The sequence below is a fragment of the Pan paniscus genome, chromosome 1 (assembly GCF_029289425.2).
Source record: "Pan paniscus chromosome 1, NHGRI_mPanPan1-v2.0_pri, whole genome shotgun sequence".
Classification (NCBI taxonomy): Eukaryota; Metazoa; Chordata; class Mammalia; order Primates; family Hominidae; genus Pan; species Pan paniscus.
Window position 1 is genome coordinate 208295896 of NC_073249.2, and position 255224 is coordinate 208551119.

At 50.5% G+C, this 255224-nt stretch overlaps 1 protein-coding gene across 4 annotated transcripts; it reads right to left on the reverse strand.

Annotated features, from left to right (window-relative positions):
• Nucleotides 1-74603: 74603 nt before the first annotated feature.
• Nucleotides 74604-188752, reverse strand: PAX7 (paired box 7). Of its 4 annotated transcripts, none has more exons than XM_008967111.4 (9): nucleotides 187909-188075; nucleotides 185060-185295; nucleotides 184358-184487; nucleotides 183229-183357; nucleotides 127654-127853; nucleotides 118816-118981; nucleotides 116334-116536; nucleotides 83650-83896; nucleotides 74604-74744 (listed from the first exon to the last, which is right to left on the reverse strand). In XM_008967111.4, exons 1-9 carry the CDS (start codon nucleotides 187991-187993, stop codon nucleotides 74629-74631), a joined length of 1512 nt encoding a protein of 503 aa, XP_008965359.2. In that variant the 5' UTR covers nucleotides 187994-188075; the 3' UTR covers nucleotides 74604-74628. The 4 variants fall into 4 exon arrangements, with proteins under 4 accessions (XP_008965359.2, XP_003814486.2, XP_008965357.2 ...); XM_003814438.4 differs by having other exon boundaries at nucleotides 183229-183363; XM_008967109.5 differs by lacking the exon at nucleotides 74604-74744 and having other exon boundaries at nucleotides 82809-83896; nucleotides 187909-188752.
• Nucleotides 188753-255224: the final 66472 nt, after the last annotated feature.

Consider the following 255224-nt stretch of genomic DNA (forward strand, 5'->3'; position numbering starts at 1 on the left):
GGCTTGGGAGCTAAGTGCTCCCTCAGAGCATTGGCCTCTGCCCTTAGCTGTGGGGTCAGCCCCTCAGAGCCTCAGTTTCCCTATCTGCCAGGCAACGGGCTCGGCCCAGGCATGCTATGCCCTGACAGCATGCAAGAGACCTTGTTGGGCACTGCCCCTTCCCCATTAAACAAATGTTTATTGGGCATCTACTATGCGACACCGGGGGGTGCCATGGGGAACAGGACAGGCCAGCTCTCCACCCTCATGAAGCCCAAACTCCAGTGCACAAGCCCAAATTCCCACAATAAAGGGAAGCAGGGAAGCGCCAAGACTGAAGTAAGTGAGGTAAGTGCTGTGAAGAGTGGCCCGGGCGACTGGACAGACAGGGGCTGGGGCCGCTTGTGGCCAGGGAGGGAGGCTGTGGGGGAGGGGCAGCAGCAGCAGGTTCTGGGAAAGCATCTTCCGGACAGAGGGATGGGGAGGGGGCAGGAGCTGGATGGGGCAGGGCCTCTCAGGATTTCATTCTCAGGGCAACAGGACGTCACCCAGAGAATTTAAGCAGGAGAGGACCTGATCTGATTCATGCTTGGAAGATCACCAGATGCAATGTGGAGAGTGCTCTATGGGGACCAATGACTGCAGAAGGGGACCAGGATGTGGCAGGGATTCTATAAAAAAGCCACCCTGAGCCAGTGCGTTTAGGGCACAGGGGGCCTGGGAAGCTGTGATTTGAACTCTGTACCGTTGAGCAAGCCCTCTCCCTGGTTTCTCCCTTCCCCTTGGCCCCACCCTAAAGCAGGCTCTTTCCCTGGCTTATTTTCTCATGCCTGGGGTGACTTATTTTACCACTGTGAAGCTTGGGAGTGAGGTCTCCAGGCATAGGCCCTCTATCCCAGCTCAGGGCTCGAATTCTAGTTGGTCTCTTATTGGCAGGATGACTTCAGTCAAGTTGCTTCTCTGAGAGCCTCAGTTTCCCCATCTGTAAAATGACGGTAATGATGCTTCTTAGAGCACCTGAGGGTAGCAGTGAGGATGAAACAGGATGGAGCAGGCGAGGGCTCTGTGCAGTGCCTGTCGCATCGTCAGAGCTGTTGTGATCTTGTTGATCACTAAGTGACCCATATGGCCTGGCACAAGTCACTGAAGTCTCTTAATGGCAGTTTTCTCCCTGTAGAATCCCTGAGACCTGGGAAAGCCTGTAACACATAGTAGGCGCTCAGGATACTTGTGTTGGGGAGTTGCTCCAGCCTACCCAGCCTTCTTTGGCTGGGAGGCAGGCACCAGTCCGTTCTGCAGAGAGGTGGCTTTGGGGGCAGGGGTATGGCCAGGAGGGGGTCAGGCTCACGTGAGGTCCCGTAGTCTCCTCCTCCATCTCCCTCAGCTCCCCCTCCACCTCCCTCAGCTCCCCCTCCACCTGCCTTCCCTCCAGCCCTCCCTCCACCCTACACTGTGCCCCAGGGAGTGGGCATTTGAAAGTCTCCCAGTGCCCCTTCCCTTCTCTGATTTGCATGTTTAGAATGTATCTGCAGACGCATCTCTCTAGCACGGGGCCCAGCCTTTCTGCCTCCCTCCCTTCCTGCCTGCGTCTCTGGGAGCTGAGCTATCTGCATGCACAAGAACCCAGAAAAGCAGGTCCACCCGGCCCCTCCTCTCCAGAACCTTCTGAGATGCCCCGTTCCTATCCCTGCTGCCTCAGCCCTGCCAGGACAACAATTCCATCTGGGGGGCATTGGGATTTCTTTTTGCACACCCCCATCTTGGTCTGCACCCGTGGGGGCTGTCTAGCTCAGCGGCTGCGGTGTGGCACTCTCAGATCACAGGCCTGACATTTCAGTGCTTGTGTCTCTGTGCCAGGCAGGCACCAGCCCGAGCAATCAATTCTCTCTGCATAATCGCTCAGCACCGTCCATAACATTTCATCAGCCCCCATTGGCCCTCTGGGCTCCTTCCTCTGGGCCTCATGCTGGGTTGCCCATGCCCTCTCTTCCGGGGCTGGGTGCTGTTTTTCCAAATCCTCGCGAGAGCTGCCCCCTGCCCCCCACTGCCATCCCCGCTGCACTCCCCATGAGGCTGGCAGGGCTGCCTCAGTTTCTGGTCACCTCCTCATTCCCGTGTCACCTGGCATCAGCCACATTAGGTTCCCTCTGGTTGCTCTAAAAGCAGAAGTCTTTCCCAGCTCAGGGCTTTTGTACATGCTGTGCCTGCCACCAGAACGCCTTCCTAGTAGCCCCAACATATTCTCTTCTTTGCCTAGCTCGCTTCCACTTAGTACTGGGGTCTCAGCTTAGCTGGTGCTTCCTCCAGGAAGTCCTCCTGGATTTCCCAGACTAGGCTAGGTTGTTCCACTTCACCCCTTTTTACAATCAACTCATCTCTTTGGCACCCCATCCCTCCTGTAGTGATTTATTTGACATCTGTCCTCCTCATTCCATTCGAGTAGGCCTTCTCTGTTTTCTTTACTTCTGTAGCTGTTGGGCTCATACAGTGATGCCCAATAAATGCTTAGTGAATTGAATGAATTATTGGATGAATGTTTGCTGAGTACAGCCACTCAAAGGCCTGATCTTTTGGCCATGACAATGTCCCTCCCCGCAATCATGAGGAAGAGAATGCGTCTGCTCCAGGCCTTCCTTTGTGTAATGAGGGTGGTGAGGCTGGGAGAGGAAGGAATGGTCGTGATGAGGGGAGGGGAAATAGGCTCTCTGAGGCCAGGGGCCAAGCCTGCTCCTCTGTCTCTCTTCTGTCTCTGATGTGTGATGGTGCTTGGGGGCTGTCGGCTGAACAAAATGTAAAGAATGCTCATGTGGCTGGTGGGGTGGGTGGAGCTGATGATGGTGAGGCTAAATGTGACAGCTCTTGGCAGTGGTGGTGACTGTGTTGATGATGGCGGTAATGAAAATACTCATGCCGATGTTGGTTGCTTATTTGGCAGTGGAAACAATGGCAATTTTGCTGTGGCTTTGGGGTGATGGTACAAAGCATGTTTGAGAAAATGGACTTTGGAGTTAGGCAAACCTGGGCTCCTCTCCTGCCCCTATCGCTTTAGGCATCCAAGAAACCCTTCAGTGTCTCAGTTTCCCCATCTGTAAAGCAGGTACCATAAGAGTACCTACTCCATTGGGGCATGGCTGGGACTAGGTCTGTTGTGAGGATTAAATGAGAAGATGCCTGGAGAGCTCTTAGCGAAGTGCTTGGCCCACATGAGGTTTTGAGTGACCATGCACGGAATGACGTCATTAGGACGATAGCTTGGTGGTGATGGCCCCAGGGCTGCTACTATTCCTGGGGATGATGATGGTGACATTTGGGAGGAAGGGGATGAAGATGGCAATTGTGGGTGCTTTTCCTGATGCAGGGGCAGTTGACAGGGCGAAGTGATGCTGATGATGTTGATGATGGTGATGGTGACAGAGAAGCTTAAGACTGATTAATTCAATTGTCGGTTAAACAAGCAGCATGTGTTTTGTGTCAGCAAATTTGGGGGAAAAATAAATACGACCCTTGATTTTCAGGAGTCATGAATAAAATAGAAAATTCACACACATATGGTAGGAATAAAACTCTGGGGACTGTTGTGGGGTGGGGGGAGGGGGGAGGGATAGCATTAGGAGATATACCTAATGCTAAATGATGAGTTAATGGGTGCAGCACACCAGCATGGCACATGTATACATATGTAACTAACGGGCACATTGTGCACATGTACCCTAAAACTTAAAGTATAATAATAATACTACTACTAATAATAAAAACAAAAACAAGGTGGCACCTTGTGGATGCTTTCCATCAGAGGAGGAGCAGGGCGAAGGCACCAGGGGGAGGTGGTTCTGAGGCTGGGTGTTCCAGGAGGCAGGAAAGGGGTAAGCGCAGGGATGGTGCTTCTTGCAAGCTGAGGGAAGAGTGAGAGGTGGGAGCCAGGGCTGGGGGTGGGGGACTGGCGGGAGAGGAAGAGGAACCTTGATGTTTAGTCTCAAGCTCTGGTTCTAATCCCAGCTCCACTCCTGACTTTCTCTATGACCCTGGGCTGTCTCTGTCCCTAGAAATAGTCCCTGGTTTCCCCAAGGCTTCAAGCCTCTTGATTTAGTGTCCATTTTACAGACAGACACACCGAGTGCATTTGAATCCTCATTTTAGCAAGCAGATGCTGACCTTGCAGAAGGCATCCTCGGAGGTAATCAGGCCGGCATGTGTGACATCAGGGTTGAGATCCATTTCTGAGGAATCACACAGGGATGTCTGAACATCCCTCCTTTCCTCTCATTTGCATGTTTAAAATGTATCTGCAGATGCATCTCTGGCCGCCAGCCTCCCTTCCCCCATGGCCAGCAGCTCTGGGAGCTTAGTTATCTGCATGCATCAAAGTCTAAAAAAGCACATTCCATGCCAGTGCCTCCTCTTCTGATGTTGGTGTCCCAGATGTGTGTCATGACCAGAGAGGGCAGCAACTTGCCCAATGCCACACAGCCAGAGGAGGCAGAACAGCAGCTCAAGGGACACAGGTGAAAGCCACGGTGTGACCCCCATCTTGTCCAGGGCTCTCCCCTCACTGGGTTGACCACAGGGGTGGGGAGCTGTGGAGGACAGGGGGAGTAGGGACAAAGGAAACTACCCCTTATCTAGTGGACACGGTGTAATTAAGCCTGTGGACTTTGGAGCCAGAAAGGCCTGGATTTGAATCCTAGTTTTACTACTTAGTGCTGTGTGACCTCAGGCAATCTACTCAGCCTCTCTGTGCCTCGGTTTAGGATTAAGTGAGTTTGTATGTAGGCCCTAGGGCGTAGCTGCCCCGTGGAAAACCTAGCTGTTATTATGTGCCCTGCACTTTGTATATGCAAATTAGCTTTGTTGAATCCTGTCCCCACTTGAAGTAGGAATTATCCCCGCTTTGCAGATGAAGAAACCGAGAAGGAAGGTAGGAAGCTTGTCCAGCCAGGATTCATGCCCAGGCCTGGCTGGCTCTGTGCCCGCTGAGCCGCCTTGGCAGGGGAGAGTGAGGGAGGGGTCTGGAGGGCTGATGGGGGGCTGGTGGGTTGGGGAGGGGAGTGGGAAGCAGCCAGCCTGACATAAGGCCCTCAAGAATGTGGTCCGCTTCCTCCCAGGCTCCTGGGACCTGGTTATCCTGGATGTGGGGAGACAGCTGTGGCGGGTGTGGGGGGAGCCTGGGCCCCCCTTCTCTGCTTTTCCTGCAGGGGTGGAAGCTGCGGGCCAATTAACCCTGGCAGGGCTGGAGTCAGGAGGTGGGGAAGTGGGAAGAGAAAGGCAAGCAGAGGCGACTTGGGGTTAGGGAGGGGAGTAGGCGAGGTCTGAAAGAGCCTGTGGGTGAGCTTGCTCTGGGTAGTCGATTCCCAGGTGTGGCCAGCTGGCCCTCCCTAGGAGGCGCTGGGAGACTAAACTTCTGAGCATGACAGAGTGGGAGGAGAAAAACAGGCTTTTCTTTTTTAAAGACGGAGTTTTGCTCTGTCACCCAGGCTTGAGTGCAATGGCGTGATCGATCTCAGCTCACTGCAACTTCCACCTCCCACGTTGAAGGGATCCTTCTGCCTCAGCCTCCTGAGTAGCTGGGATTACAGGCACCCGCCACCACATCTGGCTAATTGTTGTATTTTTAGTAGAGACGGGGTTTCACCATGTTGACCAGGCTGGTCTCGAACTCCCGACCTCAGATGATCCGCCCGCCTCAGCCTCCCAAAGTGCTGGGATTACAGGCATGAGCCATCGCGCCTGTCCAGGGAACTAGCTTTTAACAGGGTCACAGCTGGAAGGGCCACTGGGGGCCTCTAGCCCTACCCTCTTGCTTTATAGAAGGGGAAACTGAGGCCCAGAGAAGGATGGGCATCAAGTGGCTCAAGGTCACCCAAGAATCAGTGGCCGAGTTAGGAACAGGCCCAAGGCTCCTGGCCCCAAAGCTGGAATGTCCTCTATTGCCCAAGCTGCTCCTCATCCTTCCCCCATCTCGGGGAAGGAGTTTAACTGGACAGTGGACACAGACTCCGTTGGCTCAGCTTACTTACACAGGGTGCCACATGTCCGCTCACCAGCCGGGAACTCCAACCTTGAAATAGTAATAATGAGGATACTAATAACATTTCATAGCTTTTTGATTTTATAAACAGTTAATAGCTTTGGTAGTTTCTATTTTATAGTATTTCAGAGATTACTAAGCCCTTCACGTCCATGATCTCGTGTGATCCTAACTGCGCACTCTGTGTATGTTGTGAATCCATTGTACACTTGTGGACACTGAGCCTCAGACGATTGAGGCGATTCGCTTAGTCACACAGCAGATAATAATAGTAGCAAATCTTCCTAGACACTGAATGCAGGCTAGGAATTGTGAACTCTTCACAGACCCGGTGGCTCCTGCTGGCGATACAGGAGTCATCCTTAATTCCTCCCATCCTCCTTCACGTCTCCCAAATCTTGACTCTGTCTCCACGGGTACCATGTTGAAACTGGCTGCCCTCTTGTCTGTTTGTTTGTTTTGAGACAGAGTCTCTTTCCATCACCCAGACTGGAGTGCAGTGGCGCTATCACGGCTCATTGCAGCCTTAACCTCCTGGGCTCAAGCAGTCCTCCACCTCAGCTTCCTAAGTAACTGGTACCACCGGCGTGGGCCACCATGACTGGCTGATTTTTGTATTTTTTGGAGAGACAGGGTTTCACCATATTGCCCAGGCTGGTCTTGAACTCCTGGGCTCAAGGGATCCTCCCACTTCAGCCTCCCAAAGCGCTGGGATTACAGGTGTGAGCCACCGCGCCCGGCCTGGCTGCAGTCTTTTCTTGCTCGGATACCTACAGCCTCTTTGCTTGTTTCTGCCTCCATCCTTGCTCCCACCCCAACCCAGGCAATTCATTCTTCCCAAAGCAGCCAGGGACACTTCCACTAGTGGGAATCAGATCGTGTCACTCACCTCCAATTTTAGAAGAAACTGTAGGCTTTTCAGTCAGCCCATAGGCCCCCACGCAGCCCTGTCTCCCTCTGCTCTGATCTCATCTCCCACAACTCTCGTCATTATTCTTGTCACCCTCTTGTTGTGTCAGACACAAATGCCCTCCTTCCTTTTTCTTGAACCCGCCAAGCTTGTTCCCACCCCAGGGCCTTTGCATGTGCTCTTTCTTCTGCTTGGATTGTTCTTCCCCACATTTATGCACTGCTGTCTCCCTGTCGATTCAGCCTGGCCTTTGCTGACATTGATCTCCAATTACATCACTGGGCTGGACTGTCTTCATAGTGCTTAGCAACATCTGAAATCATCTCACTTGCTTCTTTGCTTTTGAGTTTATGATCTGTCTCCCTGACCTAAAATATAAACATTCTGAGAGCGAAGACTTCATCTGTTCTGTTTACTGCTGTAACCCCAGTTCCTAGTACAACGTCAGCACATTGTAGGTGCTCAATAAGCTAGTGATTGACTGACTGACTACATGACCAAGATCGCCTTGAGTTCAAAGGTGACATTTCCTCTCTAGCCACCTGCCTGTCTGGCTGACACTCCCAGGCTGGGACCCCACCCCTGCTGTTGTCAGTGAGCCAAGGACACTTTGGGCCTAATCCCTGAAACACTGAGACTCATGTTTCTTCCTGCAATACTCAAAGCATGAACTTCTTGCTATGTGCCATGTGGCCTACTAGGCCCAGGGCAAAAAAAAGTGCACAAAAATAAGATTCTGCCTTCAGGGTGCTTAAAGTGCAGAGCATAAGGCAAGAGACATTGACAATGGTCTAATGCAAGCCAGGCAGCACCTACTATGTGGGAGGTGCTTTGCAAACATCATCCCATCGAGTTCTCATTGAATTAATAACAGTTGGAGAGAGGATGAGATGAATTATCAAAAAAACCCATTTTACAGATGGGGAAGTTGAGGAATGCAAGGACAGTGCATCGCCTAAGGGTAACCCAGCTGGCACATGGCAGAGCTGGATTCATATCCAGGTCTGTCCAGCTCCAAAATCTATGCCTAAGAGGAAGCAGGAGGTCACATGTGATTGGGATGGGGGAGGACACAATTGAGGGCCAGGGGAAATGGAGTGAGGAGAGAATTTCCGACAGGGGGTCTGGTGTGAGCTGGGGAAGGCGGTAGGAAAGAGCAACTGGCTGTGGGATCGGGGAGTGGCTTAGTTTTCCTGGGGACATGGGATGACAGGAGGAGAAGGGAGAAAGATGAAGGAGGAAGGTGAGCTGGATTAGACCATGGTGGGCCCACAAAGCCAGACCCTTGGCGTTTGTCTCACTATCATGGTGACAGTGTGGGTAATAAAGGGAAAGTGGGGTTGAATCTGGACCCTAGGACATTTCCCAGGAAGTCAGTCCAGAGGGAGAGAGACTCGGGGAGGAAGCTTCTCTAAGCTCAGCTCCATGCCAATTGTCGAGGAGGAAAGGAGAGGTCAACTAGAAAACCATGTGAACTGGAGAGAATTTGAGACTTCAGTTTGCAAGGCTGTGAGGCAGTAACCCCATTGCCTTGAACGAGAAGCAGTAGGAGCTCCGAGTTTTTGGAGTCACTGGACTTGGGTTTGAGTTCCAATTCTGCCATTTCCAGGCTGTGAAGATGATCTTTGTGTGCCAGCTCACTCTCTGCGTCTGGTTTCTTTGTTGATGGAATAGGAATTCCCATTGTTATAAGGACTAAAGGACTTGATATATGTGACATACCCAGAATAATGTGCGACACAGGGTTTTTGCTCAGGCAGGGACTATGGGGAACTCTGTAGCCTGAACGTTTATTTTAAGAGAGGCTAGAAATGCGAATTTTAATGCAAATTTCCCACAGCTATGGTGCAAGAACCCTCACTCTTCAAATAAAATGGCCATGGGCCCAGAGCTGGCCAGTGTGGACCCTTGTCTACAGAACACCTGGCTGAAGAGATTTGGGACTTTCTGAGGTTGCGGCAGGGGGAGATAGATCAGTCCAGGGTATTTGAGGCAGTGCATTGGTAGCTGACAAGTTAATGAGGAAGAAAAGCTCTGTTGACCTGGTCAAGGTCACAGTCAGGGCAAATCACTGGCATTAGACTGGGATGCAGGAAGCAGCAAGGTCTGGGAGCAAGGAAGCCAGAGATCTGGCCTTGGCTCTGGACAAGCCTGCTCTGTGACCGTGGGCCAGCCCCTCTCCATCTCTGAGCCTCTGTGACATGAGTGAATAAATTCTCTCAACAGTTCTGCCTTTCCAAGCTCTGGGGACAGGCGCCTGGGTCTCTCACTCTCAGCAGAAAGTTAGGAGGGACTCGGGGGAGAGAGCCCCCCTCACCCTTCTTGGATCCTGGGAACAGTGTGGGGTCTAATCTGCTGTTGACAGTCCGCTAGGTCCCCAGGCTGCACGCGGAGCTAGGGTTTCTCCCGGCCTGTGTGATCCTCCGCCCCTCGCAGCAGGCGGGCGCTGGGATACAGCACTTGCTCCATGTCACTCTGGGGTGGATTAAGGACCCTGGGGCCTGGGGATTGGGGGTACTGAGAAGAGGGAGAGAAGAGGGGCAGGGCTGAGGGCCAGCTGCTGGGTCGGGGCTCCTTTTCCTTCAAAGACCATTCGAGGAGGCTGTGCTCAGATGACCAGGCTGGGCCAGCGTGAATAGGCAAGGAAAAGTCTGCAGGATCTCACTATTATTATTCCCATTTCACAGAGGGGAAAAACTGAGCCCCAGGGAGGGGAGATGACTCACCCAAGCTCACGTCATCGTTAGAGGATGGTGAGACTGGAATCCAGGTAGCTGGACCCTCAAGCCTGCATATTAAACTCACCTGCTGGGTATGGATGTCCATGGCTGCGGGGGCAGAAAGAAGAACCTGAAATGGTTTTCACGGTTTCTGTCTGAGCTGTGCCTGGAGCGCAGGCACCTGGAGCCAAGGCCCTTGGGTTGGCTGGGACCCCTGCCCCTGTCCCCTTTTCTGATCTCCCTCCTGCCTTCTTCTTTCTTCCCTTTCCTTCATGCCTCCTGTGTGCTTGGTGCCAAATGAGCAAGAAGAGGTCTCAGAGACAAACTGGCACCACCTCTGTCCCCAGCACTCTCTTGATTGACTGGGAGAACAAAGATGGGGACCCCCATTATGAAAGTGGTCAGTCTCCAGTCGAGGCCAAAACTGAGGGCCTGGGGCTTGCAGGAGGAAGGGAATGCTTCTGAGAATGCCTCCTCAGTTTCCCCATCATGGTGGAGGTTAAATGAGATATTTTGTAGGAAGCACCAAATACAGCCTGGCATACCAGCTTCATTCATTCATTCATTCATTCACACAGAGTGCCAGACAGTCTCCCAGAATCCAAAATCATAATGGGAAACTATAATTACTCAATTACTCAATGCCAGGCTCGATGTTAAGCACTCTGGATTCATTGCTTCATTTGTTCCACACCAGAATGCCAAGTGGTAGATGCTATTACCTGCCCATTTTATAGATGAGGCATGGAAAGGTTAAGCAACGTGCCCAAGGTCACGTAGTTCCTAAGTGGCAGAGTTGGGATTTAAACTCGGATCAGCCTGGAGACAGAGCCCAAGCCCCAGTTGTTGCTTCAGTCTTGGTGTGGTCCTCAATCCTGGATGCTGGGGATGGGCCTGAAGTCTCAGAATCGCGCTCTTCTGGGCCTGCTACATGGAAAACTTCATGAGGCCAGGAGCTGTCTCTGGACTATCTCTGGCCGAGGCTCACCTCTGGAACCCCTTTGCCTGAAATAATCTAGTAGGTATTTGGGAAATGAATGAATGGATGAATGAATGAATGAACAGCCACCCAGGCAAGTCTCCTGAGATTTCTGGAGGGGACTCTGTAGGCCACTCTCAGGGCTGGAGGTAAGCCCAGGCACCTCTGCCTTGTGGCGTGGCCTCAGAGGGTGATCTGACTGCCTCTCTACTCCTGCCTCCTCCAGGATTTGGAGGGCCCATGGAGATGGGCCGGTGGCAGGTTCTGGAAGGCCCCAGATAGAATATCAGTGGCTGAGCCCTTGAAAATCTGATCTCGCCCCAGCCCATCTCCCCAAGGTTTCCCCCAGACCATCAATCAGCAGCGAGACACGATTGTATTTTATAGCCAGACCAGGGTGGGGGTGGCATGAAACCCAAGCCCCGACTCTGCCTGGGGTCCTGCCTGCTTAGGGGGATCAAGCAGACCCGGGCAGAGCCTTAACCCTTTGTGGTCCTGTTTCTACCAGCTGTGGGCACAGCTCCTCTCCTCCAACCCTACCAAACTAGGTCCCTCAGGGGTGACAGAGGGACTTACACGGAGGTGACAAGGTCTTCTGGGGTCTTGACTGCTCCCAGAGACCTGCAGAAAGGCCCGTGGATTAGAGGATGGTTTTGGCCCTACCTGGAAATCTGTGTTCTGGCTCAAGGTCTCTCTACTTTGTGGCTATGTGACCTCAGGCAAGTTGCTTCCCCTCTCTGGGCTTGCTCCTCACCTCCCAGCTGACCCCTTGCTGATCTCACCGTGGTTGTCCCAGTGCCTTCAATGTGGGTGCAACTGGCCTTGGGCTCCACCATCTTCACACCACAGTCCTTCCTTCAGGAAGAGCTTCTCCACAGAGCCTCTTAATTCCTGTTTCCATTTTGGAACCTGAGGCCCAGATAGGAGTTTCTATTACCCAAGATCATACAGCAAATTGCTGCAAATTAAGCTGGAGCTGCTGATCCCAGGGCTAACACCCTCCTCCCATCTCCTTTCCTCCCTCCTGCCACTGGAAGGGGATCTGTGGGCCATTCCAGGGTCTTGGGTTGCTGTCAGGGCTAAGGTGATCAGATGGATGTCCAGTCTCCCCTGTGAATGGAGGCTGGGGGGACTCGGGCCAAGGAATAGAAGCTCAGAGTTGGCTTGAAGCCACTGCTCCCAGCTATGACCTTCCAGGGGCAGCCTAGGGAAGATGCCATGTGGTCTTCAGGGGAACCAAGGCCGGTGGGAGAAGCCATGGGGTGAAGGAACTTGTTTACTACCAGGAAGGAGAACTGGGAAGGCAGGGGTGACACCTATACCTTTGGGGTAAGCCAGCCCTTGGGGAGAACGGTTGACCTTGGAGCCTCAATGTTGTCATCTCTCAAATGAGAAGGATAACACTGCCTTGCCTAATTATCTTGAGGCTTAACTACAGTGATGACCACTCCCAGTTGCTCCACGATCAATGGAACCTGAGTTATCATCAGGGCTGCCCCAGGAGGGGCTGAGCACCCTGTCACTGAGGGGTATTCAAGTAGACCCAGTATTGTGAGGCTGCAGAGGGCCTCTGGGGGAAGCGGTTGAAAACCACTTTCAGAGTGATGGGGGGTGGGGGTGGGGAGGAGCAATCACAGGGGAGGTGCTGTCTTGGGTCTCCAGTTACCAGTTCCTGGAATCACAGAGGTCATTTTAGGGGTGAGGGAGGGCGTTCCAGGAGCAGCTTCCTTGGGCGGACTAGGCTCTGGGGACACGGGTGTCACACCAACAGCTGGAGGTGCCGTGTTGATGGATGGCTGTTAGGAAATCAATTTTCTGAAGCCTGGTCAGTGGGGTGGGCAGGCAGGCCTTGGGGAACCTTGGGTCTAGGATGGGGAGGGGCTCTGTGTCCAGCAGGTGGAAGGCAGCCCCTCCCCCAGCGCTAGAAGTCCTGTCACTTCCCCTACCCCCTGCCTCTTCCCCTGGCTGTGCCTCAGGCTGAGACCCTCCCTTCCCTCCTCCCGTGCTCCTGGGGAGGAAAAGAACCCAAGTCCGGGTACAGGGGTGAAACTTCTAAATGGCTGTGTGACCCCTTTGGGTCAGTTTCCCCATGCGTAAGTAGAAGAAGTTGGTCTAAATTTCTCTCACTTCCCAGGAAACAGTGAGCCAGGCTGGCTCCTGCTCATGCTTTAGGTCTCAGTTTAAACATCACCTCCTGGCCGGGCACGGTGGTGGTTGCCCGTGATCCCAGCACTTTGGGAGGCTGAGGCTGGAGGATCGCTTGAGTCCAGGAGCTTAAGGCTGCGGTGAGCTATGATCGTGTCACTGCACTTGAGCTTGGGCAACAGAGTGAGACCCTGTCTCTCAAAAAAATACAGAAGTATCACCTCCTTAGACAGCCTGCCCCTCTCCTCCACCCACCCTATCATCCTTCCTCCACTTCTTGCCCTCAGCACTGTCCCCAGTGGCTTCATCTTTGCCCATCTCTCCCTCTAGAAGGGAAGCTCCGTGAGGGAGGGTGTGGCTCCTTGTTCCCTGTTGTATTTCAGGGCCTACACACAGGCACATAGTAGGGCCTACATCTGGCACATGGTAGGTTCTCAATAAATAATTGCTGAATGAATGAGTAATTGGTGGGCCCTCTGCTGGGCACTCTGGAGGCTCCAGGAAGCAGTAAGATGGGTCCTGGCCTCAAGGAGCTATAACAGTCTAATGGGGCTGGTGGACATGCTCCCAGATTCCTTGAATTCTGAAGCAATGAGCAAAAGGCCAGGCAGGGGTTGGAGAGACGGCCTGGAGCACAGAGTGGGGTGAAGGGCAAGAACTGATTGGGGAGGGGATTGGGGAGGGTCTGGGGTGAGTCTGTGCCTCTCGGCCGCTGGTTTCACATTGGAGCGTGGGCATCACAGTGGCCACAGGAAGGCCAGCCCTGGAAGCTGGGCCCAGGTTAAGGGTCCCTCCTCACGAGCTGCCCCAGGGGCTCCTGGCTTTGGCTCAGGGCCTTTAGCATTGCTTAGGTTCTGCATTCTTTGGGTCGGAGAAGGCCACCCACAGGCAGCCAGAGGAGGCAGGGGAGCATGTTGGGTGCAAATCCCTGCTCACTCCTGGATGACCCCGGGGCAGGCCTTAGCCTCCCTTTCACACCTGCTGTATGGAAGGAGGTCAGCACCTCTACTCAGCAGAGACACTGCTGTGCTAAACGCAGGGCTTCAGTGTGCCTGGCACATTGTAAGCACTCAGTCTCCTCTCCATAATCAAAGGAACCTTCATACTCATATCCCAGCAGGGAAAATCGAGTCCCAAGAGGGGAAGTCCTGAATATTTAGTTAAGGGCCTAAGTTGTCCACAGACTCAGGGGAGAAGCCTCTCAATGGTTCTCACCCTCTCCCCACTCTGCCTAATTTCTCTGCTTTGGATGAGGCTTTTCAGAAACTCCTCTGGAATCCTGCCTCTGCTCCTGATAAATCCTGGTTTGTAGAAAATAGAGCTGGGAGGGCATCATCCAATACATCTGGCAGATGAGTGACTAAGGCCCAGAGAGCTCCCTGGCCCAAGGTCAACCGAGCTTGCTAGAGGCAGGGCAGGTCAAAGATGGAACCAGGGTCCGTTCTGGGAGCTGCTGGTGTCTCCCGGCCATGCCTCTGGATATGGGGTTGGGGGTAGCACTGCAGATGGTCTTTCTTCCTCATCCTTCTCACTCTCTTTTTTCTTCCTTAAAAAGAAAACAAAACAATGGATCCCCCATGACTTGAAGAATGGCCCAAATCCTGTGTCTGGCCCCGGAACGTTTTATGGCCCTTTCCAGCCAGGGATGTGAAGCTCTGGCGACATGAGCTCCCCGTTCCTTGGCCCTGGCTCGGGAAGGCCCATCCATCTTCCCAGCTGGCGGCTGCATGTGGGAAAGGCCCCGCTGGCAGGGGCAACACCTGTCGCTCTCACTCTCCCTAAGCTCAGCACCGAGGATCCTTCCAGTCCCTCGTGAAGGGGGTGATAGGGGTGGGGAGGGGGACTGGGGAACCTCTGTCACAGTCACAGACCCTGAGCATTGCTGACATTGTCAGGGTGACAGGGCTGTGATAAGAGTGGGGGTCCCTAAAAGCCTGGGCTTTCCCACTGCTCTAGTATGCTGGTTTCTCTTCCAGAAGAGGTGGCAGGCCCTGGGGGCCCCCAGAGAGGAGAGGAGCCAGCCCTGGCCCTGCTAGGGCTTGAACTTCAAAAGCAAGACAGTCAGCAGGCAGTTACAGTGCAGAGGTGGCACGGGCAGTGAGGGGAAGGGCAAGCTAGGCTGCAGGAACAGCATCTGTGAAAGCCCAGAGGCTCGGCAGGGCAGGGCATGTTGGGAAACTCATAGGGTATGAGATCGGCGCGGGGAGCTAGATTAGAGACAGGGCATGCGTGTGGACTAATGTTGACAGTGATTGCAGGTGGCTGTGTGTTCACAAGCAGGAGCGGTACATGTGAAAACCTCTCTGCTCTCAGAGGGGAGGAGGGGTTGAGGTGAACAACAAGGCAGAGAACAATAGGGGAGGTCAGGGATGCGTTCCCAAGGAAGGCAGAGGGGAGACTGAGAACAAGCCTGAGAGTCAAATCCTCTTGGGCTGCACCCAGCCCGGTACTCCTGGCAGTGTCCCTTGTGAAGTTACCTCCCTTCTCTGGGCCTCAGTTTCCACACCTTTGTAATGAGGGAGTTGGACAGACAAAGTGTGGTGGACCTCTGACCAGCCCGAGTCACTACGCAGCTCTGTCATTAATCAGTGATGGAGAGCTGCCCCAGCCTCAGTTTCCCTATTTGTAAAATGCTAAACTCACAGGCATGTGGGATCACCCACTTGCCATTTGTAAGGTGCCTAGCACAGGGCCTGGCACACATAGGGGAGAAGTGACTGAGAATTTCTTTGTTTTAAGCCCGTCCCAGGTTAAAGTCGCCCGTTCCTGTTATTGCTGTAATTGGAGTCTTGCTGGGAATACAAAAGCGCTTGGTGCTAAAGGAAAATGGTGGCCAAGGGAGCCCTGCGTGGGGCCATGGAGGCGCCACTCAGGTTTCAGAGATCCAGGGACCCGCAGAGCACAGAGGAATTTTCCCAGGCTGGGGGCAGCAGGCAGCTGGAAGCCATCCGTCCCAGGGAAGGGAAGGATCAGGGATCTTGCCAAGGTCTTTCCCTGGGAACAAGAACTCGGGAGGGAGGCAGGATTCTCCCATCCAGCCTGGAAAGACGAAACCCTTCTGCCTGGGCAGCTGCTCATGGGGATGCCAAAAACCAACCGGCCTGGCCCCTGGGCTCCCCTGGGGCTGTGATAGTTAGGGGGTGGCATTTGGATCCCAAAGAGCTCTGGGAGCCAGGAGGGCCCTGCCTGGAATCAGCCACCCTCTGTGTGCCTGAATAGCCTTTAACATAGACCTGCCCTGGGAGGGGACCTGAGGACATTGCCCCCAGGGTGCCATGGTTTCCCCTGGGTATCCAGAGTGCCATGGCCCAGGAGACAGGGAGGTGGGGGCCCCGTGGCACAGCGAGAGCCTGGTGGACTCCAAGTTCAAGTTCATTTCAGGGTCAGTATTATCTGCTCTGCAAGGTTGTTGTGAAGATGAGAGATAATACCTGAGAAGCACCAGCACATAGTAGGTGCTCAGTAGAGGCTAATTATATTACTGGAGGAGGTGTAGACAAACGATTAAGAGCACAGGCAGAGCCTGGCTGCCTGGGTTCAAATCCCACCTCTGCCACTTCTCGGCTTGGTTAATTCATTAACATTTCTGAACCTCAATTTTCTCATGTGCTGTGCTTTGGACATGCCTGGCAACACAGTGAGTCCTCGATAAACACAAGCTGTTAAGGCTGTGATTGTTGCTACCAACATCGAATGAATGAATGCAGGCTTTCAGCCCTGGTCGGCAGAATGAGAGTACTCTTTTTTTTTCTTGCCAATCCTGATAACAATAACAACTGCCCCTTACTCCATGCCTTCTGTGCCCTGGGCACCCTGCCTGAAGACTTATATGTGCGATCTCAGGGTCTGCCTGCCGCTCGGGATAGAATAATGTACCGTCTTGTTTTGCAGGAGGGGGTAGAAAGACCCTGACATATGGAGAGACTCACCCAAGGCGTCACAGCTTGTGTGTGCCATGGAGAAAATTTCAGCCCAACTTCACAGAGCAAGAGGAGCAGGCTGGAGGAGGATGTCCAGGCAATGGAGATAGACACAGATACAGTGGGAAGAGCACTGGACTGGGAGTCAGGAGTCCAGCATTCTTGTCCTGATACACAGTGGCTAACCTTTATGAGCCTCTGTATTTTCCTATGTAGCTGGAGATAATAAGAGAGACACTGAATGGGGTTGGGATGAGCCTTCATTGAAATCATGTGTGTAGAGTGCATGGCACAGTTCCTGGTACGAAGTGAGTGCTGGTGGCAGTGGGGTGTCGGGAAGGGGGTTTTTGTTGTTGATATCATGGTATTACCGGGTTTGCTACTAATGTAGAAGGTGTTACAGGTGGGTTAAGGTAGTAGCAGTGGCTGTTGTTGGAATAATTGTTGCTGCTGTTGTTGATGGTGGTGATATGGTATTGGTGATGATGCTGGGGTGTTGATGTAGTTGGTAGTAGTGTTGGTATTGGTCATGTTTTGCTATTGGTGTTGGGGTTGTTGATGCTGGCGTTGACACTGACAGTGTTGGTGTTAATGTCACTGTTGGTAGTGTTGTTAGAGAGGGATCGTGTTGTTGGTATTGATCATGTTGAAGTTACTGGTGTTGGTGTTGAGGTTATTAGGTGTTGAGGTTATTAGGAGTGGTGGTGGTGATGGTGATAGTAGTGTTAATGTTTTACTGGTGATGTAGGTGTTATGTTGTTATTGGTGGTGGGGGTATTGTCACTACTGGTAATGTTGAAGTTATTGGTGTTGGTGTTGAGGGTGTTCTTTTTATTGTTATTGGAGGTGGTAATGTTATGGGGTTGATGGTGGTGGTGTTGCTATTAACGTTATTGCTAATGGTAGTGTTGGAGGTGGTGCTAACATGATTACGGGTGGTGTTAGTGTTGATGATGTTGGTGCTAACATCATTACTGGTTTTGGTGTTGGTGTTGGTGGTGTTAACATGATTACAGGTGGTATTTTTGTTGGTGATGGTGTTGGTGCTACTGTTATTAGTAGTTTTGGTTTTGGTGGTGGTGGTACTAACATGATTACTGGTAGTGTTAATGTTGGTGTTGGTGCCAACATTATCAGCTTTGGTGGTGTTGGTGTTGGTATTAATGTTATGCTGATGGTGGTGTTGGAGGTGGTGCTAACATGGTTACAAGTGGTGTCAGTGTTGGTGATGTTGGTGCTAACATTATTACTGGTTTTGCTGTTGGTGGTGGTGGTGTTAACATGATTACAGGTGGTATTTTTGTTGGTGATGGTGTTGGTGCTACTGTTATTACTAGTTTTGGTGTTGGTGTTGGTGGTGCTAACATGATTACTGGTAGTGTTAATGTTGGTGTTGGTGCTAACATTATTATCGGTTTTGGTGGTGTTGGTGTTGGTATTAATGTTATGCTGATGGTGGTGCTGCTGTTGGTATTAATGTTATGCTGATGGTGGTGTTGGTGGTGGTGGTGCTAACATGGTTACAAGTGGTGTCAGTGTTGGTGATGTTGGTGCTAACATTATTACTAGTTTTGATGGTGGTGGTATCGGTATTGGTGCCAACATTGTTGCTGGTGGTGGTGTTTGTACTAATGTTATTACCGGTTTTGGTGGTGGTGGTGGTGCTAACATTGTTACTGGTTTTGGTGGTGGTGGTGGTATTGGTGTTGACATTGTTACTGGTGGTGTTGGTGGTGGTGTTTGTACTAATGTTATTACTGGTTTTGGTGGTGGTGTTGATGCTGACATTGTTACTGATGTTGGTGGTGGTGGTGGTTTGAGGGATGCTGTTGTGTTCTGGGTGCAGCACCCGCCCAGCCATGCTGAAACAATGCCATGGCCAACATCCCTTCAGCTGTCCAGGCAGACTTGCCTGAAGGCATCTGTACCTGCGGCCATGCCTGTGTGCTTTCTTTGGGATCTGGCTTTCTTTGCCGTTCCTTGTTTTCCTTTTGAAAAATCCAACATGGACTGGAAAGCATATGGCCACAGTTCAGTGGGGTTAGGGAGGGGATCAGGGTGTCCGGTAACGCTGCTAAGCGAGGTCCTTGAGTTGGGTGAGAAGTTGCCCTAGGTTGGGGGCAACCTAGGATGTGGGTGAGACCTGGGGAAGGTGAGGCCCACAGAACCTTCCCTACTGGGGCTTTTCCTCCCCACTTCCACATTCCCCTAACTCTCTTTCTGTCCACCCTTGTTGTTCTCTGATCCACTTATTCAGCAGACTCACTGGGGGCCCTTGGTGCCAGGCCCTGAGAGGGCCCCTGAGGTACAAAGATAAATATGGCACTATTTTAGGCCACAGGTGACTGCGAGCACCCTGAGCACAGAGAGCTGGCCTACCTTGTTCATCACAGCATTCCCAGCACCTGTTGAATGAACGAATGAATGAATGCACAGATGCAGCCATGCCACCCCTGTCTCTGGGAACTCACACACTGGTGAGATCATCAGTGGCTACAGTGGCGTGGAGCCAAATGGAGGGAGGGATAAACTCTGCCTAAGGGGTCCAGGGAAGCTTTCCTCAAGAGGTGGCGCCTGACCTGGACATGATAAGGGCCCGAACAGGAGGAAGGAAGAAGGAAAGGCCTTACATCTGCAGAAACCAGCCTTTATTTGGGGCCAGCTGACCTCACTTCTCCCCTCCTTACTTCCTGAGACTTGGTTGGGGGTGGTGGTCAGTGATGAGCCTCTTGGGCACGAGGCCCTGGTGAGCTGCTCCCTTGGGTCGGGTTGGGGTGGGGCTTGGTCAAAGCCTTGCTGGAGGGTGCTAGCATGGGCCCAAGTGCAGCTTGGGGATGGCCTAGAATCCTCATGGAGCCCAGAAGGGTCCTTAGAAATTGGCCGCCCTAGTGGTTCCCAACTGGGTTCCTTGAGGCCTTGGGATTCCACTGAGGCACCTCTGCAAATGAGAAGGGGACCGAAGGCCCCAGCCCCAGGCACAGCAGCACCTCTATTCCATCTTCCCCTTCCGTGGTTTCTTGTTAGAGGATCAAAATCCTTACCGTGGCCAACAGGGACAATGGCCCAGCCCCCCTGGGCCTTTTGGTCCTCCCCGTATACCAGCTTCCCAGTCCCAGCCATGCTATTCCCTGAGTCTGGGACATCCAGTGGTTTCCTGTGTATCCAGGTCTTTCCTTCCTTAGGGAAACCCTCCTGATCCCCCAGGAAGACCCTGCCCCATCCTCCCAGCCCCTGGCACCCCGGTCTGCCCTGGCACCCTTTCACTTCCCATCTCACATTCCTTATTGAAATCGTTTGTTCTCTGCCTTCCCACCCACAGTCAGCTCCAGGGGGCAGGAAGGAGGCCTGTCTCCTTTGCTTCTCTGCCCCCAGGGGCCAGCCCAGGGCCCGCAGCAGGAGGTGCTGAGTGAATTCTTGAAATAAACTGTCTTGTTTAGCCCCCTTGGATTGCAGATGGACTGAGGTCCAGAGTGGGATGTGACTGTCCCAGGGTCATGCAGCAGGTCAGCAGCAGCGGCAGCCTGTGTGTCCTCTGTCCCAGGCTCATCCCACTGATCCCTGTGACCTCTCCAGGGCTCTTCTCTCACCTTCCCTGGGTGGATCCTCTCCTGTTCTGTCCCCTACTCCCTGTCTTAATCCTTGCACTTCCTCTGAACACTCTCTGGAACATCTGCAAGCTGGGATGGGCATGGGAAGCTGGCAGTGGCTTCGTTTCCCCCTGGAACGCAGGAAGTACCCCACCCTCAGCTCTGACCACTTGGCCTAGACCCTTCTTCTCTAAGCCCCAGCCTGGGAAAGGCTCCCCTGGCCCCAGTGTGGCATTCCTGGCCCAGCCTTGCCAAGGGCCTCAGGGGGTGAAGGCCAGGACATGGCGGGCAGGGGGTGCTGGCATCCAGACGCTCATGGGTGAGGTCAGGGTATTTTCAGGAAGCAGCTTCCTGTCCCAGCTGCTCCCCCTTCTCACTTGTGATGGGGGCCCCAATTGCAAGAGGCGGTCAGGGCAGAGAGGGCTTGGTGAGGAGTGGCTGGCGGCCAGGGTGGGATGAATGATGATACCAGAGAGGCCAGACCACTTCTGGGAAACACCCTTGAAAATCGATTCTTGGTGCGGAAAACCAGCAGGCAAAGCGGGGTCTAGCGGGGTCTTTCGGGGTCTTGTGGGCTGTGGCATGTTCCACTCTCCTCTGGGGCTGCCATTCCCAGGGAGGCTCGGTTCCACCCGTTTCTGCCAGGTTCCCAAGGAACCACTGCCCGTCTGGATGTACAAGGCTGCCGCCAGCTAGGCAGGGACAAGAACAACAATAACAGCCGTGATGTTTACTTAGCAATTCCTACCTCACCGTGGTCCAGGAGGGATTTGAGGCAGCGTTCAGTTTTGCAAGTGATCAAATGCTCTCTCATAGTAGGCACACAGCAAATATCGGTGGAATATTACCATCTTATTCCATTGGATCTTCACAACAACCTTGACAAGCGGGAAGTATTACTAACTCCCATTTTGCAGATGAGGAATCTGAGGCTCCCAGGTTAAGAGTTTTGTGCCAGGGCTCCTAGTGTGTGTGAGCAGCCCTGGGGCTTTGACTGCAGACCCCACTGTCTACAGTGGGCAAGTGGGGGTGCGTGTGGCAGAAGGCCCTGGAGGCGGCTCCCGTCCTGGGCAGCCAGGAGAGTGCCAAGGAGACAGAAATCGTAGACTGTGGTGCCACAGGCTCCAGAAGAAACAGGCAACCCACCAAGGAACACTTTCTAGTGTTTGCTTATTTTTTCTTCTGATTATTACAGGAAGGCATGCTTATTAGAGGAAATACAGAGAAGTAGAAAGAAGAAAATAAACACCACCACCCAATGGCAAATGAGACTAAAGCAGAGGTGAGGGGCGGGGGGGGGGGTGTTGAAAGTAGGACACTTTGGGCTTAAATTTCTCTTCTGCCCCTGGGACAGCGACTCCAATTTCCTGAGACTCAGTTTCCTTTTTTGTAAGATGGGAATAAGAATCCCTTTCAACATCATGGGAGGATTGTCTGAATAAGATGAGCTGATGCTTGTAAAGAGCCTTTCAGGGATCATGTGAGTCTACCATGGTGTTATTATGGAAAAGCGGCCTCCACCTTCCCCACAACCGTCATCCCATCATTAGAGCCATGCTGTATAGACTTTTGAATCCTGCTTAAAAAAAAATCTTTATTTTGAAATCACTATGGATTCGCAGGGATTGGCAAAGATAGTACAGAGGGGTTCCATGTACCCTTCACCCAGTTTCCCCCAATAGTGACATCTTACATAGCTCTAGTTTGATATCAAAGCCAGGCAGTTGACATTGGGACAATGTGTTGTATAGTTCCCTGCTTTTTTTCTTTTCTTTTTTTCTTTTTTTTAATTCTTTCTTTTTTTTTTTGAGACAGAGTCTTGCTCCATTGCTCAGGCTGGAGTGCAGTGAGGTGATCTCGGCCCATTGCAACCTCTGCCTCCCAGGTTCAGGTGATTCCCCTGCCTCAGCCTCCTGAGTAGCTCGGACTACAGGTGTGTGCCACAATGCCTGGCTAATTTTTGTATTTTTAGTAGAGACAGGGTTTCGCCATGTTGGCCAGGCTGGTCTCGAACTCCTGACCTCAAGTGATCTGCCCGCCTTGGCCTCCCAAAGTGCTGGGATTACAGGCATAAGCCACCTAGCCCAGCCAGTTCCCTGCCATTTTTTCACATGTGTAGATTTGTGTAACCACCACCACACCCAATATACAGAACACAAAGACCCCTGTGCTACCCCTTTATAACCACGCTCTCCTTCCTCCCACAACCATCCTTAACCTCTGGCAGTCTCTAATCTGTTGATCTATGATTTCACCATTTCAAGAGTGTTATAGAATTGAACTCATACAGCATGTGACTTTGAGTTGGCTTTGTTTATTTTACCCAGCAGGGTTTTTTTTGTTTGTTTGTTTTTCGAGACAGGGGTCTTGTTCTGTTACCCAGGCTGGAGTACAGGGGTGCGATCTGGGCTCACTACAGCCTCACCCTCTTGGGCTCAAGCAATCCTTCTACCTCAGTCTCCAGTGTAGCTGGGACTACAGGCACATGCCACCATGCCTGGCTAATTTTTGTAGGTTCTTTTTTGATTTTGTTTTTGTAGAGGTGGGGTTTTGCCATGTTGCCCAGGCTGGTTTCAAACACCTGAGCTCAAGGGATCCATCGGCCTTGGCCTCCCAAAGTGCTGGGATTATAGGAATGAGACACTACGCCCAGCCCCAGCATGACTCTTTAGAGATTCATCCAGGTGCTACATGTATCAATAGTTGATTCCTTTTCATTGCTGAGTATTATTCCATGGGATGGATGAGCCAGGGTGTGCCTAACCATGTACCCACTGAAGGGCATTTTGGTTGTTTCCACCTTTTGGCCATTCCAACAAATACAGCTGCTACGAATCTGTGTGCACAGGTTTTGTGCGGACATCAGCTTTCCTATCTCTGGGATAAATGCCCAGGAGCGCCCCTGCTGCGTTGCGTGGTATGTGTATGTTTGTTTTTTAAAGGAACTGCTACATTTGGTGGCAAGTGGCAAGAGATGAGGCAGCAGAGACAGAGGCTGAGGGACAGGACATGGGGTGATTTGTGCTAGAAAGATAACTCCAGCCACAGGGAGCCAGGGTGATTGGGGGAAAGAGGCAGGGAGATCGTGGAGACCCCCGAGCATCCAGGGAATGTGGGAATCATAGCCAGATGGAACCTCGGAATCCCTAAGCTGGGGGAGCCCCCAAAATGTTTTATCCCCTCCCTTCGCAGTCATGGAAGTGAGCCCTGGAGAAGGCAAGTGACTGGCCCAAGGTCACACGGAATGGTGGTGGCAGATCCAGAATAAGGGTGAAGAAGGGGGAGGCTGAGTGAGCTCCTGACCCCGTGATGGATGTCAGAGGCACCACTCAGGGAACACTCCTCGCTGCCCCTAGCTTCCCCTGCCCTTCCCTCACCCTACCCCAGCCTTCCCGCAGAGCTTGTACTGTCACATTGCTGAGACCCTGGATGCTGAGTCTCTCCCAAGCTTACTCCTGCCCAGGCCTCTCTGAAGACCACCTTCTTGGGCAACAGCCAGGCTTCCCAGCTAAAATTTGATGCAACTAATGGAAGCTGATGGCCAAAAGGCCTCTCTGTGAATCGGGGCCTAATCAGAGGCGGCTGCAGCCACAGCTGGGCTTTGGGAAGGGTGCGGCCCACAGTGCTGGTCCCCCTGGCATCCCTCCTGCCATGGCCACAGAACAAGAGGCCCAAGTTCCAGGCTATGGGGTCTTCATGGACCCCCATTTGTTCATTCCACAAAGATTTACTGAAGACAACCACATGCCAGGTGCTGGCAACACAGCTGTGACCTAGACTGACGTGAGGCAGACGGCCGTGGCGCTGGCTTCATGGGGCTGGCAGCCTAAACATGGGGGGAGGTGGGGATCAGGTAGACAGGGCCCTCTCCGCGGAAGACAACACGCTTGGAAAGCAAGGCAGGGAGGGGGATGGGTGCTGCCCTGGAGGGAGTGTGCCTGGGCTTTAGATGATGGGATTAGGGAAGGATGAGAAGGAGGGGGCTGGGCAAAGATCTAGGGGAGAGCATTCTAGGCAGGGGGAGCAGCAAATGCAAAAGCAGAACTTCGAACCAGAAGTCCTGGGTTCAAAGCCTGAGGCTGCCACGACGTGCTGAGGGGCCTCGGGTCAGGGCCCTTTCATGTCAGGTCGCCTGTTGGAGTTGGACTCGCTCATGCTTCCAAGCCTTAGTTTTATTTTATTTTATTATGTATTTTACTTTAAGTTCTGGCATACATGTGCAGAATGTGCAGGTTTGTTACATAGGTATACACGTGCCACGGTGGCTTGCTCACCTATCGACCCATCATCTAGGTTTTAAACCCTGCATGCATTAGGTATTTGTCCTAATCCAAGCCTTAGTTTTGGATAAGAGAAGACTGGGAAAGCCACATGGGGTGTGGAAGGGGAGCTGAGATTTCAGAAGTGTGGAAAGTGCCCCGGAAGCCTGCTGGTCTGTGCTGCAGGCAGACAGCAGGCCCAAGCTTTCTGTGCTCTGGCTAATTGAATTAACTCTTAGCACTTGAGCTGCCAATGCCCCCAGCTCTAGGTTTCTCACATTCAGCCAACTACGACAGCAATTTAGGAAAGGGTATTACCATATTCATTTCCCCAAGGCGGCTGGAGAGAATCATCCTGCAGGTGGTGCCCCTGAGGAGGTAGACCAGATGGCTCCAGGAAGGGCTGGGCCTCTGATGGGAACTGGGGAGGTTAAGAACAGGCCGGTGGAAAAACTGCCGTAAGACCCAGAGCTCCCCTCCTGTCCTCACTCTGGGGAACCCCCAGAATGATGGGGAGATCAGCCCCTGTTTGAGGGAGCTACCGGATGGGGGAGGCATAGCAATTGCCCTGATAGAGTTTCCTGTCTGATGCTTAAAACCAAACCAAAAGACAGAAACACATACCAAGAAAGGTAAAAATAAAATGAGACCTGGTTGCCGTGGACTCTGAGAGAGCATTATAGAGGCGTTTGTTTTGCGTGAACTCTGGGGAGGCGGAGAGATGCCTGATTGGGCCGAGGTGCTCATGGATGGGTGGTGAGAGATGCCGGAGCAAGGGGCTTAGGAGAGCAGGTACTGGAGCCAGACTGCCTGGCTGTGTGGCCTTGGGCCTGCTATTTGACCTCTTGTGTTTCAGTTTCTTTCATCTATGAAACGGGAGGTTGTGGAGCTTAAATTAACCCATGTCTTCCGAAGAGCTTGGAACAGTGCCTGGCACATGTAAGTGCTTGACAAATAGATATTATTTAGGTTATGTCTGCTCTCCCCACTTTGCAGCGAGAAGACAGGCTCAGGGAGAAGCAGTAATTTGCCTGCAGCCCCTCAGCTTGCCGGTGGCTATACCGGGACTTGAACCCAGACACTCTGACTCTGTGTTGGGTGATCTATTCTCTGCACCAACTGCTTTCCCACTATGCCCACATTAACGACCCTCTAGGATCCTCACAGTCGCTCCATGAAGCCATCCAGGGAGGGATTGGTGCCCTGTTCTGCAGATGAGAAACTGAGGCCCAGAGAACACTGACTATCTACAGCCGGGAACCATATCTTATTCCCTGTAGCATCCCCAGCCCTTGGCCCATAGGCTGTGATCAGACAACACTTGTTAAGTTGAAGATGAAAAGAGGAAGGAATTGGGGTGAGGGTCGGGGGTAAATAGGGAGCTTAGGATGATTTAATGTCCTCTAGACTGGGGCTGACAATCTAACCCATTTCTTTTGCATCCCAGGCTAGCCTCTCTCTTCCTGTGCCACACGGCCCATCCCAGATTCAGACATCTGAATGGAGCTTCCACCCCAGGCCCCTCCTCGTGGCTGGAGTGTCTCATTTGCAGCCTGTACCCCTAAGCTGGGGAGGTATATGAGGACGGGATGGAGCATGGAGCCTCTGAGCCCGGGTGCTGAGGCTTCATGTTCAGGACCTTGGGAAACCTTACACCTGGCTGGGGAAGATGACAAGCACGGCAGAACAGTGTCTGTGACATCCTGTGAATTAATCTGAGCATCCTGGGCCCCGGGCAGTACAAGCGGTGGCAGCGGGGGGAATCCTGTCTCCAGCCTTGATTAAATCACAACACGCTGCCAGTCCATACCCATTAGCACAGTCACGGAGGGCAGCTAAGGTGGAGAAGACATGGCTGATGCATGAGGGGAGGGGGCACCAGGGTGTGGGGTGCAGGGCCAGGCAGAGGCTTGGGCAGCCCAGACAGGGCAGGAGCATAAGAAGGGCTCACTGGCCTTGGCCCCGCATCTAGGCAACGGAGCTCCCCATCTCCAACCACCCTCACCTGGTGATGTAAGCTACTCCTGGGGGTCTTGGGTGGGTACCAGCTGAGCAAGTTCACTTGGTCCCTGCAGACCAAGTACCCCTGCAGAATAATAAGAGGTACTTATTATTCTGGATGCATAGAGGAGACTTCTCAAACTGGGTGTTGTTGGATGAGTAGGAGTTTTCTTGGCTCACTGGCCTTATCTCTTATTTTCTCCACTTCCCATGGTTGGTTAATTCACACCTCCGTGCCTTTGCACATGCCGTTCTCTCTGGCTTCTTCCTTCCCTTACTGTGCCACCTGGCAAACTCCTACATCTTGTGGAAATAAAGAAGACCGACCCAATGAGAAAAGCAAAGGCTATTTATTCTGAGCTTGCTGTAGCAAGGGAGTCAGCCTCCATCACTTGTGTTTTGGCCGAGATTCAAAGAGAGGAGCGGTGGGGTGGTGAGGGAAGAGAAGCCTCGGGTGTGGCCCGATGGGAGGCCATGGGCATGGGGAGGCTGGAGGTGGCTAACTAGAAGCGGGGCATCCCGTGTGATTGATTAGGGGTGCACATTTGGCTTTCTCTGGTTGTAAGTTGGATACAGGAACAAAAATTAGGGAAGCTGTCAGTTATTAATCAGGGCCTGACCATTTTGGGTCTATTGTTATAGAAGTTATTGTTTAGCTTTCTGGATTGTCCCTAGAGATAGCATGTGTGACTTCCAGCAGGCTGGTTTCCTGGGTTGTTTTTTCTTTTGCAGATGAGGGAGTTTGTTTCTTGGGCAGGGTGCTGTGGGTTGCGGGCTAAGTTCTATCTTCATATATGGTCTGGCCATTGTCCATTTGTATATTCAGTCTTTCAACATCGTTCAAGAATAAGATCAAGGGCCACTGCCTCCAGGAAGCCTTCCTTAGCCTCCAAGGTCAGAGTGGGTGTCCTCCTTCCATGCTCCCATACTCCTCTCCAAGGAGGCACCTTGGTCATTAGGTCAGACGATTACAGGTTTGAATCTCACTTCCTTTCCCATTAGCCATGCGTGTCCTGAGCCATGTGACTTAACCTCTCAGCTTCCTCATCTGTAAACTGGAAGATAATAATAGCATTGAAGATTAGTTGCTTGAAAAACTGCTACTATTATTATTAGCACTATTATTTTCACCAGCCCAGCAAGCATCTGCATGGTCGGTGACCATTTGTTTATGAATCTCTTTCCTCTTTAGACGTGGGGTGGGGGGATGCTGGGAGAGAAATATCAGCTCCAGGTCCCGCCACTCCCCATCAACCACCTTCCTGGATTCAAGTGCAGCCCAGGTAATGCACAGATATTCTTACATGTCAGCCTGACCCCCACCGAACTGGAAGCTCCTTGAGGGCAAAAGTGATTTCTTATTCATCATGGTTATCTTTTTTTGAGACAGGGTCTGGCTCTGCTGCCCAGGCGGGAGTGCAGTGGCATGACCATAGTTCACTGTAACCTCCAACTCCTGGGCTCAAGTGATCCTCCTGCCTCAGCCTCCTGAGTAGCTGGGACAACAGGTACATGCACAACCATGCAGGGCTAATTTCTTTTTTGTCTTGTAGAGACAGGGTCTCACTTATCTTCTCCGGGCTAGTCTTGAACTTCTGGCCTCAAGTGTTATTCCCACCTCGGCCTTCCAAGTGCTGGGGTTAAAGGCGTGAACCACTGTACCTGGCCTCCTTTCAGGTCTTAATGCTTAGCTCAAGATCTGCCCAGGAAGGGGAGCCAAGAGGTTAACTGATAAGTGAATAAACGAGTAAGTGAATGAATGAATGAATGCACAACGTGGTCTCAGATTATCTTTTCCTTCCTTTCCCCACTCACAGGCATGAGCGGATCTCCCCTCCTTCCTTGGTTCTAACAGGGAACCTCTCTCTCTCTCTCTCTGTGTGTGTGTGTGTGTGTGTGTGTTTGGGGGTGAACAGCTGGGACCCATGCCCTTTGGGGGAGGTTTATACTGAAGGAAGGTTGGAGAAATGGGAAGAGGAGGATGGAGAGGAGAACAAGGGTTCCATTAAGGGCAGCCTTTGCCAACTGGAGCTCCTCAGTGGCAGGTCAGGCTTCCCCTAGAGGGGATAAGTTACCCATCACCAGATGTGTGTAACCAGGATCAGAGGTGCTACAGAGCCTTTGTTTCATTCATTCACTGATTTTTTTTTTGAGGCAGGGTCTCTCTCTGTTGCCCAGGATGGAGTGCAGTGGTGCGATCTCGGCTCACCACAACCTTCTCCTCCCGGGTTCAAGTGATCCTCCCACCTCAGCCTCCCAAGTAGCTGGGACTACAGGCACTCACCACAATGCCAGTCTAATTTTTGTATTTTTTGTAGAGATAAGGTTTCACCATGTTGCCCAGGTTGGTTTTGAACTCCTGAGCTCAAGTGATCCTCCCACCTCAGTCTCCCAAAGTGCTGGAATTACAGGTGTAAGCCACCATGGCCAGCCATTCGCTGATTTTTGTATGCATTCGTTCATTTATTGAGCACCTCTTTATGCTGATGGATAAGCAACATAAATTTTGGGGTGGAAAATTTAATCAGATCTGTGATTTCCAAAGCATGGGGTATGTGGAATGAGAACCCTATTTATCCCTCCCTGGCCAAAAGTGTCTTGATCCTATGTTACAGGAGTTTTCTGACAGCACTCTGTCTCTCCCTCTCTCTATCTTTCTCTCACAAATCACAGAAAAGAGGAAAAAGCCATTCTCAGAAAAACACACACCTAACCACAAAGAAAGGCAGTTCTCATTAAAAGCTCAGCAACTAAGGGTGGACAAGTAGTTGTCACTTCAGGATGTCAAGGAGCTGGCGAGCTGAGCCCCTGCTGTAAGCAACAGATTTTTATTTTAAAGTTGTCTTTTTCTAAAATTTTGTATTGCTGTACATCCTAAGCACAGAAAAGAGCACAAATTGTAGGCATGCAGCTGGAAAATGTTTCCCCAGGTAAGTGCACCTGGGAAGCCAGCATCCAGGTCAAGAAATAGAACATCACTGGTTTCCCGAACCTCCCCGATCCCTCCTGCCAGTCACCACCCCTCAAAAATAGCCGCTTTCCTATACATGGAATCACACAACACATTCTGTTTTGTGCGTGGCTTCTTCTACTTGACCTGCTGTTGTGTATGGCTAGTTGATCTTCATTTACTGATTCTCAGTGTCTTGTAATATTCTATTCTGTTGCATGAATAAGTCTCAGTTTCTTGATCTGTTCTACTCTTGAGGGACATTTGAATATGTCCCTTCCTTCTGAAAGCAAACACTGCCCTGATTTATATCCCCATGGATTAGTTTTGCTTGTTCTTGAACTTCATATAAATGGAATCCTACAGTAACACTATCCATTTGACTTGTTTATCTTGTTTATTGCCTGTCTGCCCGACTAGGATATAAGCACTGTGGGTATGGATTTTTGTTTGTCTTGTTTATTGCTAAATTCCCAGCTTCTAGAACAGTGACCTAGATTAGACTTCCAGAGGTGCTCAGGCTCTAGGTACATGTCATACTCGGTAAAAGATTTGTTGAATAAATAAAGTTATAGAGTTGCCCTTTCATTCACCCACTGGCTCATCGTTTCTTCTAAGAGAGGCGGGAGAGAACATTAAGCAAGAGGGGCCTGGAGTTTTGGTTTGGGGCTCCATAAATAGCCACGAGCATTGTTGCAAAAGGCATAAGCACACCTGTTGAATATGTACTTAGGAGTGGCACTGGTGAGCCATAGGGAAGGCACACGTTCACCTTTACAGACACTGCAAAACAGTTTTCCGAAGTGATCATGCCAGTTCACGCCCTAATAGCAGAGCACGAAGAGCTCCACCACATCCTCAACAGTACTTAGTATCTTTTCCTGTGTCCTCATTCTGATATGTAGTTTTAATTTGCATTTCCTTAATGATTAGTGACATTGAGTATCTTTTCATGTTAATTAGCCATTTGGGTGTTTTCTTTTGTCAAGTATCTGTTCCAATCTCTTGACCATATTTCTATGGGTTTATTTTTTTCACATTTATTAGTAGAAAAACTTTTTAAGATATATAATGGGGCCGGGCGCAGTGGCTCACGCCTGTAATCCCAGCACTTTGGGAGGCCGAGGTGGGCGTATCACGAGGTCAGGAGATCAAGACCATCCTGGCTAACACGGTGAGACCCCGTCTGTACTAAAAGTACAAAAAATTTAGCTGGGTGTGTTGGCGGGCACCCGTAGTCCCAGCTACTCAGGAGGCTGAGGCAGGAGAATGGCGTGAACCCAGGAGGCAGAGCTTGCAGTGAGCCGAGATCGTGCCACTGCACTCTAGCCTGGGCTACAGTGCGAGACTCCGTCTCAAAAAAAAAAAAAAAAAAAAAAAAGAAAAAGAAAAAAAAGAAACATAATGGATATGAGTCCCTTGTCAAATATATTCAAATATCTTATTTTTCTCTGTAGGTTGCATTTTCACCTTCCTAATGATATTGTTTGATGAATAGCAGCTCCTAATTTTAACATAGCCTAATTTAGATTTTTTTTTGATGGATAGCGCATTTTAGAAGAAATTTCTGCCTGCTTCAAGGTCATAGAGATGTTCTGTTTTACTGTAAAGTTTTACTGTTTTACCTTCCACATTTAGATCTGCAATCCATCTGGAATGATGTTCTGTGTATGGTGTGAAGGAGGGTTTCGATTTTTTTTTTCGCATATGGATTTCCAATTCCCACTGCTGTTTTTTGGGATGTCCAGTTATTGTTGGAGGTAGGGAGGCTGGGGTGGGTGGGAAATGTGCTGGTAGAGACATTAGGGTTGGGGGCAGGGTGAGCAGAGTTAAGGGACATCTCCTTTTCTTTAATTAGCAGAGTAGTCTGTCTGCGCCATGATTTCTATCTCCTAGACCCTGGGATTTAGGGTTTGTCCTCAAACTACTCCTTAGCAGGACTCCATGCAAGAGGCTGTTCTCAAATAGACACCACCACTGCCCCTCTCACACTGGAGAAGCCTGATTCCCCAGGGCTTGAAGCTCTGGGAGCATGAATCCCTGTTCACGGGGAGTGCTCCTTTCTGGACAAGACGTGGCTTTTACTCCCTCATTTGCCCATCCCTCCCTCCCTCCCTCCCCCTTCTCTTCCTCTCTCTTTCTCTCCCTCCCTCTTTCTTTCCCTCCCCCTTTCTCTCCCTCCCTCCTCCCCTGCCTCCCTCTCTCTTTTCCTCCCTTTTTCCCTCCTTCCCTCCTTCCCTCCCTCCTTCCTTCCTTCCTTCCTTCCTTCCTTCCTTCCTTCCTTCCTTCCTTCCTTCCTTCCTTCCTTCCATGACACTCTATGTAAAATCTCCCTACCCTACCTTGGTTTTCTTCTTATTTTCTCCCTAGTATTTAGAACCACCCAATATTATATCTATTTTCTATATATATTGATTTTACTGATTCTCGACTGAGGTTTACTTTATATACATACAGTAAGATGCACAGGCCTTACATATAAAGTTTGATGAGTTTTGGTAAATATCTACCTCCGGCTGGGCACGGTGGCTCACGTGTGTAATCCCAGCACTTTGGGAGGCTGAGGCAGACGGATCATCTGAGGTCAGGAGTTTGAGACCAGCCTGGCCAACATTGTGAAACCTCATCTCTACTAAAAAATACTAAAATTAGCTGGGCATGGTGGCGGACACCTGTAATCCCAGCTACTTGGGAGGCTGAGGCATGAACCCAGGAGGTGGAGGTCGCAGTGAGCTGAGATGGCACCACTGCACTCCAGCCTGGGCAACAGAGCGAGATTCCATCTCAAAAAAAAAAAAGCTACCTCTATGTTACCAATATCCAAACAAGATAAACAATATTTCCACCACCCCAGAGAGCCCCTTCCTCCAATCCTCCTTCCGAGGGCAACCACTGCCGTGATATCTATCCCCATGGATTAGTTTTGCTTGTTCTTGAACTTCATATAAACAGAAACACTATCCATTTGGCTTGTTTATCTTGTTTATTGCCTGTCTGCCCAGCTAGGATATAAGCACTGTAGGTATGGATTTTTGTTTGTCTTGTTTATTGCTAAATTCCCAGCTTCTAGAACAGTGCCCTAGATTAGATTTCTAGAGGTGCTCAGGCTCCGGGTACATGTCACACTCAGTAAAAGATTTGCTGAATAAACAAAGTTAGAGAGTTGCCCTTTCATTCACCCACTGGCTCATCTTTTCTTCTGAAGAGAGGCAGGAGAGAAGTTTAAGCGAGACGGCCCCGGAGCCAGACTGCACCCTGGCTCCATCACTCACCTGCTCTCTAAACTAGGCCAAGCCACCTTAGTGTCCTCATTTATAAAGTGGGGATGTGAATGGTTCCTACATCATAGGGTTGTGAGGATTGAAGGAGTCAATGGTTATAAGAAAATTTTGTGAGCATTCAGTAATTGCTAGTTAGTATAATTAATTAATTAGTCAGCTGTTTATTTATTTACTCTCAGAGGTAATCTAGGCCATTCATTCATTTATTTGTTCAATAAGCATTTATTGAGGATCTACTTGGTGACACGTGTTGGTGTTAGCACATTGAATGATTAAGTCCTCACCTTCCTGGGGGCTGACATTTTGGTGGGAGAATGTGTTAGTTAGGGGTACAGTCTAAGCTACTAGAACAAATAAACCCAACCATACAGTGGCTTAAACAATTAGCTCTTTTTTGTTTATTTATTTGTTTGTTTTACCTTGAATAACACTCCAGAGGTAAGTGGTCCAGGCCTACTAGGGACAACTGTGTCATCCTCAACATGTGGCTTCTACCTCCGGGTCAAAGATAGCTGCTGCAGCTCCTGCCATTTCTTCTGCAACCCAGCAAGCAGGAAGGGGGAAAGGGCAAGATAAAGGTCTGTCCTTTCCTTTTAACCAGAAGGGTCTGGTATCACTTTTACTCGCATTCCGCTGACCAGAACTTAGTCATGTGACCACACTTAGACGAAAGGAAGTCTGGGGAATAGAATCTCTGGCTGATGTTTCTAAGAGTTCAGGATCTAGTGGCCTGGGGCACTGACCCCAAATCTCCTAGGTGAGTCAGGCCCATTGTGGGTTTGCTTGGGGTATCTCCAAGCTCGGACTACCAGATTTAGCAAATCAAAAGACAGGACACCCAGTTAATTTGAATTTCAAATAAACAATGATATTTGAGATATATTTACACTGAAAAGCTATTTGATATGGTTTGGCCTGTGTCCCCACCCACATCTCATCTCGAATTGTAATCCCCACATGTCAAGGGGGGGAACTTGTAATCCTAACCTGTCAAAGGAGGGAGGCGATTTGGATCATGGGGGTGATTCTCCTATGCTGTTCTCATGATGGTGAGGGAGCGCTCGCGAGATCTGATGGTTTTATAAGTGCTTGGAAGTTCCTCCTTCACCTTGTGAAGAAGGTGTCTTGCTTCCTCTTCACCTTCCGCCATGATTGTAAGTTTCCTGAGGCCTCCCCAGCCATGCTGAATTGTGAATCAATTAAACCTCTTTCCTTTATAAATCACCCAGTCTCAGGCATTTCTTTATAGCAGCGTGAAAATGGACTAATACACTATTCATTTTCTATTTGAAATACTGTTTTTTATTTGTCCTTTCTACTAAAAGCTCTTCCTTGGATAAGGCCCAAATCCGCTTTCCCTGGGTGCCCCATTCCATCCCAGCTCTGCCTCTGAAGCCACATGGGACAGACGTATACTCCACAGGACTTAGCTATGCACGTACTGAGTGATAAACATTGCAAGCAGACACAGAAGGTTCAGCTGATGGGCACCTGCCTTCTGGGGCACAGCAGTCTGGATGGGCAGCTGTGTCTTTCCCAGGAAGGTGCATTAAACAGAGGCCCATAGTTTGTCACATGGGAGCCCAGAGGCTCCCATCCCAAGGATTTAACTTCAATAGTCAGAGAGCTGCCTGGGAAGCCTTCTTGGAGGAGCTGAGCCTGGAGCCTGGAGTTCCCATGTGGTGCTAGGACAAGGCCCAAGTCTTGGAATCACTCCAGCCAGGGGGCAAATCCCAGCTCTGTTCCTTTCTCCCTGTGTGACTGTGGGCAAGTCCCTTTACTCTGCAAGTCTGAGTTTTTCTCCTCTGTAAAATGGGGATCAGAATAGAACTCACCTCACAGGGTAGTGGTGAAGATCAGTTGAGACAATGCTTTTATAATGCACCTGAGACAGGTTTATCTTGCAAAATAAGCTTCAGACGGATGTCTCTTGTTGTGTTGTTAATATTTTTACTGGGTCTTTGAAGGGAGCAAAGGATTGGGATTGCTATGTGGGAGGCAGAAGACTTTCAGAGCAGGATAGGGGTGGGGAGAGAACAAAGGTGAAGAGGTAAAAGGGGTTGGGGTTGCCACCCTGGGCACCCCGAGGCTGGGCTTGGCATGGTGGGTGGCCAGCTTGGGGGCAGATCGGAGCCAGCAGGACCCCTAAAGGCCAGCAGCACCGTTCCTCCCCTTGTCCATTCGCCTTGCCCCTGGGCGCCCCTCTTGCTCAGTCCCTTGTGCCTCTCGGTTTCCGAGCCCTGCTCTGGCCCAGCCCACCGCGGCCACGGCCATGGCCACGGCCACGCTGTGGAATTTCCAATTTTCAGCTAATGTGCAGGTCGTGACAGAGGCTCAGAGGCCCTGGTCGGACATAATGGCAGAAGAATTGTAAATGTCGCCCTGAGTGAATGGCAATGAGGAAGGGCGGGGAGGGGACATTTTCCGTCGGCCGCGGCGCCGAGCCCGGGAATACATTTTCTCTCGGAGTGTGTCGCATTAGATTTCCAGAGGTGCACGGGCTCCAGGTACATGTCATTAGTAACAGTTTGGACGATAATGAATCCTTTTATTTCTTTTCCTCACAGCTCATGAATACATAACGAGGCCGCGCTCAGGCGCATCTGGCCCGGCCAGCGCCTCCGCCACCTAATCTCGTCCATGCTCCAATATCCAGGCGGCCCAGCTGGGGCCTGCCTTAAAGGAGCCGCTTCCCTTTCCTGCCTGGGGATGCCGGGCCAGCCTAGCGCCAGGCACCACTGAGACCTGGGCATGAAGGGGGATGGCAGACCTGGGGAAGGAAGAAGTCCTGAGACGCTGGATTGCAGTGTATCCAGCAGGCGCTCAACAATGTTGCTTAGTGAACAGTGAGTGCCCGGCTGGGGTGGGGCTGTGTGAAGGCTCTACACAGACTATCTCCTTGAGCTTGGCTAACCACTCCACCAGTAGGGGCTTGTGATCCCATTTTACAGCTGAAGAAACTGAGGCTTAGAAGGGTAGAGGCTCTGTCATGGGTTTAACAAGGTAGACTGAGCTCGTGCCTATAACTGGCTATCATTTAAGGGCATTTGATCAAGTGATTCTTGATTCTACAAAAGGGTTTCCTACCAAGAATCCAGTTTTTATATGTATCCTGAATCTGTTCACTTTCCTGAGCAAATGTTTCGTGGAAGACCAGAAAAGTTAGTTCTTTTTAAGTCGTTTTTCCAGATGTCTACAATCTTCTTTTCCCAAGATTCCCTCTCCCTCTCCAGCCTTTGACCCACTCTGTTTCTCTTCACTATACTTATCAGTTCCTCAAATTATCATATTAAATCTCACACTCGTTTATTTATTTATTTTTATTTTTTATCTATTATTATTATTATTTTTTTGAGACGGAGTCTCGCTCTGTTCCCCAGGCTGGAGTACAGTGGTGCGATCTCGGATAACTGCAAGCTCCGCCTCCTGGGTTCATGCCATTCTCCTGCCTCAGCCTCCTGGGTAGCTGGGACTACAGGTGCCTGCCACCACGCCTGGCTAATTTTTTGTTTTTTTTTTTTTTTTTTTTTTTTTTTTTTTAGTAGCGATGGTGTTTCACCGTGTTAGCCAGGATGGTCTCAATCTCCTGACCTTGTGATCCGCCCGCCTCGGCCTCCCAAAATGCTGGGATTACAGGCGTGAGCCACCACGCCCGGCCACACTCATTTATTTTTTTAATTTCCCACCACTGACTCTGCTAGGATGTGAGCTCTATGTGAGCAGAGACTTTGATTGCAGCCTGATCTCCAGTGCCAAGGACAGTGCCTGGCACACGATAGGCACTCAGCAAACACTTGCAGAGCAACTTAATCAGTTTCTGTCGTGGTTGTGGTCCACCCAAGACTGGGCAGCTGGGCTCCACTGGCTTCAGAAACAAAGATTAGTTGGGGGCTGGCTTGACATCTTGGGCCTCCAAATCAGTGTGCGACCTCACATCTGGGGCTCTCTAGGACTCTCAGGCAGTCTCAGGTCTTGGTGGCCTCCTGGACTAGGGGTGGAGGAGAGGGAGCGGGCAAGCAGGGCTTCCTGGCAGGTAGAGTGGGAATGAAAAATTTAGATCCTGAGACATCAACGCCCTTGCTGATGGCCTGGGTCTCTGCACTCCCTGATGGCTCCATTTCAGCCAAGTGTCCTCTGCCTTCCAGAACCACATGGCCCTGATAGCTGAGACCTAGCCTGGGACACCCCTATTGCTTGCTGTCTACCAGGCAACATTATAAGCACATTACAAGCATTAAAAAACATCTAAAAATTTAACCTCCAGGACACCTCTGAGATCCAGGCATGATCATGAACCCCATTTACCCAGATGAGGAATTAGAGGCACAGAGAAATTAGGCAACTTTCCCAGGGACATGCAGAGGTCAACGGCAGAGGGAAGATTTAAGCCCAAACTGTCTGGCTTCAGCATTCAGGTTCTTAAACACCAGACCTTCTGCCTTTCTGATGGGCTTCACAAACAGGCAGGCAGGAGAAGAGTACCCTCTCCTCGAAGCCTGCCAACCTGTCTTTCTGGAAACCCAAAGAATACTGCAAAACTCTCTACAATTCCACTTTTTTTTTTTTTTTTTTTGACGAGTCTCGCTCTTTTGCCCAGGCTTGAGTGCAGTGGCGCGATCTCGGCTCACTGCAACATCCAACTCCCAGGTTCAAGTGGTTCTCCTGCCTTAGCCTCCTGAGTAGCTGGGATTACGTAGCACACCACCACACCCAGCTAATTTTTGTATTTTTAGTAGAGACGGGGTTTCACCATATTGGTCAGGCTGGTCTTGAACTCCTGACCTCAAGTGATCCACCTGCCTCAGCCTCCAAAAGTGCTGGGATTACAGGCAGAAGCCGCCGCGCTTGGCCAATTCCACTCTTAAAATCTGAGCAGTGTTGGCATGAACTTTTGAATATTGGGCTGAGGAGGCAGCTCTGGGAGATCAGGTGTCTGGGCCCCAGAATGAAACAGACCTGAGTTAGCATCTTGGATCTGCTACTTACAGCTATGGGATCTGGGGCAAGCCATTCTGCTTCCTCATCTGAAAATGGGGATGGCACAGAGCCACCTCACAGGGATACTGGGAAGATTGATGTGCCGATGCATGTAAAGCTTTGAAAACAGTGCAAACAATGGCTCAGTCAGTGTTGAAATTTTTACTAAAAGTGTGGGGGTGGGGTGAGGGAAGGACTCGGATTAGGGTTCCACAAGACTTCATCACCTCTGACATCCTCCTTGTCACCACCCCCACCACCGCCATTGTTATTTTGATCCTCACCCCAGCCCCCAAGAAGCACTGGCCTGGGACCCAGATGTAGGTAACTGGAATACCTGCAGCCCCATCCTAGGATGGGCACACACCTGCCTTGGGACGTGCCAATGCCACCACATGATATCAGGAATTCAGACATCCCCAAGGAACTTAGATCCAACTGGGATCACCCATGGTGTCACAAGGTCATAGGGGTGAGTCCCCAGGCTCTAATCTGACTATTATTTATTGTGTATCTACTATGTGCCAGTCCTGAAGCTAAGTGATTTACATTTATTACCTTATGTAATGCTCACAAAAATTCTGAGAGGAAGGCATCATCATTCTTTTTTTATAGATAAGGAAATTGGGCTCAGAGAGGTTAAATAATTTGCCCAAGGTCACACAGCAGGTACAAGGAAGAGCCTGGATTCAAACCTAGATCTATCTGACTCCAAAATCCATGATCTTAACCATGATACTGAGGTTCCACTCTGGCTAGGAAGTCTTTCTAGATTAAGGACAGAGTGGGAGTAAATATCCCCTGTCCTCTTGCTGCCATCTGTAACCACTTGTCCCATGATCCGAGGTTTGTCTCACATAGGCCTTATGTAAGGCTTGTCCCATGGCCAGCGCCTTTAGGTCCAAGCATCTGGAGGGCAGACTTGGCCCTGGAAGGCTCAGGAATGTAGGGAGCTGGGCGTCAGTGCCTCGGTGTCCAGCTCTGCCCCTTTAGGTACCAGTGCCCTTGGCCTAGATCTCACCACTCCACTTTGGCTATTGGCACCTCACACTTGTGGGGAGAGAGTGTGGTCCGGGGAAACAGCACTGTTGGGAGAGTAAGGAGGCCTCCATCCCAGCACCAGCTCAGCTGCCTCTTAGCTCTGTGGCCTTCTGGCAAGTGGTCCCTATGCATCTCAGCGTCCTTATTTATTGAATGGGGATGCTAACACCGCTTCCCAGGCAGATACTGCACGCACTCAGAATGAGGCTCAGTAGATGTTGGAACTCAGTAAGCTTGGAAGCTCACAGTAAACATTAAGCGATTGATATGGTTTGGATCTGTGTCCCCAACAAATCTCACATTGAAAGGTAGCCCCCAGTGTCAGAGGTGAGTTCTGGTGGGAGGTGATTAAATCATGGGGGTGGATTTCTCATGAATGGCTTAGGACCATCCCCTCGGTGCTGTCCTTGCAATAGTGAGTTCTCCTGAGATCTGGTTGTTTAAAAGTGTGTGGTGCCTCCTCCTATCCCTTGCTCCTGCTTTCACCAGGTAATGTGCCTGCTCCCGCTTCACCTTCTGCCATTAGCAAAAGCTTCCTGAGGCCTCCCCAGGAGCTGAGCAGATGCCAGCATCATGCTTTCTGTACTGTCTACAGAACCGTGAGCCAATTAAACTTCCTTTCTTTATAAATTGTCCAGTCTCAGGTATTTCTCTTTTTTTGAGACAGGGTCTCACTCTGTCACCCAGGCTGGAGTGCAGTGGCACAATCTCGGCTCACTGAAACCTCTGCTTCATGGGTTCAAGCAATTCTCCTGCCTCAACATCCCAAGTAGCTGGGACTCCATGCATGTGCCACCACACCTGGCTAATTTTTGCATTTTTTGATAGAGGTGGGGTTTCACTGTGTTGGCTAGGCTGGTCTCAAACTCCTGGCCTCAAGTGATTCTCCTGCCTCAGCCTCCCAAAGCGCTGGAATTACAGGCATGATTCCATGTGCCCAGCTCAGTCTCAGGCGTTTCTTTAGAGCAATGCAAGAATGGCCTAACACCACTGTAATTTCAATCAGAATTATTCTTTGACTTCCTCCTCTTCATGATGTATTTGTGCAGTAGCCCATTCGTTCAGGGCCCCGTGAACAGAGTCCTTGCTCGCCTGCCTCTCCGTGTTCACTGTCTCCTCTCTTTAACCCATTTGGTGAGAGTTGCCCTCGTGACTCTCCTGATAGCCCATCTCTAATCGTGGCACTGCCATTTTTACGAACTTTCGATGGCTCCCTCTTGCTTCCAAGACAAAGTCCAAACCGCTTACCTTGACATTCAAAGCACTTCAGAAACAGTCTTGAACCTCCCTCCTCACTGTCCAGTCTGAATTCTTACCCTGCCCAAGAGAAACTTCTGTTTCCCCAGAAGGCACCCACCCAATGCATGGGCCGTCCTGCCACCTTGGTTTTGCTTCTGCTGTGTCCTCTGCCTGGAATACCTTCTCCACCTTCTCTCTCTCTTGTTCCAGCTTGAGTTTCACCTCCTCCCAGGGAGTTGTTTCTTCACCAACCTCTCTAAGCCTCTATTTCCTCATCTGTCAAGTCGACACTCACCATGCCCACACTGTGGCATTTTCTTGAACACCAAATGTTCTCCAAGCACAGTAAGTGCTTTGAAAGTGGTGCCCACTGCGGGGTTTCTTCTTTTGATCCTCCCAATCTGCCAACACAGAGCGGGCCATACTGGGTAGCAACAGTGAAGCCCCTTGGACACCCCCATGGTGAGGACCTCCATCCGTGCTCCCTGCACAGCCCTTCCCAGGCTCCCTGTTGACTTTGTTACACAATGGGGCTGCCTTGACTGGCCCGGAATTTCAGGCTGAATTTGATGTGACCTGTCCTTAAGGGCTGGCCTCTAAACCAAACCATATTCCCACTGAACTCCCAGTGTCCCACTGGGAGGTGGACACAACCTGGCTGGGCAATTGCCCGGGGCCACCATCACCAGCCCCTGCCCCAAACTGCCTCCTGAACTAATTCCATAATCCTGCCTCCTGCCTGGCCCCAGCGGCTCAGGAAGGGTTTGCTGGTCTGCTCTGATCCCACCTTCCTGCCCAGCCCGGATCTGCGGCCCCTCGGCCCCTCACCCACCCATGCTAGGGCCCTGCTGAGATTCTGAATCTCATTTAGAGCCCCTGCTCCACTGGCTTCACACCCCTGCCCCCATACCTCCAGCTAGGCCCTGTAACAGGATCCAGATGTTTGCTCCCCTGTCCCCAGGGTCCCTGGCATAATCCGTGACAGTTGAGGGGGCCAGAAGGGGCAGGCACAGCTGCAAGGACTGGGGCACGGAGGACAGAAATGAGGTAGGAGCCCCACTGTCTAGGGTCAGCGGAGGGATATACAGACACACCCAAACCCAGGTACCCCCTGTCCAACCAACTCTACCTTTTCCAGAAAGCATCCTCTTCTCTCTAGGTGAGGGTGAGAATGCCCACATGTGCTGGCTGTGTGACCTCGGGTGACACAACCTCATCTGAGCCTCTCTGAGCCTTGTCTTCCTCACCTGCTGAACCAGCTAGGATATCCCAGCACCGCTCCAAGACCAGTAGGTGGGGGCTAGTTTGGCACATAGTAGGAGTGGCGCATAGCAGGTATTCACCAAACAGTCTTGGGCAGGTCACTTCATCACTTGGAACCTCAGTTTTCTCATCCGTAAAATGGAGATAATTGTGCCTACCTTTCAGGGTTCCGGGGAGAACTGGCATGTAGTAGGAGCCTGACAAAGGGCAGGTGCTTCCCTCCTGCCTTCCGGGGTTGTGGGCCAGCGCCCACGCAGCCAGAGGTGCGGCAGCCCATCTCCTGGAGTCTGTAAGAAAGGCCTGGCCTGCCTTGGGAGCCACTCTCTCAGTGAAGAACTCAGGGCAGAGAGACCCGGGTTCTAGTCCCAGGCCTACCTCTAGACAAGCCCCTTCCCATGTTTGGGCCTCAGTTTCTCCATCTGAAACGTAAGGCCTGTTGGGTTCCTTGCAAGCTCCCAGAACACAGTAGATGCTCACTAAATGCCGGTTCAGTGATTTTCAGAAGGCTCTCCATCCTTTTCTCTCTTCCTTCCATCCACACTCACTGATCTTCTCCTTCCCTGGCTGTTTCCCAGGTGACTGAGGCACCCCTTGGCCTGACCACCCTTCCCAAAGCAGCCCCATCAGCGCTGTCCTGCTCACCAGTCCATCACACCTCAGCCGAGGAGGGAGCGAGGACGGGGTGGGGGGGGGGGCAGGGAGGACAGGCCCAGAGGACCTGTTGGCCTCCCCAGCCCCCTGCAGATGTAGGATGGATCTGAAGCAGGGGGAGGGAAGGCTTCCACATCAACTCTTTACAGGAGAACTCTTTTCTTTGATTTTAGTATACAACAAATTCTTCATTCTCTTGGTAATAATTCAAACAAGACAGGGAGACAAACCCTTCACCCACCATTGAAATGAGTCTCTCTGCCTAACTCCAGCCCTGATATTACTGCTGGTTACTCTTCCAGATACCCTGCACACAATATATAAATGCACATCCAGAAATACAGCTTTCGGAGGGTCACTGTATGGGATCGTGTTGTATGTAATTTTCTGCCATCTCTAAATGTTACTTACTGTATCTCAAAGATCTTGAGTTGTCGGTCCCTGTAACTCTAATTCATTTTTAAAAATTCACTCCTAATTTTTACTCCATGAATGTTTATTAAACACTCACTAAGAGCCAGATGTAGGTTATGAAGATGAATAAGACCTAAACTCTGCTTTCAGGGAACTCACATACTAGGAGGGAAGCCAGACATCAAAACCAGGCATTTAAGTACCTGGGGACTGAAGGCTGAGAGGGAGGGATGTCATATGTTGGGGGAGGGGGTAGTTAGGCCAGCCTGGTTGTGAATGGAGAGGGGGCAGGACAGAGGGGAAGGATGGGCTAGCAGGAGTTTTGTAGGTGAGGAGGAAGAAGCGTTTCAGATAGAAGTCACAGCATGGGGAAAAGGACGGAGGCATGAAAAAAAATGCAGATTCGGGAATCACAGTGGCCCAGTCTGGCTGGTCCCTGAGGTACACGGAGGGAAACAGGAGCAGGTAAGGCCAGGAGCCTGGGTAGAAAGGGCCCGGAGAACCAGAATTTCTAAAATTCAATTGTGTGCCCCCTGGCAGGTGTTGTTCCAACCTTTATCTACATTAATATCTTTAATCCTTTCAACCATCCTGGAAATGTATTATCTTTGTTTTAAAGATGAGACATCAAGACACACAGAGGTTAAGAAACTTTTCTGAGAACGCACAGCTGGTAAGTAGAAGAGCCAGGATTCAAACTACCTGTGTGTGTGTGTGTGTGTGTGTGTGTGTGTGTGTGTTTGTCTTTTTTTGTTGTTGTTTTTGAGATAGAGTCTCACTCTGTTACCCAGGCTGGAGTGCAGTGGCATGATCTCGGCTCACTGCAACCTCCGCCTCCCTGGTTCAAGTGATTCCCCTGGCTCAGCTTCCCGAGTAGCTGGGATTACAGGCAGTTGCTACCACACTCTACTAATTTTTGTATTTTTAGTAGAGACATGGTTTCACCATGTTGCCCAGGCTGGTCTCAAACTCCTGACCTCGAGTGATCTGCCTGCCTCAGCCTCCCAAAGTGCTAGGATTACAGCCATGAGCCCCCGTGCCCGGCCTCTGTGTGTTAAATCACTTCATTTCACTTATAAAGGAAATGGCCCCCCCGGATGCACATGTGGCTGGTGAGTCCCTGGAGAAGGGGAGAAGGGGCAGGGACATCTACCTTCTGGGACCTTGAAGGCATGTAGCAAAAGCTGCTGATTCAGGACCACAGAAGGGCCTAGCAGTCAACATTGGAGACATTGGGAAGTGGGTGACTTGTTAAGGGATGGTATCAGAGGAAGTGCTAGACAAGAAGGGTGAAGAGGATGATGGTGACCATGATGTAGATCTATGGTTTTTGTACCGGAGTTTGCAACAAGCATCACTAGGAAGGCTTGTTAAAACATAGACTGCTGGTCCCCAGTTCCAGAGTTTCAGATTCAGGGGATCTGGGGTGAAGCTGGGTAGTTTGCATTTCTAGCAAGTTCCCAGATGCTGCCGTTGATGGGAGCCACTTTGGGAACCACTGGTAAAGCTGAAGGAGGAGGAGACAGGCTCATAAGGGGCTTCACACAGCACCTGTGCAAAGCCTTGGGACTCTGGAGCTACTGTTATTCCATTTCCAGGGAGGGATTTAAGGTTCACAGAGGTTGAATGACTTGCTGAGACCCCTACCACAGTCAGGGTGTTCTCACCCCGGAGTGCATGATCTCCCACTCTGGAAGATTCCGCCTCAGGGCCTTTGCACTGGCTGTTCCTTCAGCCAGGGAATGCCTTTCCCAAGCTTCTAGGTGGCTGCCTCCTGGACATCACTTAGGTTGCTGTAAGAATGTAGCCTCCTGAGAGGCATTGAATGCAGCCCTGCTAGCCCCTCCCAGAGCCCTCTGCTCCCTTGCCAGGCTTAAGACAAGTTGCAGTGACTATTTTCAATACGTAATTTCTCAGCGACTTACCATCTGCCTCCACCTGCTAGAACGTGAGCTCCCTGAGGTCAGGAACTCCGTGCTGTTCCTGCTGCATCCCAGTGCCCAACAATGCTCTGGGATACCAAAGGGCTTATGTAATGTTTGTGGAATAGATCAAATCCTTTTTAATCCTCTCTCTCTCTTTCAGTCAAATGTTATTGAACTTTTTTGTCTCTCTTTTTATTTTGAACTTCCTAGTTCAAATCTCAACCATCAAATACGTTCCTGCCCTTGGAACTAACTCACTAACTTGGGCTCCTTTAAAGAACTACCTGATGGTGCCAATAAGCTTTTATGGGCAATGACAGGCAAGAAATCCAGGTCTAATGCTGCGAAACCCAAGGGCAGCCCAGGAGGGATGGTTCAGAGCCTGTCCTAATGAGTACGTGGCTGGTGACATCTACCTGTTTGTACCTTCAAGAGCAATGAGTTCTTTAAATTTGTTTTCCTTAAATTTTAAGAATTTGTAAATTCTATATGTTTAATATCATGCATTCACATGATTCAAAATTCAAAAGGACAAAGGCATTGCTCACAGTCGCCCTCCCTAAAGGTAACCAATGTAACCAGCTTTTCACATAGCTTCCAGAGACTTCTTTATACCTGTACAGGCAAGCACATTGATTTATTCTTTTTTATTTTTCATACACAAGTGGTATACCATGCATTTTATTATTATTTTTTAATCTAACTGGATATCTTGGAGATCGTTTCATAATTAATAACTAGAGAACATCCACATTCTTATTTATGGCAGCAGAAAAAGGAGCAATGTTTCCTTCTGTGCAATGGGTTGGTTGATATTTCCAGAGCTCCTGCCTAGGGAGCTGGGTCTGGTGGTGGTGAAGGTCAGAGGCCAGGGTTTGAATTCTAGCTCTGCCACTGGCCCCGGGTGGGCTACTAAAGTGGAAGAACCTCAGGTCACATCTCTCCAAAGGACGACCCCAGCACCTGTCTTGTGAGTTGCCATCTAGATAAAATAAGGTCAAGCATGTTGAGGTGTTGACTCTGTACCTGGCACACAGTTGGTACTCAATACATAATGGCTGCTTTGACAAGTATTATTCATTTTAAAAATAAGTATTGTTGCTCAGTCCTGTGGCAGGGCATGAAAATTGTTGAAGGTCATGACACATGTGCTGTGTTGAAGCTGGAATCCTCTGTTTAGAAACAGCCATGCTGATGGCTCATGAATGGTGGCCTCGGTCGTGGAGACAGATGGGGTGGGAGTTTTCTTTTGCAGGCTTTTATCGGTTCTTAGTCATGGGGTACATTTGGGCTTGAAGCTTTCTGATTTTGTTAAATCCTTTTCCTCTATTTTTCTTTCTATGGGGCGACTTCCGCTTTCCTTGGGAAGCTGTCACTCAAAAGAAGTGACAGCCAAGAACAGGGCATTTTTCTTCTCGTCTTCCTTCTTATATTTATTCCTTGTCTGCTTTTCTCTTTTTAATGAATTTCTAGTTATCAAAGCAATAGAGCATCCATTTGGAGAGTAAAATAATCCCCATAATTCCATTCTCCAGGGCAACTTCTATGGACACGTTCATACTGCCCCTTCTAGTCTACCTTCTAGTACCTTGAGGTCACATCATAAGGGCCAGTTTCCTGTCCTATGTTATCTGGCTCATCAGTGGAGTATCAATATCTCCCTATGTTAAAAATGTTGAAAATGTACATTTTAATGGACATTAAAGAGTAGCCCGTTGAGTGGAAATACCACATTTTCCTTAACCACCCTTCTGTTGTTGAACCTTTGGGTTGTTCTGATTTTATTCACTATCCCAGGCATCTCCATGAAGAGAGCTTTGCCCTTATCATAGGTTTTTCTCTGAGGCTTGAATTCCCAGGAGTGGCCAATGACTATGACGATGGCCAAGGATCTATGAAGATGGTTAAGGCTTTAGGGAGATGGTGAAGCAGCTATAAAGATGGTTAAGGATCTTCATTCTCTTGATTCACATCCCCATTACCTCTAATTAGCTTTATTTTAATCTGTGGTTTTAAAAATCCTGCCTTTGTAACAGACAGGGCTTTCACTTGAGAGACACAAATTTCACACTTGTTTCCCTAAAGCATCTCCAAGTTACCTAAATCCAAGACTGTCTGAAGCCAGTGCAAGCAAATTTCCAAGGTATCCAGGATGGTCCTGCCAAGGCTGGGCACTGCTCCACTGTTGGAGCAGCAGGGTGGAGGACAGAGAGCTCTGCCACCATGTGAAGCAAACCTGGGTCCCAGCCATGTCCACCCACCATCCCCATCCCTGCCACTTTGTTGCTGTGTGATCTTGCAAAACATCTTATCTTTAAAGTAGGGTTAACCCTTCACCCATCTGAATGCCAGTGAGTGATTTCCTAGGATTGGTCCATTTCTAAGAGTACTGTTCACTCACTCAATCATTTACTCAATAAATATTTAATTAGCACTGTGTTAGGTTCTGGGGTTGATTCCTTATTCCCCAAAGTTCCATCTGTGCTCATTAGTTCAACAGAGGAATGAGCTGAGGTCAGACAGTCATAGGTTAAAATCCTGTCTCTCTCACAATTAGCTGTGAGACTTGAGCAAGTCATTGAACCTCTCTTAGTCTCAGTTTTTCCTCTAAATTGGGAACAATAATAGCAGCCTGTAAGGTGTTTGGGTGGATTAAATGATAGAATGCATGTAAAGTTCTTAGTAAGCACCCAGCAAATATTAGCTATAAACTGCTATTACATTGCAGAAAATGATCTCAAACAACTTCTAAGATAGTCATTTTGTCCCGTTTTCAGGATGAACAAATTCAAGTCATGTGGCTGTGGAGGTTGTTAATTGCCTGGGTGCTGGCAGAAAGGCTCCCACGGGTTCCTGGGGGCTCCTTTGCCCTCCAATGACAAGGAAGCACCTTCCTGTCCATCCATGACTTAGAATCAAATACTAAAAACAGGTGAATTGAAGATTAGAGGATCTTTCAATGTGGTAGAGAGGTTGAATATTAGAATGAGACAGTGTTTGCACATTAGAATAATATAATCAAGGGTAACAATGTTATAATGTTAGAGTGTTAAAAACAACTCAATATTAGAATGTGTGGGTGTTATAATAATGGATAGAACATTGTCCTAGAAGAACTTTGGCTTTATTTTATTTTATTAAATAAAATAAAGGGCTATTACAGAGGATCTGGCCTTTTGCTGAATTTGTAGACATGAAAAAAGCCACAGAAAAAAATGTGATATAACTTTTCTGGCGGTTGGTAGTAGTGGTTTTAGATAGAATTTTGCAGAGAAAAATTCCAAACTGAACTGTCACCGTTTTTATAATACAGTGTGCATTGGGGAACAGAACGCCAAATTTGCATGCATTTTTGACACTTAAAAAATTTGACCATTTAGGCCGGGCGCTGTGGCTCATGCCTGTAATCCCAGCACTTTGGGAGGCCGAGGCGGGCGGATCACAAGGTCAGGAGATGGAGACCATCCTGACTAACACGGTGAAACCCCGTCTCTACTAAAAAATACAAAAAATTATCCAGGCGTGGTGGTGGGTGCCTGTAGTCCCAGCTACTCGAGAGGCTGAGGCAGGAGGAGGCGTGAACCCGGGAGGCAGAGCTTGCTGTAAGCTAAGATCGCGCCACTGTGCTCCAGCCTGGGCGACAGAGCGAGACTCGTCTCAAAAAAAAAAAAAAAAAAAAAGACCATTTTGACCGTTTAAGTAAATGTTGGCCTGGGGTGGGCTAGCTGGGGTTACTTCCCCACTCTGTGTGCCCTGGGTGTGGGCACTCACAGCGCCTTTCTCCTATCCTAGGGTTGATTGTGGAAATATGTGCAGATCACTGATTTCAGATCAGTCCCTTCATTCCACCAGTGAAGATGGGGAGGCCCAGAGTCACTAGGTGATCTGGCCACACCACATGGGGGGCTTTGCAGAACCAGGAGTGGAATCTGACCGCCTGACTATGCATGTGCTATCCTTTCTCCTAGCCCCATGGCTCAGCTGCTCCCTGGGTCATAGTCTGAGCAGAGTGCCACGGGTGCTTGGCAATCCTGCCTCCTGTGCTTGGCATCAGTCAATTTTGCCTTGGAGTAAAGCTAATTGTGTATTTATCTTACTTAAAGCTAATTGTGTACTTGTCTTACTTAACCAGCTAGCTGTTGATGTGCCTTAACTTCCTAGGGCACATGTCATTTGTTTATATATTTTTACTAAGAAAATACATAGTTGGGAAAAGATGGTCATCTGGTCAACCCAGAATACTTGAGTAGAGCATTTTGTTAGAGCCAGGAAGCCTGGGTTTACATCCCAGCTCTGTCACTTCCTAGCTGTGTGATCTTGGGCAAATGACATAACTTCTCTGTGACTCAGTTTTTCCATCTGTTAAATGGGGTTAATATTAACTTCATAATATGATCGTGAGGATTAACGAGATGAAGACCCTTAGCACAGTGGCTACGACAGAGCGTGGGTGTTTAGTAAAACATTGTTATGATCATCCCTTGCCCTCCTGCTTCCCCTCAACTCCACCACCCCCTCCCTGGCTGCTGGCACGTTCATCTCTCAATACCCTGGTATCTGGTTCAGGCATAGACACTTGACTCACCCCCAAATACCAAAAAGTTTCTAAGTGATGAACACTTTGGGGCTTGGGCTTTTCTTAGTGAACCAAAGGAATTAAAAATAAAATCTCAAAATCCCTAAGCAAGCTGGGAGTCAGAGCATGAGAGGGGAAGTTTACATCTGCTGAAGGTTTGCCACACTCTTGCAAAGTTCATTCTCACAGCCTCCATGCAGAAGAGATCATTTTCTACATCTTACAGATGAGAACACTCGAGGCACAGAGACCAATTAGTTTGGCCAAGGTCAGAGAGCAAGACAGAGGTGGAGATCAGAGTCTGAGACTCTGAATGTTTGATCCTAAAACCCATTCTCTTTCCACTAGGATGTCCCATTTTGCTCTCTGAGCTGGAGTGTGGTCCAGTCTTCACCTCGCCCTGGGCTGAGGAAGGAGAGTAGGGAGGGTGGAATGTAGGGTAGGCTGGGGTCAGAGGAAGAGAGTGTGGACTTGCTTTGGTCATTTCCCACATTGGTCTGGAATACCTGGTTACTCCTCTATAAAATGTTGAATGCTTCCTTTGTGAGCGAGGTCCCCTGTACAGGGCCGTGGCAAGATGGGATCATGTTGAAGCGGGTGAAAATGCTTGGAAAACCAAAACAAATGTGCTAAGCAAAAGCAATGGGCTTTAAGCGCTGCATCTCATCTTCAATCTTCCTCCACAGGCTTCGTTTAGGTAGAAGGACAACCCCCTGAAGTGGAGGAGACTCGGGCCAGACTAGACTAGCCAGGATGGAGGAAGAGCCAGAATAATCCTTAAGGAGGGAAAGGCAGGGCACAGCTGGCCCAAAGAGTGATGTGAGACCACGCAACAGACAGGAACCAAGTTCTGGGGACAGCAGATGCAGAATCGGGAGTGGTGAAGCCTGCCTAGTGGATGCTGGTTCAGAACAGAAGACTCAGACCAACACTAAGAACCAAGGAAGAAGACGAAGGTCTGCCTGTAAGTGTTTTGGATGCAGATCTAATGTCCCAAGAGATCTTCCACCCAAAGCTCGGACCAAAGGGATGGGTTGTTCAAGACGGCAGGTTTACAGGCACAGGGAGGAGATGGATGCAGGTAGGAATGACCTTCATCAAGGTCACTCAACTAGGACAAAGAACAGAGAGCTCCACCCAGTTCGGTAGCTGAGACTCACTGGCTGCCTACCCTGTCCACTCCTTCTGAACTCCAAAGTTCCATGGGGCTGGATCAAGCCACAGGCAGTGGCTTTTCATCCTTCCATCTCCAGCCACAAAGAGACAACACAATGGAAAAATAATTAAAAAATAAGAGTGCAGGTTGAGGCGGGGGGGGAATGCATTGGTAGGAGGGATGGGGGAGCCATTTCCAGAGAAGAGCGGGATGGAGGGTTGGAGCAGTTGGCGTCGTGATAACCAACAGATGCGATTCTGCAGATAAGCGTGGCAACTTAGATAAATTTCAGGCTTTGGAGGTGGGCGCCTGTGTCCCCTCTCCTCCGTCTGCCTTTTTTCAATTTTTATCTCTGAGCCAAGGGAGGGGGAGGGGGAGGGCAGAGAACTCTGAGGGGTGAGGAGATAGGAGGAGGGGAGGGCAGGGAGGGGGGCCAACTTCATCTTCGGGGACTTTGGCTTTTCTTTTTAATGTGTTTTTCCCAGAAGGTGGGAAATGCCAACACATACTCGGAGACCTAGAAGGCGGCCTATGTTTTTTAAAAAGCAGCAGACAAAAATCAAAATATTTGAAAATGTATTTCATGGTAATTATGTCATATTTCATGGGCTGGTGCCACTACTGAAAGAGAGGCTGAATGCCTTAATTTGTATAGAAATTGTAATCATTTGTTCATTTCAAGGTGAAAATTGCATTTTTTAATTTAAATTGTATCCTGCATGATAGTCTATTATCTAGTAAAATTGTCTCCATGTCTGAATGCCTTATATGCAGCTGCAATGCTTGTTACAAATCCACTTATATTCATAAAAGCAGGTGGACATCTCAGGAAATGGAAGCCGTTGTGTGTGTGCGTGCATGTGGATGCGTGTGGATGCGTGTGGAGGCAGGGGCCCCTCTTGCCCACCTCCCTCTCCCGCCTTGTCAGTCACCCACCCCCACTTCCAACTCTCATGTCGGCATTTCCAGATCTGCTTAACAGATGATAATTAGTTGGAATAAATGAGGAAGCTGCCTGGTCTGGAGGAACCAACCCTGGACTGAGTCAGGGAGCCAGGCGGGGCTCTGCCTCTCCATCGCTGTGTGTCTCTGTTAGGTTGCAGCCTTAATCCCCTCTCTGGGCCTCAGTTTCATGCACTTAAAGTTTCCTCCACGTGAAGGTTCTGTGTCCATATGGCAACTGAGTGGTTAAGAGCCTGGCTCTGGAGCCCAACTGCCTGACTCCGAGTCTGACTATGACTCCCAGTTTTGCTACTTGCTAGCTGTGTGATCTTACGAAAATCCCTGAACCTCTCTGGGACTCAGTTTCTTCATCTTTAAAATGGGGGTAACAACAAAATCTACTTTGTATGGTTTCTGCCAGCAAACTGTGGCCCTTTTGGACCAAATCCTCCTGTCCCCTGTCCATACAGGCTGGGAGCTAAGAGGAGTTTTTGCATTTTTTAATGGTTGACAAATAAATTCAAAGAAGAACATTTTGTGATATGTAAGTATGTGAAATGCAAATTTAACTGGCACATACTGAATTTTCCTGGAGCCGGGCGCAGTGCCTCACGCCTGTAATCCCAGCACTTTGGGAGACCAAGGTGGATTGCCTGAGGTCAGGAGTTCGAGACCAGTCTGGCCAACATGGTGAAACCCCATCTCTACTAAAAATAAAAAAAAATTAGCCGGGTGTGGTGGTGTGCACCTGTAATCGCAGCTACTCGAGAGGCTGAGGCAGGGGAATTGCTTGAACCAGGGAGGTGGAGGTTGCAGTGAACCGAGATTGTGCCACTGCACTCCAGCCTGGGCTGGAAAAAATTTTCCTGGAACACAGACATGCTCATGTGTTTACACGTGGCTGCTTTTGTACAACATTAAGAGCTGAGAAACTGGCAGAGACTGGATGGTCCAAGAAGTCTCAGATATTTACTAACTGGACCTTTGTGGATAAAGTTTGCCAGCCCCTGAAATAACATAAGTAAAGCACTTAACCCAATCTGGCATGGGATGTGAGGGAGTTTGGATGTCAGGAAGAAAATTAACAAGTCAGTGTTCCTGCGGCAGTTCCCATTTTCCAGCTTATACCTGGTACATACCGGTCAGAGATGCAGAATTTCTCTTTGGGATGAACACCAGAATGAGGACTTTGTTTCCCCAGAGAAGCTTTACCCAGAATTTTCTCGAAAATTCCATGACTTTTTTTGAACTCTGGGATGTCAGAAGGGGCTCTGGATCAGGAGTTAGAGGATCTTGTCCACCCTGTGACTGTGGGCCTCAACCTCCCACCTGTAAAATGGGTCCCTTCCAGCAGAAGTATGACTGTGAATGCCCTATGCTGCGTGTAAATGGCTGGCCTGTTCCTGGTGCAGCCACTGCCTGGAATGGTTAATTTCTTCCTCTCCTTTCACTGAGGTGGGGGCCTTGGTCACTACAGGACCCTGTTTAGAAGCATCTCCTGCCCATCTTTTAGCTCATTCATTCTGCAATTTCCAAGCCTCTCCTATGTTCCAGTCACTGTCTTAGGCAAAGCTCCATTGTGGGCCTTCTTAATTCCAGCCTCCCTTTGGTAAAGAGAAAGAAAACCCGCACTCAAACCATAGCTGAATGTACTTTGGCAACTGACTTCATCTCTGAGCCTCAGTTTCCCCAACTAGAAAATGGAACTAATCATTTCCCTCTTCCTTACAGGATTGTGGGGGAGAATTCAAAGAGATGGTGTATATCAAAATGCCTTATCAACTGTATAGAGTCATGCAATGGTTATTGAAGAGTTGATCTTTCCCAGGAATCAGGCTGGAGAGAACTTAACTAAGGCCACATGGCTAAAACGTAACTCAGAAGGGTTTAACCCCATGCTGGGGGTTCTTAACTACCCATCACACTTCCTCTCTGGAGGTCTTTTATGCAGGGAAGAGAAAGCCAGCCTTGTTTTCCATCCTGTAGGAACTCAGGGTAGGAAAGACTTAGGGTTAGAGCTCTAGGGCTTCAGGTTCTCCATCGGTTTTCAAGACTGGATTGTGTCAGAATCAACGGGGGACCTAAAATGATGATGATGATGATGATGACGATGATGATGATGATAATGATCCTGATACCTGGGCTTTATTCCCAGAGGTTCTGATTTAACGGGGCAGGGGAGAGGCCTGGACATTGATATGTTTTAGCCCCCTTCCCTCTGCCCTCTTCACCTACCCAGATCTGATTCTAACAGGCAGCAGCCAGAATTGAGAACAAGCGGATTCAATGTACTTGAAGCAGGGCCCCTGTGTGGCAGAAATCATCAAGAATAGCGCCTCCAGGCAGCCCCGTCTTCAGTGCCCCTTCAGCAGCTCCCCCCTGCTATGGGAATGGCTGCCATGCTATGTCATGGAAAGACAGTGGGCTCCGGGGTCAGCAGAAGTGGATTCGAATCCTAATTATGTCCCCACATTCTATCAATAACCCTGTTACAGATGAGAACACGTGGGCTCCAAGAGCTTCTGGAACATGCTCAGGGCCACACCCCCAGGGCAGGCAGAGCTGAGAATGGATGCTGAGGCTGTGGGGGCTGGAGCCTGAGACCCGATGTCCTCCCAAAAAGCATCTGCCCTGTCAGACAAGGGCCAGACTCCAGCATCAATTGGCTGATGGTGGACTGATATGTGGCAGCCATCTTCCAAGCATGTTTAAGAGTTAATACCAATATGGACCAATTACTGTAAGCCTGCTATGTTCCAGATGCCTTACACATGTCACCTCATGGAGGACCTGCTATGTGCCGGGGCGTGTGGCCTCACCCAGCCCTCTCTTCTGCGGCTCTGGCATCCTTCTTCCCTGCTCTTCCCCTGTCGTCTGCTGCTACTTTGCAGACTGCTTTGCTGGAAGCTGATTTTCTTTTGAACTCTAAAGGTTGGAGCACCCAGGGTCCAGTCCCTCTTTTCTTCTTCCATGTTCTATCTTACCCCCTCCCTAAATGATCTCAATCAAATTTGCATTCCAGCCAAATTTCCAGAGCCACATGCATCATCTTCTCCAGGCTACAAAATTGTCAGGCAGCGCCATCTTTACTCGGGGTCTCCTGTGGAGCTCCCAGCTCTGCCATGGCTGAGCAGACCTGTTGAATCTCTGCCCCCTGCACCCTACCCCTGACGGGCTCCTTTCCCAGCCTTTCCCATCTCAGTTAGTGGCCTCCATATCTCCCCAACTGTAAAGGAGCAAAGCCGAGGAGTTACTCTCCATTCCCTCCTTTCCTAACCCCCACCATATCCCAATTCATGAGCAGGACCTGCTGGCTTTTCCTCCAAAATGTGTCCTGAATCTCTCTCCTCTCCACCTCATCGCCACCACCCTGTCAAAGCCACCATTGTCACTGAGCCCCTGGCTTCTTGCCTGTCCAGCTTCATACGATAGTCAAACAGACTTTTTCTAAGTCTGATTATGTCCCTCAAGACCCTCCATGGTTTTCATTCATTCTTAGAATAAAATCTAACTTCTTTGCCAGGATCTACAAGGCCCTTTATTCTGTGGCCACTGTCCATTTCACCCTTCCAATCTCCTATCACAAATGTAAGGCTGATTGAGTAAATGGATGAATAAATGAATGAATGCATGGGGAAGGGCCTAGACTGAGAATTAAGAAACATGGACTCAAGCCCTGGTTACTCTGGGACTTTGGACAACTCCTGCTTGTCTTGTCAAAGGAGTCTTGGAGGGGGTAAGTTCCATGCCAAGGTCATCCAGTGGTAGCTGAAAGAGCTAGAATTTGAACAGCTGCCCATCTGGTTCCAAAGCCCATGATGTCCTCGTCATGCTTTTTCTCTGAATGTGCTTTCTATCCCCAGATCCCTCCTCTTGTCTCCAGGTTGGGACCAGAAGCACATCCAGCTGCTGCCAGAAATCCCCACCTGACCCTGCTTTCTGGCAGGGAGCTGGGCCCCCTCGTCCTGCAGAACCCTCCACCCACCAGGGCCTGGCCACTCCCAAACCAGCTGCAGAGGCTTGGAGAGGACACTTCATAAGACAAAGTGTACCCAACTCAAAAAGGGCGTGCTGCCACATCCAGCTGTCTTCCGGAAAGAACCAGATCAACTGCTACTCTGCTGAAGATGGAAAAAATCCCATTAATTTCGTGAGTCTGGACACAGCCCCAGATGACTGAAGCGTCAATCTCCCAGCCTCTGTGCAATGGAGCTAACCCCCTCCTGATCCTTTCTCTAACCCGGGGTTTCTCAACCTTGCCACTGACATTTTGGGCCAGATAATTGTATGTTGAAAGGACTGTCCTGTACCTCATAGGATGTTGAGCAGCATCCCTGGCCTCTACTCATTAGATGCCAGTAGCAGCTCACCCACCCAACTGTTATAGCCACAAGTGTCTCCAGACATTGCCAAATGTCTCCTGGGGTCAGTAAGACAACAGATTGCCCCCAGTTAGGATTACAGTAAAATTGCCCCCAGGTAAGAACCATTGCTCAAATCTTAAGCATAGCTTGATCTGGAACTGTTCGATGTTGCAGGATTATAACCTCTACACTGGACATTACTTATCCACACTGCAGGCTTCTAGTGATCAGTAACTCACATGGAACACTTATTAAGTGCCAGGCATCCCACATCTAACATAGATCAACTCACTGACTCCTCACAGCAGCCCTTTGGGGCAGGAACTCTTATTACTCCATTTTACAGATGAGGAGACTGAGGCACAAGAGGTTCGATGAGTTACTCAGGGTTATGCTGTTGACAAACTACCCCAGAAAGCCAGGCTCTCTGCAGGGCATGTGCCCGCATTTATGTGCTCATTGAATCCTAACTACTTTACAAGTCAAAGTGCCATGATGTGTGGATTTCATAGGAGGAAACGGAGGCTCATGCAGTTCCCATGAACTCACCCAGTATCCCATAGCCATGGCAACTGGCAGAGCCGGGGTTTGAACCCAAAGCTTATGGTGAAGCCCATTATCTTCCCACTACTCCTGACTGCCTTTTAGAGATGCGCAAATACAATTTTGGCTTGACAGGTGCTTAGAGATTTTATTCACATAGATAATAAGTGAAGATTTATTGAATAGTTATTGATGTCCACTCCATGCGAGGTCCTGTAGTTAAGAACACAGGCCCTTCCTTATCTTTTAGAGACAATGCTGAACTATCTAAAGATGATGTGAGGTCTGGAATTTGCTTCAACCTAACCCAGGGTGTGGAGGAGTGATTGGTGGGGGGACACATGAAATGGGATGGGTGGTAAGCTGGTAACTGTGGAGGCCGGTGATGGCTATGTCTTTAACTCTTGTGACATTTTCCATCTTACGATGACTTTTAAAGCGTGAACACTGAATTCTTGTCTGGGTTTATGCCCTGGCTTCACCACCCAGGGTGTCATCTTGAATACTTTTCTTTGCTTCTCTAGACCTTGGTTTCCTCCTCCCTGAACTGAGCATAATCATTTCCAGCTGACAGGGTTGTTGTAAGGATTGAGTGAGATGACCCAGGACAGTATGTGGACCACCTGCACAGAGTGAGGACCTGGCCAATAGCAGGGCTCCTCAGGGCTCATAGCAGCTCCTCTGACATCGCTACAAGGACTTCACTGTCTGCAAGTAGACAGGGAAGACAGCCTCATCCCAGAACCTCACCCTAGCAGTATCCTCAGTCTACCTCCAGCCCAGATTGCGAGGGCGGCCCTAAGCCTTGTGATGGCCCTGGAGGGAGTCTGAGCTACCCAGACAGCAGGATGGAGACAAAGCTTCTAATCCCCATGAAGGACTCTGAGTTCGTGCAAGCCCTCCACCCCTCGGCACCAGCTGTGAAAAGGCCTCATCTGGAATTCCTGGTGGTTGAGCAGACAGCAAGGTCCTTGCTGAAGCCACAGATGAGGGGACCCTCCCACCCATTCAGCCCTTTCCCCTTGCTTCCTCTGCACTCTTGAGGGGCTGGCCCCTTTCTCATCAGCTGTCTGCGCTGGTTGAATTATTTCAGTATTCTCGGACTCTCAGGAGTTGGCACAGAGCGTTGGAAGCCCTCCAGGAATTCCAGCTGGGTATGGAGCATGGATGAACTTGGCAGGTCACCTACTTCCTACTCAGTGCCTGTCCACTTCCCCTGGGCTGACAGGAAGGGATAGGGATTGTCTCATGATTGGAGGGTGTCTTCTTGGGGACTGGGCCTCCATTCGGCAAGTATTCCATGAGTTGCCCTCCATGTCCCAGACTTCCTTACAGTAGTAAGTTGCAGCCGTGTGACTAATCCCCATCAATGGGCTGTGAGAGGAAATGACACATGTAACTTCTGGGCCACGGCGGTTAACAGCCAGAGCGCCTTGGCCTCCCTCCTCTTCCCCAGATCCAGTGACCTTGGGGGCCATGCATTCCAAATGACATGGGACCGCAATGGAGAAAACAAACCTTTATTGTCTAGCGCTGCTGAGCTTGGGGGTTTATCTGCCTCTGCAGCAGAGCCAAGCCTAACCTGACTAATAACAGGGCCTGCTGAAAATATCAGCTCAGCCACCAGGGTCTGGGGTCTAAAAGTCAGCCATGCAGGCAGGCAGGCATCGACCATGACTCCCCAGTAAAAACTCAGAACACCAAGGCTCAGGTAAGCCCCCCTGGTTGGCAATATTCTGCTTATTGTCACACATCATACCTGGAGGAGTCAGCACTGTCTGTGACTCCACAGGCAACGAACAATGGGAGCTCTGACATTGGAACCCTCTTGGGTTCTACCCCACATGTGTCTTCCTTGATTTGATCTGTATCCTTACACAGTAATAAACCATAACCATGGGTATAAACACTTTCAGTGACTTCCATGAGTCTTTCTAGCAAATGGTCAAACCTGAGAATGGCCTTGGGAATGAACGCCCAAACTCCACAGTTAGAAGTGAGGGTGGTCTGTGGACTGCCCCCCTGACTTCAAGCTGCCTTTGCTTTCCCTCATGAAAGACCTGGAGCCAAAGGTGGCACCATGTGAATGGACCTTGCCAGACCCTGGAGATAGATTCATGGGCCCATCTGTCCTCAGGGGCCAACATCACAAATGAGGAAAATGATGGAGACTCTCCTTTGACAACGTTGGGTCATCTGACAGCGTCTGATGAACTTGCAGCCCCATCTGGATGTTCAGGTCAGATCTGCAAGGGGTCTGGTACGAAGATGTTCATTTCAGCACTTCTGGTGGGAGCGGGAGCTGGAGGGAGCTCAGGTGTGCATCCCTCAGGGACTGGAGAAGTGAACTGTGACGAAATGTTCATTAGCACACAGAGGTGATGCTCGAATATAGTCACATGGAGGAGGGTCAGTGCCACCTGAAAATGAGCAGAAACAGAGAAAATCTACATCACAAAGACATTGATGTAAATTTATAACACACATAAAGCTAATTTTCAAGACTCTAAGGACATACATTCAAGAAGGAGGATGCTAGTGGATGAAGAAAATAATAAAATCAGACAATGGAAAGTGACATTTGATTAGAAATTACAGAACTAGTGCAGCACTGTAGGCTATAGGATTATTGGCATGACTTTGTGGCCTGTATGTCTTGTTCCCTTTGTGGAGTCTTTGCATTGGTCTTTCCCCCTCTTCCAGCCCTCCTTTCAGGCAAGTACACCTGCTCTCACCCACGTTGATGAAGATCCTTCTGCTTCCTGCACTTTTCATTTCCCTGATTTCCAGTCTACCTTCAGCGTCCCATGAGACCAAATGCACTGTTGGGTAGATCTAGATGCCTCTACCCAGGTGGTTGGGGGTCTTCATCTTAGCTACAGTTTGCAATCACTTGGGACACTTTAAAAATTACTCCTACCTCAGGCGCTGGCTTATGCCTGCAATCCCAGCAATTTGGGAGGCCAAGGCTGGAGGATCACTTGAGCCTAGGAGTTCAAGACCAGCCCCTTGGGCAACTCTGAAAAAGACAGAAAAATTAGCCAGGCATGGGGCGGGGCAGGATGCCTCTGTAATCCCAGCTACTCAGGAGGCTGAGGTGAGAGGATAACCTGAGCCAGGGAGATTGAGGTTGCAGTGAGCTGAAATCATGCCACTGCACTCCAGTCTGGGCAACATAGTGAGACTCTGTCTCAAAACTTATTGCCACCCCCCCACCAAGATGCTGATACAATTGGCTGAGGTGGGGTCCCACTGGTAAGCTTTAGAGGCCTGCCAGGTTTGGATTCTGACCCAGGGATCAGAACCACTGAGGCGCATGCTCCTCCCCTGGCCTCCCTCTCAGAGCCTCTGTCATGCTCCACTGAAGTTTTCTACTTGTCTCTCCCCAGCTAAGCTGTTTCTGAACCATCTTGGGCAGGAGCTGGCATAGGCCAGGCTCTCAGGAAAATGTTGGTTTGAGATGAGCTGTTTTAAAGCCGTTCAAACAGATGAGACACACAATGTCATTATTAAGTTCGGACCAGCCCAATGTTCATTTTTTTTCAGCCACCCCTAAATTAAGCTCCTAATTCCCACCTGCATCTTGGACCTCTTATCTACAGAGAAGCAAAAGTTTTCTTTTTTATTTTTAGGACTACCTACAAAACTGGGGAACCAAGAAGGCGAGCAGATCACGAGGTCAGGAGTTCGAGACCAGCCTGGCCAATATGGTGAAACCCCGTCTCTACTAAAAATATAAAAAATTAGCTGGGCATGGTGGCAAACGCCTGTAGTCCCAGCTACTTGGGAGGCTGAGGCAGGAGAATCGTTTGAGCCCAGGAGGTGGAGGTTGCTGTGAGCTGAGATTGCACCAGTGCACTCCAGCCTGGGCAACACAGCGAGACTCCATCTCAAAAAAAAAAAAAAAAAAAAAAGGCCCAACGTGGTGGCTCATTCCTGTAATCCCAGCACTTTGGGAGGCTGAGGTGGGTAGATAATGAGGTCAGGTGTTCAAGACCAGCCTGACCAACATAGTGAAACCCTGTCTCTACTAAAAATACAAAAAATTAGCTGGGTGTGATGGCAGGAGCCTGTAATCCCAGCTACTCGGGAGGCTGAGGCAGGAGAATCGCTTGAACCTGGGATGTGGAGGTTGCAGTGAGCTGAGATTGCGCCACTGCACTCCAGCCCAGGTGACAGTGTGAGGCACTGTCTCAGAAAAAAACAAAAAGAAGGCACAGAATGCTGGAGTAAGTGGACAGACAGTTTATGGAGGGTTCAAAGGATCACACCGAGTCTGCATCCTGACACACAAGGACCAGGGTCATATGGACTCCACTTACCTGCGGGTGGGACAGATTGGAAACTGTCTTTCTGGCCATAGGATCAGGAAAAAAATATCCCTCTGGGCTGGAAAATGTAAGAAAAATATTTGTTTTATTTTTCTTCTTCTCCTTCTTTCCTCCTCCGCCTCCTCCTCCTCCTCCTCCTCCTCCTCCTCCTCCTCCTTCTCCTTCTTCGAGATGGAGTCTCTCTGTCACCTAGGCTGGAGTGCAATGGTGTGATCTCTGCTCGCTGCAACCTCTGCCTCCCCAGTTCAAGCAATTCTCTTGCCAGAGCCTCCACAGTAGCTGGGATTACAGGTGACCGCTACAACACCCAGCTAATTTTTGTATTTTTAGTAGAGTCAGGGTTTCACCACGTTGGCCAGGCTGGCCTCAAATGATCCACCTGCCTCGGCTTCCCAAAGTGCTGGGATTACAGGTATGAGCCACTGTGCCCAGCCTCTTTTTCTTCTTTTAAAATATTCTCTGCTCTACTCTGAGACCAACCCTAGTAGTGAAGCCACACTTCTGTAATGATGCTGGTGGCACGTGGGCACCTAAGGGCCAGAGAGAAAACCTGTCACCCCAGATAGAGGAGCCAGGCAGAGGGACCCCCTATTTTGTGGAGTGTGGAAAGAGTTTAGAGGTTTTTTTTCTTTTCCAGATACATGAGACAAATGGTGAATCTCTTTATGACTAGAATTTTAAAAATCTTTTAAAATATCTTGTGCCTTCTTCCTAAGGGCAGACCCACTCCACATGCATCTGTGTGATAGCAAGGGAGGCTAAAACACTCAGAGAATGTCATTTTTCTGGCCAGAGGGACCAGAAAATGGGACCCCTGGAAGTGACAGGATGTGGGCGAAATCTCCAAGAGAAGAGGGATGGAGAAGGAAACCCCCTAATTCTGTGTATGAACTGACATAAGTCCCAGGCTCACCTTCAAGTGATGCATGCATGAAATACATATTAAAAAAAAGCAAAGGATTTGAGAAGTGAATGATGACATAAAACACTGCCCAAGTCTGAGACCAACCTCTGGGTGGGACAGACCCAAACAGCATAGCAAAGGCTTTGAAAACTGGACTGAAGTTGAAGCCATCATTCATGGAAGGCAAGGTGGATCTTGGGTTCTGAACATCAACAGGTTGATGGCCTGCTAAATTAAAACAATTAAAAAAAACCTAACAAACAAAAATTCCATCCTCCAGAGGATTTTAACAGGATTGAGAGTCTCACAACGTAATATTCAGAAAGTCCAAAATTAGTTGATAGACCAGAAACCAGGAAACCCTAAACCAGTTCTCAAGGGAAAAGACAATCGACAGATGCTAACCCTGAGATGACCCAGATGTTGGAATTATCAAAGACTTTAATGGGGCCATTATAACCATACCCCATGAGGTAAAGGTATTAAAATGAGTGAAGAGATAAAAATTCTTAGCAGAGAAATAGAAACTATAAAAAGGAACCAAACAAAATATTATAACTGAAACATATTATACATATATGTATTTTAAGATCACTGAATGAGTTTAATAGCAGAATAGAACCTATGGGATAAAAACAAACAAACAAACAAAAATCAAAACTCTAACCTTTCTGTCATTGGAATACCTGAATAGGAAGAGTAAGAGACAGATACAGAAAAAATATTTTTTGAAATAATGGCTGGAAAGTTTCCAAACTTAATGGAGAAAAATCCATACATATTCAGGTTCAAGAGGTTTGGTAAAGCCCAAAGAAGATAAATTTTAAAAAAACCCATGCCCAGACACAACCTAACAAAAATTCTGCAAGCCAAAAACAAAGAGAAATTGTTAAAGTAGTCAGAAAAATGATACATGTTACCTAAGAACAAACAACAGTTCAAATAACTGTGAATATTTCATCAGAAACCATAGATGCTAGAAGAAACATTGGGACATCTTTTCTGAAAGAAATAATTGTCAACCCAGAATTGTTTATTTAACAAAAATATCCTTCAGAAATGAAAACAAAAGAAAGATATTCTTAGATGAAGGAAAACTAAGAGGATTCTTTTTAAAAAAATTTTATAGAAACCATGTTGAAAGCATTTGTGATGGGCATTTAATCCATTTATTAAATAGACATGTAAGACATAACAACTATGAAAATTATGTTTATAAAACAGAAGGTAATTTGATATGGGCATAATAAAGTAAAAATAATAATGTAACAAAAATTTTGTAAGAATTTGAAGAAACATTGAAGGAAATGCCAATTTTCTCATTATAGCAGAGAAATAAGAAATAGATATCAACATTAAAATGTGTGGTTTAAAAAATACAATATCTCAATCTGTGATTTTTTTTTCTTTTTTTTTTGAGATGGAGTCTTGCTTTGTCACCTAGGCTGGAGTGCAGTGGCGTGATCTCGGCTCACTGCAAGCTCCGCCTCCCGGGCTCATGCCATTCTCCTTCCTCAGCCTCCCAAGTAGCTGGGACTACAGGCACCCACCACCACGCCTGGCTAATTTTTTGTATTTTTAGTAGAGACGGGGTTTCACCACGTTAGCCAGGATGGTCTCGATCTCCTGACCTCGTGATCCGCCCACCTCGGCTTCCCAAAGTTTTTTTTAATAGACCTAATTTTTTTAAGAGCAGATTTAGATTTACAGAAAAATTAAGCATAAAGTACAGAAAGTTACCATCTACCCCTCACCCCCACACATGCACAACCTCTCCAACTCTTGACATCCCCTGCCAGAGGGATACATTATTAAAACTGATGAGTCTACTTTAACACATCTGTATTAGTCCATTCTCACTCTGCTGTAAAGAAATGCCTGAGACTGGGTAATTTATAAAGAAAAGAGGTTTAATTGGTTCATGCTTCTGTAGACTGTACAAGAAGCATAGTGGCTTCTGCTCCTGGGGAGACCTCAGGAAACTTTTATTCATGGCAGAAGGAAAAGCAGGAGCAAGTGTCTTCACATGGCTGGAGCAGGAGGAAGAGAGAGAAGAGGGAGGTGCTGCACACTTTTAAACAACCAGATCTCATGGTAACTCACTCACTCACATGTCACAAGAACAGCATTGAGGGGTGATGCTAAAGCATTCATGAAGGATCCACCCCCAGGATCCAATCACCTCCCACCAGGCTCCACCTCCAATACTGGGGATTAAAATTCAACATGAGATTTGGGTGGGGACACAGATCCAAACTGCACCAACGTCATTATCATCCAAAGTTCATAGTTTACATTAGGGTGTATTCTTGGTGCTGTACATTCTACAGATTTTGACAAATGTATAATGATGTATTCATCATTGTAGTTCAATCTGTTAATTCTTAGTATCATTTTTTAAACTCTAGAGACATGTTTTAGAAACTAAATATTTCTCATGTGGGATATTATTCAGGATTAGTGGGGATAAGTTGCAGTAATCTACAACTTCAAAATCTCAGTTCCTGAATACAGCAAGGTTTTATATTTTTATCTTATAAAGTCTGCTATAGGTCTCAGCATCTGCATCCATTAGATTTCATCATCATGTAGCTGCATTTTCTGGATTATGCAGCTTCTCTGATGAATATAGTAGGGGAAAAGATTGTTAGAGAAACATATATGACAATTTAATCCTTTGGCCTGGAAGTCACATTATCACTTCCACCCCTGTGTTAGTCTGTTCTTGTGTTGCTATAAAGGAATACCTGAGGCTGGGTAATTTGTAAAGGAAAGAGGTTTAATTGGCTCACAGTTCTGCAAGCTATACAAGCATGGCATCAACATTTGCTTGGCTTTTGGGGGGACCTCAGGGAGCTTTTACTTATAGCAGAGGGCCAAGTAGGAGCAGACATGTCACATGGTCAGAGCAGGAGCAACAAGGTTAAAGGCAGTGGTTTGCAACGCTTTTAAACAACCCGATCTCATTATTGTGACTAAGAGAATTCTTAACCAGAAGAAATGCCCTGAAAGAAAAGTTAAAGGGAGTTCTTCTTGATGATGGGAATCAATACCAGAAGAAAACTTGGAATAAAAAAGAGCAACAGAAATGTTAGATATCTGGGTAAATATAATACACTATTTTTCTTCTCTTAAGTTCTTTAAAATACATGATTATAAAATATAACATTGTCTGGGAGGGTTCAATGTATGTACATAGGACAACTATAATATCAAGGATTGTAAGGCTTCTATGTTTTATTTTTATTTACAGGTACAAATTAACTCTAAGTAGACTGTAAAAAGTTAGGTATGTATATTATAATCCCTAGGTCAATCACTAAAAAATAATAGAAAGAGATATAGGCAAAAAGCCAATAGATAAATTAAAATGAAATACTAAAATATATTAAAATAATCTGAAGGAAGGCAGCACAAAGGCAACACAGAAACAAATGAACAAAAGAGGTTAAAACCAGAAAAAAAAGATAAAATGGTAGACCTAAATCCAACTACATCACTTATTACATTAAATGTAAAAGGTCTAAACATAGACCTTAAAAGATAGAGATTGTCAGATTCTGATAATGCTGTCTATAAAAAACCTAAATATCTATAAAACTGACACTCTAAAAATTTTCCAGAGTGTATATTTTTCAGTTCTTTGCCATTAAACAAAAGTCTAGTTCTTAAAAGGTCATGTTAAGTATGATTTTCTTAATGGGATTACCCTCCTTCTCTAGATGCTCCCAAATGATCCCTAGATCAAATGAACACATCAAAGAATTCAGTATCTAGATTATATCCTGTTCTCATATCTCCTCACCTGCCAGCAGGATTATATTTGCTACACTGCTGTCAACCTATATTGAAGACCATTGTGAGAAACAATCCCTCACAACTCATCTTTATACATTTCACAAGTTTCCTGAGTTTTTATTTATTGTATCACACAGTCTCTTCCCAGAGAGAAATTATTTGAACCTACCCTTTTGAAGGGTAGAAATCTTTGAACCTTCCCTTAGTAAGATTCTTATTTTCTCATTGGCATCAGTGGTTGTGTAACTCTTCAGATTTCCCACTTTCCGTTGGCTGCTAGAAAGCTCCAAGCATCTCCCTGTAATGTTAATAAGCATTCCTACAATAAAAGGCCCTATGATCAAATAAATGTGCAAAACATAGGGCTAAAGAAAGTTAGGTTGATTTCTTTATTCTGTGATCTCATTTAACCTCACAACCACCTTGGAGGTTGGTGCCATTATTATGCCAGTTTTATAGATGATGAGGAAACTGAGTCTTCAGAGAAGTTTAGACCACTTGCTCAAGATTATACAGTAGTGGTGTCAGGACTGGGACATAGGCTGCTTGGATCCAGAGTCGGCTGTCTTGAAACTGTAGTCAAATCTTGTATGTAAAGTGCCTGACACAGAAAAAAAAAAAAAAGCTTATCCTTATAGTATGGGCAGCTAAAGTGCTTACCTCAAGCCTGGCTTCACAAAAGGAGGAAGGGATCTGTAGGGTCAATTAGGTGGGACCCAGCACAAGGTCCCAGGGAAACCAGCCACCTCTATGTCAACTTTTCTACCCTTTTGCCTGGGAATGCTCCTGCTGGTGTTCAAATGTCCAAAGCGTCTCCTGATACCCCACAAACTTCATCCCGATACTCCTACTGATATTCTGACATTCGCCGGACTTCCCCTAAGTCCCATATTTCTCTCTTGGAGGCCTATCTTCTGTGGACCAATGTGACAGGGCTGGTATGGGGTTTGATGAACTTTAAACTCAGCATGGAGGTAACTGCTTATTGATCAGCCATGTATCCATGGAAGTGGAGGAGGTAGAAACAGATAGAGGGATTTTCCCCTAAATTTCCTGAATAATGGGTCCTAATTCTTCACTATTACAGAATTAGACATTTATACTCTTTTCATGCCTTAAGATGGGTGGAATATACATCCCCATTCCTTGACTTTGAGCTTGGCCATGAAACTTACATTGGCCATGGGATATCAGTGAATCTCACAAGAAAAGGAGCTTGAAATGGAGATTGAACTGGAACCCCCATGACATCCATTGAACTCATGATTTGTAATCATTGCCTAGAAGCTGCCTTCTTAATGGGGTCCCAGAACAAATATTGTCAGACTTGCAGCCTGAAGCAAAGCTGCTTGGCTGTATTCGTTTTCTATTGCTGCATCACAAAGTACCACAAACTCTATGGATTAACTCAACATTCATTTTATTTTCTCACAGTTTCTGCAAGTCAAAGTCTGAGTGCAGAAGAGCTAGGCATTCTGCTAAGGATCTGACCGGGTTGAAATTGGGGGCTGGCAGGGGCTATGATCTCATCTGAAGGCCTGTGTGGGGAAGAATTTGTTCCCAAGCTCATTTGGGCTTTTGGAAGAATTCAATTTCTAGTGGGTGTAAGACTGAGGTCTTCATTTTATTGCTGGCTGCTCGACAAGGGTCACTCTCAGCTCTTAGAAAATGCCTTAACATCCTAGCCATGTAGCCAGCTTACTTCTCAAAGCCAGCAGGAGGATCTCATTGCAGTCTGCTGTGATGAAGTCTTATGTAACGTAACATAATCATGAGAGTGACTGACTATTCCATCACCTTTGCCAGGTAACATAACCCTGTGAAGGTAGTGACTAGTCCATTATATTCACAGATCCTGTTCATGCTAAAGGGGTGGGAACTAAATAGAGTGTGTACACCAGGGGCCAGGAATCTTAGGGGACATCTTAGAGTTGTGCCTATCACACCATCCATGCCTAGATTAACCCAACCATAGTCAACCTACAAACCTGTGAATGTGAGAATTAATGCTTGTTGTTTTAAGCCACTGAGTTTTGAGGTGGTTTGTTATGCAACATTATTGTGACATAGCTGACTGTTAAATTTCCTTTCAATAAGCACTGTCCTTCTAGTGTAACCAGTGTCATAGCTCCACTTTGGGGAAGCAGCCTGGTATGAAGGACAAGGCATTTGAGATCAGGCAGATCTGGGTTTGAATCCCTACTTCTCCAATTTCTAGTTGGGGGAGGCTTGATCCAGTTACTTCACTGTCTGGGTCCATGTCCTCATTTGTCTGATGGGACTCACAATGCCTATCTTGCAGGATATTGGGAGGGTTAACTAAAACTATGGACGTGGATTACCTGGTACGTAATATTAGTGTTTCTCTCTTAAGCTCTTAGTTCTAGCCAACAGGCCCAAGAGAATGAATGTGGTGTGAATTCTGGGAGGGGTCACTCCACTGCTAATACCTGAGGGTTTCCTGGCAGGTGTCTCATTGCCAGATGAGAAGGTGACCCCCGGGGCTCCCTGACCTGGGGTAGCCCCTCTGGTGTGAGCCCCATGGCAGAAGGCAGCCACACCTGTTTTCTATGGGGTAGAGACCCCAGGGATTCACCCTCACACAAGACCCCTGCTCCATCTCCCCAGTGCTTTGATATTAAAAATCAGACATGAACATGGAGAGCTCAGTCTCCACCACTGACCAGTGGTGTGAGCTTGAGCCAAGACTTTAACTTTCTGACCATTGATTTCCTTCCTGTACATCAAAAGGTTAAATTCCCACCTCACAAGGCTGTTTTTACACTGATGATACACAAAAAGCTGCTGCCTGGAGCCAATTAGGAGCTCAATTAAATGGTATTCCCCTTCCCTCAGAGCAGGTGCCGTCTATGTCTCCTGTTCTTTTTAATGAAGCTCCCTGCCCCACCCTCCCTCCAGGGCCCAACTTGGAGAGGAGCACAGAGCAGGTGCTTCAGGAAGGTGTTTGCTTCTCCTCTTGATCCTCATAAAAACCCTCTGGGCAGCGAGTGCAATCCCGCTTCCCACTTCCCAGGCAAGTGGTAGATTACACCTCCCTGCTCCCTTTGAAGTGCAGTGTGGCCATGTGACTTGCTGTGGCCAATGGCATGTGAGCAGATGTGTCCTGTTTTGAGTGGAAGCTTTAAAAGCCAATGGCTGATCCACCTGCTCTGTCTTTCCTTAGGTAACTGAGGCCAGCACGCTCGAGAGGATGCCTGTCTCCATCAGGCTGACTAGGATGAGTAGTGGTCATGAATATGGATGAGAAGAAAGCAAACCTCTGGTGTTTTAAGCCACCAACATTTGGGGTTGTTGGTTACTGTATTCTATGCTGACACAGTGGGACAGACTTTACTTTCATCTGAAAGATGAGACAGCAGAGGGGAAGTGACTTGCCTATGGTCACACAGAGAGTACTAAGGGGTGGGGCTTTACCTAAGGAAGCACTTTTTAAGGTGACTGGAGCTCTGAACTAAGGTGCTAAGAGCTAAGGTGACTGGAGCTCTGAACACCAGCCCCACTTGCTGCCTTCAGGAAATGGGTCCCCACTCCTCACTGCAGCTGTTTACACTGCAGCTGTTTCCTACTCAGCAGTAGGAAAATGATCTCTGTTCAGAGTAAGTGGCAGCCTAGGGAGGGGAATGGTGGAGCTCTGGAATCTGTACTGTCAGGAGGACCAGATATTCTAGATTCAGCCACACAGCATGTGCAATTGCTTTCGGTCTCCCTGTCCTGTGTGTCCCTCCCACCTCAGAGGCTTCATTTATCTAAGGAGCTCCTTTCCCTCACTAGCAAATTTTGTCCAAGGAAAGGCTGTGAAACTCATTCATCGTAAGGTGTGCAGATCAATGAAACCAGGAAGAGAGACTGCTTTGTTACGCAGCATTACTGTGGCAGTAGCTGACGGATACACTTGTCTATCCAATATCCATCTCCTCTTTTCTTTTATATACAGGAACCTGATTTTATTCTGGGCAGTCATGTGCCTGGGTAGAAAACTACATTCCTCAGCTTTCCTTGGGATGCACACAAAGGTCTTTGGGGGCAGGGGGTGCTTCTAGCAAAGCTCCTCAAGTTGGGGGTCTCAAAGGGCAGGCTATGTTGTGGAGCTCCTTGGCCTCATTCACTCAGCACTTCATGTCTTGTGTTGCTTTCCCAGCACTTGTGATGGACACCTCAAAGCGATGCAGGCACTCTCTGAGCTGCCTGCATGACAACAAACCTTTGGCTTAGGTTATCATCACGGTAACCTGGAAGATCCTTAGGTGTCAGCAAGCCTGTTTTTTTAAAATATATGAAAATAGGGTCCAAGAAGGGAGGAAAATTGTCTGAGGACCCATAGTGAGTTAGCTGCAGAGCTGACTCTCCCCCACATCTTCCTGACTTACCTGAAGGATAGATTGGTTGCAGATGGGTAGGTGGGGGACAGATGTGAGACAGGACATGGCTGGGAGCACTAGCTCTGATATATGCTTTCTGGATTCCATAGGGGACTGGCACAGAGCTTATCACACTCCAGGGACTCTGTGAAGAGGAAGATACTGGGGCAACTTCTGATTGGTTTCAGACCCTAGGAAGACCCAAGGGTTTCCCTCCAGATCTTGCCCTGGGGAATTTGGCTGGATTAACTGGACACAGGTCGACAGGAGCACCTTATCAATTCTTCATGTACAATTTCAACCAAGAACTCTCTCACCCCACTGCATTCCTGGTTCAGAAGACAATCCAAGGAAACCAGAGCCCTGGAATGACTTGGATACCCAGGTTTAGGGCCAGGGAAACATATGTGGAGTGGACATTGCTGGTCCCTGCCCAGGTCCCTTTTCCTGGGCCAGTGCACCTGTCCCCTAACTGATGTGCTTGTTGTTGCTAAGGGCTCATAGCTGTGCTTTCTCTGCAGAAGTGCCTGCAGCCCACAAAAGCCACTTTAGAGATGCTTGGGCAGATAGTTTACATATCACTTACATATCACCCACCCACCCACATCAATGGGACAGCCAGCAGTCAATGACTGACTGACACAGTACCAAAAGCCAGCCCCCAGCCTCAAGGTGGGACTACTCTGGTACTACAATCCACACTCCAGAGCTCCTTGTAGCATCAGGTTCAAGCTGGACTCCAGGTAAAACCACCTCTTTGCTCACCTTCTTTACTTGTCCTATCTTGCTTCCTTCATTCCCTTACAGCTTTCTCTGGAGATCTCTCCATCAATAATTCAAAAAGAGAAAAAGAGCCAGGCATACTGGTAGTCCCAATGACTCAGGATGCTGACGGGAAGATCACTTGAGCCCAGGAGTTCAAGGCTTCGGTGTGCTATGATCACACCTGTGAATAGCCTTGCACTCCAGCCTGGGCAACATAGCAAGACCCCATCTCTAAAAAGAACAAAACCAGAAATTTGCCCGAGAATCCCCATATGCTTCCAAGCAATATGTAAGTTTCTGAGCTCTCTTCTACCTCCCAAATCCTATGTAATGGGAGACAGCCACTGAGGGTTTTAAGATTAGCAGCAGGAAAAGTTTGCTCTGGTGAAGAGAACTAAAGTTTCACCTTATTCTTTGACACTGTGCTGTTTCTATGAGCTCAGAGCGAGGCTTAAAGTAACAACATCCATTGAACAAATATTGATTAGGCATTCACTAGAAACCTCGCAGCTGCTTGGCACTAGAGGACCCAGTGGGGAGCAAGAGAAACACAGTTTCTACCCTGATCCTCTAAATTAGGTCCAAAGGCTTCTTGGACACCCCTCAGAGTCCCTTTTGGAGCAGCTGCATAATGACAATCAATTGAGTACACGAAACCTTCAAAATGCTTTTAATTTCTTTTAATGTATAACAGTTACGCCTGAGTTACAGAGGAAGCGCTTACAAGCAGCAGGTAGTTAAAGCAAATACCAGTTTCTCTTTCTAGTCTACTACTCCATATAGCTGAATAAATTATGGTGCGATTATATTTAAACACACACCTCACGCCCACACACCCACGCACACACCCCACTCACACCCTCACGTACACCCACTCACTTCCGCATGGGGGAAAGTGGCTGTGAGTCAAACACAGAAGCAACAAAGTTGCAGTTACTAGGAAGAAGGAATGATCTAGAGTACTATGTAAATATTTCCCAGGTCAGGGAATTGGCCACGTCAGAGCTGACTTGAAGAAGCATCAAATACACAGAAGTCTCAGAGCGTTTCAAGTTGGCGGCTAGAGAACCCCCATTTGGTCTTGGTTTTGGTGCCTCTGCAGGAGGGGAGGAGAGAAGACCTGTGTACCCCCAAAAAGTGTCCAATAGTGCGAGACACATTCGGGAGCTTGATGAGAAGAACATCAGCCTGAGAGAGGTCCCAGAGAACATCTTTTTAGTTGGGTGATGGAGTGTCACTGAGGCCCAGGATCCAAAATCTTGGATGCTTCACCAACTCCATCTTAAAACACTGGATTCTGGCAGAGTGGTCAAACTCTGGGACCTGTCCTGTTCTCAAGCCAGAGTCAGATTTCAATCTGACTCTTCGTTTTCCTTCTGGGCAAACCTCTCTCTCCATTCTTCTTTTCTTCTCTCTTATCCCCCTAGTTCTCTGTTTGCTCTGCCCTTTGATGTTCCTCTGGCAAAAGAACAACAAAGCTAAATCAAGTATAAAATGGAAGTATAAAAGCATAGCTTGGTTCTTACACATCACTTCTTTTTTTCTTTATATAGCAAGAGAGAAATACCAAATGAAAAAAATAAAGGAACAAGATTGAAAGAACCCACTAGAGCCTGGAATGCATAATTTGAAACACACAATATGAAGATATATCCCTACAGATGGTCTCTGGCACTAGCACGACACACACTGTGGGGGATTTCTTTCCTTTTTTAGTATATATATATATTTATAAAAAGTCAACTTTCTATAAACGAACAGCACATCACCACGTTTCCAACTATTGTACAATGAACTCAGAAGAGAGCCCTCCTTAGAGAGGACCAACGGCGACTTGTGATAAGTTGGAGGAAGCAGCTCTTATTTTGCTACAGACTCTATTTACAGGGATGGATGGGGGTTGTTTCTGGGATGGCCTGGCCACTGGAACCCAGACCTTCTTTCTCAGGCTGTGGTCAGCCCCAAAGAGATGGAGGCCTTGTGTCTCTCATTCAACATCACCTCTCTGGTGATGTTTCGAGTTGCCAACACAAGGCTGAATTTTATAACCCAAGTTGGCCAGATGCGTTAATATACGGGTTTTAGAGAGAACCTATCAGGGTCAAGGGCCTCTTTCTGAAGGGGGTGGGGCCCGTCAAGGAATAAGTCCCATTTTCTACCAAGATGATGGCTTGGGAGAACTTATGTTCAACGTCATGAGAAATCATTTGGTTTATTCCCAAGCAGGTCTTTGTTCCATTTCACCATCGGGACCAGATATCTGGGATTGGTCCTAGCACTGGAATGTCGCCTCCTGGGGATGGGGCTGGGTGGTTTTGATGTCAGCTGCCTGAGATCCCTGCTCCTGAGTCACAGAGGGTGTCAGGATACTCAGATACTTTCTGAGCCAGGCCTCCAGATGGAAGGATTGGCCATTCAAGGAATGTGGATGACGAGTGTTTGGTCTTCAGGAAGAGTTGCTTTCTGCTGTGATAGCTACAAAAGCAGGGACTGGGTTACCAAGGGACAACAGAGTCTTCTTTTTTGTCCCGAGCTTGAAGAACCAAAGGTCTCCGGCAGTGGACGCTCCAGTTGCAACCTTGGTTGATCTTGATGGATCACATGTGTCTGCTGCTACCAAAGAGTCTGTTTGTCCCCAGTTATTCATAGGTTTCTCTAAACCAGAGATATGAGCCAGCCTGGTCATGGTCCAGAACAGGCTTGATATCGCCAAGTCTGAAGATGAGAAACAGGTAAGCATTTGTCACAGAGGTGATGTCCATGCAGGTGAGTGTCCTAGAATCTTGCCAACCCAGCTTCCCAGGAGGGAGGAACTCAGGTTGACTCCCAGAGCAGCAGCCCTTTCCCTCTAGGAATGTCTTGTTGACTGAGGGCAAGAGGCATGGATTGAGCAAAGAGGTGGCCTCATGAACCCAGATGGGGACAAGCAGTTTGGTCCAATGTTTGTGAATTCAGTGCTGTGTCTCCCATCCCAAGTGCTTTGTACTCAGCAGCACCTGATAAAGGTGATGGAATGTAGATTACAGTGACAGTGATGGTAAAGATGAATATGATTTTGATAAATAGGTAAAGGTGGTAAAAAGTTCCCAGGGAGCAGGAATCGGGGGTTTGAATCATCCTCCCAAGGTCCCAGCTCTTAAGAGCATGGAACTTCAGGAGGCCACTGGTGTGGTCAAGGAAGTTGCCTCTTCCCTCTGCTCTGGAATTGTTGACATCTTCCTCTGCCCAGGGCTGGTAGCTTGAAAACTGGGCACATCTGCCTCAGCTCAGCTGTGCCGGATCAGGAGGCAGGGACCTCTTGGCCAAGATGGAGGCAACATTGAAAGATGCCACTCTGAGCAGGACAGCAATTTGCCCCTAACAACATGCCAGGGGGGATCATCTTGTCTGTGGGGCAAACCATCCCTGCCCAGTCTACAACCCTCCTCCAAAGCTCTGAGGGTAGCTCTCTGCATCCCCAGAAACTGAAAGGGGTTTGGGGAAGATGGAGACCTCTTCCTAGAGGATGGGGCATGGTAAGGATGGGCTCGGGCCTCTGCGGAAGGCTTTGGGCAAAATCTCAACTCCCTGGGGTGTGGACTTGCAGGCAGAGAGCTGAAGCCTTGGGCAACAAAGGCTTGCCCTCCCACAAACAGAGGGATCTGGTTATGAAAGTGCCTTCTGAGCCCACTTCCTGCTCCTCCACTCATGTATCCTCAAGAGTTTATCCCCTCCCCATCTCATCTGATTCAGCTAATGAAGGAAACTGAAAAGTTCTGTGGGCTCCCCAGGCCCCAGATGGAGTGGACATGCTGGGAACTTGGGCTTCAGGATAAGAGCCCTCTGCTTCCAGAAGCCTGAGTTGGGTCCTTGTATCCTCGGCGGGCCCACGGCTGACAAGCCCCACCCCCGTGTGCCCCTACCCTCTGGTTAAGCCTCTTCCTGGTCTCCCCAGTTTCCCTGCCTGTGCTAGATTTCCCCATGCACCCAGTAGAGGTGTCTGGGGAGGGTTCTGAAGTCCTTCAAATTCCTGGGTGGGGGTGAGACTGCCCCCCTGCTGACTCCCCTGGGAAGACCCCAGAGCCAGGGTCCCCTCTTTGCTGGAGTCCCAATGTCTAGAGGAGGAAAGGGCTGTGGTTCTGACACTGAGCCAGAGACCCTCCTTGCAGGGCTGGCTCCCAGTACATCCAGCTGAGAGCAGCCCTGAAAGCTTCACCTCTACTTCTAGCTAGGGCCCCCACTGGAGTTGGGTCCAAAGGGCTGCAGGACCTCCTCTCAGGCACCATCCTCCTCTGGGCACCCAAGGTGTTCAAGGTGGGCCCCAATCTCCATGCCTGAGATGGCACAGAGGCCACCATGGGATTTGACAGGGGAGGACCTCAGGCTGACCAGAAACCCTCCTTGGGGAAAGTGGGGAGCAGACTCCAAGGGCATCACTCTGGATCCCTAACCACAGGTGAGTGACAAGCTGGCTGTCTACCTCCAGGGGGCTGGTGATGAGAAGCAGGTGGGCTCCTTTCCTGGCCTCCTAGGACAACAGGGGGGTGAGGCGGCAAGGCTGGGAAGCTCAGGGGTCAGTTAGGGTTGGGCTGGGAATTGGGCTGGGGCAAGTCGCCCCAGGGGCCCTAGTAGGCCTGGCCAGTTTCCACAGGCAGGAGTCCCAGCACAGCAGAGTGCTCCCCGAGCTTCATGCGACGCTGGGTGGAGAGGCTCACATTTTTGGCCAGATAATCAACAGCAGCTGGAAAAAAGAAGAGACTCTCCTAGAAATTGAGGTTCTTTTTGTTTATTCTTCCATTCACTCTATCTACACCCATCCATCCATCCATCCATCCATCCATCCATCCATCCATCCTGTCTATTCATCCATTCTTTCATCCATCCATCATCCTTCCATCCTTATATCCACTCATCTTCTCATCCATCCAGCCATATCCATGCCTCCATGCCTCCATCCACCCATCCATTCTGTCCATCCATCCATCCATTCATTCATTTATCCATTCTCTGTCCATCCATCCATCCATTTATGCATCCATCCATCCATCCATCCTTCTATACATCCATCCTTCTATCCATCCATCCTCTATCCATTCCTCATCCACCCATCCATCATCCATCCATCCATCCATCCATCCTTCCATCTATCCATCTCTTCATGAAGCTCTTTCTCTCACCTCCTCTCCAATCATTCAGCAAATATGTTTAATGCATTTTGTGCCCAGCTCCCTGGTAAGTTCCTAGGGAGGCACAGAAGATTACCCACATTGCTGAGCAAAGAATTAACCACCCCTTAACAAGCCCACTACATATACCTGCTATGGAGAAGGACTTGTGAATCCCTGAGTGCAGGTAATGATGAGGGCAAGGTCTCTCTGCCTTCTCTATCTGTACCCAGCTTACAGATAAGGCAAAGCAAGACCTTTGCTGCGAGGCCAAAGTGGCTGTGGGTGAGCTGAGGGATCCAGGACACAGATACGCAGGGAGCTGAGACCTACAGCTCTGTCCATCTGGTCACCCAGAGGAGACAGATGAGTGTCTGAGGGTGTGTGTGCCTGAGAGTGGTGCATACTTGTGTGTGTGAACAACTGAAACAAGAATCTCCTTGAATTAGACTGCACATGAATGTCCACAGAAGAGCAACATTTGCACACACACATGCACATATGTGTGTGAGTTGTGTGCACCTTTGTGAATAGATGAACCTTGGGAATGCCAGTGCATGTGCAGGCACTGTGTACAGGTGAGTTCCAACTGAGCCAGGTACCTGCCTCTATATTTGTGTATGTGCAGGGATGACCCTTGACCTGCATGTACATGTGTTCTGTCTTGACTGTACTTATTCTGCCTTTCTGAGGCTTCAAAAGAAATCAGCCCTGACCAAATGATTTGGCTGGGGTGTGGCCAAGGCCTCCAGAGGCACAGAGATGCTGCCTCCCAAGCTGGGATCTGTGGCTGTGGCCAGTCCAAACCCCTGGGATTTGTAGGATCCAGAAGCAAGAGGAAGATGGAAAGAACACTGCATTAGCAATTGCAAGGCCTGGTTCAACACTCGTTCTGTCACCTGCTCACAGGGGACGCTGTAGCACTCTACATGCTTCCCCAAGGTTGGAGGTTCCTGCCCAGGGCAGGTGGGTGGAGCCAAAAGGTGATATGCATGGCCTGAGGATGAGGCCAGGGAGGCCAAGTGGACAGTGCCAATCATTGAGCCATGGGAGGCTGTATTGCCTAGTGCTTCAAATGAGGGAGGTTCAAATCCTGCACATGCCAACTTTTAACGTGTGCTCTGGGGCATCCCACCTCATCTATTCAAACCTCAGTTTCCTTGTCTGTAAAATGGGGATCGTAACAGCAGCTATCTGAGGAGCTGTTATGAAGGTTAAAGAAGAAATACGTACAAAGTGGCTAGCTAGTACTATGCCTGGCACAATGTGAGCTTGAGAGATGTTGGTTTGGAAGCAGCAGAAGACTAGGATTGGGATTTAGTAAGTAAACATGGCCTTTGATGGGGGCAGGAGGGGATGAAGCAGCAGATGAGGTGGCTGCAGTCCCAGTTACCTCCTGCTCATGTGGCCCTGGGCACATCACTTGACCTCTCTAGACCTGCTTCCGTGTCTGCAGAATGGGGGAAATAAAGTCCAGCCTCCTCCAGGGCTGCTGCTATCAGGATGAAGTGAGACACTGTTCTTTAAGATGGTGGTTACAGAGCATGAAAGGGCTTGGCCCTCGACAGTCCCAAGGGATGTGCAAATGCCCTGGAATCTCTCTGGAGTGTCTGAACCCTGTGCCCCTCTGCTTACCAGGCTCCAGGGTGGGTGATGAGAGGAAAGTTAAGTCTGCCTAGGGTCTGAGCTGAGCCCCCAGGGACTGCCAGCCTTCCTCTGAAGTCACTTGGCCTCCAGGCTCCCAGTTGGTAGAGCAGAGTTGGTGGCAGTCAGCCTGGCCCTGCCTTGGGTCTGCCCCTTACTCTGCGTGAGGGTAGGGCCATTCCCATCTCTGGCCTTGGGGAGACTCTGTAGCCCTGGCCACACCAACTCTGCTACTGGAAGCCTGCCTTACCTGGGCTCCAGTGTCCATCCCATTAAGAAGCCTCATTCTGCCCGGGCACGGTGGCTCATGCCTGTAATCCCAGCACTTTGGGAGGCCAAGGTGGGTGGATCACGAGGTCAGGAGATTGAGACCATCCTGGCTAACACGGTGAAACCCTGTCTCTACTAAAAATACAAAAATTAGCCGGACGTGGTGGCGCACATCTGTAGTCCCAGCTACTCGGGAGGCTGAGGCAGGAGAATGGCGTGAACCTGGGAGGCGGAGCTTGCAGTGAGCCAAGATCACACCACTGCACTCCAGCCTGGACAACAGGGCAAGACTCCATCTCAAAAAAAAAAAAAAAAAAGAAGAAGCCTCATTCTCAGAGGGACAGTCGGAATAGAAAGAGGAGAAGCCAGGGTTTACAGAGAGCTTGTTCTATCCCAGTCCTGTTCTAAGCATTTTGTGCTCATTTTCCAATTAATTCTTACAACAACTCTATGAGGCTGGTAGTGGTGGTATCCGCATCTTACAGATGATGGAACTGAGGCTCTGAGAGACTGCACCACTTCAAAGATCACACAGTTCATAAGTTGTGGAGCCAGGATTCAAACCCAGGCAGTCTGAGCCTGGATCCCAGCCACCCCTGCAGGCTCCTAGAGAATAATCCTTTGTACATGCAAAACACTTTAGAGGGCACAAGGTGCTCTGCACCCCAAATTCTGCATTGATCCCATGTTCGGCTCCAGGCAATGTAAGCGATCTGTCCAAGGGCACGCCGCTAAAGCAGGTGACACTTTCCCTGAGTCACAGCAGCCGCTGCCTCCCCTCCTTACTTCACACCATGCCAGCCTCTCACGCCAACCTCTTCAGCTATTCCCGTGGGTGGGCTGAGAGCTCTGGCTTTTTAAACAATTGATACATAATATTTGCACATATTTTTGGGGGTACCTCTGATGTTTTGCTACGTGCATAGAATGTGTAATGATCAAGTAAGGCTGTTTAGGGCATCCATCACCTTCAGGATTTATCTTATCTTTTCTTTCTTTCTTTCTTTCTTTCTTTCTTTCTTTTTTCTTTTTGAGACGGAGTCTCACTCTCTCTCCCAGGCTGTAGTGCAACAGTGCAATCTTGGCTCATTGCAACCTCTGCCTCCCGAGTTCAAGCAATTCTCCTGCCTCAGTCTCCCAAGTAGCTGGGATTACAGGTGCCCACCAATACACCTGGCTAATTTTTGTATTTTTTAGTAGAGATGGGGTTTCACCATGTTGGCCAGGCTGGTCTCAAACTCCCGACCTCAAGTGATCTGCCCACTTTGGCCTCCCAAAGTGCTGGGATGACAGGTGTGAGCCACCATGCCTGGCCCAGTATTTATCATTTCTATGTGTTTCAAATCCTCTCTTCTAGCTATTTTGAAATATACAATACATTGTTGTTAGCTGTAGTCACCCTATTCTGTTATCAAACACTAGAGCTTATTCCTTCTATCTAACTGTATGTTTGCACCCATTAACCAACCTCTCTTCATCTCCCTCCCTGCTTCCCTGCCTCTAGTAACCATCATTTGACTCTCTACCTCCATGAGATCAACCTTCTTAGCTCCCATATATGAGAACATGTGATGTTTGTCTCTCTGTGCCTGGCTTATGTTACTTAATAAAATGACCTGCAGTTCCATCCATGTTGCTGTGGATGACAGGATTTTATTCTTTTTTATGGCTGAATCGTATTCCACTGGGTAGATACACTATATGTTCTTTATCCATTCATCTGTTGATGAATACTTAGGTTGATTCTACGTCTTGGCTATTGTGAATGGTTTTGCAATAAACATGGGAGTGCAGGCATCCCTTTGATACACTGATTCCTATCCTTTTGATAAATATGGTAGTTCTAGTTTTCACTGGCTTTGAATAATAATCAGAACAACAAGGCGAGCACCCTCATGTATGGACCACCTACTGTGTGCTGGCAGGCATGACCACATCTATTTCTTTCAACTGCCCCATGCTTTAGGTATCAGCGTTCTCCTTCTATAAATGAGGAAACTGAGGTACGGAGAGGTCGCTGGCCCAGAGTCACATGCAGTGCGTGACATGGAGGAGGAGCCTGTATTGGTCCTGCTTGTGCCTCTGGCCACTCTGCGTGCCTTATCCTTGTCAGCCTCTCCCAGCAACCAGCCCATGGCCCAGCACACAGCAGGAGCTTGCCAGGCCCTGTCTAGGTAGCCAAGGAAACACCAGGAAGCCAAACTTTCCTGATGACCCTGCCAACTTCAAGGGCACCCAACAGGCCGCACAGCCTGCCTCTCCCAGGGGTGGAGCCGAGGGGCCAGCGAGGGCAGGGTTGTGACATCTCTTATTATGGCCTCCGTCAACGGCCCTCCCTGTCCCTCTGTCTCTCCGCATCTCGCCTCTTCTGCCTCGCGCCCGCGCCTGGGCTCTAAATGTCTCAAATTAGATTAATTGGGAGTTGGCAGGAGATGTGGTGGTGATGCCAACCGGTAAACAATCTCAGCCGTCAGCGCCTCGTCAGCCCGCAGCCCCAGAGGAGGACCCTTCTAGACACAAATTCTTATTAGACTTGTCAGATCTATTAAAATTCTTTTCACACTTCTGCGTTCTATCAGCCCCATCATTAGTACAGCCCTGGCCTCTGGGAACACCAGGGCCGTATTAATCTGCCATGTGCCCCATCCCTGGGCCCCTGCCCCCACTCCCCTAGAGACGAGGAAAGACGGACAGGTGGATGGACAATGGCCAGAGCAGGAAAACGAGTGAAGGTGTCCCTGGGAAGATGAGAAGCCCACGGAGAAGAGCAGGAGTACTCTGGGGCCTAAGAGTTTGGCCCATGTGTAGGCTCGTTCCATGCACACCTGAAGGTGGCTCTCCAGGGACCAGGCTGCAGGTGTGGCTGTGTACACATCAGTATGGGCTGCCGGGTGACCTTGCGCAAACAGCCTCTCTGGGATCCCATTTCCTCATCTGTCCAATGGGAATAACCACGTGTACTGCATAGGGTGGCATGAGGATGAAATCCTAGACCCATAGTAGATGCTCAATAAATGGTCGTTCCTCCTTCCTTTACACATGCACATTTTGTATATTTATATCTTAAAGCTGTGTACACACATTAGTGAACACTCACATATAAACCCCTCTCTCTGCGTGTGCATCTGTCCATATGCACATGCATGTGAAGCTGTGGACATGAATCCACGCATGGGTGGGCTCAGGTGTGTATCGTTGCTCAGTGGCCTCCACAAATCTGTGGTTTGAAGTTAGAAGACTTTGGGTCCACCATTGCCATGCTGTGGGATTTTGGAAAAGCTACCTCGCCTCTCTGAGCCTCATTTTTGCACCTGCAACCTGGGGACAAATAACTTAGAGAATGACATGAATGAGGAGCATGCATTTTGCCCAGTGCCCTGTGGGATGAACTTGGGCAGAGGACAGGTGTTAAGGGAGGACAGATGGACCTGGGCATAGGCGGGCACAGTCCAGGACATGGGACTCTTGCACACACACTGGGGCATCCCAGCCACAGATGGATTAAGTTGCCCAGGGATGTGGGGCAAGTGGTTAGCGGGAACACGATGTGTCTCAGGGCCTCCAAAATGCCAAAGGAGAGGGAGGTGGTGCAATGGAAACACTTTGAGAGGGCTAAGTCTAATTCGTGGCCTCCATTTCACAGATGGGAAGACTGAGGCTCAGAGAGGCAAGTGTGTGGCTGCCTGCACTAACTGGGGGCAGAGGAGGGGGCTTTTCCTCCAGCCCTTCCCTCCCAGCTTGGGCCCAGAGTCTCTGTGGGGTGAGTTGGGGTCTGTGCTGGGCTCCCTTTGGGGTGGGCTGGAGAATGTGGCCAAGAGATGCTCTGAGCTATTCCTGGAGAAGCCAGGGCAGCAGGGGTGGAGCTGGAAGGGGAGTGACAGGAGGAGAAGGGAGTGGAAGGAGAGGACGGAAAAGAGAAGAATGGAGTGGGGGGTGGTGGGGGAGGAGGAAGCTGCTCTGGCTGGCTTTGTCCAAGCAAGAGGAGAACAAACCCTCCTTTCTCGCCTCCTAGGCCCCTTCCCTTTTGATCCCCTCCCCTGCTGCCCCCACGCTGACTTTGGGGTTAATTTTATTTCCGAATTCAGCAGGCACCCCTGGAGCAGGGCACCGAGCTTGGGTGTGACTAACGCCTGCCCCAGGCCGGGGCTGCTGCTGCCGCTGAGGTCACTCTAAAATATTTATCAAGAGCATGTGTGTCCTGCTCCATGCCCAGGAACACGGGCTGGGTCGGGAGGTCACCCTGGGACCCTCTGGAAATTCTCCCATGCACATGCGTGCACCCTTCTCTCAAATATACATGCAGACCCCCATGTACACATTCACACACACACACACAGTTATACACACAGACACAGTGTATGTCTACACCCAGATGTACATCCATACACATGTACACACAGCCACACCTATGACATACCCAAACATACACTCATACACTCACCCCTATTTACACACTGCACACAGAATATGTGTCCACACACAGGTACTTCCAAACACACAATCACAGACACACTCAAGCATGCGTGCATGCCTCAATGCATGGCTATACACATGTACATACAGTCACACGTTTGCACACTCATATACATCTATACACACGCATACATATTCATTATACCTATCTACATATTGACATATGCATACCTATGCCAAACATGGAGGCACACATAAAGACACGCTCAACCATATGTACAGACTTGAATGCACATTTAAACATGTTTAAGCAGATACATATACTTACATATATGTGTGCACGTGTGTTCACACACACAGATGTGCACATCATGTATGCACAATATGCTCATTTATGTGCACGCATGTGAAGTCATATACACATATGCTCACATGTGCCCACTGACACATACATGTATTCGCGCATATGCAAAGATGCATGCAATAACACATGGGTGCTGAAATACTCAGAAGCATCACATGCACACACACACATGAATTGTAACATGTCCCAACATACGTACTCACAAACACCCATACACATATGCAAACATGTACATGCACAGGAAGGGTTGTGAACACAGCTGGGAGGTGGAGGCCGACATAGCTGGCCCTCATTTGGCAGTGGAGGCCAACGACACATGAAGAGGAGTGGGTATGGGGGGGTGGGCAGGAAGCAGAGGTCAGAAAGGCTGGCCCAGGGCTGGGCTGGGGGAGAGGACACCCTCAGGGATGGGGGCCTCACCCTCTTGCCACACGCCCTTCTGATTAGTTTGACACCAGCAGGTGAGGCCTTTGCAGGGCGGTGGGGCAGGAAAGTGACCCATGACCTCTGGATCCCTGTCCCATCTGGACCTGCCCTGCTGCTGGCCTTGCCAGGCGGTGGAGGCTGTGTCCAGGCCTGCGTTTTCCAGCCTTTGGTGTGAGGATCCACGGTCCCTGCCTCAAGGCAAGGCACAAAGGGGATAGCAGCTGGGATGGGTGCATGAGACCATTGCAGAGTTTGGAGTGGAGGAGAGAGCTGGAAACACAGCTTTCCCATGCCCTGCGGCAGAAGGGGCAGGGTCTCCCACTGAGCTGTCCAGCACGGTGGCCACCAGCAGCACATGGCTACTGAGCACTTGAACTGTGGCTAGTGCGACTGGGAAACAGAATTTCAAATGCCGATTTCACTTGAACTAATTTAAAGTCAAAAACCAATCTTCAATTGGGTTATTTAGTAGTTGGAAAACTTACAATTTGGAACACTTTGGGTGTGTAAGTATATTTTCTCAATTGCAAACTATATGAAATTTAAATACAGATCAAGTATTTCTGTTGAAAACTCAGTGTCCGAATTAAAATGGGCTGTAAGTGTAAAACACACACATGATGTCAAAGACATAGCATAAAGAAGAGAATGTAAAATATCTCAATAATTATATATGAATTGCATTTTGAAATGATAATCTTTTGGATGTACTGGGTTAAATAAAATGTTAGTAAAAATAATTTCATTGTTTCTTCTCCTTGATTTTTTTTTTTTTTTTGAGACAGAGTCTTGCTCTGTCACACAGGCTGGAGTACAGTGGTGTGATCTCGGCTTACTGCAACCTCCGCTTCCCGGGTTCAAGTGATTCTTGTGCCTCACCTACTTGAGTAGCTGGGATTACAGGTGCGCGCCACCATGCCTGGCTAATTTTTGTATTTTTAGTAGAGACAGAGTTTCACCATGTTGACCAGGCTGGTCTTGAACTCCTGGGCTCAAGTGATTCGTTTGCCTCAGCCTTCCAAAGTGCTGGGATTACAGGCATGAGCCACCACGCCTGGCCTGTTTCTTCTTATGTTTTAAAATGTGGCCACTAGAAATGTTAAGTGATATCTGTGTTGTGTATTATATTTCTATTGGAGCCATAGTACGGAAGCAGAGGCTTAGCCAGGAGATGTCCTGGGTTTTGCCCAACTCAGTGTCATTTTAGGTGAACTGTTCCGTCTGGCTGGACTTCAATTTTTCCATCTGTAAAATGGACATTCCCCACCCTGACACCACCTTGTAGCTCTCCATAAACAAGCAGGAGGCCCTGGGGGTGGGAGAAGGAATGGGGACGGGGGACGCCCAGGGCACCAGGCACTCACTCTGGCCGTACTGGCCGTACTGATAGCCGGCCACGGGGTCCACGCTGTAGCCGGTGGTGCTGTAGGTGGGTGGGCAGTAGGCCTGGGAGGTAGGCAGGCTGTCTCCTGGCTTGATGGAGTCGGCCCGCTGGCTGCAGCTGGCTGAGATGGAGGTGGCCGAGTCCAGGCCGCCATGCAGCGGGGAGATGGAGAAGTCAGCCTGTGGCTGCGGGGGCACCGCGCTGGGGTTGCCCAAGATGCTCATCACCTGTGGGGAAAAGGCCATTAGTGCCAGGCTCACTGGACAGACCCCAGAGACACGAGCACAGTGGGCACAATGCCAGGCTGGCCCTGGAACGCTCTTTGCCAGAGTTGTTCCCTTGAAGTCTCTGTAGCTTCGAGGTCTTCAGTTTACCTGATTTGCGTGCCCTCATGCATGGGATGGCTGCTGGTCTTCGGTGTTTCTCTTGAAGGAGGGTCCTGACCCAGGGATCCTCCTTCCACTGAGAACTCAGCAGGGCCTTACTCGCCTCTCTAGCTCCAGGGTCTGGCTCTAAGGGTCACTCTGGGCCTGTCTATTGAATGAATAAATGCATGAATGAATGCATGAATGAACGAACTGGCTAATGAGGCCTCTCCCATCAGTCAGGGAGTTCTCCAAGCTCAGAGAACTGTGCCTCCCCCATCAGACTGGGATGGCCCCATCTTCTAACACAAACATTACAGCAGGACTCTTGATCTGTCTGCTGTCACTGTGTGTGGCTTGCTCTGCCTGCCACTCCTCCGGACTCTGAGGTTCCTGCCCCTTCGACACTGAAGCCCACAGCCAATGCTTTCAAAGAGCCTCTCAGGCCCCTTCCTTTGATTCTACCAGCTCCTGAGGTCTGTGAGAATCCCCTCTCTGCCTGGCCAGGTTCCGCAAATAGGAACTCACTGTCAGTGCTGGCAACACAGACTACCAGGGGAGGCTTGTCTCTAGAAGCTCAGCTTAGGGGACCTGGATGGAGGTCCAGGTGTTCACTTACTGGGATGTTCACTTGTTTACTCCACAAACAGGCATGGATGGTGACTCTGGCCCCAGGCTGAGAGCTGAAGGCTCTGAGACTTCAGAGGAGAAAGAGCCATGGTCCCTGCCCTCGGTCGGGGGAGAGGAGGAGGAAGGGTCTGGGTCGGGTGAGGGAAGCTACTAGCAAAGATCATAGAGACATGGAGTAGTGATACAGGCATCTTATCCATCAAAGGACACAGAGGAGGGCACCCAGTCATCCCTGGCAGTCTGGGAAATCTAGGGGAGGTGGAACCTGCTGTCTAGCTCTCCAGGAAAGAGGACGGGGAGAAGCAGTGCTTTCCTGGGGTGGGACTGGGAGTGGTGCAGCAGGAGCTCCTGGAGAGTGGGAGGGCACAGTGTCCCAGTCAGTTCAGAGCAGAGCAGGGGAGAGGGCAGGAGAGAGAGGACACAGTGCCCCAGTGAGTTCAGGGGAGGGCAGGGGAGAGGGTAGGAGGGAGAGGCAGGCCCTCGTGAACCTAACCTGCAGGGCCCAGGCCCCTGATGACCTCCTGGTGACGCCGCCCTTTATGGGAGGAAGACCCTGAGTATGAGGTGGGGACGGCTTTGCTGATAATCTGCCCAGCACCGAGACGGAGAACCACGTGGCAATCCCTGCTGGGCACACGATTGAGTTCCCTGACTCCCCCTACAGGGTAAGAAAGCAGGCTGCGGGCATTCGAGCAGTGATCGTTTTGCCGACTAGACACCTTCTGAAGATTTTTACCTTTGCCTTTATTATTGGCTTGTGCCACAGGCATTGAGGCCTGGCCACAGTCGAGGGCACTGACGGATTCCTCCGGCTAGGGATAGACAGCGAGCTCCTCCGTTTACCAGCTGTGTAACCTCGGGAGTATCCCTGAGCAGTTAACTCATTTGACTTTCCCAACCCAAAAGCCCACAGAGATTTGTGGGGCAAAGCTAGGATGCCCATTTCCCAGATGAAAAACTGAGGCCTGCAAAGGGGCCGTGGCTTCCCTAGATCTCACAGCAGGCCCAGGGCTCAGTTCGCCTGACCCTGGCTCACCTGCAAAATGTCAAGTTCAACTCTCAAGAATGAATGAGGTTGAGGCATCTGATCACTTTAGAGGGTCTCACTCCAACGACCAGCAGTAGTTTGTTTCCTGGGCAGCTAATGTGGGGTGAGTGGGGTGGGGTCTCTTGCTCTGGGGGAAGCTTAGGTCCTCTGGAATGTCTTGAGCAGAGCCTCTGCCTGGTTCTTTCCCCCATGCCCTCAGCCCTGGGGGTCTCCCCTCCTCCACCTTTTCCCTCTGTCACTCTCACCCCAGAACCAGAGCTCAGAGCTCAGACCAGCTGAGACTGTCAACTGGCTAGTCTTCATCTCCACACAGCTGGGGAGATTTGGGTGGGACATAGGGGTGTGTCAACCTCATCAAGATGGCAAAGACATACTGGAATGGGTTTGCAAGAAGGAGAGAGAAAGTCTGCCTGGGAGGCAGGAGGCTGGGCTGGGGAGGGTCTAGAGTCCTTTGGACACTAGCACTACTTTAGGGAGCTGAGGTCTCCCTAACTCGCTCTGTGTTGAATGTGCTTCTGAGGTCTTTGTTGTGGTCGGGTCAACAGTAGGGTGCTGGGGTAGTGGTATGTGAGGGTGTCTGACACTGTGGGACTGTGTTTGTTGCTTTCTGTCTGTCAAGATGGGATCTCCTTAGCTTGAAGAATGTGCTAGGGGCTTGGGGAGGAGAGCAAGGTCCCAGGGTGGACTCAGGAATCTGAGTCCACCCTGGGGTTCTCAGTCTAGACCTTTTCCCACCCATCTCCTTTCTCACCCAACACAAACACGGACCCTGCTCCCTGCTCAAAGGAGGCCTGGACTCCAAGAATAGACTTAGAGGCTCAGAAAAAACACACAGGCTCCAGATCCCTTCTTTCAGAAGGACAGTTGACGGGGGCTGGGAGACTCCTGGGAGGGTTTGTCAGCTCCCGTGAGACTCCAGTTTGATCCTTCCCTCCTGCCCATCCCCAGGATGCCAAGCCCGGATGGGATGATGGGAGGGGAGGAGTCGGGGGATGGTTAGGAAGAGGACGAGGATGTTTTGAGACAGGCTGAGAGCTATGTGTAGTCCCACTACTCATCCTCTAAGACAGAGACCTGCACAGAACTGCTGCCCAATCTGACAGTATCACTCAAGAATTATGAATGGCTCCCCATTATCTCTCAGCAAAAGCTCCTAGTGAGCAGACCTCTAGCTGCCTGTCCCAACTCCTTTCACGCCTTTCTACCCTGCACTTTACCTCCCAGCTATCCCAAACAATGTGGTATTTCTTGGAGATATCCTTCATTCATTCATGTATTCATCCAACAAGCATTTCATAGGGTGCTACTATGTGCCAGTCTGGAGCTAGGGCTGGACTATGAGCTCTTTGAGAGCAGGATGGAACTGCATTTTGTCCATCTCTGTAGCCCCAGTGCCTACGTGGTACTTGCTACATATTCTGAGCTCAGAAAACCTCTGCTGAATTCATGCGTATTCCTTTAACAAACATTTACTGAGCACCTATTTTATGCCAGACACTAAGCCAGGCACTGGGGACACAGCCATGAAAAATGCCAATCCCATGTCCTCCTGGAGCTGTCGGCCTAAGGAACGAAGCTGACAATAAACAAGTGAACAAATAATATAATTTCTGATACTGATAAATGCTACGGAGGAAAAATAAGGGGCTATGTGGGGCAGTCAGGCAAGACCTCCCCAAAGATGTGATATCCAGCAAGACCAGAAAGAACAGCCCTGAGAAGACGAGGCAGGGGAGCTTTCCAGGCAGAGAAGTCAGCAAGTGCAAAGGCCCTGAGGTCCCTGGGGCTGAGGGGGCTGAATCACGAGATACACTCAGCAGGTTTAGGAAATAGCAAGAAGGTGAAGGTGGAGAGTAAAAATTCCAGGAGCTGAGAGGGCTTTTGCAGTCCTTTCTCAGAAGGGGCTTGGGTGGTGCCTGGTGGCTCAGGAGGCCTTGGACCCTGGGCTGTGAACTGACAGCTCAGAAACAGCTTGGGTCCAGGGAGCTTTTCCCGTAATGGGATTTGCTCAATGGGATTTGCCCTGGAACATCAAATCAAATCCACATCTGGGGAAGGTGTGAATGGAGGATGTGCTGCCACTGCTTACTCTCTCCCAGAGCCCCTGGGGGTCTGTGGATCAAAGGGCTTCCATTTCATCCAACCCCCTGTCTCCAGGCAGGGCAGCGTCTAAGCTAATGGGACAGGACCCAACTGGAGAGCGGCAGGAGGGGAGAACACTCACTGATGAAGACCACAAGGCCTGAGTCATATATTGGCCAGTTCATGGACTCCTCAGCAGATGGGGTATCATTACTCCCATTATGCAGATGGGGAAATTGAGACACGAGGAAGCAAAAGGGCTCACCCACAACCACACAGCTGGTAAGTGGCAGAGCTGGGATTTGCACCCAGGTCTCCCGGGTCCCTAGCTGTGCTCTTTCCCTGCCACCAGCTGTGCTGGAGAGCACACAGGGAGAGGTTTGGCAACCTCACTGCACAGAGCCCTATGGGCCTAAATGCCCCTCGCTGGCCTCTGGCTTCCCGGGGACCTTTAGGGCTCCCTCTTGGCCTGCAGAAGCAGGAAGCATTGGCCCACAGTTAGGAATTCAGCTGAGGTCCGGAGCCTGCAAACTTTTCAACTTGAGGAAGTTCAGGTCTGATGCAGTAATCCGCCCCTCTCAAGAATGCTAAGGCCTCTCCCCGGGTAGGTTTTACTTTTTTCCTGGTGACCTTGCTTTCACTAATGTATTACTTCTTGGTACGTTACCGTTACTAACTCAAAATCAATACCGACCTCCACATCTGTAAGGTTTTATCTGAAGGCAAATCTCAGGGCTGTCCGTCAGGCTGACAGACAGCCGTCCCTTCCTCTCCCTTCCTCCTCCATTTCCCCCCACCCGCCACAGCCCCTACCCCACCCCCAACCCCTTCCTCTCCCTCTACTCCAAATCAGTCCCAGCCTCGACCAGACTAAATCAATAAGAGGCCAGCCTCACCCTCCCTTCCGCCTGCTGGGGAGAGGCTTGCTGGTTTGGGGGTGGGGGCCCCCCTTCCACAGTCTCTGCTCACCGCCCCCTCCCCTGGGAAATGCCGGCGCGCTCCCCTACTTTAAAAGAAGGGGATGGGAAAAATGTAATTAATTCCCTCCGTTCCTGAGCTGGCCCCGAGGGCCTGGGACTGAGGAGGCTGAGCTGCGAGATCTGCACCCTCTGTGATAACCGAACGTGGCTTTGGGAGTGTGGCTGCAATTAGAAGGGGCGATCGCCATCATTGGGGCTCTGTGGCAGGGTTTGTGGTGGGTGGGTGGGGGCCGCAGCAGGGTGCAGAGGAAGAGGGAGGCACAGGGCCTAGAGACTGAAGGTCAGGATAGGGGTGGGGGTCAGGAATCAGGTCAAGGCTGCAGGGACCATCGGCAGGTCACAGAGCCCCACCGCTGCACTGCCTGAGAGGGACCCTGAGGCTCTAAGAGGGACAACAGTTTCCCCGAGGGCACTGGGCCTGGACCAGTCAGTGCTCAGAAGGGCTTTCCTGCAGCATGGGGGCCAGAATATCTGCCCTGACTAACTACGACTCTGAGCAATTTCTTTAACCTTCTGTGCCTCGGTTTTCTCATCTATAAAATGGGTATGATGATAATTGTAGCTACCTAGAGAGTTATTGTAAGGATTAAGTGAGTAAATGTACACTGGATATGCCATGCCTGGTGCATTGTTAGTTCCCAGTAAATATCAGCTGTCCCTCTCCCCTTCCTTTTTCACCTCCCTGACACCTCTTCTGCCTGGATTAGAAGGGAAGAGGCAGGTGGCTCAGGGACCTTGCCTGAGATGGAAATGAGCACTTGGAAGCAGACTCTGGGAACAGCTCTCAGTCAGGGGCTGTGCAGTTTTTCATCTTTTTCTCCCATGGGGGCCAACACCCAGTGGGTTCTTTCTGAATGAAGCATTGCTCTGCCCCCTTAGAACTGTTCTGTCCCCACGCAGAAGCTGGGGCCTGCACACTGGAAAGGGAGCAGGAGTGTGAGGCTTTGACAAGTTGCACCCCACTCTGGCCTGAGTGTGCTCCCCTATAGGAAGAAGGAACCATCAAAGTACAAATCCTTGGAGTCTCCCAGTCTCAGCTGAGCAAGGCCTGGAATCCACACAACTCCACAACACACACACTGCACAGGGCAGCCCACACCACACTCTGCAGGACACACACCTGAATCCAGGACGATGAGTCCATTGAAAATGTCTCTGGTCCCAATCGCCAAACAGCCTTTCATCAGAGCCCCAGTTAACGGGCAGGATAGTTTTTCCCATTTGCACTCCCACTTTCCTAAACTCATCCAATACACTTACACATGCACACACTTGCATGTAAATACACCCAAATATGCACATGAAACTTGGGAGGCAACTTGGAGTTTGCTGCATGTTCACAGATGGGGAAACTGAGGCTCAAAGAGGGAGAGTGACTTGGCACCCCAGGGATTACTGCCACTCCCTCCTGCCCCCTGTCTTGGGTGTGGTTCCAAAAGGATCTGCTGGCTTGACACACAGAGCACTTTCATCTCCAAGCCTCAGGTCCACCTCCAGCCCTGGCTCACCGTTTTGACTTCCCCAAGAGGTGAGAAGAGGAGATATTTTCAGAGCCCTCTGTTCCCGTTGTCAGAACACAGCTTGCCAGGAATAGAATGCTTTGTCTGAACTGCACGAAAGTGTCCCTATGGACCAAGAACTGTCCCCAGGCTGGGAGATGACCTGTGGCAGCCCAGCTCACAACTTGCCTTGGTTCCTAAGGGTCTGGGGCCTGGAATCTACCTCTGCCTCCAGGCAGATCCTGTCAGAGCAGGCTGAGGACTGGGCAAGAGAGATGGGCCTCTCCCCTGGGTCTGTCTGCTCCATCACTGGTTCTCCGTCTTGACTGTCCACTGGAATCACTTGGGGGTCTGGGGGTCAGGAGTTTTTTGTTTTTTTTTTTTGAGACGGAGTTTCACTCTTGTTGCCCAGGCTGGAGTGCAATGGTGTGATCTCGGCTCACCGCAACCTCTGCCTCCCAGGTTCAAGCGATTCTCCTGGCTCAGCCTCCTGAGTAGCTGGGATTACAGGCATGCACCACCAAGCCCGGCTAATTTTTTTTTTTTTTTTTTTTTTAGTAGAATGGGGTTTCTCTATGTTGGTCACGCTGGTCTCGAACTCCTGACCTCAGGTGATCTGGCTGCCTTGGCCTCCCAAAGTGCTGGGACTACAGGCGTGAGCCACCACGCCCGGTCAGGTCAGGAGTTTTTAAAGCTCCCGGGTGATTCTAATGAGCAGCCAAGTTTGACGGCCACTAGTCTCAAGACATCACTGTGAATTGCTACACACACGTAATACCATGACACACCCATACTCATACAGGCGAAGATATGGGATGCACACAAAAAACACCCAGACACCGATGCAGGAAGACACACACATTACAGACACACCAACACACGCCTAGACACCCATGCAGGAAGACATACACATTACAGACGCGCCATCACACACCCAGACACCCGTGCAGGAAGACACACACATTACAGACGCACCAACACACACCCAGACACCCATACAGGAAGACACACACATTACAGATGCACCAACACACACCCAGACACCCGTGCAGGAAGACACACACATTTCAGACACGCCAACGCGAACAGACAGAGAACGACATCCATGAAAACCCGCAGGCACCCATCCCGCTGGCCACAGATCCACCGGCCTCCCCGATGTGCACACACAGAGGTACACAGACCCTCACGCACCCACACACTGCCACCCCACAACTCTGCCTTCGTCAGTTCACTCACGCAAACCTGTGCGCCCTTCACCCTCCTCCAGCCCCCAGGGGACACCCAGACACACCCATGCCCCTACTGGCGGCTGCCTGTTCCCAGCTACACACTGGGATTAGTGCAAGCCAGAAATTACCCACCCAGGCAGCTGCCCACCCTCACCCCCTCTTCCTCTCAATACTCCACTAAGAGGATCTGGATCCTCCCCCTCCGTCCCCCCTGTGGACAGCGGTAATAGGCTTCGGGTGCTGACTTGGAGCTTCCAAACAAGATTTCCTGCAGGTCTCCCTGTCCCCCACTTCAGTTTCCATCTCTGCTTATGGCCTCCACACCCAACCCCCTCCACTACCAGCATCCCACACCGAAGCCCTGCACCTGCCGTGTGGGCAAGAAGGTTCCCTTCCCTCTCCCGACCCAGCCCCCTGACTCCTGGTTCCCTCTCATTTGTCACCCTCGAAGCCCTCCATGAACGCTTTTCTAAGCCTGGCTGATGGCATTCTCTTGCACAAGCACAGCACTTTACAGTTTGTGAAGTATTTCCCTTTAAGCCTCATCATGACTCTAGGAAGTACTGTTACCCCATTTTTCAGATGAGAAAACTGAGGCTTAGCGGCTCACCCAGAATCACCTGGGGGATGAGTGGCAGGATTGGGGCAAGGACCCTTGACTCTCGACTTCTGGTCTGATGCTAGAAGGTGATCGCCTTGTGCCTGGCTGTGGCCTTCATTTACCATAGGTGGCTCAGGGTCATTTATTATCTGAGTGTTAACTCTGTGTGTGTGTGTGTGTGTGTATGAGAGAGAGAGAGAGAGGATGAGAGAGTGTGTGCATGTGTGAATACTGTGTGTGCGTGTGAGTACTGTGTGTTCATGCATGCTTGTGCACATGGAAGTACTAGGTGTGTGTGTTGTATGCATGCTTCTAAGTCCTTGTGTGATGTGTGAGCATTGTGTCTTTGTATGTGCCTGTGTGTTATATGTGCATGGGAGTATTGTATGCGCATGTGTAGAATTTGTGTGTGCATGTGCAAGTATTTGTGTGTATATGTGTAAATTTTTTATGTGTTTCTGTGAGTATTGTGTGTGCATAAGTATTGCATGTGCATGCAGTATCTACTACTGTGTGTGCATGGTGTGTGTGCATGTGAGCACTGCACATGTATAGGGCACAGATCCTGTGTGCCCCAACCCAGAGTACAGGCTGAAGCTCGGGGACCTTGGAAGCTCAGAGGATACGTGGTGAACACCGGGTCATTGACTGCCATCTCTGACCAGGGTGGGGGCTACCCACCCACAACCCTGGTGGGGTCTCTTCTCCTCCCACGTGCAGCTTGATATACAGACTTGGAAAGACTCATGAGGCCGGCTCTGTCTGAGTGAAGAGGAAAGCAGAGGGGATAATTTGTGAAACTGCAGCAGAAGACATCCAGCTGAGACTTTGGTAAGAACCTTCTGGTGTGTGAGGGAGAGACCCTGGGAGGTGCAGCCAAAAGAGGCTGTGAGGTCCCTGTGTTGAAGCCTTACCCCGTGGAAACTTTCAGTCCCACTAAGGCCCAACCCTCTGCCTGGGAACAGACTGAGCCTCACCCTGTTTGTTGTTTTCTTGTGGCCATGACATGCCTGGATTTGGCCAGGAGCTGCCTGGGGACAGACTTGGCGTCTTATTCCCAGTGCCTGGGACACAGAAGGCACCCAATAAACATTTGCTAAGTGAGGAATTCATGAATGAAGAAATGAATTTATCTTTTTATCCTGAGCACAGGATCTAGCACAGAGTTGGTTGGAGGAAAAGAATAAATTGAGGGGACATATGGCAAACATCCTCCAACCCAATGGCTTTCTAAGCGCCCCCTCCCCATTCCAGGGGTCCTTGGAGGCTTTTAGTTAAGGACTATCTAGAGGTGAGGTGGGGGTGGAGGGAGGAACAGAATGGCTTTCCACTCATTGTCCAAGAAGTCAAAGACACACACACACACACACACACACACACACACTCACACTCTTCCAATGTCTGTTTTATAAGATGTCTAGAGGTGAGGTGGGGGCGGAGGGAGGAACAGAATGGCTTTCCACTCATTGTCCAAGAAGTCAAAGACACACACATACACAAACACACGCACACACACGCGCACACACACACACTCTTCCAATGTCTGTTTTACAAGATGTCAATCTCCAAATTTCTGGAAACATCTAGAAATATCTGGAAACACCAGATGGAGGCTTTGCCCCTCATCCCAGGGCAGATCCTTGGGTTGGCCTGAGTCTGAAGGTGCCCACGCCAGGATGGGTCCAAGGGCTCAGGGCCCCTGGTGGGTGCTGGTGCTAACAGGGTGTAGTGAGATTCTGAAACCATCTCTGATGGCTCGATAAATGGTGGATGAGGGATTAGAGTGACTCTGCTCGGAGCGGCGAGGCTCGGGGGGAAGGGGCCGATCGCTGGAAAAGATATGACTATTTAAAGATAATGATTGCATAAATTTAATTAGCACACTTTCACGCGGCAAATGGCCGTTTTGTAATTAATGTATCTGGCCTTACTAAGCATGAAAGATCCCATCTCCTCCCCCTCCCTTCCCTGCTCCCCCTCTTCTGCGGCCCTAATGAAAGACAGAGAGCAAGTGACAGAAACAGTTTGTCAGCGGCTCCAGGTGTCAGGGGCCTAATTGGCCGAGCTGAGGGGAGGAGGGGCAGGCGGGAGGAAGGAGAGAGGAGGGAGGAGGGCCTCCTTGACTCTGGTCCCCCACCCAGGTTGGAAAAGGAGGACGTCTGGGCTCTCAGGCCCCCCTGGCCTGGCGGAGTTGGCGTGGGGGGAGGGGGGCGGGGGGCGTCTCCACCTCAGTAATTGGTGGAGACGAGGATGCAGATTGGCTGTGGCAGGGACTGAGCGGTGGTGGCAGGGAGGCCTTGTTAGTACCTGGGCAGACAAGCTGGCACATATCGCAACGCGTTAAGGACTCAGGGCCGTGATAGCTCAGGCCCGGCTTGCCCCCTCCCAGGAACAAAATCCCTTCAGTGGAATGAATTAACAAATAAGCCTCAGTTTCCCCATTTGTAAAATGGCCCCTGGTTATAGAGAAGCTCACATGGGCAAAGGATCATAGCCTTAAGCACCTACTATGTGCCCATCACCTACTATGTGCAGGGGGACTGCCAGCCCCTCCTCCCCACAGCAGGTCGAAGACATGCATTTTCACCTCTCTGAAATGAGGATGCGTATTGCCTTCGTCACTGCCTTGCTGTGGCTATGTGGCTGCGGAGCTGTGTGGAAAGCTTTTGTTCCCATCTTCTGATAGGATCAAGGGAGGGCCAGGATCAGATGTCATAGATTCAATGAAATATGAAACATAATGAAAAATGCCTGTTCCATTTTCAAGATCAGGAAACGGAGGCTCTAGAAAGCTAAATAATTTGCCCCAGTCTCCACAATTAGTAAGCACTGGGGGTTGGATTTGAACTCAAAAGTTGTAAATAGAGTCGATTCTGTTTCTAGCATCCATCCAGAGGCCTTGCTGCAGGGCCAGCTCAGCACCTCTTCCTACCTCCATAGTACCATCCTCTGCAGGATGACTAAGGTGTTTGACTGGCTTCATAGGACAGTCTGTTAGTTAGGTGGGTGCACCTGTCAATTGCAGTGCTGTCCCTCAAAGTTACGGATTGGTTTTTTGGGTGACCTGGTAATGGAGCAGACAGAGAGGGTTTGAGCTACCATGCCCGCAGTGTGCCTTGGCCGTGTTGGGGCTCTGCTGATGGTGGCTGTGTACATCTCACCTCTCTGACCATGACCCTCCACTGCCTTCACCAGCTGCCTCTGCAGCCTGCTGCCAGCCTTAGCCACTGGCCTGTGCCCCAGTGAGCTTGGCCCTGCCCAGTTTTCTCTGCGGAAGACAGAGCAGGGAGGCCTTGAGCCAGCCTCGGCTGGTGGAGTGGGGCCCAGCCAGCCCTCTCCCAGACCAAATTCAATTTCGAACCTTAATGAGTTTGCAGAGGAGCCGGGTGAGCCCGCCGACGCCACTCCTTGCCGGCTGGGTGGTTCCCGGCCAGCCCACCGAGCACGCAGCGGCCTGAGCCGGGAGAACCCTCGGCCCCATTGAGAGTGGCGGGGGCACCGAGCGAGTGAAAAATGTCAGAGCAAATTGCTCTTGACAGCGTTAATATCTGCACCTCATAGCAATAATTACATGTAAATAAATAGCAAAATCACACTCAGCTGGAGGCAGCTTGGGGCGGACAGACACTGCTAAAGACCAGCTGGGGACCGGAATGCTCTGCTCCACTCTTCTTTCCTTCTTAGAGTCTCTGCTCCCTCTCTCCCCCTCAGCCAGGCTCTTGCTGCAACACAGAGCAAGGACCTCAAGATCCTGGCTATGCATATTGAAAATGGAAGGGAAAAAGAAAGCATTTGGGTCCCCCCGCCATGGGTGCAATGAAACCTCTCAGCCTTTCTCTCTTCTCTCCCTGTGCATCTTATTCCACCTCCAGGTCTCTGCAGAGAGATGTCTCTGAAATCCACATCTCTGCCCCAACCTCTGTCCTGGACACGTTTGTGGCTATCTCCTGGTCTTGACCTACAAAGAGCTAGCTCTGACCCAGGTCCTCCTCCTGCATTCCCTGTTTCTGTCTACGATACCTCACCTTCTTGGTCACTCAGACTTCAGACATCCCAATCATCTTCGATTCCCCTCTCAGTGCCCATATTCGGCTGTCCTTCATGTGCCATGGAAAGCCACAAGCTAAACATGGCGCAACTTCCTGGAGAGGAGTCAACTTGACACGATGCCAACTTATTCCATTATTATGACCCAACAGATATGGCTCCGTAGTGGCAAAGAATGCATCTCAAAGAGAATACATTAAACTCTATATTACTCCCCACCCCCAGGGCCTCAGGGGGAACATACTCAACTATTATCCCGGGTGTTTGAAGAGAAGTTTGAGAAGCCCTGTGAGCACCAGATGGCCATTCCTTAGAAAGCATCAAGGCTAAGGAAGCAGCTGGAAGCATTCTAGAGTTTCCAACCAGATTCACCTCTTGCTGCCACATTTGGGGGCCCATTAATTTGTTGTCTTGGTTTTGTCCAACTGGACTATGAAGTCTGCAAGAGCAGAAACGATGTCTTATTGGTGCCTGAATGTACAGTTCTTAGCAAAAGGCCCTTGGAGGGGTTTGAGGGATGAAGAAAGGAGACAAATAAAGGAGGTGAAGGGTAGGAAGGAAAGGAAAGGTGGATGAAGACAGAAGATGGAGAGGAAAAAGCTGCAGCCCAAGGAGGTGACACAACTCAAAATGAGCCCCGGTATACCTATTTACCCAGGTCTGATTTGGAGTTTCACTCTCCCCTCATGAGATGGACCCAGGAGCTCTTTCTCCAGAGATCCAGCCTCCCTCCTGCTCCCTGCTGGCACTGTAGAAAGTTCCCACGAGTTAGGGCTTCTGGGGCCCTGGGAGAAGGAACAGAGACAGCCCTTCCAGCTACGTCGACGCCCTGCCGCCTCACCCACACAGGGCAGGGAACGCAGGCTCCATTCTTTACAAAACAAATATCTTCTCCGGAGCAGCCCCCGCGTCCCACACCTTCTTGTTTAGCTCAAAGACTAATCCACTTATCGAGGATAAAGCGCCTGTGAATCCCCATTTGATAAAGGCAGCTACGAAATTAGCAAAAACATGCCCACGGCATTGACGTACCAAACAAACAAGAGGCTGGGGATGGTGGTGGAGAGATGTTGTCTCGTTTCAGTCCCCGGGCCCTAAGAGATGCGGGAGGCGATAGTAGCTTTTTCGCTGGCGATGCAGGCTGGAAAGGCGATGCCTCGGGTTATATGGGGAAGGGGTTGGGCAAATGGAGTCCCCGCCTTATCCTATACTGCATGCACCCCAACTCCAACCTGGGCCCCCCGCTCTGATTACGACCCCACTCCATGACCCTGGTGCTGACCCCACTTCCAAGGTCAGCCATCCATAATCCTAAGCTAATATTTCTGTAATGCTGTCTCCATCTCAGGTAGTATTCTAAGCATTTCAGTGAGTTAACCCATTTACTCCTCACAACAGCCCTGGGAAGCAGGTCTAACCCTGTATCATCCACATTTGATAGATGAGCAAATGGAGGCACAGAGAGGTCAAGTGACTTGCCCAAGATCACACAGCTGGTAACCATTGCCACCAACTTAGATAATACTCTCCAATTTAACACGACCAATTCTAACTCCAACCTTGATCCCCATCTCTGACAGCAGTCCCCCAAACCATGCAACGCCCCTAATTATGACTCTCCTTTGAAGTAACCATGGTCTGCTTCTCTGCCACTCTGCACAGGGCCTTCAAGTTGCTGAAGCCTGTGTGTTTCCAGACATGGTCCGACAACTGCCAGCTTCTCCTCCCCGCATCACTGACGGAGCAGAAATGGTTCTTTTTATCCCCACATCCACCACCATGAGTGGCTCTGGTATCAAGAGTGTGTGGGGCTCCTCAGAGGCCCCCAGCAGCCTCTCTGCTTTGCCCCAGGGAGCTCCGGGCTTTCTGCTGGCACAGCCTCCTGAGCACAGCAGCAGGACTACTGCCACCTTCAGAGAGCCAGGGAAACTGAGGCTTAAAGGGAAACTCAGTCACGGCCATGTGGCTTATCTGAGAGTGTCTTTGAGGAGGGGTCTGCTCTCTGCTCCTGGTGGCTGGAGGGGGTCCAGGGAGAGGGAGGAACCAGGAAGGGATTCGGGAAGCTCAGTCCCTGCACTGCGCACCCACCGCCACCTCTGGCTTGGGGAGGAGGGGCTGGTCCCAGGCCTTGGGGGTGGGGACATTAATCACAGGGTAGCACCTGTCAGGGTGGCATCTGGAACTAAAGGAAAACACTCGGCAAAAGGGCAGGACTTCTCACCCTGGGCTCTGAGGGCTCTGGGACCCACCACCGCTGCACTGGGAGGCCAGGGCATCTGGGGTTCAGGCCCGGGCAGCCCCCTGTGTGTGGGAAAAGGTCCTCGCCACAGACACCTGGACTGGGGGTGGGAGAAGAGGCTGGAGGGAGTGTGGAGAGAGGCTGGCTCTGGCAGGTCACTAGGCTGGGAGAGAAAGGGACCTGCCTGCTGCTGCTGCTCCCATGGACCAACATGGGGGAGCAGGTGGTGGGCCTGGAATTCAAATTCGGGTTCCTCTGATGGCAGAGCTGTCTGTGTCCCTCTCCTCTGAGCCCTCAAGCCCTCTCTCTGCACCTTCCTCCCTCCAGCTCTGGGTCCCCCCTCCATCATCCCTGGCCTTCTTGATTTATCTCTCTCCCTGTGTCTCTTCCTCTCCTGGCCCCACCCCTGTATATGCCCCTGCCTCCGCATTGCTCTGCCCTAGGTTTTCTTGCTCCTGTTTCTGTCTCTTGGTCTCTGGGTGTCTCTCTACCTCTCTCTCTCTCTCTCCCCCCAATCTCCACCACTCTCCATCCCTCCTTTTCCTTGATGCTTCAGTGGGTCCATCCATACCCACCTCCCTTCTTTCCATGGGTCCGTCTGCGCCCACCTCCCCTCTCTCCATGGGCCCATCCGCACACACCTCCCTTCTCTCCATCAGCACCTCATACCCCAGCTTTCTCTGGGTCTGTCTGTCTGTCTCTCTGACCACTTCCTTGCCCACTGCATACCTCCCTGCTAGATTCACCTGCCAAATCAGCCCAGGAGCTTGATGTGCCCAGGGTTGAGCTGTCATGCCAGGGTGCCAGGCCCATACCCTGGTCTAGCTGGGTGTTGGCTGAGTACAGAAACGCAGCCACCTCTCTTGCTCTCCTGCCTCTTCCTCTGGGCCTCGGAAGGATTTGGGGTTCCCTCCCAGGCCCCTTCCTTTCTCTGTCCTCTGCTGTTCAGGGTGGTTTACTTTGAGTCATCGCAGGGAGCTTATGGAGCATCTGAGAGCTGGGAGGAGGGGAAGGCATGAGAGGTCATCCTCTAGCGCTTCTCAAACATCCGCAGGCACGCAGAGCCTTGGAGGGACCTCGTTAAAGTGCAGAACAGACTTGGAGTAGCAAGGATCTGCTCCAGACCCTGCCTGTTCTGGCAGCCCAGCTTGGAGGAGAGAATTTAGTATCTGGATAAACCAAGGGTTTTGGTTCCAACATTGTGCCTTGCTGCTGACCACGGGGCTCACCTCTCTGAGTCTGCAAAATGGGTACAATGATTCCAAGCCCTTAGGGCTCAGGGAGGGCCAAGTACTAATAGGAGTAGAGGTGCCTTTGCCAACTGCCAAACCAATGTGGTGTGGCATGACTGCTACTATGATCAGTAACCATGCTGGGATACCAACTTCACTTCTTTGGGGGTAAAAGCAGAATATGACCCCAGTTGGGACACCTGTTTCACCCCAGAGACCTAGACAAGGAGAATGAAGTTGGTTGGGGTTGGAGCCACAGTCCAGGGGGCTCAGGGAAGGATGCTATGGAGTTCCAGGGCTGGCGGAGGTCATTATCTATGCCCAAGAAGGGAAGGGAGCCCCTTGCCGGGGAGGGTCCGGAACTTCTGCCCCTGGGCAGTATGTCTCAATTTCAGCCTGGACATGTCCCCTTTGTGATAAGACACTTGCCAGGGCCCTCACGGGACCTTAATCCTTCGATGCCGCTGGTCAGAGACCCCTGATCTGGTGAGAGGGTCACATTCATTTGGCCTCAGGCCAGTTCCACTGGCAGTCCTCAGGGCCTAGGGGCTGGGTTCTGAGAGCGCACACTCTCCTATTCCCCAAAGCCCCAGCCCTCACGCAGCAGGATGGAGGGACAGGAACAGGGCAGGGGCGGATCTCCCTCAAAAGCCCCACCCAGGTCTCCTGTCTCCTCATCCAGCACTCATTCGCCCACAAGGGTTACCTCTTTTGTGGATGCTTGAAAAGATTTCCCGGGCTCTGTGTCAAAGCAGAAGTCACCTAAGCCACTGGGAGCAGAAGCATGGATGACCCCACGTGCTGCAAATCAACCTCTTGCAATGATAAGGCCATTGCTGCACCCACTGTGCCCTCAAAAGCCCTGCTAAACTCCTGAGTCTTTTTGGACAGTGAAAGTGTGCAGGAGCATTGTCAGTGTCTCTATTTGCAAAATGAGACAGCCAGTTAACTCTTTCTAGGTGCCTTCTAGCTCTGAGATTGCTGGGGAGGGGGATCTCAGTTCATTTCAAGCAGACACTCCCCCCAACCTGTTTTCTAAAGAAAAGAAGGGTCGGCTGGGTGCGGTGGCTCATGCCTGTAATCCCAGCACTTTGGGAGGCTGAGGCGGGAGGATCATGAGGTCAGGAGTTTGAGACCAGCCTGGCCAACATGGTGAAACCCTGTCTCTACTAAAAATGCAAAAATTAGCCAGCGTGGTGGTGCATGCCTGTAATCCCAGCTACTCGGGAGGCTAAGGCAGGAGAATTACTTGAACCTGGGAGGCGGAGGTGGCAGTGAGCTGAGATTGAGCCACTGCACTCCAGCCTGGCGACACAGCGAGACTCCATCTCAAAAAAAAAAAAAAAAAAAAAAAAAGGAAGGGTCAAGGCGTGGATACCATTGGGATGCACAGGGACCCCCAGGTGCACTGAGGTTAGGGAGGCCTTCAACAGATCCCCACGTTCCTCCACTTGGGGAGAGGTTTACAAGGTGGAACCTCGCTAATCCATGCTTTGGATGTGCCAGGCCTGGGACCGGCTGCCTTGCACTGTACCTTTTTAAAAAATACAGATTTCCGCAGTCCCACCATGGACCTACTATAACAGGTCTGCAAATTGAGTCTGCAAATTGAGATTTTTAACAGGCTCAGGTTTGGGAACCACTGACTCTAGCTCAATCGCCCCACCCTGCAAAGACTCACCCTCCAATCCTTTTGGCAGGTATGGCCTGGATTCTGCTTGCATCCCGCTCTGAGCAGAGATGGGGCACTCCCTGCTTTCCAAAGTTACCCCTTCCATCCCTGGCCAGCTCCGAGTGAACTCAGTTCAGCTGAATTCTGCCTCCCCAGGACGTGTGCCTCCTGCCATCATCCCAAACATGCTGGCTCTCCTGTCCCTGACACCCCCATGGAGGTTCAGGTGGGATCATGAGGGCTCCCTTTTGGCCTCACTTGATATAATCTCATCTCCTGTCCCTCTGGAATCTACACATTGTTGAACCATAGCTTGCTAAGGAGGGTGGTCAGACAGCAGAGTCGGGGCTCTAGGTGGTCTATCCAGCGAGTCAGGCCAGCTGGCCGTCAAGACGGTATTTCCCTCCCTACGAGGGGGCTGCAGACCCTCCCCAGGCCTCCCTCCTCTCTGGAGGCTTCTGGCTCATGGTTTGTCACTTGCTTGTCTGTGGGTGGACTAACTGGAAGGTTCTTGAGGGCAGAGGCCAGGTTTAGCTCACCTGGCATCCTCTGTGCCCAGAATGGGGCACAAAATAGACCCTCAGGAGAGCCCAGGGCATGTTTGCAGCTGTTTATTGGGCACCTACTTCGTGCCAGGCTTTGTGCTGGGGACACACGCCAAGAGCCTAGGGTCCTTGCATTAGAGGGAGAGAGCGGTATCCAAAAAGTTAGAAACCAGAGGCAAAGCTGCTACCCAGGGGAATACAAGGGGCATGGGAGGGGGCCTGGCCACCAGAGCCAGGTCAGGGCAAACTTCTGGAGCAAACAACCTCTGAGCTGAGACCAGAGAGATGAGCAGAGCTGGCTAAGCGAGGAGAGGAGGGGCAAGAAGGTTCTAGGTGGAGGGAAGGGCAAGTGCATTGGTGGAGAAGGCCCTAGTGAACGGGTGGGGAACGGGGCGCTCCCGAGGGAGCCTCTCTCTCCAGCAGGCAGCAAGGGTCTTGCTTACCGGCTGCCCGTCCCTTCGCCGCCTGCCCCGTCCCGAGACGGCCGAGGCCCCGCGACCAAGACTGGACGAGCGAGCGGCGGCTCCGCAGTCCGGGGGGCGGCCAGGCGCGCGGCTGCTCGGGATCCCAGGCCCGGGCAGCGGGAATTAAGCAGGCCGCCGAGCCCGAGGGCGTCCTTATCTCGGGGAGACAGTTGTTGGGAATCACTTTGACTGAGTGGTTTTGTCTCCCCGCATTTTCCACTGTCAGGCGGCCTCGGGCCATGGATCAAAGGCGCGGCGGCGGCGGCGGCGGCGGCGGAGCGCGGGGAGGGGCGGCCGCGCGGATCCCCCCGGACCCGATCCCCCCTCCGCGCCGCCGCCCCAACCCCCGCTCTGGACTTGGGTCCGCCCGGTCTCGGGAGCCCGCGCCCGGTCCCTGCCTCGGAGCCCACCAGCAGCGGAGGAATTCGGAAAGGGGACACGGGGGTGGGGGAGAGGGCAAGGGGGGCGCGCAGGGGCTGAAGATGGAGGGGGAAGAGGTGTTTGTTGGGTGCGGAATGAGAGAGGAGAGGAGAATGAGAGAGATTGGGGGAAGAGAATGGGTAGAGGCGAGGCCGGCTATGGGAGGAGACAGGCAAAGAGGGAAATGAGGGTCTGAGAGAAGGGAGTGGGTGGAGAGAGGACCCAGGCTGGAGGTATTCTCAGGGTTATGACGCGATCAGGGAGACGGTGAGCAAGGGGGTGGTGGCACAGGGGGCGAAGGGAAATGGGGCGCGAAGGGCGAAAAGAGGAAGTGGGGAAAGGAAAGAAATAGGAAGCAGAGAGTGTGTGAAAAAAAAAACAAAACAAAAAACAACAAACAGACGTGGATTTCCCATCAACTGAGCCCAAGAGAAAGTTCTGGGCTGTGGCAGGGGACAGGGAGGCAAGAATGGCTGGAGGAGAAAGTGAAAGGCAGGCCTGGCTGGGCTGAGGGGTGGGGGAGGCTGTCCACCCTCCCAAGAAAGTGCAGGCCCTTATCACTCAGAAGGCGACAGAGCCACAGAGTGGGGGAGTGACAAGGCCGAGGTGCGCAGGAATTAGGGCGCACCCAGGCCCAACCTTCCAAAGGCCTCCAACAATGTCCTGGGGGACCCAACCCAGATCTCTGATGTTCTCCAAAGCTCCAAGGGAGGAGCCTCCCCTGCCCTTAGCAGAACTCCCCTGGTGGCCAAGGACACCCGTCCCCACCGAAAAAGATGTTGGAGAAAACGTGTTCACAGCCGGGGAAAGGGCCAGGAGAGAGAAGGGCCGGTGGGGAAGGTTAGGGAGCCCTGGGGCTGAGGTGGGGGCAGGGCAGGAACCTAGAGTGGGGGACAAGAAGGAGCAGGGGGAACAGGATGGAAAAGGCTGATGGAAAGAAGATGGGAAATGAGTGTGGAAGAGACAGCTGCAAAGGTGTTGAGGGAACATGAATTCTGCAACAGGAGGTCTGCATCCCGGCCCTGCGCTAACTCACTGTGACCTTGGCCCCTGGTGGCACCTGCTGGAGCCTCAGACCCCATCTGCAAACAGCTACCTCATATTATGCTAGCTGTTCTTCTTCATGCTTTGCATATATGAACACACTTCTCAGGCTAGCTCTATAAAATGGGAATGATTATTAGCCTCACCTTACAGAAGGGGAAACAGAGGCAGGGAAGAGCCTGTTTGGGGTCACACAGGTAGGAAGTGACAATGCTGGGGATTGAGCCCAAGCACTGGGATTCTAGCACGCATCTTGACCCCCCTGCTCTCCTGCCTTAAAGAGCAACTTACCCTGGACAAATTATTTAAACTGCTCCGTGCCTCTGTCCCTATATCTGTAGGACAGAAATAATCATTCCAGCACTTCCTCCAAGGGGATGTTATAACGATTAAATGAGATAATTCATGTAGCTGACTTAGCACAGCATCTGGCTTGTGGTAAATGCTAAAACATTTTACTTATTACTATTTAATAATATTTGTGTAGCAATACAGACATACTGTATTACTTACATCAATATATACATTTAATGTACTGATAAAATGTGGTAACTGCACAGGGAAAGCACAGCTAACCCACCGTGTGGGGGGTGTCCTGAAGGAAAGCTTCATGGAAGGGAGCCAAGTCTTAAAAAAGAAGTAGGGGTGGGCTTGAGATGACAATGGGGTGGTGGAGAAGGTGTTCCCGGCCAAGGGAGCAGCAGGTACAAAGGCTTGGAGGCAGAGGAGAGCAGGAGTCTCCTTTGGGGACCCTCAAAGTCACCCCCCGTCTCTCCTACCTGCGATCTTGCCTGGCCTCCTAGACCCAATTGCCCAACCATCCCAGCGGCCTCCCTCCCGCAGGGGACCCCAGGGACAGGCCTGAGAAACTCTAAGTCTGCCTGCTGTATTAATTCCTGATCTCCCTCATTTTCCTTCCTTCTGTCTGCTGTACTGTCTCGTCCCCAGTCCCTGTGCTAATCAGAAAGAAGGACAGATCCACTATTTGCATTCTTTCCCACCAAGCCATGCAGCTCTGGAAGGCTAAACCCGGGCCTGCTAGGCCTCCCAGGAGGCAGGAAGGAGGTGCGGTTGTAAGACTGAGAGGCGGGCTAGCCCTGCCCGCAGATCTGGAGGCTGTGACTCCCCTGGATGTACAAGTAACCTACAGAATCACTGATTCTGAATAGGAAGGCTCTCTGCTAGCAGTTGGTCCATCTCTTTCATTGCACAGATGGGGAAACTGAGGCCCACAGCAGTAAGGCCTCTATCAAGATCACATGGTGGTTTGGAGGCAGAGTCTAGAGGAAACTTGGATCTCCTGAGTTTCCAACCTTTGACCAGAAAGGAAATTGCCTGGGTAGAGAAACCTAGCAAGACTTCTGGAGTTCAATTTCTGTTCAGGGCGAGGAGAAGCAGAAAGGGGAACATTGTCTTAAGCTCTTACTAGATGCCGGGTGTGGAACTAAGTGTTTCACATGAACAATCGCATTTAATTCTCATAAGCCTGCAAGGTGAGTGGCAGAGGTCCCATTTCACAGATGAGTAAAATGAGGCTCTGAGAGCTCATATAACTTGCCTGTGATCACACAGCAAATAAGTAGAGGAGCTAGAATTTGTTTTTGTATATTTATTTATTTATTTATTTATTTATTTATTTATTTGAGACGGAGTCTCATTCTGTCACCCAGGCTGAAGTGCAGTGACTAGATCTCGGCTCACTGCAGCCCCCGCCTCCGGGGTTCAAGCAATTCTCCTGCCTCAGCCGAGTAGCTGGGACTACAGGCACGCACCACCATGCCCGGCTAACTTTTGTATTTTTAGTAGAGACGGGGTTTCACCATGATGGCCAGGCTTGTCTCGAACTCCCGGCCTCAAGTGATCCACCCGCCTTGGCCTCCCAAAGTGCTGGGATTACAGGCATGAGCCACTGTGCCCGGCTGAGCACGTGAGCATTTGAGCCCTGGTCTGTATGATCATTCCACTGTGTCCACGATGTGCCTAAATTAGTGACTGTTTTCATATCTGCCATGTCATTTGCTGCTGTCTGGTCGGCACCAACCTCCTACCCCTTCCTTTATTTATCCCTGTGCAAATCCAGTCTTCCCTCTGGAACTCCTCTTCCAGGAAGCCTTCTCTGACTATGCCTTCCCTTCTGTAGACTTCCTCTGGTCTTCTTGTCTGACTAGAAATCACACTAAATTGTCCACAATGAATACTGTAATTTATCTCTGGGGTGGGATGAGGAGTATTGTCTCTCCAAAGTATAAGAGCAGAGACAGCCATGCATATTTCTTTCTCGAGTCTCCCTCTATGCTGTTAAGTGGAGTTGGATAAATGAATTTGAAGGGAATCATATGTAATGATATTCAAGTGCAAACCACATGATCAGCTGCCTCAAAATCCTCCTGAGAATGGACTACAGCTGTGTCTCACCAGGCCTGCTGTATGCCTGCGGGTTGCCCAACAGTTGGTGGTGGTCCGTTACCTGCCAGACACCTAGTTATAATACAAGTGTCACACCAAGATTTTGTGTGCCAAGTACTGCCATGCTGCCTGTGGTCCTACTGAAGACCATGGTCCCTGACAACAGTGGTGTGTGGAAACATCTAGAGCTTCCAAGCAGGCTACTTTCCCCTTCCCCACTTGTTTATGCCAGGCCTCTACTCCTTCTGTGCAAAGGGGCAGAGGTCAGCTCCTGCCCACACCCTCTGGAGGTGTGGAGTTTGGATGGAAGAAGATGTTTTGCTGGTGGGCATAAAAGAGGCCCAGAGTGCCCCTCCCCTTTTTTTTCTTGAGATGGAGTCTTGGTCTGTTGCCCCGGCTTGAAGGCAGTAGCGTTATCTCAGCTCATTGCAACCTCCGCCTCCTGGGTTCAAGCGATCCACCCCCCTCAGCCTCCCAAGTAGCTGGGATTACAGGCATGCACCACCACACCCAGTTAATTTTTGTATTTTTAGTAGAGAGGGGGTTTCACCATGTTGCCCAGGCTGGTCTCAGTCTCCTGACCTCAAGCAATCCGCCCGCCTCAGCCTCCCAAAGTGCTGGGATTACAGGCGTGAGCCACCACACCCGGTCCCAGAGTGGTCCTTGAAGGCCACCCTCCACCCACCTCTTGTTCGGACTCGGATAGGTGGGCTGAAGACCCGATATCTTCCCAGAATTCTACCCAGTTCTCTAAGAAAGGAGGCAAGGTCAGGGTTGCTCTCCCACTTCTCCTTCAATGATCCAAGGGCTCTAATGTCACCCTGAAAGCCAGGCAATCCGCCAGGCCTCCCAGTTCCTAGCAGAGCCTACTCATAGGCATGCTCCACTCCCCTCAGCAGCAGTCTGGAAAGTTCCTGATCCTGGTTTAGCCTTTCTTTCCGGGAGGGGTTTCCTCCTCCTCCCCTGCCCCCTCATTCCCCTCCACCCAGGAAAAAGGGGTAGGAAAGGCAGAGACATAAACACGAGTCTATTTTCACAGGAGAAGAGGCTCTGCCCAGGCCGCTCCCTTGTGGGCTGGAGCTGAGGCCTCTGACGGACTTGAGCAGGTGGTTTTGTTTGGTGAGGAGCTGCCGGGGGGAAATAACTGAGCGTTTCCCACTGAGGTGGGTTAACTGTGGACAAAGATGGAGCTGGATGTGAGAGCAGGGTCTTGGCCGGGTCTGTCTCCCCAGGTTGTGGAAGGGCTGAGGATGCTCAGGGCCAAGGACTAAAGCGACCGTCAGTTCACACTGACCATCAATTCACACTGACTATCAATTCACACTGACCATCAATTCACACTGACCATCAGTTCACACCTACGCCTTGGCTGCTTCCCTGAGCCTTGCAGTTCATCCCTACCCTGGGGCTGGCCTCGCCAAGAGAACCGGGGGAAAAAGCCCTGGTGGATTGGGGGCTGCCTGATGAGCAGAGTGGACGGGCAGCCTAACTGTTAGCCTGATGCTGTGACCAGGGGCTGGTGGATGTGGTTTGGGTGGGGCAGGGGAGCAGTCTCTGGGAGCTGGGCTCTTCCTGGGTACAGAAGGCCAGTTGGGGAGGGCAGACACTGAAAAATGTCATTCGGCTTCAGGTCCAAGAAGATCCAGCCACGGACTCCTGGCCCACTCCACAAACTGACCCCTGACTCCATACCAACCGCACTGGTCATGAAGAGAAAGAGAAACAGGGGTGTGGGGATGTGTGTTGGAGGGTGGGGGGATGACTCAGTTAGCTTTCCCCTAATCCTGGGAAAAACCACTCAGAACCCATGCCCTGCCAACTTGAGTCAAGCACTCCTCCATCAGCTCGTCCTTCCCCAGGGGCCTGAGGGAGGAGCAGGAGACAGCCTTTCCCCTGCTTTCTGCAGAGAGGGAACCCCCTGCTCCTGGCACCTTCTCCTCCCCAGACTTAGGTCAGCAGAACACCTTACATTGCCCTGGATAGGAAACCAACTCAAGCATTGTCCAGCTAACTGAAGGGGGTTAAGGAGAGCAGGGAAGTAAAAGAAGGGAACAGAGGGAAGGAAACAGAAGGGATGGCAGTGAGGCAGAGGTGGAGGCCAGGGCACATGTGAGGGGGGTGTGATGAGTGCACATTTAGTGAGCGCCTACTTGTACCAGGCACCTAATTTGAATTTTCCCTTAGTTCTCACAGCAACCCCTGAGAGGTAGCAATGATCACCCCTGTTTTCCGATGAGGAAAAGGAAGCCCAGAGAGGTTAAGCAAGCTGTGCCAGGGTCACACAGCAATTTAGTAAATGGCAGAACCAGAGCTCCAACTCACGGCTGCTTGTTGGCACAGGTGGCACAGTTTCTCTCGCTCCAGGCTTCCTTCTACCCATGGGGCCTGAGGGAGAGGCCTCCCGAGAAAGCGGAGGCCTGAAAGAGACCCTGAGAAGGCAAAGGGAGAAAGCCGGCAGCAGGAGACTCGCCCAGGAAGGGAGGAGAAGGAAGGGCTGGGCGGGGCACAGAGGAGTGCGCAGCCGGGGTTAAAGCCCCATGTTCCTACAACCCGCTAAGCCGGAGAAATGAATTCTGATCCCTCCAAAACCCAACCTTGGAAAATGTGCGAGAGAAGGGTCTCCTTTCAGGGGGGCAGGCAATCCTCCACACCTCCTCCTGACGCCCTGGTAATGCCAGGATGTCCCCAATCTGCTTTGAGGAATGGAGAGATTAAGAATAATAAAAAAATTGCAATAAAATATGTGTGAAGGAGGGGGTAATTGTGGACAAACGCAGCATTCAAATTCATTTTTCAGCTCTTTTACACACCATTTCAATCTTATTTTCTGCTTGTTAATGAGATCTTGTTGCCTGGGCTAGGCAAAACCTTCCAATATCAGGACGTAATTGCACATAATTTTCTCTCCTACCAGTGATTTGCATCAGTTTTTTTAAAATTCTGGGCTATTTAACACCCCACAATCCCCCTCCCCATCTTCCTGCCTACAAATCTCTCGCTCCCTCCTCCTTCCTCGTCCCTGGTCCAGCAAGACTCATTTTAAATGCCTATTATAAACGCAGTGTCGCCAATGAAGGGGTGGGGGCATGAAGAGGAAGTGATAGGAGAGAGAGGTAGGAATCTCCAGTGTCCACTGTGTGAGTGGCACTGCTCAGTTCCCTAGGGCAAGAGGACTGTCTTGGTCGTGTCTTGCTGAGAGTCAAGTGGTGGTGAGGTTCCTGGGTCCGGCAGACCTGAATTAGAACCCCATCTCCATCACTCACCTGCTCTGTGACCTTCAGCAAGTGACTTGACCTCTCTGAGCCTATTTCCCCAAGAGTAGGGTTGCTGTGGGGCTGGAATGACTTCAGATAGGCAAAGTGCTTACATGGGATCTGGTGTCCAGTAGGTGTGCCATTGATGGAATGTCTTTTCTTGCTGAACTGGCTGCCCAGAGGCCTCAGACAATGCCAGGAGGGCAGCACTGGGCATGTGCTGTTAAGACGCACCCAGGAGACCCCATTCACAAATAAATAAAGGTAAAGCCTTGAGCTTGATTTCTGTGGGTCTCAGGAGGAAAGAGGAAGCTTGGCGTTTGGGGACAGTGACTCTGAACCTGACTCTGCCATTAATTGCCCCTGTGACTTAGGACCTCAGCTTCCCTGGATGGACCACCAGACCAACCTCACCAGGCAGATACAACACAGTAGCATCGTGAGCTCTGGAGCCACTGTTGGAATCCTAACTCTGCCACTTGCCAGATCCTAGCACACAACCTGGCACCTGGAAGAGGCTCCATAAATGTTTCTTAGGTGGTTGGATGGATAGGGGACCCTGGACAAGGAAGGTTTCCTCATCTGTAAAACGAGGGTCACAAGATAACAGCCAAGAGTCAAGGAGGGCAAGTGGGGTCAGCATTCAGGCCCATCGGGACCTGGCCCTCTGTAAGCATGATCTCTGCCATTGCTGTCGCCGTAATTACTAAAGGCACAGGCTGGACAGGAGAGAAGGGTATCAAGAAGCAGGAAAGGACAGAAAGGCTGGTTGGCCATGATCGTGGTTGTGTGGTTAACTGCACGCTTACAGAATATTCTTCATTAGGTCAGTGTGTGGGGAAACTGTAAATATGTAAATCCCTTTATGGCTTCCTTCGTTTTAAGCTCCAGAAAGGAACAAAGGAGATGATGAGTATAGGACATTACAAAAGAGCACCAGGAGCGGTGCTGGGGAGACCGACGCCCCTTCCACGAGGTCGTGGCAGGAGCCCTCCAGACCCCAGCCAAGGATGCCACTAACCCAACCGTGTGATTTTCAAAAAATCTAGGGGGAGATTGGGCCCTCTCTGGGCCTCAGTTTCCACTTCCTACTCTGATATAGTTGGCATCTTAAAAAGGTTGGGAGATGAGGAAGTTCCAGCTAACCACACCTCCCAGGCCCACCTGGCACACACCACCTGGGCCCTGAGGAAGCCTCCAGCACAAGGCACCCTGCCTGCAGCCTTCAACCCAAGGGACCCTCGAAACTGGCAGAACTTTTCTCCTGGTTCTTTGCTTGGGATCTCGGCCTGCCAAATACTGCAGCTCTGAATGACTTTCTGATGCCTCTCTCCCCCACCTGTCTCTTGGAGCTCTGTTCCAAGAGAGGGCTGTGCTTCCACCATCAGACTAAGGCACCTAAGGATGAGGGTTTTGTCTCTTCCATCAGACTATGAGTTCCTGAAGACAGGGGCTGTGTCTTCCCCACCAGACTGGAGATCCCTGAAGGGCCAGCCTTGTGTTCTCCTTTCTACCTCTGGTCACTACTCCTAACAGCCTGGCCTGCTTGGGATTCCTAGACAGGGGCTGGTATGAAGGGATCAATCTGCAGGTGTCACATTATTCAAAGTCATTTGCGTTACAAAAGGTTCCTTTCATCCTAAGTCGTTTTATGTTTTTAATTAATGAATTAATTTTGAGACAGGGTCTCTCTCTGTCGCCTAGGCTGGCGCACAATGGCACAATCACAGCTCACTGCAGCCTCAACCTCCCAGGGTCAATCAACCCTCCCACCTCAGCCACCCTAGTAGCTGGGACCACAGCTTGCCCCACCGTATCTGGCTGATTTTTAAATTTTTTGTAGACACTGGGTTTCGCTATGTTGCTCAGGCTGGTCTTGAACTCTGACCTCAAGTGATCCTCCCACCTCGGCCTCCCAAAGTGCTGGGATTACAGATGTGAGCCACGGCACCCCACCTCTAAGTTGTTTTCTAACAGTCATTGTCCAAGTAACTGGCCCTCAGCCCGGAGCAAAGGGGAGAGAGTGGGCTGGGGGTTGCGGGTAGTCTATGATCCTAACCCCAGATGAACGTCATCAGGAATGAGGTCTCACAAGCAGGATTCCTTTTCCCTACATCTCTTCAGAAGGACCCAGTGCACAAAGCCAGGGACATGCATGTGCTGAGTGCCTAATCCCTAATCCTATTAGGCTGGGGCTTGGGCGGGTAGGGGAGACGATCAGGGAACCAAGCCTCAAGGGTATCTAAACCTCCTGAAAAGCATTTGCCCATATAACTCAGCTCTGCCTATTGGTCCCTAACCTGAGTCATTGGCCTCAGTTTTCTCATCCACCACATGAGTCGAATGAGCTATTTCCTCCACCAAACTGAAGGGGGTGGCTTCCATAGATGGGGGGTGGCTTCCCTAGATGGTTTCTTCTTGTACCAGCCAATCTCTAAAAAGAGTGCAAGTGAGGGCATTTCTGAGAGGCAGGAAGACAGAACAAGTAACTAAGATTCAGGCTCTAGGCTGGGCGCAGTGGCTCACGCCTGTAATCCTAACACTTTGGGAGGCTGAGGTGGGTGGATCACTTGAGGTCAGGAGTTCAAGACCAGCCTGGCTAACATGGTGAAATCCCATCTCTACTAAAAATACAAAAAAATTAGCTGGGCATGGTGGCGCATGCCTGTAGTCCCAGCTACTCTGGAGGCTGAGGCAGGAAAATTGCTTGAACCTGGGAGGAGGCAGAGGTTGCAATGAGCTAAGATCGCGCCACTGCACTCCAGCCTGGGTAACAGAGTGAAACCCTATCTCAAAAAAAAAAAAAAAAAAAAAAAAAGGAAAGAAAAGGAAAAGATTTCAGGCTCTAAAGACATGGGTTTGAATCCTGGCTCTACCCTTTAAGTGGATTAATATAAGTAAATCACCCAGAGCAGGATCTGAAACTCAGAAGGGCTCCAGAAAATTCAGCTGTCCTTGTCAACACTGGTATTAAACATACTGTATGCCTTTTAAAATTATATTTTTTGTCTGTCTGACCCTGTTGTACTGTCACCTCCACTAGGACAATATAAGGGGCTTCCTCTCATGTTCACTGATTTATCCCAAGTGCCTAGAACAGTGCCTGGCACATAGTAGGTTCTCTATAAATATTCATTATGTTAGTGACTCCCTTCCAAGCCAGGGGGCACGTGCAGAGATGAGATGAGTAAATGGCTTTTCCTTGAGATTCTGCATGGAGTCCTTGATGTTCTGTGGTCCCCACTTCCCAGGCTGGGTTTGAGACAAGGGACTTGGGTCAAGCCACTGGAGGAGGCATGTCTTCCCCACGGTAGTAGCAAGCTGGCCAGCGTGATGCACAGCTAGCTTATCCCGGGTCTGCCCAGGTTCTCGGTAGAGCCACAACTTCATCCTCCAGTGTAAGCCCCTTTGGCTTCTGTAAGAACAAAAATTCCGGCCAGACGCAGTGGCTCACGCCTGTAATACCAGCACTTTGGGAGGCCAAGGTGGGTGGATCACCTGAGGTCAGGAGTTCAAGACCAGTCTGGCCAACATGGCAAAACCCTGTCTCTACTAAATATACAAAAATTAGTCGGGAGTGGCGGCGGGCGCCTGTAATCCCAGCTGCTCAGGAGGCGAAAGCAGGAGAATTGCTTGAACCCAGGAGGCAGAGGTTGCAATCAGCCAAGATCGCGCCACTGCACTCCAGCCTGGGCAACAGACTTAGACTCTGTCTCAAAAAAAAAAAAAAAAAAAAAAAGAGAGAGAGAGAGAAAAGAAAAGAAAAAAATTCCTTCCAGTTTTGAGGTCCACATCTATCTGGGCAATGTGTCAGGGACCTGCCATCCTGGGGAAAGGGACAGTGTGCCTACCCCACAGCCCAGGGGGGAAGCTTAACCTGTCCCTCTTGCCCAGGTGAGCTATAGAGAAGCCGGTCCTGTTGGGAAGAGAGGATGCAGGAGGCAGATCTGTCCTCACAGGGCGTCTCCCTGCAGATCCTTATACACAGAGGATTCCTGGCCCCACACCTCCCAGGACCACAGTGATGTGCTGATGGTGTCAAGTCCACCTGCCCAGAGTGAGGAGGGAGGGCAGTGGGAGTCGGAGCCTAGCAACCCCGGGAGCTTTTGTACAAGACCCAGAAACTCCCGCCCTGCTCGCTGCACCCGTCCTTCAGGAAGTGCTCGCAGCTTAACCTCTGCGGTTCACATGCACAGAAGCACACACGGCCTGCCCTGCTGCCCCTGCACCCGCCCTCCTCCAGCAGCTGTTCACCTCCTGGTCCCCTCTGCCCCGGTCAGACCCTCCATCTGTCTTCACACCTTTGATGGGAGCCTCTGAGCTTCTCCGATTCATCATGTCAGCCTCCCAGCCCTGAGGAATGGGCTGGAGGCCTCTCGCTTTTAGCTTCAGTAAAATTCTGGGCTGGGTGGAGGGCTGGGGGTCCAACTTAGGAACTTCCAGGAAAGGATGGAAAACACGTCATCCAACTCTGAAGTCTCCTTGCCATGGGGGAGATACTTCCCCTTGATCCACTGCTCACACCAGTGGGTTGGTTTCCCATCCCCGACCCACACTCTGGAGGCCTGGGGCCCCTTCTTTGCTAAGTCTCTCTTTTGTCCTGTGACAGAGTCCTGTGTTGGGGATAAACCTCAGCCCACAGTGAGACAGGGCGGGCTAGGAAAAGCAGTGGTCATGGAGTCAGGTGCGCCGGATTGTCAACCCTGGCCTGGCCAATGTGTACTGGGGCCCTCCATCTCCAAAGCAAGACAGCTGCACACAGAACCCCAAAGACCCTCTTCAGCTTTCTAAGGACACTCACCCAAATTTGTTTTGTACCACCAAGCCACGCCTGGACCCTATTCTTGGGTGTGGAAACCTTGGATCTCGGCAGTGTCCTCCCCCAGCCAGTTCAGGGATCCTGTTGTGACTCATCTCAAGGGCTCTGGAAGGTTAGCACTAGTGAGATGGAGGCCATGACCTTGAACCTCAAAGAGGCCAACTGGGGTCCCAGGGAAGACATTCTGGCCGACAGGCTGTATTCCATGTGCAGGGTTTAGCTCACCTGGGATCCCAGCAAGAGAGTGGGGTGGCCTGGTGAGGACTAGTGCAGGGGCTGACAAGGTCAGCCAAGTAAGTGGCATCACCCTTCATACTGTGGACCCTGAGAGGGCTTGATGCGTCACCATTAGGAGCTCTGCAGGCAGCTGCCTACAGGTACTGGGCACTCACTCTGTGCCAGACCTGAGCTGACTGCCTTCCACAGATCATCTCATTCAATCCTCAGCAACCTTGGGAGGCAAGTACTGGGCTTATCTCCATTTCATAGATGAGAAAATTGAGGCATAGAAAGGGGAAGGGACTTACTCAAGGGTTTTCCCATAAATAAACGATGGAGCTGAAATGCAATTAACCCTCAACTACACAAATTAATGGAGGCAAACAGAAATGAATCCAGACAAGCAGAAAACATTCTTGGGAATGCTTCAGACAAAGGTTTTTTTTTTTTTTTTTTTTTTAATTTACTGTAAGGGCCTGATAGTAAATATTTTAGGCTTTGTGGACCACATGATCTCTCTTTTTATTTATTTATTTATTTTTTGAGATGGAGTCTCACTCTGTCACCCAGGCTGGAGTGCAATGGTGCAATCTTGGCTCACTGCAACCTCTGTCTCCCAGGTTCAAGCGATTCTCTCGCCTCAGCCTCCCAAGTAGCTGAAATTACAGGCACCTGCCATCATGCCTGGCTAATTTTTGTATTGTTGTAGAGACAAAGTTTCACCATGCTGGCCAGGCTGGTCTCGAACTCCTGACCTCAGGTGATCCACCCACCTCGGCCTCCCAAAGTGCTGGGATTACAGGTGTGAGCCACCACGTTCGGCCTTATATGATCTCTTTTAAAACTACTCAATTCTGCTGTGGTGGCAAAAAAGCCACCATACGTAAATGGACATGGCTGTATTCCAATAAAACTTTATTTACAAAAAACAGGGAGCTGGACAGATGTGGCCCGCAGGATGTAGCTTGCTGGCCTTCTTTGAATTCTTTCTATTCTCCTTTTAGGTAATGGGTTTCCCATATTAATTACATTGTCCTGACACTGGGAGGGCCAGAGAACTAATATTTACTTGGCACTGATTTCGTGCCAGGCTCTGGGCTAGGTGCTCTGACCTGTTAGCATATTGAATGTGGCAAGCACCTCTTGTTGAGACGTTAGTTACAGACTCTCTTTGTTTAATAGGGGATAAACTGAGGCTCACAGATGCTGACTTGCCTCAGAGACCCCTGAGCAGTAGAGCTGGGATTTAGACCCATGCCACAGGCTTCACTGTTCTGCCACACTATGGCTCTTCAGATCAGTTTGGATCATGTGCAGTGGATTCTCACCACAGACATGTGGCAGGGGGCACTTCATCCCTTCCCCCACGGATATTTGGGAGCCTGCTGAAGCTACAAAAAAATGAGCCCATCAGTTCCTCAAGTTCATTGGGACTTCCGGCATTATCAAGTCCTGTTCCCCAAACTCACCAATAACCACCATCAGCGCCTACATTATCTCTCTGACTTCATCCAAAGCAGGTCCTGTGACTTCTAACAGCACCCCGAGGCAATGAATGACTTAACCAATCACACAGGAGCAAACAGAATTCCATTGACCAATCAGGGTAGAGTTACCGGCCCAGAACCCCATCCACAATTCTCTCCACCAATAGGACATGGTCCTGCCTTTCAGGAATTGGTTACTCCTGGTGAAAAGCCAAGAGCACAGGACAGAGTCCAGGGAGGATTCCTGATTCTAGAACAAAAACCCCAACCGCAGTCAGCCTGCTACAGGAAAGAGCGCAAGGCTTCCACCCACGTGCTGTCTGCAGATGTCTGACTTTCGTGGCGGCGGGATCCTGGGTGCTGGGCTGAGGCCACCTACCTGAGGAGACAGGCCGTTGCTGACCGGGTTCATGTGGTTGGAGGGCGCCGCCGGATTCATGAAGCTGTCGGAGTAGCTGGAGAAGCTGTGGCGGGCTCCGTAGGCAGAGCTGGTGTCGGCGGCTGCAGCCGCTGCAGCCAGCCCGCCCTGGTGCATGGTGGACGGTGGCAGGGGCTGAGGCCGGTGCACAGTGCTGCCCCCATCTGTAGAGAGACCCAAGAGAGGTCCTAAGCAAGTGGCCTCACCCTGGACGCTGGGCCTCTGAGAGCAGAAGGCAAGCCAAGAGACTCCTCCTCCCGGTCTCCATTCCTTGGAGGGAAGGGACCACCCTCTCATGCTACCTGGGATGAGACAAGTTGGCTCCTGGGCAGGACAGTAGGCACTGGCCAGGTCTTGACTGACAACCCAACATTCTAGACAACCCCTAGACAGGTGCACACCAGCCACTGTTCCTCAGTGCTTGGCACACAGTAGGTGCTCAATAAATGTCAGCTGGGCTGAAAGCCAGACCTTGATGGGGACTCTGTTAATCTACCCAGTCTGTTTTGTTTTGTGAGCGTCAACCACTTGCCAGGTGCTTTTACAAACGCTGCCTAAGGGTATGAAGCAAGACTGTAAATCCCATTTTACAGATGAAGAAACCAAGGCTTGGTGGGCTTGGGGCACTCACACAAGATGACCAGGCTAGTGAGTGATGGGACCAGGATTTGAATGGCCTAACTCTGGAGCCATCTCTGTTCTTTGCTGCTAGGCTGTTATTCTGCACTCTCTGGGCCCTTCTGTGCAGCTTTGCAGAGGCTGGGACCCTCAACACTGGTTCAATTTATCTTACCAAGTCACAGTGGTGCTGGAGGGGGCTCTTTGACTCTCTCCTTGGCCTCCAGAACTCCAGCCTGCCAGTCATTTAAGAGGAGGCTTTATGAGGTAGCTATCTTTTTTTAAATTTAATTTTTTTTGAGATGGAGTCTCACTCTGTCGCCCAGGCTGGAGTGCAGTGGCATGATCTGGGCTCCGTGCAACCTCCGCCTCCTGGGTTCAAGTGATTCCCCTGCCTCAGCCTCCTGAGTAGCTGGGATTACAGATGCATGCCACCATGCCCAGCTAATTTTTTTTTTTTTTTTTGTATTTTTAGTAGAGACGGAGTTTCACATGTTGGCCAGGCTGGTCTCCAACTCCTGGCCTCAAGAGATCCGCCCGCCTCAGCCTCCCAAAGTGCTGGGATTGCAGTTGTGAGCCACTGCGCCCAGCCCATGAGGCCAATATCAAGTAGTGGTATTCCTGGTGTGTGCTGGGACAGGGCTTGGGGGGTGACAGAATGAGAGCAAGGTCTGGTGAGGTGGGGGGAGGGAACCCTTCTTCCCCTACAAGGCTCACCTTCTCTCCTGGGACCCAGACTTTCCTTTCCTCTCCCAAGGCCCCTCTGATCCCCTATCCTCTCCCACCCACTCACCTTCTTCCCTCTGCCTATCCCTTTCCAAGGCTAGAAGGGAATCTTATACTTCAAGCCACTGGAAGAACTGGGCTCAAGTGAGGCCTCCTTCCCAGGCGGACCTGAGGGCTCTGACCCCTCTCAGCACAGCCTGGCCTAGGGCTGTTCACCCCAGAGTGGGGGGAATCCCTCACAGGGAGCTTTCTCAGGTCCTCAAAGGAGACCCTGACCTTTATTCCATCTCTGAAAATGGATCTTTCCAGAGAGAGGCAAGAAAATGAGGTCCCAGCAAATTATTTAAGCCCCTTTGTAAATTTTTTTTTGTCATAGGTTGGAGACCAACATAATCTAAAAAAAAAAAATGATTCCAACATGATTCCAACATCTTCCCAACAAGTACACACACACGTGCACATGCACACACTCATGCACACACTCTCACACACTCATTCACTCACTCATATGCACACACTCATGCACACACACACTCATGCACACACACTCATTCACTCATACACACACACTCATGCACTCACACGCACACACTCATGCACACACTCACACACGTACTCATGTCACTCTCTCACTTTAAAAACTCAAAGACTGTGACTATGCATGGTCCCAAAGTCCCTGGAGAATCCGCTCCTTTCCCTCCAAAGCAGGTCAGCCCAGTGTCCTCTTCTCCAAATCCTCACTGCTCAAAGCCTGGTCCATGCTCCACCAGCTTGGGCATTCCCAGGGGGATTTTTAGAAGTGCAGAATCTCAGGCCTCACCCAGACCAGCATTTTAGTAACATTCCTGGGAGATCCCTGGTACCATTTGAGAAGCTCAGTTCTAAACAGGTGCACAGGGGCTGCCTTGGGGATCCCACCTGGCTGCTCTGTGTCAGGGCCAAGAATTTCAAGGGCAGGGTTGCATCTTTTTGCTCTCAATAGCCTGCTTACGTGAAAGTAAGAAATGGTCATAAAAAAAAGAAGAGCCTTTGTAAGTGAAAGTAAAGAAAGAAGGGAAGGGGCACCACTGAGATGGCAGGACGGGGCCAGGACACTCACCTTGGGAGATGGTGGTGGTGGGGTAGGTGGAGTCCGGCAGCTGGTAGGGGGGCAGCGTGGGCATGCCGGTGGGCGGGAAGCCTCCTGGCAGAAGGTGGTTGAATGCCGCCAGCTGGTTGGCTCCTGCCTGCTTACGCCAACGGGCGCGGCGGTTACTGAACCAGACCTGGGAGGTGGAGAGCAGAGAATGGAGACCCCTCGGCCAGGTTCCTGGCAGAGAGCTGCAACACATCTAGACCCAGTTGCCCAAGCCATCACCCTCTGATCCAGCCAGCATCCTCCTGCAGGCCCCGGCATTGTGCAGCACAGGACGGTTTGCAAAGTGATTTCATAGGTATGACCCCATTCTGCCCTCACAACCACCAGTGAGGGGGTTCTATATTATCCCCATTTTACAGATGAGGAAACCAAGACCCAAAGAAAGTGGGTGACTTGTCCATGGGCCAGGTTGAGTCAGTGGTCCAGCCAGTCCTGTGTGGCTCTCAGGCCAGTGCTCTTTCCTCTGCAGCTGCTCCTTCCTGGAGGGATGCTGGTGCCCTGCTTGACCACCTCCTCCAGGAAGCCCCCCAGGAGGAAGCCACGCATCTGCAACCCACCTGAATGAGACCTGCACTTCAGACCCAGATGTGCAAGCCGGGTTCTTTCTCTGGAGACTGAGGCCCTACTTTGCTTACACACCCTGGGCCTCCTTGAAATAGGAAACACACACACACACACAGATTTATCAAATATTAGTGGGATAATAACCCAACATTTTTGTCTCCCCTTCCTGTGCTGGCACTTCACGTATCAATCCATACATAGACCCATGAGACGTATTCTCCTATTCTCATTTTACAGAAGGGGAATCCAAGGCTCACAGAGGTCAAGTTGCTTGCCCAAGTCCACATAGCTAGTCTGTGTTGGAGCTGAGGTTCAAACTTAAAATCAGTCTGGCCAGGCGCAGCGGCTCACACCTGTAATCCCAGCACTTTGGGAGGCCGAGGCGGGTGGATCATGAGGTCAGGAGATTGAGACCATCCTGGCTAACAAGGTGAAACCCTGTCTCTACTAAAAATACAAAATATTAGCCGGGCGTGGTGGTGGGCGCCTGTAGTCCCAGCTAGTCGGGAGGCTGAGGCAGGAGAATGGCGTGAACCCGGGAGGCAGAGCTTGCAGTGAGCTGAGATCGCGCCACTGCACTCCAGCCTGGGCGACAAGTGAGACTCTGCCTCAAAAAAAAAAAAAAAAAAAAAATCAGTCTGGCTTTCTACAGCCCACTTATCTGGATTTGCAAGTTTCCTGGGACAGGTCAGAGAAAGAGGAGAATGAAGGTGCACACTGGGGCTGCCTTGAGGGGGCTCTTTTCCACCTTCAGCTTTGCACATGCTGTTCCCTCTCACCTGAACACTCTTCCTGCAGCTGGCTCTTTGGCCTTCAGAGCTCAGCTGAAATGCTTCCTCCTACTCCTACTCCTTAATCGCCGCATCTAAGGTGGGTTCAGGTAGGTTCTCTGCCTTCTGTCAGGTGGGCCTCCTACCTGTGTGCTTCCCCACAGGATCAATGATTCTATTTATCTGTTTCTTGGCTGTGCTGCTCCTAATGTCCCCCTCAGCCTCAGGCTCCACAGGACAGAGGCCATGCATTCCTTGCCCAATGCCTGGAGTTCAGTAAGTGTTCTAGGAATACTTGTCGAATGAATGAAGGAGTGAATGATGAATGAATGAATGAACAAGGGGAGGCAGGATTGGCACTGGGGTGCCTTTGCTGGGGCTGGGGCTACAAGGCTTGGTTGGTGTTCCATCCTGATGAGGGGTGAAGGCTGCCACCTCCCCTGGCACCTGATCACCCAAGACCCCCAAATCTCTGGGCCGTGTCTGCTGAGATGGGGGAGGGGAGTGCAGCCAGGTGGAGGGCGCTTATGCACCCCTAGAGCCATCCTTCCCGGGTGGGAAAAGCAGCGTTCAGCTTGCAGGCTGGATAAACAAGAGCTGCCGGCTTTCACCTGTTGAGGTTTCACAGAGAAAGGGAGAGGAGGCAGCCAAGCCTGGAGGGAAAACGACTGGCTCCCGATGGATTCAAAGCCCTGGCTTCTCCCCACTTCCACAGGGCGCCGAGGGTTTCCCTGGGGCACCCTGGAGTAGCAGGGATGCTGGAGGGAGCCCTGCAAGGAATGGCCTTGCCTCCGAGCTTCCAGGCTCTGCGGGAAGGGTGTGGGGAGGTCTTTGTACTAATTCAGTGTTTCCCAAACAGTGGGCCTCCTGCCACTGCTCCCTGTTGGAGAAACAGAATTCAATAACCTGGACATGAGGATGGGAAAGTTATTCCATTCCACTTCTCTCCCAGGCCTCCTGGGCATGGAGAAGGGGGGAAGAGGGGTGTCAGTTTGGTGCTAATGCATCCTCAGCGCCTTTCTAACCTGTGCCAATCTCCCTTCTGAATGCAGGGAGAGGAGGCGTTTGCAGGTGACATTTTCCTGAAAGGCTTTAATCATGTTGTTTTGTTTTCCTTTGTGTGTAGTGTGTGTGTGTGTGTGTGTGTATTTTAACAATTGCCTTCCCTTTATGGGAGTGTTGTGCATTTTTATTTTAAAACACTTGATTTCGTTGAAAAGTAAATAACAATATAGATAATAGGTGAAGGTGGCGAACATCTTGGGTGGGTGGGAGAACGATGGGCATTTGGGATATGCCACTCTAGTTTGTTATGTAGCAGCAGGTCCTTAGGTGCCGCTCATCTTTTCCTCAAAAAAAGAATGCTGAATAAAGTTGGATGCATTCTTCCTCCTTCCCTTTTCTTCTAATCCCTTCCTTTTCTTTTCCTACTCTTCCCTTCCTTCTTTATTCCCACCTTCTCCTCTCAAACTTTTACTGGGACTCCTCTCTGTGCCAAGCAAGACAGGCTAGAGAGATGGACAGGACCCACTCCTAGCCCTCAAACTGCCCTTTGCCTGGGCACGAGTCAAAGAGCAGCTGCTTTTCAGTGCAATAAGCTCAGATGGGGTGACATGCAAGGTTGGATAAGGAGCTCAGAGGAGGGGCTTCCAACTTTGCCTCTCAGAATCCAGGAGGACTTCCTGGAGGAGAGGGCATGCCTTTGTTGCCAATTCTGTCATCTCTTCTTCCTTCATTGTCCTATGTCCCTAGGTTCACCTCCCTCCCAGTAGGCACCTCCCTTCTCACTAAGTGTAACAGGATGGTTGAGAGCAGGGATTCTGGAGTCAACTGCCTGGGATGGAATTCTGCCTCTAACTCCTAAGATGGGAAAATTTTTGTTATCCCAGTTTCTTCATAAAATGGGGCTAATAACAGCCACCTCCTAGGTGGTTCTGGACCTCAAATGAGTTAGCACAGGCAACATGCTTAGAACAGCGCCAGCCACAGGTAAGTATCATTCTGCTGGAGACCCTCTGAAATAGCTGAGCTGGAAGGGTCTCTGCCAGCGTCTCGTATGAGCTGCCCGTTTACAGAGAGGGAAATAAACGCTCTAAAAGGGACAGTGACAGCCCCAGCACCCCACCCAGAATCTCTGGTCAGGACTGAGTTCTTTGAAAGCAGGCTCTGGGTTTTATTCTTCATTTCTGATCCTTCTCTCAATACCCTGCGTTGGGAGTAGGGTACAGTTGATGCCATCTGTGTACTGTGTCCAATGTTCCATCTGGCCCTTCTCTTCATGTAGCACAGAGGAAACAAACCTGAGCAGATAGACTTGGGTTCAAGTCCCAGCACAGTCACTTTGAACTGTATCTTTTTTTTAAGTTTTAGTTTTTGTGGCTACATAGTAGGCATGCATATTTATAGGATAGAGGGGATCTTTGATATAGACATATAATGTATAATAATCACATCGGGGTAAATGGGGTATCCATTACCTCAAGCATTTACCCTTTGTGTTACAAACAGTCCAGTTATATTCTTTTAGTTATTTTTAAGGGTACAATTAAATTATTATTGACTATAGTCACCCTATTGTGTTATCAAATACATCTTCTTTATCCTTATTCCTTTTTTGAGCCCGTTAACCATCCCCACTTCTCCCCTCACCTCCCACTACCCGCCCCAGCCTCTGGTAACCATCCTTCTACTCTCTATCTCCACGAGCTCAATTGCCTTAATTTTTAGCTCTCACAAATAAATGAGAACATGTGAAGTTTGTCTTTTTGTGCCTAGCTTATTTCACTTAACATAATGACCTCCAGTTCCATCCATGTTGTTGCAAAGGACAGGATCTCATTCTTTTTTATGGCTGAATAGTACTCCACTGTGTATATGTATGGCTGTGGTTTAGGAAGTTGCTTTCCTTAGCTACATCTCAGTTTTCTCATCTGCAAAATGGAGAGAAGAATCACACATACCCCGCAGGGTCATGGTGAGAATTAATAAACATAACGTATGTAGACTGGTGAGCCATCATGCCTGGCACATAAAAAATGCACCATGAAGGCTGGGTGCAGTGGCTCACGCCTGTAATCCCAGCACTTTGGGAGGCCAAGACCAGCAGATCACCTGAGGTCAGGAGTTCAAGACCAGCCTGGCCAACATGGCAAAACCCTGTCTCTATTAAAAATACAAAAAATTAGCCAGGCATGGTGGTGGGCACCTGTAATCCCAGCTACTTGGGAGGTTGAGGCAGGAGAATCGTTTGAAACCGGGAGGCGGAGGTTGCAGTGAGCTGAGACTGCGCCATTGCGCTCTAGCCTGGGTGACGAGTGAAACTCTGTCTCAAAAAAAAAAAAAAAAAAAAAAAAAAAAAAAAGAAATGCACCGTGAATGCTACCTAGTGTTATTAAGAGATTCAGTGTAAGTTGTTAATTAGTGAATCTCTGTAGTGCTTCCACAATGGGATTTCTGTTCAGAACATCCCACCCCTACCCCAAGCAAAGAGCAGGGTTCCAAGGAGCGTAAAGTAAAGAGGCGTTGTACACTGCCCTAGTTTCCTGGTGCTGATCATCTGAAGGATGGGGAAGTCATCAGAGGCAGTCATGGGAGAGGCCATGGGGTGACCTTGGGACCTATCAGCCCTGCAGCCTCTGTTTCTAGAAGAAATTCACAGGCTCAGGGTTGTGGCACCCAGGAAAAAATGGGTCTGTTCACCTCTAAGGAAGATATATGTATCACTCCAGAGAAAGGAGTCATGGGTCCCCAGGCATGGGTTCTCCTGCCTGACACCCCCTTGGCTGCCCTTCATGTGGCTCTGGCTTTCTCCTGGCTGAGGCAGAGGTGTTACAGGCACTGGTAACATCTAGCAGGCTTCAAGCAGAGGCTCCCGGCCCCTGCAGGAAGGCAGAGCTTGAGGGAGCCAGAGAGGATAACAGGCCACTCTTTGGTGACCAGATCCCCACCTGACATCATGTTTACCTGTGCACGTATTTATGAGAATGCCAGCTTCAAGACAGCAGAGCTTTTTGCCCAGTGAATCCCCTATGCCTAGAACAGCGCCTGGCACACAGCAAGTACTCCGTAAATGACTGCTGGGTGAATGTACCTGGAGCTGCAAAGGTGGCTAGAATTGGAGCTGCCAAGAACAGGCAGAGTTTTAGTAAGAACAACCCCCATTTATGGCACTTCTGTGTGCAGGTACTTCCTCTTTTTTTTCTTTTTTTTTTTAACATGTAATCATTTAATCCTCAGAGCAAGGTAGACATCATTATCATCATCTTGCCTGTGAGAGATGGGTGGAGGGTGGAAAGGGTAAGACATGGAGCTGGAATCCACATCTAGGTATTTGGCTCCAAGCCCACCCTGAACCAATCCACTAACCCACCCATCTGCCAGGTCCACTGAGATGAGATATACGATTGCAAAATCCCAGAACCACAGACCTTTAGAATCAAAGACCAAGGCCTAAAATGTATGAAGCCACATAATGTAAGCAGTACTCAGGGGACTTTGAGGTCATAACTCAAAGACCTCAGGGTCCCTGATTGACTGGACATTGTGCTTTTGTTTGAACACTTCTGGTAATGGGAATCTCATCACCTCACAAAGCATCCCTGATTGTCAGTAAATAGGGATCCCAGAAATGTAAGGGTCTTAGTAATTGTTGAGTTCCATCCCCTTATTTGCAGACAGGAAACGAAGTCTCAGGAAAGGAAATTGACCTGCTGAAGGTGACACAGCTGACCAAAGGCAGGAACCCTGAGCTCTCAGTCCTGAGCTCTTTCCTGGAGACCTTCATGTTGGACTTTAGATGCTCCTCTCTTGACCCTGGCCCTGGGTTAACCCTTTGGGAATGCTCAGAGCAGCTGTATCTTTCAAGTCTCCACTTCTCCAGGCTAAATGTTCTTGATTTATTTTATTTTATATTTATTTATTTATTTATTTATTTATTTATTTATTTATTTATTTATTTTCGAGACAGAGTTTTGCTCTTGCTGCCCAGGCTGGAGTGCAATGGCATGATCTCGGCTCACTGCAACCTCCACCTACTGAGTTCAAGCGATTCTCCTGCCTCAGTCTCCCGAGTAGCTGGGATTACAGGCATGTGCCAGCATGCCCGGCTAATTTTGTATTTTTAGTAGAGACAGGGTTTCTATGTTGGTCAGGCTGGTCTCAAACTCCCGACCTCAGGTGATCCACCTGCCTCGGCCTCCCAAAGGGCTGGGATTACAGGAGTGAACCACCGCACCAGTCCGTTTATTCTTTAAAAACTCAAACGTTTTTTGTTCCCTCTTCTCTGAGAAAGCTCTCAGGCTAAATGGGGAGATCCAGCCCTGCCCTGGGAGAGATTCTGGTCTAATGGGGAGTCCCTGCCCTGCCCTAGAGGGAGCTCCATGCACTGGGGAAGCCCAGAGTATGATAGGAAGTCAATAAGACGCAGGAGGCGGGCCCCGCCCCCTCAGGATGGCTTTGCCTGGGCTCCGGCTGCCTCTCCATTCCCAGACCCCCTCCCTCCGTGGACCTTGAGTGACACCTGTTTCTGAGTCCCCTGGGCCAATAAAAGCACTGCTCTGACAGCCAGGAAATTTTACAAGGAGCAGTCAGGCTTCAAGGTGGTGGGAAGCCGCCGTGGCCGCCAGACGTGGGAACGAGAAAGCGCCCAGGAATGTGCCCAGGAGAACAGCTGCAGGAGGATCAGAGCGGGAGGGAGGCCTGGAGCCAGCTCGGATATCACCTCGGTCAGGAGGGGAGGGAATGAGATGAGCTGGCTGCTGCCTCCCGCCTCTTTCCCCTTGGGGTCTCCCTCAAAGGAAGCGAAGGGCCCCTAATCTGGGAGTGAGGACAGGGGGCGGAGGGGTGTCCGCTGGGTCCTGGAGTGCTGAAACGTCCCTTGCTTCTAGGATTGTCCCAGTTGCTTTCAAATTTCAGCTTGTGACTCAGCTTGTTCGTTTCCCTGGATGGAAAGGACGTGGTTTTTGCCAGCAGCTGGGCCTGGCTCAGCCCCCATCCAGCTTGTGCCCCTGGGCATGTTGCTTCTCTGAACTTCCAGTTTCTGCACCCGTGGCTTGCAGGAGGTGACCATGCTGACCCGACAAGGTGGTCTGAGCTTCCACTAGGTCACGTTTGAGAAGCAGCCCCAGCAATGCCACTGGCACCAAGTGGGTGCCGGGCAAAGGCTGGCTCCTCTTGGATGGAAGTGCCCGCCGTCAGCAGTTTGGGGTGGCCCCTCTGCAGGCCGCTGTGACTCCCTGAGCACTGCTTAGATTCTGGTAATGGGGATCTTTCCCCTCTCTCTATGCCTCCCAATCCATGCAGAAGACAGCCCGGGAATGGATTCCCACAAGAGCCGTTCATCACGACTTGTCCCGGCTCTTCCTCCTCCATCCCCAACCCTCCAGCCTCAGCCCTTTCCAGCCAGATCCCCAGAGAGGCTCCTGCACTTGGAGAACAACTGTAGGCCCCCTGGAATCCGAGAGTTTGGCCTGGGGAGGTGAGGCAATGTCCCCAGGCCCCCTGCAGCAGGCCTTTGCCCCTCAACCCACTGACAGAGAGCAGGCGGGGCAGTCCTCGAGCCGTCGGGAGGCTCTTGCTCTTCTCCCCTCTTCCTTCCCATATATTGAGGCCATGGAGGGGATGTTCAGGGTCTTTGGGGGCTGCCCACCCTGCCCTGAGGCATCTAACCTGCCAGGAACTGGCCTACCCAGCCTACGTGCATGCTTCCGGTAACAGAACACTCATCACCCATCTGAGGAAGCTAGGCTTGTTTGGAAATCTTCCTCCTGATCACTTCCTCTGCTCATCAGAGATTTGGAGATTTTTATACTCCCCAAACCCTCTCTTCTGGCTGAACTAATGCCCTCCCTCCCTCCCTTCTTTCTTTCTTTCTTTTTGTGAGATGGAGTCTCGCTCTGTCACCCAGGCTGGAGTACAGTGGCGCAATCTTGGCTCACTGCAACCTCCGCCTCCCACGTTCAAGTGACTCTCCTGCCTCAGCCTCCCGAGTAGCTGGGATTACAGGTGCCTGTCACCAGGCCCAGCTAATTTTTGTGTTTTTAGTAGAGATGGGGTTTCACCATGTTGGCCAGGCAGGTCTTGAACTGCTGACCTCATGTGATCCTCCCACCTAGGCCTCCCAAAGTGCTGGGATTTCAGGTGTGAGCCACCACACCTGGCCTCCCTCCCTTCTTTCATTCCTTCTTTCGTCCTTCTTTCCCTTCCACCTTCTTCCTTTTCTTCCCCCCTTCCCTCTATCTCTCCCTTCATTCTTCCCTCCTCCTTGGGCTGTCCAGCTCTCAGTCAACCAACATTTGCTGCCTACTAACTCTGCATCAAATGCTGGTGGCATTACTTGCCTACACAACCCCCTGAACCTGTTGTAAACCCTGCGAGGGGTCCCATTAAACCCACTGACCTTGGCCATCCCAAACTTCTGAATCTCTGGAGTATATCTGCAGCACCGACACCGCAGGTGCCTCCTCACCTGCACACGCGCCTCGGTCAGCTTGGTCCTCTGCGCCAGCTCCTCGCGGGTGTATATGTCTGGGTAGTGGGTCCTCTCAAAGGCCTTCTCCAGCTCCTCCAGCTGCTCGGCCGTGAATGTGGTCCGACTGCGGCGCTGCTTGCGCTTCAGTGGGAGGTCAGGTTCCGACTCCACATCCGAGCCCTCGTCCAGCCGGTTCCCTACAGCCGGAGGAGAGGGAGGGAGAAGGCAGGGGCTTAGAGAGATGGAAGGGTGCTGGGGTCTGGGAGGAGAGCACAAGGCACACTCGTGCCCACCTAGGACCCATGACTGCACTGCGATCAGACTCCTCCCAAGCACAAGATAGAAGGATGCTCACCCTAGCATTGTTTATCAATGTGAAGGATGGGAAGCAACCTCCATGCCCAACCCTAGAGTATTGCTTAAATACTTTCTTGTAAAATATTTCCCTTTATGGAAAAACAAACAAACAAACAACAACAACAACAAAACAGTCCCCTCTGGTTGGGCATTTTGTTTATTTCCACTGACATGCAAGGATGTCCATGACATAAGACTCGAGGGATGGTTTCGTGGTGAGATACACTTGACAAAATCCATAGAGCTATATTCTCAGTTAAAAGGACAGAATTTTACTGTATATTAACTGTACCTCAATAATCCTGACTTTAAGAAAAAGGCCTCCAATGTATGGTGGCTCATGCTTGTAATCCCAGCATTTTGGGAGGCTGAGGCAGGAGGATTGCTTGAGCCTAGGAGTTCAAGACCAGCCTGGACAACACAGTAAGACCCAACCTCCAGAAAAAAGTAAGAAAATTAGCTGAGTGTGGAAGTGCATGCCTGTAGTCCCAGATACTCAAGAGGCTGAGGTGGGAGAATCGCTTGAGCCCAGGAGTTCCAGGTTATAGTAAGCCAATCACACCACCACACTTCAGCCTGGACAACAGAGCAAGACCCTGTCTCATCAAAAGAAAAAGTGCACACGTCCAGAGCTGCCCATCAAGAAGCTTAGATTCCAGGCCTGGCTCTGCTCCTAAATGCCGGTGACCCTGGGAAGGACACCTCCCCTCCTCGGGCCTCACTTTCCCCATTTGTGACATGAAGGGTTTGGATTAGGAAACTTCCACTGACAAGCTCTTTCTGGGATGTCCCAGGGTCTCTGAGTGATTCCCCCAGGCTAGAGGAGACCTCACCTGAATGACCTTGGTCAAGGCCGTGGACCCCACCCAATCATCCCCACTAATTTCCACCATGGAGACTGGGGGTGGGTGAAGGCCTGTTGCTTCCTGGGCCTGGGCCTGGAGAGCCCAGAAGGCTGGAGTCAGCTCACTTCCCAGGCCTGGTTGGGGTTATCAGGCCAGGAATCTGCTTCAGCCCTGGGCCCAAGCTAGGGAGGCTGCAGGAAGCCCCTGCTCAGCCTCCTTAGCTGTTGGAGCTGAGACACCCAGGAATCAGCTCCCTGTCCCCATCAATCCTGTGGCTCCTGCCCACCTCTGACCCAACAGAGGGGATGCTAGCAGGGCATCTCCCAGCCAGGGCGCTGAAGCTGCCCCTCAGCAGCCCCTGGGGAGCTGCAGGAAGCATAGAGAAGAGGAAGCAGAAAGGAAGATGGAAAAGAGAGCAGACACTCAGAGGCTACCTTCCTTCCTCCCCACTGCTCTTCCTCCTTTTTCTCTTTTGCATTCATTTCTTTCTCCCCCTTCCTCTCCTTCTCCATCTCTGGTATTCCTGGAAGCACTTTTATTTTTTGTCATTGACTCATTCACTCCTTCCCCTAAAGCATTTATTGAGTACCTGCTATGCACCTGAAGAGGCTAGGTATGCAGTCGGCAAGGTAGGACCTGAGCCCTGGGCTTGGAGCATTCAGCCTGAGTCAAGCTAGAAGAGCTTGGGAGACCTTGTGCTCGCATCAGAGATGGGAGAAGCTGAGTCCCAGAAAGGTAACGTGAGGTTCACTCAAACTGTGCTCCCCGCCCCTGACCCCTTCCACCAATACAAAGATCCCTTCCTCCCAATCGCTTCAAGTGTTAATTACAGGAATAGGCCTAGGCCCCTCCCCCAAGGGGCAACCCCCTCCTCCCCGCAACAAAAACAAAAAGAGAAACTAGTACTGCCTTACATGTTAACTGGAGGTGAAGGGAAGGGCACTGCAGGCAGACAGGAGAGCACATGCAAACGCCTGGTGTGTCAAAAGGCATGCTGGGTAATTTAATCGTGGTGCCACATTCATAGCCAGGAAGCTGGTGGGTGTGGCCCGGATGTGTGGGAGGTCATGCGCCTGGAGGGTCATCCATCTTGGCAATGCCTCTCTGCCCTGGGCCCACTTCCTTCCATCCTGCTATCTTGTCCGTTGGAAAGTTATCCTTGCTTTTTTTTGGCCAGTGCCAGGTGGTCTCTGATGGTGACGCCATGCCACACAGCAAAGGAACGGATTGCAAGGGAGTCCTGCCTTCATCATGGCCTGCCTCATCCCCAAGGGCAGAGACCTGGAGTCAGATCTAAGCCCTGCCCTTGCTTTTCCTGCCAGGGCTTCCAGTTACCCAGCCCCGCAGTCACTGTGGGGAGACCACAGTGGGCACAACTGCCATCCTGGGGCCCCTTCCCCACCATGTCTGGGGCTCAGAGCCAAATACAACTAATGCCAAGGATTCAATTCCTGAAATGCAGTGCATAACCTCAGTGTTCCGACGGTGACAACGAAAGCCAGCACTTGGGGCTTCAGAAGAAGGAAGCAGGCATTTGTCCGGCAGGCAGGGAGGCCAGCCCGTGGATGGGGAATGGGGCACCAGATTCAGTTCTCCAGTGAGGACACTTGAGCTCAGACAGGAGCTGAGGGGGATGGGGACTAGATTTGTAGGGAGTGCAGTCTCTGGGCAGAGACTGTCCTCAGAGCTGTGAAGTCAGAGATGAGGGCAGACACAGGCCCTACCCTCAGAAAGCCCCAGTATGATGGAGGAGGCACAGCCTTGTCCTGGGGGAAATCCTAGTCTTTCTTATTTATTTTTTATTTTTATATTTTTGAGATGGAGTTTTGTTCTGTCGCCCAGGCTAGAGTGCAGTGGTGCCATCTCTGCTCACTGCAGCCTCCATCTCCCGGGTTCAAATGGTTGTCGTGCCTCACCCTCCCGAGTAGCTGGGACTACAGGCACATGCCGCCATGGCCAGCTAATTTTTGTATTTCTAGTAGAGACAGGGTTTTGCCATGTTGGCCAGGCTGGTCTCGAACTCTGGTCTTGAACTCCTGACCTCAGGTGATCCGCCTGCTTCGGCCTCCCAAATTGCTGGGATTACAGGCATGAGCCACCATGCCTGGCCTGGAAATACTAATCTGACTGAGTCTCCATTCAGTTCTAGAGCAGTGCTGTCCAATAGAAGTTTCTGCGATGACGGAAACGTTCTAGATTCGCAGTGTTCAATGTGGCAGTACTAGCTACATGGGGTTTTGAGCACCTGAAACTTCCCTACTGCAACTGAAGAACTTCATCTTTCATTGTATTTAATTTTAATTCAAATTTACATAGTCACACATGGCTGGTGGCTACCACTGAGGCCAGCACAATCTGATACAGTCATTAACACAGTTGTTGTCTCTTCTTAACAAAGAGAGGGCAGGCCCCAAGCTCACAACTTCCCCTGTGCTAGTCTCTAGGTAGAATTTAACAACGTTCCTTGTTTTTATGCTATTTATGGTTTTTATGGTTCCCATCTATTTCAGGAAATGATACTCATTTTCCATTTATAAGAGCATTAGTATCCTTGAATTAGGTTTTTAAAGGTGCTTTTGGATATAGTAAAATATTAAGGAAATAATAGGACAAGATATAGAGTTGTGACCAAAATCATGACTGCAGTTAGCAAAGGACCAACATTTGCTTTATGCCACCGAGAGATAAAATTCAAGTGCTTCTGCCAAGCCCTAGGCCTCAGTGCCCTCCCATGCTTCAGCTGATCCCTGGGTCCTGCAAGTCACCTGCAGCTTTCTAGACTCACCATGGAGTTCTGGGTCTAATTCCTTCCTGTCTCCTTGTCCCTCCCACTCCTTATTCTGCAGGGATTTGGGGAACTCTGTGGATCCAGAGAGATGCCCAGACCGAAGCCCAGACTGGGGAAGGCCAAGCAGGGCCCACAGATCTCTCTTGTCCGAAAGGATCTGGCATGATCCTCTTGGATGTTGGAGGTTGCCATAACAGCCCTCTGGACACTGAGTGGGGAGGGCAGAGCTCTGCTCACTGCCCACCGAGATCCAGAGAGATCTCAAGAGAACAGAACTGCAGTTTATTTGTGACTTCAACCCCCGAAAAAGAGCATCCACCACCCGCCTTGGCCAAGCTCAGGGGAAGAGACCCCCATTTTAGAAACCTCTGTGCCAGCCTTCATAGGTCTGTGAAGCAGGGACTATTGACTCTTTTACAAATAGGTATACCGAGGCTCAGAGAGGTTCAGTCACTTGGATGGAGGACACACAGCCAGTGAGCCCTGGAGAGGGATTGGCGGGAAGGGACAGATTGGGAAGGAGTTTGAGGGTCCTCTGGGACAGCCCCGGTCTAATCAGGAATCCTGGTCTCGGCAGCCTGAGACCTGGCTTGTGGGCTCTGTCTTTCCCTAGCTGTGTGGTCTTAGACAAGTCGCTCCCCTTCTCAGGACCTTGGTTTTCTCCGCTATAAAAATGAAGATAACAATACATCCTTGTATGCCTCCCTCTCTGGATGGCTTTGAGAATGGAATGAGATAAAGATGATGGGGCCTGGTGTGGTGGCTCATGTCTGTAATCCCAGCACTTTGGGAGGCTGAGGCGGGTGGATCACCTGAGGTCAGGAGTTCAAGACCACCCTGGGCAACATGGTGAAACCCCGTCTCTACTAAAAATACAAAAATTAGCTGGGCATGGTGGTACGTGCCTGTAATCCCAGCTACTTGAGAGGCTGAGGCAGGAGAATCACTTCTATCTGGGAGGTGGAGGTTGCAGTGAGCTGAGATCACGCCACTGCATGTCCCCCAGGGCAACAGAGCAAGACTCTGTCTCAAAAAAATAAAAATAAAAAAAAATAATAAAATAAAATAAAGATGATAGGAGTAATTTGCAACTTCAAGGACCCATGAAGGCTATTACTATTGTTGATGATGAAGACAATGACGGTGGTGATGACAGAAAAGGAAACGGGGTGGGGAGTACAGGGTCAAAGCAGTGTGAGAAGACACAAAGAGCCCCAACGCCACCACATCAACCTCACTTCAGCTTCCTGCACCCCCACTCTCTTGGGGTGCCCTTCTCCCTCCCCACCCCTGGAAATCCTTTAGCCTCAGAGTTAAATTAATCAACAGGATTAGGTGGAATTGGCCACAGAGGCCCTGCTGGTTGGGGCTGAGTCTTCTGTGTACCAAAAGCAGGTACCTTGGTGAAGCCTGGGCAGCTGGTTCGAGGAGGGGGACGTGGGGGGAGTGAACATGGGAACGCATTCATTAAACGGCAGCCAGATTTGGGGTACGCAGTAGGGGAGCAGCCTCATGGCCAGCCTGGGCTCCTGCCCTCGCACTATCAAACAGCTAAGGAATGGGATGGTCCCAGGGGGTGCTGGTCTGGAGATTGCCCCAAAAGAGAAGGATACAGGGAGAGACGCTCTCTCTCAGTTCCTGGATCCTGTCTCTAGTTAGGGATGTGGAGCAGTCCATACTGAGCAAAGGAGAATTGCAGCTCCTACCTGAGAGACCTCCCAATCTCATGGGGGAGAAATAGCCTCTGTTTTAGGAAGCTCCCAGTCAGATGGAGGAGGTATCACCTTGTCCTGGGGATTTTCCAGGGGCCAGATGAACCGGGGCACAGGACAGACGTAAAACATCAAGGCAGCTTGTGGCTCGTTAAAGCAGCAGAGCCTTAAGACAGAATGAGGGGCGGGAGGTGCTGGGAGCCATTTGCGTTGTCAAAGCTTTGGGGTGGGCAGGAGCAAGTTGGCCAGGCAAAGTCTGGCCCAGGCTGAGGTGATGGTGGTGATGGTGATGGTGATGGTGATGGTGATGGTGATGGGTGGAAGGTTGCTGGGGGCAGCTCCCATCATCTCTCCCCCAGCCTTTGCCTCTCCCTTCAAAGCCTCCTTTCACAGCTACTGACCTCTGGAAGCCATCACTGACTGCCAGCATGTGCCAGGAAGCCTCAGCCACGCCAGCAAGGCCTCAACCACTATGGGCCCTGCCCATGTGTCCCCACTCACCTCGCCATCCCATACAGTTCCCTGTCCAGCCACTCATGGCTTCTGTGAGTGAGTGAGCCAGGTGGGTCTTGCTTTGACGCCTTTGAACATGAGCTTCCTCTGCTCAGAGTGCCTTCCCTCTTCCTGGGAGTGCTCACCCAGCACCATCCAGCTCTTGGGCCACCTCCCCCAGCAAGGCTTCCTGGGCCCATCCAAGGTGATTTCAGTTCCCTTTCTTGGCGTTCTCAAAGCTCATCAGGAGACACTGAACTAGACTGTTTATGGGTCTGTGGGTCTCACTGGTCTGGGAGATCCTTGAGTGCGGCAGGGACTATGCCTAGGACACAGCATGTGCTCAATAAAGGCCTCTTGAAAGAATAGAGCTTGGCAGAGCTTGGCAAAGTCTCTCTTGAACTCTGACACACTGCAGCAGTCACCCCCCGAACGTGCACACAACACTCTACAGTTTACAAGCCCTTTTGTTGTCCCAACAGTTTCTCCCAATAAGGGGAGGGGAAGGCAGGCAGTGTTATCCCCATTCTACAGATGTTCAGTGGAGTCTCAGGGCAGTGGGGCTGCAAAGTAAACCCAGGACTCAGGACTCCCAGCCCGGAGAAGGCCAATTTGGCTACAGCAAGTTCCCGGGTGATGGAAAATTCCATTTCTGGTCCTGAAAACCAACGTGGCTTCTCTTCCATCCCCAACCTTTCCCTCCTCTCTCTTTTGCCAGAGGAAAAGCCTTGAAATAAGGTGGCCACAATCTCTGAATCTACCCAGCTCACAGAGGACCAGGAGCTGACCCATTTCTAAATCACCCATCCCGGATCAGTGGAGGCCGGCAGTGGCCCTGAGGTTTGGGGTCCTTCTCTCAGCCTCCCTCACACCCTCCGGAAACCCTCCCACCCCTGCTTCTGCGCTCCCCTCTCCCGCAGCCTCCCAACCCAGCTTTTATTACAGTTTAACATAGGCCCCGGCGTGGAGCTGCGGCACAGAAACGAATCACATAATAGTTGATATGCGTTTTAATCAAGTAATTCGGGCAGAGCTGAGAGCTGGCGAGTGTGGGCCAGGCATCTCTGAATACCAAACAGGCCTGGGCGCAGGTCTCAGAAAATGGAAAAGTCATTTACAGCTCAGCTGGGGGCCCGGCAAGCCAGGACCATGGCAAGGGCCCTCCCTGCTCCTCCGAGGGAACCGCTCAGCTGTAACCAGCGCACAGTGTACGGGGCTCGGGCGTGGCTGCGGGAGTCAGACTGCACACAAGGACAGGGCGACTGAGGAGCAGACTGAGAGGCAGGGGCTTGGAATCCAAGTTAAACCTCCTTGGGGGCCCAGGAGAGGATGAAGCGTCCCACTACAGTCCACCTCTTCTGCTCACACTCCTTTTGGGAGCTCATCTCAGCATTGGGCACCATACCCAGCCAGCACTGTCCTTCATCCCCTCCTCTCCCTTCACGCCTCTCATGCAGCCGGCCCAGCACTGAGGCTAGGAGATCCCGAGTCCCTGTTAGCTTGGAACCTGTCCTGGCATCCGCCCTCCCCATCTCTTCCTGGACTCCAGCCACCACCTTCTTCCCCAGCAATGGCAGGGCTTTGCAAAGGCTGTGCCCTCTGCCCATGCCCTGTCCCACCCTCCTCATGGCCTGGTGAACCCCTGCAGTTTGCAGCTGGTCAGGCCAGGAAGAGCGGGCACTGAGGAGCACAGACTCCGGGCTCAGTCTGGCTGGATTCTGTGGCCCCCACATGTGAAAACACAGATAATAACAGAGACACCCCCGACTCTCCCTCAGCACAATCACAGACGTGCTATGTATTCTGTTTTGTCATCTGTCCCCAGCACCCATCCACCACCCACCGCACACTCCACAAAGATGGGTATTATTATTATTATTATTGAGACAGTCTTCCTGTGTTGCCCACGCTTGAGTGCGGTGGCTTGATCTCAGCTCACTGCAACCTCCGCTTCCCAGGCTCAAGTGATTCTCATGCCTTAGCCTCCCGAGTAGCTGGGATTATAGGCACCCACCACCGTGCCGGACTAATTTTTGTATTTTTAGCAGAGACAAGGTTTTGCCATTTTGGCCAGGCTGGTCTCAAACTCCTGACCTCAGATGATCCACCCGCCTCAGCCTCCCACAGTGCTGGGATTACAGGCATGAGCCACCGCACCCGGCCAATGGGCATTCTTGACTGTCCTTTGGATAGTCAAGAGCATTGACTGTCCAAATTCATTCAAATTCATTGATTCGTTGCCGAATCTCCAATGCTCAGCACAAAGTGGACACTCAAATATTTGTTGCATGAATGAATGGATGATAAAATGACTTGGTATCTTACGGCACATAAAGTAGTGCTGGGTTGGTAACAACTGAATGTTCAAAGAAAACGAAATTTAGAAAAACAACAGTGCCGGGGACAGGTAAGCCTTCCTCGGTGCTCTGGGTCTAAGGTATCCATAGCTGCATTCTCATTGCTGAGACAGAGCAAAACTATCCACGCTTTATTCATTTCAAATGTGTCTGTGCGCTCACTCAGTCCCAGTATCTAGGAGTTCAAAGGTGAAATCAACCCAGCCCTACTCTGGGGGTGCAGGGGAGATGGGTGGAGGGGAGGTCAGGTCCTGGATAGAGCCACTGAGCCAACCGCCTGACCAGTTGGCCCCGCTCTGGTTTCTGGCTGTAGCTGACCACTTTCCTGACCCCCATCCACTTCCCCCACACAGGTACTCCCCTGTCCTGGTGAGCAGGGACCCCAGCCAGGTGCCCTGCCCCACCCAGGCAGCTGGGCAGCTGTGCAGGGACAGGTGGAGAAGGGGATTGAGTGAGGGTACAGGGGCAGGGAGGGGGCTCTGCATATTCCCCTTGAGACCAGTCCTTGACAGATGGGATCTCCATCAACTCCCTAGGTCCTGCCTACCCCGCCCCCACAGCCCGGCAGCACCTCCTCTCTCCGCTTCCCAGGCAGACCCAGGAGGGGCCGAGAATGTCTTAAGGCCACAGCACATCTGGGGAGTCCATTATCTCCAGCCCTTGGACCAAGGCTAAACCACCAAGTTGCTGGCCCCAGAGGAGGGGGTGGCAGCTCAGAGTCTCAGGGACTTGCCCAGGGCCACTGCCAGAAGGTGGCAGGGTGGGATTCTAATGTGGGGTTTTCTAGGGCTGGAGTCCCGCCCACTTCAGGCTGCTCCTCCCATCCCCAGTTCTCCACTGGGAAGAAGACAGGGTGAGCTGGCATTGATCCAGGGAGAACACTTCTTGCTTCTTCTCGAAGGAGATTCTAGAAAGGGGGCAACATGGCTCCTCCCCCTCCATGGGGCCCAACAGCTGGCAAAGGGCAAGACTCCTCCATGCTGACGTCTGAAGGGTCCCACCGGCCCCTAACCAGAACCTAGGCCTCAGGCTCCATGGCCAGGTCCTCTGGCTGCCCCAGAGGCCTCCTGGGGGCTAGGAAGCATTGGCAATGTGAGGATCCAAATATGCTCTGTCTGACTCCAAATCCTATACTCTCTCCCAGTGACTGAGAGACCCCCACAGGTTCAATTTCACTCTCCCAACTCAAGGAGAGGAGGGAGGGAGGAGAGTGTCTTTAGGAAAGCCAGAGTTGGACTCTCACCTTGTTCACAAAACTTGACAAAACTTTTTCTCCAGGGAGCTCCCATCGAACCCCACCAGGCCGGATCTTAAAATTCTAAGCCCGGCCGGGCATAGTGGCCCACACCTGTAATCCCAGCACTTTGGGAGGCCAAGGTGGGTGGATCATCTGAGGTCAGGAGTTCGAGACCAGCCTGACCAACATGGTGAAACCCGTCTCTACTAAAAATACAAAATTAGCCAGACATGTTGGTGCATGCCTGTAATCCCAGCTGAGGCAGAAGAATCACTTGAACCCGTGAGGCAGAGGTTGCAGTAAGCTGAGATTGCACCATTGCACTCCAGCCTGGGCAACAAGAATGAAACTCCGTATCAAAAAATAAAAATAAAAATAAAAAAAAATAAAATAAAATAAAATAAAATAAAATAAAATAAAATAAAATAAATTCTAAGCCCTAGGTAGATGATTTGCACCACAAAATCTGATGCAAGGGGAAACTGCAGTGGGGCATTCTCTGATCCTGGCTCTCTGCTAGCAGCATGGTACTGTCCTTAGACACTAGAGGGCACTGTGTATACATTCCTGCCAGGAAAGAGCCTTTCTAGGAAGAAGGAAGTAGTACTGCTGGAAATGGTACTGTGTAGTTGCATGGACAGAATTCAGAGCCCTGTATTCTCTTGGCAGACCCAGAGCTCTTTCTTCTGCACCAAGCTGTGAACCAAGCACAAAGCACATATGGGAGATGAAGCAAGAGGTTGAAGTTGAAGATGTCATGAGGACCCTTCTAACTTGGTCTCTTTAACATGCTGGTGTCCTGTGCAGCCAATATGGAGTTTTGGAAGGGGTGGCAGCTGTGAATTAGTGAGGAGGATGAGGTGGGACATTTTAAGAGGGCACCTTGGGGGCAGGGGCAGGGCCACTCTATGAGGAGCTCAGCTCAAAATCTTTTTTTTTTTTTTTTTTTTTTACGGAGTTTTGCTCTTGTTGCCTAGGCTGGAGTGCAATGGTACAATCTCAGCTCACCGCAACCTCCGCCTCCCAGGTTCAAGCGATTCTCCTGCCTCAGCCTTCCGAGTAGCTGGGATTACAGGCATGTGCCACCATGCCTGGCTAACTTTGTATTTTTAGTAGAGAGTGGGTTTCTCCATGTTGGTCAGGCTGGTCTTGAACTCCTGAGCTCAGGGGATCTGCCCACCTTAGCCTCCCAAAGCCCCAAAGTGCTGGGATTACAGGCGTGAGCCACCGCGCCCGGCTCAAAATCTTTTACACTCTTCCTGTGACTTTAAGTCCATCTTGAAATTACTCACTAGTTCTCATTCACTTCTCTCATGGGTTATTTCAATCATTTACTCATCCAAGTTATTTAAGCAGCAGGGAGAGCAACGATTGTGCTGGGCAGAGCAGAGGTCACTATGCTGCTCCTGAAGGGCTTGCCCGCTTGGTCCTATCTTACAAAGTGTGGTGGAGGTAGCAAGGGCTGGCACTGGGGGAGAGGTGAGAAGAGTAGAGGCAGTGAGGTCAGACGGACCTGGGTTTGAGTTTGGAATCTGCCTCCTACCAGCCATAACTCCTGGGTATGTTTAAGTCCTGAGCCTCGTTCTTGTTATTTCTAAATGGTGACAGTGATGGGAGACAGAAAGGAGGAGGGGAGGTGAGGAAAACTAGATGGAGGCTGAGCTCCCAGCCTTGTGTGTGACAGGCGCTCCTGGGCTGGCCAGCCTGCCAGCCACCAATCCCAGACCCAGTCTCTCCTCTCCTTCAGAACAGAAGCCTGGCAGGTGGGGAGTTGGCACTCTGGGCTCATCCATGACCTGCTGTGTGACCCTGAGCATGTCACTTGTCACTTGTCCTCTTGGAATCTCTATTTGCTTATCCATCCCCTGGGAATAAGAGCTGCCATCCTGCCTATTCCCTAGGGTACTGATGCAGCTCCAGGGGTGGGAACCTTGAGAAATACACAGACAGAGGTACCCTTGATACAACTGTCCCAGCCCCCCACTAACCTAGGAAAGTAACTTCATCCCTCTGGGCCTCAATTTCCTCATCTGTAAAATGAGGACAAGAATAGTACCAACCCCACAGAGTTGTCATGCACAAAGATGAAAGGAATTACTGCAAGGCAAGAACAGTTCCAGGTACTCAGTAAGCACCCAATCCATGTTAGCTATTATTATTGCTGCTATTGTTATTATTGGCCCCTCCATGTAGTGTGGACCTATTTTACTTCTGTATCCCTCAGAGGCAAGCACAGTTGCCTGGCGCAAAACACAAAGGCAAGGAATGAATGCATGGATGAATGAATGAACAAATGACTGAATGAATGAACAATTGACTGAATGAATGAACATGCCTTTGTCATCCTTTCCTTATTCTTCCACGGAGGAGGCTTTGCAGACTCCAAGCCATGCCCACAGACCCCACGTCCATCCCATCCCATCCTTTTCCCAGAAATCTGTCCTGGATGCAAAATGTACCTACAGAGAAGAGGGGGCCAGGTGGTCTCAGGTAAGTGATTCAGCCGTAGCATAAATGCTAGAGGCACTAAGGGGCCAGAGGAAGACAGACGCCCAGGAAGCTGGAGCAGGGGAGGCCTAAGGAGAAGTCTCAAAATCAGCAGAGGGGAAAGAGCAGCAGCTGGGGCTCCAGTGGCCAGATGAAGCTGCCCGGCATGGAAAGGAAAAGGCAGCCTGACCACCCATCCGCGCCCCACAAAGCGGCTGTGAAAGGACCATATGCCTGAGAGGCCAAGCCTGCAGGACCCTCCTTCTCCCCCTCCCCACGCCCTCACCCCTCCTCAGTGCTGGAGCCCTGGGAGACACAGGGGCTGTGTCCAGTTGGAAAGTTGTTTGGAGGTGGAGATGGAAAATGGCTTTGGGCCTCGTCCCTCTGTCCATGTAACTCCCTGCTTCCGGGCTCAGCCATGAAGAAGGACTTAAACCTGGGGCTCACTCTACCCTGAAGACGGGGCTCTGTGAACCCATGCAGCATCCCCCAGTGGGGCTGGGTGTGAAGGCCACAGAGAAGAAGCGTTCAAACCGCTGCTGGTGTGCTTTGACCTTGCGAAGCACCTTTCCTGTAGCAAATCACAACACCTCACTACAATGCTCATCAGTATTTCTATTAGCCCAATTTTACAGGTGTGAAAACTGAGGCTCAAAGGGGTTAAGTAACTCAATGGCAGAGTGACAGTGACGGCCAGGCAGCCAGTCCCAGAGCCCTCTTAACCATCGCGATGGGCACTTCTGAGCGTGCCATCCCAGGTCTCCTGCACAGGCTCAAACATGCCCACCCTGCAGAGCCACTTCCAACCTCCATACCGACTTGTGCCCTGGGATGATGCCTTCAAATTAGTTCCTGTTGTCTAACCCCACCATCCTCCCAATCTAGACATGAAGGCCACATAGTCCATGAAGCCCTCCAGGACTGCCACATCCAGAGAACTCTGCTTGAATCCCTGTGGCACTTGCTGCCTGTGCCATCTTCTCAGCCCTTGGTGTCAACTCCTGCTGGAGACTAATCATTAGCTTTTAGTGGATATGTGTGGAAAGTCCATCTCCCCATCAAACTGAGGACAGCCCAAGGTAGAGATGGTGCCTTTACAATAAGACTGGGAGTTCCTCGAGGATGGAAACTCTATTTTTTCTTATATTGGGCATTACCCGAGGGCAGGGTAACTAAGAACAGCTCTGTAGTTCCTATCATTCTAGAACGCTTTTTTTTTTTATTTTTGAGATAGAGTTTTGCTCTTGTTGTCCAAGCTGGAGTGCAATGGCACAATCTCGGCTCATTGCAACCTCCACCTCCTGGGTTCAAGCAATTCTCCTGCCTCAGCCTCTCGAGTAGGCATGCACCACCATGCTCAGCTAATTTTGTATTTTTAGTAGAAACAGGGTTTCTCCATGTTGGTCAGGCTGGTCTCTAATTCCCAACCTCAGGTATTCCACCCGCTTCGGCCTCCCAAAGTGCTGGGATTACAGGCGTGAGCCACTGCGCCCAGCTAAATGCTTCTTTTCTTTCTTTCTTTTCTTTTCTTTCTTTTTTTTTTTTTTTGAGACGGAGTCTCGCTCTGTCACCCAGGCTGGAGTGCAGTGGCACGATCTTGGCTCAGTGTAACCTCCACCTCCCGGGTTGAAGCATTTCTCCTGCCTCAGCCTCCGGAGTAGCTGAGACTACAGGAGAATGCCACCACGCCTGGCTAATTTTTGTATGCTTAGTAGAGACAGGGTTGCACCATATTGGTCAGGCTGGTCTTGAACTCCTGACTTTGTGATCTGCCCACCTCAGCCTCCCAAAGTGCTGAGATTACAGCCGTGAGCCACTGCGCCTGGCTAGAATGCTTTTAATCACAGTCTAAAGGAACTGCAGCCATCAGTTAAATAAAGAAGCCACGGACCCTCATCATTACACACACAGCAAGGAGAACTGATTAAGCTTACCCAGAGTCACAGCTTCTGTCCCAGGACTCTGTGCCAGTTTCTTTTCCCTCCAGAGTTATTTCTATGCTTCCAGCTTCCCTTCTATCCCCACATTTCTATCTTCCTTCAAATAGGCCTCCCAGGAAAACTCTGAAACCTAACATTCTGTGCACCTAACAAGGTGTACAGAGAAGCATGTGCCCCACAGGTGTTTACCAAGCACCCACTGGTGCCTCACAAACCACACTAACAAAAGCTACAGCAGTGAATGTTCATTGCAACGGGAACTAGGGGTCTCAGGATCATGCCACCATGAAAGAGACCCACTCGCCGAAAGATGGGTCTGCTGTGCGCCGGTCCTGGAGTGCTGATGAGAAAGTCAAGCAGGATCACTGGAAACATAAGCCTGACACCCCCACCACTGGGGCAGTTGCTGTAATGGAGGCCATGCCGCCCCCCTTAGAAACAAGATCTCCACCTGAGAAGCCCACCCGATGAAACAGACTTCACCCTCTGGAGACACCAACACCAAAGCCATCAACTTGGTTATTTCCCGTTACTGCCTCCAGGAATGCCAGATTAAAACACGAGTTGTCAGGGCGGAAGTGTCCCCCAAATCACCTACAGTCAGCTAGCATGCCCCATTTAGATGAGAGGACTCTTCACCTTGCCCAGAGGGGCATCCCCCAGGAGCCCGTGGGCTGGCTGTAAAGACGAGGGGGCTTGGGGTTGAAACCCTGAAGTTTGTCCCTGACTTCACCTCCAACTTGCTGTGTGACCTTTGCCGAGTCTAAACCCCTCTCTGAGCTGCATTTTCCCTACCCCTAAAACCAAGGGGTCTTCCTGGATCTCAAAGAACAGCCCCCTGAGAAGGAGTCTGGGCTGTATCTGATGGATAAACTCCACCTTCAGGGTTCAGGATAGTGCCAGGCATACAGTGGGGCTGGCTCTCAACAATGCCTGTTGCTGGAGAAAGGATCATTGACTGGTGGGGGTGGTGAAGAGTTTCAGAAGGGACTATGATCCTAAGTTGCGTGTGCAGCATGAGCTACAGGACACCCTGAGATCATCTGCTTCCTGTGGGGGAGGGGAAGGACCAATTTCATCACCCTCCCATTCTGCCTGGGGCCTGCCCTGCCTCCCAGGATCCCCCAATCCCCCTCTTTTCCTCTTAGGAGAAGGGGGTGGGGAAGACTTATCCTTCCCTTCCCCTCTCCTCCCCCAACTTCCCCTCCCCTCCCCTCCCCTCCCCCAGCCACTCATGGGCCCCTTGTGTCTCCGGCTGGTCGCTGGGCAGCGAGAGGCCTTTCATGGTGCATTCTCCCGCTGCTCCCCTCCCCACCCTCTCTCCCCAGCAACCCCAACCTGTCGTGCCCCCATCAATCTACTGCAACCCAGCCCTCTCCAGCTGGCCTGGCTGGGCCGTTCCCAGGCAGAGCAGGTCCACAGTGGAAGGTGGTGGAAAAATGTGGACAAATTTCTGATTTGCAACACTCTGGGAAAGAGTTTATTGCCATTGTTTGAGGACGAATGTATAAATAAAGCAAGGCGAAGATGGCAGGGGGAGGCTGGTGAAAGGCAGAAAACGAGAAATTTTATGGCCATAAGGAGCGTACTCTAATGGTGATTTTTGAGGCACTGGACCATGGTAGTTACTTAGCCAAATGATTGCTGTGAAGCTGGACGAGGTGGCTTATTTCTTAATTACTGTTACGTATTATGTCAGGCGGATGCCCCAACCCTGGAAAACTTGGTCCTGAGCGGACCCCGGCTTGGAGCCAGCTCCTGGTGCAGGGATGCTGGTGGGCAGATGGGAGGCTAAGTGAGGGCTGTCACCTGCCCTGATCAGGGGAGCGACCCTGGGGCCTGCTGCATCTCCCCGCTGCCCAGACTCCTGGCCCCCGAGACACAACCAAGAGAAGAAGTGAAAGAGAGACTCGAACTTAGAGCCATGCCTTCAAGATATGAATTCACTCAACACATCGGGGTCGAACACAGGTATGAGCCCCGTTCTGAGCTAGTTATGAGAGCTGTGACAGAAAATGAGACTTCAAAAGCTGTTTACAAAAAGCAGCCGGGGGCTCATTTCGGCTTCCTGGCTAAGAGTCTCTGCAAAGCTGTTCAGAGAGCAGGACAGCAGGTGGGGTTGGGGGGACAGCCTGAGAAGGGGTCCTGGGCTGTATCTGATGCATTAGTTACCCCACCTCCAGAGCCCAGGACAGCACCGGCATACAATTGGGCTGAGGAGAGGAGAGATGCCCTGACATGCTATGTCACCTTGGCCAGGTAGGTGGTCTCTCTGAGCCTCTGTTCCTTCACCCATAAAAACTGGGTGGGCTGGGTGGGGCTAAATATTCCCTTTTTGGTTCTAACATCTTAAGATTCTGCGATTCTAAGATGCTGTGGTTCTGTTGCTGTCAGAGTTGGTGAGGTTGATTTTTCCAAGGTGATCGGCACGTGCCTATTGGACACTTTCGGCTTCTTTTCATGGTTGGCGTGTGTCAGGTAAGGCAGCCACAGAGGAAAGAAGGGGGCTACTGAGGGTCCACTATGTCCCAGGAAGTCATCGTGTACTACATCCTTTCATAGAACCCTCACAATCATCTCATGGGAAGAGGACTCTTTCAAACACTCAAAAAGATGTGGAGACTTGCTCAGATGCTAAGCAGCAAAGTCTCCATTCAAACCCAGGTGGGGCAGACACCAAAGCCAATGAATGCATTTTAAGTAAAGCAAGCCACCTCCCCGACATCTTCTAGACCAGCTGTCAAGTGTTAGCAGCATCAGAATCACCTAGAGGGCCTCTGGAAACATAGGTTGTTGGGCCTCATGAGGGAGCCTAGGAAGTCTCATTCCCAGCAAGTTCCCAGATGATGCTGCCACTGCTGTTGGTGGGGGTGGTTCACAATATGAGAACCACTGTTCTATAGAAATGCAGAGAAAACTAGCATCAGCAAATAAACAGGACCACGCTGCTCTGTGAAAGGGAGCAAGAGCCTGGGGAGAAACATACAACCCCTCTCACCCACCATCACAGTGGAAAAAGAGGGACAGACAGCGGTGCCATGCCCTAGCCCCTCATGGCTCCAAAGCCCTGGATCTTTTTCACATGGGAAGGGTGGAGACGATGCCAAGGGGGCCAGCTTGGAGGAGGAACTTCTTTCTCTGTGCCTGCTCCTGCAACTTGCCATGGTGGCTGTGCCATCAGATTCTTGACAGACCACAGCCTGGAAGTCTGCCTCCCTGCCTGCTCCGGGCTCTGAACTCACCTCTTTTCACCCCTTCTTCTCCACCCTGGCTCTTTCCCTAAGTCCTGTTTCTCCTCACCATCTTTCTCTTTGTGTTCAGCAATCAGGTGTGTCACTGGTATTTGCAAGGAGAAAGAGCTGTCATAGTATCAGGAGAGTGGCCTTGAAAAGACTGAAGTCAGGAACCACACCGGACACCTATCTCCTCCATGAGCTGTCTTCCAGCCTCCCCTCTTGAATTATTTGGAGGAAACCTGTTTCCGCTCCAAGAAGATAAGGATTTTATCTGTTTTATTCATTGCTTTATCCTCAATGCCCAGAAGAGGGCCTGGCCCATGATAATTGCTCAACAGACATTTGTTGAAGGAGTCAAAGAATTGCGTCCTCCTATATGGCCAGATCTGTGCAATAAGGTGCAATGTTCCAAATAGTTTGCTCTTCAAGCCAACGTGATTGTTGGTGAGTGTGTTAGGATTGTTTTGTACAATAATTTCATTAGAGATGTATTTATGCAACACCAGACACCTGGCCCCACGCTGGAAGCCCCAGCTAGCCAGCTGAACAGTTCCAAGAGGTCGAGGACTGACACTCTAAACCAACACACAGATATTCCGTCGAATTCCCCCTTCTGCTTCCAGATGTCTCAGCTGCTCAGAGGGCCCCCAAATGCAAATGCAGTGTCTTCATCATGGCTCCAAAATAACCTCCCTTGCCCGTGGAATCCCTCATCCACCCTGGGGTTTGAGTATCTCACTGCAAAGGGTCGGACATCTTTGGAATGGGTTCCTGAAGGAGCCACTTTTTAAAGGAGTTAAAATCCAATTTGCTCCTGCTGTTTACGCCTTTTAAAAGTTTGATGTGTTTTAGATAAAAACATTCTTTTTGATCAATAAAAATAAAATCTGTTACTCGCACCCTGGGGCAATTATTGCTCTGAGCCCAGTTTACTGAATCTTGATCAAATAAACAATGTTATTTTCCAAAAATGTGACCAACCATAGGTTAGTTACATTAAACTAGCAGGGGGTGGTATAATCTGAAAACACACTGGGTCTGACAGGGCACGAAGTCATGCTTCTAGATATTTGGGGTGGACAAAAATGTGTTCACTTAAGGAGCTGACCGTGTGGGATTGGGCTTCTTAGTTCTGAAGAGCACGTGGTCTTCTCCATGGGGATAAAACAGTGGTAACGGGTGTCTATGACGCTCTTGCCTTATGCCAGGTACTAAGCTTTGCATGCATAATTGTCATCATTCCAAGCGCTCAGAGATGGTAGGCATCAATATTAAACCAGTCCTAAAGAAGAGACTCTGAGAGGGGCAGTGATTTATCCAAGGTCACACAGCTATATGTGGCTGGGTCAGGACTTGAACCCAGGCCCATCGGGAGTCGGAACCCATGCTACAGACCCCTTGCCACTCCAACTCCCTTTCACTAAGGGAGGGCAGTGAGGAGGCCTTGGAAATTGCAGCTCTGCATGTGCCAGTGCTGCTGCATCCATAATCTTTTACCTCCTCTTGCCCGCATCAGCACCGTGCTGTGCTTGCTCTAAATAGCCCCGATAGAGGCTTCATAAAAGACCAGTGCTCTGGCCAGATGCAGTGGCTCACTCCTGTCATCCCAGCATTTTCGGAGGCTGAGGCAGGCAGATCACCTGAGGTCAGTTCAAGACTAGCCTGGCCAACATGATGAAACCCCCCTCTACCAAAACTACAAAAATTAGCCAGGCGTGGTAGTACATGCCTATAATCCCAGCTACTCGGGAGGCTGAGGCAGGAGAATTGCTTAAACATGGGAGGCGGAGGTTGCAGTGAGCCCAGATCTCGCCATTGCACTCCAGCCTGGGCGACAGAGCGAGCGAGACTTAGTCTCAAAAAAAACAAACAAACACACAGTGCTCTCCAGTCTAGGGCCGCATTTGGCAGGAGGGGATGCTGCATCTGAGACAGGGATGCATATCCTGGGAAGATGCTGCACCTCGTGTTTCCTGAAATTGACATGGAAGGACACACACCTCCTGCCAGCCATGGTTCTGCTGGGTGGGTGCATGGTGCACCCTTACAATCCTGAGGACATTTATTTCCTGTTACATGTTTCTAAACAAAAAAAAGTTGATATTTTATTATAAGAATCTTATGTATTCTGTAAGAGATGGGGGAAGGGGATGGCTTGGTGGTCTCAGAGGCTAAGCTAGATCTGTAATACCAGGATGCCAGGGGACCTGGTGGCTAGTTTCAGAGGGGCAGTGGTGAAAGAACAGGAGATGGCAAAGGGAGATTCTGAAAAGTAAAGGGTATTATCAAGGGTGCGTGGGATGAGGAAGCTGTTAGGGTTGGACATCAGGCTGATCACCTTGGTGAATGAGGAGGGACAGAAACAAACACTCACAGAGTGCCCCGTATGTGCCATGCTCTGCTCAGACATTCCCTCATTTCATCTTGACAACTACACCAACAGGAACTTTATTATTCCTATTTTATTTAGTTATTTATTTACTGTTTTTTTTTTAAGAGACAGGGTCTTGTTCTGTCACCCAGGCTGAAGTGCAGTGATGCAATTATAGCTCAGTGCAGCCTCTAACTCCTGGGCTTAAGTGATCCTCCTGCCTCAGCCTCCCAAGCAGCTAGGACTACAGGTGGGCACCACCATGCCTGGCTCATTCTTTAATTTTTTTTTTTTTTAATAGAGTTAGGGTCTTGCTATGCCAGCTCCTGGCCTCGAGTGATCCTCCTGCTTCAGTCTCCCAAAGCACTGGGGTTACAGGTATGAACCATCAGGCCTGGCCTGTTCCCATTTTAAAATGAAGAAAGTGGAGGTACTGGTTATGCCACCAACCCAAAGATATACGGCAGGGCCAAGATTCAGGATTTGAATCCAGGCCTGCTGAGCCCTCCGAGATGCTGGGAGGGAATATGTCTCTCCAGGGTCATCCTCCCAGGGCCCAACCTCCACCATCACACCCTCCTCTCACCTGGCCCACTGGGGCCTCCCAGCCCCAACCTCTGGCTTTCTTCCCCTTCCAGGCTCGGCTGTCTGCCCTCTAATTAGATTCCCCTGGAAATAAGAGTGCATTGTACAGTTCTGCTAAAGGCAAACTGATTTTACCATTTCTTTTCTTTCCTCCTCTTTAATGACTCACAATGTCTCAAGGAGGTTTCACTTAGGGCCTGCACACTGGAAAATTATTCTGTCTCTCATGTACTCATTTTTCTGTTGAGGAAAATTGAAAACTGGATTCCTCCTCCATCACTGGCCCCCTCTCTTTGCCTACCTTGTGCCCAGAATATTCTAGTCCTCTCCCGAATTGCCTTCTAGGCCCCTCTCTACCTCGAAAGCAAGTCCTGCTGCCTTCCTGCCCCACAGCTTGGAAAGGCTGGCAGGCCCACTGAGCTAGGGAACAGTGAGGGGTCTTTCAAAAGTTTAGCGAGAAGGGAGGGAGCGAGCGGGTATGGGGTGCTGGGAGCCAAGCGGTTTGCCAGGCTTTGAGATGTGTTTGCCTCTAGAGAACTGGACCGGCTCCAGCACTTTTGAGGCAGGAGTTGGGTGAGTTCTGAGCCTTTATTGGTCCCATCAGGTTCCTGTTAAGTGTCAGAGAGTAAATTATAAACAAATGGGTCCCATTTCCATTTCTGAAGGCGTCTCCAGCCCTGCCTTTGCCCTCTACATGTAACGGTACATCCTCTTAAGTGGTGCCTGATGGGACAAGGAGCCAGGTGGAGGGACTCGCACGGGCCCGGGCTGTCGTCTCCATGGCCTGCAGCCCCTGCTGGCTGGCTGGCACCCTCTGACCAGGCCCTGGAGAGAGGCCAGCAAGGCTTCTGGTGTGACGGATGGACAGATAGACTGACGGACGGATGCCTGGGGCTGCAGGTCTGGGCCCTGAGTCAACAGGTTTCATGAATTAGGGGTTGAGAGCTCAGGCCCGAGGGAAAGCAAGAGAGTGGAGGGGTGCTTAGTGGGGAACAAGGCCTGGGCTAGGGCTGGTAGTGCCACAGCCGAGGAGGTGGGAGGGGCGCAGACAGGTCCCCTGGGCCTGGGCACTCAGGACTTTGGGAACTGAATGTCTTTGGCACCCTGGGCAGGGCAAACAAAAGCCACCTCCATCCTGCCCTGCAATGCTCCACTCCTTAGTTTCTGCTCTCATGATGGGGGTTGGAAACAGGAGACTCAGCCACACCCATGCAAATAATTGATTTTACAATAGTTGGGATCATTTGCTGGACACCAAGATACAGGCACTTACTGTTTCATTTTAGCCTTGCCGTGGCTCCACAAGGTAGGTACTATTTGTAGGCAGGGGGTCTAAGATGCAGAGAAATCCTCATCAGTGATAATTTCAGCTCATAAAAAGTGCTTCCTATGTACCAGGAGCTGTTAAGGGCTCTTTTTTTTTTTTTTTTGAGATGGAGTCTCACTCTGTCACCCAGACTGGAGTGCAGTGGCACAATCTCGGCTCACTGCAATCTCTGCCTCCTGGGTTCAAACGATTCTCCTGCTTCAGCCTCCCGAGTAGCTGGCCTACAGGCACGTGCCACCACGCCCAGCTAATTTTTGTATTTTTAGTAGAGACGGGGTTTCACCATGTTGGCCAGACTGGTCTCGAACTCCTGACCTCGTGATCCACCCGCCTTGGCCTCCCTATTAAGGGCTTTTTGTGGATTAGCTCCTTTATCCATTACAACTATGTTGCAACCATTATCATTTCATTTGCAGATAAAGAAGCCAGAACTCAGAGAGGCCAAGCTACTGTCCACGTCTCAAAGCTTCTAAGCAGCAGAGTATGGGATTGTACTCAGGTCTGGGGCAGGCACCAGCCTTCCTTTTTGGGACAGCTTCCCCCAGTACGGACTTTGTCTCCAATGTCTGAGACATCCTCTCTGCATCAAAAGAGTCGGTTCAAGCTGGAAGCAACCTGAGAGATAACCTAGTCCCAACTCATTGTCTTCCAGATGCAAATACTGAGCCCAGAGAGGGAATGTGACTTGCTAGAGGTCACACGGCAGTCAGTGAGGGAGCTGGGACTGGTTCTCAGACACTCTGGGGGTGTATCAGTAAGGGGTGAAGGGGTGGCCAACAGCAGATCTCCTGAGGGTGCCACCATATGGTCACTGTTTTTGCTAAATCCTAAGGCCACTGACTCGGGACACCAGCTGTGGAGCTCTAAAGAGGCTATGGATTCCTCCTCTACTCCCCTGCTATGTGGAACCAGAGGCTGCCAGCAGAATATAGCTTTAGAGACTGAGGACTAGGTTTGAATCCTGGTGCCCTTGGGCTGCTCACTCTGCCTCTCTGAGCCCCAGCATCTAGCAGGCAGGAAGATGCTCCAGCAAAACAAGCACCTCAGAAAGCAGAAGGAAAGGAGAGACCCCTGTCCCTCGGCCCCCGATCCCTCCCAAGGGCCCCCGAGGAAAACCAACACAGGTGCTTAGCACATCCTCCTGGGCCCTGACATGTTGCAGGAGGAAACTTGAGGAAGCCAGGCCTGGCCTGGGAAGAACTCATCTATAGCCAAGGCGGCTGAGTCACTGTTTGCTGAAGGTTACCTAAGATGTGTTCAAACAAGAATCAGCCAGGGTCCTGCTCCAGGGCTTCCAGACACACCCGCCTGCCTCAAACCAGGACAAAGGCAGCCCTCCTCTTGGGAAATGTGGTGCCAATCCCAGGAATCATTCAGGTCCAGAGAAAAGTTTATGTGAATGCATGCAAAGTATCTGGTACCAGGTAGGCATTGCAAAAATGAGAGCTGTTATTATTATTGTTATGTCATTATTATGATTTTGAAACAGAGTCTCACTCTGTTGCCCAGGCTGCAGTGCAGTGGCAAGATCAAGGCTCACTGCAGCCCCGACCTCCCAGGCTCATGCCATCCTCTCACCTTAGCCTCCTGAGTAGCTGGGACCACAAGTACATGCCACCATGCCCAGCTAATTTTTTTTTAATTTTTTGTAAAGATGGGGTCTCACTATGTTGCTAGGGATTGTCTCTAACTCCTAACCTCAAGCAATTTGCCTGCCTTGGCCTCCCAAAGTGCTGGGATTACAGGTGTGAGCCACCACACCTGGCCATTGTTATTATTTTTAACAAGCATTTACTGAGCACCTACTAGGTGCCAGGCACTGCTGCCTCACACTGCTTTCTCTTCTTGCCTGCCTTACAGCTCTGTGAGATGATCCTGACAGTGCCTGCTTTGTGTGGGCCAGGACGTTGAAATTCAGAGGGTGTGGCTCAGGCATCTAATGTAGCTGGAATATCCACAGCTCTGACTCTGGGCCAGAACTTCTCAGCCTGGGCTGCTCCTTGGAATCACTCAAAGAGCTTTAAAAAATACTGCCCCACCCGCTGTCCATTTTGATTTAATGGGGCTGTGGTGCATCTTGGGCACTGGGATTTGTGAAAGCTCCCTCATATGAATCTCGTGTGCAGCCAAGGCTGAGAACCCCTGCTCCTGGGCTCCTGGGTTTTGCCCGGAAGTTTCCCATATTTTACTCGGTTCCAGAGGCAGCATGGTTAGGAGACTGGGATGTAGAGGAAGCATTCTTTGATGGCTCAGCTGGGAGGCATGTAGCTAATTCCTCAGAGGAAAGGGAGGATTGGGAGCTGGGGAGAGGGCATGTGTCCCACTGGCCTTGGCTGGGGAATGAGGAAAGCAAAGATTGGACCTTCATCAACCCCCAGTGCTGGTTAGGCTAGCTTAGGGACAGGGATCCCACGTAAGTAGGCAGGTGGGCCAGAGTTCCTGGGTGTGAAGCGGGAAGGTCATTGACACCATATCCCTGCCTCTACCACATTTGTAGAGTTCTTTCCAATGGCCCTCAAATTTCCACCCCCTTAAACCCAGGATTCCATGACTTGTAGATACTAACAGGTTTGTGTTTCCTTATGTCTAATCTCAATCCCTCCACCGCATCCTCCAGTATCTACCTTCTGTGATTTGTCCTCCTGGCGCTCCGTAGTTTTATGAGAATCTGGCTTCTTGGGGAAAGATCCGCTTTTACCGGGCTGCTGCTCCGGGGTGTGTGCAGACCAAAGCTCGCTCCTTCCTTCCTTCCTTCCTTCCTTCCTTCCTTCCTTCCTTCCTTCCTCCTTCCTTCCTTCCTTCTCTCCTTCTTTTTTCCTTCCTTCCTTCCTTCCACTCTCTGAAGATGCGGGCAAAACCCAACCACTGTACAAACTTCTCCCCACCTCTTCCCTTCTTGTAAAATTTTCCACTTGGCCCAGAACTTCTGAGGGGGCAATTATTATTTTCCCCAATTTTATAGATGAGGAAAGGCACAGAGAGGTAAAGCAGCTTATCTGACAGCACACACAGCTAGGGTCAGGACTTGAACCTGACTCCTCAACTCAGCTGGTGAGCAAGGGAGAAGCTGTCTTTTGATCTGCAGCAGGAGGGAATGAAATCAGACCAAACGAAGAACTGTCCAAACTTGGTAGCCCTTAGCTCTAGAACCAGCTGCTATGGAGAAGCTACGGAGCATCTCAGGGACCTTTCTCAGTGACCCCAGAGGACCCCCGCTCCCTCAGCCTATCCTGGAGCCAGGTCCCTGATGCCCCCACCACCAAGCAGTCTGAATTTTTCCCTAGGTGAGTCGAAGAGGAAATTCAATCCCACTTCCTTTTCTCTGAACTTGCCAAAAGTTTGTTTGCTCTGAGAATGCTGGGAGGCCCGAGGCCTTGACTTCCTCAGTTTCAAATAATTCACTTTCAAAGCCTGTCTCCAGGTGGAGCGCAGCCACACAGCACCTGGGTGAAGGGTTGAACCCCGAGGACTTTGCCGGGGAATGGGGTGGTGTCAGGGCTCTGTGATTGGCTAGATGCCTCCCTCAGTCACCCTCCAGGCCCCATCAACCCTTTCCCCCACCCCAAAGCCTTTGCCCACAATCACTGGCTGGCATCACCTTTACTCAGATTGGGGGCTAAGAGGATCAAAGCTGACCGCAGGCCCTTAGCACCCCTGAAAATGTTGCTGGGCAGCTATTAGGAAGACTATGGCATTTGCAGGTATGTTCATCTGTGCCATCAGCCTTTCTGGGGCCTGTGGCAGAGACTATGCCACCTCCTTCCCTGACAACTTCTTTGGAGAGCCTATGAGGTCCCCACAGATCACAGCAAGTTCGGGGCCTCCCCTAGACCACAGCCAGGCCACTAAGTGCAAAGGGGTAGGGGACAGACCCAAGGTTTGGAGTTGGCCTTCAGCCCTGGTCTGAAGAGCTATTTTTTCCCCTCTAAATTAAATGATGACTTTGAAACAGAATGAATTAGATGGGCACAGCCTGGGGAAAGGAGGTGCAAATGAACTACCACCTTTCTTTTATTTTTATTGAGATGCGGTCTTATTTTATTGAGACGGAGCTACGCTGCCCAGACTGGTTTCAAACTCCGGGGCCCAAGCGATCCTCCTGCCTCAGCCTCCTGAGGTGCTAGGATTACAGGCTGGAGCCACAATGCCCAGCCTCTTTCTTTTTTCTACAGGAAAACTTCACCATTTCTGCAGCTGAAATGCTACCCAAGCCGGGCATGGTGGCTCATGCCTGTAATCCCAGCACTTTGGGAGGCTGAAGCAGGCGGATCACCAGAGGTCAGGAGTTTGAGACCAGCCTGGACAACATGGCGAAACTTTGTCTCTATTTAAAATACAAAAAAATCAGTCAGGCATGGTGGTGCACACCTGTAGTCCCAGCTAGTGGGGAGGCTGAGGCAGGAGAATCTCTTGAACATGGGAGGCAGAGTATGCAGTGAACCAAGATTATGCCATGCACTCCAGCCTGGGCAACAAAGCAAGACTCTGTTTCAAAAAAAAAAAAAAAAAAAAAGGCTGGGCGCAGTGGCTCACGCCTGTAATCCCAGCACTTTGGGAGGGTGAGGCAGGTGGATCACAAGGTCAAGAGATGGAGACCATCCTGGCCAACATGGTAAGCCCCATCTCTACTAAAAATACAAAAATTAGCTGGGTGTGGTGGCACGTGCCTATAGTCCCAGCTACTCGGGAAGCTGAGGCAGGAGAATTGCTTGAACTAGGGAGGTGGAGGTTGCAGTGAGCCGAGATCGTGCCACTGCATTCCAGCCTGGTGACAGAGTGAGACTCTGTCTCAAAAACAAAAGAGAAAGAAAAAGGAAAAAAAAGCAATGCCACCCGAGCCCGCTCATGCCATATCTCTCTAGTTCCAGGCACAAGCCCGCCTCATTGCTCAGCTTCACAGGTTGGCTAGAGACCTGTGAAGGTCATATGCCATGGGTGTGTTGTTAAGGCCATTGAGGTTGAGAGCTGGGACATCCTCCACCCCTCTCACTAGACCCTGATTTAAGAAATAATAATAAGCTGCTAACCTTTACTGAGCACTTACTGTGCCCAGGCTCGCTACTAAGCTGTGTGCACACATCACATCATCTGACCCACTCAACCACCCTGTAATGGAGCTCTATATTGCACGTGAGCAGACTGAGGCACAGAGAGATGTCATCTTCCTAAGGACACACAGCAGAGTCAGGACTGGAGCTTGGGTCCAGCTGACTCAAGATTAGCCACCACACTACACTGCCAAGTTTAGAATCACTGGAACCAAAGGGTAATGTCTCCCACTAGGCCCTGTCAAGAAGCACGCTCCCTGGAAAGGGAACACATCATCCAGTCTCCCTTCAGGATTTGGGGTTTACCATCATATGCCCAGGAGGCCAGCATATATCTAGGGAAATGAGCATTACAACAGGGAGCTCCTAGCCTCCCCTTCTCGGGGGCTCACCTTCCTGATCTGTAAAATGGGGGGATAGGACTAGATGGTCCCAAGCTGCCCCTGCCTTACCCCAGATCTAACATTCCATCACTTACTGTGGGACTCTGAGGAACGGATGTCATCCTCTGAGCCTCTCGATTTCCCCATGTGGAAAATAGGGATGACAAGGCTAGTTCATAGAGGGCTGTGAGGATCACAGCTTGGGACAAGCTTCATAAACTGTAAAGTGCTGACCAAATGAGAGGGCTGTGACAGCCTGGTAACTGGACTTTCGTGTGGCTGCCTTGCCCTCCTCCCTCCCCTTCCCCAGGCATGGTGTTCCCTCTTCCAGGTCACCAGCTCCCCATTTGTTACGCCTCCCGGCCTCCCCGAGGTTTGGAAGACTTTCAACAGTTGGGAAGGAAAAACTCAGATGTGGCCATAGGCTGACAGGGGCCAGGAGAGAGGTCACTACCGCCTCAGAGGCACGAGATCATCTTTCCAACAAAAGGGAATCTGTCCCAGCTCTGCCACTGATTAGCTGTGTGACCTTGGGCAAGTCACTTAACCTTCCTGGGGCCTCTGCCCATCCATCTGTGAAAGTGAGAGGGTCAGACTGGATGCTTCCAGAGCTGACATCTGAGGAGTGTCTGCTGGAGAAGCTCTTTCAGCTCCAGATCCCAATCTTGGTACAACGATCTGGGAGAGCTGTGAGTTTCAAGATCCTGGATTGGGAAAGTGAATTGCAGCCCTGGAATCCCACTTTATTAAGGCCAGTGGGTGGGGTGGGGGCTTTCTAAGCCCCCATTTCAGCTCTGCGCTTTCTCACTGGGAGGGAAAAGGGAAGACTGTGGCACTAAGAAGCCATCTGGCATGGGCTGGTAGCAGCTGGCCTGAACTTCAAGGCTATGTTAAAGTGATAACTGTTCCTGACCTGTGGGAAGATGTCAATACCACGTATCTTTCACCACAGGCTGTTATACTTCTTGTCTGGAGTCTGTCTTCTGAACTTAGGATAGGGCCAGTTCCTCCATGTACCCCAAATTATCCTAGAGGACTGAGAGTCAGAAAACCCAAATTCAAATTCCAGCTCAAGCTGGCTGTGGTGGCTCACGCCTGTAAGCCCAGCACTTTGGGAGGCCGAGACGGGTGGATCACTTGAAGCCAGGAGTTTCAGACCAGCTGGCCAACGTGGCGAAACCCCACCTCTATTGAAAATATAAAAATTAGCTGGGCGTGGTGGCACACGGCTGTAATCCCAGCTACTCTAGAGGCTGAGGCACAAGAATCGTTTGAACATGGGAGGCAGAGGTTGCAATGAGCTGAGATCATGCCACTGCACTCCAGCCTGGGCAACAGAGCAAGACTCTGCCTCAAAAACAAAACAGAACAAAAGAAAACAAACCCCACAAATTCCAGTTCAGCTGCTTTCTAGCAGGAGACCTGAAGAAATCATCCAGCTTCTCTGGCCCTTAGTCTTATCATCTGTAAAATGGGGACAGCAATGGCTCCTCAGTTAACAGGTGGAAGTGATGAGCCCAGGGCTAGACACATCAGTTCTCAGCTACCATCAGGTTGAAGGTGATAAAACAATGGGTAAAACCCATCACTGGCGAGATGTCGAGAAGGAACCAGCCTCCGGAAAATGATGTCCTGGACACATTATTAACTGATTAAGTCCAGAGCAGTGTCTGTTGCACAATCCCACTTTGTCAAAATAAACATATGTATAGATGTGCCGTTTCTCTGTGGAGAAACATCTAGAAGATCAGACTCCCAAGTTATTCATTGTATTTAACTCTGGAGAGTAGGAAGCAGAGGCTGACAAGCTTTTTTACTTTCTATATTCTTTTAGTGTTTGAGGTTTTTTTTTTTCTTCACAATAATATGTGATTCCTTCAATATAAAGAACTAACAGGCCAGGTGTGGTGGCTCATGCCTGTAATCCCAGGACTTTGAGAGTCCAAGGCAGGAGGATCACCTGAGGTCAGAAATTTAGACCATCCTGGCCAACATGGTGAAACCCCATCTCTACTAAAAGTACAAAAAAATTTAACTGAGCATGATGGCGTGTCCCTGTAACCCCAGCTACTCGGGAGGCTGAGGCAGGAGAACTGGTTGAACTCAGGAGGCGGAGGCTGCAGTGAGCTTAGATTGTGCCACTGCACTTCAGCCTGGGTGACAGAGTGAGACTCTGTCTCAAAACAAAAACAAAACAAAACAAACAAACAAACAAAAAACTAGAACTAATACAATGTTTTTGAATTTGAGAAACCAGCTTACTTTTCTCTAATTCCAAGTAGAAGTGTGAATCTACAGGCTCTCTTACAGGATGAGAGAATAAGTGAATGAACGAATGAATGAATGAACTAAAGAAGGAACAAAGGAGCACTGCAAATTCCAGGACTGCAGAAAGGTCGCCTCATGGAACCACACCAATGAGCATTACCCCGCGCATTCTCCAAGACTGCCGGGGCAGGGGTCATCTTTAGGCCCGTTTTGAAGGCAAGATCACCAAAGCTCAGAGAGCAGGAGTAGCTTGGCCAAGGCCGGGTCACATAACTTCAGCAGCACTCACCCCAGGCTTTGGGAAACCAAAGCTCCCTCTCCTCCCAGGCCTGCAGGAGGAGCTGCCTCCTCGCCCCCCTCAACCCGCCAGCACCCACCCTACCCCCAGCGAAGCACCAACTCCTGTTGCCCAACCCCAGAGCAGGTCTCTAGGACACTGGTGCAGGCAGAGACCAGGTTGTGCTCAGTCAGGGCCCCCAAAATAAACAAAGCCACTCTCTGAGCTCCAAGTGGCTGACTCCCACCCGCTCCCTGGAAATCGTCTTTGATTTCAGAACAGGCTGGAGTGTAAAACCAATAAAGCTTCCTGTGCCCATAAACAAACAGGCAGCCGCTTAACTTCCCCCTCCAGGCGCCCTCCGCCCACCCCCTGTCACTGGAAGGCGCGGGCAGAGGGCAGGGCTGTGCTCCATTGTCCCTGGGTAATTAATTGCCATAATAAGGAGCCACACTAAGCTTCAAAGGCCAGGCCCAGTTGGCCGAGGGAGCCCAGGCTCTTGTGTGCTGCAGCCAGAAAGCCAGCATGGGCTCCAGGCCCATACTCTGAGCACCTACTGTGTGCCAGGCACCACACGTGGCTTTGTCCGACACTGTGAGGTGGGTGTTGTTAGCCCTGTTTTACAGATGAGAACACTGAGGCTCATGGAGGTCATTTCTTGTCTGCAGTTACAGGGCGGGGCAGTGGGCTGAGTTAGTGTGCAGGCTTCCAGATAGTCCCAGAGCAAGTGCTGGGAAAGGCCAGTTCGATCCTCTCAGCCTCTGCATGCCCATCAAGGAGCTGGAGGAGGATTAAAGTCTAATCCAAGAGACGTGGACACACCAAAGGCAGGTTTGGGGTGGGAGGAGAGATCAGAAAGTTTCTGCAAAGAGGCACAGGAAATGTGAGTTTGAAAAAATAAAGACGAATTCATTTCCACCTCATGGACCCCACAGCGGGACTCTCCCACAGCCCCTATGCCCCCTACTCCTCATGGCAACCCTTACACTGAAGGGAGGGATATCTGTTTGCCTGTCTACCCCACCAAGCAAGGGGGCCTCTGAGGGCAGGGATGGACCCACGTTGTTCTGTTTCAGCCAAGCTCTGGGTATTTATTTCTCAACAGAGATTTACTGATCATCTAACAACCACGTGTCAACTGTCTAATCCTCCATCCTTTGGCCCCCTCCCTATTCTATGTCCCCTGCTCTAGCATGCGTGTTCGCTTTTTACTTTCCCCTCTAGCACTCTGAAGCCCTTACACTCACTATTTCACTTCAGCCTTACAAAACCCTAACGAGCAAAGTAGCTTTTGCTCCATTTTACAGCCAAGAAAACCGAGGGTCAAGGGGAGGAAATAACTCCTTATTTGCCCATTTCTCCCCTAACTCATCCTCCAGGTCCCCCACCCCCGTGAGTCCTCTCTCCCCTCCCTTTAGCCGCTGGCTCACAGGCCAGGACTGGGCCCCACCTCTGAGCCCCCTTCTGTTTTTTCGCTCAGGATTCCTGAGCCCAAGGAGGCAGGCTTGTTTATAGCCCTGCCAGTCCTGGTGCCTTGGTCCCAGCTCAGGTCAGCTCTCTGGGGCTAGCAGGGGCTTTTGAACGTGGTAAATACAGGTTACAGGGGTCAGGGGTCACAGCCCTTCCTAGGGGGAAGTTAGACTTGAATCATTCATGAAATAGTAATGCTCATCTTGGGGCATGGAAGGGAGGCAGATTTCTTAAATTATGATGACTCCACAACAACCCTCCCTCCACCTCCCAGGCCTCAATCATCCCCCACTTTGGTTTCCCTGGAAGGACTTGGCATCTGGATTTTCCGTTTTCCTCCCTCCTAATTTTGTCCTTAAGCCAGAAAAAATAAGGTATCTAGGGGAGGAGAAGAGCAGAAAGGAAGAGAAGAATGTGGCGTGTGTCAGAGGCCTGCTGTGTCCTGGGCAGAGTTGGGTTGGAGTGGTGTCACCTGTCTTCCACAGGTAGGGGGATGACTTGGCCAAAACCTCCCAGCCAGCAAGTGGCAGAGCCAGGATTCGAACTTGAGTTGGTCTAAGTCAAAGAGCCAAGCTCCAAATGGGAGGCCCATTTGGCCCTATCCTAGGGGCCCCTCCCCTGACAGAGGCTCCAATTTGGGAGCGTTGATAAGGAGGACACCCCAGGCTCCAGCCACTGGGCTCCAATTCTACCCACAAACGTGGACGAATTCCGACCTACATCCGTGCTTCCCCTCAACCACCCCACGCAAGGGGCAGATGCCGAAGGGTAAGGTCCTCGAGCACATGGCCCGCTGGGCTTTTCCCAATTCTTTTGCAGTCACTCTTCCCTTCCAACCCATTCCTTAACAAAGGTGGGAGGAGGTTGAGGCCGCTCCTTGTGACAGGTACCTGAGCCCCATGGACCTATGGGATTGATCCTTACACCCCAGGGGGTAGGGTGAGCAACAATCCCAGTCTGCCTGGGACTGAAGGCTTTTCTGGAATGTGGGATCCTCAGTGGGAAAACCAGGAAAGTCTCAGGCCAAATGGGACAGTTGCCTGCTACCAGGACTCAGAGGCAGGGTTCCCACCTCTCAGGCAAGAGCAGTTTTCCCTCCACCTGGCTACTTGCCTAAGGTCCTTTCCTTTCCACTGTCTCTTTCCCCAGGGGAAAAAACCACCAGGGAAGGTGAGTACAAATGACCTCCCTGGCCCTGCTAGCAGGGAAGCTCCTTAGAAGGTGAAGGTGAATGGCATGGGTGGAATTCTCTACACCATGATCATTAGGGACACTCCCTTTTCAGGCCCCCTCAGTAGCACCCAAATTAAGACAGATGTGGGATTGGGAGAGAGGGAGGAAGAGAAGTGGAAAGGAGGGGGAGGGAAAGCCTTGCCTTCAATCCTCAGCAGAGGTCTGGCTGCCCCCTCCCCTTTCCTGCTCAGGTGTCTCAGAGAAGTTCTCGAGTTAGGGAGCATTTATTGAGCACCTGTTCTGCATATGGTATTGCACTGGCACTAAATAGGTGAGATCAAAGCAGAATAAAATGTAGTTGACTGGTCCTTGCTCTCAAAGAAGGTCCTAATCTGGTGCAGGAGCTGAAAACACAGAACAAAACTCACTAGGACAGTGAATCTGCAGTACACACACAGACACACACATACACACACGTCACACACGTGCTTATGTGCACACAGTCACATGCATGCACACAAATACATATGCACACACATATACATACAGGCATGCACACATTACACATGCATGCACACACAACACACACATACATATGTGTACACACACACACATATACATGCATGCACACACACATATGCACACACACTCTCCAGCTCAAATGAAGGAAATTTTGGAGTTTTGCATAACCCTGGCTTGTTTGAGCAAGGGTTCCCTTAGCATTGATAATGAAGAAAGGTTTCTCCCAAGGCAACTTCATGTTTATGAAATGTCAACCCCAGCCAGCTCTCCTACAAGCTTGCCCAGCCACGTGTCCTTGGGGTCAGGCTTCTACCAGCAAACCTTCCTTGCAGAACACATTCTCTCTGAGCTGCCTGAGCCATAGTCAGCCGGGCAGAAGCCTGCCATAGAACTGGGGCTAAGATTTGCTTTTGGCTTTAACCCCTGTCCTGCATGCAGCAGCTGAAAATCAGGGCGAGCCCCCAAGAGTGGGCCAGGCCTAGAGTTGCATCCCAGATGATTCCCTGAGAAAGTTACTTCTCTCTTGCCTCACTTTCCCTTCCATCATGTGGGGCCAATAACACCTACCTTGATGAAAAAGTCTGCAGAGGCGATGGTACACCTGGGTCCTTAGTCCAGCCCCTGCTACACAGTAAGTGTTCGGAAACGGGGTGATTATTATAAGCATGCACTGGAAGGAACAGAAGCTTCAGAACCCCCTTCTCTTGCTGTCTTCCAGAAATACCCACCCTGGGGTCCCTCGAAGACACAGCCAGGATGTGCTCAGTAACATATGGCTCCAGGACCTTTGTGGGGGGAGGGGGAGGGCAGGAGCGGGGAGGGGCAGGTGGGGGCAGGGAAGAGGAGGAGAAGGGTGTATTTAAGAAAAAAGAAAAACCCACACAAAACCGACAGAATTCCAGCCGATTATTCCTCCCGCTGCAGATGTACATTAATGCAGGAGAAGTGATGGACGGAGCTTTGGGCTGGAAAAAGAGAAACAGCTCGCAGTTCCTTTTAACAAGCCGTTGTCTGGCTTGATCTTGTCACTCTAAAGAGGGCCATTGAGAGGTATTCATGCGTCGGCCCTGGGGGGACAAAAGGGCCCAGTATATATACTGACTGCTCAGTCGCCTGCGGGCCCTGGGGCCTTTGTCTAACCTTCCCTTAATAAACTTTTGGGAAGAGTTCATCAATCCGCTTCAATAGCTGATGTTCTCATTTTCAGAGAGAGAAGAAAAATAGCAGAAGGCTGGCGTCTTTTTTTTTTTAGGGGGCATTCTCAATAAGAAGGGGAAGGGGAGAGAGAGAGAGAGAGAGCCAGCAGACACCCCGCTTTAAAGGGAAAAAGAACACACCACCACTGCAGTCGCAGATCCTAAAAGGCAGCCCAGACAAAACCGCTATTCATCGGGCCCCTGAATTCTGCTTCCCTTTAAGTGTCCCTGGGCCTAGCGGAGCTGGGTCCTGCTGGCAGCCTGGAGGAGGCAGAGGAGACCAGGTCTCTAGCTCAGAGAGTGCGGGCTGAGAAGAGGCGCTTCTTAGGAGGAAAGAGTGGCAGAAAGCAAGAGCAGCCAGGAACCCTTCCTCTGGTTTCTCTTTCTAGATCTGGGGTCATTTGGTCTCTTTGCCATCAGGCAGTTTTTAAAAACTGCAGGCTTTTTTTTTTCATGGAAGGTGGAGGCGATGGGGCCAGTTTTTCCTCCTCTGAGCACTTTTTCCTCTCCACATGAGGTTTCTGCTTCTCAGATCAGAGGGACCTCCACCCTTAGGCTGGGGGTGGAGTTTCAATCCCCAGCCCCTCTCCTGGGAGCCCATATCTGCCTCACTTTTGGATTAGGTCATAAGAAGGTGTAGCCTCTTATCACCCCCATGCTCCATGCCAAAGCAATGGGATCTCAACCTGTCCCCCTGATTCTGCGCTGTCTGGTAAGGTGGGGTCGTGGGTTGAATAGGGAGGGAAATAAAGAAAAAAGGAAATTCCTGATATTCCTACAGCAACAGACACCATACTAGTTTTGATTCCATATGTGTTAACTCACTTCTTGACATGATCCTATTTTTTCTTTATTTATTTTTTGAGACAGGGTTTTGCTCTGTTGTCAAGGCTGCAGTGCAGTGGTGTGATCACAGCTCACTGCAACCTCGACCTCCCAGGCTCAGGCAATCCTCCCTCCTCAGCCTCCTGAGTAGCTGTGACCACAGGCGTGCCCCACCATGCCCGGCTAATTTTTTTATTTTTTGGTAGAGAGAGGGTTCGTGTCACCCAGGCTGCTCTCTAACTCCTGGGCTCACGCAATCCTCCTGCCTCAGCTTCCCAAAGTGCTGGGATTACAGGCATGAGCCACCACGTCTCGCCTCATTATCCCCCCCTTTTTTTTATGCATGCATTTTATTTTACTCATTTTACTTTGGGAAACTAAAACTCAGGGAAATGGTCCGTGATCTAGAGTCTCACACCAGGAAGCTGAAATTCAAACTTGAATCTTTCCAAATCCAAACTTGAATCTTTCCAAATCCAAATTTCAAAGTGCTAAATGAAGCCGCCTGTTACATTTTATTTATTTATTTGTTTGAGACAGCGTCACTCTGTCACCCAGGCTGCAGTGCAGTGGCGGTATCTCAGCTCGCTGCAACCTCTGCCCTCCCAGGTTCGAGTGATTCTCGTGCCTCAGCCTCCCGAGTAGCTGGGATTACAGGTGTGCACCACCTCACCTGACTAATTTGTTTTTTGTATTTTTAATAGAGACAGGGCTTCACCATGTTGTCCAGGCTGGTCTCGAACTCCTGACCTCAAGTGATCCACCTGCCTCGGCCTCCCAAAGTGCTGGGATTACAGGCGTGAGCCACTGTGCCCGGACTTGCCTCTTACATTTTAGATCATCAATCACAGCAACAAGAATAATAGCTACCAGTCATTGCACTCTTAAAATGCACCAGGCATTGTTATAAGCACTTTAGATACATTATTTTCCCAACAGCCCAGTGAAATGGGTCCGTTATGACAATACCCATATCGCAGATGGGGTAAACTGATACACTGGCAAGGCTAAGGAGAGGGCTGCATTGGAGTGCCAGGAGGGTAAAGGCCGATTCCAGCTCAAGTCTGATGCTGCAAACCCCCAAGCTGTTCTGCCTTTGATGAAACACAGATGCAGGAAGGAAGTAGATGAACAAACGAATGTGACTTCTGCCCCTGCAAAGCCTCGGAGATGGGTCTCCCAGGGCCTGGTTCAGCTTTGGAGCACACACTCCCAGACACACACACACACACACACACACACACACACACACACCCTCTCCAAGTCTCCCCAGTGGCTCTAGTTCAATGTTTTACAGGCCTAATGAGTGTTGACAAGTTTAATGAGTTTGTTTTAAAGAAGGGAGGGGGAACCTGGTCAAGTTGAGATTTCCGAGTCAAATGAATTAGCGGAGGCCGCCAGACTTCAGCTGACAGGCCTGGAAACCCTCCCGCCGACTGCAGCCCTGAGCCACAGGCCCCGGCTCCCCTCAATGGGAGCCAGGCCCCGTGCCAGACACTGGGGACTGTGGAGGGTGTCTGAGCAACCCTCAGGTGCCTGGGTCCCAGCTGAAGCCCATCTCTTCATCCTGCAGCCCCCTCCCTGCCAGCTCATCCCGGTTGGCCCTCTTCGGCTGGACTCTCCTCCCCCACTGAGTCCCCAATGAGAAATTTGATTCAAACCCAGTTTGGCACTTGTTTGCATATTGATTGCATGGTAATTAAGTGGCTTCATCTACGGAGGGGACGTGCCACCTGCATTTCTAAGCTCTGTAGTCATGGGCTGGGACCGGCCGCAGCCCTTGTTTCTGACCGTGGAAACTGGAATCCAGGGAGACCAGCTTCTGGCCGCTAGAAAGGAGTCACGTTGTCTTCATTGAAAATAACAGTCTTTATTTTTTGCAGTAATGAGATGAATTGGGAAGGAGTTTGTGAAACCTGACTAGCTCCAGACAAAATAGCCGAGATAAAATTAAATGATAACGATGCCCAAATTAAAGGAATGCGTATATGGTTCTGGCCCAGGAACTAATATCACGGTGGCATTGTAGGCACGTGCCAAGCAAGATTAGTTCTTCCTTTGATCGGCTCCTCCCTTGCCACCCCAGGGGTGATAGGAGGCCCCAGGCCCAAAGCCTGAGAGGCCTGGATTCAAATGCTTCCTCTTGCCTCTTTCATCAGCCCTGTGATCTCAGGCAAGTGACTTTACCTCACTGAGCCTCAGTTCCCCCATCTGTAAAATGGGATTAGTAAAACCTGTGAAGTTCGTAGGGCTGTGCTGATTAAAGGAGCTGTGTGTGGCTCATGGTAAATCCTCCAGAATTCCAAGTTTGCTTTCCAGCGCTCCTCCCAACTGGACGTGAGCATGCTCGGTTCATCTCTAATTATTACGGCCTGGCAAATTTGTACAAGCTACCTTGCAGCCCACCCGCTGTTGTGGTTTTTTTCCTCTGCTACCCTAGATAGTTCTCAGATGGCATCTGCCACCTTGCCACTCGCTGGGAAGAAGTGGGTGAGTGGAGATTTAGGAAGGAGGAAGGCATTGCACATGAGCACCAGATTTGTTTTACTGTGTTGCATTTTGTCATCCATTCTGGAGAACGGTGTTGGAGCTGGGTCCAGCATCCAGCTGGGATTCCAGCCCCTCCACTTCACGCTCTCCCACCTGTGATTATTTATTGCATATGTCCCCCTGAGAGGGGACACCCCTCCCCTTCTTTAACTCTCCCCTAATCACTGGTCTAAGGTGGTGGACTTGCACTTGAGCGAAGTGTTCTTTCTAGGGAAAATTTCTTTGCAGACTGTTTATCCTTTCAGCCGGGAGTGTGGAGCTGGCGGGTGGGGGTAGGGCTCACTGCATTCGAGCCAGAGCCAGCAGGCAGACTCTGTGAACTGCCTCTCTGGACTGGGCTGCTGTGCTCCTCGGGCGATTCCTTCACTTCGTAGGTCTTGCCATTGTTCAGGGCTGCAGCCAGCCAGCTGCGGGCGGTGTTCATCTTTGGCGTATTTGCAGTCCCGAGAAAGAAAGGCTCTCCTGCGACAGGGCTGGGCTGGGGGCCCATAGAATGGGCAGGAGCTGAGACACCAGAACGAGAATGGGGACATGCATGTGACCGCACACACATCTGCCAGGCCCCGTGACCGACGCTGGCGTTTAAACCTTTTGCTGGCATTTAAACCTTTTGTTGTTACTAAAACCTTTCCTGGGGAGCAGGGAAAAGAGGCTGGACTCTGAAGGCAGCCCTGGTTTCCCTTCAGGCTCAGCCGCTTCTCAGCTAGACGACTTCAAGCAGATGACTTGGCCTCTCTAAGTCTTGGTTTCCTATCTGTAAAATGGGGGCAGATATGTTCAGAGCCATGGACAAACCCCCCGACCTGTGCCTGGACGTGGTGGAACTGACAAAGTCACATGGTACAGGTATCACTTGTTCTGCAGAAACACACCCAGATACATCCATCCATCCATGTCATCAGCAGCTACACACCCATATCCACATAACCATAGGCCCCTGAACATATTCTCATACAGTACATTCCATATCACAGGGACACAGCCACCAGCACACCAACAACCGAAAGCGACACCTCCCCCAAGTCTAACCACAAACCAACGCCACTTCCTAACTCCCCAAATTTGATCCACTGTAACTGTGCGTACACAGCACCGTTGCAACAACAACAACAATATACACACACAAGTGACAATTCTTAAGTCCTTAACCAGGATTGCAATATTTATCTTGCAACTAATTCCCAAGGCTGACTGTGATTCCTCAGTTCATAAACCCAAGCGCAAATCAAAATGCGGGCCAGGAAGCCCATTCGTGTAAAAAAAAAAGAAATGAAAAAAAAAAAAAGAAAAAAACCCAGCAAATCCTGATTCAATGAATCTTCCCTGAAGGATGAAACCCTTTCCCTGAAGGAGACAGGGAAGGCCATTCCCCAGGGACAAAGGACCCTGTGAATTAGCTGAGGGTATTCCAAAGTCAGTGCCTGCAAAAGCGTAGCTGTTGCAGCAGGAAGAGTTTGTGGTACCAGATTCAATGACTGGCTCTCCACTTGTTGACTGTGTGACTCCAGGCAACTGAGTAAACCTCTCTGAGCTGTGCTTTCATCTACAAAACTGGGAAAACAGATACCCACGGGGCATGGCTGGGGAGTTAAGGGAGGTGTATAGAGAATCTGGCTCAGTTTCTGGCACGTAGCAAGAGGTGGGCAGGGGGAGGGCACAGGCATCCAGTGAGATGGCCCTGCCCATCTGGACCCAAATTGCTGAGGCACCTCTCTGTATGCCTCAATTTCTGTATCTACTAATGGGCTTCTTAATTAATAGTCTCTCCTTTGAGGTATTCTTGGGAGGATCTGATGAATTCATTAATGTAAATCATTTAACACGTATGCAGTCAGCTCTCAACTGGCCATTGTCCTAAGTAGTAGATGTTTTCCATAAATGGTTACCTCTTTCCTTCCATCCGGGTTTCAGGTCAAATATCACCTCTTCTGGTGGCAGGCCTCCCTGATAGCCCAACTATTAATAAACATCACTCCTCTGTCAGTCCCTTTCTATCACAATTCTGCTTTATATTCGTCAAGCCCTTATCTACCTTCTGAAAGCCTTTCCGTATTGGTGAACCTGCTCTTCCCCCAGTGTGTGAGCTCTGTGCAGCCGGGACCTTGCGCTATTGCTGGCTGTGCTCCTAGGAATAGCCCCTGGCACATAGTGGGTTCTCAATACATTTTGCTGCAGGAATAAAATGGTAGTTCTAACTCTACCTTCCTGGGGCAATGGGGGGGCGGGGAAGAGAAGGGGGCCAGTTGAGGTTAAGGGTGGAGGCAGCCAGTGGCCCACCCTTCCCCTCCCACCCTCTACCGGCTCTGCACACCCCCACTACCCCACTCTGGAATGTGATTCCCAGGCTGTGGGCCCAGCCGGCCCAGCCTTTCCGCTGCTGCCCGGGATTCTCTTGCTGCCTCCTGCCAGGGGGCCGGTGAGCCTTGATGGGTTTACCTGAGTGTTAATCCCCCAACAATCCCCCCTGGCCTGACCTGAGAGCCAGCTTCCATTCTTGTCCCGGGTCTAATTAAGTGCCTGAAATGCCACTTCCCCTTTCAAACCAGGCTGCTTTTCTCCAAGGCAGGCAGGTAAAGCCCAGCCTGCCTCTTTGAAGCAGCAGAGGCCGGAAGCCTCAGCAGGTGCATGAGGAGGCGGTGGGGGGGCGGGGAGGGGAGAGGGGGAGGGGTGGCACTGTGAAGCCTGGAGGGAGGGTGTGGGGGAGGGATGGAACTTTGAGAGGACAAACACCTGCAAATCTTCCAACTCAGGATGCTTAACCTTTGGGGGACCCTGAGCTCTGGAACACTCGGAATCTCTCTCCAGACTCATACCCACCACTGATAAATTAATTCTGCGCATTCACAGTCACCCCTTGAAGCTTCTATTGCCCCCAAGTTAAGCTGATGTGACACCACTTTCCTTCAAATATATATCTGCATCTGAACAGATAGATGGTTAGGTAGATCTAGATAGAGAGACGTATCTAGATATCACTGTATAAATCTAGACAGTTATATCCCAACTCAACAAAGCTGTTGCTAGGGATAGAGAAGGATTGTTAATTTTTATTTTATATACTTTTTTACGATGTGAAATTTTACAAGTACATATTACTTTTGCAATAAATCTTTCAAAAACCTATAAAAATATATGCATATACATTTTAGAGCCACCGATGAGACAATGCGCTTTTGACTTGGGAAATTCTCAGTATATAGACTTTTAGGGATCATGTATTTCACACAAATCACTTTCAGGTCTTTCATCTCATTTTAAGCATGTACTTCCTATGTGCCACATAGCTTTTCTGTGTTTTAATTCATTTGCTCCCATTGCCTGGATGAGAAAACTAAGGCTGAGAGAGGGGAAGCCACAGCTCAGGGGACATGGTGGGGGCAGCAATGGGGAGGAACCTGGGTCTTACTGATTCCAAGTCCAGGGGTCCTTCCATGCACTGAAGCTGCCTGTGGATATAAGGGCTCAGAGCCCAGAGCTGAGATGACAGTGAGTGTCTGGGAGACCATCCATGGCACAAGCAGGAGTTGGGGACAGTAGGACAGAGCAGAGGTCTTGCCCTGCCAGCCCCATTGTTCCCAGCATGGTACCCTGGCAGATGGGACCCTCAGTAGGGACAGGTGACCGTAACAAAAGCTGAGGGACCCAGAAACTTTGGAAGAATGTTCCCTTCATGGTGCCTGGCATAATACTTTGGGGACTGCGTCTCTCTTCTGACTCCTCTCCGTTTGCTATGCAACAGGTAATAATTCTCTTCCCTTCTTTGGGCTTCAGTTTCTCCATCTATAAAAAAAGGTGTTGCATGAGACCAGTGGCTCTTGCTGGGGAGGCCATCAGAATGATCGGGACAGATTGCTCCAAAGCCACTGTACTCAGATGTCCCAAATCAAGAAAGTACCCAGGTGTGTATGTCTTGCAAAAGCACCTGGGTGACTCCGGGGCACAGCCCTCTGTCCTCCGCCCTCTGCCCTCCTGCTCCTTCCATCCCCCACAGGCTGCATTGAATCCTCCTTCCAGCACCATCCCAGGATGGCATTGCAAGCCAGCTGCTCCACCAGGCCCCAAAATGAAGCACAGAGTGTGTAACTGCTTTCTGGTCACACAGCAAGCAGGGCAGGGACTGAAGAGGCAGATGTCAGTGTCTCTTGACCAGCCCTGCCCTTTTTCCAAAGAGACCTCCCAGCCAGGAGAGAAAGTTCCCTAATCAGAGGAATAGAAGAGGAGGATAATCATTTGTCACCAGATAAGCAGTTATCACCTTATCTCTGAAGACCAATAACCACAGCCTGAGGGCTCTGATTCCAGGAGTATACAGAGCTTCTTCCCCTCACCCTCCTCCAGAGTAGCCTTGGATGGGAAGTGGTCCTTGCTCTTCCCAGGACAAAGCCCTGCCTCCCTGGAGTTTCCTCTATCCATGGGGAAACAGGCTGGTTTTTCACTGCTTCCCCTCCACTAAACACACGCCCAGAGTATTACAGCTCAAAGGATGGCCCCTGAGGCTGAGAATCCCAGGACTCCATGGAACACAGTTTGAAAATCCACTAGGCGGATCCTGCCTTGCCATTGTTCAGACAAAAGGACCAGGGGCCAGAGACATGAAGCGGCTCTTCCAGAATGACACAGCAGTTAGTGCTCAGGCTAGGGCCTCTGCATGGGGCCATTTACATGAGGATCTGACTTCCAACCCTAACCACAATCTGTGATTCTTTTCCCTCTGGGCTTTATTTTCCCTTGCTGTTGAAAGGACTGTTCCCAGGATGGTGGACAGACTAACCCTTCAGCAGGCCAAGTTTGTGGCATCTAGCAGGGCTCGAGATCCCAGTAGGTGCTTATGGGTGCTGGGAGTGTGGGTGGTAGCGGGGTGGGGTGGGTGTGGCAATGGCTTGAACCACAGTCTCCCCTGGACCTGAGAATCTGGGGTTTATGAAGAACGGGGGAGGGGGATGGGGGCTGCAATTGTCCAGATGGGGTAAGAAGAGGAGATTCTTGCTGCCCTTCAGGCTTCTTAGGGCAAAGGTGTCAGAGTCCTGCAGAGCCTGTTAGAAGGGCACCCTCCTCCCCTTACTTCCTTGGGCTAATCAACTCTCTGTGCCTCAGTCTCCCCCTCTGTGAATCAGAACTTTAAGGCATGTGTCACATTAAACACGAAGGGCGATGAACTGCCGGCATGGGGAAAGGCCTCATTCCTGCGGCTGTCCTTATCCCATGCCTTCCTAATTCCTGGGAGCAAAGCTTCCACCAGTCCGTTTTGCTCCTGTACCCGCACATAACTGCCAGCAGACCAGAGTGGCCTTTCCCTCCTTTGGCCTCACTCATGTCACTCCCTCTGGACCTCAGCTTTTCCATCTGTAAAATGGCCAGATGACCTCTAAGGCCTGTTTGAGTCTGACTCCACCCTTTGTAATCTCAGCCTGCAGAGGAATTCCAAGTTCCCTTGAATGAACCTAGCAGCCAGTCACGGGCTCAGTACCCTTGGGCATCAGTGGTGGGAGTCTGGGAATGGGCTGCTTTCCTCCTCTTCCACCTCCAGCTGGGGCAGCCCTCTCCTAACCATGTCTCCTTGCATCCTCTGCTCTCCAGCCCCTCTGCACCTCTCTGCTCCTTTCCCACAGCCTTGACCTCCTAGCTGGTATCTCCACATCTTCCGGTACATTCTCGGCTCGGTGAATCCATCAATCCCCTACTGAAATATCCTCCATGGCTCCCCGCTGCCCTTGGAATAAGTCCTAACTCCTTAACTTAGCCTTTGATGAGTCTGGACTGGCAGTGGGGGTTATCCTCCCCAGCACATCCCACACAACCTAGGGCTTGATAAATAGTAGTGGAATGGCTGGGCATGGTGGCTCATCACTATAATCCCAGCACTTTGGGAGGCCAAGATGGGAGGATCGCTTGAGTCCAAGAGTTCCAGACCAGCCCAGGCAATGTGGCAAAATCCTGTTTCTACAAAAAGACACAAAAACTAGCCAGGTGTGGTGGTGGGTGCCTGTAGTCCCAGCTACTTGGGAGGCAGAGGTGGGAGAATCGCTTGAGCCTGGGAGGTTGTGGCTACACTGAGCAGTGATCACACCACTGCATTCCAGCCTGGGTGACAGAGCAAGACCCAGTCTCAAAAAAAAAAAAAAAAAAAAAAAGACAAAAATAAAGTAGTAGAGTGAATGGATGAAGAGTGACATTGCCTTCAAAGAACTTCCAAATCATTGGAGTCAGGGCCCCTTTTCTGAGAGATGGCTGGGGGTGGGGAAAACAGCTCTGGTTGGGGAGGGGAGGTGACTGGGGGCCAGTCAGGTAGGAGCCTGTGTCACATACCCTCACCTACCTCCTTTATACCTGGAGGATGTTTTCACCATCTCCTCAAACCAGAGCACTCACCCACACCTCCCTACCCTGTCAGTCAAGGCTGCCCAGCCTCTGCCTGTGGGGACAGAAGCCATCAGGGGAGGGAAGTCCCTCCACACACAGAACAGTGTCTACTGGGCTCCAGGAACTGGCTCTGTGCGTTTCTACCTTCTTCTCTTGACCTTCTGCTGAATGAGGAGCTGCCCACAGAGCAGGTCTATTTCTTCTGTCTAGAACTGTAGATCAGGAGGGATACTATTTATTTGCACTTGGCTGAGCATCTGCCCCCACCCCACCTGCGCCCACATTTGGTGATCACTTATGGATTCACAGCCCGTTTCTTCCAAGGCCCCTATTATTTCTCAAGTCATAGGGGAGTGACTGAAAGAAGCCTTGGAGGAAATGAGGAGGCAGGAGAGGATGGGGGAGTGATATTTCTCCAGCCTCCCAGTTTGCCCTGTACTGTATGTAATTATAGCATTTACGCTTCCTAGCCTACTTTGAGGTTGTGTCCATGGACCCATTTTGCAGAAGAGAACATCTAGGCTCTCAGAATGCTTCACTCAAAATTACCCAGATCTTTCAGAATCCAGGGTCCTCCTCTTTCTCCTTCAATCTCCTGCCTCCTTCTCCTCTCCCTTCCCCCCCCCCCCAATTCAGGCATCTCCTCTACAGCATCCTCTATAGCTGTGACCACAGATTCGCAGGCCACCACAGCGGGGGTGACTTTTGGAGACCTCTGTACCCAGCTCCCTGGGGTCACAGAGGACTAGAGAGCCTGAGCCACAGAGCCGCGTGCCCAAGCCATGTAGCACTTAGCGACAGACTGTCCAACGGCTGCAACTTTCTCCTTTCCTCCACCACCCCGTCCCAAGTAAGCAACCCAGCCCAGGCGGCAGTGGCGGCGGAGCCCAGGTCCTTTGCCCCCCTCCCCTCCGCTGGCCGGCGCGGGCAGCTGACCCAGCCAAGCTCAGCAGACGAGGCCCTGCACCAGGGCCCGGCTCCCCTCGCCCGGAGCTCGGTTTTGTTGTGGGTTTTGTGCGTTCTGTTTTGTTCCGTCCCCCGCCCCTTCCCGCGCGGGTCGCCCCTCCCCCTCCAGCCCTTCCCCCACCCCACCTCCGGGATCCCCGCCCAAGGCCCCAGTCCTCCCCCCCACCCCACCCCCGGGCTCCCAGCGTGCCCGCTCTTGACTTCATCCACTAAGTCAATAGCCCGGGCGCGGGCGGGCCGCTCCCCCCGCGCCGCGCCGCCCCGCGCCGCCCCCCGGTTTTCTTCTCTGGATAATGGGGGCTCTTTGTGGCCTAATCAGCCTCCTGAGGGGCCGGGAGGCCGGGAGCGCTTCCCCCGCGGCCGTCGGTGGAAATGAAAGCGGGATTAGGCCGGGGCCTCGGCCCACACCATAGTAAAGCGCCACCAGGCATTCGCCTCTTCAAAGCCGCTTTCGGGGGTTTGGTTACTTTATTTCTAAAGTTGTTTGTATTTCTAAAGTGGCCATTGAGGCGCGAGCGGGGACTGTGCCGAGAGGGCGGCGGGGAGGGGGCGCCCCGGGGAGGAGGACGAACTCCTGACGCCTCCCACCCTCTGCCCGCCTGCACCCGCTGACCAGTTTCCAAACCGCTTTCCCGGCCCTAATTTCCTGCTGCCTGGGGAGGCCAGGAGCGGCTCTTATCCTCACTAATCAGATAGGGAAACTGAGGCTCGGGTACCGCCGAGACGGAAAAGACCGGGTTTTTGGGGAAGAGGGTCGACGCAAAGGGGGCCATTTACAGCAGTAATTGCCTGTAACAGGCAGCTCTGGGCAAACCTCTCTGTGTCCCCTGTATGGGCCACCAGGCCACCAGAGAAAAAGTCCCAACCAGAACCTAATTTGAAGAGAGAGGGAGGTTCAGCCCCATTTATTAAAGAAAGTTCCAAGGCCTCTTTTCTTAGGGTTCACTCCAAGGACCTCCGACAAATCCCGGACATGCTGGGATTCTGCAATCATTCAGAATCTTCCCCCATGGAAAAGGTAAAACGGGTGGGCATTTTGAATTTTGGCATTTGCAGGCAGCGGGAGGGAGGAGAATGGAGGATGGGGTATATCCCCCAACATTGGACTTTATTTTTCTACCATATTTTTAGACCCTCGGAAGGGTGAATTCGAACTCAAGAAGTCCAGGCGGGAAGGAGAGCTGCAGGGTGAGGACCGCGGGAGGCGGGGGGGGGGGTGGGGAAAGCGCCTTGCCAGGTGGCTTAGAGACCAGCTTCCTGAGTTAGGGCTGTGGTTACAGGAAAGTGCGGGAGACGGAGGTGCTTCTGCAGGCTTCCACTGGGAACAAGAGGTTCCAGAAGCTTCCTTAGGACTCATCCTGACTCCTTCCAACTCCCAAGTCTGCAGCCCAGGTAAAGCCAGAGCAGACTTTAAGGCAAGTTTTCAGGAAACCAGGAGGCTTGATCCAGACTCACAATCTCCCTGCAAAAGTGTTCAGAACACACCGCACAAACACACACACGCCTCACAAAACTTCTGAATGTTGCTCTGTCTCCACCTTCTCCAGTCACCGAAAGACCTCGGCCTGAATTGGAGCCCGCAGCCATAGCTGTCCCTCTCCACCTGTCGCCCTCGCGGAGGCTTGGGACTGTAGAGAACCCACCGCCGGCCGCCCACTCGCCCACTTGGGTGAGGTTCTGTAGGGTCTGGGTCCCATGGAAAGGACCCAGAAAAGTTTAGGGTGGAGTTTTCCGAGCTACTTATCGCGCCCGCCGCCCCACCCCTTTTTCTGTCCCGCTCGGGGGCCTCTTTGATCTTCGGTCTTTTCGTGGTGTCAGACAAAGAGTGCAGTGAAGGCAACAGGCTCCGCAGCCCAGCCGCTCCTCCCTCCGCCTCTCCCTCGAACCCGTGGCGAAGCAAGGCCCAGCCCGCCGACGCGGGCCACTCCAGAGGTCAGCTTGGGGGCTGCCTGCCAAATTCAGCCCCAGCTCCGCAAACACATTCTGCTGTCGTGCGCACGCACGCGCGCGCGCGCGCGCATACACACACCATTCACAAACACCCAGACACAAGACAGTCTTGCGAAGAGGGAAGCCCACAAAGATATCCAGGTAAACACACAACAAACACATAACGAGACACATCTGTTTATTTGCGGGCTTGTTTATTTTCTGTCTCCACCGCCTGGCTCAGAACCCCATGAGGGCAGGGACCTTCTTGAGGTCACTTAACACAACGCCTGGCACCTAGTAGGTGCTCAAAAAATTCTTGCAGAATGAATGAAGACATTCACACACATACACTCCAGAGGAAAATTTCTCTTTTGGGTGGTATAGGTAAAAGGGGGAGCATAGCACACGTGCTTATAGCAGCATATAAACACTTCCCAAAGGACCCTTCCAATACCAAGTGGGGTGGAGGAGAAGCTCTCCGCTCTGTTTTGGAGAGGGGAGGAAGCAGCAAGGACCAGACCAAGGGCAGGATCTCAGTGCCCCTCCTCCCCATCTCCTCATTTTGAGCTTCCTGATGCTGGAATCAGAAGCTCCCTGGAGAATACTGGAGTCATCAGGAAGCACGTAGATGTGAGGTTCTGAATGGGGTGTGGCCTCTAGAAGCCCCAAAGACCCCTTTATACTAGATGAAAAATTCTGCCTGTATGAAAGTATGTAAGTATGTAAATGGCAAGGTTTTAGAATTATTTTTTCGGTTTTAGCCTATTCTTAAAGGGATCCAGGATCCCCTAAAAGGATAACAACATTTGTCTTAGCTAATTCTCTTTTTTCATGGAAGGAAACTGAGGCCCAAAGAAGTTGAGTGGGTTGTCTAGAGTGATATCGCTAGTGAGTTGCGGGTGGCATGGACAGTAGAACCTCGACCACGATGCACTTTGCCCCTCTCAGATTGCTCCAGCCTCGCACACCTGGGTTCGGATGGAGAGCAAGGCGGTCGGAGGAGGGGATGGGACACAGCCGCGGGGGGCTGGTGGGTGCGACCTGGACCCGGAGTTGCACTGAGCCTTCAGCTCGCCCTGGGTTGCCTCCCCCTTACTCGCCCTCCAGTCCGCAGCGTTCGCAGCCTGAAAGAGGGGAAAGTGGCCGGAGCGCCATCCCTTCCCAAAGCCGAGAACTTAGAAGGGGCGGCGGCTAAATTGGAAGGCGGCGAGCTTCACTCTCCGGGCAGTGAAGCCCGGGCCGGCCTGTTAATTTAGCAACGCTCTGAATGTAGTTCCCGGCCTCTCCCTCTCTCCACGTCCCAACACCGCCAGGCACGCGGGCTGGCCCCTGCCCAGCGCCCCGGGTTGGAGCGCGGAATCCGGGCTCCCGCCTCGGGGTCGGCCTCCCTCCCGCCCCGCCGGCCCAGCTCGCTCGCCTCTAATTAAGCGGCAGGATCGCAGCGAGCCGCCGGGACGTGCTGTAATATGATGAACTGCCTTTGTGCCGATGTCACCGAAAGCGCTTCTGATAAGGCGAAGCCACGAAGGATCAAAAGGGCGGCCGCGGCTCGCCCGCCTCCTGTCTTCCCCTAGCCGCTGCCCGGCTTTGAGCACTCGCCCTCTCGGCCCGTGCTCTCCCGCGGGCTCTGTCTCTAGGTCCCGCTGGCTCTCCTGATCCGCCTGTCCCAGGGCCAGTCTCTCGGTGATTCTGCATCTCTTTGTCTTTCTTCCTGCTGCTCGGCGCCTCCCACGGCCCCTCCGCATTTTCCAGCGTACTCAAACTGTGCGCAAGATTCTCTTCTGCTGCGCTCAGACTTTCTCACTCTGAATTTTCTAGCTCTCTCCTCCTCTGTGGCTCTCTGTCTCCGCTGCCTCTCCCCACCCCTCCCTTGGTCTCCACCGGAGCTCGGGCCCAGCGCACCTCCAGGACCAGGGCGACCAAGCCATGGAAAGGTCCGTTCGCTGACCCTCAGACTGGGGAAATCGGCCAGTTCACTGGCAGCCGACACGCAGAGCCCCGCGGCGGCCCCAGTGCCCCTCGCAATCCACCCTCGCTCAGCTCGGCTGCCAAACCGGGGGCCTGGCACGCGTGCCCAAGGCGCCCTAGAATGCCCTCGGGGCCTCTTTTGAGCTGGACTTGGGGCGCACACAACTTCCCTTCACCCCTCCCGAGGCTGCAGCGACCCGCAGACGCTTTTCCTCTCCCAGGGGGTTGAAGTTCCAAGTGCAGCCGACCCCCTCCCTTCGCATCCCCTTCCCCACACCCCTTCCTTTGGCCCCCGCCTCCCCTTTGCCCTCGACCCCGTCTCTTCCTCCTCCAGGCCCCTCCCCTTCGCATGCTGGTAGTTCCCCCTGCGCTCTCACTGGACTCCTTCCCTGCCTCACCTCTCCCCCACCCCACTTCGTTTGAAGTTTTGGAGACATCTATCTACTAATGGCGAAGTTTCCCCCTTAGGTCACCGTTCTGCCTTGATTCGATTTGGGAAGGCGAGTTCCCTCCCTCCCTCCCCCTGCTCGACCCCAGCCGGGGCCAATCGCTCCAGAGCAGGTCAGAAAGCGCTGACCCCATTTCCACCTTTTCCTCTTTCAGCCAGAGTTGGGGGAAGGGGAAAAGAAGAGGGAAGGCCCCGGACAGCAAAAACTGAGGGGGGCATCCTAATCTTCGCAGCGCCTCTTACCCTCATCCTGTTTGCTAATTACCCCTTTAATCTGCAATGGGAGGGAGAGAAGAGCTATTTTTCTGGAATTTCTGGAATGTGTCCTCCCCCCTTAGTCATGGCCTTCAAGGCCCCAGAGCCTCTAGAGAACCTTTCTTTGGGGGTCTCTCCTCTGTGCAGGAACCCTTCCCTCAACCAGGCATTGTCTTTTCAAGGGTGTGAGTTCTGTCTAGTCTTAGACTATGAGCTTCCAGGGCCACGGCCAGGACCTTGTACATTACATGTTTATATCCTTAGGTGCTCTTGCCCCACAGTACAGAATGAAGCCTCATCAACTTTGTCGATGGTGATAGAATGATGGCAAATAGAAACTCCAAAGAGGTAACCTGGAATGAAATCTCATTTGCTCAGCCCTCTTTTCCTATATAAAAATGTGTTTTTATATAATATTATTTATATATAATGTAATGTGTGACAACTATCATTTTCAGAAAGACATTCTTAAAAAAAAAAAAAAGCCCAAATAATCACCTTACTGCTTTAAGGCTACTGTTATATGTGCTTTTAAATCCTTCCATGTAAATTCCACTGAAAATTTGGAAAGCTGTGAAAGGGGAGGGGGCCGCGGGAGTTGGAGAGGGGGGAGGTTAATCCGGGTTTAACGCTGCGATGCAGTCTCAGGACCAGGGTTAGCCTGATTGCGTTATCTCTTCCCAACATTTGAGACGCCCATATTTTACCCAGCCAAATAGCTCCGAGAGCAGCGCAGATGGCTGCTGTGGTCGCGCCTCAGGAAAATGTGTTATTAATATCTAAATAACTTCCCAATACTGTCTGGTAAATCTCCCCTCCACCATTCCAAATGATGAATTCGTTTGAAGTCTTCCCCCAGCCTCATCTTTTCAATGTCTCTCTTCTCTCTTCTTCTTAGCCAGGCTTATTTCAAACTGGTAAATATCTAATTCCTTTAACCGCTGCGCCGTGCACACTCGTCTTTTAGGTACAAACGCCTTGAAACAGCCCAAGTGTGGCGGTGCGTGCCCCGAGGGGAACACAAAACCCGCACGCCCCCGCAGCGGGGGACCCCAGCCGGTTTAGACGTGCCTGCGTTCCAAGACCGGCTGAGCACGGGAGCCTCACTCAATCCGGGAACCGAGCCTCTTTTCTTGCGCGCCCTGGGGAGCCCCTCTTGGCTCCCCACGGAGTCCCAAAGGCACCCCCCAACACTCAGCTCTTCCGCAGCTCCCAGTCCCCTCCCTTCCACCCCTTCCCAGACCTCCGACGGCTTCCCCCGCTCTCTGGGGCGGATAATTGCCCTCCGCTCGCCTGTTCTCCCTTGTTTAAAGTTTGTTTTCTAAATGTCTTCTATTAGATTATGCTCATTCATCCCCCTCCAACCTTATCTCCTTCTGTCTCTTCTCTCCTTGCCCGTCACACTCAATTTAGGCACGAGTTTATCTAGCAAACAGTTTGCAGACTTTGTTTATTTACCGCGGGTTCTGGGGCTGCGAGCGCGCGAGCGCCAGTGTTTGCCTTTGTAATAGTTATCTCCTCATTGTTGTTTCTCGTTAGTCTCTGCTCCCGCCTCCCCCTCTCTCTTCTTCGGTTGGGGGGATGGAGGGAAGAAAAGGGGAGCCTTGTCAGCCCAGTGTGGGCTCGGCCCCTCGCCGGGAGCCCCCTCCGCCGGGAGCCCCCTCCGCCGGGACGTTCCCAGCTCCGCACGCCCCTCTCCGCTCGCCCCATCCCCCCCAGCCCCCGGCCCGGCGCGCCCCTCCCGCGCCCCCTCCCTCTCTCCCTCTGGTCGCACTGGATATCCACCGCCGAGCGCTGCCTAAAGCCGGGAATTGCCTGACACCCTCCCATCTTCCTCCGAGCCCCCATTATGCGAAGCTGATCCCACTCTGAACAGCTTCAAATCCCGCCTGGACTCTGTTTGATTAGATTGCCAACCCGGGGTAATCCTTTGATTTGGTGGAGTGTCAATTACCTGTCTCTAAACACACATTTACAGAGGAGGAAACTTGTTGGTTTAAATCAATGCAGATTGTTTGGTGATAAATGGACTATCCTCGTCCCCTCCCTCGCCCCCGCTTCCAAGGCTCCTGTCCCTCTCCGCCCCCGCCCCTTCCTGGTTCTCGAAGATCCCGTAAACAATGTCCCTTCCAGGTGTGAAGCCGAAAAAATGGTGTGGGCTGAGGGGAGCCGTGCCCCCCTTCCCCTATTCACTCGCTCCCCCGGAGCCTAATTAAATTTGGCAGGTCCTTGTACACACAATCAAAACAGCTTCCTCCAGTGTAGCAAACGACCGAAAACCGCATTAGCAGCTATCGCTGCTGCCAAATTAAATTGTTTCCCACCTCCTTTTACAAGTGTCTAAAACCGACACTCCGGGCTCTCCCCTCCTTTCCGATCCTTCCCCGTCATTTCCCACTCCACACCTGTAAGTTTGCTGCCTTAAAAATAAATAAAGGAAAAATACAAAGAGAAACAAATCTGCCTCACTCGCCGTCCTCGCCAATCCTCCGCCCACCTCAGATGGTCTTTCACACCCAGGAAGTCTGCAAATTCTCCACCTGGACTTTGACACCCCCAGGATTTCCCCCCCGCCCCGTCCCCTGGAGAAAAATGCTACCTCCACTACTACTACTTCTTTTTTCTAATCTTGTAACTTTTCCCTGTATTTCATACTAATTGTAACCTCATTGGCCTTTCCATCCTAGAGAACAAAGCGGAGCCCCTGGTCTGATCCGGTCAGTTTTGGCTTAAACTGGTGCACTGTCAGATGCATGCGGCTTTGGTGTTCTTATTGTTTGTCACTGCTGTTATTGTTTTTTATACTATTGCTTATTTCTTCACACTCACTCCCTCAGCTCCCACTGAGGAACGGTTTGACCCATTGCAAACCCCTATCAAATTCCCCACAAGAATCTCTCTGAGCTCAGATTCTATGAAAATCTTTTCCTTTCTCTTCTCTCCTCAAATCCCCTCCCTGTTGGGTCCCCGGCCTGTCTATCCCCTGATCCTCGGAGAAACGGGTGAAGAGGAGGGAGTCTAAGTGCATGGGGGCAAGGAACTGTCCACTTCCCTCTCCAGGTGAGCCAAGCTTGGCTGGGGCAAGCACCTATCGGCAACGGTCTGAGAATACTCACCACCAACAATCCTAATAACTCAGTCTTAACAAGGATAAGAGCAAAAAAAAAAAAAATATGAACAGCCTCATGAATATCAGCCCAAGGGGAGCAGGAGTGAGCTGTTCAGAGATGAAAGTGCACAGAAATAAAAGCTCAATTTAATCTGCTTTAAAACCCTTCAACTTAACGTTTGTGCTTCAAACTCTGAGAGTGAGAACTGATTGCGGATAAATAGTTTCTTACCATGCCTGGAAGCTATTACACCCCTCTCCAACACAGTTTCCTATTCAGCAGTCCCAGTTTTCATTACCAGCTCTAATAAGTCTTAACATTATTAAATGCCAAGCGGACGATAGGAAAAAACGGACTCAGGGAGGGATCTCTCTTTAGTGCTTAAAGAGGAGAGCTCTTAAACCCCTTCTTTGGTGGCTCCCTGCCATGAGAGGGGCAACTCCCCCAGAGAAAGCATTTTTCAAGAGCAAGAAGCCAAAACAAAGTTGTGGGTGTGCACAACTCCCCCTGCTCTGGCCATGGGGCGTCTCTGCCTCTCCCTACCTGGATTACTCGGATGGAGATTAGAAGGTCTTTTCACCTTTAACTTGGCCATGAAACTGATGTCTGGGGCCTGGAAGAGAGATGAGGGGTTCACAGGGGTGCCTGCCGACCAGCCCAGGAACTCAAATAGGAAACGGATACAATTTGCTCACAGATGGATAGATGGCTCTCTCTCATCTGCACCATCATATTGCCCATTCACGCCCATCTACACACTCCCTGCACATCTATGCTGAATCCCATTTGCACAGATATATGGCCTACAGCATTCAGATCCGAAGGCCCGTGGGTAAACAGTCACACCAAGAGATGCTTGCGCTTACACAGCCATTCAAAGCACAATCAGCGCACCCAGCGCACCCACCGTCACGCAAAAACTGCGGGACTTTCTGGAGACCAGGCTCACTGCATAAGATCATTTCATTTCTTCAGCTTCTCTAGACTTAGCACCTGTGTCCTCAGCCTCCCCCATCTGGCACAGGCTCCACTTTAAACCCTTGGAGACGTGGTTCTTCCTGGTTCTGCTGCAGGGAAAACCTCTATCCAGCGAAGTGGCTTGTTAGCTGGTGTGGTGAGCCCAGGCCAGCATGGAACGCCCCGCATTCCCTGGAATCAGAGGAATCCTCCAAACCGCACGATCTTTCCATCCTCTTCCTTTCCTTCCCTTCCCTTTTTTCTCAGAGGAAATTTACCTATTTGTGCTTCCTCGCAGATTGAACTGGATATACTCCCTGCGTGCAAACACAATTAAAGTCTCTCCAAGGAAAACCAAACCTCCTCTGCTTCTCCCTGGGATAACCTCAGAAGAGTTGTTTGTTGTGCAGGAAAGATTATTTGTCCAGGAAAGATTATTCAAGTTCTATGCCTCCCCTCCACAACCCACAAAAAGTCCACCTAGTCTCCTTCCAATGGGAACTGAAATAAGGACTGGGTCCCCCGGCAGGTGTCCCAGGGCTCTGGGCCGACTGGCCTAGCCAAGGACCGCTTGGCAGTGCAGGGCTGCCTCCCGCCGCAGACCCGTGGCCCCTCGGCAGGCCGGGCACAGCGGGGCGCCCGGCACAGCTCTCTCCCTTTCTTCCCTCGCCCTTTTGTCCCGGGCGGGACTGCGGCATCACTAGGGGCCCTGTCTGTCAATGGCCGCCCCTTCCCTTCGCTCCAGGCCGCTGTCACACGGGGCTGCCCGGCCACCCATCCTTCCTCCTCGGACCACGCCTGTGGGGGCTGGGCGTAGATGGGAGTTGTCTTAGTAAGCCGGCTTTGTCTGTGAAGTTCATCTTCAAGGTTGGGAGGGTCTTCTGAGAACTGGAGAGAGACCTGGGCTAGGAGTGCTTGGGTCGTGAGGAGAGGGGTGCTGGGAGAAACCTCTGAAGGGAGACTGAAACAACACAGGCTTTTTGCAAGCTTTCAGGTTCCAGGGCACTCGCCACTTTTTCCAAAGCCATCAGTCTGCGGGTTCCCATGGCCACTGTCTTTCCGATTCCCTCAGCCTGCCGCCTCCCCGCGTATGTGTTTGGGGCCTTTTCTTTTAACTGTCAGTCTTTGTGACTCTGGGTCTTCCATTTCTGTTTCTCTCCCTGTCGCCCCTTAACGTGCACTTACCAAGTCTCAAAGAGACTTAGGAGGGGAATTATGAGGGCAATGAGGAAGGGGAGGGGGTAATGAGGAAAAACTTTCCCTTCCTTCTCTCGAAACTTCCTCCCGTCAAGAAACAAAAGCACAATCCCCTTTCCCCGGCTTGCGGGCGCTTGAAAACTAAACGCCCTCCTTAGCTGATCCTGAGAAAAAGCATGGCGCAGGGCTCAGACTCCAGCCTGCCCGCGGAAGCCGTGCTAAGAATGGGGAGAGGGTGTGTGGAGCCTGGGTCTCTCCCCCACTGCGATCCTCCGACCCTGGGCATCTGGGAACTTGGCCTCCACTCCCAGCCCTGCCGGCGCACGCCACAGAGGAAGGCACTCTCTGTCCCCCAGTCCGCCCTGGCAACGCGGGGCTGAGTCAGGCGGCGGCCCTGGCTAATTTTTATTGATTGCAGCGGTCAGTCAACTGTCAGGCGGGGTTTCAAGGGACCGTTTAGAGAGCGTGTGCGGGTCTGGTTAACAAATTCATTTAGGGAGCCGCGGGCCGGCTCCTCCTTCCTCGCTCCCTCCCTCCCGTCCCCCGCCCCCTTGCCCAAGTTTCCTATAAATAATTGATCGATGCCGAGAGTAGCAGCCAAAACGCCAGCCCGGGAGGACGCACTCCCCGCAGTATTGGGGTAGACCAGGCGCGCAGCCCCGCAGCCGGGCTCTCCCGGGACTCACAGGCCGTCCGCGCCCGGCCTCCATAGCGCAAAGAAGGCGCGGGCTTCGCATCTAGCCGGCATCCGGGGTGCGCACCGAGGGGGCGCTGTCGGCAAAGCCTGAGCGGCTCCCAGCTGCCCCGCAGCATGAGAGTTTCTCCGCTGGAGTTCTGGTCGCCTGCTCCGGCGGCGGGAGCGAACCACTGGCCCGCACACCGGCGCGTGGGAAAACCCGGGCTGGGGCCTCGCAGCCCAGGGAAGTTCCCTACCTTTGTCGCCCAGGATGCCGTCGATGCTGTGTTTGGCCTTCTTTTCGCCGTCGTCCTCCTTCTTGTCCGCTTCATCCTCCTCCTCTTTCTTCCCGAACTTGATTCTGAGCACGCGGCTAATCGAACTCACTAAACCTCAGAAATTCAAAGGCAAAAGAGCAAGTATAAGTTGTTGGAGCAGAGGAGCGAGCGGTGGCCTGGGCCCCTGGGAGAAAGTCAGGAAGCCCCCTGCTTCCTTACAGATATCCATTCATCCCTCTTCCACACACAGGCATTTAGGCATTGACACGTACTCCATAACCAGCATCCACTTGGAGAAGCCTGACTCACACCCCGGGCACTCACAGGGTGGTTAGACTGTGCATTTCTATGCAGATGCTTGCATGCATTCGTGCCTTACACTAACACCTGCCTAGGTGCACTTCCACCCACACCCCTGAGAGGTCCCAGGGCCTCCCTGGAGTCTCTCCAGCTCCTGCTGCCACTCCCACACTCAGGTGTGCATTCTGGCCCTGCGTGCCTGAATGCACATGTACACACACACACACACATACACACACACACACACACAACAGATCACTTTCTCTCTCACAGGCAGTATGGTTTGGGACCTCCAAATTTAGGACTCAAATGGCTGGTGTTGGCAACAGCAGAAATCATAACTCTGAGACGGTGGTCCAGGGAAGCCCATGGGCATCCACCCTCCTAGGACAGATCCATCTATTGAGGCCATTTTCTCCGAAAAAGCCTCCAGGGGGGCTCTCTTATCATCCAACTTTCTAGGTTAACTTTTTGCCCATTCCTGCCTGCCCGCCTGCCTGCCTGCTTTCCTTCCTTCCTTCCTTCCTTCCTTCCTTCCTTCCTTCCTTCCTCCTTCCTCCCTTTCTTATTTCTCTCCCCTCTTTCTTAACTTTTTTTCTTTCCCTATTCCTTCTTTCCATCTTATTCCATTCTGTTTTGATTTACTCCTATGCCTTAACTCTGCCTTTCTGTACTCCTTTCCTCCCAACTTCTCAGTAAGTTCCCAGTCAACCATCATCTCCCCTCCCCTCTCTCCCACCTCCAGCCCTCCACACTGGACCCCTGGCCACACTCTGGGCCAGCTCTGCCGGCTCAGCTGCCTTCTCACCTGAGGGCACAGTGCTTCGGTCACAGTGCCCATCCTTCAGCAGCCTGTCCCGGATCTCCCAGCTGAACATGCCCGGGTTTTCCCTCTTGTACTCCTCAATCTTTTTCTCTACATCCGGAGTCGCCACCTGCTTCAGAGGTGGAGGTGGGAGAGTAGGAGTGGAAAGATGGGATGGGGGGAGGGAAATACTTTTAATATCACCTCTTAAGAGCCCCAGACCAGGCTGGTGGTTCTGGTTACCTTGTGTCTCCCCATCCCCCAAGAGATTGGCTTTATCCTTTCAAGAAACCGGTTCCTGGCTCCCAGGAAGGCAGCTGGGGGTCTGGCCAGGTGGGGTGGGGTGGGACATGGATAGGCAATAAAAAACTCTAATTAGGACCCCCAGGGTCCCCGTCATTATCTCAGGAAAGACTGAGAGAAGATGTCTTCTGGTCTTGGAAGGTGACAGGGGTTGAGGCAAATGTGGGGACAGTCCAGGAATGGCTCATTGGCCTCAAGGTCTTGCACAACCTAGACCTCACTTAGCTCCATCTCTGAGAAATTCAAATAATAGGAAAACAATGGGAGGATATCTGGGAGTAGAAGACACCCTCCAGCTGTACTTTCCTACAGCCTGGTGCCACGAGGTAGTAAGAGGGGCCACAACCAGGAGCCCCCGACTATAGGAAGCCAGCTGCCAGCCTCTGTGGCAAAGACACTCACTCTGGGCTTGCTGCCGCCGATGGCCCCAGGCCGGATGGACCCGGTCTCCTGGTAGCGGCAAAGAATCTTGGAGACGCAGCCGTGGGAGACACGCAGCTGTCGGGAGATGACACAGGGCCGGATGCCATGGTGGGCCATCTCCACTATCTTGTGGCGGATGTGGTTAGGCAGGGGTCGCCCATTGATGAAGACCCCTCCCAGCTGATTGACCCGGCCTTGGCCAAGCGGGGTGGACACTGGAGAAGGGAGGGGAGATGCAGAAGGAGAGAGGTGCAGGGTGAGGATGGAGAGCAGACACTGAGTACACTCCCTGACTCCAGTTTTGTTTGTTTGAGCCCCAAGACCTCAGACAGCAATCCCGGTGGTCCTCACACTGGGGCTTCGGTAGGTAGGTAGTTTGAGAAACAACTGTCATAAATCTAGGAAATCTCCTGCAGAGATGGATAGAGGAGTCACAGCTGCAAGAGTCTCCCCAGATGCTGTGTCCCCCAACTCCTGCCACACTACGAGGGATGAGGACACACCTGGGGGATTCGAATGCTGCTAAGAAGGGGAGGGAGAGAGACGAAGGTGAGACTGCAGACAGAGCCACCAGGCTGGTAGAGCCTTGGAGATCTTGGGACCAATGACTATCTGTCCCTCAGGCCGAAGCTTGGGCTGCAGGCCTGCCTGCATCTTGGAGAGGCCAATAACGGGTGTGATGTGGCTCATCTGCTCAGTTCTACGCTCCTGGTAGTCATGAATGATCCAGTTTGTTGGGGGCTAGAAAGGCCTGGCTGATTACTACATTTACAGCTCTGGCTAGAGCTGTGGAACTGACCCAGGGAACAGCTGAGGCACAGCCGAGGGACGGGTGACATATGCTGTTGGCTGTTGCCTCCAAGGGCACCTGGTTGTCCCTTGGGTGACTCTCCCTGCTTCTAACCACCCTCGAAGTCCTAATTTCGTTTTAGGACAATTTTAGGACACTACTGCCCCAAAGCTCCTAAACTAAATAGTTGACTTGGCCTCACAAATCCATGAACCGTGCCTGCAGGCTCTGCGAGGCTGGTAGGCAGATGGGACACAGTCCCCCTGGGTGGGGGTGACTTTGGGAACCGGGAAGACAGGCATCCCTGGTGTGTGCTGGGGAGGGGAGAACGCCTGGTTGCCTTAATGCAAAGTCTACACAATTTCCTCACAGAAGATTGGGGGGACACCCAGCGCACTAATCCGGCCTCGATCCCCCCAATTTGGGGACTCAGCGGTTGCGGAGATCTGGAAGATTAGAACGATTTCACAGCCGCGGGAGTGGAGGGAGCTGACTGTAATTGAAAGGGAGGAGGCGAGAAGAGGCTCCGCTGCTGGGCCGTTCCTACCGCCCCCTCCCTCGCTCTCCCGGTCCCCCCACCTCTCTTTGTAAAAGTCGGTGTCTGAAGCCACTCTCGGATTTAATCAGAAATCGTGCGTCGCAAAGTCGGAGTCACTCGGTCTCCGTGGCGGGATATGCCATTAGCGCTCAAGAGCTCTCGAGCGCCCAACTTTATATTCAAGAGCCTCTTTAGCGACCGGCACTCGGCTCTCCTCAGTATTCTGCGTCATGTTGGGCAAATATTGTTCTAATCCGCCGCGCGTCCTCAGCCGCCTGTTTTACTTGCATTCGCTACAGGAGAGTGCCACTGCAAATCCCCGGGTTTGCGCGCTCTCCCGCCTGCGTGGCTGCCGGCGCGCACTTGATCACGGAGCCGCTCTCTTCGCCTCTGTCTAATTCAGGGACCCGGCGCCGTCTCGCTGCCCAAGGGAGCTCCTCCCGGATCGCAGGCTGCCAGCCCACCCACCCCCTCCCTGCCTCCTCTCCCCTTCCTCACGCGCCAGGGACTCAAACGATCGCAGGAAGAGTAATTAAAAAAAAAAAGTCGCACATATTTCTAATGACTTCTCTGTGACACCCTAGGCTACCTACCCTCAGAAGCCAAATGATCCCTCAGTGACAGGTTGAGGCCTTCCATTAGTTTAAAAAGAAAACAGAACAAAAACACAGGAGCGGGTCTCTCCGCTGTGCGCTCCCAGCCTTTTCTCCAGCCAGGACCCGGTTCGCCGCCGCCCGTCCTATCAGGTCTCCCCGGGCGGGCGCTGGATGTTTAGGAAGGACGCTTTACAAAATCAGCTCTTTCTCCTCGTTTGGACATTGCCGTGCCCCTCTCGCCGTTTAGAGGTTCTCTAAACCTCGCCGTTTAGAGCTTCTCTCCCGGGAGATTTCCAGAGTGCGGAAGCCCGAGTAAAAAGTTTTAGGGGGAAAATCATTACTAATTATTATTTCCAATTAGTTTGTTTCCAGGCGGAAAAGCAGGAGTGTTTGAATGTGGCTTCGGAAGAAATGGATAGTCGTGGTAGTTGAGGCATATAAAGTATCACCCATGGTAGGTGGTTCGAAATAAAGGACTGGAAGACCAATCCCGGGGGTGGAAAAAATAATTCAAAACAAGAGTAGAAAGCTGGCAGCCAGCGAGCCAGGAGAGCCGAGAAACTGTCAGGGAAGAAGTGTCTGGAAATAGTGGAAAGAGCTGAAATTCACCAGGACCTGATATTTACTAGGAGTCCAAATCTACCAGAATTTCAGCCCTGCGGGTAAAGACCGGCAGCTAGCGACCTGCGAAACGAAGGCCGCCGGGCAGTGAAACCCACGCAGAAGCGGACAAGTATGGGTCCCAGAAACTCCCTGGGTTCCGCGCCCGGACTGGGACCCAGAAGAGAACGGGATCCCTCTGCTATCGCCGGCGCCGCCACCGTCCCCTGGAGACCGCAGCCTCTCCAAGGACCCCGAGTTCCGGGCGGCGGAGTCGCGGCGAGGCCAGCCTGGGCGTTCTTACCTTCCAAAGGGAATCCCGTGCGGGGGTAGTTCTGCCCCGGAGCCGGCCGCATCATTCTCGGTACCGTGCCGGGAAGGGCCGCCATTCTTGCGCACGCCGGGGACGAATCCAAAGTCGGCAAAAATCGCTTCCCGTCCGCTCCCTTCACCCCTGCTGCGAGCTCTTTCTTTCCGTCTTCTTCGTCTTCTTTTTTTTAACCTCTTCTCCCTCCCCTCCACACACACTCCCTACCCCCACCCCCCACCCCTGGCTGCAGTCAAACGCGTCCAGAAGCTGGGGAGGGGGGTGAGGTGGGGCGGAGGTTGGGGGGAGGGAAGGTGGCGACGACGAGGAAGTTCAAACAAACAAACACTCCAACCCCAAGTCCGCCTCTGCCGGCTGGCCTCGGCCAGAAGTTGTGCGGGCTGATGCGCCTGGCAGAACCCGGAGACGAGGCCCGGCGGCGGAGGGGGGCCGGGGGAACGCGGCCGGAATCGAGGCCGCCAGCCTCAAGAGTGGCGAGCGCCGCGCTCTCGCGCTCTCGCGCTCTGGCGCTCGGGGCCAAAGTTTCCCAGCCCGGAGACTGCGGAGTGGATTTCGTTCTCGTATTTATTTATATATTTATTCTCTCGCTCTCGCTCCCTCCCTCTTCTCCACGCCTTCTTTCTCCGGACCACACTCGCTTCTCCCTCCACACCAGCTTTCACAGCCCCGTCCCCTAGGAGACCCGGGGACAGACGGAAGAAGGAGCCTCCTCGGGTTTCAGGGCTGGACGGAGGCGACAGGGGGTGACGGGGTTGGGGAAAGAGAAATGGAAAAGCGAGGGGGCGCGAGTGATCAGCTGGGTAAGTTGTGCAAAAGTATTCACCGAAGTACGAGGAGGAGGAGGAGGAGGAGGAGGAGGAGGCAGTGAACGCGATCTGATAGGTTCGGACTTTTCTTTTATTCATGAGGAGGGAAGGCGGCCAGGGCGCAAGGGAGCGGAGGACCAATAACGAAAAGAAATCGCCAGCGAATATTTTTTTCCCTCTTTTCTAATCCCCGGCTCGACCTCGTTTTGGGGGAGAATTTGAACCGCCGTGAAAACAGAGGGAGCCGATCCCGGCGAGTTGGGGGCTGGGGGAGAAGGGGAGGGGGCCAACTTTGTCCCGGTGCCTTCCTTTGATGAATGGGCCGGATCCGCCGAGTCCCCGGCCCCCAGGTCGCCCACGGCTGCTCTCGGAGTCCCGGCTGTATGGGAATGTCTGCCTCGGGTCCGGCGCCTCTCTGGAGTCTCGCCTTTTCTCTGGCCTCCCAGGGCCAGAGTCCGCCCTATTTCTCATCTTCTCCCTCGTCTTACACCCTCTGAAATTCCTCCAGTGAGGCTCCCCGGGAACCGGCCTAGGGTGACTTGAAGGGAGGAATTCTGACCTTTTCTGTGTAATGTCAGAGCCCCGGTGTCCGGTTCTTACTCTACCTTCCTGCCGCTCTGAGAAGCCCCCAGTAACCGTATCTGGTTCCGAGGCTTGGCAAAGTGGGTCTGCCAAGTGCTAGGGACAGGTTTCTTCCTCCCCTTCCAGTTCCGCCCCGTGCAGACGTCTCCAGCCGCCGCCGTCCTCCTCAGGCCCCCAGGCCGGGCCTATAACTCCTTTCCAGCAGGTAGTTGGGTTTACAGGGAGTTGGTGCTGGTGTGAGGATCTGGGGGCCCAAAGAGGTGGGAAATGGGAGGGAGGGAGCCCGTCAAGACTTGATACAGCTCTGAGCTCATCAACTCTGAGCTCCTTGCTGGTGGGTTTGAGGGGACGCCCCAGTTGAATGATCGGGAGTCAGGGTGGGGTGATCAGAGGTTCCTGAATTCTTCACTTTCTGAAGCCAGGGTGACCAGTAGCCTCAACCTCGGGACACCGAGTCCTGGGGGCGAAACGCCCTCCCAGCGGGGCAGGACGCCACAACTGCAGGCCTTTTGTCTCCCGGGGGAAAGAGCGTCTCCGGCCCCACGCTGGAGGCAAAATACAATAAAATGAACCCAGCCCTCAATCTCGCCCCCTGCCCGCCCTCTCTCGGCAGTGGGGTCAGCCTTGTCTTAGCCTGGGGCGCTCACCGCTGGCTGGCCCCAGGGTGTCCCCATCCCTCCCCTTCGCCTCACCTGTGACCTTTGCCCCTTTCAGCATGTGACAGATCTCCCTCCTCTCCCCACTCTCCTAGCACTAGGGGCTCATCAGATTTTGGGGGGCCTTCTGGGAATGGGGTCCCTGATGAAAAACTTGTTAAGCTCATACTCTCTCTAACTGAGAAGAGAGATGCTAAGTAGCTTTCGAATTGGAAGGGGGACACCAGGGTACTTTGCCTGGCCCAAGTTATGGGGCCCTCCCCCGGGAGAGATTGGGAGATCAAGCTTTAAGCCATAGCATGTGTGCCCAGGGAAGATAGCAACCCCCTTACATCACCAGCCTTGCTGGGGACCTGGCCTGCTTTGACCTCCATAGGTGGATATATATTCTCTGTGTGTATATATACATGTATTTGTATCATATACACTTACGCATACACACGTATAACACACACACATATATATTAGGTATATTGCATATTCATCCATTCATTCGTCACTAGCTGTCCTCTGCCTGGAAGGTTTCAAGGCACTTCTTCCCTGTATTTGTGCAATGGGCCAGTGTGCTTGCGTGTGAATATAGGCCTGTGCCCGGGTCTGTGTGTCAAGGTGCAGGTGGGTTTTGTGTGTAGGTCTGTTTGGGGTCAGTTTGAGTAAATGTGTGTTTCTAAGTGAGGGTCCCCCCATGTCTGTATTTCTGCTTTGAGGTCACCTCCAGGTTGCCTTGGTATGGCTCTAAGCGCGCGTCAGGAATGTGTGAGTGTGTGTTTAGGTCAATTCTCGAGTGAGAAAAGACCTCCAGGGTGTGCCAAGGGTGGGAGGCTCCCTCTCTTCTGGCCAGTGCTCATGTAGCATCTTGAGCTGAGTGGGGCGAGTGCATAGCTGGACACTTCTGCTGCCAGGGACCCTCAGAACCTCAGGAGTCCTGCACTGGGGCCACCTTGCCCACAGTGTGGTCCCTCACCCTCCCTGCAAAAGACTCACAGTAGCGGGTCCAGTAGCGACACAGGCCCCCAGCGTTTCTGCAGCTCCGGGATTCCATGGGCCCCTGCAGAGGGAAGGGTTGAGGTGGGGTTGTCTATTGGAATGAGCGTGGCCATTCTTGCCTGTTGGAGACCAATTTCACAAATGATTTTTGCAACAATTAAGGAGTGTGGCGGGGTGAAATGGCGATTTCACATCCAGCAGGGGAAAGGGGGGTTCACCTGGGAACTGTGGCTGGGGATGGGGGAGAGCCGCATCCCCTCCTCTTGTTTCCCTTTGCTTACACCCTTGTCTAGAAAAAGTCACCCCCATGCAGGCTTAATCAACTCCTAAGACCTCCAGTTGCTGCTGGGAGGGTGTGAGGGCTTCTGAGTGTGTGGGCTGGGCCAGACTTGTTCCAGAAAGTTTTCCTTTAGCCCTTGACCCCCTCTTTCTGTCCCTGTCTCTCCTCACCCTCTTTCACCCTCTTTCTCTCTGTCTCTCTCTCACACACAAATATTTTTCCTGTCTCTCTGTCCCCCTCAGTCTATCTTATGGTCTCCTCCATCTGTTTTGTTCTTTTGGTCTCTCTTTCTCTTTTCCTCCTTGCCTTTCTGGCTTCACCCCAGTGGCTTTTCTCTGGGACTGTCTGTCTTGTCACCGCCTCCCCCATCTCCATGGTTTCCTGAGGTATGTATGGGCCTCCATTGCTCTCTGGGCTGTAACTCAGACCTGAATCCCTGGGAAGATCCTTTGGTCCAGATGAGGTTGGCTAAAGACCTTGGGGAAGAGATCCTCCTTCTCTGCTTGGTCTTGGGGTGCATCTCCCGGCCCAGCCCAGCCCACTAATCCCCCAGGAATCATTCCCATCTCAGTGTGGTCTGGCTTGGATGATTGTCTCCTATCTCTAGCTCACCCCGTCTGGTCTGAAATCTCTGCATTCCTCCTTTTCCCTTTTCTTAAAGGCAACAACAATGCTAATAGGAATTCTTCTTCCCAAGTTTCCAAGTGGCATCTTCCAAACCCAATTTGGGTTTGGAAATGGGAGAAAAATAAGTAGGCCCAAGGTACAGAAGCAAGACCCCAGCTTGAGTTCAGCTGGGGAAACTTGGCCTGTCTCTGGCTGCTCCCTCCCAAGACATAGGCCACAAAGGGGCTCCCTCCTCCCTGCATCCAAGTGGCCAACAGCCTCTTCCCTCAGCCCAAGGGAGAGGACGCTCTTTATTTCAGTCCCCTGTGTCATGAGCATTTTTGGAAAGTGATTACCCAATAAATATTCCTTTAAAGGGTAATAAATCCACCTTGAAAACCAGGGGTTTTAATTTCATTGGGGGCCTTTGCATTTTCAGAGGCTCTGGCCTGCTCTGCTAGAGGAGGCCAAAGACATCAACAAATGGAATTACTCAGTCTTCAAATGTTTGATAATGAGAGAGGAGGGGGTGGGCGTGGGGGTGGGGAGGGAAACTGAACATCCAGGAACAAAGGACTCTCAGGAGTCTCCTTCCAGGTTTCGGAGGCTGGAATTCCTCAGCGCTACATTTCCAAGAGGCACTGACCTTTTATTATTATGCTTTTCTTTTAAGAAGTGGCACTCTTCTAGGGGTGAGCTTGAAATAAGCTGCCCAAACCTGAATAGAAACAAAAAGGAAAGTTGATAGCTTGCTTGACATTTTCATTTTCCCCAGAAAAATGGAATAGTATGCACTGGATTCCAGTTCTCAAGAACTGGGCAAGAACAACAGCAGTAAAGATACAACAACAGTAATAATAACCAGGTTTCTCTCAGGCCTACTGCTAAGTAGGCTCTGGAGTGAGCCTCCTCCCGTCTTTCTTCCTGGTCTTCTTCCTTCCTCTCCTTCTCCTCCTCTTCCTCTCTTCCTTCGCCCTTTCTCTTCCTCTTCCTTCCCTTCCTTTTCTGTTTTCTCTTTCTCCTCTGTTTTCTTCCTCTTCCTCTTCCTTCGCCTCCTCCTCCTCTACACCTCTTTTTTTTTTTTTTTTTTTTTTTTTTTGAGACAAGGTCTCACTCTGTCACCCAGGTTGAAGTGCAGTGGTGTGATCTTGGCTCAGCACAGCCTCTGCCTTCCGGGTTCAAGCAATTTTCCCACCTCAGCCTCCCGAGTAGCTGGGATTACAGGGACCCGCCACCACACCTGGCTAATTTTTGGATTTTTAGTAGAGATGGGGTTTCACCATTGTTGGCCAGGCTGGTCTCGAACTCCTGACCTCAGGTGATCCACCCACCTCAGACTCCCAAAGTGCTGGGATTACAGGCGTGGGGCACCATGCCCGGCCCCTCTTCACCTCTTTTCCTTCTCTTCCTCCTGTTCTCCTTCCTCCCCTCCTCATCCTCCTCTTCTCCCTCTCCCTCTTTCTCCTTCCTCCATTCTTCCTTCTCCTCCCTGTTTCTTATGTCTCCCCTTTTTCTCCTTCTCTTCTCCTTCCTCCTTTTCTCCTCCTCTCTGCTTTCTTTTCCTCCATTTCTCCCTTCATCTCCTTCTCAGGCTGGTCCTGGGAGCCTTTTACCTCTCAAGGTTCTGGGAATAAAGACAAGCAAGGCTAAAGCTTAGAGAGAGACCCAAGACAGGCCAAGGTGCTTCTCCCACTTCTCCTCCTTCTCCTCTCTGCAGTTTCCTCTCCTATTAACGCTTTTCTACTGGCTTTCAGAGATGCGGTTGAAGCCATCTTTACAGAGTGTTCCCTGATATCTGTAAAAGCCTTTTCCTCTCTGCCCGTGCCTGGTAATCCCTCTTTCCTTTCCATTTCTCAAGTGGAAAAAGAACCTTCCCAGGAGGAAGAGAATACCCCTCCTCCCCTGCCAGCCCTCCCCAGTCTGGTCCCAGTGGTTTAAAGGTAATGGATTGGGATGAAGGTATATTGGGATACGTTCATATGAATATGTGAGGCTGAGGGCATGTGTGCACCTATATAAGAGTATACAAGAGCGTGTACACAAGAGAGTATGAGTAAGCCTACATATGTACTTATGTGCATGTGTGCATGTGTGTACACACGAGTGCATATGCTCATGCAGAGATGTGAGGTAGGGCGTGTGTAACAGGAATTTCTCTCTCTTGGCACCCTTTGGAAGCCTCGGGAGGAAAGTCTCCTCCCAAACTCCCAGTTGCCGGAACAAAAGACCAAGTGTCAGACGGTGCCGAGGCACCTTCTCCAAGTTCAATTTGCACCAAGTCCAGCATTAATGGGTTGTAGACTTTGCCCTTGGACAATTACCTTATCACAGTGGAGCATCTGTGGGACCTTCAAAGCACTTTCATTAAACAATCAAAGGGATGTGGTGAGCCCAGCACTGGCCGGCCTGGAGCTCCAGGCTGTGCACAAGTTCCAGGGAAGCCCACAAGCCCAGGCGAACTTTCCCTCCAGGCCCCCAGGCTTTCTCAGGGCTGAGGCAGGATGGGAATAGGATGAAAAGATCAAACGCTGCCTGTACTCCACCTTAGATTGGCTTGTTGAGAAGAGGAAGCTGATGGAATTGAGTTTCCTTGCTTGCAAGTCTCCTGCTTCCTTCTCTCCCTGGGGATCTCCCTCCTCTATCATGGTTCACTCCATGCAGAGGGGTCTTTCCTCTCCCACATGCAGGAGGAGCATACGGATGGACTTGGTAGGAGCTTATGGAAGCTCCACAAGGACAAGGGTACTTGTTCTGTGTATTCATTGCTGTACACTATATACCATAGTAGATGCTCAATAAACATCATTGGGTGAATGAATGGATGAATGAATTGTCCTAGCACATTGAACCTTGGCTTGCTCTCTATGTGCTAAGGTTTCCTCATAGGTTAACTGGAGACTTGTCCCTTGGAGCACCGCGAGGGTGCATGGCCATATAGGCATGGTGAACAGTGCTCCAACAGAACTCAAAACATGGTGATCTGTACTGTCCTGAGGAGCAGGGATGAGTTGGGGGAAAACGCCTAGCGTCATGGTTGGTCTACAGTTGGTTGGCAGTCAACGCAAGCTGGCTTCCTTGTTTCCCACTTCCTTGATAGTTGGCCACTGGGATTTTTTTTTTTTGTATTTATCTCTGCAATTCTGGGACGGAGCTCAGTGTCTGAAAGAACACAGATGGTGCACAGTAAAGAGCTGAATGATCTTGAAGTTGGATGCTTATGTTACTCTTTGACCTTGGGCACTCATGTTTATAACTAGAATTTTTGAATGCCCACTCTGTGCCACACAATTGACAGTAAGCCTGCTTAATCTCAAAGCTACCCCAAGTAGGAGATAGCAGCATCTCTATTTTACAGAGGAAGAAATAGACTCAGGGAGGCTCAGAGAGGAGTCCAAGGTCAAAGAGTTATCAGATAGCATGGAAGAGATTTTTCTTTTCTTTCTTCTTCTTCTTCTTCTTCTTCTTCTTCTTCTTCTTGTTCTTCTTCTTTTTTTTTTTTTTTTGAGATGGAGTCACATTCTTGTTGCCCAGGCTGAAGTCCAATGGTGTAGTCTGGGCTCACTGCAACCTCCGCCTCCCCCGTTCAAGCGATTCTCCTGCCTCAGCCTCCCAAGTAGCTGCAATTACTGGTGTGAGCCACCGCGCCTGGCCGGGAAGATATTTTTCACTTAGGCCTCCTAGATTTCAAAGCTCTTTTTTGCTTCTGTTTCTTCTCTTGCAGCATCAGTTTCTCTTTTGTAAACCAGATGATCTTCAACACTGAGCACCGAGACTGGTGCATGGTGGGTGCTCAGCGGTGTTATTAAATGAATGAATGATTGAATGATGGAATGCAGCTGAAACATTCTGATGACTGTGAGATTTTAGATACTGCCTTGGGAGTCCTGGTGGGGGTGTGAGACTGCAGGATCAGAGAATGTTACTGCCAGGAGGCAGCATTTGACATGCCCTTGCTCAAGGATTTTGCAGCTTAGAGAGCCTCACTTGCTTTCTGGGAGTTCTGGGGAAGCCAGAGAGGCTTTTGCTGGGCCAGAAGGTGCTTAGCCTGGGGAAGGAGGTGGCCAGTCTAGGGGTACTCAGGAGCCCCTGGCGGGTGCCCGGTCTTCATTGAAATGTATAGATGGAAGTGAGAATGCACTGCGTATTTGTCTAGGTGAATTAAAAGCACAATCCCCATTTCCCAGAGGGAGCAGTTGGTTCATATTTATACATTTAGTCTTACAGGTGTAAAATAGGTTTCCTTTATGCTTATATAATAATTTTTCATTTGAATTTCAAGGCTTTATTCCCTTCTTTGGATTCAAGTCTTCCACCTGAACCCGATTCTCTCCATAGCCATTAATTCCTTCATCATAAAAATGAATTCCATCTAATTCTCTATAGTGGCAGTTAGAGCAGATCAAAAAGTACCTTTGCAAAGGCCTCCCCCCGCTTCTACCATTGTAGTTTCCAGCTCGCCTGAGTACCCACCCCCCTACCAATGCTGAGTTTCAGAAACCAGGGCTTGGAGCAGAAAAACTTATTTCTCTCACTCAGAAAGGGTCATGCGCTTGTATGTGTGTGTGTGTGTGTGTGTGTGCCCTCATGCACATGCTGGCACCCACAGGTGCATTGTAGAAAATGCTCCTCACTTTCAGAAAGGTAGCAACCACAACAACGATAATAATGATGGGCTGGGTGCGGTGGCTCACACCTGTAATCCCAGCACTTTGGGAGGCTGAGGTGGGTGGATCACCTGAGGTCAGAAGTTCTAGACCAGCCTGGCCAACATAGTGAAACCCTGTCTCTACTAAAAATAAAAAATCACCTGGGCATGGTGGCGCACGCCTGTAGTCCCAGCTACTCGGGAAGCTGAGGCAGGAGAATCTCTTGAACCTGGGAGGCGGAGGTTGCAGTGAGCTGAGATCGTGCCACTGCACTCCAGCCTGGGCTATAGAGTGAGACCCTGTCTCAAAAAAAAAAAAAAAAAAAAGAAGTTCTAGACCAGCTTGGCCAACATGGTAAAACCCCACCTCTAGTAAAAATACAAAAATGAGCCAAGTGTGATGTCACACACCTGTAATCCCAGCTACTTGGGAGGCTGAAGCATAAGAATCCCTTGAAGACAGAGAATCCCGGGAGACAGAGGCTGCAGTGAGCAGTGATCATGCCACTGCACTCCAGCCTGGGCAACAAGAGTGAGACTCTGTCTTAAAAAAATAATAATCATAATGGTAACTCAGTACTCACAATGAGCCGGACACTGTGTTAGGCATGTTCCATTCATTATATTATTTAATTCTCATACAAATCCATGAAGTAGATATTGGCATCCTTATATGACAGATGAGGAGATAAAGGTCCCGAGATGTGAAATAAATTGCCTAGGGTTGCATAGCTAGGAGAAAGCAGGCCTTACAATTTTAAACTTTAAGTTATTTATTTATTTTAATAAATGTTTACCATTAACTATTTAGGGACAGAGTCAACACCATCGAGTACCCCTTCCCTGCCTCAGTCCCTTTCTTCTGTCCCCGGAAGGAAGCACACTCCCTAAGGTGGCATCTGTCGTTTCTCTACATTTTGTAGTAGCCTGGATAATGGCCCCTAGAAATATCAGGTCTTAATCCCTGGAACGTGTAAGTGTTACCTTCAAATGAAAAAGGGTCTTTGCAGATGTGACTAAGTTACAGATCATGAGATGGGGAGATTATCCTGGATTTTCTTGGTGGCCCCTAAATGCAATCACAAGTGTCATTATAAGAGGGAAGAAAAGGGAGCTTTGACACAGATGGAAGAGAAGGTAATGTGGCCATGGAGGTAGAGACTGGGTGATGTGGTCTTAAGTCTAGGAATGCCAGCAGCCACTAGAAGCTGGAAGAAGCAAGGGAGGGATTCTCTTCTGCAGCATCCAGAGAGAGCGCGTTCTGCTCACCTGACACCTTGATTTCAGCCCCGTGATAGTAATTGAGGACTTCTGACCTCCAGACCATGAGAGCATAATTTTTTGTTATTTTTACTCACCAGGTTTTTAGGAATTTGTTACAGCAGCCATAGGAAACTAATATATATGCTTTTATAATTTTTTTTGGAGACAGGGTCTCTGCCGCCCAGGCTGGAGTACAGTGGCACACACACGGCTCACTGCAGCCACCACCTCTCCGGCTCAAGCGATCCTCCCTTCTCAGCCTCTCAAGTAGCTGGGACTACAGGCACACACTACCATACCCGGCTAGTTTTTAAAATTTTTTGTAGAGACAGGGTCTTGCCATGTTGCCCAGGCTGGCTTTGAACTCTTGGGCTAAAGTAATCCTCCTGCTTTGGCCTTCAAATTGCTGGGATTACAAGCATGAGCGACTGCTCCTGGCCCATATTTTTTACTACATATGTATATTAAAATAAACAGCTTTTACAGTTTATGTAACAGTATACTTTAGGCATCATTCTGAAACTTCTCTTGCTCAACATCATGTTTTCAAGATTATCGTTATTGACCCAGGTAATGTTGGTTTCAAAGAAAAAAAGAGTCTCACTTGCTGGGCAGATGCAGTTGGATTCTGAAGGATATTGGAGTTGCGTCTGCAGAATGGGCTCTGCAGGGCAAATGCGGGGTTCGCTCTGGCTGCCATGTTCTTTTTTGTTGTTGTTGTTGTTGTTTTGAGATGGAGTCCCACTCTGTCACCCAGGCTGGAGTGCAATGGTGCAATCTTGGCTCATTACAACTTCCACCTCCCGGGTTCAAGTGATTCTCCTGCCTCAGCCTCCCAAGTAGCTGGGATTACAGGTGCCTGCCACCACACCCAGCTAACTTTTGCATTTTTAGGAGAGATGGGGTTTCACCATGTTGGCCAGGCTGGTCTTGAACTCCTGACGTCAGGTGATCTGCACGCTTTGGACTCCCTAAATGCTAGGGTTACAGGCATGAGCCATGGCACTTGGCCGCTGGCTGCCATGTTCTGAAAGGGTAGGGCCACACCCACTCTGACTGCACCTCCAGGTACGGGGACTCAGCTGAACACAGGTTTGCCATGTGTCAGGAAGGCCGGGTTTGTTAGGGACCCAGTTTCATGGGAACCGAGGGATTCTGTGTCTCTAAGACCTTGGAGAGTCAAGAGGTTTCAAGCCATGGAAGAGAGAGATACGCTAGCCGGGCGCGGTGGCTCACGCCTCTAATCCTAGCACTTTGGGAGTCTGAAGCGGGTGGATCACCTGAGTTCAGGAGTTCGAGACCAAACTGACCAATATGGTGAAACCCTTCTATTAAACATACAAAAATTAGCTGGGCATGGTGGCGTTCATCTGTAGTCCCAGATACTTGGGAGGCTGAGACAGGAGAATTGCTTGAACCTGGGAGGCAGAGGTTGTAGTGAGCTATGATCATGCCACTGCATTCTAGCCTGGTCCACAGAGCGAGACTCTGTCTCAAAAAAAAAAAAAAAAAAAAAAAAAGACACTCTAAAGGAAAACTCGAATGGAGGTGAGAATGCATGTGTGTGTATGTGTGTGCATCTGTGGGTCAGTGTGAGCTCCTCGAGGTCACAGACACAGTCTTGTCTCCCGCAGGACCTGGAAAACTGTGAATATCTGTTGAATAAATGAAAACAATTTGTGGGAATGGGAAGGGGGGTTGGCAATCCATCCTGTAAATATAAGTATCTGACTATATATGACTGTTACAGGTTGTAAGATTGAAAGTGAATTAATGGCTATATTCCAAGAATTCATCTAAGAAGGTGCCATGTGTACCTTTGTCAAAGGTAAACTGTCATTTTACAGTTATGGAGTCTTCATGTCCATGTTTTTTAAAAACCTTGGCTCTCTTCTTGATACTGCATGGTATGGAGGCAAGCTGTTATTATCCCCAGATGAAAGAAAACTGGGGACTAGTGTGGTGAAGGGGTTTTCTGGTGTCATAAAACAAGCATGTGGCAAAGCCGGGGTTAAACCTGGTGAGTGGGGCTCAGGAAGAGGACACAGGTTTTGAAATCTGACAAGCTAAATTTTAATCTTGGCTTCAATCCTCAGGAGCTGGGTTTCTTGGGGCAAGTTACTTAACCTCTCTGAACTTCCATTTCCACTTTTAAGAAATGAGCACAGTGATACTTAGCTTGTGGAGATTGCTGCAGAGATAATGCATGTAGAGCAGCTGGCACTTAGCAGGGCTCAGTAAGGGGCATCTCTTATCTTTTATCCTCAATTGAATATTATTTTTCCTCTTGCAGTCCTAGGCTATAATCTACATTCCACCAAAAATTATCAGGGAAATTTAGAGAAGCAAGCAGCCAAACCAGTTGGCTGGCATCAACTGTTATCACCAGGGGGCTTGAGTTATCCCTTTTTGGGGGTCATTGGGGCGTGATGACCTATGACCTGTGACCTTATGAGGCAGCCAGCAGGGGTAGGAACCCAGTGGATTTGGGGGTTGTCTTAGACTTCTGAAAAGACCTGATACACCACTTTCCAATCTGGGGTTTTTCATTACGTAGGGGACAGTAAATCAAAGAGACTGCCCCAGGCTGCAGACTTAAAAGGGCCCAAGGCTGGTGGAGCTGGGCAGGGAAGATGCTGAGGGGGAGGAGACTATGGCTCCCCTGGCTGGGATCTGAGGCAAACAAAGTGACACACGGTGGGGAAGATAAAACACTGAAAATAAAATTGACAGCAAATGGCAAACTAGATTAAACGCTTTCAATGCCTCTGCTGAAAAGGGTTAATATCTTTGCTATATAAAGAGCACTTGCAAATCAATATGGATGATGAACAATCTCTGGGCAAAGGACATAGACAGGCAATTTATGAAAGACATACTCGAGGGCTGGTAGTATATGAAAAATGGTCCGTCTTACCAGAAACCTCAAAGAAAAGCAAATTAAAACAATGATATACCATGCCCCGCCCATCTAAGTGGCAGTTGTGAAGGGGAGAATGGTACTATCAGGATGACTGAGAGGTCTGGAACGTGTGACTTGTATACTGTGTGGCAGAGTAAATTACTATGCTTTCTGAAGGGCAATTTAGCAAGTATGTGTCAAAAGCTCCAGAAATGTTTAGAACCATCCTTAGTACATCACTTTGTATGCCTAGGAATTTACCACGCATATGTGTAAAGATATAAGTACATCACAATTTTTTTTTCTAATAGGGAAAACTGGAAAAAAGTAAACATTCCTAACAATAGGATATTGACAGATATATTATGAAACATCCCTATAATGGAATACTCCAGGCCATTACAAGGACACATAATAAGAGGCAACAATGTGTAATGTTTCTAGGCTATAACCCATATTCCACCAAAAATTTAGCTTCATGCTAGCAACCATCCTAAATGCCTTACATAGATTAGCTCATCTAATTCTCCTAACAACTGTTTGTGATAGGTACAAATACTATCATCCCAATTATACTGGTGAAGAAACGGAGACACTCAGAAGTTAAGTAACTTGTCCAACTTCCCTTATCTAGTAAGTGGCAGATGCCAGTGTGAATTCAGGTAGTTTGGCTTCAGAGTCTACATACATGTTCTTTTTTTTTTTTTTGAGATGGAGTCTCGCTCTTCCGCCCAGGCTGGAGTGCAGTGGTGCGATCTTGGCTCACTGCAAGCTCCGCCTCCCAGATTCACGCCATTCTCCTGCCTCAGCCTTCCGAGTAGCTGGGACTACAGGCGCACACCACCATGCCCGGCTAATTTTTCTTGTATTTTTTAGTAGAGTCAGGGTTTCACCATGTTAGCCAGGATGGTCTTGATCTCCTGACCTCGTGATCCACTCGCCTCGGCCTCCCAAAGTGCTGGGATTATAGGCATGAGCCACTGCGCCCGGCTACATACATGTTCTTTATTTTTATTTTTATTTTTTTGATACTGGGTCTCACTCTGTCACCCAGGCTGGAGTGCAGTGGTGCAATCACAGCACAGTGCAGCCTCCACCTACCTGTGCTCAAGTGATCCCCCAACCTCAGCCTCCCGAATAGCTGGGACTACAGGTGTGCCTCACCATGCCCAGCTAAATTTTGCATTTTTTGTAGAAGTTGTGGTTTCACTATGTTGCCCAGGCTGGTCTTGAATTCCTGGGCTCAAGCGATCCGCCTGCCTCAGTCTCCCAAAGTGTTGGGATTACAGGTGTCAGCCACTGCACCTGGCTGATTCTATGTTCTTTTTTTTTTTTTTTTTTTTTTTGAGACAGAGTTTCGCTCTCATTGCCCAGGCTGGAGTGGAGTGCAATGGCACGATCTCGGCTCACCACAACCTCTGCCTCCTAGATTAAAGTGATTCTCCTGTCTCAGCCTCCTGAGTAGCTGGGATTACAGGCACGTGCCACCACGCCCAGCTAATTTTGTATTTTTAGTAGAGATGGGGTTTCTCCATGTTGGTCAGGCTGGTGTCGAACTCCTGACCTCAGGTGATCTGCCCTCCTCGGCCTCCCAAAGTGCTGGGATTACAGGCGTGAGCCTCCGCGCCTGGCCATGAGTCTACTTTCTTAATGGAACTATCCTATCCCTTGAAATTTGTACCTGGAAAAATTTCATGACCTGCAAAAATATTTATGAAACATTGAATGAAAAAAAGGCAACTTCCCAAACAGCATGATTCTACTTAAGAAAAAAAAAATACTTATGTGTGGAAAAATAACACCCAAAGAATATATTCCTAAATGATGAGTGAGTAATCCTCAGGGGTGAGGTTATGGGTGATAGCTATTTTCTTCTTTTTGCCTCCAAACATTTTGTAAATTTTCTATAATGAGGGTCACAACTTTTAAAAATAAGAACACCCATGTGAAAATTATTACAATGAAAAGAAACGGACTTTGGACCCATGTTCAGGCTTCAGCACCTAATTGCTCCTAACCCAAGGTCAAGGTGAAAAACCAAGAGAGCCAATGGCCACTCTTGATGCTTCTGCAGACTGTTGTGCCATCTCTCCATTCCCTTCCTTTTAGGGAGTGGGAGGCAGTGGTGTAATTTACCTCCACCTAAAAGCTAAGACAGCACCCAGAAACACACATTTATTGGACACTCACAGTGTGCCAGCCCCGGAGCCAAGCACCAGGGAACAGCAGCGACCAGGCTGGACTCCTGCAGTCTACAGCAGACTTCCAGTCCCAGACACGTCTGCTTGACTTTGAGTTCTGTGCCCAACTGCCATGGGATTCTGCTCCCAGGTTAATATAATTGTGTTTCACTCTTTTGCCTGAATCATCCAAACAGCATCAAGAGCACAAAACAGTGATTCTCAAAGTGTGGGCCATGGACCAGCAGCATCAGCCTCACTTGGGAACTTGATAGAAATGCAACTTCTCAGGCCCCATGCCATGCCTACTGAATCAGAAACTCTGGGTGCATGGAGAGGGGTGGTGGGCAGCAATCTATGATTTGTTTTTGTTTTTTTGAGACAGGGTCTGGCTGTGTCGCCCAGGCTGTGGTGCAGTGGCACAATCTCGGCTGACTGCAGCCTCTGCCTCCTAGGCTCAAGCGATCCTCCCACCTCAGCCTCCCAAGCAGCTGGGACTACAAGTGCAAGCCACCACGCCCGGCTAATTTTTGTATTTTTTGTAAAGATAAGGTCTGTCAATGTTGCCCAGGCTAGTCTCAAACTCCTGGGCTCAAGTGATCCACCTACCTAGGCCTTCCAAAGTGCTGAGATCACAGGCATGAGCCACCGCACCCGACCAGCAATCTGTTTTAACAAACCTTCCAGAAGATTCGTATGCATGCTAAAGTGTGAGAGTCACTAAATCACAGGCACCGTTATGTGGGTTGAGAGCATTTGAGGGTGTTAGAAGCGTTTCTCATTTTCTCAGATGCCCCCAAAGTGGCTGGCTCTGCTAAACTCATTTTTGAAATCCTGAAGACAGGCTCTGGGAAATGAGTTAGTGTTCGCCATCCTCAACTCCCCTCCCCTCCTTCAGAACACTGCTGACAGCTGATTAATGGGGAATGACTCTCTAAAGATTTCTTTACATATATTAGGCTAGGAAAGTCTTTGAAAACTTTCTGTGGCAATTGTGCCTGCAAAGATTCCGTCCATTGGCTCTCCTTGGGGATGGAGAAGTTGTATTTGTCTCCTTGCAATTTAGACAATGACTTTTATTGCCTGTACCTCTCTGGGCAGTGCTGGTCTGAGAGCCGGGGGTCCACCTGGGTACCCACTTGGGCTCCAGCATAAATTCACTCTGTGACCTTGGATAAGTCACTTCCCCTCTGGGCCTCAGTGTGCTCCTCTGTTTAATGATGAGGTCAGATGGTCCCTAAGCTTGCATCCGTGATTTGAAACCTGGAAATCCTATTCTGTTCTGAATTTCCAGAGCTGGGCATTATTGAGAAGATTCATGGAGATATGTTTTATATATTGATTAAGTCTAGGGAAGAGACTCATGGAGTTGTAAAGAGAGGATGCATGTGTTTTAGTGTGTATGTTTGTGTGCATGTGTGTGCCCTAAAGACTGACGTGGGCTGAAGTCCGTAGAAAGAAAGGGCTGATGCACATAGAAAAGGTACCTTTCAGTTTTCTTTCCTTTTTTTTTTGAGGCAGGGTCTCACTCTGTCATCCATGCTGGAGTACAGTGGCACAATCATGGCTCATTACAACCTCCACCTCCCTGGGCTCAGTAATCCTCCCATCTCAGCCTCCTGAGTAGCTGGGACTACGGGTGTGCACCACCATACCCAGCTGATTTTTGTATTTGTTTGCAGAGACGGGGTCTTACCATGTTGCCCAGGCTAGACTTGAACTCAACTGATCTGCCTTCCTCAGCCTCTCAAAGTGCTGAGATTACAGGCATGAGCCACCATGCCTGGCCTCCCAGTTTTCTTTATTCTCTAAAAGATACATTAACAAAAAGTGTTGACTGATACTGGATTACTGCAAATTGCAAACTATGGGCCACTCAAATGTACTCATTGCAGAGTCAAACATTTTTTCCTCTACTCATGGGCACCAATGTCTTTACATTAAAGCTGGGAATCTACATTAAAATAGTACTTCCTTGGGATGAACTGGGAGTTCCTTTAAAAGACTTTCTGAGGTAACTTCTTTATTTTTCCTTGGAGTGAAAAGTAAATTCTAAAGGGTGGGGAAGGGAGAGGGATCCCCCTGAACCGAGCCTTCCACTTCTTATGCCAAGATGTGGATGCCCTGAACCTGGGGTGGGAATGTGTTGGTGGGAGCAGGTGGCTGCGCCAGGTGCCTGCCTACAGCTGCAAGTGGTCTTGTCTGTCCCTAAGTGTATCAGTTTCTGGGTGCACCATGATGTATGGAAGGCTGGCAAGTGAACACCTACACTTTCTCCGTGGGCCACATCCATGGTTTGCAAGGAAAAGAGCATCTTCTCTTGTCTCCTGCAGCTGGGTAATGTCTGCTGATCTACAGCTGGGCACGATGTCCACCAATCCATAGCTGGCTCTTGGCCACTAGCCACAGCTGGGCAGACTCACTGCTCTCACAGTCTCTGTCTAGTAAGGGAGACTTAGCGTACCAACCACTCTGGCCCAGGGCATGGCCTCCCAGCTGTAAGCAGGGATCAAGATTTATAGTGGCCCTGTCAGCTGAAAGTACCCAGGGCAAACAGTCAGTGTAGAATTTAAACCCCTGGTCCTATGTAGACACCAACTGCAATAACCAGGCTGTGGAGCTGATAATCTTAACCATATCAGATACCCTTGGCTTCATATCCTCCTGACTCCACAGCTGTGTGATGTAGGGAGAGTCAGTTTACTTCTCTGTGTCTTCATCTGCTTATCTATAAAATGGGCATGATAATAATAGCTACCTCTCAGGGACTGATGAAAGGATTAAATAAAGCAAAGTATGAAAAGCACTTAGCGCAGTAGCTGCACAATACATGGTTTTTTAATATTTATTTTATTTATTTTGTTGTTGTTGTTGTTGTTGTTTTGAGATGGAGTCTCCCTCTGTCACTCAGGCTGGAGTGCAGTGGTGCTATCTTGGCTCACTGTAACCTCCGCCTGCCGGGTTCAAGCAATTCTCCTGCCTCAGCCTCCTGAGTAGTTGGGACTACAGGCACCCGTCACCATGTCTGGCTAATTTTTATATATTTAGTAGAGATGGCGTTTCGCCATGTTGGCCAGTGATCCGCCCGCCTCGGCCTCCCAAAGTGCTGGGATTACAGGCGTGAGCCACCACGCCCGGACTTACAATACATGTCTTAGTGTTATTCTCATTAGAGATTCGTCACAAATGTTGACTGAACCAAATGTGGTGTCAATCCTTAAGCTGCTGTGTAGTCAGAGGGATAATGTGGACATGAAAATGAGGAATTATTCAAAAGAGCCTGGGCTCTGTGGCCAGGCATCTGGGTTCAAATCCTGGCTCTGCAGTTTTCCAGCTCTGTGACTTTGGGCGGGAGGCTTCACCTCTTTGAGCCCATTTCCTCTTTGGTAGAGAGCATCTGGCTTATAGGACTATCCAGAGAGGTGAAGAACCAGAACAGACTGGCCAGGATGCAGGGTTCACACTCCAGGCAGGGTTGGAGCTCTGGGACTTGCTTATTTGAACCTCACTGGAACAACTTGCTCTTTTTTTAAATTCAATTTATTTATTTATTTATTTTGAGACAGAGTTTCATTCTTGTTGCCCAGGCTGGAGTGCAATGGTGCAGTCTCGGCTCACTGCAACCTCCGTCTCCCAGGTTCAAGTGATTCTCCTGCCTCAGCCTCCCAAGTAGCTGGGATTATAGGCGCCTGCCACCTCACCTGAATAATTTTTTTTTGTATTTTTAGTAGAGACAAGGTTTCACCATGTTGGACAGGCTGGTCTCGAACTCCTGACCTCAGGTGATCTGCCCATCTTGGCATCCCAGAGTGCTGGGATTACTGATGTGAGCCACCACGCCTGGCCTATTTTATTTATTTTTTTGAGATGGAGTCTCACTGTGTTGCCCAGGCTGGAGTGCAGTGGTGTGATCTCCACCTCCTGGGTTCAAATTATACTTCTACCTCAGCCCCCGGAATAACTGGGATTGCAGGCACCTGCCACCATGCCCAGCTAATTTTTGTATTTTTAGTAGAGATGGGGTTTCGCCATGTTGGCCAGGCTGGTCTCGAACTCCTGACCTCAGGTGATTCACCTGCCTTGGCCTCCCAAAGTGCTGGGATTACAGACGGGAGCCACCGTGCCCAGCCAACAACTGGCTCCTTTTGCTGGCAAGTGGTATAAATGACTTGCCTAAAGACACACAACCAGTAAGAGGGCAGAGGCACGAATGGAGGGCATTAGAAAGAAGACTCCAGGAAGAATTGCCTCAACTCTGATCTAAAATGACCCTCGGATTCTCTGTGAGAAAGGAGCCCTGGTGCTGGTGGGAGGCTGTGTGTTTCCAGAAGCCCATAACCAAAGCCTCTCCAGGGTAGGGTTTTTCTCCGGCTCTCTGCAGAGGCAGCATCTTTGGGAGGTGGCCAGGAGCAACCCAGCGGAGCCGATTCTCTGCCTGTGATCTGAAATCTCCCCCACCGCGGCTGCAGCTACAGGCAGAGAGCAAAGAAGAGTTTAGGCTATTTGCAAGCTGGAAGCCATTTCAAAGGGAAGGCTGGTCCTTGATATTCCCTGAAAATATCTGTAGAAAAAAAAATGTTTTTGGTTTATAAAAGCAACACACTCCCTCTTTGCAAAGTACATAGAGCAAAATAAAGACTGGCCAGGGAATCTGCCCTGCATTTTTGTGTGTTTGCTTCAGTATTTCCCCCGTCCCTACATTTGCAACTGTACTATGGTTTCAAGTGCTATTTCACTCAAGTCTATATGAAAATACTTCTTCGTGTCTTTAGTTTTTTTTTTTTAATTTTTGCAGGCAGCATATTTAATAGCTACATCATGTTCTCTTGTATGGAGTTACACAGTTTCATTAGCCATTCTCAAGTGGGATTTCTGCAGGTTGCTTTTCCCTTCCCGCAGGATGAATAACCCCCAGTACACCTGCTAAATAAGAAACCCTCTCTCTAGGCCCCAGGGAGGAGTGAAGCAGGGCAAACCTCCTGTTGAGTCATTTTCCCATCGTTTGCAGTGGGACCAAAACTCACTTTGGCTCCAAATGCCTCAGGCCAGAACCTTCAAAGAAAGGACTTCCCCCTCTTCTATTAATTGGGCAATTTGGAAACCAGGACTTGAGTAAAAATATATTTTTTTCCCCAGTCATTCTCAAATTGCTTATTCACCAAGGTAAAGCATCCAGCCAAAGTGAGGGAAAATGAAAACAAAAATCCAACTTTGAACCAGCTGTGCCGTGTTGTGTAGACAAAATAACCCTTTGACAGACCAATCGGAGCACCTTTTGGACCTGTTGACGCTCCACAATGTCAGCGAGACTTCAGCTACTCCAGTGGTTTGGCCTTTCTTTCTTTCTTTCTCTCTTTCTCTCTTTCTTTCTTTCTTTCTTTCTTTCTTTCTTTCTTTCTTTCTTTCTTTCTTTCCTTCCTTCCTTCCTTCCTTCCTCCCTTCCTTCCTCCCTCCCTTCCTCCCTCCCTTCCTCCCTTCCTTTCTTCCTTCCTCCCTCCTTCTCTCCCTTTCTTTCCTTCCTTTCTCCCTCCCTCCCTCCCTCCCTCCCTTCCTTCCTTCTTTCTTTCTTTTTCTTTCTTTCTTTCTCTCCTTCTTTCTTTCCTTCCTTTCTCCCTCCCTCCCTCCTTTCTTTCTTTCTTTCTCTCTCTCTTTCCTTCCTTCCTTCCTTCTTTCAGTTGGTTTGTTGCGCCAACAATATTTCACTATTAAAGAGAGAGAAAGAAAAGGAAGAAAAAGATGAACATATTGTCTCCTGGTCCAGAAAAGGGAGATTGGTTGTGCCTTTTATTTCTTTCGTTTATTTTTTATTTTTATTTATTTATTATCATTTTAAGAGATGGGGTCTTACTCTGTCACCCAGGCTGGAATGCAGTGGCATAATCATAGCTCACTGCAGCCTCAAACTCCCGGGCTCAAGTGATCCTCCTGCCTCAGCATCCCCAGTAGCTAGGACCACAGGACTACACCACCACTCCTGGCTAATTGTTTTATTTTTAAATTTAATTTATTTATATATATTTTTGAGACAGAGTCTCGCTTTGTCACCCAGGCTGGAGTGCAGTGGCATGATCATAGTGCACTGCAACCTCCGCCTCCTGGGTTCAAGCAATTCTCATGGCTTCAGCCTCTACAGGTATGCGCCACCACACCCAGCCAATTTTTATATTTTTAGTAGAGACAGGGTTTCACCATATTGACCAGGCTGGTCTTGAACTTCTGACCTTAAGTGATCCACCTGCCTCGGCCTCCCAAAGTGATGGAATTATAGGTGTGAGCCATCATGCCCGGCCTTTTATTTTGTAGAAACAGGATCTCACTCTGTTGCCTGGGCTGGTCTCAAACTCCTGGCCTATAGCAATCCTCCTGCCTTGGCCTCCGAAAGTGTTGGGATTACAGGTGTGAGCCACCTTACCTGGCCCTTTTCTTTTTTCTTTCTTTCTTATTTTACATTTTTTTATTGTGGTAAAATACACGTAACATAAAATATACTATTTTAAACTGCACGGTTCAGCAGCATTGAGTACATTTACCATGTCGTGCAGCCATCACTGCTGCCTAGCCCTAGAACATTTTCATCCATCCTGAAATAAGCCCTGTCCCCACAGCAATCCTTCTCCATTCTGCCCCCAGCCCTGGGCAATCACTTCCTTTCTCTCTAGATTTGCCTATTCTGCACATTTTATTTAATGGCATCATACAATATACATTCTTTATTTTTTTGAGATGGAGTCTCATTCTGTCACTCAGGCTGGAGTGCAGTGGTGCGATCTTGGCTCACTGTAACCTCTGCCTCCTGGGTTCAAGTGATTCTTGTGTTTCAGCTTCCTGAGTATCTGGGACTACAGGTGCCTGCCACCGCACCCAGCTAATTTTTGTATTTTTAGTAGAGATGGGGTTTCACCATGTTGGCCAGGCTGGTCTTGAACTCCTGACCTCAGATAATCCTCCCACCTTGACCTCCCAAAGTGCTGGGATTACAGGCGTGAGCCACCACTCCCGGCCGTATCCTTTAGTGGCTGGCTCCTTTCAGCCAGCATAGTGTTTGCAAGGCCCTTCCATGTTGTAGCATGTATGAGCACCTTGTTCCTCTCGTGGCTTTGTTCCCTTTATCCATTGCCTGGATATACCCGTTTCTGCCACTTTGAGTTTGGCGATCCATCAGGCAGCTGAGTGGAGGGGACATCGTGATGACGGCTTGCTGAAAAATGAGCAGACTGCCTCACATGTGCCAATCATCTGGATAACTTAGTCTGTGTGGACGACAGAATTAATCAAGTGGCTTTCGGATGAGACTGTCTAATTTAGTCATCCACGTTGGCTGGGGGTGTTGGGTTTTCTCATCTTTAAAAAGGAAATGGTGTTATGTTTTTAAAAGGTTGCTGTAGGGATTAATTGGTTAATTAGCATGAATACATTAAGAATGATTACTATTGCCCATCTAAGCAGGTTAATATGGTTCATTTAGTCTCTGTCATTTCACTTGTTTTGTAAGTTCTAGCTTCATTATTTACTCACAGAATCACCTGGCTGAGCCTCAGTTTCTTCACACATGTGCTTTATTTGGCTGTTGAGAAGATAAAATAACTTACAAAAGAAAGTGCAAACCACACATCAAACATTTTTAATCACCTAAAAAGAAGCAACAGAGATTAGTTTGGCTTTTGGTGTGTATACCATCTTCTTCCTAAAAGAGTAAAGCATGATTAAATCAAAACAAAAATCCTATAGGCCTATTGAAAGAAGGATAAAAGAACATATAGAGTAATTAAAGATGAGAGCTGGGGAGATAAATAGTCGAATTGGAAACCAGGAATGAAAACAGCTATGGCAGTTGAGAATAAAACTTTGCTTTGAGCTTCCTGGTGGCCAAGGCAAAAAGGGAAAGAAAGTGAGTAGAATCAGTCTGATGTAGAGTATCTCAATATGGACACCGCTGACATGTTGGCCTGGACAATTCTTTGCTCTGATGGCTGTTCTGTGAATTGTAGGATGTTTAGAAACATCCCTGGTCTCTACCTATTAGGTGCCAATAGCACTCCCACTTACTCCTCTTTCTGGTTGTGACAATAAAAAATGTCTCCAGACATTGCCAAATGTCCTCTGTGAGTGAATACTGCCCCTGGTGGATAACTTATGATCTAATGAAATGAGGCAAATCTTGATGTGGGGTCTTTGGTTAAAGGACCAGGCAAGGTGACTACCAGGGCCTTCAGGGCCTTCAGAGCCAGGGTCTCAAAGTCTGCAGACAAATTTTCAGGCTGTGCTGTGCCCAACGTATGATGACACCAGACCCAAGTCTGGTGATTTCTATCAGTGAAGCTCCTCTTCTCTGGGTGACGCTGTTGCTTCTCCCATCCTATGACCATCTCCTTTGGTTAAGGCCATTTCCAGGCTTTAGGCTAAGGGCCTTGTGTGCACAGCACAGGCTTTCTCTTGTCAAGTCCTCAGAGTTGGCTTTCTCTTGTCAAGTCCTCGTCCTTGTAATCATTATGACGTCCATTTGACGGATGGGGAGACTGAGCTTTGGATAGGTCGAGCAGCTTGCCAAATGCCACACTGTAGGTGGCAGAAGGGGATTTTGAACTGAGGTAACTTGGCCCCATACTTTTAACTACTAGAGCAATGCTTTTCAACTGGGCGATGATTTTGCCCCCCTCCCCACACCCCCCCCCCCAGTGGACAATTGGGAATACCTGGGAATGTTGTCACAACTGCGGTTGGGGGTGCCCCTGGCATCTAGCTGGTAAGGCTAAGGCTGCCCCCAACATGGAATTGTACCCTGCAACATCCCACCTCTCTTGAGAGTGGTCCAGAGCGAGGAGATTTGGGCCTGGCAGGATGCGGGATTCTGGAAGAGGAGGGAAGGTGGTGGACCATGGTGCCCCTGGGGTACTAACTGGGCTTGGCTGCCTTCTCCACAGCCTCTCCACCTCCTAGACGAGAGGCCCAGGCCTGGATTTTCCCACACTGCTGCTGATGTCTGCATGGGCGCGGAGAGTCCTGCTGCTGCCCGGGAACTCATCCTGAAGTTTTTAAGATTCTAGACACATTTCTTTCTTTATTTTTAGTTGATGAGGAAAAGTTGGAAGATAAATGTATAATCCTAGACCTGCAGAATTGTCAGAGGCCATTATGCTGAGCGTCACGAGGGGGGCTCTGGAGTCAGGCAGGACTCCAGGCACCAACTGCCACTACCTACCTAACGACAAGGCTGACTCTGCCTCCTCCGAGGCCACCACACTCGCTGCTCCTCCTGCTCCCTCACCTGCACTGTGAAGATAGTCATAGGACCCAGCTCACAGTGTTGTTGGAGGATTCAATGAGGTAATGCCTGTGGCAGCTCTTACCATTGTTGTTATTACCAGAATTAGGAATATCTCTAGAGCTGATCTCATCCAATCCCTTGGTTGACAGGTGGGGAAAAATGAGGCCCACAGAGGCGCGACAGGCAAACACCTAGCGGGGCAGGTGCTGGGACCCCTCTGCCAGCCCAGAGCTTGCTGCAGGCCCCATTCCAGAAAGAGGAGGAATTCCCAGCTGAGGTAGGAGCTGATGTGGAAACCCCTTCTCCAGCCTTTCCCTCCCTGAACCAATTTGTAATCAATGGCTTGTGGCCACGTTTCTCCCCGCCTCCAGGGCAGACTTGTAAAACCTGTAGGAGAAGCTGCTGTGGGCAGGGTAGCTGGCTAGGCAGCCAGCTTCTCTGTTCCGGCCCCTTTGTCCCTTTGCTCCTGCAGGAGGGGGGATGGCGCCGCCTCCTCATCCCTGGCGCCCCACTCCGGCCCCTTCCTGCAGGCCAGCAATCCACGGTTGTCCAGGCTGTAATTTGTGGCTGGTGCTGAGGCTGTGCTGGGGTGTGGTGCCCCTCTGGGGATGGGGAGACACAGCGGGCAGGGCCTCTTCCTGCCGTGCTCCCAGCAGCCCTCTGAAGAGTTCAGGAGGTGCCAGGTGCAGGTGCACGGGGTGCACGATGACCAAGAGGAACAAGGATGATGGTGGTGCCAGGCCCAGCCAGGGTACTAAGCCTGAAAGCTTAGCCGCTTCCCCTACTCCTCCCCCGGCCCCGTGGGCGATGCCACGGCAGCTGGAGTTCCGGGAGTTGGGGGCATCTCTGCCATAGCTGCTGACTTTGGCAAAAAAGAAATCCTCCTCCTTAATACCCTCTCCCTCCAGAATGACAGGGGGTTTGAAGTTGGCGGTGGAAAGGGAAGACAATCTTGTTACTAATGTACCATAAAGTACAATAAATATTCTGCTGACAGACTCCGAACCCAGGAAACAATTCTGAAATCCTCAAATAATAATAATAATATAAACAGAAGCCAAACCTTCCTGAAGCCTCTTTCTTCTTTGGTAAAATTTTATTACGATGGGAAGTGAAGTCACGCTCTCTCCTCCACCCCCACCCCACCTGCTTCTTCCAACCTGGCACCTCTCTTTTGGGTCAAGGTCTTCCTCCTTGGCTGGGATTTTACAACTTTGAGGCCAGGGCACCTACAAGTGGGTTGGGACAGGGTGCCCTTGTCTGGAACCCTCCTGAAGGCATGCATGGGGCTTTCTCGAAGCTGGCCAAATACCTCCCAGTCCCCGTCTCTCTCTTTCTGCCCCCCATAAGCACACCTGCCTTCAAAATGGGTCTCCATTTTTTCATTAAATCCAGGAGTTGATAGGGAGGGATTGACCTGGCTACTTCAATTAATTTTTTTTTTTACCTTTCAAATCGCAAGGTTCCATTTCCTTTGGAGGAGGCGGTGTCTTGCAGGGTGCTGCAGAGTTTAAAACGTAGGGCTGGATTTGAATGTTTGGTCTTGATAGGCGATAGGGACCAGCATGGAAAATCATCTTTATCACCCCAATATGGAAGGTAAAGCGTGCGGCCTGGGCTGGCATACCAAGCGGCCTGTGAGCCCTTATCGTAATCCCAGGAGCCGCCCCCCTCTCCATCACCTCTGCTATTCCAGGCAAGTGTCAGACCGTCCTCCCTGCTGTACAGAGCCAGATAGCACCGAGCTGGGCCGGCGCAGCGGGCATAATAAGAAGTGGAAATTGCTCCCAAGGAAAGTTTCTGAGGAATTAACTTCTGATGGGTGAAGGGGGCAGTGTGGGGGTGGGCAGGTGGGGAGGGGTAAGGGAGCCGAAGGAGGAAGGTGAGGACCTGGGCCAAGACAAGGACGCCGGCAGTCTCCGAGGAAGGAGGCAGAGACCTTAGAGAGACTTTCAGAAAGGCTGTATTGCTCCCACTGGGAAAGGCAGGTGGGCCCACAACTGCTGTGGCCCGCAGAGAGAGCTTTGGGACCCAGGAGGGCCCTAGAGACCCCCAGCTGCCTGAGGGGATGAAGGATCTGAATGCTTCCTTTGGGGGTCAGTTGTGCCAGATGGCCTGGACTGCACGTCAAGCCCAAGACATTGAGGGACTGTGGGTGCAACAGAGCCATGGCCAATGCCTTTGCTGATTCTCTCTCTGAGCGGCCTCCATACCCGTCCCGGCCTCAATCCCTCGCCTTGCTCAGGCTGCTTAAGTGGAAGGTTCTTATTCTTACCCCATGAGGAAGACTCCTCAGCCCCGTAGCCTACGAAACATTTCCTTCCAAGCATTATTTATAAACGTCTGTTGAGCACCTACTCTGTGCCCGGCCCTGCCCCAGGCACTAGAAACCCGGCAGTGAAGGGGAAAGGTGAGGCCTGGGCAGACACTCCCCTGTGCACAGATGCAAGAAAGAGATGGAGGGAGCAGGATACGCTCTAAGGAAAATGAAATCAGGCCGGGCGTGGTGGCTCAGGCGGGGAATGGTGGCTCAGGCGGGGAATGGTGGCACAGGTGGGGAATGGTGGCTCAGGCCAGGCGTGGTGGCTCAGGCGGGGAATGGTGGCTCAGGCCAGGTGTGGTGGCTCAGGCGGGGAATGGTGGCTCAGGCCGGGCGTGGTGGCTCAGGTGGGGAATGGTGGCTCAGGCGGGGAATGGTGGCTCAGGTCGGGAGTGGCGGCTCAGGCCGGGCGTGGTGGTTCAGATGGGGAATGGTGGCTCAGGCGGGGAATGGTGGCGCAGGCGGGGAATGGTGGCTCAGGCCAGGTGTGGTGGCTCAGGTGGGGAATGGTGGCTCAGGCCAGGAGTGGTGGCTCAGGCCGGGCGTGGTGGCTCAGGTGGGGAATGGTGGCTCAGGCGGGGAACGGTGGCTCAGGTCGGGAGTGGCGGCTCAGGCCGGGCGTGGTGGCTCAGATGGGGAATGGTGGCTCAGGCGGGGAATGGTGGCTCAGGCGGGGAATGGTGGCTCAGGCCGGGCGTGGTGGCTCAGGCGGGGAATGGTGGCTCACGCCTGCAATCCCAGTACTTCAGGAGGCCAGGGCAGGAAGGTCATTTGACTAGCCTGGGCAACATAACAAAAGTCCATTTCTACTTAAAAAAATAAAATAAATTAGCTAGGCATGGTGGCATGCACCTGTAGTCCCAGCTACTCAGGAGGCTGAGGTGGGAGGATCCCTTGAGACCAGGAGGTCGAGGCTGCAGTGAGCTGTAATCATGCCATTCACTCCAGCCTGGATGACAGAGTAAGACTCTATCTCAAAGAAAGAAAGAAAAAAAAGAATGACATTGGGAGGTGGCATAAATGATGGAGCGGCCACATCTTAGCTATGAGATTTTGGGCCAAGTACTCCTCTCTGGGCCTTAATTCCTCACCTGTAGAATGAGGATGCGGATATGCATTTCCTGGGCTTTGGGTCAGTGGCGCTCAGCACAGGGCCTGGAGTGTGGTCACTGCCAACTGAAGCTGTGCTCCAGCTCTACTATTAGCAAGGGGAAGTGGGGACCAGGCAGGTGCTCCAGCACAAAGCTCTGAGGGTGAGAGCTCCGGAAGGAGGTTGGGGCTTTTCCTCCATACTGAGCATGTATGAGGCAGGTCTGGAGTCAGGCTTTCTGGATTTGAACCCTGGTCACTTGCTTCACAGCTTTGGGTCTGTGGGCAATAACCTGCCCTGTGGCCTCAGTTTTCTCACCCAAAGATTGGGAATCATAATCGTAGCTTCTTTAGAGAGCTGTGGCCAGGATTAAGTGCATTCCTCTGGAAATTTCTCTGAGCTGCAGCGTGCGAGCTCTTCATATGACAGATTCGAAGAGCTGTTTGTCCACGTGTCGGGGCCTCAGTGAGGGGTGGGGAAGGAGCTTGGGCCAGGAGCTGAGATCCCTGGCTTCTTCTCTGAGTTGACACCCATGTGAGGTTCCCACCATCCCTGGTAGGGCCACCACTTGGGGGCGGAGGGGCAGCCTAGGTGTATGATTGTTGATTTGCAGGGACCCTCAGGAGAGCTAATGTGGCAAGATACCCAGAGAGGGCCTGTGAGCTTCCTAAGGCCACACAGCAAGCTGGAAGGACTCAGGCCTGAGCCAAATGCATCTGCCTGCCTAGTCCTTTCAGGGGCATGCGGAAGGGTCACTAGGGGAGAGAGCTCTTAGTTTTAGCTGCGGGCGAGTGATCATCCTGGAGTAATTGGGTGCTAATACCATTATGCCTCCCATTTCATACTCTATACGTTCCCAGGGCTCTCTCTCCGAGGATCTCAAAGCCCTTTACATGACAATGCCACCATTAACTCATAAATCCTCCCTGGCCTGCTGGGAGGAGAGGTGGGTGGTATGTGCAGGAGACTGAGGAATTAACCTCAATTATTTCCCAGTGATTCAGCCATCATAGAATTGTCAGGTTGGCTCTGGGGTTTGGCGGGCCCCAGTTAGTGCTGGTGGGGTAGAGCCTGGGAGGGGACTGGTGATATCTGCTGAGCGGAGCCTGTTCTCCAAGTCAGCTTGTTGTCCATGATGTCACCTCATCATTTTCAGAACAGCCCTGCGAGTTGGGTAGCAGTGTTCCCATTTTACAACAGGAGAGACTCAGAGAGGTGCAGGACTCACCTAAGGTTACCCAGGTAGTCACAGCAAGCCTGGAGTTTACCCCCAGCCATGGCTGTGCCACCAAACACACGAGGGTCTCAGAGTGGGGCAGGGCTAGGCTTGAGGGCCAGGGGCCTTGGGACAGGATGCTCTGCCCCCTACCAACATGCAGTGTGACTCGGGGCCAGTGCTGTCCATCTCTGAGTGGGTCTCCATGAGCACCTGATGGTTAAGGCCTCAGGTTGACTGCTTACCACCATTTGTAGGGACTGCTTTGCCCCACATTGTGGGAGAAATACAGGCCCCTGAAGGAGATGGGTGAAAGATGAAGGGTGGCTTATGCAGGCATGCATGCATTCATTCACTCACACATTCATTCATTCACTCATGCTTGCATTCATTCATTCACTCATGCATTCATTCATTCACTATGAATGCATTCATTCATTCATTCACTCATGCATTCATTCATTCATTCACTAATGCATGCATTCATTCACTATGCATTCATTCATTCACTCATGCATTCATTCACTATGCATGCATTCATTCACTCATGCATTTATTCATTCACTCTTGCATTTATTCATTCACTCATGCATTTATTTTTCGTGTGCTCCTGTGTAGGGTGGTAGTTAACAGGGTAGGCTCGGGAGTCAGGCTGCCTGGGTTCAGATACACTCACTGTGTGGCCTTGGGCAACTGGCTTCATCTCTACCTCTCAGTTTCTTCGTTTGTGAAAGGGGATAGTAAAGCAGTCACCTTACCGTGTTGTCCACTTGTGTATTTCACAACAAGATCCTGAGCACCTACCACATGCCAGGCACTGTTCTTGGCCCTGGGCACGCAGCAGTAAATGGAACAGACAGGATCACTGCCCACGGGGGCCCAGTGACCTGGGGGAGGCAGACCACACACATAGTAACTGTAGCATTGCCAGGTGATGGGAGTCTCAGGGGGTTTGAGATGGTGGTGGGGATTGCAGTGGATCATCCACACGGGGCACCTCGTGTGAGGCTGTGTTTCATTTGCATCAGCATGGATTTTGACTAGCTGGGCACTACACTGGGACCTGGGGGCAGGAGACACATAGATCTGGGGCATGTGTGATACTTGGTCACAAGGCAGAAGTAGCATCTCCCAGTGGCAGGACCAGGCTGCCCTCCCACCCCTTACCCTCCACCCTGACCTTGGAGGAGGAGGGACATGAAGCCTTCACAGAGCCCAAAGCCTGGGTCCCGAGAGCGCTGGGCACAGGGCATGGAGATGCTTCCACAGCTGTGGTCTCCTGGACCAGGGCTGCAGGGAAAGGAGGAATGGGCTCTCATTTCACAGATGTGGAAACTGAGGCCCAGAGGGGTGATGGAACTGGCTTGAGGTCACATGGTCAGGGCTCAATGGATTCCAAGGGCCGCTGGCTGCCCCAACACAGAGGCCTCCTTGGACAACCCCAGAGAGTTGGGATGTGCATTAGAGATGGCTGGACTTCAACGCTTTGTTGAACAAAATAATTGTATCCCAAGTTTCTGTTCCAATATTTGTTCACTCCAAGGCCCAGGATTCCAGGTGAGGATAGCACTGGTTGGGAAGAAAGAGACACAGGCTCTAGATTTGGATCATCCCCATCTATCCCAGTCCTAAAGGGTGATGGAAACTGGGGAGTGGGGTGTGTCTCACTGAAGGCACCAGATTTAGCAAATAAAACTGCTCAGTTAAATGTGAATTTCAGATAAACTAGGAATATATTTTTAGTATATGTCTCAATTATTGTCCTGTATTTTTTTCTGGTAAGTCTCGTCATGTGAGTGGAGCAGAAAGGATGCCCAGAGCTACAAAACCTTCTCTGGGTCTCAGTTTTTCTTGTCGGTACAAAAGAATCTTTTTATACAATAGAGATTTGGGGCAAGAGGTTTGGGGAGATGATCCAGAGGTTCCTTGTGGGAGGCGGCTGTTGTCTTCCGTTTATCCACCCCAAATTTCTTCCCATCTCAGTTCAGCCATTGGGTAGAGCAGGGATGTGCTGGGGCTGTGGGCTCAGACAGGCTTCCATCCATCTGACTCCTGCCTCGTCTGCTGCTTCTGAGCTGAGTTACCATCAGCAAATCACTTCTGCCCAAGTCTCATTTTTCTCATCGGTATAATGGGCATAGTTGAAAGGCCTAGCCCACAGGGTTGCAGGAAAGCTCAAACACAGTAGCAGGTAAGAGACATGCTTGCTTTTTTTTTTTTTTTTCTTTTGTGAGACTGGGTTTTGTTCTTGTTGCCCAGGTTGGAGTGCAGTGGCATGATCTCGGCTCACTGCAACTTCTGCCTCCCAGGTTCAAGCAATTCTCATGCCTCAGCCTCCCAAGTAGCTGGGATTACAGGCATGCGCCACCACGCCCGGCTAGTTTTGTATTTTTAGTAGAGTTTGGGTTTCACCATGTTGGCTAGGCTGTTCTCGAACTCCTGACCTCAGGTGATCTGCCCGCCTCAGCCTCCCAAGGTGCTGGGATTACAGGCGTGAGCCACCACGCCCAGCCATGCTTGCATTTTAACCAGTGCTGCTGGCTCTGAAAGGGCTTGCCAAGGTGAGGGGAGAGCTGCGAGCTGCGTCTCCTGGGACCTAGGGCGCCCCAGACTTCCAATCCAGTGCTCACTCAGCGCACCCTACTTGGGATTTCTTCCAAGAGGGAGGTAAGGATTGTTAAAAAATTGAAAGATCCCTTTGGGGACCACTACTCCACTCTTCTGCTTCTCTAGGAAAATATGGCCCAGAGACATCACGTGGGTACCCCAAGACCACACAGTGAGTTTATAGCTGAGCTGGGATCCGAAGCTAGGTTTGCTGAATCCCAGTCCGAGAGGTGTGCCCCTCTGTGATCTCAGGGCTTAAAGTTTAGTTAAAAAATTGTTTCTTTCTGGAGGCTAGAGCTCATTTTTTTTTTTTTTAATTTTGAGGCCAAAGTTCATTCCGTCAGAGGTGTTGCAGTGTGGTGGGGAGGAGTCTTGCGGTGAGAAACAGGTAGATGCTGCTGCAGTGGAAACCCAGGAAGTGCGAGAATGTGCGTCCTCCACACGTCTGTCCTCGAAGCCTGTCCTGCTCCAACAAGGGGACCCCAAGAACAGCATTTAGTGGCAGCCTAGCACCTGAAGTCCTCGGATCCACCACCAGGTTTGCTGTGTGACCTCGGGGAAACGTCTTCCCCAGTCTGGGCCGTGGTTGGGAAGAATCCTTCTCCCTTGTTATTGAGGACCAGTGAGGCCATCAGTCTTCTCTGCCAGAGAAAGATGCTGGGGACATGCTCCCCTCAGCACCCAGGATTGGGAAAACTGCAAGAGGCAGAGGGAGTGGTGCCAGCCCACCTGCCTGTGTAGGAATCTTGGCTCCTTCTGTCCAGCTCTGTCTCCCCTGGCCCTTCTCTGTGGCTTCTGGTCTTCACTGCCCTGGTTGTACATGCCGCCCCCACCCCTCTCTCCCTGTCTTTTGTCTGTCTTTTTTTTTTTTTTTTTCTCTCCCTTCCCTCTCCTTCTCTCCCTCCCTCTTCCCTCTCCCTGGCCACCTCCTTCTCCCCCTTCCCCTCCCCGTCTCTCTTTCCCTTTCACTGTTTATCCCGGATCCTCTTTTCCTGCAGGGACACTCTGGAAAGCCCTGGCTCCAAACCAGTGTGATTCTAATCTTCCCAGCAGACTGTCTAAAATGTAATTTACGAGCAAGGCTCTCCCGGCTTCTCCATCCTGCAGCCTGGGCAGGACTCCCAGCCAGTGAATGGGCTGGGGAGCGGGAGTGGGGCTGGGGCCAGCCTCGCTGGGTCATCTCCCATTCTGCTCTATCTGCCCATCAGCTGGGGGAACGGGCCCAAACCCGGGGAAGCTTTTGACTTGGAACCGACTTCAGTTCCGGGTTCATGGAAGGCAGTTGGCCCCGATGCAGCAACAGATTGCCGTTTGCTGTGGGCTCTGCAAAACCTTGCGGCAGGAGAGACCTCTTGGAGGCCATGACATTAGGCCAGGACATTTGCGCATTTATTAACTCACGTTACTGAACACCTTCTATGCATCACACAGTCCTGGGAGCTGAGGTTGTGGTGCCGAGCACAGAGACCAGTTCCTATTCTTTTGAAGCTAACAGTTTGGTGGAAGGGAGTGACATTAATCCCATAGTTACTTAAGAGAATGCTGGCGGGGCACGGTGGCTCATGTCTGTAATCCCAGCATTTTGGGAGGCCTAGGCAGGAGGATCTCTTGAGGCCAGGAGTTCGAGACCAGCCTGGGCAACCTATTGCGACCCTCATCTCTAAGAACATTAAAATTAACCAGGCATGGTGGCAAATGCCTGTAGTCCCAGCTACTAGGGAGGCTGAAGTGGGAGGATCGATTTAGCCCGGGAGGTCAAGGCTACGCTATGTTTGTGCTCAGCCTGGGCAACACAGTAAGACTCTGTCTCAAAACAACAACATAAAACCAAAGAATGTTAAACAGATTTCCTTTAGTTCTGTGCTGAAGGAGAGGAATAGGATGCTTTATAATATGGGGGTTGACTAGGTCTGTTGGGGGAGGCACAAAGGAAGCCACCCCCACTTTTTTGCATGATAATGAATAATGACACCATTAGTGGCGTGTTTATACAGAGAGGCAGTGACAAATATAATTCCTCCTTTGCTGCCACTTTTGACTTTATGTGTGTTGAATTTAGATACCCCTCCATCAACTGATGTGAGCGGCTTCTGGAGGGTCCTAAAAGGGTCCCAAACTATGTGCGCTGCTCTCGACCTGTACACCAGACACAGGTAAAGGGACTTCTCACTCCCCCCACCTCCAAACTATGTGCGCTGCTCTCGACCTGTATACCAGACACAGGTAAAGGGAATTCTCATTCCCCCCACCTCCACTGTCTGCCCTGCCACTGGGCCCAGTTCTGGAAGGGGTGAACAGCTCGGAAGAAGGCCGGGCTCGGCAGCCACGGTGCTCTCTCTGGGCCTCTGTTCTCACTGCAAAATGGACTAACAGGTCTCCATGGACCAGCTCACAATATTTGCTGTAAGGGTCACATGAAGCGATTGATGTGAAAAGTATTTATTGTCTTGGAAACTCCTGAATTCACCACCATATTCCTCACTGCCATCCTCATCCATGAAAGCGAGGGGGCTGAGGGAGGTTTTGAGACTTCCCATGAAGCCCCTTCTTTCTGGGATTTCAACACACCCAACTCCGTGGAGCGCAGGCCGCCTTCTCAGCGGAGCAATGCTGTCACCTAGTGGCCACTCCGCACCCTTCTCCTTGGAATCAGGGGCTGACCCGGAGCACCTGCCCTTGGGAGCTGTCCCCAGGTACCCCTCCACACCTGCAAAGCTACCGGTGGTCAGGGCTTCCGTGTCTGGTCATGAGAGAGCAAATATTGCAGTGGAGAAGAGAGGCTGAGGAGGCAGGGTCCCTGCTCTTATGAAGGGCAGCTTGTCCTTGGGCCCCCTAGCTCCTCCTGCCATTGGACTTGGCTTGGCAGATATTCCATCAGAGCAGGCGAGGGCCGGAGGCCTGGGTTTCCAGACCCTCATCTGCAGGGTGCCTGTCAGTGTTGAAGTCAAGAAGCTCCTTCGTGTGAGCCTCACCCTGTTTCTACCTCGTGTCTTCCTGTAGTTTATTCTCTACCTGGCTTCTAGAGTGATCCCTTTAAAAGCAAGTCAGATGATGTCATGCCACTGCTCAAACCCTGCAGTTATTCCCACTCAGAGTAAAACCAAAGACAGCAAAACAGGATCGGGGCCTGTGGGTAACCTTCCCTGCCCTTGTTTATCTTTTTAGTTTTTGTTTTCAATATTTATTTATTCACTTATTTATTTTTTATTTTTTTGAGACGGAGTCTTGCTCTGTTGCTCAGGCTGGAGCGCAGTGGTGCACTCTCAGCTCACTGCAATCTCTGCCTCCCGGGTTCAAGCGATTCTCTTGCCTCAGCCTCTCAAGAAGCTGGGATTACAGGCATATGTCACCACGCCCAGATAATTTTTGTATTTTTAGTAGAGACAGGGTTTTTCCATGTTGGCTAGACTGGTGCTGGTCTCAAGCTCCTGACCTCAGGTGATCCACCCATCTCGGCCTCGCAAAGTGCTGGGATTATAGGCATGAGCCACTGCACCTGGCCTTGTTTTGTTTTTGAGACAGGGTCTCACTCTATCACCGAGGCTGGAGTGCAGTGGTGCAATCATGGCTCACTGCAGCCTTGACCTGACGGGCTCAAGCAATCCTCCTACCTCAGCCTCCTGAGTAGCTGGGACTACAGGTGTGCACCTCCATGCCCAGCTAATTGGCATTTCTTTTTTTGTTCTTTTTTTCTGTTTCTTTCTTTCTTTCTTTTTTTTTTTTTGAGACAGAGTCTTGCCCTATCACCCAGGCTGGAGTGCAATGGCGCGATCTCAGCTCAGTGCAACCTCCGCCTCCAGGTTCAAGCGATTCTCCTGCCTCAGCCTCCTGAGTAGCTGGGATTACAGGCACGTACCATCATGCCCGGCTAATTTTTTGTATCTTCAGTAGAGGCAGGGTTTCACCATGTTGTGCCGGCTGGTCTGGAACTCTGGGACTCAAGCAATCCTCCCACCTCGGCCTCCCAAAGTGCTGGGATTACAGGCTTGAGCCACTGTGCCCAGCTCTGTTTATCTTTCAGACCGCACCTGCCCCTCATCAGCTCCTCTCCAGCCTCCTTGTCATGTCTTAAACTCTCACTGCTGCTCCCTCTGCTTGGAATGACCTTCCCCTGGGTAGCTGCACAGGTGGGCCCTCGTGTCATTTATCACTCTGCTTAAATAGCCCTTACTCAGAAAAGTCTGCCTTAACGAAATTAGCAGCCTCCATCACTTTTCTTCTCCTTTGCCTACTTTGCTTTCTTCACAGGACTCACAATATACGGTTGTTTCTTGGTATCTGTGGTGATACTAAAATCTGCGGATGCTCAAGTCCCTTCTATAAAATGCTGTAGTATTTGTGTATAAACTTCACACATCCTCTCATATACTTTATTTTTATTTTTAATTTTTTTTTGAGACAGGGTCTCACTCCATCACCCAGGCTGGAGTGCAGTGGCGTGATCTCGGTTCACTGCAACCTCTGCCTCCCGGGTTCAAGCAGTTCTGATGCCTCAGCCTCCTGAATAGCTGGGATCACAGGCATGAGCCACCATGACTGGCTAATTTCTATATATATTTTAAAAAGTAGAGACAGAGAGGTTAAGAGGAGGGTTTAGATAATAAAATGTGTGGTTTAGAGTTCTGGAAAATGCATAGTGTATAGTGCTCCTAGAAAGATTTGGAGTAGTTAGGGCATTTATTATAATAATGTTCATGTACTCTGCTACAAAAAAGGGAGCGTATGGGCCTGCAGCATATTCAGTATTAAACTCTGAGACTAATTCTGATTCTCCTTCTGTAGGTCAACAGGTTTCACCATGTTGGTCAGGATGGTCTTGAACTCCTGACCTCAAGTAATCTGCACACCTTGGCCTTCCAAAGCGCTGAAATTACAGGCAAGAGCCTCTGTGCCTGGCCTATCCTCTCATGTACTTTAAATCATCTCTAGGTTACTTATACCTGATACAGTGTAAATGCTGTATAAGTTGTTGTTATACTGTATTTTAAAATGTGTATTTTCTTTAGTTGTTCTATTTATTATTTGCATTATTTATTGTTGTTGTTTTTTTTTTTTTTGAGATGGAGTCTCGCTCTATCACCCAGGCTGGAGTGCTGTGGCGCGATCTTGGCTCACTGCAAGCTCCACCTCCCAGGTTCACACCATTCTCCTGCCTCAGCCTCCCGAGTAGCTGAGACTACAGGCACCCGCCACCACGCCTGGCTAATTTTTTTGTATTTTTAGTAGAGATGGGGTTTCACCGCGTTAGCCAGGATGGTCTCGATCTCCTAACCTCATGATCTGCCCGCCTTGGCCTCCCAATGTTGTATTATTTTTAATTATTTTTCACACTTTTGAGATCCCTGATGGGTTGAATCTGTGGACGAGGATGTGTGGATACAGAAGGCTGACTGTATAGTGAACTCATATGGTTATGTGGGACAATGGCAAGAGAGACAGCCTCTGATTCCAGAGGTTTCCTGGTTCTCCATTCTGTGAGGAGACTGATGGCTGCTTGTCAAAGGCAGGAGCTGTGGCCTCTGTTTGTGGCACCCGAAGTGCCGCATACAGGCTAGGGCAGCTGTAGGGTCGCTCCACAGAACGCTGATGTGAACGTGTCAGCATGAAAAAGCAGTTTTCATCTTCTCCGCCTGGATGTTGTGACTAAAGACCCCACAAACTCCATCTTCAGCCAAACTCGAATGCAGAAAGAGCAGACTGGAACATAAGGCATAATGGCTGTCAAATGCAGCCACCCTTGGCACACAAGCCACATGGGGTGAAGGGTGGCAGAAACAACGTGGGAGGTTATAAAGGGCAAGATTGCTCCACCACCGGAGAGTCCAGAAAGATGAGCAAAAGCGCACTTGTGTCAGTGAGAAGCTCATCCAGAAGAGACAGCATCTCTATCTCTTAAACACCAAACAGCAGAAGGCATTGCCTACAATAGGCCAGGAAAACCTAGCTCCTTCCCTTGTTTGTAATAATAAGGCAATAGTAAGATATTGGAAGACCGTAGAGCAATGCCAATGAGAGCTAATTGAGGAAAGAAGCTGTGAGGCAGGATTTTCTATTGAGCCAAGCTGTCCTTCAGATATACGCGCCACCCACCAGCAATTCTGAACATGGCAGAACTCAGTGGATATTGTCCCTGTGGAGTCTCTCTGGAGGAAACATCTAGAGGATGAACTTCAGCCCCATGACTGGCAGAGGGCTGGTAGTGCATTGACTGTGGTGAAGTGTGGAACTGAGACTAACGCAAATGTAGGAAGTAGAGGAATAGATAAAAATGTGAATGCAGGCATCCGTGATGAGGTTAGAAATGATGCATCTGAGAAGAAATGGGAGGGGACACGTGAAAGAAGCCAGGAAACAGGGTGTGTTTGCAAAGTGCCTCTTCTGTAGTAGGTGGGAATCAAAGAACATCTTTCAGAGTCAAGAGTGCTAACCATTACACAATGGAAGCACAAAGAACATGTTTCAAAGCTGGCAAATCAAGACAAGTAGTATGAAGACATGCAGCAGAACAGAGGAGATCACTGAGAAAGGAACCCATCAGTGCCTCATTAGCTGTGTTGGGGGAAAGCCAGGGAGATGGGCAAGAAAAAGAATAAACTATAGTGTTCTTACTTTCTGAGAAATTGAGAACTAAGAATATTGTGTAAAGTTATAATAAGGAACAAAAGTATAAAACTCCTTCTATATCAAAAGAACCACATAAAAAAGAACAAACCACATAACAAAAGACATTTAAAACACCCATAAACAGGAAAAAATTACATAAAATAATATGACAGAACACAGGTGTTATAAATGCAAATGAGCTTAATTTGCCCAGTGAGAGAAAAGAAATTAGATTTGGTCACAAAACCAAATCTAACTCAGTGTTCTATAAATGAGGCAATCATAAACCAAAGTAATTCAGAAAGGTTGAACCTAAAAGCTGGGCAAAGGTATACTAGGCAAATGCAGATAAAAAATCTTAATATCACACAATGTGGAGTTTAGATTAAAAGGCATTTAATAAGACAAAGAAAGTCATCTTAGAATATACAAATGTGTATCCACAATGAAGATAAGAGTTATAAACATCTATGCTCTAAATAATTTAGTAGGTGCATTTCTGAAGGAGAAATCACATGAGACACAAGGAGAAACGCACTTCAATTAACTTTCCTCGTTGCATGACAAATAAAGGATAAAGAAAATCTTCATAAGGTGATAAATAACTCTTATCCATTGCCTGGCTGTTAAGACAATGTCACAGATTGACACCCCATTTCTGATACCAATTCCTGTATTATTGAGGATGAAAGATCTAACTCTTGGAACAAAAAGACTCCAACATACATTGGCTTGGAGGACAAAGAGGTCTAACTCCTCACACTGTGAGGTGAGCTGCTTAGTTGGTGGGGCAGCTCTGTTCCAAAGGGTCTTCAGAAAGTCATATCCTTTCCAACATGTTTCTCTGTCTTCTCCTAGGGCATTGCCATTGTTTGCATGGTTGATACTGGGTCACTGTGGGCTCTAGAGGGAGGGAAGGGGGAAGGGAGTGTGAAGGAGGTGCACCCACTGTGGAGTATGAAAGGGACACATAGACTTCCATTCATAATCTGTTGGTGAGAACTCAGCATCATGTGACCTTATCTAACTGCAAGGGAACCTAGGAAATGTAGTCTGACAATGTTCCTGATGAGAAAGGAAGAATGAATTTGAGCAGACAACTGGTGGAGTGGAAATGAGTACCAGTGCTTTAGAAAATGATTTGTCAGTGTCTGCCAGAGTTCACATACACACACTGTATGGCCCAGCCATGGTACTCCTAGGAGGGCTCAGCAGACATGAGCACATATTTGTACCAAAAGACATAGGCAAGAATGTTCTATTCCTAATGCTACTGTTTATTATTATTATTATTTTTTTAAGAGACAGGGTGTATCTCTGTTGCCCAGGCCTGTGGTATAATGGTGCAATCATAGCTCACTGCAGCCTCCAACTTCTGGGTTCAAGCCATCCTCCTACCTCAGCCTTTTAAGTAGCTGGGACTATAGGTGTGCACCACCACATCCTGCTAATTTTTAAACTTCTTTGTAGAGATGGGGTCTCACTATGTTGCCCAAGCTAGTCTCAAACTCCTTGCCTCAAGTGATCCTCCCACTTCGGCCTCCCATAGTGTTGGGATTATAGACGTGAGACGCCATGCCCAACCTAATTCCTATTACTAATTATTAGTAATATTATTAATTCCATAACAGTATTCCTAATAGCCCAAATATCCATCAGCAGTAGAATGCTTGAACACATTGTAATATAATCAGACTATGAAAAACTCTACAGTGATTAAGATGGACAAAGTACTGCTGTGCATCACAGCAAGGATGGATCTTACACAGTGTTGAGTGAAAGAAGTCAGACACCAAAGAGCACATGTGGGTCCAGTACAGTGGTTCATGCCTGTAATCCCAGCACTTTGGGAGGCTGGGTGAGGCAGGTGGATTGCTTGAGCCCAGAAATTTGAGACCAGCCTGGGCAACATGGTGAAACCTCGTCTCTGCAAAAAATACAAAAATTAGCTGGGTGTGGCTGGGCGCGATGGCTCATGCCTGTAATCCCAGCACTTTGGGAGGCCGAGGTGGGCGGATCACGAGGTCAGGAGATCTAGACCATCCTGGCTAACACGGTGAAATCCCGTCTTTACTAAAAATACAAAAAAATTAGCTGGGCATGCGCCTGTAATCCCAGCTACTCGGGAGGCTGAGACAGGAGAATCACCTGAACCCTGGAGGCAGAGGTTGCGGTGAGCCGAGATCTCACCACTGCACTCCAGCCTGGGCAACAAAGCGAGACTCTGTCTCAAAAAAGAAGAAGAAGAAGAAGAAGAAGAAGAAGAAGAAGAAGAAGAAGAAGAAGAAGAAGAAGAAGAAGAAGAAGAAGAAAAACGAAATAGTTGGGTGTGGTGGTGCACACCTGTAGCCACAGCTACTTGGTAGGCTGAGGTGGGAGGATGAGGCAGTCCCAGCTACTTGGTAGGCTGAGCCTGGGAGGTTGAGGCTGCAGTGAGCTGTGATGGTGCTGCTGCCCTCCAGCCTGGGTGACAGAGCAAGACACTGTTTCAAAAAAAAAAAATTGTAAAAAAAGAGCACGTATTTTTTAAAACTTTTTTTTTCATTATTTGTCTTTACATATGTTTTGATTTACATTACAACGTGAAAAAATGCTCATCATCACTGGCCATCAGAGAAATGCAAATCAAAACCACAATGAGATACCATCTCACACTAGTTAGAATGGCGATCATTAAAAAGTCAGGAAACAACAGATGCCGGAGAGGATGTGGAGAAATAGGAACACTTTTACACTGTTGGTGGGACTGTAAACTAGTTCAACCATTGTGGAAGACAGTGTGGCGATTCCTCAAGGATCTAGAACTAGAAATACCATTTGACCCAGCCATCCCATTACTGGGTATATACCCAGAGGATTATAAATCATGCTGCTATAAAGACACATGCACACGTATGTTTATTGCAGCACTATTCACAATAGCAAAGACTTGAAACCAACCCAAATGTCCATCAACGATAGACTGGATTAAGAAAATGTGGGATATATACACCATGGAATACTATGCAGCCATAAGAAAGGATGAGTTCATGTCCTTTGTAGGGACATGGATGAAGCTGGAAACCATCATTCTCAGCAAACTATCGCAAGGACAAAAAACCAAGCGCTGCATGTTCTCACTCATAGGTGGGAATTGAACAATGAGAACACTTGGACACAGGAAGGGGAACATCACACACCCGGGCGTGTCGTGGGGTGGGGGGAGGGGGGAGGGATAGCATTAGGAGATATACCTAATGTAAATGACGAGTTAATGGGTGCAGCACACCAACATGGCACATGTATACATATGTAACAAACCTGCAGGTTGTGCACATGTACTCTAAAACTTAAAGTTATATAAAAACAAATAAATAAATAAAAACAGACAATACAGGATATTAGTTTGATGCAAAAGTAATCGCGGTTTTTGCCATTAAAAGTAATGACATTACTTTTAATGGCACATTACTTTTAATGGCAAAAACCGCGATTACTTTTGCACCAACCTAATAGAAATGGGAAAGGTGTTTCCTTTTGGGAGGAGAGGTATGATCACCAGGAGGAGAAGGAGGAGGGCTCTGGGGAGCTGGTCACGTTCCGGTTCTCAATCTGAGTAGCTATTTCACGGGGGTGCTTGCTTTGTGAAAATTCACAGTGCTGTTCCTTTATGATTTGTGACTTTCCTGTATACATGTTCTATTTCAATAAGCATTTTAATTAACAAAATTACTAAAAGGCAGAAGAATGTGAACAAGTGGAAAGATACATCGTATTGTGGCGGAGGGGGGGAGTGGCGGGGCTCAACACCGTGACATTTTAATTCTCTCTCAGCTAATTGATAAATATACTTTGATTCTGATAAAAAATATCCACAGTTTTTGTTGAATGAGGCATGCTTATCCTAAAGTTCGTATGAAAAATTAACCAGTAGGCATAGCCAGGAAAATTCTGGAAAAGGAGGGTGCTCAGGGGAAGGACCAACCCATATTATGAAGCCTCAATCATTAAAACAATGTGGTTTTGACCCGTGAATAGTCAAGCAGACAATAAAATAAAAGAAAACTCAGAAATAGGCCTACATTAAATGGACAGTTAGTAAGGTTACCATACCAAACCAGCAAAGAAAAGCTGAATTATTTAATAAACGGTGTTGGACAACTGGATAGACACCTGGAAAAAAATCTGGATTTCTACTTTATATTTAAAATAAATGTTGAAGGAATCAAAAATTTAAGTGTGAAAATGAAGCTTAAACATTTTAGAAGGAAACATCAGAGAGTTTCTTTATGACTTTTAAATGGGGGACTTTCTAATTATGACTCAGAAATCTAGAAGCTATTAAAAATGGATAATTTACTTATTTTTTATTTTTCTTTAAAGACACGGCTTCATTATGCTGCCAAGATTGGTCTTGAACTCCTGGCCTCAAGCGATCCTCCCGCCTCAGCCTCCCCTGTAGCTGGGACTACAGGCATATGCCACCATGCCTGGCTAATTTTTATTTATTCATTTATTCATTTATTGTAGAGATGGGGCAGTCCTAGGTTGCCCAGGCTGGTCTTGAACTCCTGGCCTCAAGCGATCCTCCCACCTCAGCTTTCCAAGTAGCTGGGACTACAGGTACGCACCACCATGGTTGGCTGATCAATTTACTTCTATAAAAATTGGCTGGACGCAGTGGCTCACACCTGTAATCCCAGCACTTTGGGAGCCTGAGGCAGGCGGATCACCTGAGGTCAGGAGTTCGAGACCAGCCTGGCCAACATGGCGAAACCCTGTCTCTACTAAAAATACAAAAGTGGCTGGGCATGGTGGTGCACGCCTGTAGTCCCAGCTACTCGGGAGGCTGAAGCAGGAGAATTGCTTGAACCCAGGAAGTGGAGGTTGCAGTGAGCTGAGGCGCGCCACTGCACTCCAGCCTGGGCGACAGAGCTAGACTTCGTCTCAAAAATAAAAAAATTAAAAATAAATAGATAAAAAATAAAAAGAAATCTGCTTGTAAAAAAAAAATCCCATCATGAGCAAAGTCAAAAAAAAAAATGACAATCTGGGACAAAATGTTTGTAACTCATATCAGAGGTAAAGGGTTAATCTCCCTCCTGAAGAACCTAGGGAAATTGATGAGAAAGTCAAACGACCCAAAATAAAAGTGGACAAAAGCTGTGAAGAGATAATTTAGAGAAAAGAAAATCCAAAAGTGCTTGAAGATAGGAAAAGAAGTTCAGCTCACCCATAGTAAGATCAACGCCCATTAAAGCTACAGACACATGTCACGTTCCCTGATCAAACTGCCAATCATCCAAATGTAAAATGACGCCTTCTGTTGGTGAGTGTGAGGGAGAAGTAGACATTCTCCTATGTCACCGCGGGGACAATGTCTAAGGGTACCTTGGCACTATCAATCAAAGTTTCAAACGCATGTTGTCTCTGACCGAGCGACTCCCCTGTGGGAATTTATCCTATAGAGATACTTGCACGTGTGAAATGACAACTGTATACAAGGCTGTTCATCACAACAATGTTTAGCAAATGGCTAAAAACAGCCCATGCCCTGCAATAAGGGGCTGGTTAATTCAATTATGGTCTGTCTAGACCACAGAATACCATGGTTAAGAGAAAAAATTAGAAGGAGAGAGACAGTGTGTTCAGTGTTTTACATTTTGTATCAATAGAGGGACAACCGAGACTCTATATTCTTATTTGCATGGAGATGCAGAAAAAAATGCTGGAAAGATACAGAAGAAAGCATGAACAGCGGTCACCTGTGGGGTCAATGCTGAGAACTGGGCAGATGAGGGACAGAGGTGGAAGGAGGATTTTTACTTCATATATTTTGATGTCTTCTGGTTTTTGAAGCATGTGAATACATTAGCTATTCAAAAATTAAAATGCAACACAATGAAATTTAAAATAAAACTGCCCAAGGATGTACGTTATGCCTTATATACTTGTCTCTGTTCCTGAACACACCCTCTGTGACACATTTAAAACGCTAAGCCTTGAGAGTGGTTTTTTTCTGTCTCAGTTAGCCTCCTTCCCACCAGCTGGAAATCCTTACCCATTCCAAAGAGGCTTCATGAATTAACCAGAGATCCAGCTTCTGATGTCCTCTCTCATTCCTTCATTTCTTGGGCATCTCCACCTCCTTTCCCTGCCCTCATCCCCATTCTCAGAATCCGCCCTTTAGTCCCCATGGGATACAGGCACTTCATGTCCATACCTGTCTGGGTAATGGCCCATTAGAGGTTGCTAACATTTCAACCACTTGTTCTGGGGATGCAAAGACAAAGATGTCTTCTCATTTCTGCAGGGGATAAATGAGGACACCTATAGCCCAGGAACTGCTGGCTGCATTCTTGGGATCAGGTGGGTGGCCAGCTTTAGGGAAATGCCCACACTTCAAAAGGCAGAGAACAAAAACAGAAAGAAAGCCGTTTCTTGCTGGCATTGCTGAGCTGCTGCTGGACCAATCCTTGCCAGACTGGACCTAAAGCTGGGCTTCACGGTTCTGTGAGCCAGTGGAGTCTCTTCGTGGTTTCAGTCTGATTGAGTCGGGTTGTCTGTTACTAGTAATGGAAAGCATCCTGAGAAAGCATCTGGTGGGTGTTCTTATCCCCATTCATGGATGAGGGACCCAAGGAGAGAGCGATTGTGTGATTTGTGCAAGGTCACGGACCCAGGAAGAGGCTGAGCCAGAGTTTGAACCCAGATCTATCTGACTCTGAAGTCTTCTTTCTGCTGCACGAGCCCTCCCTGCTCAATGTGTTGAGCTCTGCACATAAAGCTATAAACGGTGTTGAGTGGGGCTGAACCAGGCCCGTGCCTGGCTCTAGGCCACCCATGACCATGGCTATGACCTGGCCAGGCAGGATGCTCTGTGGGATGCACTTTCCACCAGGCTGAGTACAGGTACAGCAGTGGTGTAGTGGGTAGGGCCTCAGTTTCCCCTTTTATACCATAGGAGTTGGACTAATCAACATCTAAACCTTCTGAAATCTTGGGCTTTGAAGGGGAGGGTGGGGTTACGTAGGGCCTGGAGGGCCTTTGAGGGTGTCCAGGTGCCTCCCTCGGACACCTGAAGTAGAACTTCAGGCTGACTTCACCTGAGCTAGAGGTGAACCACTCTAATTCAGGGAATTCTCCCTGGGCCTCTGGGCTGCTTAATACCTGGCCATTTCTTGAAACAGCTTTATCAAGATGTAATTGACACACAATAAATGGCAGATATTTAAAGTCTACCATGTGACAGTTTCTTTTTCTTTCTCGTTTTTTTTTTTTTTTGAGACAGAGTCTTGCTCAGTCACTCAGGCTGGAGTGCAGTGGTGCGATCTCGGCTCACTGCAACCTCTGCCTCCAGAGTTCAAGTGATTCTTGTGCCTCAGCCTCTCGAGTAGCTGGGACTACAGGCACGCACCACTGCATCTGGCTAATTTTCTGTATTTTTAGTAGAGATGGGGTTTCACCATGTTGGCCAGGCTGGTTTTGAACTCCTGACCTCAAGTGATCCACTCACCTTGGCCTCCCAAAGTGTTGGGATTACGGGCTTGAGCCACTGTGCCTGGCCCATGTGATAGTTTTGATATATGCGTACATTATCAAAACCATAGCCAAAATCAAGGTAAGGAATGTATTCATCATCCTCAAAAGCTTCCCTGTGTACCTGTGTAACCCTGCCTTCTCCCAGCTTCCCCCCACCCCCACTCCCTGCAACCACTGACCTGCTTTCTGTCACTACAGATTAGTTTGCATTTTCTAGAGTTTTATATAAATGGAATCATACCGTATGGATTCATTTTGGTCTGGCTTCTTTCTTCAGCACAATTATCTTGAAATTCATCCACGTTGCCATGTGTATTCCTAGTTCCTTCCTTTTTGTTGCTAAATAGTGTTCTGCTGTGTGGACGTACCACAGTTTGGCCATTCACCTGCTGATGGACGTTTGGGTTATTTCCAGTTTTTGGTTACTTCCAATCAAGCTTTGAGGAACACACGTGCACAAGTGTTTGTGTGGACACGTGCTTTCTTTTCTCTTGGGTAAACATCTAGGAACCGAATGGGTGAATTATGTGGTAGGTGTAAGTTTAACTTTTTCAGAAATCACCAAACTTTGCCTTTGTTTTTCTTTTCTTTTCTTTTTTTTTGAGACGGAGTCTCGCTCTGTCACCCAGGCTGAAGTGCAGTCACACGATCTCGGCTCACCGCAACCTCCGCCTCCCGGGTTCAAGTGATTCTCCTGCCTCAGCCTCCCGAGTAACTGGGATTACAGGTACACACCACGATGCCCAGCTAATTTTTGCATTTTTAATAGAGAGAGGGATTCACCATGTTGGCCAGGCTGGTCTCGAACCTGGCCTCAAGTGACCTGCCCGCCTCGGCCTCCCAAAGTGCTGGGATTACAGGCGTGAGCCACTGCGCCCGGCCTCACCACACTCTTCTGAAGTGGTTGTACCATTTTTCATTCCCAGAAGAAGAGTCCTGTTTCCGTGCCAACACTTGGCATCTCACTGTGTTTGTGACTGGCATTTCTCTAATGACTAATGAGGTTGAGCATCTTTTCACGTGCTTACTTGCCATCCACATATTCTCTTTGGCGCAGCATCTGTTAAACCTTTTGCCTGTTACAGATGGAATGTCAGGCTATTTTTAGGTTCCAGCAGATGGTGCTGCAGGATCTAAGACTTCCTTCCGCGTTGATGCTGCCATTTCTCTCCCTATGGCAACAACCTTTCCACATTGCTCTTGCCACACCCCCTACCCCCAGTGGATCAGTCAGATCTACAGAAGGTTGATCTCAGTGCCTTCTGAAGATCCCTCCTAGCCTTCCATTCCAGGGCGCTATAACCTCAGCTCCCATTCTGGCCCTGCCTCTCACTGTGTGATGCTGAGCAAGTTGTGTCACCCCTCTCTGAGCCTTAGCTGCTATTTGTAATACAGAGATATTAGATTGGGCCATGACTTAGGCCCTTCCCAGCTTTGCCACTTACCAGCTGTGTGACCTTGGGCAAGTTACTTAACCTCTCTGTGCTTCAGTGCCCTCATTTGGACATGGGGATGATAACATGGTAGCAGCTGGCACATAGGGTTGCTGTGAAGACCTGATGAAATGATACAGGTGGAGCCCTTAGAACAGAGCCAGCACATAGTATGTGCTCAGTAAAACCTCGGCTCTTCTTGGACAGTCTAAGATCTATCTCTCAACTGCTCAACTACCTACCTTTGTACAAGCTGCAGTTTGTTCCGTTTTGAACTTTTGCACGGGCTTTCCTTCCTCAAATTGCTCACTCTCATACTTTCAGTCTGTCCATAATTTTCTTTGCTTTAAATGTACTGTAATGTTTGCCTCCTCCATGCAGCCAGTCATGATAAACTCCAAACCCTTGTCAAACCCTTCCTGCACATGGGCCAGACTTCATTTTCTGGGCATTGATTTGCCTTTGTCTCTTTGTGGCTTTGTTTTAATGCTGTTTTCATCTTGGTGTCACTCTTCCTTCTGAGGCTGAGGCCTCCAAAAGCAGAAGCTTGGCTTCCCCCATTTGACCTGGGGATCCCTGAAGGCAGAGGCTGGGTCTCTCCCATCAGACTGGAGGCTCTTGAAGGGAAGGGGCCAGGCCAGCGTATCGCATCAAAGATTGGCCCAGAGGCTTGCAAACCCTGCTCCTGACAGCATGTGCAGAGCTTGTGCTGTACCATCACCCTGGACCCCAGGGGAGACCTGGCCAGAACCACACCCACACCCTGGCTCCGCCCCTCTCTGCAGGCCAGCTCTTGGCCAGAGTGGGTCAGCCCAGGGCTCCCAAGGCTCCCAGAGGAGCCTGGGCCATGGCTGGGAGTGGAGGCGGCTTTGACAGAGGGCCATGGAGCCAGCTATTAAATGTTTTCTGATGCCAGGAACAAATCTGTGTATTGACCTGAGGCCAGAAGAATGATGTCACTCTGAAAGAGCAATGGCTCCCCGGAGAGTGTCTAAATGGGTCAATGCATCTCTGTAAAGGCAGCTGAGTGGGTGGCCTGGGTTGCAGGGATGGGTTTAGCCAGAACCCCAGGGACCCAGCTCAGCTCACTGTGGGCTGGGCAGTGCCAGGCAGGCAGCGCCTGGGCCCCTACTTCTTTGGACAGAAAAGTCTCACACCCACAGACAGTGGGAGTAGACTAAAATGGACAGCCTTGGAATCCCGTGACTGAGGCCAGATGTGGATTCACATTCCAGGGACAACCTTGGGACAGTCAGATTGGGAGCACTGTTACTGGAAAGCACATTGGAGATAGTTCCAGGCTGCTTTGCTACTTACCAGCATTGTGGCTTTGGACAAATTGCTAAACCTCTCAGAGCTTGTTTCCACATCTGTGAAGTGGGGATAACTCCAGTGTCTACTTTAAAGGGTGGATATGAGGAGCAATACATGTTAGCTATTAATACCATTATTGTGCAGCATTCTTATTTTACAGACGAGGAGACCAAGATTCAGAGAGGTGCAGTGACCTGCCCAAAGTTGCCCAGCAAGCTAGTGCTAAGACAGGCTGTGCTCCCAGATCTCCCGGTTCTAAGTCCATGGAGATGAGAGTTGGGACTCTGCTGAGAGATGGCTGAATGTAGCAGGAGAGCACAGCCACCGGGTCTGGGTGCAAATCCTGGCTCTGCCAAGCTGTGTGACTTTGGAAAAATAACTGGAAATCCCCCAAATTCGATTTTCTTGATATAAAAATGGGGTTCTTGATGGCAAAACCGCAAAGTACAAGAGTAAAAAGGAAATAGACCCAAAGAACCTGGTCGTGCTGGGGATATGGGTGGGTAGGTTAGGCTGGAGCTGAGGCAAGGAAGGCAAAGGACGGAGGCCACACAGGCAGAATGCCCACGCTGGCCACAGGCAGGAAGCCAAGTTCGAAGGCCAGGAACTCATGGGAAGGGCTCCCTTCTGCCCTAGGGTTCTCGGAAATGCTGGTTCTTCAGCCCAGAACACTTTCCTTCCCTCTTCACCTAGTTAATGTTTTGCTCTTCCTTCAGCTCTCAGCTCAAGCACCACCGCCTTCAGGAAGCCCTCCCTGACTTCCCCATCCAGGTCAAGTCCCCTTATCGTGGGCTCATCCAGTGGTCTTTACTTCCTAATAGGAAATCAGCTTTATAATTCAATAGCATTGATGAGTCATCATTGTATATTTATTTTTGTGATTCTTTGATTAATATCTGGCACCACTACTGGGCTGCAAGTTGGGTGAGGACAGGGGTGGCGTCTGCCTCTCTCTTTCCATAAAGAAGGCTCTCAGCCTCTGTAAACTCACCCAGGGAAGAGGGAACACACTCATGAATGAGCTTGTTGCCTAAAGTGTACTGGAGAAGCGATTTTACGTGGCACATGAATACAATTTTTGAAGGTATATACTTAGTGTTTATTGGTATCAGGACAAAATGCGACCAGCACATCATACTTGGGATTTTGCAGACATTATTGCCCAGGATGAGGCTAGCTAAAACAAGTGAGTTGATTTAAAGAAAAATATACCGGGTAAATAATAGTTCAGGCCGGGTGTGGTTGCTCGTGCCTGTAATCCCAGCAGTTTGGGAGGCCGAGGCAGGCAGATAACTTGAGGTCAGAAGTTTGAGACCAGCCTGACCAACATGGTGAAACCCCCATCTCTACTAAAAACACTAAAATTAGCCAGGCGTGGTGACATGAGCCTGTAATCCCAGTTACTCGGGAGGGTGAGGCAGAGAATTGCTTGAACCCAGGGGGTGGAGGTTACAGTGAGACAAGATCGCGCCACTGCACTCCAGCCTGGGTGACAGGGTGAGACTTTGTCTCAAAAAAAAAAAAATAGTTCAGGTGGTTTTGTGTGCTGTCGTGACAACAAAATGAAGGCGGCACCGGAGGGCCTGAGGTTTTTGCGGTGCAAGGCCTGTCCGAAGAGCTCTTGCGCGGAGGGCTGCAGGGCTGCGGAAGGACGCGAGGTGGCGCCAGCGTCCCACCCGACGCAGGTGTGGGCCGGATCGCGTCTTCCGGAACCCTGGACGCCTGCGCCCCTCAGGACATCCCTCCAGGGACCTTGGGGTGAGCTCTTGAGGAGAGGGAGCTACACCGCTTCGCTGGAGGTGGCCCAGGAGCAGGAACAGAAGCCTTACCAGAGCTTGGGAGTGGAGGTGGGCACCTGCCCAGCCTCTTCTCCAGCCACAGCAGATATGCATGGTCGCTCTTCCACAGGGGCTGAAAGATGGAGCCTGGACACAGAGACCCCCTGCCCTGCAGTGAGTGGGGACCCTCAGGGGAAAGCCAGCTAGACCAAGCCAGAAGGTGTAGTGGGTTCTGGTTGGATACACGTGAGTTCGAAGCCTGGTTCTGCCATTAAACAGCTGTGTGACCTTGGGCAAGTTGCTTAACTTTCCTGTGCCTCACATCCCTCACTTGCACATCAGGAAAAAGAATACACATCTCATCAAACGGTGGGTGGGTCAGGTGAATTGATACGAGCTTGGAACCGAGCCTGATGCAGAGAGCATTCCCTAATGTCAGGATACGCAGTGAATTTTGTCGAATGAATGGTGAAGGAGAGATGGTGGAGGGAGCACAGGCGGTGCCTCTGGGTTCTGTCCAGATGGCAGTGTGTCCCCGGGATACACGTGCCAGAGTCATGCCAGGGATCAGGGCAGGATCCCATCTGGATGGCACACATTGGCACACACATATCGGTGCCCACGTGATGCCATTTATCCATCTGTGCAAACCAGGAACCGCACACTGAGGGCTGGGGCACTCACGTGGCCTCAGAGGGTGGGGGTTTAGGGGATCAACTCAGGAGCCAGACTCCCGGCGCTCTGATCTTACCAGCCAGGTGACCTTGAGTGAGTCCTTCCAGTCCCGTGGGCTTTAGTTTGTCCACTTTTAAGATGGGGGCCGTGCCACTGACCTTGTGGGGATGCTGTGATGACTAAAGGTTGTGTCAGGCACACAGTACATTCCCGTCAGATATAAACTTCCTTCATCCTTTACTATACCCCCTGCCCCAGGGGGCTTCCTTAAAGAGTGAGGACAGTGGGGACAGAGCCATGAGGCAGCCGTGGGAAGTGGGTGCCTGGTCCTGGGCAGACTCCTAGTGAGGAGATGGGGAGGGGCACAGGAGTCCTGTTATGCCCGAGCTCAGGGACACCCCAGCAGCCCAGTACCTCTTCCCCCAGGAAAGCCCATTCATCGTCGGCTAAAGGAGGCAGGGATGTGTGGCCGTGACCATGGCGTTTTATGAGTTTATAAACTGCTGAGGACACGGCTGCTCTGAGCTCCAGGCTGTTAATGGACCATCAGTTCATGCTCCAGCTGGTTTTATGGGGTGCTGGGCAGGCAGGTGTTGGCCCCTGACCGCCCCTGCCCGAGGCCCCAGGCTTGTCTCTGGTGGCTTTTGGAAGCCAGCGGTGCTACTCATGGCAGAGCTCTGCCTGGCTGCCATGCCCCTGAGCCAGTGGGAGGAGAAAGACAAGTTCTCAGCCTCAGTTGACTCAACTCTAAAATGGGAATAGGCTGGGTGTGATGGCTCACACCTGTAATCCCAACACTTTGGGAGGCCGAGGTGAGCAGATTGCTTGAACCCAGGAGTTTGAGACCAGCCTGGGCAACATGGAAAAACCCCATCTCTACAAAAATTACAAAACTTAGCCAGGTGTGGTGGCATGTGCCTGTAGCCCCAGCTACTCGGGAGGCTGAGGTGGGAGGATCACTTGAGCCCAGGAGGTGGAGGTTTCAGTGAGCTGATACTGCACCACTGCACTCCAGCCTGGGCAACAGAGTGAGACCCTGTCTCAGAAAAAATAAAAATAAAAATAAAAATAAAATAAAATAAAATACAATGGGAATAATCATGCCCACCTCTCAGAGGGGCCAGGAAGCTGAAATAAAGTCACATCCAGTCCATCAGGGAGTCCTGGTTGGTGCCTGATATGGTTTGGCTGTGTCCCCACCCAAATCTCATCTTGAATTGTAGTTCCCATAATCCTCACTTGTCATGGGAAGGGCCTGGTAGGAGGTAAATGAATCATGGGGGCGGTTACCCCATGCCGTTCTCGTGGTAGTGAGTGAGTTCTCACGAGATCTGATGGTTTTATAAAGGGCCTTTCCCCCTTTACTCAGCACTTCTCCTTCCTGTTGCCATGTAAGGAAGGATGTGTTTGCTTCTTCTTCTGCCATGATTGTAAGTTTTCTGAGGCCTCCCCAGCCCTGCGGAACTGTGAGTTAATTAAACTTCTTTCCTTTATAAATTACCCAGTCTCGGGCAGTCCTTCGTAGCAGCCTGAGAACGGACTAATACAGACCCTACCTTCAGAATACATCCTGGCTCTGATCTCTTCTCCCCGCCTCCACTGGGCCACCCTGCTCTGAGTTATCATCCTCTCACACCTGGACTCTAGGCAGCCTCCTCACTGCTCCCATCCCTGCCCCCTACAAGTCTCCACGCAGCAGCCAGAGGAAGTTATTTTTAAATTTTTTTTTTTTTTGAGATGGAGTCTCGCTCTGTCACCCAGGCTGGAGTGCAGTGGCATGATCTCTGCTCACTGCAAGCTCCACCTCCCAGGTTCATGCCTCCTGCTTCAGCCTCCTGAGTAGCTGGGGCTACAGGCGCCCACCACCACGCCCGGCTAATTTTTTGTATTTTTAGTAGAGACGGGGTTTCACCGTGTTAACTAGGATGGTCGCGATCTCCTGACTTTGTGATCCGCCTGCCTCAGCCTCCCAAAGTGCTGGGATTACAGGCATGAGCCACTGCGCCCGGCCTTTTTAAATTTTTTTTTGGAGATAGGGTCTCACTCTGCGGCCCAGGCTAGAGTAAAGTGATGTGATCATGGCTGATTGACCTCCCTGAGCTCAGGTGATCCTCCCACCTCACCCTCCTGAGTAGCTGGGACCACAGGTGCACCACTACACCTGGCTAATTTTGTATTTTTTTTGTAAAGACAGGGTCTCGCTATGTTGTCCAGGTTGGTCTTGAACTCCTGAGCTCTAGCAATTTGCCCACCTCGGCCTCCCACAGTGCTGGGATTACAGGCGTGAGCCACTGTGCTAGCTTCAGAGAGAGCATTGAAAAATATGAGTCAGATCCTGTTGTCCCTCTGCTCAGCACTCTGCAGCAAGCCCCAGAGTAAAGCCAGAGTTTTTCTGGGCCTCGTCTCCTGCTACTTCCACTTTGTTCCAGCCCCTCTGGCCTTCTTGCTGTTCTGGAACGGGACAGCCTCTTCCTGCCCCAGGGTCTTTCCACAGGCTAAACCTTCCTCACATGCCTGCTTGGCTCATCCCCTTACCTCCTTTAGGTCTTTGCTCAAAATCATCTCTCAGTGGGGTCCACTCTGAGCACCTGATGAAAATTGAGATTCTCTCAGCAGGATCAATCCCTTTTCCCCATGCAGTTTGTCTTTTTCTATTGCCCTTACCACCTATTACATCATTTACTTATTTATTATGATTTAATTTTCTTTCTTTCCCTGATAGAAAAATCAGCTCTGCACAGTCATGGAGCTTTGTGTTTGTCACTACTATCTCCCAAGTGCCCAGAAAAACACCTGGCATATAGTAGGTGCTCAATAAATGTTTGCTGACGGCACATATGGAAAGGTCCCAGAGTTCTGCCTGGGACACCTAGGCATTTGAGATGTGGTAGCAGCTGTCATTACGAATCCTGAGAGGTTCTGTTTTTGTTTTTGTTTTTGTTTTGATGGAGTCTCACTCTGTCTCCCAGCCCGGACTGCAGTGGCATGATCTGAGCTCACTGCAGCCTCTGCCTCCCAGGCTCAAGTGATTCTCGCACCTCCTGAGTAGCTGGGATGACAGGCCTGTGGCAGCATGCCCTACTGATTTTTGTATTTTTAGTAGAGACGGGGTTTCACCATGTTGGCCAGGCTGGTCTCAAACTCCTGGCCTCAAGTTGTCCGTGATGAAAGGTTCCTGTGTATTTCAAATGGCCTGTGCAGGTGACCATCTGGCAAAGCCATCAGTGATAAAGAAAAGCCAGGCCACGGCAGGGGCCCTAGCCAGGCCCATATCCCAATGGCTGTTGACTGACAGCTCATCCCTTCTCCAGAGGCTGGAAGTGGTTCAGAGCTGGGAACAGAGAGAAAAGCAAGGTCCAGAGAATGGGGGAGTCCCCTCTGTGGGTGAGAACATCATGCTCAGCCCACTCGCCATGGAGCTGGAGGGCAGGACACCTGCGTCCATGAAGGCCTAAGAGCAGCCCCACTGTTCAGTCCATACCAGACTCTGCCTTGGATACTGGTACCCTGGGATGAGCGTGCAGAGAAGGTCTTGGAGGAGCTTTGGAAGGGCTCCCTGTGTTCAGTCATCTGTCTGTTATTCGGAGCACAGAAAGGCTAAATGACTTGTCCACCTTTATGTGCCTAGGAATTAAAGGGGTCTGCCTGGGTCTAGGCCTGTCTGATTCCAAAGGTTGTTCTCATCTTGTTTGTGTAGGTGCGGGAACCAGCACAGTGTATGGCCCCAGGGGGTGGGGGTTCAGGAGATATTTGTGAAAGACCAATAATTGGAGAATGTGGGCTGTTCAAATGTGTCTTTGTCCTTGTCCAGGCCTTCTCAGAAAGACAAGTGGGGGCAATGGATCAGGGACACCTTTCTGAGGCCGGTGGGCTCTGGTGAGCTCAAATGTGGGGGAAGGAAGCCCCAGATGCTAAAAAGCTGACTCTGTCTTCCACATGTTCAGGGAGTTTTGCCCAGAAGTGAAGACGGAGTGGAAACTCACTCGTCTGTGCTGGTCCTTGTGGGGGAGGGCTGAAGAGAGAGCGAAGAGAGCTTTCTACATTTCATCTCCACTGCTGAGGGTCCTGCCCGCTTTGGAAGGCACCACTTTCCTGGGCCCAGAGAGGCTCAGCTAGTTTTCTGTGGTCACAAAGCATAATGTTGGTGATGATGGTGATGATGATTATGGTGGTGATGGTGGCGATGAGAGTGTTGATGATGATGGCAGTGGTGGTGACAGTGATGACCTGGTGAAAATGACCTGTTTGTTTACTGTGTGCTTATTATGTGGATCTTTTTCTTTTTTGTGAGATAGGCTCTTGCTCTGTCACCCAGGCTGGAGTACAGCAGGGCGTTCACAGCTCACTTGCAGCCTCAACTTCCTGGGCTCAAGTGATCCTCCCACCTCAGCCTCCTGAGTAGCTGGGACTACAGGTGTGCACCACCATACCCAGCTATTTAAAAAAAAATTTTTTTATAGAGATAGAGTCTCACTATGTTGCCCAGGCGGGTCTCAAACTCCTGGGTTCAGGCGATCCGCCTGTCTTGGCCTCCCAAATGCTGGGATTACAGGCGTGAGCCACCACACCTGGGCTTGAGGCAGGTCTCCTAAGGCCCAGCCTTAAAACTCACACAGCACCACTCCTGCTGCATTCTACTTGTCAAACAAAACCAAGGGTAGGCCAGATTTCGGGGGTGGGGAGGGGGGGCGGGGGCGGAAATAGACGGCACCTTGGTATGGGAGGACAGCTGAGGATAATTTCTTGCATGTTACCGTCCACCATAGCCGGGACTGGAGCCTCAGTCTGAGTCCAAAGACCCCCAGAGGTGTTCTCCTGACCCCACACTGACTGGCTTCCACTTTCTCCCCAGCGTCTCTTTCAGGTTTGTGTTTGTGGGGAGGAGTTAGGGGAGGAGGCCAAGCTTGTTTCTGTGGCCCCTCACCTCGGCTTCCCGCTCCCTCATTCCTGAATATTTTTGTGGTACTCCGGGGCTCAGCCCCTGGACCAGCTGTCAGCTCAGTCAGGGACCTGGTGCTGGAAGAACAACACAGATGGCCACTGGGGGGCAGCAGAGTCAAGGCCTGGGCGAATCCGTCCCAAGGAGCTGGGTGCCTGGTTGGGCTGGGGGCTGCCCTAGGCAAGACGGAGCTGGGGGTCGGGTTGGCCAGATGTCACTCACTCCCAACCCCTTCATCCAGAGCTTGGTGCTGTTTTTACCCTCTTATACAGTGAGTCCGTGGGCGTGAGGGGACTTGAGTGCCAGTCTTGTCTCTGTGTGACCTTGGGTAAGTCACCCTCCCATGCCTCCTGGGGCTCAGTTTCCCCATTTGCACAGGGAGCTGGTGGATTGGTTAGTTTCTGGGGAGGCAAGTGCCTGGTGCCTCCCGACTTCTAGTCCTCTGTTCTGTCTGTGGGACCTGCAGGCTCCTTTTCATGAGCAGAAAGGGCGCTGTGGCTTAAAATGAGGTTCCCCCTTGACAGCCCCTGCTGGGCCCGGGTAGCCCTGCCCTGGAGGACAGAGCCCCTCCTGAGCCAGCTGGGCTGTGAAAACCTGTGTGCTCCCCTGGTAGGACGAGAGGTCCTGGATTTAAGCAGAGGCTTCTCTCTTCTCTCCTTCCCTCTACCCAGGAGACCCCTCCAGCTCCTAGAGGAGATCCTAGGCCTCAGCTGCTGCCCACCTGGAGAGGCCTCAGAACCGATGAGGGGACATGGGCAGGGAGGGGCTGAGCCAACAACACCCTCATCCTGGCTTCGGTTTTCAATTTTTTCTTTTTTAAGAGACGGATCTTGCTCTGTTGCCCAGGCTGGAGTGCAGTGGCACAATCATGGCTCACTGCAGCCTCCAACTCCTGGACTCAAGTGATCCTCACACCTTAGCCTCCTGAGTAGCTGGGACTATAGGCATATGCCACCACGCTCAGCTAATTTTTAAAATTTTTGGTAGAGACAGGGTCTCACTGTGTTGCCCAGTCTGGTCTCCAACTCTTGGCCTCAAGCGATCCTCCTGCCTCTGCCCTCCAAAGCACTGAGGTTACAGGTGTGCACCACCGCACACGGCCAGAATTTTTTTTTTTTTTTTTTAAGTAACAAAAACAAGATGGGATTGTGGGCAGGGCGATTTGACCCAGCTTAATAGGCTTGGGAACTTGTTCTGGCTGCCAGGGTGGGTTCCAGGCCCTGCGGCTCCCTGAGGCTCCCCACAGCTCTGTCCTGTTACACTTGTCACATGGCCTTGTGGTCTGGGAGTGTTCTGCAGTAGTGTCTGAATCCACTCTGTGTCCCCGGGCCCCAGTTTGGCTCCTTTCGGGCAGCTCAGTAATGGTGACTAGCATTCACGTATGTGCCCAGCACCACGGTAGGTCCTTCTTGACCCCTTCTCCTTGGAGAAACTCCATGGGGGAGATGCCTTTACTGTCCCCATTTGCAGATGGGTAAACTGAGGCCCAGAGGCCTAGACACATTGCAGAGAGTCATGCTCTTAGTAGGTGGCAGAGACAGGATTGGAACCCAGGTCCACACTGCTAATCACTTTACTGCTTCCCAGTGAGCAGAAGTTGAGTCAATGAATGGCTTCCCTAGACCCGGGTCTCAGAGTCTTGCCAAGGCTGGACTCAGGGCAGTGGTGGTGGAGAGTCCTGGCCCAAGTGGGACCTGGGTCGAAGTAGTGGTTTTGTCAGCTGCCATTCAACCTCTCTGTTGGACACCGAGCTCAGGGGGCAGGGTGGACACCCATCGTATTTCTTGCTGCATCTTTGTGCCTGCTGGATGAGCAAGCCCAGTGAGAGTTTGTTGACTGACCATATGATTGACTGAGTGAGACCAGAGTGGCCCTGTCACCTCTCTGGGATTTTGGTGCTGGCTGTTCATGGTGGCTCTGGACCCAGAGCCTCTTCGAAACATTAAAACCCTCCTTCATGATTGATTGTTCAATTGACTAGTTGATTTATTCATTTATTCAACAAATATTTATTGAGTGCCTCCTCTGTGGGGGGAATATGCAGCAAACTAAAGAGACAAGGTCCCTGCCCTTGAGGCTCACACCTTAAGGGAGGGAGACAAAGAAAGAAACAAACAGATCATCGTGGATTGCAGGAGACGTGAACAGAGGGATGAGATAAGGAGCCACTGGGGCGGCGGCTACTCTTAGGGGTGCACTATGAGCTGAGACCTCAAATTATGACACTGCTGAACAAAGGCCAGAGGCTTTGGGCTTCAGGTAGAGGGAACGGTTGGTGCAAACATCCTGAGGCAGCAATAGCTTGGTGTGTTGGAAACAGATGAAGGAGTCCCGTGTGGCTGAGATGGAATGAGGAGACGTGGTGGGGGTCTACCAGGGGACAGATAAGGGTGGCTTGACTAGGGTGGGGGCTGAAGAAATAGAGAGATGTGACAGACATGAGCCACCATGCCCGGTGGCTCATGCAAGAAATACAGAGGAAGTGAAACCACACATTTGTGGGCACAGTCTCTCCCTGCTGCAGGGCTTCCCAAAGAGGAAGACATGAGGGAGGGCTCCCTGGAAGAGGAGGGCTTCCTCTAGGCGGGAAGGATGGGGGGGTCTTGGAGCACAGCGGGAGCAGAGAGGCAATCCTTGGAACAACATGGGTGTGTGTGGGTGAGGAGGACGAGGAAATACAGGGATGAGCGAGGCGGAACTGTGCAGAGGTTTAAATGGGCATTGATGCCAGCCACACTTGCCAGCTCTGTAGCCTTAGGCGAGTTAGCTGACCTTGCTGAGCCTCAGTTTTCTCATCTGCAAAATGAAGCATGCAGATCCCTCTTGCAAAGGGTGTGTCAGGACTGAATGAGATTATGTGCATAAAGCCGGGTACAGGGGTTGAGAACTCCGATCCTCCTCATCATGGTGGGGTCCTTGTTTCAGCTCCATTCCATTCCAGTCCTCAACTGTGTGCCTTGGTTTCTCTGCAGAATGGGGAGGGTAGGGCCTGAGCCCACTGGACAGTGAGCGTCCCTCCAAAGACCTTAGATGATGGAGTGGCTGGGGTCAGGACCAGTGTTGTAACTGCTCCCCCTGTCTCTTCTGGGTGTTCTCCTATTCCCACTCCAGCTGGAGTGGGACCACCCACCTGGAGGTCCCAGTCCACCTGGAGGGACCAGTTTGCAGCAGAGCTTCCGACAGTGTCACTCAGAGAATCCTCCCAGAGGCCAGGACATTGTGTAAGCCAGCCAGTGATATTTGCATTGTCATTTGCATTTCGTTTGCATGCACCAGTTTAGACTGCACTGTCCCTTCTAAAGCAGGGTTCCCAAGAGGCAGCCTGCATGGAGAATAATACAAGGCTTGCAGTTCCCAGGTCCTGGGTTCGTATGCTCTTCCCTTGAGCTTTGGTCCCCTCACCTATAAATGGGAATAACCTGGCCTCCTTCACAGAGGCCCTCTCTTGTTCAGCAAATATTGATTGAGTTTCTGCCATGAGGTAGGTGGGGATGAGTGACCTGGGGACCCACTGTGACAGGGCAGGCCCTGGGCCCTGCCCTCATGGAGCTTACCTGCAGTGGGAAGACAAAAAATAAGTCGACTAATTTCTACGTAAAAGAACCACAGCTTACAAGGTGTGCAGGAAGGAAAGAAGCAGAGCGTGTTGAATGAGTGAGCAAGTCTGACCTCAGCCACACACGCTCCTGATTCCTCTGTCCCCAGAGCAGGTGGGCAACAGGTGGCTGGGCTCACTGACCTGGCAACCAACAAGGAGCTGATCCCTGTCCACTCTGTCCTGCCAGAGGCATCGAGGTGGGATGAACAGCTCAGTCCCTGTCTCTGCGGTCTTGAGATATCTGCCCTCCAGACCTGGGCCAGAAGTAAGGGTGGTCAGTCTGAGCAGCAGGGCAGGACTTGACTCAAGGATGTGGATGGGCGACGCAAGACACTTCCAGGCTCTATCAGCCAGCGGGAGCGATTTGCCGGAACCCTTGTCTTTCAAGGTTCAGAGAGAAATAAAAATAGAGGACGGGATGGCGGGGGAGTTTTCCTCTTGCTCCCTTCCTCATGCCAGTGGCTGGGGTCTCAGAAGCCCTCATCCGTCATCTTGCCACCCTAGCAGGTGCAGGTTGTGGAAGTGATAGGAGGGCCAGCTCCCACCGTGACCAGAGGTGGGCTGGGGGTGTCTGCGGGGCTTAAGGGGAGGGATGAGAGAGCACACAGCACTGACCTTTAAGCGTCTGTCAGCTCCTCCCCACCTGTGCCTCACAGCCACTCCCAGGCACCCACGGCCTCTCGCCGGCATTCACTCACCCGTTCATTCATTATCAGTGGCACAAAGAACTCATCAGCTATTTATTTATTTATGACATGGGGACAGTGTTGTAGGGTGTGTCTCGCTATGTTGCCCAGATTGGTTTCGAACTCCTGGACTCAAGGGATCCTCCCTCTTGGTCTCCTGAATAGCTGGGACTGCAGTCATGTGCCACCACGGCCCCTGCATTTGTTAAACAGGGGTCCAATCAGTGCCTATCTCTCCATTTGAATGGATCACGGGGTTGTTGAGAATGCAAAACCAGTGAGTGAGTTATATACAAAGTCACTTGCTACGGGGTCTGGGGGCTCCAGGAAGTTTTAGAAAATTTGCTCCTCCTCATCCCTGATTCCCATCCCTCCTAGACAACCATTTGAATGTCTAAGATTTATCCTTTTGTGGGTCCACGTTCTTGCCAAAGGCAGGCTGCTATTTCTTATGTATATACTTTTTTTGTTTTTTTCTTTTTGTTTTTGTCTTTTTAATTTTATGTTTTAATGGTTGAAATAAAATAATGGTCCATATTCATGGGGTCCAAAGTGATGTTTCAATACCTATAATGCACAGTGAACAGATCAGGGTAATTAGCATATCCAGTATCTCAAACATTACACTGTGTAATCGTTTTGGTACACATTTTATTGAAGAATAACATACAGACAGAAAGGTGTACAGGTCCCCCAAATACAACTTGAGGACTTTTTCCAGAGTGGACTCAGCCCCCAGCTTGTGACCAGCACCCAGTAACCTGGCCATGCCTCATTCTGGTATATTACGTGTGTTTTTATTTTATTTTTTTTTGAGACAAGGTCTCACTTTCTCAACTGGAGTGCAGTGGCACAATCACAGCTCACTGCAGCCTCAACCTCCCAGGCTCAAGCAATTCTCCCACCTCAGCCTACACAGTAGCTGGGACTACAGGCATGTGCCACCATGCCAAGCTAAGTTTTGCATTTTTTGGTAGAGACGGGGTTTTGTCATGTTGCCCAGGCTGGTCTCGAACTCCTGAGCTCAAGCAATCCATCTACCTTGGCCTCCCAAAGTGCTGGGATTACAGGCATGAGCCACTGCGCCCAGCCAACATGTATGTTTAATGTCCCAGCCGTGGCTGAGTTAAGGCTCCTGTTCTGTTCCTCACCTTGGTCTCCATGTACTATGTTTTCAGGTATATCTGGGTTGCTGTTCAGAAGACACATATCACCTGCCGTGGAGTCCTTGGCTTGCCCTGTGTCTGCCATATGCCACCTCCCCACTCCCTCTAGGCCGGCTTTGGCACCTTGACCAGGCCAGGCCTGGTCGGTGCCGGGGCTCTTGCCTGTGCTGTCCCCCAGCCTCATGATGGTTCACCCCTTTTCTCGAACCACCTCCTTTCCCCAGTCTTCCTGGTGCCAACCTGCTCCTCATCATCTCGTTGTTTCTTTTCTTAATAGCACTTATTCTACTCTGAATTCCCTTGATTAGCAATCTACCTCTCTCATTATTGTCTGTCCCCTTCACCTTGAGGTAAGGGCAAGGCTGCGGCTTCCGTCTTCACTGCTGCATCCCCAATGCCCAGGAGAGGGCCTGCACCTGGTAGAAGCTCTGTAAATATTTGCTAAGTGAAAGACCCGTGCGCGGCAAGCTGCCCTCAACTGCATGCTCCAGTCCACATTGCTGCCGATGCGGTTCTCAGCGGGTCTTTTTCTTTATATAGCTCACAGGCTCCCCAAGGCCTGAGCCAGGGACATCGCCAGCTCCTGCTCCATCCCCAGATCGGCGGACCTGCCTCACAGGTGTTTCACTAACCTTGTTCTGAACCAGACATGCCAGAGAGAAATGCATTTTAAAACCACGTGCAATTTAAAGAGAATTTAATCTGCATGTCTGGGATTCATTAACACGTAGATCATCAAATTAGGGTTTGCTCACAGCTGTTTGACATTCGAAGGGCCTTCTGAGTATCTTTAATAAGTGCCTTTAAATATTATTTTTCCTTTTAATCTCAGGGCTGGGTGTTGAGCATGCTGTTCTTGGAATGGGAACGTGACACAAGTGACCTGGGGATGGTGGATCCATTCCTGCAAGAGTGTGGCAGGCTTGGAGAGCTTGGCACGGAGCCATCCCCACTCTCCTGCCCTGTCCCCCTCATTGGCAGGCACCGGCCCCAAGCTGGCCAGAGCCGTGTGTTCAAAACGGCTGTTGAGAGAGGCAGTGCTCTTCTCCCAGGCACATGAGCCCAGGAGGATGCAGGCCTGGAATATCTTGTCAGCACATGGAGCCTGAGAATGAGCCCAAACAGGAAAGCAAAGCTCGGGAGGCGTAGAGATGCTGGTGACATTGACGATGGCTGGACCTAGCCATGACTGGATTAGCCTTGTTAGGAGATAAATTGTGTCCTACCCCCTCCAACTTCCTATGTTGAAGTCCTAACCCCCAGAATCTCAGAATGTGACTTTATTTAGATATAGGGTCATTTGCAGATGTAATTCGTTAAGATGAGGTCATATTGGAATGGGCGGGCCCCTAATTCAATATGACATGTGTCCTTATAAAAAGGGGACATTCGGACGCACAGACATGCATAGGGGGAAGATGACGTGAAGACAGATGATGGCTGACTACAAGCCAAGGAGAGAGGCCTGGAACAGATCCCTCCCTCACAGCCCGCAGAGGGAACCAACCCTGTTGACACCTTGACCTTGGCCTGCTACCCTCCAGAACTGTGAGACAATAACTATCTGTTCTTTATGCCCCCAGTCCATAGTTGTTTGTTATAGCAGTTCTAGGAAACCAATACAAACCCTCTTTGAACTTTTTAGTTATGAGAACCAATATATCCCCTCCTCTCTCCATCCCTCCCTCTCTCGTTCGCTCCCTTCCTCCCTTCCCTCCTTCTCTCCTTCTTTTCCTCCCTTCCTTCCCTCCTTCCTTCTTTCCTTTCTTTCTTTCTTCCTTCCTTCCTCCTTCCATCCTTCTTTCTTTACTTCCTTCTTTCCCTCCTTCCCTCCCTTCTTCCTTCTTCTTTCCTTTCTTTTCCCTCAAGCCAATTTCTGTTGTGTCTTTTATTATATACAAGGGCAAAACTCTTACTCAAAATCACTCTCCTGCTTAAAATCTTTTTTATGAACCATCTCAGAGTTAGTGGCATAAAACAAAATGATAATTTATTTCACTCAAAAGAGGCAATTTAGGCAGGATGTTGTGGGATGGCCTGTTTCTGCTCAATTGGCGTTGGTGGGGAGCTCAACTGGGGCTGCAGAACCCACGTCCAAGATGGATCACTCCCATGGCTATCAGGCTGTTTCTGGCTGTGGGCTGGGGGCTCAGCCAGGGCAATGGATTTCTCTTATATCAGCCTCTCCACAGGCTGCTTGAGCTTCCTTATAGTATGGTGGCCAGATCCAAGAGCAACTGTCCCCTGAGAGCACGGTGAAGTATGTGACATTTTTTATCACCTGTTCAACTCACATAGCATTCCACCCACCATGCTCTATTAGATGAGGGGATAAACGTCCACACAGATTAAAGGGGAGGGGACACAGAACTCAGTTCTCTATGGGAGGAGTATCAACACCACATTGCAAAAAGAGTATGGGGAATGGGAGATACTGTTGAAGCCAGCTGTGGAAAATGCCATCTGCCATAGGCCACATGCTCTGTGTTTCATGCAGATGAAAGTCAACAAGAGGCATTCCTAATGGATGGCGAGAGAAGTCAGAATCGCGTTACCTTTAGAGGAAGGTAGCTTTGACTAGAAAGGAACACAAAGAGATCTTCTGGGGTGCAGGACATGATCTCTGCCTTGATATGGGTGGAAAGGACACAGATGTGGATATGTCAGAAGTTGAACTGGTCACTTAAGTTCAGTACCCTTGATGCATTTTATACCTCAATTTAGGAAATTTTAAAGGCTATAATGAAGAGTATCTGAATTAGCACAGAGGGTAAAAGTCCTCTGCCAGCTCCCAATTGTCCAAGATGCTTGGCCTGGCACAGGGAGGCCCTGGAGACCCAGCCCCCAGTGTCCCCTTGGGATTGAGTTCTGTCTCCCCTTCCCCCGACTGTTGCAGATTCTTGAATGTCTCCAGCTGTATGAAGGATGCTGGGAGAGTGCTCCAGAAGGCGTGAGCGCCAAGTGCAAAGACCTTGTGTGAGGAAAGGGTGGAGGGTCAGGAGCAGGAGAAAGAGGCAAGGGTCATGGAGTGGCTCCACACCAGGGTGTGGCGTCACCTGGCTGGTCTGTTCGAAACATCCTAAGCCCAGAGCTGCCGTTTCTGGCTGGGTGACCGTGGGCAAGTCTCTGCTTCCTCATCTGTGGGATAGGTCATGACAGTCCTGGCCTTGCACGGTCGATGAGAGGAGTCAGGGATGCCATGACCATGAAGGTCCTGGCCCACCCCTGAAATCGCTCAATGCAGCTTTCCCTTCACCCCTCATGGATCCCTAAGTCCTGGCAGGCAAGGCCTCCTGTCTCTGGGACATCCTTCCTGTTCTTACCGGGACCTCTGCCCTTTCTGGGCCACGCTCGCTCCCTCTGTCAGACTTCTGGAGCCTGTTGGGTGAAAGATAGATGGAGCCATTCATCTGTGCAGTCTAAAGGTTAATTCAAAGGGCAGCCATGGGCTGGAGTTGGTGCCTTCCACCTGGCTCCAGTTCACAGACCAGGAAGCGGGGCAGGTGGGGTCATCAGACAGAAGCTTTTCCCCCGTGTAAACTGCCATGCGGTAAACTGCAATCCCTCAGGTGGGCTCCCTGGCCCCTTCCCACCCAGCCTCATCTCCTGTGACTTCGTTTCCATCCTGTCCATGTTATCAGTGCCCTGCCTGGTCTTGGGCAAGTTTCTCCCCTCCTTGAACCTCTATTTTCCCGTCTTGTATTGGGACCATGAGACCAGGCCATGCCAGCAACCCTTCTGTCCCAGACATTCTAAGACTGCGCCTCTCCATTCAGCGGCCAGGTGCACCTGCTACCCACCTAGCACCTTGCTCTGCCTGGCTTTCCCCTGTTCACCTCACCTGGGCCACCCACCTTCACCATCTACATCCTTTCTTTTCTTCAAGACCCTGTAGGAAAGTGTCAGAGGCATTTCCCCGATTCACCCCAAACTGGTCCAGGCTGGTCCTCTACCCTGTGGTTCCCAGTGGCTGTGGCCTTAGTCTGTGTGAGATTCATCCGCACATTTTTTGGGCCAATCTGGAAGTATCTGGAATTCTTGTCTCTTTTTGCCTCTCTCGTCTCAACTGAAGGATTCCCAAGGGCAGAGCTGGGTCCCCATCATCAGACTGACACGTCCCTTAGGGCAAGAGCTGAGTCTTCCCTCTTCGAATAGGTTCCTATCCACTACCCAGAAGACTTCAGAGGCTGGGCTGAATCCTGCCTGCAAAATGTGTTTGCCTCACCCAGTAATTTTTCTTTTTCAATGTTGAATTAGTTGTCAACTCTTAAAATTAAGTGATTTAACATACAACTCTATATTTGTATCTTAGAAATATTATAAGGGCTGGCTGTATCAGGCTTGTATTTCCTGCAATAATGATGGGCAGGAGCTGATAGGAGGTGCTCCTGTGGATGGGGTGGATAGAATCCAGTTTGCCCCAGACCTCACTGGGCCCCACACTCTCCCAATACCTCATCAGTCCTGGAGGCATTTGGGCTTGCAGTCCTGGCCTTGGGGCCCGAGGTACTGTCTGCCTTCAGTAGCTGTCGGCCTGCGGTGGCAGGGGCGGGAGAGCAATTCCAGAGAGGAATGCGAGAATGAAGGCTTCTCTTCTCTTCTCTGCCTCATTAGGATCGGAATGGGCTGGAGATCAATGCTTTTAAAAATCAGATACATACTGACACTGTTTCTTGCACTGAGAACAGTCTGTACTGACACAGAATGATTCTCTAATCAAAGGCTTGCCTTTGGGAAAATTACATGAAGAAGTGCTGGAGGGAGAGGCATTTTCACTCAGTTATTATTTATAGGGGGCCTACTATGTGCTAAGCATTGAGCCAGATGCTTTAGAGACAGCATTGAACAATGCCCAGCCACGGTGCTCATACAGCTCATGGTCATATTTCATTTAGGCAGAAGAGGCCCAGAGAGGGCAAGCAGAGTAACCAAGATCACACAGCAGAGGTGGAAAGAAAACTCGCACTGCTTCCCAAGCCTCCTGCTTCTTCCCTCTCTCAGCCACATCAGTGTCCCTCCTAGCCCCCTCTGCCAGAGTCCCAGCACACTGGCTCCCTTCTTCAACTCCTCTCCAAATTGTGTTGCAGCATCCTTGCATTCAGCTGGTCACTGGAAAATGGGGCTCATCCAGTGGGGTTGGGGTCTGCTCGGAACAAAAAAACTGGCCCTTCTCTGGCTGTTTTCCATGAGCCCAGGATGCCCTGCCTACCTATGAAGGCTGATTTCAATATTGGTTTGGAATTTAGCAGCGTTCCAGGCAGATCACCCCAAGTGGGATGTTCTACAGCCAGGCAGCTGCTCAGTGGCTTTTTAAAAGAGACAGGCTTGGAGCAGAGTCCCGAACTGTTAGCACCTCCCCTTCCCCTGTAAATACAGGTTGAGTGCCACACTGGTTGCCTCTGGGGCTAAGCTGGGCTTTATTTTCAAGCCAGACTCTTGTGTTTGAAAAGGAAGGGCTTAAATTCCATTCTACAGCTGGCTGCTCTGCAGATGTGCGAGAAACAGCCAGCTCTCCCGACACAGCCTGCATGGTTCAGTCCAGAGATGGTTCTTTGAGGAACTGGCCAGCTGGGCTGGGTTTCAGCAGCCAGATACTTTGCAAATAACCAGCAGCGAAACTCAACCAACTCCCCCAAAAGCCATTGGTTGAACCCAAGCCCCTGGGTATATTGAAACCAGACAGACAGACTTTGGCCAACAGCTGCTGGGTTTCAAGTGGGCTGACTGTAATTGGCTCAGAATCAGTGGTTTGCCAAACTAAAATAATCAATGGTGACAGCTACCATTTTTTGAGCATCTGCTATGGGCCAGGCATTTTTGTGCGTTGCAGTTTTGCAAGGTTGCCATTAACATCCCCACTTTACTGAGGATGAAGTTAGGCTCCGAGAGGTGAGTTCTCCTGTCTGAGGTCACACAGCTGGCTTCCTGGCCAGTGGACAGCCTGAATTTGATTCCCAATCTCTCTCATGCCCAAAGCTCATACTTTTTTTTTTTTTTTTGAGATGGAGTCTCATTCTGTCACCCAGACTGGAATGCAGTGGCACTATCTTGGCTCACCGCAACCTCTGCCTCCCAGGTTCAAGTGATTCTCCTGCCTCTGCCTCCCGAATAGCTGGGATTACAGGCATGCACCATCATGCCTGGCTAATTTTCATATTTTTAGCAGAGATGCGG

Bases quoted from the DNA above. Each gene is read 5' to 3' on its own strand.
- PAX7 (XM_008967108.5), bottom strand. From the start codon at position 187,993: ATGGCGGCCCTTCCCGGCACGGTACCGAGAATGATGCGGCCGGCTCCG. The intron at 127,854-183,228 runs GTAGGGAACTTC...CTCCGGCTGTAG, and splicing joins CGGCATCCTGGGCGACAAAG to GGAACCGGCTGGACGAGGGC. The intron at 118,982-127,653 runs GTGAGGAGGCAC...TCCACCTCCCAG, and splicing joins TGACCGAGGCGCGTGTGCAG to GTCTGGTTCAGTAACCGCCG.